This window comes from Cupressus sempervirens, chromosome 9, assembly GCF_028749045.1.
Source record: "Cupressus sempervirens isolate cs-2001-9-10 chromosome 9, ASM2874904v1, whole genome shotgun sequence".
Classification (NCBI taxonomy): Eukaryota; Viridiplantae; Streptophyta; class Pinopsida; order Cupressales; family Cupressaceae; genus Cupressus; species Cupressus sempervirens.
In genome coordinates this window covers 410,315,385-410,603,742 of record NC_143126.1, presented here as the reverse complement: position 1 = coordinate 410,603,742, position 288,358 = coordinate 410,315,385, and the positions used below count along the sequence as shown (strand labels likewise).

The 288,358-nt window shown below is 35.5% G+C and overlaps 1 protein-coding gene across 2 annotated transcripts; it reads left to right on the top strand.

The window, feature by feature from the left end:
• The first annotated feature begins 72,509 nt into the window (after positions 1-72,509).
• On the top strand, positions 72,510-240,565 carry FCLY (farnesylcysteine lyase). Of its 2 annotated transcripts, XM_089800387.1 has the most exons (5): positions 72,510-73,414; positions 150,192-150,359; positions 238,921-239,280; positions 239,683-239,858; positions 239,985-240,565. In XM_089800387.1, exons 1-5 carry the CDS (start codon positions 72,881-72,883, stop codon positions 240,247-240,249), a joined length of 1,503 nt encoding a protein of 500 aa, XP_089656513.1. In that variant the 5' UTR covers positions 72,510-72,880; the 3' UTR covers positions 240,250-240,565. The 2 variants fall into 2 exon arrangements, with proteins under 2 accessions (XP_089656513.1, XP_089656514.1); XM_089800388.1 differs by lacking the exon at positions 150,192-150,359 and having other exon boundaries at positions 72,530-73,414.
• Positions 240,566-288,358: the final 47,793 nt, after the last annotated feature.

The following is a 288,358-nucleotide window of genomic DNA, read 5'->3' as shown; positions in this document are numbered from 1 at the left end:
AAAATTATGTGAGATACACTGTCCCCCATTCATCATACAAAGGGAACAGAGAGATAGCCCATGGAACCCTCTTCTTTGAAGGTTATCCCAAGTAAGATATTTCTTTTCAGCCACCGACCATAAGAAAAAATTACATTTGAGCCAAGAAAACTTATACCAAACCTTCTTCCACTAGGGAACTTCAATAAGTCCATGCCATTTTTTATCTAGCTAAACATAACCTTGGGCCACACTATACTTGCCTTTAGGAAACAAACCCCAAGCAGGGATATCCTTATATTTAGAGGAGTTGTATAGCCTATTAGAGAGGAGGTTGGCTAGTTCAACTTGAATCTCCATGAGCCCAAAGGCCATTCCTATGGGTCCTTCTAGCAAGCCACATTCACTGATCCACACCATTTGACAATCTTGAAATGTGCCACCTTATTCCACCCCACAACCATAAAGATATGGCCTAGAGGCTGAAAATTAGGATAGCTAGAAAGAATGTGAGGATGGCCATCCCATGAATCTTCCCAAAAAAAAGCACTTGATCCCTCATTACATATCCAAAAAAAAACCCTCCTTGATAAGATGAGCTCCCTTTTTAAGAGTATCCCAAATAAAGGAACCTTTCCCAACAAGAGCCAGTCTTGGTATATCTTGACAATCCACTTGTGGAAAATACTTTTGGGCTAGCATCTTTGCCCAATCCTAATCCTGATTAGTACACCACCTCTAGTATAACTTAGCAGCAAGAGCCTTGGCAACAAGAGCCATACATCTTAGGCCCAGACCCTCAACAAACTTTGGTAGGCAAACCATATCCCAATTGACTTAGCTTCACTTTGAAGAAAGAAGACTTCCTGACCAAAGAAATTACCGAGACAAAGCATCAAATTCTTTGATAACACTAGTAGGGGTAGTTTGCACAAGACACCAATAGATGGGAAGAGCCTGGATCACTATCTTGAGGAGGATAACTCTCCCAGCGGAAGAGAGCCACCTATGAGTCCAGTGGCTCACCTTGCTATGGAATTTATCCAAAAGGTCCAGCTAATTATCCCTTAGTTGAGCTCCCAGAGCCAAGGGAACTCTAAGGTAAATTAGAGGAAGAGAGCCTATTTGAAACCTGAGAATCCTAGCAATCCTATGTTGGATCGATTATGGAGAATTAAAGAAATAAATAGATGACTTGCCTTCATTGATTTTCTATCCAGAAGCTTTCAAATAGGTGTCTAAAATCAATCTAAAGTTTCTTGCCTCATTGATTGTAGCCAAGCCCATCAATCTAGTATCATCCACAAATTAGAGGTGCAAGTATGCTGGGATATTATTATTCCATTTCCACCTATGGATAAGCCTCTGTTCAGCTTGAGATTTAATGTATTTTCCTAAGCCCTCGGCCATAATGATAAAGAGATAAGGAGATAGAAGATCTCCCTACCAAAGTCCTTGAGTAGCAAAAAATAGCTTAGTAGCTTCTCCATTAATAAGAACATAAAAGGATGGAGAAGTCACACAACTGAGAATCCAATCAATCCATTCCACATCAAATCCAAAATCTATAAGCATTCTACTCAAGAGGTCCCAACTAACCCTATCATAAGCTTTTGCCAAATCTAGCTTAATGAACATGGCCTTTTCCTTAGAAGTATTCATATAGTGGATTGCCTCTAAAGCAATAACAACCCCATCAAGGATTTTTCTACCACTAATAAATCCTCCCTGCTCCTCAGAGATCAAAGTAGACAAATAAGGCTCAATTCTTTCAGCAATTAATTTGGTGATAATTTTATAAGTAACATTACATAAAGTAATAGGCATGAATTGATCCAAACTGTTAGCCCCATCAATCTTGGGAATGAGAGCCAAGAAGGTATCATTTAAAGACTTGAGCATTTGTTTCTTCTTATGTGATTCTTGGACCACTTCAAGGAGTTAAAATTTAATAATCTCCCAAAATTCTTGGAAAAATTCAATGGGAAAACCATCCAGGCTGGGGGCTTTACGTCTCTTCATGCCAAAAACCATCTTCTCCAACTCCTCTAACAAAATAGGTTGTAAGAGATTCCTGTTCATATCATTAGAAACCAAGCGAGGAATACAATCTAAAATGGTCCATGCCTCCATTATTAGAATTGGTCCCTCCTTAGAGAAAAGTTGGGAAAAGTGTCTGATGGCCTCTAGAGAAATATCCTCTTTCGAAGAGATTTGAGCACTAGTAACAAAGATGAGACAGGAGATAGAATTCTCAACCCTACGAGATTTAGCTGTGTTATGGAAGAAAGTGGTGTTCCTATCTCCCTCTTGTAGCTTGTCCACTCAAGATTTTTTCTTCTAGAAGATTTCCACGTGAAGTTCCCATTCCCTTAACATCCTTAGAGCTGAGGAATCGACATTAATTAAATCCCTAGTCATTCCTTGGTCCCTAATCTGGCAAGTGATCCTGTCCAACCTAGCCTAAGCTGCCAACTTTTGGTCCTACAAATTGCCAAAACATTATTTGTTCCATCTTTTAAGCCTAAATTTCACATGCATAAGCCTCTTCTCAAAAGAGAACATGGCAGTACAATAAGAAGGCCTGCCCTTATGCTGCCAAACAATCATAAGATACTGCAAAGAGTGATCTCTTAACCACATCAACTGAAATTTGAAGGAAGGATTTTTAGTAGCCCTTAAAGGAGTAACAAAAACCTTAATAGGCCAATGATTAGAGCTTCTAGAATCAAGGACCTCTGATTTGGTAGACCATCTGACATCCATCCAAAAGCAAGAAAGAAAGAACCTATCCAGCCTTTCAGATTTAGCCTCATTCTTGCCCCTTCTATTATTCCAAGTGAAGGTCCCATGGTCAAGCTTAATATCAGCGAGATTCAAGAGACCAATATTATCTCTAAGCACATTTGAAGAAGGACCTAACTGAGCTTCCCCACCTCTCTTTTCATCTAAATTAGTAGCAACATTAAAATCCCTAGCCACAATCGAAGGAAGGAAGGGATCCAAGGATCAAACATAGGTGATATGTGACCACATAAGAGATTTACCCACCAAATCATTAGGAGCATAAATATTTGAAAATGTGCACCTTTCACCAGTCTCGAAGTGAGAATCAATCAAAGAGATAGAGGACTTACTCGAAATCCACCACAAAAGTGTCACATTTCTTGGATTCTAGAAACAATCAATTCCACTAGAGCTACCTTGAGCACCCACTCCTTGCTAGCTACCATGGGGCCACAACTTTGGCCCACAACTATCCAAACCTTCAACTATAAGCTTAGTTTCCTGAATGAAAACAATATCTGGAGAATGAGATTCTATCAATCTACAAACAACCTTTTGTCGATGGATGTTGTTCAACCCCCTCACATTCCAAGAGAGAATAATCATTTAAAAGGTTGAGAGAAATGGGAATCAATGGGCTTCACAAACCCCAACTCAACTAAAGTCTCCCCCATCATCTTAACCTTCTCCTAGTTAGTCTTTCATCTGCTTTTGGATACCTTCTCTAAGGACCCTTTTTTAAAAGGCTTCTAAAGTAATCCTAGAATGGGAGTAGCTCTGGTACCTTTTGTAATATCAAGCATCCCCTTTTAGGAAGGGAGAGTAGAAGCAGTGTTATTTAAGTTACCCCTAGATTGTGCCCCCCTCTCCAGGACACAACAATCCTTCCCCTGAGATGGCTCATCCACAAAAATGTGTTGGTCATGCTTCTCTTCTAATAGCTAGGCTAGGTTCCTTACCTCCTCCACCTAGGTCTCCTATTGAGATACACCTCTTAAAGGAAAATCAACTGGTAAGCCTTCCTCCTACACCAAATCATCTAGAACATTAAACCTATTGAAAGTGCCATCATTATGTCTGTCTATCCAAGTTCTCTTCTTTCCTTTCCCTTTATTGTGTGGGTTAACTGGGAAAAATCCCTCCTTGTTTGCAAAACCCTTTGGCATAAGGGCCTTACTCTTATCCTCCTTGGGAGTCAAAGAAGTAGAAACTAGTGGATGAGAGAAATTATTCCAAGGGCATTTACATTGTAAGTGCCCATACTCATGACATATCCTACATCTAAAAGGTAGGGTTTCATAATCCAATTGTTGAACCCATGATGTAGGGCCCAAAAAAAATTCCATAGAGTCTAGCAGCAAATTATTAAGATCTACCTCAACATAAATATGTGCATAAGAGATTACTTTACGATCTTGAGTCTGTGTAGCCGAACCTACTAGTTTCCCAAGCAATAGCGAAATCGAGTGAAGAATATCCTCTATCCAAAATTCGAGAGGTAGCCTTGGTAGATGAACCCACACTAGTACATGAGAGGAGATCTCCTACATAATTAAATCCTATGTGCCAAGGTTTGATAAAGAGACCCAATTGATTAAAGAAATATGGACCACCTTCAAACACCTTACTCTTGTCTATCATATTCAAAAAAAAACCAAGCAATAGTTATTTGTAGCTAAGAGAAACTCCATGTGCCCCTCAAGATTCCAAATTTGATGAGCCCATGATTCCAACACATGAAGAGAGAGACGAAGGCCCATGAACTTACAAATGAGTGCATGCTTGCTCTAGTATTCAACATCTTCAAAAATCTTCTCAGGTTGAATAACCAAAATTGGTTGATCATCTAATCTCTCCAAGCACCCATTCACCTTTTTTATTTGTAAAATACCCTTCGAAGATGAAGTATCAATCCCCATTGGAGGATTCTTAGCTTGGCCCTTAGCCCTCATTTGCATCACCATAGAAGATTCAACCATCTCCATATTAGTAGATATAGGCTGAGACAAGGGGATCTCTAGTTTCCCCATGACCAAACTCAAAGATACCCAAAAACCAAAATCTAAGCCCCTTACCTTTAGTCAATAGAAACAACACACACTCATGCACCATGTACAACAAAAGTGCAACAATCCCACACCCAGAATTAGCCCCAACTATCCCCGAACTCTAAACATCCACCAAAACCCCACCTGACCCCCGTAGACTCACCTCCCCCCTCACCACACATCAACAGCAAGTAGTAACCACTTGTAGGGACACCACCTAGTTCATGAGTAGCAGTTGATGCCAAGGCAAAGTGGGCTAGGGCATGCATACCCTAGCAACCTTGCTCATCGCACGTAGCTCCATCACCACCATCCCTAGATAAAATTCAATATAATTAAGTTTCTTTCTTGTCCATGAAACCAACATATTTCCTAGAATGAATGCACCTCCGCTAGTGTTTTTTTTTTGTCATCAATACTTCCGACCGAATCAAAGTTAGTAAATACCTCTAGTTCAGATCTATCACTCCTTTTGTGATACAATCCATAATCTTCTATACCTTTCAGATATCTCAGTATCCTTTTCACTATCATCATGTGATTCTCCTTAGAATTTTTTGAAAATATAGCAAATATCCCAATTGCTAATGAAATATTAGGTCTACTATGAATAACATATTACAATTTTCCAATAATTGATCTGTATAGTGTTTGGTTCACATCAATAGATTCATCATTTTTAGATAACTTATGTCCTGTAGACATAGGTGTGCTCATTGGCCTTAACTCTTCCATTCCAAAAAAATTTAGTATCTTCTTGATATATTTGGACTAAGTAATGAAAATACCAAACCTCATTTGATATACTTATAAACCAACAAAGAATGTGATTTCACCAAACATTGTCATCTCAAACTCCTATTTCATTTCATCAGAAAATTATTTGTAAAGTACTTCCTTTCCTTCAAATATAATGTCATCAACAAAGATTTCAGATAAGAGTACTTCATTGTTCTTACCAATCAAGTATAGATTAATGTTATCATTTGTCATTTCAAAACCAATCTTCATCAAATAATTATGAAGTCTTTCATACCATGCTCTAGGGGCTTGTTTCAATCCATATAGAGATTTGTTTAGTTTACATACCATATTCTTCTTGTTTGGGTCCACAAATCCTTTAGGTTGTTCTACGTACACTTCTTCCTCAAGTATACCATTAAAAAATGTAGATTTGACATCCGTTTGATATACCTTGAAATTCTTATAGGTTGAATATGCATGCAGAGTTCTGACTCCTTCCAGTCTTACAATAGGAGAATTTTTTTTATTCATAATTAACTCCTTCTTCTTGTGTGTATCCTTTGCATACCAGTCTAGATATTTTCCTTGTAACTTCACCTTTCTCATTTAGCTTATTCCTGAAAACCACTTTCTTCTAATTACATTTTTGTCTTTTGGTCTTGGTACTAGGGTCCAAGTAGTTTTCTTCTCAATTTGTTCAATTTCTTCAGTCATTGTCTGGATCCAATCCTAATTGGTGTCCTTTACTAATTTGTGTTCAACTTCACAAAGTAAGAATGTGTCATCTCTGAGTCTTTTTCTTGTCATAACACTTGATTCATCATCACCAATGATTTGTTTAGGTTTATGATGTCTTATTACATACTTAGCTATCATAGGTGGTCTCCTTTTATCTTCAACAGGTTCATCTTGGAAGATAATCTTAGGCTCATTAATTCTTTATTATTTAGGTTTAGGTTCTGATTCTACATAGTCAACATTGTTTATCTAATGTTTGACATTGCTTATCTATGACTCAACATCTTCTATCTGCCACTCGATACCCATTATCTATTGCTCAACAACCTATCATTGCATCTCAGTATTTTCTGTTTGTTGGAGAACTACAACTTTATTTTCATGTTTAGGAGTGCTGGGAGCATCATCATCCACATAGATGAATGTATTGTAATCTTTAGATTCTATTTTACATTCAACATCATTTCTTTCTACAAATTCATCAACTTTCACATTTGCACTTTCCACAACTTTGTTAGTGTTAGAATTCAAACACTTATAAGCTTTACTCTTGATAGAATATCCTAAGAATATACCTTCATCATTTTTAACATCAATTTTTCCATTCCTATTCTCTTTGAATATGTAACATTTTCTTCCAAATATTTTGAAATATTTCACATTAGGAGCATATCCATACCATAATTAAAAATGTGTAGCATTTGTACCTTTATTAACTTGTACTTTTTTTAAGGTATAGACAACAAAACTGATAGCTTCTCTCCAATATTTATGTGATACATTCTTCTCCATCATCAACGTTCTTGCATAGTCCATTATTGATCTATTTCTCCTTTCAACTATCCCATTTAGAGGAGGGGTCCTTGATGCTAAAATTTTTCTTTTAATTCTTCGATCATTACAGAATGTATTGAACTCATTGGAAATGAATTTGCCACTCCTATCAGATCTCAAACACTTCAGGCTCTCCCCTATTTCTTTATTAACTATGGCCAAATACCACTTAAATAACTGAAAAACATCAAATTTAGCTTTGAGAAACATCATAGTCATCATCTTAGAGTAGTCATCAAAAAATAGAATGAAATACTTATCTCCACAATAGCTTTGAACATCAATCAGTCCACATAGGCCAATATGAATCAATTCCAAAATATCACTAGATGTATACATTTTGCGCTTAAAACTAGACTTTATCATTTTTCCCAATTGACATTTTTTACACATAGTATTTTTAGGCTTCTTTAGTTTTGGCAATCCTCTTACTTTCTTCATTTTACTAATTTTCACAAAATTATCAAAGTTTACATGACATAACCTTTTGTGCCATAACCAAACATCTTCTTGTTGTAGAAACAAACATGTCTCATTAGATAAATCTAGATAGAACAAGTTACCTCATATCTGATCACTATTTTTAATCAATTTACCATTGATATCATATATCTTGACCTTTCTATAATGGAATTCAACTTTGTATGCTAATTTTTTCAGCTAAGAAACACTCAACAAATTATAGTCAAGTCCTTCTACCCAGTAAATATTGTCACACTTGATTTTGTCAGTTAATTGAATAATTCCTTTACCTTTCACAATACATGGAATATTATTACAAAAGTTAACACATTCACCTTTGTATGGTCTAATATCTTCAAATTTATTTCTATCACTAGTCATATGGTTAGAGAAACCACTATCAATTATCCATCTGTCACTTTTGTTTACATATGAAATTAAAGCAGTTTTCTCGTCTTCATTAGAATCTTCTTTCATAGCAACACAAATGACTTCATCATCATTATTTTTAGATTCAGTGTCAGTTTCTCCTTCAACAATATAAAAATATTTCTTACCAATCTCATCCTTTTTCTTCTTGTAATTTTGGTCATCTCTTCTTCCTTTGTACATGTTTTCCTATCTTTCATTCTTATCTTCTCTGTTAGGACATCTAGTAGCAATATGACCAACCTTGTTGCATGAAAAACAAATAAGAGGTAATTTTCCTTTGTATTTACCTCCGCCTCTTCTAAATCTCTTTGCAATAAGTGCTTCAAGTTCATCAAGATCATCATCAAAACTGTCATTGTCACTCTTCACAAGTTTGCCTTTTCTTTTGCTAAGAACAAATTGTGACTTAAAAGCAAATTCAATAGTAGCATGTGTAGTTATGAAAGTTGGACATGTCAAAAGTAGTAAGCCTACCAATTACACCTTTAAAAGTTAAAGTGTTACCTAGAGTACATCTCAACTCTTGTATTGCAGAAACTCTAATGGCATATATTGAGAGTAGAGTCCTTAATACCTTTCTTATCACTATTTCATCTTTGATTTCTCCATGTGAACCTTGAATAGAATTGACAACTTCTATGATTCTTGTACAATATTTTACTATGTTCTCAACTTCCATCATTCTCATTTCATCAAATTTTCCTCTCAGGCTTTTTGATTTATCTCTCAAGACATTTTCCTCTCCTCCATATATGATCTTAAGTTTTTCCCACATCTATTTTGCACTATCACATTCTTTTATATCATCAAACTCAACATAGCTTAGGGCTAAGGCAATCTCCAACATTGCCTGATTATGTTCTTCTTTTTCTTTTTGTTACTGAGCAGTCAAAGCAATGATTGTTATCTTCACATATTCATTGTCCAATATTTTTATTATAGCATCACTGATACTAGATATATGTAGCCTCATCAATGTTTTCCATGTAGGAAATTTCTCCTTGTTCAGCTTTGGTACCTCCCTTTTGTGAGTCGCGATATTTAGCTTTAAGTACCTTCAAACTTCTCTTTATAAGCACTAAGCTTTGATACCAATTGTTAGAATTTTTACAATAACTAAGAGAGGTGGGGAGGGGGGGGGGGGGTGTAAAATAGTTAATCAAGGTCCATATGTACCATTTGAACAATCAAACATTAAACATTTTCTATTATGCTTATCCTATTGTAACTCAATCTCTACTTTATACTAATAACCAAAATTACTAGTAGTTCACTATCCTAAGATAGCAGGCTTGCTGAATTTAAACATTTTAAATGTAAAACACCATAAAACATTCAACACAAGTTTGACGCTAGGATTTAATGTTGATGTCAACTATGTTCTTGATTCACTTGGAAACCCTTCAATCAATCATCCTTCTCTTCACAACAAAATTAGGCCTCCTACTTAGATTCTCTTATCAAATTCAATAGCTTTTTTTTCTCTCATTAGAAACACACACAAACTTCTTGCTCTATCACTTTGTATCTCACACTTCATGCTTATGTCACCTTCTTCATGCACTTTTTCACTTACTCTTTAAACTTTGGCTCTACACCTCCCTGAATAGGTAATTCTAGTCTATTATCATTTTTATGATCATCGTAGACCCCATTCCCACATACTCCTAAATTGCACACATATGTCATTTCAAATTAAAAGAAAAAGACTCTATCTCATATGAAAATTCAACTCATTTATATTGGAGGATACAGATGTGCACATGGATCATGTCAAAATGACCCCCACTCTTGATCTCTCATCTCTTAATCTTGATCTCAACCGTCCGTACAACTTTAAAAGGGAGAGCTCTCTCCTTCTCTAAGGATCCCTGATTTTGAGCTATTATTATGCTGTAGGTTTACTTATAAGTTTTCTTGGAGCATTTTGTGGAGAACTCCTATTCTCTCTCATCTTATTCTTTCATTCTCATTCTAGTTTAGCTTCATTTTCATTAGCTTAGTTTCCTTTGCAATAGCATATATCATTTATATTAATTAAATGATTTGTAACACTCTCATGTTGTTAGTATAGTTCCATCTTTGCATTTCATGCTAGAATGGTTCCATTTTGCATTGCATCTTTGAGAGTTCTTTAACAATAGCATTCTTGCTCTTGTCTAAAGAATGTCCCATTTCATGGTTTACTAGCAAGGTTTGTATCTCCAAGGCTCATTTGAGAGCTATTTTCATGCTTATGCACATGCCTTTTCACTCCTAGGGAGCTCTAAGCTGCAATTCAAGCTTTTGAATCTATGGGATACCTTGTATAGAATGGTTTAGAGAAGTGCACAATTCTAGTGTACATGTTTGGCACCCATCGCGGGGAAATTTTTTGTTGTTTTGCCTCTTTATTTGGATTTTTATCTTGCATTTTTTCTTTCTATTCTATACTCAAAAAAATCAAATGGGATTATCATGCAATATTTTCTCAGTATCATATGATAGTTCTTTCTATTGCGGTGTGATACTTTACCAATTAAAGTATCATAACCCCTTTCAAGAACAATCACATTGTAGTCTTTAACTTTGTCACATGGGCATTATATAGAGTATTGCATAGAGAAGAAGTATCACATGTGTATACAAAGAAGTATCATACGATACTCTGTCAGCAAAAAAAATCACCTTGTCTAGAACTGATTGTTGTTTGGGTTATTTGATCAAACTTTGAGTCTTTAGCATTTTGTTTTTTGGATTTCTCAAGAGTTATTTTCTATCTAATAGAGGTATTTTGTATTTTTGGCTAACCCCTAGATGGACTAATGTATTTTTTTTGTAGGGTTGCCTTAAAAAAATTGCTTGCAAATTATTATAAAAGAATGCATGTCAAAGACCATGTGCTAAAAGGGCTACTAACTCTTATTTTTAGGGTTTTCCAAAGCAAAAACAAACAACCAAGTGTGCTTGTTGATTATTTCATTTCATGTACGACAATATACTAGTTATTTATTTTTTACAGGAACATAAAACTTGCGAGTTGGGTCTTTTGGTGGTAGGGAAGTATGCTCTTCACCCTTGAGGTGAATCAGAAATCTTGATCCAACCTTAGATCTTGAAAGCGAGTGGTATACTCCACTTTTAGTAGTTTTAATTAAATTGCTTGGTGTGTTTGGAAAATGCCCTTAGAATAGGAAAGTATTCTCTTCACCCTTTAGGTGAATTAGAATTCTTGACCTCCAAGAGTGGACCCATTTTATTGCTATCTCCTAGAGAGGTATTACCTTTAGAGGGCCTGCTATTGGTGGAAAGATACCAATGGGAATGACCCAAAGTGGGAACAAGAAAATCTTAGCTAATCCAACCCACTATAATTACAAACCCCTTGACAAAGGCCAAATTCCTAGGGGGCATAACACTTGTCTTCACTTAGCAGAAGTACTTTTGGGATTGGGACCATGAGGAAAATACTAAGCAAGAATGCTTAAGGTACTCTTGTAGCTGTGAGGTCTGTTACCTATTGCAAGGTAGGGTTTCCTATTCATAGGTGCAAGAGGAGTGTTGCGAACGAGACCCTTTCTAAACACCATAGGAATATAATCTACCTTACTTATCCACTCAACATCTTGGTAAAGGACTGATCCTAGTGGACTACCTAGATCACCCCAAGATTTTACACTCAAAATTTGTGTCCCTTTGGTTGTACCAATGACACCTCCATGAAAAATCCAATATCTATTGAGGGAAACCACATTGTGTGAGGTGAAGGGGCATAAAGTGTGGGCCAAGGTTTTGAGTAATGAGCTTGATCTTAGGTAGTTCTACTTGGAATACATTTTCAAATGTGACAAGACTTGTGTAAACATTCTCTAACATCAAACATGGCATTAAGATTCATACAATTTTTCTTTTGATATCCCAATTTCTTATGTTGACAAGGTTTCTTTGTCCCTTGTTCAACTTTTTGAGACATGTTCATTTCCCCTATTTTTTTCAAACCATGGAATTTATTACTACAAACTAAAGTTCTATTTTTTCACTACTGTGTTTTGGTCTAAAACATCCAAAAAGTCAAACTGAAACATAGGCATTAAGTTGCATTTTACAAAGTTCATTGGCCCTTTATCACATGACCTCCTAAGAAATATCGTGTTATACTTTGCACCTAAGAAAGTATCGCCTGTTAGTATACACCGGTTATAGGTTCTCTCACATTCTTTTTTTCTAATAGTATCATATGTACAAAATGTATCACCTAGCTATAGGAAGTGTTGTCATACGATAATTGTTGCTAATCATATATCGCCTAGCTCATTGAGAAATATCGCCCAACCTTTGTTGCTTCTAGAATCAAGTCAAAATTGTGTTGTAGCTAATTTAGAGGTGTCATTACTTTATCTCACTTGATTTTGGTTTGAAATAATCATGATTGGCATTGTTCTAAGTTGAAAGGATAGGTCTAATTTGTCAGATGTGAGCTAAAACATCACTAAATGATCACTTGTCAAAATTTGGTTACCTTACTATTCTAGCTACTTGCTATCAAGATTATTGCTCAACTTCTTGGCTCAAGTCCGTAGTGCTATAAGTTTTTGACCACTCTTGACAAGTCACTCAATTATTTTATCTTTGATAAGTGATCATTTTGACCATATAAACTCTAAATCTAAAAATATTTACCTCGTCTCATTAAAAAAAGACATATCCTTACATGCTAGTTGTGACTAGACTCCAAGCTAGTCAAGGAAGTCATCCCTCATTCACTTTTGAATAGTTAACAACTCCATCTAAGCATCCTTGTAGGAAAACCTGTGAGGAAGATCTCATCCTTGATAAACAAGAAGAGTCTAACACTTGGCACAATCCACTCTATAGCTTTGATAAATTATTTGATACTCCCTTTGAAACCTCTAGAGTAGACAATATTTCACTCACCATGCATCTTGAAGAGAGGAATCACTGCCTAGAGAAACTCTTTGCACAAAAAGAAGAACAAACACACTTAGATAGAGAAAGAATACAAGAGGATATACACATGGCCACTAGAGAGAAGTCTTATCATCAAGCCAAGACCAAGGCTCATGCACATAAGTCTAAAAATAGACATGCATATGGTTACTACAACAATCCTTTTGAGAGAAATCTTCCTGGTGGAAATGATGAAAACAATACATCGCCCAAGTCTCCAAGAATACAAACACAAGCATGCCCATCGCCACCTAGACCCTTACAATCACATCATGAAAGTGAGGTAAACGATGAAATAACTAGTGAGGATCTTATGTGATTCCTAAAAGATGAGGTTGCCCAAAGGCTGATGCTAAAAGCCTTAGAACAAAATGGTGACCAATATTTCCAATATACAACCTCTAGGGGATGGAAACTCCCCTGTGACTATGATGCTCAAAGAATCATCCAAAAGAGAGAACTCACTAAGGCTGAAATCTTGAGGAAAGATATACAAGAGCTCAAAAACCAACTTTCTCAACTGTAAGTAGCCAAAGAGCAAACTAAGACTTCTTTTGTTGAAATCTATATGTGCTCTTCCATTCGATAGGAGTCTCTACATGGTCCCATTTCCTAGGGATATAGAGGTTCCAAAATTGAATAAATATGATGAAAATGGTGATTCTCATGGTCATGTATGACACTTCTATGCTCTTAGCACGGATTTTATGCACAAAGACACTTATCTCATGAGGTTGTTTCCTAGAAGCTTGAGGGGACAAGCTATGGAATGGTTCACTAAATTGTCACCCCCCTCAAGTAATTTGATGAACTTGCACAACACTTTATTCAATAATATTACTAAAATATTCAACATCCCATCACTATGTTGGACTTGTGCAATATTAAACAAAATTAGGGTGAACCCTTTGCTACATACCTACAACACTGGAGATCATTGCACTCTAGGCACCCCCAATATATTTTTTAAACTAAGAAAATTGAAATCTTTGTTAACACACTTGTACTTGAGCTATATTATAAGCTTATAAAAAAATTACTCACATCCTTCAATGACATGATTGAGAGTGCTTTCCGCATTGAGGATGTTGCTATCAAGAAGGGTGACATCGTGCTCAACAAAGACAAGAATGACAATGGAAATGAAAAAGACAAAGGAAAACCTTAGAACAAGAATAAATATGTAGTCAATGATGGATTCATAGATTCTCCTAAGATGAAAGAGCCACCCTTCTATTTGTCTAATGTTATTTATGTTGCTAAACAACAAGAGACTTCAAAGTCTCAATCATTTGACAAGACTAAGAAGGCTTCCAAGTTGAAATGTGTCTACACACCGATGGTTGATTCATATGAGGTAGTCTTAAAGACCTTTCTTTCTAACAATCTCATTATGCTACCTAATAATTCCTGACCCTATGACCCACCCATTAAGCCTACTTGGTAGAGAGATGATCACTTTTGCAACTATCATAGGAGTAAGGGACACAACACTAATAATTGTTACAAGCTTAAGGATGTTATCCAAGACCTCATCGATGGAGGAAAAGTTATTATAGATGGCCTAGTCAATAATTCAGGTAAAAAAAACTTTAAACTACCATTACCCGAGTACAAAAAAGGAGAGTCAACTCATGCTAACAAGACTAATCATGATGCTAAAATCAACTATACTTACACCGATACAGACAATGTCATCAACATGTTGGAACCCGTTGAAAGAATCTACATGATGGGTCCTAAATTTGAAAAGGAACCAAATTATGATATTGATGACTAAAAGCCTAAAGTAGTGTTGAGAACACACACCTCTTAGCAAAACTATAGGGACACTAGGTCTAAGGTGATTCTTAAGTTGGTAGAATATTCCTCTTTGTATGGTGAGATGCTAAATACATTCACTAGGGGGCAATCTAAGGTTGTCCTCAAAATAGAAAATGATCTCAAAAATGCCTCTTCCTCTAAATAGGTGGCCGCACTGACCATATCTAGTTATGACCTTGTCAGTCAGTTGTAATGAACCTCTGCACAGATCTCTATCTTTGAGTTACTAGAAATATCTCCTTTGCACAAGGAGATCCTTGGAAAAGCTTTATGAATAACCAACATTTCCACAAATATTGATGGTGAGAGGTTCTAAGCTATGGTCAATCACATATCCTCACCTCATTATCTCACTTTTTTTGAAGAAGATGACAAGTCTCTTAGTCATCCACACAAACTAGCCCTACATATTGAAGTTCAAATATTTCACACTCGAGTTCATCGAGTCCTGATAGACAATGGTGCTAGGCTAAACATTATTTCTTTCAATGTAATCCAACAACTTGGAATGCTTGAATTTTCCATTGATCTTAGATGAAAAATCACTATTAAGGCACCATGAAGTTGAATGGTATTCTAAAGGTCTAATTGTGCTACCTATCTGTGTGAGTCCTATAGAGAAAGATGTGATCTTTCAAGTCCTAAATATCTCACTTGCATACAATATATTACTAGGAAGATCATGGATCCATGAAATCCAAGTTGTTCCATTAACATACCATCAATGCATAAAGTTCTTGTTTAATGGTGTAGAAATTATCATTCTAGGGGACAACTCCATATCCATTAACATGCTTACTACTGCAGAAATGCTAGTCCCACATAATCGCTCTTCTTGTGAGGTTAGACCATCCCTTACTAAATTCAAGCATAAACTAAAAATGATGATCCTTGGTATGGGAGAGTACACTTTAGATTCTATTACTGCATTGCCAATTTCTCCATGATCTTATGGGAGACCTTCTAAGAAAATGAAGCCCTTGACCTACCATGACTATCTTTGGTACCTTTGTCCAGTTGTCCATCCCTTTAGAAGCAAAGAAGGAAGACCAAGCTATAAGAGATTTGATTTATAGAGAAGAAGAGGATGTTGAAGAAGTTAATTTTACTAATGTTTCTCCAAAATTATGTGGAAAATGCTATGAGTTTTTGAAGAAAAGGTGCTATCATGGTAAAGGATCTCTGAATGGTGATAAAAAGGCTCTCATGGAACCCCTAAGTCATAGCAAGGGGTGAAAAAGGAAGGATATTGCTAGTTTAGGCTTTGGGTAGATGATGAATTGCCAAGGTTTGATAGAAAGGCCCCTTTGGCTAATGAATTTGAAGATGATGATCCACCCTTTGTTACCTCCACTACAAAAGAAGAAGAATTCATGCCCTCTACTTTCCTTCTTTGGGGATAAGAACCAATGATTACTAATAACAATGTCTAAGCCTCTACATCTAGACAAAATAAATTTGATAGTCTAATAGTGAAGATCCTAACAGAGGTAGAATAAGAGAAAATATTGCTCAACTCCTAGCCTGAAATTAGAGTATTGATTCTAGGGACTAAAATTTGGAATCTCTTTCATATGTCTCTTGTGGATTGGGAGTGGATGTAATACATGCCTATGTCACCCAACCCAACATAGTCGACGAGTCTAGTATAGGGTCTATTGAGTTTGGCTCACAATTTTCTTTAGTGGATCATGTTGATCTCTCTAGGCCTTCTCTTAATGTAGATTCCTTTGGAGATTTCTCTATAGGCTCAACCTCTCTCATCACTAGAGATAATTCCTTTTGCGTCAATAATCTCAAAGCCTCCACCTCATTTTCACTCATAGACACTGATCTCATAGATTGGTTTGTTCAACATCAAAGACTAGAGCTATCATCCTTTCAAAATGCCTATGAGATCATATGTTATCTAAACACATTGAATCCATGGTGTCTTCCACTACTAAACCAAAAAATAATATGACAAAGATGAATATCAAGTATGTCGATCATAAAATAAAGAGAAAAATGAAAAACAAGTGGTCAGATGGCAAAAACCACTTTGTGGCAGTATTTGAACCTAAAAATATTAAAAATAAAGACACATCCAAGGGTTAAAACCTCTTTGAGGCACCCAAGAATGAGGTTCTTGGTAGTCTCCCAAGCTATTTTTAAGATAGGTCATTGGTTTTGATAGAACCAACAACACCAATCAATCTAGGTACTAAGGAGTCTCCTAAGATAATACACGTGGCTCAATCCCTATCAGTAGAAGAGAATGAACAATTTATAGAGTTATTTAAGGAAAAGAAAATCAATTTTTCATGGACTTATGTTGATATGCCTTGTCTAGATACAAAACTCATCATGCACCACCTCTCTATAGCTCCCAACATTAAACTAGTCAAAAAAAAAACCAAGAAAATGCACCCTAATGTGGCAATATTAATTAAATTTTAGCTTGAAAAATTATTAAGTGCTAACTTCATTCAAGTTATTGACTATGCAGAATGGATCTCCAAAATTGTGCTTATTTCAAAACATGACAAATTCATCTGTGTATGTATTGATTTTAGGGATCTCAATAAAGCATGCCCAAAGGATGACTTTCTGCTACCTAACATTGACATGATAGTGGAAATGACCATGGGCTATGAAATGTACTCCCTAATGGATGGTTTCTCTGGGTATAATCAAATCAAGATAGCTCAAGAAGACCAAGAGATAACAACTTTTACTTGTGCATGGGGAACATTCTGCTGGAACATAATGCTATTTGGGCTTAACAATGTTGGCACTACCTATCAAAGATCTATGACCACCATATTTCATGATATGATGCACAAAAACATGGAAGATTATGTTGATGACACTTTAGCCAAATCTAAACAAAGAATCGCTCACTCATCAAACCTGAGTTTGATACTGGACCGTATGGAACAATTTCAACTTAGGCTAAATCCAAAGGAATGTGTTTTTGGTGTCACATTGAGAAAATTTCTAGGGATATCATCTCAGTTAAGGGAATAGAGGTAGATCCCAAAAAGGTACAAGATATCATGGATATGCCACCTCCAAGAAACATTAGTCAACTGAGGAGTCTGCAAGGATGCCTTCAATTAATTCAGAGGTTCATCTCTCAACTTGTTGATAGGTCACAACCTTTCAATAAGAATCTACATAAGGGTGTTGCATGTACATGGAATGAAGAATGTGAGAAAATATTGGATCAAGTCAAAGAATATTTAACAAAGCCTCCTATTCTCATGCCTTTGATTCAAGGGAAGCCTTTGATCCTCTATGCCTCAGCTAAAATAAATTTACTTGGAGCTTTATTGTAAAAAAAAAGATGAAAATGGGAAAGAAAGAGTCATTTATTATATCAGTCACACCTTTGTAACCTATGAGCTTAACTATAGTAATGTTGAAAAGGCTTGCCTAGTAGTAGTGTTTGTGTCCCAAAAAATTAGGCATTATATACCTACATATACCACACATCTAGTTGCAAAGATAGATCCTTTAAAATACCTCTTAAGTAAAGTTGTGCTTATAGGTCAACTTGCCAATATGTTGAACGTAAAGCTATTAAATGACAAATAATTACTGATCAACTGGGTGAATTCCCAATTACAGATAGTGCTCCAATGCACATTGAATTTCCTCATGCCTCTATTATGTATGTCATTGAGAGGACATGGAAGATGTTCTTTGATGGCTCACACACTCAAAATAGAGCTAGTGTTGGGATTTTGTTTGTTACACCTCATGGCTACACAGTCCCAGTCTTAAAAAATATTGTTTCCATGCACTAACAACATAGATGAGTATAAGGTTTTTACCGATGAGATTAAACTAGCCCTTAAATGGAGAATGAGGAAATTGCATATCTATGGAGACTCCCAACTTGTCATTAATAAAGTAAACAACAAGTACCAAATTAAGGATAACAAGTTAGTACCTTATATGAAGTTGATTGATTCCCTAAGAAATTATTTCACCTTTGTGACATTTCAACATATTCTTAGGACTTAAAAAAAGGTTGTAGATGCTATTACCACTTTAGCATCTATATTACAACTGCAAGAACATGAGTCTCACTTTGAGATCTTGGTGGAATAATTACGAAACCCTGCCTATGACTCCCTTGACAACCATGTAATCTGCATTGTTGTTGGCCATGAATCCTCTTGCTATTGCACCATATTTTCTTACTTGCATGACCAAGTTATTCCTGAAAACCTCATGCATAATAAAAAAATGTCAGCTCATTCACAATGCCTCACATTACACCCTTGTCTCTAGTGAATTGTAGAGGAAGAGTCTAGAAAGAACACTTCTTAGGTGCCTATAGATAAAAGAGTCTGAAAAGACATTAGTTGAAGTCTATGATGATATTTGTGGGGCACACTCTAATGGCCTTGCACTTGCTCAAAAATTTATTAGTGCAGATTACTATTGGCCAACTATGTCTACTGATGCTATCTAGTATGCCAAATCATACAAGAAGTGTCTATAACATGGTAACTTGATTCAATCTCTCTGGCGTGAACATATTCCTTTTATCACATGTTGGCATTTTCAACAATGGGCCTTCGATCTGGTTGGTAAAATTTACCCAAACTCATCTAGTGGACAAAGTTTATCATCGTAGTGACTGGGTACTTCACAAAATGGTTCAAGTTGTTTCACTATCAACTACTACAAGAAAACATGTTGCCTTGTTCATACTCAATCATATCATTTATCACTATGGTAATCCATCATCTATTGTCACTGATAATGGAGGCCAGTTCAAAATAAGGACCTTAAGCAATTATGCAATAAATTCAAGATTAAGTACCATTGGTCCTCTATCTACTATCCTCAAGGGAATGGCCAAGTTGAGGTCTCAAATAAAACATTGTTGAAAATCCTACATAGAACAATTCAGAAATTAGGAAGGGATTGGCATCTGCAAAACAATCCAGCACTATGGGCTTATAGAACTACTATATGTACTCCTATAGGGGCTACACTCTTTTCATTGATCTATGGTTCTAAAATTGTCCCTTTAGAAGTCAAAATTCCATCTTTGTGAGTCTCTCTACATAGTTTAATTATTGATGAGGGCCATAGAGCTATGATGATCCATGAGCTACAAACCCTAGATGAGTACCACAGGTCTACTTTTGATCACATGAGGGCCTATTAGAAGAGGATGTCCACTAGTTATAACAAAAAAGTCAATCCTCGTGAGTTCCAAGTGGGTGAACTTGTGCTTTGAGAAAACCCTAAGAACCAATAGAATAGAGAAAAAAAGGGAAACTTTGAGCCTAATTGGTTCGGTCCCCACATTATCACTAATGCATTCAAATATGGGGCCTATTATTTTTCTATACCAGAGGGAGAACAACTCCCAAAGCCTATCAATATCCTACATCTGAAGAAGTTTTATGCTTAAGGCTCTCATGGCTTAGCTATTTTCACATACCTTATGATCTTGAAAAAATCCTAAAAAATGATCATCTTAGTGAAAACCTAGCAATAGGCGCTTAGATGTATCACCAAAAAAATAAAAAATACAAAAATACAAAAAGTCATAAACAAATCTACCAAGTGGTGAAAATGTGGAAATAGGCACTACTTGAGACCCTTTCACCAATGTTTAACAGTCCCACTTCACACTTATTCATTTCAACCTACCTTTCCTTGCTTGGAATCAACTCTAGTCGTCATCTAGGGGGCACAATTGTTTAGCTTATCAAGGCCTTCTTGTGCATTGGGGTTTCTCTGGCATTTTGTCCCCCCCTTAACATCAACTATTTCTCAACACTTCTCAAATATCTTACCTACAAACTAATATGCTATGATATTTATCACTATCAGATGTGAGCCTTAAAGAAATGGTCATGTGCATTACACACACACAAACATTATACTTGTTGAGACTTGCTGGACTTTATTTTATTGGCATGTTATCTATCACAATTGCTTTGTTGAGTGTTCCCTCCCTAACAGTCTCTCAAGGATGTCATGGACTAGAAGACTAGGGCCATGGGGCACATTTTTCTTATTTTATGCTTGTGGGTATACTTGCTTGATGTAAAGTGTTATGAGAATTCATGCTTTTCCTACTTAACATTTTGCGAAGATCATCTATCATCCTTGTTTTTTTTTTCAAGACCACACTCGAGGGTTATCCTAGTGCTTATGCCTTGATACGAGTGTAACCTTGTTGTACTAAAGTTAGGTAATCTAAGTGCATTAGTCATCTTGACCTACATATCTTTGATGCTTAGTTTGGACTCCCACATACCTATTTGACATAGATCATATTCATATCCTCATATTTATACTAGTGAGCATTGTAAGATCTTCCAATGTCCCTAATAATGTTCAATGATGAAATTAGAGTCTAAAAGTTATGTGTCCCTTGCAAGCAAACCACTTTGCTTATTAGTTTGTATTGTAAGTCCATTATAGCTTAGTCTTACATATTTCATATGGAGAGTGCTCTCTCTTAATCTTTCATGGACACATCATCATATCTTTCATTACTTGTCAATCATGTCCACCATCTTTCTTCTTCTATATGTTTCATCATAAGGGGTTAATCTCATCATCAAATATAATCTATCCAAGTATCACATTTTAAAAACATGAGTCTACATCATAAACATGAGAGCTAAAACATCTATGAGAGAGATACATCCATGAGATGAACACATAAATATGAGTATGAAAAATATGAGCAATATCACATGGAAATATAAACACAAGTGCTACAATATCCATGAAAATCCATCACATGAAGCAAAGAGACAAGTACATAATGAAGATCAATTGAATCCAACATCTCATACATATAAATGAATTAGACGACATGTACATGTGAGATCCAAAATCATGATATCTATCTCAAAAAGTATATATATACACATCAAAATTTGTCTCAAGGACATTAGCCTAGAACTAAATCTAGAACTAAGATTGACTCCATCCCTCATGAGTAGGTTGTGGCTGAGAGGGACCCATTGGTATCCTTGCTGGTGGATGGTTTGATCTACATGCTCTCTCTTAGTGTAGAGGCACTCCCTGACCTATGGGAATTGTAGCCATATAGACTCCATGATAATATGCTGCTCTTGCTCCCTATCTCTCTACCTTACAATGAGCCTCTGCTAGATCATCTCTTAAGGCTCTCTCTCACTTGTCAACCTTGATCTTCACATCCACTAATTTTTGGTCTTTGACTACAATAATCACCCTTAGCCCCTATATCTTTGCCTCTAATGCCCAAATCTGAGTGTCTCTCATATCCTACCCATCTCCTCCTGAATGTTGATCCTATCTAGAGGCTTTGCCCTATCCACTCTTATGCATATGACTAGCCTCTCCCACTTCATAAGATCCTCCTCCTCTTCATCATCCCTCTCCTCCTCATCAACCTCCTCCCTCATGGCCCAACTTTGTGACCGTTTTTTCCTCCTTGAGGCTCCCTTGGAGCTACTCCCCACATCCATCTACCTAACTCTCCTACCTCTACCTCCTCCACTCTCCACCATCCCCTCCTTATCCTTCTTGAGGTAATACATCTAGTAATATAAACTAAGGAAACATGTGTCTCTCTATCTCACGAAGGTATGATGGCTCTGCCCTTGCATCTACGACATTAGGATGATAGTCCACCACCCTTGACTCTCTTCCACTTTGAATCAAGCATATGTTGTGGTCTCCATAGATACACCCTGACAACGACCGAACTGCCTCCATACATGACTAATGGAAAATCACTTAAGAATCTCTAAGTGTCTGCCCACAAGCAATCTATTGTAGAACATATACTCCAACTCCTAGGCATCAAACCATCTCTCACACTGTCAATAGGGCCTCTACATTGATGATGACAACTCATCAAAGAGTCTCTTGTAGTATGTCAAATCCCCACTATGAGTATGAGGGATAAAGCCAATATATTTATAAATATAAGGATGCCTTTGCTCTCAAGGTTATACCCATAGTCACACTTCTGCTATAGGCTCCCATGCCCAAATCTAGGCCAAAACTATGTTGCAAGGCCACATCCTCCCATCTCGATAATCAATCTCATGGAGCTTATGGTACATGTCAGTAAGGATTGTTGGTCCCCATGCCATCCTCTGAGGTCACCCAATTAGATCTACTACTAGTTGACCCCAAACCAAAGGGAAGCCCTTAGGGATCCTATCTGTGACCAGGGCGTAGACTATCAATGAACACATAAGGCAAGCTATGAGATACTGATCCATGTACTCATCTATTAGTCACACCCAACTGAGATGTTGGTCTAGGATGGTAAGATCCTCAAACAACTCATGCACTGTTAACCTCTCCTTTGTCAAGGTTTGATCATAATATACCTATGACACACAAATGCTCATATCAATACTAATCATATGGAACCCATGAGCCCAAACCAAAAACCCCAAGATATATCTATCATACTCATTGGATCGTCATGACATGGTACACAAAGGATGTGATACACATTCTCAAGAGTGATAGTGATCTCATCATTGTGTAAATGAAAGGTGTTATGCTCATTGTTCACCTCTCTGCCAAAGTTGTCAATAGGTCATGGTCCAACTAGATATGGGGCATATACAAAAGAAATATAAAACCCATGGTCTCTAATACCCCTCTATCCTCATCATTGAGGTGACATACAACTCGTAACCCCACCACCTTAGGGGATCTAATGTGCAATACTGGAAAAACCAACTGCATAACCAAATCATGAAGCAAAGAGCATTAATACCAATCATGATGGATCAAATAACACTATAAGAAGCATGCAAGAAAACAAAAGAAACACGATCAAATTCTTCTCCTAACCATGTGAAAAAGTTATGCATTAATTTTGACACCATTTATAATAGTGGTGTGATACTTTTTGCTAAAGATATACCATGTAATACTTCTCATAATAGGCATGCGACACTTTTGCGTTGTGCAATATTTCACACAATGTCATGTGACTAATGCGTAGCTCCTGTATGACACTTCTCATAGGATTCACATGATACAATTTCATTGTCAAAAGTATCGTGTGATATATATCATGATAGGTCTGCAATGATTTTAAATAATCACACAATATTTCACACCAAACTATCAAAAAATACATTAAAATATGAAATAAATGACCAAAAAGCTCAAATTTTTTGATGACTTACTAAGGCATCATACTGTGGAGGCCAGTTGTGCAATCAACCAAGCTCGAATAAATGTTGATCGATCGAAATACCTACTTAAGCCATCGATATATCTCTTAGATCAGTCAAAGCTCTCAAAATCACAAAAGTCAAAATGAGTTGAAAATGATCCTTGGATCCCTTATATAGTCCTTTGACCCATTTTTCAAACTACTCAAAATTTTGCAAAAATTAGACCCTGGCTAATTTTGACGTCCTAGATCTTTTGTTAGGATTGAAATCAAAATCTAAATATATCTTCATGGTCAAAATTATATTTTAAAATTTTGTCTTCTTTTATGCAGTTAGCTGACCTTTTGAGGTCTAATCATTGAATCTTCACTAGGGCATCATCATTTCTTCATTTATTTATCATTTCTACACTTCTTACCTACTTCAATCCATTTAATTTCACTTCTATATCATCTTTCTACTTGATTTGACCTAATTTAAATACTGTATCCTTCTTGGTTAACTCTAGTCAAACTGGGGCATTCTATCTCTTCCTCATGGTCACTCTTGGGTTCTAATGGCTTATCGGTCATCAAGGACCTTAATTTATTTCAATTTTATCATATTTTTCTCATTTCTACGTTCCCTCTACCTCATTTCAGTTTTGATCCCAAGGGGCAGGAAAATTCTATCATTGCTTGCTTGCTATGACTATCTATTTCTTAGGAGCATATGCTTGACCTTTCCATTTGCTCTTGCTCTATTTGATTTACTTGATATTGGTAATCTTCTTGAGTCCTGATATCATCTCTTTCTCCTATTTTTCAATACTATCACTACTAGGCTATGCATTCAGGACTTGCTATCTTGCTTTGCATTTTTTCATTCTTTGAAATCAAATCTCTCTATCTGTTGCTGCCTACTTGGCTTCTTTATTCTTTGATGCAATCTCTATTCCTATATCGATCACACATTAGTCAAAGAGGGTAAAATGTAATCACCTAAAAATGGTCACTTAGACTATTAGCCCCCTTCTTAGTATTTTGGCTAAACTATTTAATCATTTGCCTAAACCAAATCTCTAAAAATCAATTTATTTGATTTTAACCTATAGTTTGACTAAAATATCCTAAGTCCATAGTTGATTGAAATAACATCTCCCCTTTTCATTAAATAAAATACCTCACTCCCACATATTCCTAAGTTGTACACATAAGTCATTTCTCTTATTTTCAAATTAAAAGAAAAAGACTTTGTCTCATATAGAAAGTCAATTCATTTCTATTAAAGGAGATGAATGTGCACATGGATCATGTCAAAAGTCAACCCCAACCCTTGATCTCTCATCTCTTTATCTTGATCTCAATCTTTCGTACATCTTTATAAGATAGAGCTCTCTCCTTCTCTAAGAATCCCTGATATTGAGCTATTGTTGTGCTACAGGTTTACTTATAGGTTTTCTTAGAGAATTTTGTGGAGAACTTCTATTCTCCCTCATATCATTCTTGCATTCTTATTCTAGTTTAGCTTCATTTACATTAGCTTAGTTTCCTTTGCAATATCATAGATCACTTAGATTAATTAAATGGTTTGTAACACTATCATGTTGTTAGTATAGTTGCATCTTTACATTTCATGCTAGCATAGTTCCATTTTGCATTGCATCTTTGAGAGTTCTTTGACACTAGCATTCTTTCTCTTGTCTAAAGAATCTCTCATTTCATGTTTTACTAGAAATAATTTAATCTCTAAGGCTCATTTGAGAGCTATTTTCATGCTTATGTACATGCCTTTTCACTTCTAAGCTGCCATTCAAGCTTTCCAATATATAGGATACCTTAGATAGAATGATTTAGAGAAGAGCACAATTCTAGTGTACACCACTAGGTGCACCAAAAAATTCTATTGATTTCTAATAAACTCATGCCTAAATAAAGACAATCAAGAATTTTCATAGCTATGAGACTCATTGTGCCTTGTGCAGAAACCTCCATGATTTTAGAAGTTGACTCTTCCTTTTAATGTATTTTGGGAAAGGTGAAGGGAGATCCTAGCAGTGACAACTAGACTAAGGAGGGTGACAGGCCTATGTGAAGATTTTGGATCACTTCAAGAGCCTCTTAGAAAGATTTTACAACACTTCAACTTTAGGGTTTATCACCATTTAAGAATTAGTTCCAACATACCACAAACCCTTCATTATTGGAAAGGAGAATGAAACATGTGAAGTAACAAAGACATTAAGTATAATTTTTATATGCTAACTGCAAAAATCACCTAGAAGGATTTGAATTAAGGAAAATATCTCCTTAGGTACATGACTCTAAAAAAAAAAAGGCATGATGTAATAAACTCTCTCTAGATTGGGTTATAACCAAGCATAAAGTGAACCAATCAATTCCTAACTAGAAATAGTTCCCAATCCCAAAACTTATAGTAATTAATCATTCTGGAGGACTTATTGGAATTACTATAATTGATCTCATACGTATAAAAATACATGGAAGAGTAAGAACCATACATGACCTACAAATTGTTTAGAATAAGTGGAAGACAAAAACACCAACATTAATAAGACCTATTGTAAAAATTATTAACATAGAACACATTTACAATAAGAAAAAGAGATGCAATAATTTCATAGTAAGAGAAAATATGCTAAGGCAAAAAATATATTGCATATTAAAAATATTATAGAATGAATCTTTAGATTAAAAAAGGAATTCCCAAGAAGATGTAATCAAAGACTCTTTTAAGCCTAAATGAAGTGTTTTATTCCAAAAACTCGAGCTCTCTCTTTTTAATGATTTTTTTTAATTTTTTTTTTTTATAGATGATCCCTTATTTTTAATTTTGGGGACAGGATTATTTAATCATCAAATGAGTTATTGTTATATCCCCTTGCCAATTATTTTTAATTATTAACTCTTGTGCTCATGGCATGAGCACCAAATGCACTTTTGTTGACTAATTCACCATGATTTGAAGATAACCTTCTATCTTTCTCATGGTGAGTAATCATTATTTTCCACATAACATATTCATCCTTCAAAGTTGATCCCATGATGCCCTTTTGAAATTTTATATGACTCGGGCTTAGGTTATGTAAAATATGGAGGCACACCTTGTATATCTATCACATGGGCATAGACCTTTACATATGGTTTTGTGGTAGGGTCTTCAAGTTTCATTGTGCTACTATGTGTCTACCTCACAAGTCTATTAAGGAAAAGAGAAATTAGAAATTAGTAAATGCATGCAGAGCTATTATGACTTTCAAGCATAAAAGAAAAGGAAAAAGTTGTTGTTGAAAAAGTTCAAGTTGGGGAGGCCAAGTATTGTAGAAAAGATCTAGACTGTCAAATAATTTATTCCTTCTTCCATGATTCATGGTTTATCAATGAAAGTATTTAGTATTTCCATCTCTTGTTAACCATTGAACTCTTAATTTCTATTTCTAGAATATTTCTCCTCTTTAGAAAGTTTGATATACTGATCTCTCGATGATTTCTCTTCTAGAAATATCTCCAAATCATTTTGTCCCACTTCTATTTTAGTCTAAACTTCCTTAATCTTATTTTCAAGAGAAATTTAATTTTTTGGAATTAGAATTTCCAAAGGTCTTATTCCACCCTTGCCCTTGTACTTTAACATTTTTATTTTTTGCATCTCTTAGTACATAGGGGTTCCAACAAAATGAGTATTCCACCAATTCTCTGTGGGGTTTCCAAAATTTAGGAGGCAAGTCCACATGATTTCATATCTAAAGGGGTAGAGGCCTTTATAGACCCTCTCATCCCAATTTAGGAGAAGGAAATTATGATATATTCCAATCCTTTAGAGGGATATCAAAAAGATATTAATAATAATATCCCAATTATTAGATATATGAAACTTGTGAGGCTTGATTTCAATAAGACAATTTTATTTTCTCCTATTAGACCAAGTAAAAATAGAATCCTACAACTCAATATTTTGTTTAAAAAAAATAGAGATAAAATTCATCAAATCACCCATACTATTTATGAATCCTTTGAATACCCTTTCTTCTCAAATGGAAACAAGGGGGAGTTAAAATCATTTTGCAACATCCATGGGTCATTTGGATAATTGAACATAATGGAAGAAATGAAATTCTATAAGGCATCTCTAGGGGGATCTCACTTTAGGAGTGTACAAAATTAGTAAGTTCTACTCTTGAATTTAATTCAAGTTGTGCATCTTGGTAATAAGGCTATTTTATGGGGCACATCTTTTTATTCCCAAGAAGATGGTAGGATTCCATAGGGTGGATAAGCCTCCCAAGGCTCATTTGATATCACTAACATAGAATTTAGCATTAACATAGACCCATTTAACAACATATTGGTTATCCTAAAGTAAAAAAAATCCACCTTTTATTTCTCAAGGATATATTTCAACATATGTTGCTTAACTTGGATTTTCAAGCTCCTGGCATTCCAACACATAATAGTAATTAAGAAATGATTGAGCTCACAAAACATCATTGAGCTCACAAAGTAACCTCCAAATTAAAATACCACCAACCATCTCACTTTATTTTCTTTCTTGGGTTTGAGAAGCCATTTTATGTGTTTTACAATCTACTTGCAACTTTCTTAGCCACATCCCTATTTCTAGTTTCCCTTTGTGAATGTTTACTAGGTTTTCCATCCCCTTAAACATTTATCTTCTTTTCTTCTTGATTTTCTTTCCTACTTGTGTCCTCTCAAACCAAAATTCACCTTCCTCCATGTTTTTCTTTATCTTACTTTGTGGTAGAGTTAAATAGAATCGTCGCAAGGTAAGATTATCCTAAAAATTCGTAACACCTCATTCCTTGAAAGATTGAAATCTACCCTCATTTTCATCTAAAGCATCAAGAGGTTTCTTGTTTTTCTTATTTCTATTCAAAGAGTCCACTTCCTTTTTAGAAAGTAAACTCCACCAAGATAACGAAGAGTTGGGGGGTGGGGCGTGGGGGAGGGGGGTGAATCAGTTCTATGTTTAAAACAACTCTCAATATCTTTATTAATTCTAAAACATGTAAAAAAATACATACAAAAACCATAGAGAGATAACCATGCACAATTAAAATAGATATATTAATAAGGGAAACCTTGGTTAGAGGGAAAACCCCAGTGGGGATGGTACCCACAAAATGATGTACTAATATAAAAGTTACTTGTGAAAGGATAGACCCTATTAGGAGTAAATGAAATGCAATCACTATATATGAGTCCTTGTTAGGAGACTTTGAGTTCATGTTAGGAGATTTAAACTCTACTAGGAGTTGTGCCAACCCTATTAGGAGTTGAAAGGAGGACAACTAAACTCACTGTCCAAATTGCCTAAAAAAAAATCTTCACTTGACAATTTTCTAGATAAACATATACAAGTTTTCTAAACTAACCAACCATAAACTCCATTGCCAATATAGTTCCTTTGAAGATCATAGTACATTAATCAACATCAATATTTCCTCTAATAGAGTTGAATCAGCATTCAATTTTGTATATACAACAATCCTCATTGGATCTCACTCACAAGTTTGCATGTTGATCTAACTGATGACTTCAACCAAGGAAACAACTTTTCTTGTATACCAAGTCCTAAAATAAGTATTGATATGGCCTTGAGGCTTTCCCAATTTACAATTATAATATAGGACATCCTTAATATATTACATTACAAGTTACATTACATTTATACTCTTTCCAAAAGATATTTTCAATAGTCAGCTCACAAGAAATATATTCCAAACAGTCTTTGTCAAACCTCAGTGAATGAACATCTATTTTTTCCATCTAGAACATAGCATCTTCAATATATCTCTGACTATCCTCTAAACACACTAAACCAAATTTCATCTTTGTCAAAAGATATAATCATTTTACTAGCACCCTCTTTCCAGAAAATGTCTTTGAGAGCAACTTCCAAAAAAGATCTCATAACTTAGTAATAATTACATTTTTTTTTTGTGAACATAGACATAGCATCAAGACAAGTTATTGAATCTACCTTCAAGTGTGCATAACATATATCATTGACCATTGACCATGCCAAACAATTCTCTCTCTATAACTCTGGAAATCATTATAGAATAAAGTGTATGTTGGCATCAACGACAAACTCTATCATGAATGCAACATATAAGCTCTGAATCATGTCTCCAACATTGCTAAGATACAACCCCTCCCCCCCTCCCCCCCATAGAAATATCATCAACATTCATGCTAACAATATCCCCCTTTGGCAATGATGGCAACATAGATGAAAAATATCTACGTACCACAAATACCAAATATATTTCTTCCTCATCTGCCCTCACTCCCCCATTCATACTGCCCATGAATGTAAACATACATCTTAGTCTCTGATAGGTTGTATAGAGTTTTTCATATTCAAAGCATAACCATTTAGTAACCATCATGCACAAGGAAGGTGTTAATCTCCCCCATACATAATATGCTCTCCCCATTGTCATCGATTAATATTTTTACATGTATTACACTCTCTCATAAGGAATATATCAAGGTAATGTTTTTTATGTACACTTATCTCCCCCAATGACATCAATGAAAAGGTATCATTATGTCAATTCTCTAAGTTCAATAATTTCTAAAATAATTTGTTCAATCTCAAGTGTCTCAAGACACTTGTAAATATCAATACCAAGATTCCTCAATGACTAAGCTCAAACATAGATACTCCCCCATAGGAGAAGCATCAAGCATCCACTTTAGCTAAAGAAAAAATGTTCTGCTCCCAACTAGGCTAATACAACTTCTACATAAACTAATCTCAAGTAGGTAAGGGCATAACCCCAAGCATACCTCTCAAGTACTCAATTGTGTCCTAAGCCAAAAGGATTTTTAAATATGTCTTCTATCTGCTCCTTTGTGCTAACATATTCCAATATGATTTCCTTTCCTGTAACTTTCTCTCTAAAAAAGTGATACTTAATAGATATATGTTTTGTCTTTGAATGTAAAACTAGATTCTTTAACATGCTCATTGTACTTGTATTATTACAATGTATGATAATAGGCTCAGTAAACTCAATTCCAATGTCTTTCAACATTTGCTTCATCCAAATAATTTGATTACAATTATTTTTTGCTGCTACATAATTTTCTTCTAATGTGCTCTGTGAAATGTAATCATATTTCTTACTCAACCAAGAAACCAATCTTCCTTCCAAGAAGAATACTCTACCACTAATCTTTTTTTCATCTACACTTCCTACCCAATCAACATCAATGTATGCATATAATGTAAAATCATGTGATCTTTCATACCATAAATTGTAACCTGGTGTTCCTTTCAAGTATCTAAAAAATATTTTTATCATTGCAAGGTGTGCCTCTTTAGGATCTTCCTGAAATCTTACCTCAATTCAAACTACATTTTCTATATCAAGTCTTGTATGGGTCAAATATTACAATCCACCAATCATAGATTTAAATTTTTTTTTTTTTGCACTAGGGGATTCATATTCTCTATATAAATTACATCTAGCTACCATGGGTGTTCCAATAGATTTACAATTATCCAATCCAAATATCTTCAATAAGTCTCTAAGATACTTAGTTTGTAATATGAAAATTCCAATTTTTTTATGTACAATCTACAATCCCAAAAAATATTTCATCTCTCCAATCATACTCATCTCAAATTGCTTCTTCATTTCTTTTGAAAATCTCTTACTAGCTTCATCATTACCTCCAAAAATACTACAACAATCAAGAAACCCTCATCTTTCTTTCTCAAGTATATAAATTACTATCACAATTACCTTTTACAAATCCCAAATTTGTCAAGTTTTTGTCCAATCATGTATACTAGGCTCTATGTGCTTATTTCAGTCCATATAATGCCTTCTTTAATCTGCAAAAATAATCCTTCTCATATGTCAAAGGAAAATCATTTGGTTGTTCGATGTATACCTCTTCTTGAAGTTCTTTATTCAGATTATTTGATTTGTACATAAAATTTAGAGTTCTTGATAGTTTCATATGCCAGGAATGTCCTCACTACTTCTAAAATAGAAATAGGTGCAAAAGTTTCTTCAAAATCAATTCCTTCTTGTTTTGAATATCCTTTATGAACCAATATATTTTTTTTCTCACAACTTCACCTTGTTTATTCATCTTGTTTCTAAATACCCATTTAGTTCCAATGATATTTTTATCTTTAGGTCTAGGAACTAATTCCCAAATCTTGTTATTTTCAATATTCTCTAATTCTTCTTTCATAGCTTTAATCCAATAATCATCTTTACAAGCTTCATCAACATTCTTAGGCTCAACTTGAGAAATCAAACATAATTCTTCACTAATGTTATATCTTGTCATAACTCTTCTGTTCACACTTCCAATGATTTATTCAATAGGGTAATTTTTTGCTACATTTCTATTAGGCGTCCCTTGTTCAACTTTGATTTTTGTTTTAGGATAAGATATAGGTTCTTCTCTTTGTATTTCTCCTTCTAATTTAGTCTAAAAATCAATGTTAGTTTCATAAAATAATTCGTGCTCAACATTCTAAATGTTAGTCCTTGGATTAGTCTCTTCATTATAATTATAATCAAGTATCCTTTCTTGAATACTGAACTTTTCATCAACTCTCACATTAGCACTTTTCATAATAGTCTTCAAACTCTGATTAAAACATTTCTATGCTTTTCTTTTCAATGAATAACCAGGAAACATTTCTTCATCACTTCTAGAATCAAACTTTCCAATATCATCATCTCTCTTAATATAGCATTTACTTCCAAAGACTCTTAAGTATTTCATAGAGGGTGTATGTCTAAACCAAAGTTCATAGGGTGTCTTACTAGTACCTTTTCTAATTTTTACTTTGTTCCAAAATATATATGTTACATTATTCTCAAAATGATTGCTCTAGTTTCATCTGTCACTAATTTGTTACTTCTTTTTGCTATCCCATTTTGTTGTGGTATCTCAGGGGCTAAAAACTATCTCTTTATACCATTATCCTCACAAAACTCGTTAAACTCATTTGATATAAATTATCCTCTTATATTAGATATTAAGCATGTAATCTTCAAACTATATTCATTCTCAAATATACTCTTGAATATCTTCAATTTATCAAAACCTTCAAATGTATCTCTTAGAAATACAACCCACATCAATCTAGTGAAATCATCAATAAGTAGCATGAAATACCTCTCACCATAAAAATCTCTTATTTTTGTAGGACCACTCAGATCTATATCTACAATCTCCAACTTCACTGAAGTAGTATATATCTTGCTTGGAAATGAACTTTTCTTATATTTTTCCAACACACATTCCTTGCACATCATGTTAGTAGGTTTCACAATCTTAGGCAAATATCTGACTACAAATGTAGTACTAACCTTCACAATGTTATTAAAGTTGATATGACAAAATCTTTTATGCCATAACCAAATGTCATCCACTTTAACAACTAAACATATATTTTGGAAGGTTTCAACTAAAATATATTACTGCTTGTCCTTGTACCAGTACCATTCAATTTACCATCTTGGTCCTTGATAATGCAAGTCCATTTTGTAAACTACAACTGATATCCTTGTCAACAAGTTGTCCAACACTCCAAAGATTATGTTTCAAACCATCCACAAAGTAATAGTCTTTCCATCAAGTATAATAGATCCTTTTCCTTTTATGTGACTGATGCATTATTTCCAACTCTAACTATACATCCATCATAGCTATCGAATTCAAAAAATTTATTCAAATCCCCAGTCATATGATGGGAGCAAGCACTATCTATAATCCAATTAGACTTTTCCTTCTCAATTTTTGAAACTAGTTCTTTTTCTTCTTTTACTTCCTCTTTAATTTTATTTTTTGGGCTTTCCTCCTTAACATCAACAAACCACATTTCATCCTCCTCCTCATCACTATCATCTAAACAATTATTTTGTAAACTACAACTAATATCCCTTGTCAACAAGTTGTCCAACACTCCAAAGATTATGTTTCAAACTATCCACAAAGTAAACATCCTCAGTATTAGTCTTTCCATCAAGTATAATAGATCTTTTTCCTTTTATGTGACTGATGCATTATTTCCAACTCTAACTATACGTCCATCATAGCTATCAAATTCAACAAATTTATTCAAATCCCCAGTCATATGATGGGATCAAGCACTATCTATAATCCAACCAAACTTTTCTTTCTCAAATTTTGAAACTAGTTCTTTTTCTTCTTTTACCTCCTCTTTAATTTATTTTTTTGGGCTTTCCTCCTTAACATCAACAAACCACATTTCATCATCCTCCTCATCACTATCATCTAAGAAATTTATCAACTTAAAATCAACCTCTCCATCCTCATCAACATAAAAATAATCCTTAGGTACTCTTGATTTATAGCACTGTATAGGCTTAAATTTTTTCACTATTTTAGGACATTTAGAAGAATAAGAAGAAAGTTCTTTACATGTCCAAAAAATAAGAATTTCATTACCTTAAGGTTCTCTCATCATAAGTAGGGTTAGTCCTTCATCAATCTTCTTGTCTTCTTCCTCTTTGTTAGATGCTCGATTGTTGCTGGCATAATCTCCACTTGTACTTACACTTCTTGTCAAAGTAGGCTTGTCTCTTTGTATACTGAAAGATATTTCTATCCTAGGTAATTCTCCATTTAATTTCATCCCCATCTTAGATGTCTACAATCTCACAAGAAGAGTCTCTCTTGTAAAATTAGGAGTGCAGGGAATAACTTGTTTAATCATATGTACTCTTTGATGATAAGCATGTGTTAAGGTCTTCAGGATTTTCTACACAACTTCATCTTTTGTCTTATTTCCTCTACAATTGTTAATTCTTGTAACAATTTCTAATAGTCTACCAAAGTGACCTCTTATAGTTTCATCTTCAACATCTTAGCATCTTGAAATAAATATATCCAGCTTTGTAATCTATCCTTCTTAGCATGTTCATCACCTTCAAATATTCTTTATAAAGTATTCCAAATCTCATGAGAAAGTCTTAAAGATTTTACCTCTCTATACTCTATCTTAGGATGAGCTATCAATAATGCTTCTCTAGCAAGCATATACTATATGAATAGATATTTCTCTTTTTTATTTACAAGAATCAAGCTTTGCTTCTTCAATCACATCTTTATCCTTTGTAGTAACCAACCAAAATTTTGGACCTATGCATAACAAAAGTATCTTCATCTTTTCTAAAATGTGCCATAGATATTCTTAAGCTATTAATTTTTTTTTCAAGGACCTGATGCTCTGATACCAATTGTTAAATAGTAAAGTCTAGCAAGATAAATTGGGGAGGTGAATCACTTATATGCTTAAAAGAACTCTCAATATCTTTATTAATTCTAAAACATGTAAATAGTAGATGCCACAACCATAGAAAGATAAGCATGCACAATAACACCATAAATGTTAACTAGGGATACCCTTGATCAGAGGGAAAACTCTAGTAGGAATGGTACCCACAAAATGATGTAGTGATATAAAAGTTCCTGGTGAAAGGATAGATCCCGTTAGGAATCAATGAAACACAATCAATACGTATGAGTCCCTATTAGGAGACTTTGAATCCATGTCAAGAGATTCCAACCCTATTAGGAGTTGAAAGGAGGAAAACTAAACTCACTATCCAAATAGCCTCGTAAATAGTCTTCACTAGATAATCTTCTGGATAAACATATCCAAGATTTGTAAACTGACTAACCAACAAATCATTTGCCAATACAATTCCTTTGAAGCTCACAATACATTAATCAACATCAATCTCTACTCTAAATTAGTTGAATTTTCATTGAAAATTGTATACACAATGACCATCCTCACTAGATTTCACTAATGAGTACAACCAAGGAAACAATATTTCCTTTATACTAAGTCCTAAAAAAAGAATTGAGTTAGCTTTGCAACTTTCCCAATATACAATAATAATATAGGACATACTTAAGATATTACATTATATGTTACATTATAATTATTCTCTTTCCAAAATATACTTGCAATAGTCAGCTCATAAGAAACATCTTCCAATTAGTCTTTTCCAAACCTCATACAATGAACATCTATTTTCACCACTTGGAAGATAACATCGTCAATATGTCTTTGACCATCCTCTTAACATGATAAACTAGATACCATCTTTTTCAAATACATAATCATTTTATCGGTACCAACTTTCCAGAAACTCTCTTTGAAAGCATCTTTTGAAAAACATCTCATAACTCAATCATAAAAATATATCTCTTTTCATAAACATAGGCATAACATCAAGGTAGGTTCTTGAATCTACCTTCAAGTGCACATGACATATAACATTGACCTTTGTCCATGCCAAATAATTATTTCTCTATAATTGTGGAAATCTTCACAAAATAAAGTGCATGTTGACATCAATGAAAAAATATATCATGAAGGCAACAAATAAGCTCTGAATCATGTCTCGAACATTGCTAGGATATTCCCCCACAGAAATCCATCAACATTAATGCTAACAATCTCTCCCATTGGCATTCATGAAAACATAGATGAAAAACATCTAAGCACCACGGATACTAAATATATTTCTGCCTCATATGCATTTACTACTTATTCTACCTATTTATTTCAATATCTAAACTAAGAGTTCAACACTAAATATGTGGACAAGATGGAATTAACAACTACATTCACAAATTCTAGAAAAGATCAACCTTGATTTTTCTTGGGCAACTTTATTAATAACCAAGAGACACTCAAATGAGTTTGTGATTCGTTTAGAAACCTCAAAATTCCAATATTTAAGGGGAAGCCTAAGGAGACAGATCCAAGTAGAGGTGACCACCCCAAGATCCAATGTAAGGTCAAACCTTGGCTTGTATTTACATAGAGATAATATATTCTAAAAATTATTGCTAGAGGTTTGAAGACCTCCAGTCTAAATTGTTTTGAGATCTTCATCATTCACAAAACTAAATAGGAACAATATATTAGCCATAGCAATAATTTATAAAAATTTGAAATTGCCCCAATGGTTATCGAACCATTTAGGAACATGGTAAAAATAAGTCTAAAGGAAAAGAACTTACTAACTAAAGAGAGACATAACAATAGAAACATTCATCATCGCATTTGGTTACATTGACCTTAAAACCATTCACTTTGCATATAACCTCCTACTCAACCAATGAAGTTATGTTATCTATCGAGGCATGTTTGTTACCCAATAGTTTATCTGTGAAAGTTGAAGATCCCTCTTATTAGAATAAAGGAACCCAAGTTGGAAAGTGGAAAAACATAGGAAATAACAACAAACTTTTGACTAGAGTCAACAACAATAAATTTTTTACATGAGATGTGATGGGGAAACTTGCACGCCCTCCTACTATCCATTCCCATCAAAAACTTGCACTAAATAACAATGGGCCCAAGTAAAACCTTTAAACTCTAAATATTTAATATAGCTAAGAGGCAATAGACACTAATGTGTCTATATTCCTTTCCTAATATTATAATTTTGAAACAAAGAAAGTTTAAGCTAAAGACACCAAACCTCTTTAAAAAATAAGAGATTTGTTTAAGCAAGATTCCCTGCCTATTCTAGGAAGTAGAAATAAATAAATAAAAAATTCAAGTTTGTATTTTGTAGTTAGATATTTTCTAAAATTAGAAGTTGCACATTTTTTGTACGTACACCAATGAGTCAATAGAAGTTTTGATTTTCAAGAAAGTGTCATGTTTTAACAAAATTAAAAATAGATTATTTGTGACATGCATGAGGAATTAATAAAATTATTTTGAAAAAAAAAAAACATTATTTACAATTGCACTTTATAATTGATTTTCACATTTTTAGATTTGTTGATTTAAAAGATGGGAAGGAAAAATGTCAATTTTGAAAGTAATTAGAATTCTTAATGATTATTGTCTCTAACGAGTCACATTCATAGAAAATCTAGGTTGTTAAAACTATATCAATCTCTAAAGAAATTAGAATTGCTGAACATCAAAGTGTGTAAGAAAATCATTCTAAGAAAAATCAAGGTTAAATTTCTTCTACCATGAAATTAAATTCATTGGAAAGAAGCATAAACATTTTTTTCATTATTCTTTAAACCCACCAAAATATATCTAATACTACTTTTGAACAAAGATTCAATTTAATTCTTAACAAAAGTATTTTCAATTGTACTAGGGTTTCTTCATTTGCTAGAGCCTTCCTTTCTATTGGGCGTCTTCTTGTTGTTGGGGCTATGGCTAGGGTTTTGTCATCTATTGGTGCTTTGGCTAGGGTTTAGTCTTCTACTAATAGGAGCATGTCATCTTTAGCTAGGGTTTCATTATCTTCTAGCACTACACTATACACCATTGCTTCATCATCTGTTGGGGGTTCTTTATCTAGATCCATGCCTTCTACCAGTGCCTTATTGTATGCTTATATGATCTTGACTAGGGTGTTGGCCATGTTTTTTTGGTATGGCTAGGAATAATGGTGGCTTGGGATTGAAAGAAAAGGGACCTTTTCCTATTACGACCGTTGTTCAAATTTATTTGGATAACAAAGTGATGCCATAAATATAGTTTGTATCCTCATATTTTTCTTCATATAGTGTAATATTCCACTTCATGGGTCTATGGATAAGCCTTCCTAATTTGCATATGTAGATCTTTGTTTATTGGGAACCTCTCATTTCAGGTATTATTCACATTTTCCCTATGGCTAGGGGTTGTTTGTTGCTAAATTTGATAGTGTTGAAGATAGAAATTTGATTTTGTGAAATTATTCTTTTACTTACGAAAATCATTTTATATTGGTGGCAAAACTATGGTTCCCAAAATTTTTCCCCTCTTTGGAAATATTCAACAAGATCCTGATTTGGGAAAGGTTTCACTATCTTTCTCTCCATGTTTATGTTGACTCCTTTTTGGAAGTTGAGGAAAAGGCTCTTGGATATTTTTTGATGGTGGATGAGTTGTCTTATGATATTATACACTCTACTTATGTGCGCATTCTGGTAGAGATGGACATTTTAAAGGGTTAGTTGAATTGATTATGATAGAGAACTTAGGGGGGTCTTGGATTCAAACTATATACTATGAAGGGATTCCCTTTAGATTTAATAAGTGCTTTAAAATGGGTCATTTGGCAACTCAATGTGGTTTACAAAAGGCTAAGTCTAAGAAACTTGCCTCTTGGTGGAAGGGTGGTTCTGTTGAGCACTACACTATTTTATTGTAAAAATAGGATTCTATTATGAATATTGACATTGTTCCTAAACAAGATTCTACTAAGGCCACTGGTGCTACTCCAAAAAAAGAATTTTCTAAGGTTACTAGTTTTACTATTGAGTCTACTAGTACACTTGCTAGTACTTTTGATGTTGGCCAACCTATTGTTGTTTCCTTTACTAGAATTGTTCCTAGTAAATCTCATGCCACTCTTGCTAGTACTAGCATGGTTGGTGGTAGTAGTATTGGCATTTCTACAAGAAATTCTTTTTCTGAATTGTCTGCATGTGTTCCTTTTTTTGATATTGTCCCTGCTACATCTTTTGAGAATCTTTCTAATTCTACTAGTTTAATTGTTATGTGAGTCATAGATTCTAATTTTTATAGACTTTCTACTATTGTTGGTGATTCTAGAATTGGAATTTTGGAGGTTAGTCCTGTCCAAATTCCTTTTTTTGATTCTATGTAGAATTCTATTGTTGGCTTTATCACATTTGGTTCTGTTGTAGCTGGTTCTTCATCAACTTCTATCTCTGGGTTTCAAGATCTGGATTCCCATTATTAGTAGAAGAAGGCTTTAAAAAATATGATAAAAAGTATCCTCCTCAATTTGAAATAACTTTGTGATCCCAAAAGAACGGAGGTAAAGGAAAATTCTAAGTTTTCCTTGCTACTCTTAAGATGTGTTTCATATATGCTTCATCATTACTTCTAGGTTCTTTTAGTTTTTAGTTGTGGGGTTTTGAGATCCTATCAAAACTTGTTGTTTATGGGGATTGTGAGATGTTTGGCTCCCCCTTCTTTGTTTTTGTCCTTTTTTGTCTATTTTCCATTTATTTGTGTGGAGATTATTGTATATCTTTTGGTGTGGGTTTCAAGTCCCTTTGTTTAATATCTACTTTGTATTTGGTTTTCGGGTCCGTTCAAAACCTATTTTCACTTAATCAAAAATAATATTTTTTGTTGCTATGATCTAACACTATTTTATTGGGTGAGACAGGACCGAGGCCCTTCCACAAGATGCCAAAACCCATTGAAATAAATAAAGATGTCATAGGGTTTGGAGACATGTAGATTACAATTCAAAAGAACACACCACAAGAAGAGAGAGACAACCAAATTGAACCTAGCCAAAGGAAAAGGGGAAAGCAACAATAGTAACTAGCAAGCAACTAATAGCGAAAAACAACTACATGTCTTAATATTAACTAATTACTCTCATTGGTGAACAATAATGTGCAAATCATGTTCATAGATTATTTAAACATATATGAATGCATCACTTTGAAGACAAATAATTATTACAAATATGCATGCATGCACAAGGATGAAACCACAATCAATGTCTTATACTTCATGAAAGATGGAATTCTATTGGTGAAATTATTTTGAGAGAAGAACATATGTGTAAGTCTAGAATATTCTACTAGAGTGGACACATTCAATTAATTCTCTAACACATCCAACAAAGACAAGCCATCAGGAAGAAGTAGAAGTTGGCCTTGCAAATTATTGTTATGGAAATCCAGAGATTGCAATTGACTAAGTATCATCAATGAATGAGGAAGAACTCCTCCAAAGTGATTATGGGAAAGGGATAAAAACATAGATTTATGTCACCCTTTAGCACCTCTAAACCTACTTTGGTCAAATCTCATTTCTCTATCAAAACTCAACTTTTTTCAAAAACTAAAAACACCCTTTTAAAGATCCTAGCGTCAATACCATCATTATATAAATTTCATAGTGTTTTGATTAGTTATAATATGTTATAATTTCAAAATATTATAAGTGGGTGTTTTAACATATAAGAAGATACTCTCTCAAAAAATGAAAATAATAATAAATCATATAAAAAATTTAAAATTTATATTTATCTCTAGAGGAGAGAGTAATCTTCAAGAATATGTATATTTTTTCAAAGGGGTGAAGATTTGATAGGAATTTTTTAATGGGAGGTAAAAACTGTTGGTTTTTGATAAGGTCAAACTTGAGTACTTATAACAAAGAAAATATTTATCAAAAAACAATATTTCTTTTGTTGTTTCCTAGCTATACATGTCATCTATAATATATTTTCAAATCAGAGAAAAAAATGATGATTTGCATATACTTGTTTGACGAGAACTACAACCTATATATTTTGCAATTGAAAAAAAGGACTTTAAAATTTAAAAAAATGAATAGATTCTTACTCAAATAAATTAAAATAATTATAGGTATAAAATTCATCAGATTTTACTCATTTCATCAGTCTACATTATCTTCAAATTCTAAATGCAAATATGATTTTTATGTCATTAATTTTGAACGGTTTGTGTTCTAGGATCTTGTTTCTTTATAAAAGATGACATAGGTTTGTGCTTTTACCCAAATATTGAGTTGAGAAAGAGAACTAGTGCCCCTATCAACTAGGGAATATTTCCTGCAAGATGACAATGTTAGTTTGTGGTGACTGATTAGGGAAGTATTGTACATACTTCATACCAATTTTTTTTTGGACCGTGGCCTATGTATGGCCGACATGTTGTAACTCTAAAGTGGCATAAAATTAATTGTATAAAAGGGCTTATAAGGTGTGATGCAAAATTGGTTCTTGCAGCAACATTGAGCTATAAGGGATTACATATTATAATTAAATTGTAATCACTGGATCATAATAATAGTGGACTTGCTGTTTGGTGGATGTAGCCCAAGGATTGGGTGAACCACGTTAAAGCTTAGTGTCTTGTGTTATTTTCTATGTGATCTATTATTTTTTTGATATTATTTATATTTGCATGTAATTGTTATTTCTGTGTGAGGTTTAAATCCTAACAAGTGGTATCAGAGCGAGGTTATTTTTTAGTTATCCTCTACAAGAAAGTCTCATAGTTGAGTGGGAGCGATAGTAGATGAGGGTAAGCTGAGGGTTGACAAGTTTAATGGGCAGAATTTTTAGTTATAGAAGATGCAAATGGAGGACTATCTTTATCAGAAGGATTTATGGAAGCTGTTGGAAGGCAAAACCAAGAATCAGGGATTTATGACAAATGAAAACTAGGATCTTTTAGACATAAAGGCACTTGGAAGCATTCGATTATGCCTAGCACCATCAGTGGCATTTAATATTACAAAAGCCAAGATGATGAAAGAGTTGATAGAAACGCTAAAGAAATTTTATGAAAAGCCCTCCAAGGGGATTTTGGGCTTGTTTATTTGGGGGATAATGAACCCTGTTAGATTGTTAGAAAGGGAAAAGTTAAGATTAAGTTGCAGAATGAGAATCATTGGCTACTACATGAGGTAAGACATGTTCCAAGGCTGAGTAGAAATTTAATTTCAGTAGGCAACTTGATGATGAGGGTTGTGTAGTTACTTTTAATGATAAAAATTGGAAGGTTTCAAAAGGTCCCTTGTAGTAGAAAAAGGTGTGAAAGTAGGCACCTTATATCTTTGTACAGGTCATATTGTTCCTTCTACTTTAATTATTTCAAATAATAATGAATGTTCAAGAACAGTTGTTGAAGTTGAGCATGGAGAACAAATAGCTGCTGTAGATTCTGATACAGTGTCATGGCACAACAGACTTGGGCACATGAGTGAAAAAGGTATAAAAGTACTTCATTCAAAGAAATTTTAAAGGTCTGAAATGTGTTAATATGGATTTCTATAAAAGTTGTGTATATGGAAAACAAAAGAGAGTGAGTTTTGTGAAGATTGGGAAGGAAAATAAAAGGGATAAATTAGAGTTTGTGCATACAGATGTATGGGGACTGGCTCAAGTATCTTCCCTTGGTGGCTTTCATTATTATGTTATCTTTATTGATGATGAAACTAGAAAAGTATGGGTTTATTTCCTTATAAATTTGATGTATTTCAAAATTTTAAGAAATGGAAATGCTTAGTTGAAAATGAGACTGGAAAGAAATTAAAATGTCTCAAATTTGATAATAGTGATGAGTATTGGATTCATGAATTTGAAGATTATTGCTCCACTAATGGTATTCATAGAAAAAAAATTATTCCAAGGACTCCACAAAAAAATAGAGTGGCTGAACATATGAAGAGGACTATAATGGAGCGTGCAAGGAGCATGAGGTTGCATGCTTGGTTGCCCTTACACATGTGGATGGAGGCTATCAATATTGCTATATATTTGATTAATAGAGGTCCCTCTACTCCTTTGGGTTGTGGTATTCCAAAGGAAGCATGGACTGGTAAGAAGGTGAGTTATTCTTTTCTCAAAACCTTTGGTTGTGAAGCATTTGCTCATATAGATTCTGAAAATAGAACCAAATTGGAAGCTAAGTCAAAGAAATTGTATTTTTTGGATATGGCATTAATGAATTTGGTTATGGGGTTTGGGATTTTGAAAATTGAAAATTTGTAAGAAGCAGAGATGTCATACTCAATGAGAAAGTGTTGTACAAATATATTTTTCAGCAACATGAGAAGAAAGAAGATGATTATGTAGTGCTAGATGATACTGCAAAAGATGATGTTCCAACAATTCTTCATAATATGCAACAACTGCAACAACAAATACCACAGGCACTAGTGAATGTTAGATGGTCAATAAGGCTAATTAGACCTCTAGAAATATTTTCTCCCTCTTTGTATTCTATTTTACTAGTAGATGCTGGTGAAAATGAATGTTATGATGAAGCTATGCAAGTGGATACTAAGATTTAGTAGGAGTCTGCAATGAAAGATGAAATGGACACTTTGTCGAAAAATAAGACATGAGATTTATGCAAGTTTCCTACAAGTAAAAGGGCTTTACAGAATAAGTGGGTTTACAAGTTAAAAGAAGAGGATGGAGGTAAGAAAATATTTAAAGCCAGGTTAGTGGTAAAAGGATTTGCATAGAATAAAGGCATTGATTTTGATGAGATATCCTCTCCTATTGTTAAAATGACTTCTATCTGTATTGTTTTAAGAATTGTGGCTACTGAAGATTTTCATTTAGAGAAGCTTGATGTTAAAATAGCCTTCTTTATGGTGATTTGGATGAAGAGATATTTATGGCTTAGCCATAGGGATTTGAGGTCAAAGGTAAGGAGAACTTAGTGTGCAGATTGAAGAAAAGTTTATATGGCTTAAAGCAAGCACCTGGGCAATTGTATATAAAATTTGACAGTTCTATGCATGAGCATGGATATATTAGGTGTCACTCAGATCATTGTGTTTATTTTAAGAGGTTGGATGATGACAACTATATTATTTTATGTTTATATGTTGATGATATGCTTGTAGCTAGGTCTAACATAGATCATATTAAGGGGCTAAAATGCCAGTTAGCACATGCATTTGCTATGAAGGATTTAGGGGTAGCAAAACAAATCCTTGGTATGAAGATTTGCAGAGATAGGAAGAATAGGAAATTGACGCTATCTCAGGCTGATGAGGTTGAGAAGGTGTTGCAGTGTTTCTCTACAGAGAATGGTAAAGCTGTCAGCAGACCTTTACTTGGTCATTTGAAGTTGACTAAGAAAATGTGTCCAAAGATACAAGAAGAGGATGATAAGATTTCCAAGGTACCCTATGCTTCAGATGTAGGAAGCTTGATGTATGCTATGTTATGTACAAGGCTAGATATTGCACATGTAGTGGGAGTCATTAGCAGGTGTATGAGTCATCTAGGAATTGAGCACTGGAATGCAGTCAAATGGATTTTTAGATATTTGAGAAGAACATCCAGGAAGTGTTCATATTTTGGGGGCTCTACTATTGATTTATAGGGCTATGTCGACTTAGATTTGGTAGGGGATATTGATACTAGGCAGAGTACTACAGGTTATGTATTTACTGTTGGTGGGGCGATAATGAGTTGGGTTTCTAGATTACAAAAGGTTAATGTTTTATCCACTAAAAAGGTAGAGTATGTTGTTGCTATAGAGGCAACCAAGGAGATGATATGGCTTTAGTTCTTCTTGGAAGATTTGGGACACTCTCAGAGGGATAATTATTTGTTTATAAATAGTCAGAGTGTCATTCATCGTGCAAAGAATTCAACTCTGCATTCAAAGACAAAACACATTCAATTGTGGTACCATTTAATTCGGTCAGTTATGGATGATGGATAGTTAAAGCTGGATAAGATACCTATAGATGACAATCTAGCAGATATGTTTACAAAGGTAGTGACAAAGGAGAAGCTGACTTCCTCTTTAGCTTCGGCTGGTCTTCTAGACTAAACAAGAATAAAAGAACAACAGAGTTTAGCATAGTTTTATCTAGTGGGAGCCCCATGTAGTAGTGGGATTGCTATAGGATCAATCTCCAAGTGGGAGATTGTTGTCTAGTGTGGAGTTTGATCAGTCCTCAAGTAGGAGATTATTAGTTTGTGGTGACTGATAAGGGAAGTACTGTGCATACTTCATAAATTCAAAAAAAAATTGGACTATGGCCAACGTATGGCTGATATATGGATGACATGTTGTAACCCTAAAGTGGCATAAAATTACTTGTATAAAAGGGCTTAGGGCCAGGTGACTTCATAAGGTGTGATGCAGAAATTGGTTCTTGCAGCGGTATTGAGCTACAAGGGATTACATATTGTAATTAGGTTGTAATCACTGGATTGTAATAATATTGGACTTGCTATTTGGTGGATGCAGCCCAGGGGTTGGGTGAACCACGTTAAATCTGGCTATCTTGTGTTCTTTTCTGCGTGATCAATTATTTTTCTGATATTATCTATATTTGCATGTAATTGTTATTTATGTCTGAGGTTTAAATCCTAATAGACAATTGGACAAATCTACATAGTCCATCCAATATTACATTATTAGAAATGTTGGAAACCCGCCTTCCATGTTACATGAACTTAATCTTAGCATTGCCAGAGAAAATTTTGGAATCCACGTTTAAATGAACATGACAATTTAAAGGTTATTAAAAAAATTAAAACTAAAAAGGTTGATGAGATTATGATGGTAAGCCTCCAAAAAATTCCAACTTAATTGGTAAGAGTATAGGAAAAAATTCCATAGTTTACAAAGACTGGAAATATAAAGAGGAATAACACCTTCTAATTCATTGTTGCTTAGATAAAGATGTTCCAGAGATAAGAGATGGCTAGCGAAAGGGGGTATTTTTCCACTTAGTTTGTTATTATTCAAATCAATCAAAATAAGGGATGAGAGATTTTCCAAATAATGGGATACTTCAGCTATTAGTACATTGTGGTTCAAATCAAAATTTGTAAGGTAGTCTAGCTTACTTATAGGGGATGGAATTCTACTCATTAATTGATTGTAGCTCAAATTAAAACTTTCAATGTTGAGAAATGTTGTGAAGAGGAGTGGAGGAATACGACCATCTAACTAGTTATAGTAAAGATCAATAGAAGCCAAAGGAAAATATCTTCCGAAGGGAGGACATCTATCCCCAAAGAGTGGGATATCCCTCTTAAAAATTTATAACTCATATCCAATATTTTAAGGTCTGTAAGATTTTCCATCGTAATTGGGATACTTCTACATAGAAGTGTGAGAGATACAACACAGTTAAGGAGGAAATGTTGGCAACATAATCCAAAATACTTCCTCCCTCATGCTAAGTACAAACAAAATAACCACCATAGTGTTGGTAAAAAGATTTGTCCTTCTTCTTTTCCTCTTTTAATGTGCCCAAATTTATAACGAGGAACAACTTTACACAATAGTTGGGAAACTGTTTCTAAGAATATTTAGTTTCCCTCTGAATTGAGGTACAACTCCTTATGTAAATGATATTCAATGAATTATGTTTTATCTCTAATTCCTACCGTGGGGTATGCTCTTAACCCAAGAGCAGGGGAGGAAAACCAAATTAAGCCTAACTAGAACTTAATTTAGTCAAGAAATATTTCTCAATATCAAAACAGATCTATGTATCCACACTTCTTATGAATTCATAAGTCCATCCGAGCAAGACTAAAATAAGTTGAAATCTAAATCTGAACTACAACTGATGAATCGAGAAAACTAACAGAATCCTTTCATCAAATGAAATATAACAATACTTATCACATCCATTTGAATTCCAGAAAACAGGGGAAAAGAAACTCTGTTCTTTCTTAGTTCTCTGTAACACAGAAAGAAAATACTAACTAATTACAGTACCTACTGGAACGAAAAATGATTGAAATGAAGTGCAATTCAATTGTCTCTGCAACAGATTGTACTTCACACCAAAATTTGTTGACCTTTGATTTATCATTGAATTTCATACATATAGGATTTGAGAGATGATCATTACAATGGGAATTTCAATCAGTTCATCTTCTGAATATGACAAATGGCAAGATGTCAATTTGTCAGATTTCAAAATTTACAAAAATTTGCAACATTTACATCAAAGAATAGAAAAGGAGTGTTAAATAAGTCATTTAGACTTCTTTCCCTTTTCAATTTTTGCCCTATATGTTCTGGCAACCACTATAATTGGGATCATCTCCTCGTGACTAGGCACACATACATTGGTGAATCTTAAGAGCCACTTTGAATGCTCCTGAGCTAACTCCTTTACTGCACCCAACTGACTTGTTAACTCTCTAGCTGCCACATGCATGCATCCACTCAATGTCTGCAACTCTACCACTCTGTTTTGACTGCTTGAAGTCATTCCAGATAGGTTACTCAAGTACGTGGAGAAGTTATTCTTCATTACTTCTATCTCAATGGGAACCTTTCCTTGCCCACTGCTTTGTGAGTCAGTGTGTAATCCTCGCATGAGCTCAAATGCTCTGTCTTGGATCTTCTTCACCTTTTCCTTTGTTTCTTTGAGTCCTTCCTCTGCTTCTTGAATCATCTCCTGCTTGAATTGCATGTTTTGAAGCCATTCAAACAGAGGCTCAGTTCCCTTCTTCAAAATCTTTGCTTCAACTGCCTCTTTTTCCTTCATTTGGATGATCATATTTAGGAGAGAAATGCATTCGTCACACCTTGCCTTTTTTGTGGCCAAAGTGTTATGATTAGAAGTGATGTTATCCTCCTCAATTTCTAATCGAAGGATAACATTCCCAATTTGATCAATTATAATAGCTCCATCTGAACTGAACTTCTCAATCCATTCTTTTCTAATATGACCAAAATGCCTATCTTTCTGGAGCTGTGATATGAAGGCTTGTACCTCTTCTGCTAAAGGATTTTCAGTGGCAGGCACACTAGTGATAGTTTCCAATAGAACAACTAATTGCCAGATGAATCTTCTCAACTCCTCTATTTTTGCTTTCATTTTGACCTTCGATGACTTGAGATCCTCCAGTTGCTCTTCTATCATCTCATTACTCGATTTCCATAGGCCTACTTTTGTATCATGTCTAGCTTCTCCAAGATCAATTGAGTGCAGAGTGAAGTCTTCTGGTGTCATATCTTCAATTCTCCCTGCCTTGTTTGGTTTTGCTACCTCCATAGTTAGGTGCCATGTTTTTGGATCTCGTACCAATATTGACAAGGTCTTCTACTTTTTAGTTTTTACTAAGGCAGATCGTGAGCGAACCGCTTGAGATACAACATCCTTTGAAGGGAAATTTTCATCTTTTCTTTTCCTCTTCTTCTCCAAAGTATCCTCAAGCCAAGAATCTATATTAATCACTTTGGAGGCTGTTCTGAGTGATTCAATGCTGAACATTTTCTTCTTTACTGGAGTCATTGTTGCTGTAGCTGCAGAAAAGGGGGTCTTTGGATCTCGAGAAAGGAGCCAAGATGAACCTGGAGCTTTCTCTTCTTCTTGAGCTTTCTTGTCAGCTTCATCACACTTAGTGGATTCACTACTACTACTTTTATCATCTCCAATCTCTACTATATGAATAGGAGAACCAATAGGCTTAAGAACTGGAGTGCTTACAGATGGAGTAGGGCTACGATGGGGGGATAAGACAGGGGCAGAATGAAGAGATGGAGTTGGAGAAGCTTGAGGAGATGGGGGAAGAGCAGCATGCGAAGGTGAGATTGGAGCGGGAGATCCATCTTTCTATCCCTCCGTTTCTTTTTCAGCTTCAGCTTGAGCTCCAATGACTGGTAGTGATCCCCCTTGACAGGTTGGGGTTATTGGAACATGCTTCTCTAGGGGTTGGTCACCTCCTCCCGCAGATTGGGCTGGTCTTTGAGCAGCTGTGGTAGTAGCACTTTGAGATGAAGTAGGAGTAGTTGCAGCTGGAGAAGCTTGAGTAGCTTTGCTCTTGCTTCGGCCTTTCTTAGCTGTCCATTCAACCCACTTCCCAGTTCTTTTGGTAATCCTTTCCATCATGACATTAAAATTTTCTTCTATTTCAACATATGGTTCAGAGCTAATGGGAGTATTCCTCAATTTTGTCAAATATGTATTACTGTACATATTTTGACCGTCATCCTCCAGCCCTTCCACATCTAAATTTATTCCATATGTCTTTACCTAATCAATTGTAAATCTGGCAAAGGCATGATCTTGACTCTCCAGATCGTCCTTACAATCTGCCCAATAATCCTCCATGGTTGTCACATGTTTGATTATGCTTCCAATCTGGAGCACATCTCTAGCATATCCATTCGGATCAAACAGGGGCCTTACTACTTCATACTCTTCCAATTTGTATTTACTTTCAAATGCTTTGAGTATATTCTTAGCATCTAATCTAGTTTCACAACTGTATGCTCCCACTTTTATAGGGAATTCATACCCTTTCTTCCTTAGGTTGGTGCTCAACACATTCACTTGTATTGCTTTCCTCACGATCATATCATCTGGATACCTGGGCAACTTCAGTGGGAATCCGTTGAATTCTGCAAGACGCAAATAAGAAAATGATGAGAACTGGATGAAGTAACTGCCAAATTGGCTGATGATTGCCATCACCTCTGGACTGAATCTTTGCTCTGGGTGCCCCTGTAGTTCCCTGCAAATCCTCATGGTGAATGCATCATTTACCCGGATGTATTCTGCATAACTATTCTATAATTGCAAGCATGGATAAAACTCATAACTTTTTACATTATTAGGGAAATTCTCAATTCTAGGGAGTTTCGGCCACAATTGAAGAGAAGCCAACATGTATATCAAGAATGAGGACATATAAAAAGAATTATAAAACTTAGCTGCACTGAGAGCCCTAGAAAGTTGTTCACTGACCTCATGTGCCCAGTCAATATACTGTGTGTCTGAGCAAATAACTTGGACCAAAAAGAAGTACTGCTCTACAAAATTAAAAGCTTCTACCTCACCTTTGAGTTGATGCAACAGAACCAAAATGTCAACAATTTTTGGTTTGAGGTCTGTGCCGAAAAGAGTTTTAGGGACTTTACTCTTAGCTCCCCTTGGCTTCTGAAACCAAGACTACATGATCTCCCTCCTCCAAACCATCTTCTTCAAAGAGTACTTGGACATGGCTCCACTCATCATCAAATCAGAGAACTCCTCCCGTTCTGGAATCCACAAGCAATTCACCACTGATTGTTGATCGATTGAAATCAACACTGTCTGATCAAGTAATAGAATTTGCCTTGTATCCGGGTTGTAATGATTGATGCATTCTAAAATCAACTCCGAGGCTTGTACTGCTACAGGGAACCTAGCTGCTTCTACTAATCCACTTCCTCAAAGTTTCTCTGTTATGGGGTGGATTGGCTCTGCTCTCAATCTCCTTTGAAAATCCTGCATATCATAGAAACAGAGTGAAGTATCTGTGATAATCGACCATGCTGACTTAATTCCACCCAATCCATCGAAACCCGTGAATCTTGTTGCCATTTTATTTGATGTATGATAGCAACAGTTCAAACAATTGCAATTGATACAAGGAGCAAACTTCGTAACTCGAAAATTACTTGAAAGCACTATTTAGTACAACAGTATAACAATGAAATGGGAGTTTGAAAATCTATTACTTCCCTTTTTATAAAATAACCTTAGATTTGCCCGTTGAATTTGATAAATCGCACCACATGAGAAAAATCAAGGATAAATCCGTTGAATTGGTGGATGTAAAGGTTCTAATAGATTTATCTTTGTCTTTTCACTATTTCCGTTGGTTCAACGGTAACTCTCATTAATTACCGATTTACTTCCCGTTTCATCCGTCTTTTGGAAAAACATGAATAGAGTACTTCCTTGGGCAAAATCTGCTTAGGTCAATTCTACTTGCAAAAACCTAATCAATACATTGATTTACTTCTATTTATTCACCCAAAATAATCTGCAACCAAATCACATACTTACCATGCTTGCAGGAATGACTTTCTCTGAAGTGCGAGAAATGGCCTTCGAGGGTAGAAAACCCGCAGCGGAGAAGCAGATTTCCGATTTTCCCCTTAAGCTTTTGTTTTACCTTTCAACCCTAAGCACTTTACTAAAAACGTTCAAGAAACACCAAAGAGGCTTCGCGAATGAAAAATGGGGCCCGCCTAATAACTTTACCTTTCTATTTAGGCCTCTGCAAAAAGTTTACCTCTTGTTTCGAAGTCCGCCAAAGGAGAAGCTACTTCTGAGTTTTTTGTCGATGCTTATTTTTTCCTTGTTTCAGCCTACAGATAGCATTTATGGATCACCGCAGAGTTCACCTTCTCAGTGCGAAAACCCGAAATGGAGAAGAGGAAACTTGTTTTTCCGCCAAAGCCCATTGTTTTACATCCTTTGCCCTATTCACTTTAGTTTAAGCTTTTGGAAAACACAAAAATGACTTTGAAAGTGAGGGGTGGGGCCCATTGGCTTTCTCAATTCCTTTACATAGACCTTTCCATAAAATTGATTACTGACTTTGAAGTCTGCCACGAAGAAGCTCTTTTCTGGTTTTCCGCCGATGCTTATCACGATCATTTTCCAAGCTTTAAAATGGTTCTTGCTGTGAGACCATGACATCACTTGAATGATCTTTTCTTAACATGATTCACTTTACTTCAAGGAAGCTTACAAATAACATTTGCCAGTCTTTGCGAAAATTTGCCTTCGGGGTGCGAAAACCCGCCGAGGAGAAGCCGAAACTTGATTTTCTGCCGATTCAATTTTCTCTAACTCCAAATCAAATGAGCTGCATGGAAGTAAAAAGATGCAGCACAAATCGAGAATCTCCATCGAGGATGGCTCTAAACTACCCCTAAGACTCATGACAACCAAGAAATACCCACCAGGGCTAAATGTCATACAGGAGAAGGGAAAAGATAAAAACCTAATGGAGAAACTCAGCACCTAAAGAACAAAGACCTATTGACCCAACTTGATAGAACATGAAATTAGTTCACTCTCCACTTTGCAAAATTTGTATATGGTGAAAAGTGGGGCAACACATAGAAACTGAACATGATCTCTAATTCTTCATACCTCTTTGAATTTCGAACTCAAATCAATGATTTGATTAAACTTGTAATATATATGACAACGTCCATTGTTCTGATATATGGGGGAAGATGATTTATTAAGTACAAAGTGCTTTAATTTTTGTTTTCATTTATTGTCTTTTCTCAAAATGCTTATTAATCCCTACCTATATAGAGGTAGGGAACTAATGTTTTCATGAGTTCTATTCAATTAATTTGTAGAGCTAAATTATTCAAGATTTTAAAGTTTTGAAAATAATTTGTTTTAAAAATATTTCTTGCGCATTAATTTTTCTTTTCTTATTGGTTGATACTAATTTCTTCGAGGGTTAAATTGATTTTTTCAACTTAAAAAAATCTCTAGAACTTTTTGTGTATTTGTTTTATTTAAATGCATTTTTTTACAAAACTTTCTATTTGTATTTTTATTTAAAGAAAAAATTTAGATTACATCTGCAGAAAATCAATTTCACTCTCAATTACATCTAAAAAAAATCTATATCCTCTGAAAAAATATGTAGTAATGGATTCAATCATCTCATTTTTGTTTTCAATCTTAAATTTGGTTTTTGGATTTTCTCAAACAAAATCGTCAAGAAATATTTCATGATACACAATGTCAAATCTGGTTGATGATCTTATTTTAAGAAATTTTGGAGTTTCAATTTTTGTTCTTCCTTTTACCATCATATAGCCTAGGAATCATTTTTTCAAACGCTACAACGGCTATGAGATATATGCAACGCTAGGCAAATAGAAGCCATTGGGAAAGTTTTTACTTATGCAACCATATTCTTGCCTCCACGCATGTAGAAGAAGAAGAATCTTGTTCAAGCATAGTTTTACCTAGGAAAGAAGAATCGTGTTCTTCTTCTAGGCTTCTGGACTTCTGCGTTGCCAAGTAAGAGATGGTATTGGACAATTTTGCCTATTACTCCCCTACGTCATTCAACCATTTTAGACCCTCAAAGTTAGGAAAACCCTAAAATCCAAATACCACTACAACAAAAATGAAACCAATACGTATATTTTCCTTGAACTTACATAACTAATTACAAATTGGGTTTGGAAAACCCTAAATAAAATTTCTAACAGCGTTAGATTAATTAATTAGTTTAGAGATAAACAAATCTATACATGTGATTATGGATATATTATTGGTTTGTGGGATGAGAATGATGGGTTCACATGGGCTACAATAAAATCATATAGGATGAATGAACAAAAATGGCCTGGGAATGGAACCCTTGATCCTCTTTCAAAATTGATTCTTCCTCATTGGTATTTCATTCTTGACTATTCGACATCTAGTCTCCCTTTTAACTTTTACACTATTCTATGTAATATTTGGCCATGTATGTAGAATTTTGCATGATCTTAGAGAAATATTTGTTGTCACTAATCTATGGAAATTATTTTGTTGTAAGGCTATATATTACATATTTAGAATTTTCGTTTAAAATTGGGCTAGTTTGTAACATTTGCAAGTCATGGTCGAAAGTTGAAGGTCCCTATATTGATATTAAATAAAATAATTACACACACACACAAAATGTCAAATTATGTTGACATTTATATTAAAATTATTAGTTATTTATATATTGACTTGAGTAGATAATATGATAATTATTTATTTCATACTTAGATTGTTATATAAGTGATATCAAATAATTTAAACACAATATCTCTAATTTATATTTAATAAATATTGATATATTTATGAAAATATCAAATAAAAATATTATTTTTACTCATTTTATTTAAAAATAATATTTTATTTTAATATTAATAACAATATCTATAATTGTTATGCAATAGCTTGGATAATTTTTGTTTCAATATTGTGACAATTAGTTAATACATCTTATATTGTAAATGGAATGAACTTTATTTTTAATCATACAATAATTTACATTTTTATTCTTTTTAAATTTGACACAATTAATATCTTAAAAAATATATAGTAATTTTTATGTATCTTTTTTTAGCTTATGTGTTGAGCAATCTCAAATTGTTTCAACCCCTTTGTATTAACCATGGACTAGAGTTACTCATTCCACCGAAATCCCTTGAGGATAGATCCCAACTCCACCCATTATTTATTATGTGTCTTTAGAAGTTAGAACCTTAGTGGATGGCATAACAAGAAAGATACTATCACCCTTTCCAATTGTGCTCACCTAGTCAAACTATAAATGTTTGATTTGTATGAATCCTTTGCACATAGTTTGCTACTAAAACACAAAATATATTATTTTATCTAAACATAACATATTATTGTTTATTTTAAGAGATACACACAAAAAAATAACCATACAAAACTTTTTTGGAAAATTGTTGTAAGACTTGTGAAACAACCTTACTAAAATGAAGTTGTATTACTAATACCAATGAAACAACTATTATATATTTGATGCAATAGTCACACATAGAGAGTCAGATGAATCATGACCTTTCATTACAAAAGGGCTTCCCAATACATTTGTTGGAAACTACAATTGAGATAATTTTTATGTTGTCATTGATGTCAAACCTTATTGGTAAGACAATTTGCTAACTGATTTGAGTGCCATATCAAGATGATTGATGAAGAGGATTTGAGAAGATGGACATAACAAAAGAACCTAGAAAGGTTGCGTTATGAAAAAAATTACAACGAGCACTTGATTAGTTAGAATTTGACAAGATAAAGTGTTTGTTTAATCATAACATAAGTGAAGAAGATAGGTGTACTGAAACCTAAAAGAAGTGATCAAGGAATGACCAAATGCATAGACTTGACTAAGAAAAAGAGAAGAAGATTAAAGAACTTAAAATTTATGATGAGTGATGCTAGTGCCAACAGAGTGCTAGTATAAGTCAAACAAATATAGTGTCGATCGAGCATTACTATCGACTAAGTGATAATATAAGTGTCAAATAGAAAAGTTAGTAGCGATCAAGTGTCAAAACATAGTGTTGGCCAAGGGACAACATTTTATAAAAGATGAGGAAATCGTGATTTCCAGCTGACACAGTTGATTTCTTGGAATATATAAAGTGTGTTAAAGATAAGGATGGATGACCTAGAACATTTAATTCAAGGAAAACTGTGTTAGATAATTTCTATGCATGAATTCAAGGAAAAGTTTGGAGAATTTTCTAGAAGAGAAAAGAGGAGACAAAATGTTGGAAGGATTCGATGAATCAGACCAAATCCTAAGATTTACAGTGGTGTTTAAGTGAAAAAAGATTATAATTGCCTATTTAAAGAGGTACAATGGCTAACCATATAAGGTTAGAATGATTGTTGATTCTATTGATTGAAAAACTTCAATAGGAGGCTAAGAAGAGTTGTGAAGAGTTAAAGTGTAATTGCTTGAAGGAGTGCAAAGCAGATCTGAGATAGAGATCACAATGGAGGCCAGTCAATGGATCAACATGTAAACCAAATTGTGATATGTATTTACAAAGTGAGTTATATTTGTCAGATTAAACCTATTGTTACTTTCTAACCATTGTATCAGTATTGAAATCCTTTAATCAAGGTTGGCCTAACATTCATAAATAAAACCTTTAATTACGGTGGCATTCTAATGGAATGTTCTAAAGTCCTCTAACAAGGCCACTCCTAACAAGGTGATTAAATTCTCTAATAAGGTCACACCTAACAATGTGTTTTGTAACTTTTAATAGGGTTGGCTCCTAACAGAGCTCACTTCAGAAGAATGAATAATTAGTGACATCTTACTGGTATTTTTTACCAAATTGAGTTTCCACATTAAATCTCGGTGTCATACTTGAGTGGCTATCATTTGTGATGTTTTATTATTAATATTTTACATTTTGCAAGTTTGATAATTATTAGGATAGTCGACTACAAGTTTATGTTTTTTATTGTTTACTATAGAGACTAAGTTATTGAATGTTTAGATCTGAAGTATTTGAAGTGATTAAAAGATAAATTGGTACATTAGGACCTTGGATAACTAATTTACCCCCCTCTTAGTTATTCTAAATCATTCTAAAATATGGTATCAGAGCATTGGTTCTTGTAGAGAAAAGTTTGAAGGTATAGTTTGGAGCTAAAGATCAAGATGTACAAAAGGAGGTGCCAAAGTTGAATAAAGAGAACTTCCCTACATGGAAGAGTTTGATGAATTTTCCTATAGAAGGAACTGGAGATGGCACAATATACTATATAGAAAATGCATATGTGGTAATAACACCAGTTCCTCTGACAGCTCAACAGATGAAAGCGAAGCAAGAACACAACTAGGCTATGTTGGAGATTGCATCAACCCTTAGCTATACCAAGTTTGATGACATTAAAAATTGGACTACCGCAAAGAAAATGTGGGATACATTACAGACCATTTATGGAGGAGACATAAATGTTTTGAGAGCAAAATTAGAAATCTTGAGAGGCAAATTTGATGAAATGAGAATGATGGAAGGTGAGAATATTGTTCAATACTGTGGAAGAATCAAACATGTAGTAAAGGCTATAAGAAGAGCAAATGGAAAGATTGATGATGAGTTTGTGATCAACAAGGTATTGTGAAATATACTTCCTACCTATGCTTTTAGAGTTTCTACAATACAAGAATTGAGATGTACCCCTGGTAACAACCTAATTGTAGAAGGTGTAATTGGTAGGCTTAATGCTTTTGAGATGTCTAATTTTGATAATTTCACTCCTACTTCTGTTGAACATGCTTTTAAATAACAATTGATTATTAGTAAGAAAAGGAAAAGGAAAAGGAAAATGTGTGACTAGTGATAGTGATGCTTTTGATGATTAACTTGATGGGTTTGAAGCACCGATAGCAAGAAAAATTTCAAGAGGAAAGGGAAAATACAAAGATAAACTTCCCATAATTTTTTTTCATGTAACAAAGTTGGTCAAATTGTTGGAAGCCATCCTAACAAAGAAGACAAGAATGAGAAAAGGGAAAGCACGTACAAATGAAGAAGAGATGACCAAGACAATAGGAGAAATGAAGACTGCTAAGACAAAGATAAGAAATCTTGTTACATTGGTGAAGAAGAAACTGGTAATGAGTCTGATAGTAATGATGATGAAGTTATCTATGTTGCTACGAAAGAAGATTTTGATGAAGATGAAAAAAACTACATTTATTTCACATGTGAGTAAAGGTGATAGGTGGATAATTAACATTGGTTGTTCACATCACATGACTAATGATAACAATAAATTTGAATCCATAGAACCATACAAAGGTAGTTGTGTTAATTTTAGTAATGATGCACCATATCTTGTAAAAGGTAAATAATCAAGACAACTGATTGACAAGATCAAGTGTGAAAATGTTTACTGGGTTGAAGGACTTAATTATAACTTGTTGAGTGTTTCAGAGTTGAACAAATGAGGATACAATGTTGAATTCCATCACAGGAAGGCCAAGATATTTGATGCTACTAGTGAACTGATTGAAAGTGGTGATCAAACAAGAGGTAACTTATTCTATCTAGATTTATCTAATGAGACATGTTTGTTTGCACAAAATGAAGATATATGGTTATGGCATAAGAGGTTATATCATGTGAACTTTGATAATTTGGTAAGCATTAGTAAGATGAAACGAATAAGATGGTTACCAAGATTGAAGAAACCTGATAATGTTGTGTAAACAATGTCAATTGGGAAAAATGACAAAGTCTAGCTTCAAGAACAAGACCTATTCATCTAACAATATTTTGGAATTGGTTCATACTGACCTTTGTGGACCTATTGGTATAAAAAGCTACCATGGAGACAAATATTTCATTCTATTTGTTGATGACTATTCTAGAATGGTGATTGTAATATTTCTTAAAGAAAAATCTGATGCTTTTCAGTTGTTTAAGTGGCATTTTAGAGTTGAAAAAGAAATAGTTAAGAGTTTGAAGTGCTTGAGATCTAATAGAGGAGGAAAAATTATCTCTAATGAATTCAACATATTTTTCAATAATAGAGGAATCAAAAGGCAAATGTCAGCACCTAGGACCCCTCCCCGAAATGGAATAACTGAAAGGAGAAATAGATCAATCATGGATTGTGCTAAACACCGATGATGGAAAATATTCTATCATAGAAATATTAGAGAGAAGTTGTATGTACAATAGTTTATACTTTGAATTGAGTACAAGTCAAGAAAATGTACAAATGTTACACCCTTTAAATTGTGATATGGGTATGCACCTAATGTGAAGTATTTTGAAGTTTTTGGAAGAAAATGTTATACATTGAAGGATAATAAAAATGGAAAAATTGATGCTAAAAGTGATGAAGGCATATTCCTTGTTTATTCCACTAAGAGAAAAGCTTATAAATGTTTGAACTCTAGCACTAACAAAGTTGTGAAAAGTGCAAATGTGGAAGTTGATGAATATGCAAAAAAGAATGAAGTTGAATGCAAGACAGAACCTAAAGATTATATCACATTCATTTATGTGGATGAAGGTGTTCCCTACACCTTACTTGAGCAAGAGAATAAAACTATCAAGAAATAATGAACAGTGAATGTTGAGTTACAACAACAAGCTATCGAGCAACAAATTGTGGGTGTTGAATGTCAGAAAAATGATGTCGAGAGACATGTAGTAGATGTCAAACATCAGGAAGACAACGTCAAGCAAGAAGAACCTATAGCATAGATACAAAATGAACTTGAGATCAATTTTCAAGATGAACTTGTGCAAGAAGAAAGAATGAAAGAACCTGTACTAGAAAAAGATGTGAGAAGCTAACATGCACTTTAACAAATCATTGGAGATAAACTCTAGAGTTATGAAAAGGAAAAGAGGTAGAAGTGATACATGTCTACTATCCCCTAAATCAGTAAAATATGCTTTGGAGAATGAAGATTGGATTCAAGGAATGAATGAAGAAATTGAATAGATAGAGAAGAAGAAAACTTGGACACTGGTACCTAGACCAAAGGACAAGAATGTTATTGGAACCAAGTGGGTATTTAGAAAGAAGCTAAATGAAAAAGGAGAAATCACAAGAAACAAGGCTAGCTTGGTATGCAAAGGATATGAACAAGAAGAATGAATTGAGTACGAGAAACATTTTCCCTAGTTGCAAGGTTGGAAGAAGTTAGAACACTACTTACCTATTTTCTTACAAAGGATTCAAAGTGTACAAAATGGATGTCAAATCTACATTTCTAAATGGAATACTTGAAGAATATGTTTACATAGAACAATTAGATGGATTTATAAATCCCAGCAAGAAGAATATGGTATGTAAATTGCACAAAAGATCTATATGGATTTAAACATGCCCATAGAGCATGGTATGAAAGGTTGCATAATTATTTGGTAATGATTGGATTTTCAAGAACTAATGATATAAATAATCAATACTTGAAGACTGGAGGTAACAATGAGATATTGCTATCTAAAGTTTTTGTTGATGATATCACATTTGGAGGAAAGGATGCATTATGCAAATCATTTGCAGATGAGATGAAGAAGAAATTTGAAATGTCTATGTTTGGTGAGATCAAATTCTTTGTTGGTTTACAAGTATATTAGATGAACCTATGTATCTACATTGATCAATAAAAATACATCAAGGAGATACTAATTTTTTTTGGAATAAAAGATTCAAGACTAGTGAGCACACTTGTGGCTACAGGACATGAGCTATCTAAAAATGACAATTCAACTCACGTGACTAGACATTATACATATCAATGATTGGGAAACTACAATATGTTTTTCATAGTAGTCCTAATATTGCCCTAGTAGTTGAGATTGTTGTAATGTTTTCTATAGACCTGAAGGAGAATCACATTATGGAAATGAAAAGGATATTGAGATATTTGAAAGGAACAGAAGACTATGGCTTATATTAAAAGAAAAATGACAATTTTGAACAAAAAGTATACACTGATTTTGATTGTGTAGACAATGTTGATGACAAAAAGAGTACAAGTGGTGGAGATTTATTTCTAGGAAGAAGACTAATCTCATGGACAAGAAAGAAATAAAATTTTATTTCATAATCAACAACTAAAGTTGAATATGTGGCAGCAACAGTAAATTGTTCAAATAATGCACGGATCAAGCAATTGTTGAAAGGTATGAAGGAAGAAATCATTGATCCAATTGTTATCTATCGTGACAACACAAGTCCTATAAATATATATTAAAGAACCCTATAATGCACACAAAGACCAAGCATATTGCTATCAAGTATCATTACTTGAGGGAGTAGTTCAAGAAAAAGAAGTGAGATTGGAGTATATAAACACTAAACACTGATTTCGATTGGGTAGAAAGTGCTGATGATAGCAAGAGTACAAGTGGTGGAGATTTCTTTCTAGGAAGAAGACTAATCTCATGGACAAGAAAGAAACAAATTGTATTTCATAATCAACAACTGAAGCTGAATATGTGGCAACAGTAGTAAATTGTTCAAATAATGTATGGATCAATCAATTGTTGAAAGGTATGAAGGGAGAAATCACTGATACAATTGTTATCTACCATAACAACATAAGTGCTATAAATATATATTAAAGAACCCTGTAATGCATAGAAAGACCAAGTATATTACTATCAAGTATCATTACTTGAGGGACCTAGTTCAAGAAAAAAAGTGAGATTGGAGTATATAAACACTAAGGAGAAAATAGCTGATATAGGCTTTACTTAAGGATAGTTTTGAATATCTAAGAGGTAAATTAGGGGTGATTCCCCTAGCCAATGCTACTTAAGTTAAGCTGAAGTGCTGCATCAAACGAGTTGATTAGAATATCTTACAAGTTGATGCAAATAGTCATACTTTAGGAGCTACCTAAAGTAGTGAAGAAAGAAGAACATAATGTTGTATCATTCATAAACCAAATGACTGATGGTGAATAACATTCAATTATATTGACATGAAGATATCTACAAGATGAAGATGTATGCCAAAAACATGAAGCATCTTTGGCATTGTTGTCAAAGAGGGAGGTGATATTTAGTTACCATGGAGTAATAAGAAAGAGGGAGAATGTATGAAAGGTGTTGCCAACAATAAAGAGGAAGGTGATTGATTTCATGATCTGATATGATAGAGGGAGTTTATGTGCTTCATATTAGATATTCATGGATGAGAATAAAAATCAAAATAAAAGAGAAATATTGTTGGAAACACTAATGACAATCATAATGAAACTAAGGATATTAATGAATATATGCTACATAGAGGTAGATCCTCGAAGTAGTACATGTTCTGGATTATATGGTAACTAGAGGTGTTTTCATCAATTCTAAAGAGGGAGATTATTGGAAACTACAATTGAGACAATTATTATGTTTTCATTGATGTCAAACCTTATTGGTAAGACAGTTTGCTATCTAATTTGAATGCTATATCAAGATGATTGATGAAGAGGATTTGAGAAGATGGACATAACAAAAGAACCTAGAGGAAAGGTTGAGTTATGAAAGGAACTACAATGGGCACTTGATTAATTAGACTTTGACAAGATAAAGTGATTATTTGATCATAACATAAGTGAAGAAGATAAGTGTACTAAAGCCTAATTATATATATATATATATATATATATATATATATATATATATATATATATATATATATATATATATATATATATATATATATATATATATATATATATATGTATAAAATCAAACAATGACCGAATGCATAGTCTTGATTGAGCAAAAGAGTAAAAGATTAAAGAACTTGAAGTTTATGCCGAGTGATGCTAGTATTGACCAAGTGCCAGTATAAGCTAAGAAAATATAATATCAACCAAGCATTAGTATTGACCGAGTGATAGTATAAGTGCCAAATAGAAAATTTTAGTAGCAACCGAGTAACCTAGCGATGATCAAGTATCATAACATAGTGTTGTTTGAGGGACAAAATTTAATAAAAGATGAGGAAATTGTGATTTCCAACCGACATAGTTAATTTCTTGGAATATGTAAAGTGTGTTAAAGATAATGATGGATGACCTAGAACATTTAATTCAAGGGAAACTGTGTGTGAGCATTTCTATGCACGAATTCAAGGCAAAGTTTGGAGGAGTTTCTAGAAGAGAAAATAGGAGATGAAATATTGGAAGGATTTGATGAATTTGACCAAACCCTAAGATCTTTGGTGGTGTTTAAGAAGAAAAATATCATAATTACCTATCTAAGGAGGTATAAGAGCTAACCCAATAAGGTTGGAGCAGTTGTTGATGCTATTGATTGGCGAACTTTAGCAAAAGACTAAGAAGAGTTGTAAAGAGTTGAAGTGTAATTGCTTGAAGGAGTTGCAAGAAAATTTGAGACAGAGATGACAATAGAGGCCAGTTAGTGGATCAACATGTAAACTAAATTGTGATCTATATTTGAAAAGTGAGTTGTATTTGTTAGACCAGACTTGTTGTTACTTTCTAACCATTGTATCAGTCTTGAAATCCTTTAATCAAGGTTGACCTTACAATCACAGATAAATCCTTTAATCAAAGTAAAATTCTAATGGAATGTTCTAAAGTCCTCTAACAAGGCCACTCCTAATAGGGTTATTAAATCCTCTAATAAGGTCAAATCTAATAGTGTGTTTTGTAACCTTTAACAGGGTTGGCTCCTAATAGAGCTCACTTTAGAAGAGTGAAAAAATGGTGACATGTTATTGGTGGCTTTTCCAAATTGGGTTTCCACGTTAAATATTGGTGTCATACTTGTGTGGATGTTATTTCATATGTATTATTGTTAATGTTTTATATTATGCAAGTTTGATAATTATTAGGACAACAGACTGCAAGTTTATGTTGTTGATTGTTTACCATAGAGACCAAGCTATTGAATTTTTAGATCTAAAGTATTTGAAGTGATTAGAAGTTCAATTGGTACATTAGGACTTTGGATAATTGATTCACACCCTACCCTCCCCCCTCTCAGTTATTCTAAATCATTCTAAATACATTTCCATAGGAAAACAATGATCACACTGACCAAATAGAGAGCTAATTAGTATAATATGTATTAAAATATAAAGCAAAATTTCCTCTTTTAGCACAAAGGCATAATTTTTAGGGTTTATGGATGACCTTGTCCCTTACTAGGGGTCAGGGATGAGGTTGTCCCTTACCTAGAACTGTAGAACTTCTTTGATATGTTCAGGGACTCATGTTGTTTTGTTGCTCTTGGTTTAATGGATTTCATTTTCTTTTCTTACTTTCTTAGTAAAGATTTTTAAAGGAAACAAACTACAATGATAAAGAAAGCATGAGAATAATCATGTTTCATTTATAGAAATTTTCAAAAATATGTTTGTTTAAGTGCATAATTGAAAAATAAATGAAGTACTCACTACATCATTTATTCTCTACATTTTTTTTTAAGCTAACTTTTTATAAAATAATTTAATAAAGTACTCACTAGCTTATAAATATATTTTAAAAAATGCAAGAGCCTATAACACAACATTAAATTGTGAACCTCTTATCTGGGAAGTCTTTGATTCAAGTCTACTCAAGCTTAAGACATAATGATAACTAGTAGTTGTGCATTTTTATACGTGCAAAAATAAGCGGATAGGATTGATATACTTTGTGGAATGTGTTAAAAGTGTAGACTGATAAGAATGGTAGCCATAAATGATAATAGTAATGCAAAGTTGTAATCTTATCAAATTGGGGCTCAAAATAGATAGTGATGACCATGAGTAATGTATCTTATTTGTAAACAATATTTAGGATTTCTATGCCAAAAGTAACATGCAAACCACAAAATTTCCTAAGTGCTGAGAGAACTTGATGAAAGTGAGATCATATTTACATTGTAAATTAAAAAATATTTAAGATCTTTGAAATGAATTATCTCAGTTGTAGTTCTCTTATGTACACAGATTAACAAAATCGAATATATCCTACGTCATTATTTTAATCCATTTAATTGATCCTGGAGAATGTCCAAACAACTAATTAGCTTACTTGAATTATTGAGAGAGTATATGATTTTTGTGTCCAAAACTACTAAAACATTATCTGTCCTTGAAATTTTACCAAAAATGTTTATTCTAAGATTTTCCCCATTTGCATACAAATAATACAAAATTTCTAATTATTACAGAGTGGGAAAAAAAAAAATAGAAGAAAGAAAAAAACCTTAATCGACCAAATCAATAAGATAATCTAGTTGAAAAAGTTTTGGATTAAAGGCAAAAATAGGTTTTGAAGGGACCTAAAACCCTTTACAATAGAAACCTCTTAAAGATAGATAAATGATAAAGTATCATACATAAAATAATTACTAGCAGAAAAGGTAACACCGACCAACAATAAAAAATGAAACAACAAAACAAACTACAAAAGAGACATCCTAACACAGAGATAGGAAAGACCAAAACAAAAAAGACTAGGACCCTAGACCAAGTCTAGGAGCAAGCGGTCTGTTTCATTTTCCAATTGCTCCAATTTTTGCATAGTTTGAAGAATGGAGTCCTACTTGGGCTCCTCCACTTTGATGTCCTCCACATTATTCTTTGTGTTAGCTCTTATTCTTTTACAAGGACCCATGATTTCACTAGCTACACCCTCCCCCTTGCCCAAATTAATGATCTTCTTGTTCTGTAACATCTCATATAGTTTTTTGTGATTCAACCTAGAGGCCTTAAGTTGTTCATGACTCTAGAGTAGGATGGTAACCAACATGGTTTCATTCTTCTGAATTCTCTCTGTCAACTCCTTTGGTTTTTCCTCCATTTCCTCAATCTAAGTACTCGTATTATTGGCGTTATTACCACTCTGATTACCACCTACATACTTCCTAAGATCCTGCATATCATTCTTTATAACTTGAATTTCATTGACAATCTAACTATAACATTTGAGGGAGTTGGAATACCCGGCTTTAACGATGTCCAAAATGTTCAAACTAGCCTTATCATTTTCAACATTTCTCATCTAGGGCAAATCTAGTGTAGAGGATCCCTGGATAAATTTTTCATCTTTATCCTCCATGTCCCCTTTGCTTTCCAAGGAAAATCTTCTACCACAATGATCAAAACCAATTTTCCCTTCTCCCCTATTATCACTTATATCATTTAGGGCTTTCACCATAATTTCTTTCGGGTTAAGATCTTGGCTTACCCTCTCATTCTCCTAAGAGCCAAAAGACATCACATTAGCTTCCTCACAATAGTCCTCCTCTTTCTCTTATCTCACATACATTTTGACCTCAGAATGCCCCTCTTTCTCCTCCCACATCCCTTTCTTGATATCATCTAAGATGTGCTCCAGGGAACCTTCTTCTTTGTCCTCTAGATTTTCTTCATCGGGAGCTTCCTCATGATCCCTTTTGCCATTATCTTCAAGGTCTTCACTACCAAACCAACTATCCTCTTCCATTTTTTCTTCCTCCCCCCTCTCATATTCAACTTGTTCTTCCTTATCCTGAGCACTTTCCTCCCCCCCTTCAAGACTTTCACCTTTCTCTGAATCCTGCTCCGTATAAGACTCAGAGTGGGTGGAGTTCTCCTTCGAGTTGTAGAAGTCAATGAAGCACTCCCTTCTAAGTTAAATACCTTAAATTTTGTCCTTTTCTTTTTTTCCTTATTTGACACGGAGGGGTCATCAAAGGAATCTTGAGAATTCGACTTGACCGATTTTCTTTTCTTGTTTTCTTTTGCATGCTATACCCCCTCTTCGTTTTCCTACAAATCTCCCCTTTTAACTTGTGTTGGTCTTGACCACCAACGGTTCCCCAATTTTGTGCTTTTCACAATACTTCACAATCATGTTCATTAAAATCTCATGGAGAATAGGGTTAGTTAGATTCTTGCAATACTTTTCAAGACCCTTAACGATAGAACTATAATGATAGAATGGAAAGGAAACTTTTTCCTCATGAACGAAGTGATTAAGGAAAACAAAGTGATAGTTTTAGACTATTGTGAACCTCCCATCTAAAGTAACATACTCCATGATAGCCCTTAACACATTACACCATTTCTTCTTAATTTGATGAATTTCAAAGAAACTAACACACTTCTTAACCATCTTACCTTCTCTTTTTTCTTCATAGTGAATCTACTAACAACTTACTTAGCAATTTTGCTTCCTTTGAATTTTTTTTACTAGAATTCATCATCCCACTAACTTTAAAAATCAAGTCAATATTAACAGTAACCCTACAACTATGTTGGATGACCTTACCTTCATCCCAAGTTTTCATGAATTGTTGAGTAATGTCCTTGTCAACACTAGTAAACTACTCCTGGAAATTCTCTAAGCCCCCTTTCTTCAGAATTCTCCACGTTTTCTCATGTTGTTTCTATTGACAAGAGTCAAGCTCAACACAGTTCAAATCCGTTCCCATAGTTCTCTCAACTCTGCAAATACAATGCCCTTGCAACACCCAAGCTCTGCAAGTACAAGACTCTACTCTCACAAAGCACTTGCTTCAGTAAATATATCTTAACATAGACAATATCCCAACTCAAATTGGCGATAATGACTAAGTAATTTAAAGCTAGTCTTTTCCTTGCGTTGATAGTACAAATGTTAAGATCATGATAATCTCTTTCCTTCATTTTGGTTAATGATGATCCCTACTTGAGAGTTTATTTTATCATAGTTTATGATGTTGATGCTGTCATCCTCCATATGTTCTGTGCCCTTCCAATTTATGATATCACTACTCCTTGTTGTCATGTTAGTAAGAAAATCTGCCACTTTGTTGGATTCTCTAAATTCATGGGATATATAAACTTCTTCAAAAGTTTGGATTTCAGTCTTGATTTTTTCCATTATATGACTTATAGTAAAGCTAGTCTCCTATTGACCATTTATACAATTTATAATGTTTTTAGAATCTTCAACTAACTAGATACGGTGACACCCAACTTCCTTAGCCAATATGGTAGTAGAAAGAGCCGCCATAGCTTCTGCACTATGATTGGTTTGAAAGTCCAAGGGGACAAAAATCATAGTTACGCAGTTCCCATGTTCATTTCTCAATAATCCACCACAACCTGATGTTCCCAGATTCCCTTTAGCCACTCTGTCAAAGTTGGCTTTGACCAAACCTTAAGGAGGGGAAGTCTAGACCACATCCTCTCTATTTATTTTTCAATATTTTTTACATCTGGAAATCTCGCACCTCTCATGGATTTCCTTTTCAATAATATCATAATTTATGTTTATGTCATTTGAACTATGGATATTTTCATTAATAAAAATAATAATTCTTTCCACACTTTCTTTAGCATTTCTATGTTGATTCCTAAATATTCTATTATTTCTCTCTTTCCAAACATACCAGATGGTGTGGGGAACTATGAAATTCTAGAGCTTTTGAACTCTTTAGTTATTAATAGGATTTTGGTATTGCTCAAAGAAATATTGAATAGTATTAGGAAAGATCCAGGACAAGTCCATCCTTGCAATTATAGAGTTCCAAATTTCCTCCATATAATGGCATTTCAATAAAAGATGATTGACACAATCCACCTCCTGATGACACAGGTAACATTAGGGATTATCATTCCCTTTTTTGCCAGATTATCAGTAGTTAGAATCTTGTTTCGAAGGAATAGCCAATAGAAAGCATTGATCTTAGGAGTTAAGTCTTTGATCCAAGCCTTCGCCTAGAAAGGCTTATTGTCATCCTTAAAATTTCTTTGCAAGCAGAAGCCACAAAGTACTTCCCATTAGGGTTAAGTTTCCAAATTAATCTGTCTTCAACATCCCCTCTTGGGAATCATTGATTAAGGTTGTTAGAGATTGGAATCAAATCCTGACTAATGATTTTTAGATTGACCCAAGAATCATTTCTCCAGTAGTGCATCAAACATCTATTTTGAAAAATAGCTAAATTTATCAAACAACCATTGGTCTTCCCAAAAGTCTATTTTTGATCCATTTCACAACATCCATCCACTGCCCATTTTAGATCTATTTCTAGATCTTTGAATACTATTCCAGATAATCGAGCCTTTAATGCACTCTTTAGACTCAAGAAAAGAATGCAAGTCATTGTAATTTAAAAGATATTTATCTTTCAGCTTAATACTCCATTCTTTATCAGTATCAAACATTGTCCATATTTTCTTAGCTAGGAGAGCTTTGTCAGTCAACCTGATTGATCATAAACCAAACCCTCCATTTTTATTAGGTTTACAAACATCTTCCCACTTAACCAAATGAAATCTCTTTTTCTTCTCTACCCCCATCAGAGGAAGATTTTCTAAATTATTTTAGTGGTCTCAAATTTTTTTGCAAGGATGGAGAAGATACTATGAGCATAGATAAGAAGATTTTGTAAAGTAGCTTTAAGAAGTTGAATCTTACTTGCTTGACTTGGGAGAGCACCTTTCCATCCAGCTAGTTTGGAGTTGAATCTATCAATTAGTTTTTATCTAGAAGGACTCCTCCACCTTTAACCCAACGAAAAACCAAGATAACTATCAGGGAAGGACCCAATCTTACAATCTAGGATCACAACCATCCTAACCTGCCTTTGGATTAGGGTATTCAAAAATAAAATAAAACTTTTAGTCTAGTTGGTGAGTTGACCTGAGGGTTTAGTGTAGAAAGAAATCACTTCCTTAAACATTTTAGCTTCTTTAATAATGGACCTCCCCATCAGAAAAGTATCATCCACAAATTACTCATGAGAGCACACTTTAGGACCCAAGGAAAGATTAAGGCCCTTGATTTTATTAGTTTCAACATAGGGTGCTATTAATCTTCCAAGGGACTGCCATGATAGAAAATGGGATTAGAGTGGATGGTTTGATTTTTTTTGAAGAATCCCCATTCACCAAGATAGTCGCAGAGGAAGACGTGATTAGTTGTTTGATTAGGTTAATCACTTTGTCATTAAAACCCATCGAACAGAGAATCCAAAAAAGAAATTTCCAGTCCACCCTATCATAGGCTTTAGAAAGTTCAAGATTCATTAGAAAACCTTCCTTATGCAACATCTAAAGGGAGTGAATATTTTCATGCATAGTGATAATAGAATCCAGAATCTGCCAAAGCGAGACAAAACAATTTTGCTGATTAGAGATAATGGAAGGTAAGATAGCTAATAATCTTGAGGTGAGCACCTTTGAAATGATTTTGTAAAGGGAATTGCACAAACTTAAAGGGAATCTAGTTAAAAAAAGTTAACAATGACAAAAATACAATTAAAAAATCAAGCATGATAATAACATTTTCATTTCTAGCGTTCTACATCATTTACAAATTAATTCATAATGATTAAAAATATTTCATTTCCAACATTGTGCATCATCTAAAAATCTATTAGTAAAGATTAAAAATGTTTTGTGATTTTGGTCTGAATTATAACCCATAAAATCAACCACATAGTACAATAGATGAACAATAAAGTCTCAATCAACACAATAAGAACCATCAATATAAAAACCATTTTTAAATGTCCATCCATAGTTAAGTAAACAACAATCATGAAATCCTTGGTATGTAATTTTTTACTTAACAACAAAAATCCTACAAATATTCAAATAAAGAATACGATTGATCTACTGAATTTAATACCCATATACCATTGAAAAGTGCACATTTGTTGAATTTTTTCCTCACAAACTATTTAAAAATCTAGTAGACACCATTATTTTTCTAAAAAGAATTGTGTACATACATACATACATACATACATACATACATACATACATACATACATACATATATATATATATATATATATATATATATATATATATATATATATACATACACACACATAATTTTTTCCTCACAAACTATTTAAAAATCTAGTAGACAACATTATTTTTCTAAAAAGAATTGTATACATACATACATACATACATACATACATACATACATACATACATACATACATACATACATACATACATACATATATATATATATATATATACAGATGTACACACACACACACACACACACACACACACACACACCTCAAAGGTCCATTTCTTTCCTAAGAGGCTAATCAACAAAAACAACAAATTTGTTCAACCTCCAAAAAATATGTCCTGCAAGCTAAAAACTCCAAAGAGATCTAACGAAAGAACTCACATTGAATATCACACAACCACAATAGATCCACTACTTGGTTCAAGAAAATAAGCATTTTGCTACCATGTGTTTATGCTATAATATTTGAGTTTAATGCAGTGTGATGGTGTGAATGAAAACAACTAAGATGGGAGGAAATGATGGTACTGTAGCTTGAGAGACAACTCAATGAGACTTCAAACAAACGAAGCCACAATGGTTGGATACTAGAAAACAACATGAAAAGATAAAGAGATTTTCAATTCAAGAACCTCTGCACTCATGGGAATTTAAAAACATGACAGCCTAAAAAGATTTGCACATGGGGAAATAAAAAACTAGTTCAAAGGAAATGTTTTGATACAACTGATGGAGGGAAAAATCAGAGAAACAAATAGATAATTTTTAAAATTTATGTGGTACTAGATACACGAATAGAAAGAACATTTAAAGAAAAAAAAATAGTAACCAAAAATAATTTTTATGATTAGGGTTGACAATTTTTCGATTAAAATTGTAAAGTCTGGAAACAAAGCTCCTACATATAAGCCTGACAATTTAATTAATCTTAACAAATAAAACAAATATCAAGTAAAGATGTAGAAGAAAAATAAATGAAAATATGCAGTGAGAAGACTTGTTATGTACAACTTGGCAAAGCCTTACATGAGAGGTTATCTATGTGCTGATAAAATTCTTATCTATCTATTTTTGATTTTTAGTCCCGTCTCCATAGGCGAACAATTATGTTCTCACTACATCTTTTAATCATTTGTGTCTTGCACATTGAAAACTATTAAACAATCTTTGTTTAACAATCATTTGAAAAGGATAAATCCAACTCTAATTGCATTATTTGCATTTTCACTTCTTAGAGTGTGTCTGGAACTGCCTTGCAATGGAAGAAGACTAGATTTTGATAGGTTTTTTGAAGACATTCTCTAGATGGATTTTCTTACACATATATCTTAATTTCTGAAGATTGATCTAAAACTTTTATGATTCTTTTTTTGCAAAAATACAAACTTTCCACTTGAAACATTATAGATTTTGATTTAGCACTTGAGGGTTTTGCTAAAAACCGTCCTAGCTTTATATCAGAGTTATTTGTCATAGTTCATTCTTCATCTAGGCTTCATAAATTTATTTGCAATTGTGAGCTCTATAACAATTATTTATAAATCCCTTCAAGAATTAATTTAGTTCCGATAGGTAAGTGACAATATTCATCAACCAAAAGCAATTTTGGAATGTTTGCAATAGAAAATGGGGTACTAGCCTCAAGGGCAGTATTTATTTTTTACAATTTTTGAAACCCTTTTTCTTCCTTATAATTTCTAAAACCCTCTTTCTTCCTTGCATAAATTTGGAGATTGTAATCAAATATGAAACAATTGCACACGATGAATTAGCAAACCTACAACTACAACTTCATTAAGGGATCATATATTACCGCATACCACTCAAACAAGTGTGCTTTTTCAAATCTCGTATCATGTTCATGTTGTTGTCTTGATTCATGTTGAGTGCTTGTACATAGAAACATATACTATTTGCTTAATGATGTGCACATTCACAAATTGACAATTGAACTTTCAAAACGTAGCTAGTCTAGCAGCCTTTTTTATCATGATTTTTTTGCTTTAAAGGATATACTAAGGTTGCATTTTTACTTCATAATAATTGCACACAAGTTGATGTCTAATCGTGTTCAAGGGTGAAGTGGAGATGAAAGGAAGCAAGAGCGAATCACAAAATTTTAGACTACACATTTTTGCAAAGCCTTCAAAGCTAATTTTCCATTAAACTTGCTTTTTTTTTGCATTAGGTAGGACTCCAACTCTTGTTTGTTATTTTTGAGTTCGAAAATCAGTAAAACCTCAACAAAATTAAAACTAACCAATTAGAAATTTGAAATTAATATATTGAAATTCATTTTAAAGATAAATTTTACCAAACTCTAAAATTCAGACTTATTTTTAAATTATAAATTAATAAAATAAACTAATGAAATAATAAATTTGGATAAAATTACAGGAAAAAATCCTTTAAGAGTGGAAAGTTGTTACAAATATTTTAAAATTTGCTCTCACTAAACCACGGTAGCCTGTGAAGAGATTTATCGCTCGGTTCCATAGTTCGGCCATATGAAGTGTTCAGTAAAAAGAATGGCTCTACTAAGACTCTTGAATGGAACACAAATCAGATCGGGCAGTTTAGACTAAGTTATTCATTGACTGTATTGATTGTCCATTGAAGTATGTGCCCCATGACGTAGTGGGTGATTAAAAACTCTTTTGGCGACCTTCTTCGTATTTTCCTAATAATCTTCTTGGGTGTTACGAGTTAACAGTGAACAGTGGATTAGATCTGTTTACAATTTGGCCTTTCACCCAGCGCCTTGACCTTTTATTATTATTACTAGTATTTGAGAATTGTTTGCGGAATTTATGAATGTACGGACATTAGTAGTATGCGACACCTATCTTTGTAGAACTGGAAATTTCAATTGCCAGCAACAAATGGCACTCGCATTGGGATGGATACGTACAATCTTGACATTGGTGTTGTTGGGCATGGGCAGCTGCAGTTGCTGCAAGATTTGCATTGTTGGCAGTGGTATTGGCGGAGCTTCCACTGCCCATTTTCTGAGAAAGTATTCCCAAGAGGGCATGGAAATTCACGTGTTTGAAAAAAACTCAGTGGTAGGAGGACGAATGGCCATGGTGGAATTAGGAGGCGACAAGTTCGAAGCGGGTGGCTCAATTCTTCATCCCAAGAATTTGTACACTCTGCAATATACTCAACTTCTTGGCCTTAAACGTAAGAGCGGCGGCGATGATACTGATTTCGGGATATGGGACGGCCAAAAGTTTATCTTGAAGACCTATCCATCATCAGGGAAGGTTACGTCCTTCCTCAATGACTTACTCCTCTTTTGGCGATACGGAACCAGCCTCTTTAAAATGCAAAAATATGTCTCTGTAAGCCGTCTCTCTCTCTCTCTCACACACACTCACACACACACACTCAATACACCTACTTGCATTCAACAATTTAATAATTGGTCAAAGCAGACGCAAATTTAATGAAGTAATCTCTTAGTATGATAAACCTACAATCTCTAATTTCAAGTAATGTTTTTACAGTTTATCAAATGATTTGATATCTTTTTTATTCAACTGTCTAGTTTCAACCTAGTCTTCATCCATCTAATTCAGGAGTAAAGGTTAACAAAAATCCCTCTCTCCTGATTATAAATGACCTGCTTACTCTCCTATTAGCATCGAGATGCTCAAAGGGTGGTAAGTGGATTATTCATGGTTATGGCATCACCTAGATGTTCAGAGGGTGCTAAAAGGACCATTCATGGTCAGGAAAGATGGATTCTTGTAACTGACTACTTTTGAAATGAGGTTTAGAAAGATTGACCTGAAACTATTTAGTTGTATCCCAATAAATCATCACATGAAGCAACATCTGTCAAACTGAATGGATGCAGAGCGTTGAGATTAGATCCATTAGTTTAGGGAGGCCTTTGATTGCTGTTTCTGGATTCAATTGTGTTATTATTTTTCCATCGACATTTCTTGGTGATCCATCATTCCAGAAAAAAGCATTCAAAGTACTTTCATGGATTATGGAAATCTACTTACTATTATTATGGAGGCCTTACAAAAAAACATCAGGGATCGTTTGTCCACTTTTTAGTTTGATATGATTTTCAGAGTGAAAAATCTCCTCCATATAAGAAGCACAATTACCTAGGAGATTCTGATTGAAAGCAAAAAGTTTCAAATCTTGATGTACGTGGTTCTTTGGTTAGATTGATCTGGAAACTGCTTAACATATTCCAAAATGGCTCACCAATTATGCATTACTAATGCTAGCTACACAAATCGTAGGAGCGAAAATCATTTGGGGAATTAATCAGCAAACCAAAACTATAAGATTTTTGAAAAAATGGGAAAATTTTGGATTAAAAAAAAACATATATAATTGTAGAAAAAGAGACAAAAGCTATTTTTTTAAACTTAAGGGCATTTCGTTAGCATAAAGAAATAGAGTGCAAATAAAATAGAATTTAGCTCACGAATTGTAGAAAATAGATTTTGTCATTTATATTGATATTTTTGATCATAGGCAAATATTCAGTGAACTTTTTAAGAGATTGGTCACCAAATAGTTGCCTATGTGTGAGACTAAATATTAGCCAAGTCTATGAAGTACTTGAATTCAAAATGAATTGAAGAAAATTGATTGTTCCATTTATATTCATATTGCTGATTATATAGGCAAATATTCAGTTAACTTTTTAAGCAGGCGGTCACCAAATAGTTGTCTAAGTATGAAATCAAATATTAGTTCTCTATGAAGTAACTGAGATCAAAACTTATCAGATTTTTAAAGAGAGCAGTCACCAAATAGTTGTCTAAGTCCGAAGATCATATATTTGTAAGTCTATGAAGTAACTGAGATCAAATTTCATCAAATAACAATGTAGCTACTGTTAGAAAGTTATCAAAAGTGAAATTTATTAAAAGTGAACCATTGAATAAGTTTCGATAAAGGTGGTAAGATTGAGAATGTGCTCTGCAACTTCCTACGTGCATAAATTCATTTAAGTTCTTTAGGGTTTCCACACTATGTTCCCCTACCAATCTTGTCATTCCACATTTATTGCTGGAATTAACCAGCCACTTTTTTATGGCCGCGACCAGTTTTACCACAACAGTAACTGTTGGTGCTGAAATGTTGGCTCCTGCTGATCATGGCTCCTCTGAGCAAAAGACCCAAGAAATTTGGCCCCAAAGTCTCCCACGAGGTGAGGGTTCTATAACTCTTGATGTTGTTTTACCATTGCGAGATTTTGATAAAGCTTGTGAATGGATTGAAAATTTTACTCTAATTGGCTATTTTGTTGGTCACATACCTTCTGAAAGTGTGTTGCAGGATTGGGTTGCCAAGGCTTGGCTCCCATGTGGTGTCCGCCTTGATGGCATCTAGAACCTGACCAAAGGTTTTTTCTTGTTCCGTTTTAGGAACCCTTCACATGTTGAGGGTATTATAAAAATGGCTCTTGGTTTGTTTGTTCTTCCTTCCTTGTATTTCAACCATGGTTGTGAGAGTTCATCGTCTCCGATGACAACAGGCTTAAATTCCTCGTGTAGGTAGAATTTCCTAGTTTGTCTTCGCTTTGCTGGCCTTTTTAACAGAATATTGTCCAAACCTTGGGTCGGGTTGTATGTATGGAGCCTGAGCATTTCTTCCATGCATGCCCCCCAAAAAGGGTTGGTGTTGAAATAGACCTTGCTAAAGACCTTAGGAAAACTAAAGATAAACATATTGGTGGGAAGTGCTTTACACAACGTGTCATGTATTTGAATTTTCCCAATACATATTTTTCATTGTCACCCAACAAATCACAAGATTAAGGATTTCCCTTTGGCCATGCCTAAGACCAAGCCACCTCCTAAAGAGCCAATTGTTGCTCATAGCTCAGATCCTACCAAAGAAGATGGTTGTTGGACTATAGTGGTGCATAAGTGCAAGTAGGATGTTGTCCCTCCTTCCAAATAGGATTCTCTTGTTTTGGCTTTGCCAACCTAGGACCCTCTATCTACAAAGGTTTCCAAGGTTGTTTCTCCGAGCAAGGCTATTTCAAACCTTGCTACCTAGGGGAAGTCTTTTTCAGCCATAGTCTCTTCCACCATTTTACATGGATCCATTATGGATACTAGGTCCCCACAACTAACTTCAGCAGGTTTGGATATTTCAGGTTCTTTGCATCATCAGTCATGCATCCCACCTAGGCATGAGGAGATAGATGGTGAAGGCCCCGACAAGCACCAGGTGATTCTAGGAGATCTTTGTCCAACTTTTCATTCAGGATCAGATTTTCTTCATAATAGTTTCTCCTCTCTTGGGGACGAGGAAACTATGAATGATGGATTTTAACAAATTTCCTATCCTAGATGTAAGAATTTGGCTTAGGCCGGAATTCACCCAAGAACTAAAGAAATCAACACAAGCACACAGTAGACCAAAATAGACGGAGTTTGATTAGAATGATGATATTCATTCAATACGCCAGCTTAGCCAACTTGGGAGTACACTAGGAGTGCCTGTATATAAAGGCCTCAGGAGAGCTTCTAGAATGCATAAAAGTCAGCATCATGATATGTCATACAACTAGGCACATGTCCACCAGATATGGGTTATCCTCCATTAAGCACGGGATTAAGTGCGATGATGTGAGGATAAGCCTACAATGGTGTAGCATGCAAATCAGTGGTGTAGACAACATGTGCTAAATGTGGAGTGCGGATAACTGTGTTGTCAACATGACAACTCAGTGAATGATGCATACTCCTGTGTTATAGACACCATGTGCAAAATTAGAGTTGCGTAACTCAATGAGAGTACACAAACTCCTAAGTGTCTCACCTAAAATAATAATAAAATAATGCAAAATAATTAAATAATGCATTAACCTAAGTAAACTTAAGTAAGTGTAATAAGTAAATACTTATTTACACCAACACCCCCCCTTAAGTGCAACTTAGGGGCATGCCCTTAAGCTTATGAAATCTAGGATGCAATGCAAAATGGGTCTTGGCTACTAGGCCATGTTAGGTGGTGGAGCTCAAAATTTGAGCCTCCAATTTTTGTTAAGATTGGGAAAAAGTGGAAAGTTTTTATGGATTGTGGCTAAGGAGACTTGGATGAGAGGATCAAAATATTATAACATCAGATTCTAATATAGCAGAACCATAGAAGTGTCAAGAGCAAGACAAGGTCTTCAGCACTATTGACCTTGCATTTCTCTGCCTATTAAGGATTCACTGTCTAGTTATGTCACTTAATAATATTTTGGTTGCATTCAAGCAACAGGAACATCCCGAGAAAGTATGGAAAAGGAGTGCGATCATCAAACATGGTTGGAATTATTCAGCGAACTTTGAGCAGTCATTGGCAGAACATTATTGAAAATTCTGAACACTTTGTTAAATAAACTATGTGAGAATCATGTACCACCTTTTACCCAAGTTTTCTCATTCATCAATGAGCGGCTTTTCAACAGCCTGTTGCTGCGATGTGAATGTTGTTCATTTAGCAATGTGAAGTATATTAAATCTGGACTTGCCGAACTAGAAAGATGGATATGTAAGGCTTCAGAACAGTATGCAGGGACAACTTGGGATGAACTAAGAAAACAATGACTTCTACAAATACTATTTCACATTCCATTTAATAGATCATCTCATTTGAAAGTAAAACATAAAACAAAAATGCTAGAATGCTTACAAGCAATGGATGACAACATACATGGAGCATAGGATGAGAATAGGATCAGACTTAACAGTCATTTCCTCAACAGATTATGACCATCCTCTATGTTCAAAGCTTCATATTCTTCCCTTGATGGTCATTGGCAGCACATTGTGGTGATACAGATCCACGGCAACAAACTTAATCAGTATCAAGAGTAATTATTAAAGAAGGACTGGAGTCGAAGATTGGTGGAATCAATATTATCAAACAGTAATTATCAAAGGGATGGGATGCCATCGAGAGTCTTCATGTTGAAATAGTTATTAGTGGCAATATAAATCTATACATGACAACAAACTCTAAATTTCTGTGTGATAGATGGCGACAAGTAAAAATGCTTGTATCACCATTGGGTCTCAAAAGGATGTAGCAAATAGGACGAGTCGCATTGAAAGAAACCACATCATGATAGAGAGCAAGGAACACTACCAGTATGGAAGTTTTTCATCGGGAGTAGTCTCTTATGTGGAATACCAAAACATTCAGTCGATTTCCACTTGCGTGAGGAGTTTCAGTTGAAACTCTGAGAAAACCCATTGACTTTAGTGTGATATGGCAGGCAGAATTTGGGACGGCTCTATTCATACAAGCGATATCCAGTATTTAGCCGAAGAAATTATTTTCCATTCGATACATTATAAAATCATTACCAAAAGGAGAATCACACATATAACACAAGAAACCAAAGTGATTAAGCAGCAGATTAATCTTCAGTTACAGTTTATTGAGATACCATAAATGTTTGAAAGGGTTCGGGGAGCAATTATAAAGTGGTTTGATGCAATGAAAGTTAATAATCTTACAAATTAAAATTTGGTTATGTGCCGGCAATTTTAAAATAAATCTGAAGAGGTGTGATTTAATGTTTCCAAATAAAATGACTTTTCATTTGAAAAGTCACGTCTCCTTATATCAAAAATATAAATAAGGGGCAAACTATTTTTAAAAAGAGACATATACGAACATTTATTTAGATATTGAGAGGAGGCATTTTATATTTATATTTTATTGTAAGGAGGAATAAGGGTTCAATATGATTTTATAATAAAATTCCATTATTTTATTATTATAAAATTATTTTATTTTAATAATAAAATAAAAATGTCTTTTTTTTATCTTTAATGGCGCAGAGATTTAAACTGCAGGCGAATCGTCCTTCATAATTATATTTTAAAATTCTGTATACGATTTTGTTATCAGATAAGTGGACATGGTCAGTTAGCATTTTAAATTTGATCATCATAGGTGCTGTGAAATATTTAATTGTTTCCACAGTTGTGTCTAGTTTGTCTCAGTAGAGTTAAAATTCAATTTAGACTAATTTAAGATTGCATCATAATCGGTTTGTTGCATCTAGATTATCAAAATTGTTGGCAGTACAGGTGCATTGAACATTATGAAGTTGTATGTAAAAATTCTCTGAAGTTGACTCTATCGCCCGGAGGAGTAAAGGCACTGGTCTTTTTGTTGAAGTCAGAAAATCAATATATTCCTTTTGCAAGCATCAATTCTAGTATTTACAAAGTTTATATAAAAAACATTCAATTATCAAATATCCAGCATCCAATTTTAGTTTTGTTGAGTTCGAGGACCTTGCCAGCCGGAAAACTTGCAAAGTTTAAACTCGCTATAAAAAACCCTTGAATTGAGTAGTCAGTGTTGAAGGTGAAGGTTTACCTGCCTGGGTGTAGCGGAGCTCGAAGTGCAGGGGAATCTAAGCGATTTCTGTTCGTTGGCCAAAATTTGATTGAGAGATCCTACCAGAGAAGTGGCAGGCTCTTGGATTTCCAATCTGCGGTTTTGGGAACCAACATTAGGTACCCATGTACATAATGATATGCAAATCTCTCATAAAGCGGGAAAAGAGGGAAAACCTCATGTGAAAACCCTCCCTCAAAAAGAGAGATAAATAGGGATGCATGGATGGATGGAGTAATCAAGACCCCCCCATTACGACATACATCCAGTATATACATAAGAGAATGATGAGAAGAGGAAGAGAGACAGGATAGGCTCCCCCCCCCCAAAGAAGAATGCCCAATAGTGACTACTTCGATGAAGAAGCTAATCCAAGACTGCAGAATGGTGTTCCTCCCCTTAGGAAGAACCAATGCCAAAGGTACAAATGAGATGCTTCCGCTGTGTGTGGAAAGAATCCCATGGATAAGTGATGTCTTTGAAACCTGTTCAACTAACCGAAGAACCTGTCCCAAAGAATTGTTTGTCTCTGCAACTGATGAAGAACCCTGCTGCAATTGCTGATCATAAGTATCCACAATCACTTCAACCTGTGAGGATTGATCATGTAGAGAATGAACAAGAAAGTCAGATGGAACCCTCGTGACAACTGAAGAAGGTAATTCTACATCAAGAAGAAGAGGTAGATCATTAATATTGTCCCCCAAATCTATCACTAAACCTGTATCTGGAAGACTGGATGTACTCTGCTGTTTTGGACCTATCACTGTGGCGATGTATGCATGTGGACTAAACTGATGTAGTGACCTCTCACTGTAATTGTCGATAGAACCCCACGTATCTGAATCTATTGAAGCACTATCGCCGGTGTCACTATCAGTTTCCACACTGTATGATGTGCGAAGAGGAGTAGAGGACAAGTTAGGTGAACTTTCTTCAAAGTATACATCCTTCTCCACAAAAATCTGATGTGTCTCTGGATCTAGAAGTCTGTAGGCCTTCACACCGTCTTCATAACCAATGAAAGTACAAGGCCGAGATGACTGTGCCTTGTGACCCTTGGAAGATATCTTTGCCCATGCAGGACAATCGAAGACTCTGTGTCACAATAGGTTTTCTGTCGCACCATGCCTCAAAAGGAGTTTTGCCATCTAAGGTTGGATGAGGAGAACGATTAAGAATGTGAGTGGCACTAGAGATTGCTTCGACTTCTAATGATGGATCTAGAGACTTGGCATGAATCATGTAACTTGCCATAGACTTAAGAGTCCTAATCCTCAGTGCTGCAATATCTGTCTTATGTGAACTAAATGTTGTTGGAGTCTGAAGATCAATGCCCTCGAGTCTGCAAAAGTCCATAAGTCTTCTGTTCACATACATGCTTCCATTGTCTATTCGGAGTACTTTGATGGCCTTTCTGGATTTTCGTTCTGCATGAGCCTTGAAGTCTAGAACCTTGTCCAACACTTCGTTCTTGTTATGCAGAAAGTAGACCCAAGTGAACCTTGAAAAGTCATCAACAAAGGTAAGTATATAGCGACCCTAGCTGAATGCAAAAGGACTTGCTAATACCATGTGAACCATCTGTAGAACACTTGTTGCTTTGGAAGACTTCCCTCTTTGTAACTTCCCCTCTGGATGCATATCCACTGAATTTGTTGGACATTCACCCTTAGAAAAGTTGATTTGAGGTAGACCTTTCACTATTTGGTTTGTGAAAAGTTGCTGAAGGTAGCAGTAGTCAAGATGACCATACCGCTCATGCCATAATTGCATGTTTGAATTGGATTGAGATAACAAGGCCTTTGAAGGAGACTTGGGGAAAGAGTATAACCTCTTGTTATGATTCACTTTCCCTACTGCAACCAAGGAATTGTCTTTAAGATTGTGCACTTTTACTGAGTCTAAAAGGAACTCAACTCTATGTACATCTCCAAGGTCAGTGATTTGGTAGATTGAAAGGAGATTTGAACTTAGGTTTGGAACATAGAGAACCTCTTTAAACTCTCCATTTTCCATTTCCACGTTTCCTTTTCCTTCAACTTCCATTTTGCTATCATTTCTCATGAAGATGTGTGGTACCTTGGACTGCTTCATTGAAGAAAAATCCTCCTTTGAAGAACCCATATGATATGAGGCACCTGAGTCAAATATCCATTCCTTTGAAGAGTTTGCATTTGCCATGAGTGCTTGCCCTTTGCCCTTTGAATCTGAAGAAGATCCCTTCTTCTTATAAGCATTAGGCAATGAAACATTATGTTTCTTCATGATGTTGGTCAACTCATCAATCTTTTTAAGATAACACTCGTGCTCTTCATGACCCGATTTCTTGCAATAAGCGCACTTCTTCTTCTCCTTATTGTTGCCCCCTTCTTGTTGGAATTCGAGGACTTGCCTTGTTGATTGGATTGTGGTGTTGTCTTTTTTGCATCCTCAGATTTGTCCTTCTTCCATTTCTTTTTACCCTTTCCTTTATTTGAAGATTGTCCAGCTGAATTTTGAGAACCCTCATTGGCCACCAATGCTTTGGACCGAGGTGATTTGAGAATCCCCATTGATTGCAACTTTTTTTCTTCATCATCCAACAGTTTAGCATATTCATCAAAAGTGACTTTCTTGTAGGCAGACCCTAAGGTAGTCTTTGAGGTGTTAAAAGAAGATACAAATGTGGAATATTCTGATGGCAGCTTGTTATGGATGAGATAGATCAGTCTGTCATCTTTGATAGAACTCCCACAATCAGTAAGCTTCGTCCTTAGTTCATTCACCTTGATGATGAAATCCTAGATTGAGTCACATGACTTAGGATCTAAGGAGACAAGCTCATCTTCAATTTTGAATACATCCTCTTTAGACACTTTCTCATAAAGGCTTTCGAGGGTATCCCAAGCTTCCTTGGATGTAGACACTTCTTGATTTGATACATGATCTTATCATCTACCCCCAAACATATATCACCTAGGGCTTTCCTATCCATTGCTACCCATGCTGAAATATCACTATCTGATACTTTATCGCCTGTTGGTTTAGGAAGAGTACCATCTACATACTGTGAAACTCCATTATGCATTAAGTGATACCACATTTTTATGGACCATGTAGCATAGTTATGAGGAGTTAATTTAGGAAACTTAAAGTTGCCCATAATGCAGAAAATGAAAGAAAAGTGCAGAAAAGAGAGAACACAACACCAAGAACACCCCTCCTTTTCACTAAATCAAGAAACCCCCCCAAAATAGATGCTTTGGTCACTTTATCAGTAGTGTGATTACAATGGGCCACTTGCCAATTTTGGCCTTCGTGGACTTTTGATTTTGCTTGTTACAACCTCTTAATGGAGTACAAATCTGAAACTTTACAATGTGCTACAATTTTGAAGCATTACAAAGCAAAGAAAGACCCTATTGCTGAAAGTGACAATTTTGTCCACACAACCCTACAATCTGATTGAGGATCTGGAAAGTAGATGAAAAAAACGCATTTTCAAAAAAAATGGAACCTGTTTTTGACTCCAAATGTGCCCATATGGAGCGTTTGAAGTTGCAAAATGCAGGATTATGCAGGTACAATTGCCAAAAAATGCAATTTCTAAACAATCCTTGCACCAAAATTAGAAAATAGCTGCACCACTGAATTTTTTTGAAAATTCTACCCAATTTCAAAAAAAAATGCACTTGATTTGGAGTCCGAATGTCCGAGTTATGGCCTCCCGAAGTCGGAGTGTAAAAATCAAAATGAATTTGGAAAGGAGTTGCATCAGCGAATGACGGGGTTGAATTTGACAGTCATACGGCCGTCGCAGTAGTTGTAATTTGCCCTGAAATGATGTCCAGACAGAGGTCAAAATTAGGCTCTGGATAGGATGACGTCAGCAATGTGTAGGCCCATGGATGACGTCAACACGTACGATTGATGACGCTAGTGTATGGTTCCTTACGTCCGTACTGTACGGAATGTACGAATAGGGATGGCGTGTCTTGCTGACGTGTGCACAGTTAGCAGGTAGGAACAAATTGAAGAACGCCATGTGTTTGTCAAAGAACTGCTGTGTCAACTGCACAAGTGGGTGGCTGAGTGGGCGGGTTGCTTAACTGGCGAGTCTAGGCAATTAAATTGCGACGCGTGTCGCAGTGTTTCTGTCCGCGTGGCCGTGTAGCAGGTGCTGCTTGTCAAAATATTTGTTTGCGATCACCGACAAATTTTACAGTTGCCGAAAACGTGAGTTGGCATGCCCGAGTTATGTCGCAGTGATGATGGATTATTTAATTGTCACCATATTTATAACAGTGATCGTCAGAGTTCAGGCAATAGTCCCACATGAGTGGGCACTGCAAATATTGAAGTGCATAAAATGAATAGCCGGCAAGAGCTTGAGTAAAGTCACTCGCTAGGTTTCCAAGCCGACCACCAGCAGATTTTGTGGCTCGACCGGGATTCATAGTAGAGTGCGCAGTACAACTCGTCTGCTGGTTTGGTCTTGCGCAGATTTAATAGATATGAGCCCGCCAATTAAAATAAACCTTGTGGAATGAAATAAAATTCCACCAAATATAGAGGGCCGAGTTGAGGTGTCACTACTCGGTTCGGCAAAATTTTTTCTCTGCTAGGGCAATTAATAAATCCGAAGATAATAATTTGAAAGATACCCAAAATTGTAGAGATGAAATTTAGATCCGAAAATCAAACAATCAGATCAATAAAATGATCATACCCAAATTGCAAATCGGGGCCTCCGGGTTCCGATTTGTAAAATTTTTTTGCCTCACGATCAAATTTCACCCAGCATAGGCAAGTTTATAGTCGATCTTCACCGAATCGATGCTCCAGACGCAACGGTGAGGTCAAATTTGGCTCTAGACGCTCTTAATTTTTGTGGCTCTTCCGGATTCGTGTTGAGGTGTGAAGCATGAACGGTCTCGAACGACTGTGTAGAGAATCTCCCTCAGCTCTAATACCATGTAAGAATTTGGCTTAGGCCAGAATTTACTCAAGAACTAAAGAACTCAACACAAGCACACCGTAGACCAAAATAGACGGAGTATGATCAGAATGGTGATATTCATTCATTATGCCAGCTTAGCCAGCTTGAGAGTACACTAGGAGTGCCTGTATATAAAGGCCTTAGGAGAGCTTCTAGAATGCATAGAAGTCAACATCATGATATGTCATACAACCAGGCACATGTCCACCAGATATGGGTTATCCTCCATTAAGCACGAGATTAAGTGCGATGATGTGAGGATAAGCTTACAATGGTGTAGCACGCAAATCAGTGGTGTAGACAACATGTGCTAAATAAGGAGTGCAAATAATTTTGTTGTCAACATGACAACTCAGTGAATGATGCATACTCTTGTGTTGTAGACACCATGTGCAAAATTAGAGTTGCATAACTCAATGAGAGTACACAAACTCCTAAGTGTCTCACCTAAAATAATAAAAAAATATTGCAAAATAATTAAATAATGCATTAACCTAAGTAAACTTAAGTAAGTGTAATAAGTAAATACTTATTTACACCAACACTAGAAGGTAAGGGGTCTTTCTTATCTCTCTTGAAAATATGATACAAGTGGAACAACTTACCTATGACGATTGTTAGCCGATTCATTGCAGACAACCACTTGGGTATTGTGTGGAGAAAGGATGACATTTCACCATTCTTGTGAACAACTAGTGAGCATGAGGCTTGATTTTACATGCACAATAAATTGAGCCTTTTTTAATCCCAATACCAACTGCCACCTCCCACATGTAGTTTGGCATACCTAGAGTAATTTCAGGAATGGTAATGACAAAGTTTTTAAACGCCTTGATCGTGCCATGATCTCCTCTCAATCCTTTTTCTCTTTTGGGATAGACCAGTCATTGTCAGTATTGCCTTTATTTGATTTTGTCGTCGGTAGAAATTGTGTATTAGCCGACGGGTCCCTTCAGAAAGGAAATTGTGTATCAGTCGACGGGTCCCTTCGGAAAGGTTCTTGTTATGTAGCCGACGGGTCCCTTCAGAAAGGTTTTTGTTATGTAGCGACATGTTGTATGTGGCTGACAGACTCCTTCGGGAAAGTTCTTCGGAAAGTATTTATAACCCCTTCGGGAAGCATTGTATTGATGAGATCATTGAAGCATAATGTACTGTTTGGCATATGCGAATAATAATAAGAAGAGTTCTGCTGTTCGTGTTCGTGTTCGTGTTCATTGTCTGTGTGCAATTCTTAATTAAACTAGGCGGTAAATAGATTTCACCTTGTTAGACTGCTTTCCCATTGAATTTTATGTAGAACGGAGTGTTGTCTTGCCACGTTCCTCTCATTCTTCTTTTTTCTTAAACATATCACTCTTTACTCATTCTCCCACCTTGGCCCACATTTGGAGAGTTTGGATGTAATGTCCCTGTTTTGGAGGTATTTTGATTTAATTAATTTAATTAATTAAGTTGTCCAAAATAATGAATATTTTATGAGGATGACTAATTAATTATTTTAATTAAATAAATAAGTGGTATTAAGTTAATTATTTATAAAGTTATCAAATAAATAAATATTAAAAGGTAACTTTATATTTAATTAATTTAATAAAGTGACTTGAATTATAAGGTCACATAATAAATAAAATAAAATAATGTTCTAGAAGTTTCTGGAGAAAGTGGAGAAAATAAATAAATAGGCATCCTGGGTTTCATTCTCACCAGGCAGATTTGTTGCTGTTGATGTTGATGTTTGATGGTTGTGGAGCCTAGGGTTTATGCAATAGTCACAATTGGCCATTGAGAATGAAAACTCTCAATTGGTAGGCAATTTTGAGAGCGTGAAATATCACTTGAATTATTGCAGCTGGGGAGAAAGTTACTTTAGACTTTCATTTGTGCTTCATTGGTTAAAACTTTGGGGCCTTTGGCCAAGTTTTGTATGATATTGATTGGTGTTTGCTTTGGAGACTTTTTGGAGTTCATAGTCTTCAACGAATTTGCATTGAGGAGGTGATTTGCAGCATCTACAATTTATTTAAAGTCTGATATACTGCTGCTGGGGCATCATTGGAAACATATTTTTGTTCATATCTTCACTTAGAGGTATCAGATGGTTATGGGTATTGTTGCATTCAATTTCTATCCTCGAGACAATCATTTTAAGGACAAATTCGAGGAGCTTAGAGGCTGCATTTATTTTTCTAAAGTATTGCCAGGCAAGAATGAGGGTGGTTGGGTGAAAGCATCAATTGGGCCTAAGAGAAGTTCATTTTGCTTGAAACTTGATTGTTTCATCAGCTCTTTTCTAAGGCATCATCATTTCTCCAGGTTCCTTTGTTTATTATTCATGTTAGCATTGCATTTTAGGTGTTATAAGTTTCAACTGTAGGTGTGCATTTTACCAACATTATCATATTTTGTAATCCATGTAAATGCCAAGAGTCTTGGCCATATTTCATGAGCATTGTATTAGAAATTTCATTGCAATTAAGAAGATAATAGTTGCTGGTGTCATTTGAGCAATTCAATATCATTTATTATCAGCTAGTTAGTTTGCATACCAATTGTTTGTAAAAATGCCAATTGGCTGTAGGTGTTCATTTCTCATGCTTAGATCATATATACGCATTGAATATTGCCAAAATTAGTTGCACATTCATGTTAGGTCATTGTTTAGACAATCTGGAGTCTTCTTGCAAGCATTCTTATTGATGCAAATTGAAGAAAAGAGTCATTTTAGCAAACTGAAAAGTTATATCAGTCATATGACCCTTGTATGCAAAGTATTTGACAAAATTTCTTGAGCCTTCAATTAGAAGTTTTCAATCAGATTTGAGTAGGGTCATTACATTGGAATTTGGAGCCTTGCCTCACTTAACCCTTCGGTTGGATCTTGCGGTGGAATGATGTCATTCTTTGAACCACTAAATTCCTCTGTTTTATGACAAACAAGTAGCACATCTCTGTTGCTAGTTCTATGCACAAACCTCCAACGATTTGTGTCAGTTGTTGATAACTTGGCAGCTCACCCTTTTTTAACTGAATTGTAGTCTAAGGTGGCAACCCTTCGTTATCAAAAGTAGGTTGTTGATAGTTGTATTGCCATAAGTGCTTAGATTGAGGCACAATTACATTGGCTGAAAGTGGGAGATCAAGCCAACAAGGAATTTTTTCTCTTTGCATCCAAGACATTCCTCTCTAGGTATTAAAAGGATCAAGGAGGGAAATTTAGTTCTCATTGATAATCCAAACATTCTCCAAGCCTTTGTTACTAATAATCAAAAAGTGTTCGCAACTCAAGCCCCTACTACTAGTCAACAACCCGTAGAGGATTTTCTAGCCACCATCTCTAACCGTCTGTTAGCCCTTAGAGGATTGTCTAGCCACCATCTCTAACCGTCTGTTAGATTCCTAACAAGCTTTCTGTGATCAAGCTTTGTCTACTCAAGATCTAAGGGAAGCGACTTTCTCCATGGTTGATAAAAAATCCCCTAGTTGTGATGGCTATCCTTGTGAGATTTTTAAGGCTCTTTGGGATTGTGTAGGTTTAGACCTTCATCATGTCTATCTTAAGGCTTTACAATCTGATTCTTTAGGAATTGTTGACACAAAAGTCTGTAACCCTTCTCGATGTGTTATCCCTGGGCAACTTTGTGTAACATGCAAATAACCTCCAAGTGTGAGACTTGCGCTCTGAGGTTGAATCTCTGGAGAAGGTCGGCTTCCTTACGATCATGATGCACCTAAACTAAAGCTTGGGAGGAAAAGGGAGAAGGAATGCATGAAATTAAAATGTTGAAGGGAAAGGGGGTGATGCACTAGATTGAAACATGGTTACTAACTCTGCCTATAGATGCGCTGCATATCAATAAAACCCTCAAAACATACACAACTCTCAGCCCTATTTTATTTCCTAAAGACTCATATGCAGATCCGAACAAATGAGATGCTACAAGGAATATGAATTCACTTATATAACATCCATAAGAAAGTAGAAACAACATACAAACTTGAGAAAATAAGAAAAGACAACATTTAGCATAAGGCAAGCAATATGCACAGGTACAAAATGGTGAGAATAGGTAAAAATAAAGAATTATATTACTGTAAGGCATAAGGGAGTTACATATACAAAGCACAAATGTTGCTGCAAAGAAACAACAGAGAAGAACCCATAAATTAGATACAAGATTGCTTTTTAAAGAGTTCAAGCATAACTCAAATGTTTACATCAAGTTCAAACTCTGACCAGCATGGAATTAAGAGTTATAGAGAAGAGAAATAACCAAATATCAGAGATAAATCTGATCATGTACATAACTTGCTCATGGAAATAACAGAAAAGACCAAAAGGACATGCACCCAGCTGTTGTAAAGATCAAATCCAAGAGATTCGATCATTACAAGCAATAAAGAGGCATGGAGTGCATTGGCGTTGTGCAAACAAGGCCCAAGAAGCCGCCCAATAATAAAGAACCAACCTTGAAGACATGTAGTGGCCGTAAGAAGTCAAATTAGGCTGCACAAAAAATGCGGGATGGGATAACATGCAAGGTTAACCCACTTGCGTACACTTGTAGAGTTGACCCACGTGGAAAAGATCAGATCTTGCCTAGAAAAAAGGTGAACCGTTAATGAAGATCCTTCTATTTGAAATGGATGGTCCAGAGGCAACAAAAGAACCCCCAATGAATGATTAAAACATCACCGTTGATGAAGATAAGCTTTGAATTTGACAGTTAGCGCTATTCCGCAAAAGGGAAAAAAGGAGCGTTACAAAATAGTGAAAAGCAGCTAACGTAGGAAGGTTTCACTATTTTGCAAAGGGCATAAAAGTGACTCTGTGAAATAGCGAAACACAAATAACATAAAATGTTAACCCTGCAATATCAACGTGTTAACCCTCTATTGAAGAATACAACCCATTGAAGTTTTCTCAAATTGGTTATATGTGATGGGCTGAATGGGGGCAAAAATAGCCAATGAGAACATAAATAATAAGGGAAATATAAGGTTCATGCCTAAATCTCGAGACCTTAAAGATACTCGTTATTGGTGCCCTATTACTTTGTTGAACGCTTTTTATAAGATTATTGCCAAGGACTTGGCTTTGAAAATTCGCCATTCTACCTTAGATTGTCTGTCTTGAACATACCAGATTCATTCAATCTTGATTCATCCTAGATAATATCAATATTGTCCAAGAGGGTATGGAATGGGCTTGTCAATCTCACCACAATGCTATTTTTTAACATTAATTTTGCTAAGGCTTATGACTGTATTGAGTGGCCTTTCATTTTAGCCATGTTAACAACCCTTGACTTTGGACCTTGCTTTGTGCATTTTGTTCAAATGCTTTATGCTGATGCCAATGCTTGTATTATAATTAATGGTCGCCAATCCAACAATTTTGGTTTGCATAGGTGCATTCGGTATGGTTGCCCTCTAGCTCCTACTTTGTATGTGCTAACTACCGAAGGATTTGGCTATTTGCTTGTTTCCGCTTTTTTTGCAGGCTATGTTTGTAGCATTGTTAGAAAGTAAAGTCCACCAAGCTAATTGAGAGGGGGGGGGGGGGGGGGGGTGGTGAATCAGTTATCCAACTATTAAAACATTTATCAACCTTATTAAACCTTAACCATCTGAACAATATAACCAGCAACCATAAGAAGATACACATACACAATAATACCGGATATGTTAACTAGGGAAACCCTTGATCAGAGGGAAAACCCCGGTGGGGATGGTACCCACAAAATGATTACTAATATAGAAGTTCCTTGTAAGAGGATGGACTCTGTTAGAAGCCAATGAAATACATTTAGTACACTTTAGTCCCTGTTAGGAGACTTTGAATTCTTGTTAGAAGAATCCAACCCTGTTAGGAGTTGTGCCAACCTTGTTAGGAGTTGTAGAAGGAAGAAGGACCCACTCTCCAAACAACTTCAGGGCAAGATCACCGAACTCACTGTCCAACTGATCTCTATATTATTTCTTTTAGAATAATAGAAATGAATGATCTTGAACTCTACTGTCCTCTTGATCGGACCAATCCTATTTCGATCTCGATACCAAATCACCAACTTTGCATCCAATAATCCCTTGGATTGCTTACTCGCATTTACCAAGTGCTTCACATATCACACTTGAGTATTCTTCTTGCTTACATTACACATACATCCACAAGGAAAATAACCTTCCTTTATACCACATCCTCAAAATAATTTCTTGAGTCAACCTTGAGGCTTTCCAAATTAATTATAATAGGACCTTGTTAAGATATTACAAAACATTACATTTTTTCGCAATTACAAATCATTGTCAGCTCACAGTCTTTACAACTTCTCACACGTGCAACTTCTGACCTTGCGCAATCTCTGACGTCATGACTAGGCTGTCTTTAGTCACTGTCTAATTGCGCTCATCACGATTCTATCCCTGTTAAGAGATACAATTCAAACATCAAAAACCACTTATCAGGTACTCTGTTTGCACACTATCCTCTGTAATCTTGAATAACTTTCACATGTTTTCATCTCTCTACATGCGCACTTGTCCACTTCATTAGGACACTGTGTAGAATATGTTCTCAATTGCGCATGGCCTGTTCATCAATTTACAATTTGTACAACATTATTTGTCTGCTACTTAGTCAGTCTTCATAGAAACAATACTATGTTGACATCAATGATAAACACGGTCATGTATGCAACAAGTCAATCATGCTAACAATTTCTCCAATGCTTAGGATACTCCCCAAAGGAATACCATCAGCATTCATGCTAACAATCTCCCCCTTTGGCATTGATGGCAACATAGACGAAAAATATCTAAGTTTCAAGAACAACAAATCAAACTCTACTGCTGCTGCTGCTCTCTTCTTTTCAAATCCTCTTCATCAATCAAATCTGAATCTCACAGGAACATTGTTCTGTCTACACTTTCTCACTCTTAGGATCGACATTAGTTATTCACACTCTAACTCACAGAAACAACTCTCCATTCTTATCTAATTTAAATGGATGGAAATCAATTCTTCACCACTTCTCCCTTATTGATATCAATCAATCTATCTAGGAACAATTCTCCCCCATACATACATGTTTCATGTACACAATCTCTCCCCCATTATGTCAGAGAGTTTTAAACTTATTCTCCATCTACAACACTTCTACCCCATACAGAGGAGATGTTTTTCATGCAATCTATCCCCCATTGACATCAATGACAAAGGCTTCATTATTTCAATCATCTAAGTGTTCAACTAGCTCAAGTGTCCAAAGACACTGTTCTGTACTAGCTACCAAGAGTCCTTGATGACTGCTAATCACAAATACTCCTCCATACAAGAAGCATCAACATTCAGTCTAGGTAAACAATAGTGCTCAATACCACTGGACTGATGCACTTTCTACATTATCTACTCAGAAGTAGGCAGGGGCATAACCCTAAGCATACTTCACAAATACTCAAATATATCTTTAGGCAAAGGCTTCGTAAAGATATTTGCAATCTACTCTTTTGTACTCACATATTCTAATATGATATCTTTCTCTGCAACTTTCTCTCTCAAAACATGATACCTAATGGATATATGCTTAGTCTTAGAATGCAACATAAGATTCTTAGACATATTTACTATACTTGTGTTATCACAATGTATGCTAATAGGTTGTGAAAACTCTATCCCAATGTCCTTCAACATCTACTTCATCCACATGATCTGATTACAATTGTTTGTTGCTGCTACATACTATGCTTCTACTGTACTCTGTGAGATATAGTCCTATTTCTTGCTTAGCCAAAAAACCAATCTTCCTCCAAGGAAAAATGCTCCACCACTTGTACTCTTTCTGTCATCCATATTGCCTGCCCAATCTGCATTAGTATATGCACATAAAAGTAAAGTCACTTGATTTTTCATACCACAAACCAAAATAAGGTGTATCCTTCAAATATCTGAATATTCTCTTTACTACTGCATAATGCGCTTCTCTAGGATCTGCTTGAAATCTTGCTACTATATCAATTGTATTTGCTATATCTAGTTTGGTGTGAGTCAGATATTGCAAACCTTTAATCATGGATCTGTGCTTCTTCTGCTCAACTGTAGGTGTCTCATCTTTGCTAGATAACTTGTAACCAGTTATCATGGGTGTACCAACAAGACTTACAACTTTCTAAGCCAAATCTTTTCAACAAGTCTTTCAAATACTTAGTCTGTGATAGGAAAATACCATCATTGTTTTGCACAATCTGTAGACTTAAGAAAAATTTCATCTCACCAATCGTACTCATCTCAAATTCATTCTTCATTTCATTAGCAAATTTGTCACTTTCTTCATCATTTCTTATAAAGATTATGTCGTCCACACATATCACAATAATCAACAATCCATTCTCAATTTCTTTCAAATAAAAATTGCTATCTGTCGTACTTTTAGCAAATCCCAACTTTGCCAAATACTTGTCCAACCTTGCATTCCAAGTTCTAGGTGCTTGCTTTAGACCTAAGTCATAGGATTCACTGAATTTCATCCATGAAGTTTGATTTTCAGCGAGTTTTTAGCCTTTCCAAACTTCATTCGAATTTTACTATATAATAAGATTATTATATTATTTTAAAATTAGTTTAATTATTTTTGAATGTTTTGACAATTTTGTGAATATATTTCTTATATTTAAAAATAAATAAGTATATATAAGTTCAATTTAATGTCGATTTTTTTCCGAATTTTTACCCTTGCTGAATTTCATTCGAATTTTATGATTGACAAACTCGGATTCGAATTCAAACCTTGTGACTTAGCTTTAGACCATACAAAGCTTTCTTCAAATTACATACCATGCCCTTTTCTTCTGTCAAAGGAAATCCTTCAGGCTGCTCAATGTAGACTTCTTCAAGATCTCCATTCAGAAATGCTGACTTTACATCTATCTGATACACTTTGAACTTCTTATTTGCTGTATAAGCCAAAAACATCCTTACTGCTTCAATTTTGGTAATGGGGGCAAATGTCTCTTCATAGTCTATACCTTCTTGCTGTGAATATCCTTTACATACCAATCTTGCTTTATTCCTCACAACCTCACCTTGTTCATTCATCTTGACTCTGAAAACCCATTTAGTTCATATAACATTCTTGTCTTTAGGTCTAGGAACCAATTCCCATGTCTTATTCTTCACAATCTGATCTAGTTCTTCCTTCATTGCTTGAATCCAATAATCATCCTTGCATGCCTCATCTACACTCTTTGGTTCAACTTGAGAAATCAAATACAATTCTTCATGTACTCTGTTTCTTGTCACGACTCCTTTTTTTTACCTTCAATAATTTGATTAGTAGGGTGATTCTTTCTGTTAGGTGCAGGCATTATTGTTTCAACTCTTACTTCTTCTATAGGTTCAGATCTTGGTTCTTCTCTCTGTTCAACAACTTGAACATCATTTCGCAAATCATTGCTAGTCTCAAAAAAAATTTCAACATTTTCTATAACAAGTTTTGGATTATCTTCTTCTTCATCAGATTTATAATCCAACATTCTCTCTTTAACTCCAAACGTATCCACTTTTACATTTGTGCACTCAACAATAGTCTTAGTTCTTTGATTAAAACGTCTATAAGCTTTCCTTTTCAATGAAGAACCAAGGAACATACCTTCATCACTTTTTGCATCAAACTTACCAATATCATCATCTCTCTTTATGTAACATTTACTTCCAAAAATTCTAAAATACTTTACTAAGGGTGTGATGGAACCTAAAAATTTAATCCATGATATAAATCAGTTTTGTCCATAATTATCCATCACTAAGGAGATTATCTAGTTCTTGGGATCAAGCAGGACATAGTTTACTGATTTGTTTTGTGACGTATCTTGGATATGATTTTGCGGAAGGAAAGACTCTTTGTGAGGAGCTACAATTAATGTTGTGCTCAGCTTCTTTTTCAGACATAATTGACTCTATAAAAAATGCTCTGGATTTAATATGGACTGAAGATGGTGTTCAGTAAAGGCTGCATTATTACTCTTATTAGAGAGGGGAGTGAGATGGGTCAGAGATGGTATGAAGATGGAAGGCTCTTAAAGAGAAGAATTGTGGAGATTTCTAATAAATTTTGACCCAGGGTACAAGCACCATATTGTTCGCATCCTTGACCATTTTGTGTATCAAGGATATCTCTGCATTGCTTTTTGAAATACTTGGAGTAAATGTTTTTGAACTACTCAAATTGAATCAGTACAGAGGAATATCTCTTAACCAGTGAAGGTTATTTGCAAAACAGATCCTGGATGCATTGCTTGTGCTGCAAGAAGCAAGTGTTATCCACTGTGATTTGAAATTTGAAAATATACTTTTATCAACAAGCCTGCAGTTAGCAGAAATTAAGCTTATTGACTTTTGGTCCAGCAGTACTGGTACCATCTGCTATATTGCCACCATTTTTTTGAAAAGAATTTTTGAAGCAGTGCTTCCGGACTCTCTTTGGGCAGATTTTCTCATGTGCTTTTCGCAGAAGCTTTCTTCTACGCTGGAGTTGTTGTCTTTATACAACTTACTAATATTTTGCACAGAGCCTTCCAGAAGTTCACATCAAGTGAAGGGAGCTTAATTAACAAATTATTTTGGTACAGGGGTCCTTCAGTTACCAACTTATTACTCAATGTTTCAATGCCTCTTGTTTGTACTACTGTTGTATGGAAATGGGCAGGACTAGCAGCACTTGCTGTATTTGCAACATATTTAGCTGGCTGAGTAATCCAATTCACATTTGAACGATATGCTGCAAATAAAAGGACATCTACATGGCCCATTGTTCCCATTATTTTTGAGGTTTACAGACTTCATCAATTGAATAGAGCTGCCCAATTAGTAACATCCTTGATATTTTCGATTGAAGGTTCAGACGTGACATTGACAATGAATAGATCATTGCACACAATACTTGATGTTACTCAAGTTCTTGGAATTTTTTGCATTTGCTCTTTGGCAGATTTTCTGATGCAGCTGTTTCTGTCCCATCCAGAGCCCTCTGCTTGAATTCATCATATAGCCTTAGCAGAATATGATACAAGTGGACACCACCCGCAAATATTGCCCCTTTGTCATGTCACGATACACATATGGAATTAGGCAATACTGACATACCAGAGGTCAGTTTGAGCACGTGATGAGCGAATTTATAAAGTATTAAATTCCAGGCATCGATTGGAGAAGTTCTGAAAGTAATATTAATACTCATAGTGATTACCGATGGTGGAGAAATATGGAAGATGTATACTCCATCTGCCAATGATCGTCTGTTGCACAGAACTTGCGATTACAGGCAGGAAGTGGATTGAACCACTACACTCATCTATAGACAAGACCAATTCAGACAATTCAGACATGCAAAGGTTTTATCTGAATGATTACCAAAAGCATGTTATTAATAACAAAGAGTAAACACCATGAGGCGGAAGAGTCAAATAAGTTTGGCTTGATACAGAAACAAAGTTTTTTGACCTGTTTAATAATGAGCATCTCAAATTCATTGTTAGAGAGGTTCAGTGTCCAATCCATGGGATTCCATCACAATAGACGGCAAGTGAAAATATGATAGGATGGGCAAAACGGAGGGTCTCAGAGATGCTGAAGTGAGAAAGATATATTACAAAGGTTGGAGAATAACGTAATTAGAAAGAAATGATTTATCAAAGATTTCAAATACCTAGAGGCTTCTTGTGATAGGAAATAAAGTGTTCAATCCGATTGTAGCACCGTGATTCATTCAATCAGTATTTGGGATATGCAGTGCACGATGTTATCGCCATCATTGCTTAGCGTTTGGAATTTGAGCCGTAGGTGGTTTAGACCGGTTGAGGATATTTACAATGGGAGGAGTAATTACACGGCACAACATTCCCTGGGCACTCACGTCTTGGATAAAAGTTTTATCAGACACAAAAGGATACGATTGCAGTGTTGGAATTGTGAAGCCTTCGAAATGCTTTTGGCATCAAAAAGTCTAGTTACTGGCATCCAAGAGTTCTCACTGGTAAGTATTTTTAATAATTTTTTTGCATATGTGCTTATAATGTTTTTATGTTGTGGCCGGTATGCGGAGGTCTCAGGATTTTCGACATTGGGCAGATGGAGGACAAGCCGCTGGCGGGAATGAATACTATGTGCTTTGTCGAGACATCAAAATTTAAAATAGTTTATTAACAAAGTATAGGATATGGCACTTGTCGGTGGTTAATGAACCATAGTTGCATTTTAGATTTTTGTTAAGTTAGGATTAGTTGCGGTGAAAGGGTGTGTTGTTTCAGCAAGCACCCTTCTATCCTCTATAAATGTAAGGCATGGGAGGAGCAAAAGATACAATTTTTTGAGGACAACAGATATTATTTAGAATTCCCTTCACACTTTTCTGAGCATAGGTTTTACTTAATCTCTTTAGTAAGAAATTGTTGAAACATTGAGCAAAGCAGATTGAGATTGAGGATTATTGAACATGGTTTTTAAGGTTACTTGTGGATTGATTTGTATTGGATAGAGCTCCAACAAGTTCTGAGAGTCTTCAGTATGAACCAAAGTAACAAGAATTGGAATCGGCAAGGCCGAATCGAATCGTGAATCGGCGATGAATCGGCAAATTTGAAAAAATCCTTTAAATTTAAAGATTTTAACAATTTAAAACTTATTTCATGCACCCTTTATTGAATATAACTTAAAAACAATATAACATCATCAAATAGAAGTTAAAACTTAACATACATAAACATGGAACATAAAATCCATCACATACGTAACTATGTTAACTAAAATGTAAATTGTAGGCTAGCTGAAGTAAATAGAAATCAAATGATCATAATGATTTAAATCATAGAATGTATGTAAGATGATCCATAAGACATCAAATCATAAATGTATGTAAGAATCTAAGATGAAGATCCATGAAAGTTTGAAACACATGTCTATCAATGATTCAATATCAATATCTGTAAACAAAATATAAAAACAAGGCTCCAGCTCAAGCCTTAGACTCATAGTCATCATCATCATCCTCAACATCATCCTGAAGCTTGGCTGCAGCCTCAGCCTCTGAGTATCCAGTCTGCCTAGTAGCAAGGCATCTCATGTAGGTCCTAGAGGACTGCCGAGCCATATCTCCCGTATGTAAGATGGGCTCACGACAGTCGCTAGGGCCTGTGCTTGTGCGTGCACGTGTGCATCTACCAATGCCTGAAGAACGTGCTCTAGCTGCCTCAGCCTCTATATCCACCTGGTCAACCCACGCACGGTCTTCCTCAGTGAAGACTGGATCCACAACCTCTGTGAGCCACTCTGATTCTGGATCAATGTCCTCCAGAATGATCGAAGAGGAGTCAGTGCCCAAAATTTGTCTGATCCTAAGACGGAGGTTGTAATGAACAAAGACAATATCATTCAACTTCTGCACTGTCAACCTGTTTCTCCTCTTCGAATGGATGTGCTCGAACATGGACCAACTGCGCTCACATCCAGAAGCGCTGCTTGGCTGACTTAGAATACGGATGGCAATTTTTTGAAGTTTTGGGGTTGTGGCCCCAAACATTTGCCACCATCTATCTGCAATAAGGGAAAATAGAAACAATTAGTCTCGTTTACAAATTACAAGTTAACTCTAAAATTACATAATCAACTTTAAGTTTAGAATCTAGATTCATGAACATTGAATATATTATTTAATTTTTACCTGGCTGTAGTGTTGTCTGAGCATTTATGGCCATCCTGCCAAAGAAAAGTGACCCCTCTTTATTGTTGAACTGGTCTAGCTCAACAATCGCAGCAGCTCTATCTTCATCGCTACTCAACCTCTGAATCACTGTGTATAAGCCAGTGAGAACCTCCGCATCTGCCTTGAACTTAGGACGGAAACGATATGCCGGATTCAGAAAGTAAGCTACTGCATGGATGGGTCGATGGAGCTGATTCTGCCATCTCCTATCGATGATGTCCCAAATAGAGCCATACCTCTCCTGCACTCCTGCATATTGGGCTCTGATGGCCTCCTTGGCCCCATCCATGCCCTCATAAATGTAGCCCATAGAGGGCTTCTCCCCATCAGCAGTTCGTAGCAAAGCTACAAGGGGCTCAGTGACCTACATATAAAGTAAAACAAAAAATTTGAGTCAAAACTTAAATATAAAATAATATAACTTAAAGTAAAAGTAAAATACTAAATGTTAAATTGCAATAAATTTACCTTCATGATTTCTCTAGCGGGTTTCCAAAAACCATCCTTATCAAATATGCAATCCACCACATCTATCCCTGCAGTGGTCGTAGCATAGGAAGAGGAAATTCACTCCCGCCCAACAAACATGCTCCTCAATTCATCCCTTAATGTCAACAAGGGTTGCAGGGTGATGAAATTCGAGGCAAACCTCGTCATACCTAGGCGAGTTAACTCCTTGCCTTCTGTGTACTTCCTCATTGTGCTAAAGACAAATGAATGATTATAAATGAATTTGCATATGTTTTTTGCCCTTTCCACACATGACTTGACAAACTCAAGTTTGCCAATTTTCTCCAACATGAGGTCAATGCAGTGTGCTGTACAAGGGGACCAATATATGGTGGGGTGCCTCTCCATCAAAAGTTTACCTACAACAATTTTAAGTCAATTAGAAATTCAAATTTCAAAATTCAAATAAATTTATTTTCAAAACTTGAAAAGTTAAAAGTTTACCTGCAGCAACATAACTTGTTGCATTATCCGTCACCACTTGGATCACATTTTGTTCTCCCACCTCTGCTATGACTTCCTCAATAGCCTCACATAAGTATGTGGCATTTTTTACATGTGCGGAAGCATCGATGGATTTGAAGAATATGGTATATCCTACAAGTAACAAAACAACGAATTAGAATATTAAAATTAAATGGATCATCAACAAATTAGCATTCAACAAATCAAAATTTACAATTATGTATGTAGGAAAGTAGAATGATCAATCACCTCCACAAGATACAAGAAAATTGAGGAGTGTTCTATTCCTCCTATCTGTCCAACCATCAATCATGATGGTGCAACCCTTTGCAATCCACTCCTTTCGGTTCTCTTGGAGCTCAACCCTCATGTCCTCTACCATCTCATCCAAGAGGTATCCGCTCAACTCAGCCTCAGTTGGGGCTTTAAACCTCGGACCACAAATAGCAACCGCATCTATCATGTTCTACCAATAAGGAGCCCTGTCACAAATAAAAATTTAGATGTCAAAGACTCAAATTATAAAACAATTAGATATAATTAAAGTTTTACTTTTACTTTTAATTTTAACTTCAAAGAAAACAAAGAAAAAAGAATCAATTACCTAGTTGCAATAAATGGAATGTTGCAAAAGTACCAAAATTTGCATATCTCCTTTCTGGTAGCATCATGAATCTCTTTGTTCAAACCCATGCCCTCAAGCGCGGGTTGGGAACCAGGAGTAGTGCGGGGCACAAAGTAACTATCCATTCTGTTTTTCCGCACTCTAGGCTGCAATAGGTTGGTGTGGGACTCTGTCTCAGTATGTGACCGACTAGCACTAGCACGAGCAGAAGAACTAGGATAAAAAGGAGGCCTAGAAGAACCCTCTCCAACACAACCTACGGATGCGGAAGCTGATGCAGATGCAGATGTGGATGCGGCTGAGGATGCGGATGCGGGAACATGGGAGCCAATACCCCTTAACCCTTCAAGTTGCATTTTCCTATTGGCTCTGTCTTTTTCAATTTTTTCTAATGCCATTAAGCAAGTGCATTTTGCCTTAGGAGTTTGGTGAGTGCAAATTGTAACATCATGTCCAGGTATAGCAGCAATGTGGTATTTCAATCTATAAATACCCCTAGAAGTTATTTTTTCTTTACAAAAAATACATTTTGTTTGATATTTGGTTCTTCCAGGAAACTCTTCGTTATATTTCCAACATTCATCTTTTCTACCCATTGCAAATTTGCGAAAAATGAAAGCAAAGGCTGCTGCAATATTTTTTTGAATGTAAAATATCAAAGTTTGAAACTAATAAAAGCTACAAAACAACAAACCCTAGTTTGCAACTTAGTAAAAATAAAGAACATTCAAGATCTAAACTAAAAATCTTGAAAACTATAAAAATTTAACAAAAAATGCATAATACAGTAAAAATTTAACAAAAAATGCATAATACACTAACATGCAAAAAAAAAATGAGCACTTACCTCTTGCAAATGAGTTGAAGAGTGTTGAGATTGGCTCCTTGATGCTCCCAATGCAATTGATGGCCTCCCCAAATGGATTGCTGATCTCTTTTGTGCTCTTCCTTCTTGCCGGTTAGAAACCTATGGCTTTTCTTTTCTCTTCTTCTCTCTCACTTTTCCTCTTTTCTACTCATGTTAAACAAATAGAAAGCCCTTTAGGGTTATAACAAAGAGAATAGGTCAAAAAGAAAGTAAAAAAAACAAGTGATTTTTTTAATTTTACAAGTCCATACTTTACTTGCCGCGGGCGATTTCTTGGCGATTTGGGCGATTTTTTGGATGAATTGCCAATTTGGGTGATTCAGGCGATTCACTCGATGAAATCGGTGATGGCGATTTCCGACTCCAAAAAAATGGCCATCCATGAATTTGATCGCTGAATTGCCAATTCAGGTGATTTTTGGGCGATTATCGTTACTCTGGTATGAACTACCCCAGTAATAAAATTAGTAAGACTCTTATTTTGTTTTAGAGTTGGAAAGTGTATTACTTGTCCTTTATGATTTTAATGAATGTGTGTTTATAATTTAATATTTCGATTAGTGCATTGAATTGTTCACTGCTATTTAGATTTGATTAATACAAATATTGCGAGACATATAATCTTTCCTCTACTTGTATCTGTTTTGTCCAAATAAAGGTTAAATTATTATAGACTGATCTGAATATGCAAAAGTGAAATAATTCGTGTCATCGTAATAATTAAGTTATTAACACATATAATATCATTAATATCAATAAGTTATACATAAGGAATATACCTTTGACTCTATCACCCACTAAGATTCGGCATTGGTCATTAATTCTTAAACTTATATGTTGGCAATCTTTTAACTTTTCCTTTTGAAAGATATTGAATCATATTCATAATAGTAATTTGTCTTAAACCTTTTTCTTTTCAGCAAACACAAAATAAAAAATAATAATCGAAGTTTGAAGATAAATAGTTATTAACTACAATCCAGAACATTTCCTTAATGCTTGCCAATTGAGGAGTTTATTTGATTGCTGTAATCCGCTATAAATCGTCTTGGAATTGAGTTTTTCCATCTAGGATTTAGGTAAACAGGCCTTGGTCTAGCGGAATCAAAAGTGCAAAGGATTGGATTTAATCCTGTTACATTGGCCAAAATTAGTTAGATACCCAACATCGAGCAGGCAAGGCTCGTAGGTTTCTAACTAGCGATTTTGATAACCAACAGGGTGCATGCCCAAACCATAATTCATAGGGAGTCTTGTTTGTACCTTTTCTAATCTGCACTCTGTTCATTGTGTATACTGCTGTATTGACTGCTTCTCTCGAAAATGTCTTGGATACATCATTCTCAAACATCATGGCTTTTGCTACTTCTGTTACAACCTGTTTCTTCTTTCAGCAATCCCATTTTGCTCAGAGGTCTTAAGTGTTGATAGCTGTCTCTTGATGCCATTGCTTCACAAAAGTTGTTAAACTCATTTGAGGTAAACTCTCCACCTCTATCTGATCTTAAACATTTTATCTTTACTCCAGATTCATTCTCAACTCTGTTCTTAAACAACTTAAATTTTTGAAATGCCTTAGACTTTTCTTTAAGAAATGCTACCCACATCATTCTAGTGAAATCATCAACAAAAATCATCAAGTACCTTTCTCCATAGAATCATCTTGTTTTGGTAGGACCACTCAAGTCCATATGAACAATCTCCAATTTTGCTGTGGTAGTGAACATTTTGCTAGGAAAAGAAACTTTCTTTTGCTTAGCGATAACACATTCTTTACACACAACATTAGTAGGCTTCACAATTCTCGGTAAATCTCCGACAACAAATGTACTACTGGCCTTCACAATATTATCAAAGTTTATATGACAAAATCTTCTATGCCATAACCAATTGTTATCCACTTTTGCAACCAAACATGTCATCTCTATAGGGTTTAATTGAGACACATTACCTTTGGATCTTGTACCAGTGCCAATCAACTTACCATCTTTATCCTTGATAATGCATGTCTTCTTTGTGAATTGTAATTGATAACCTTTATCAACCAATTGTCCAACACTCAATAGGTTATGGTTTAATCCATCAACAAAATAGACATCATCAGTGTTAGTCTTTCCATCAAGAGTAATAGATCCTATTCCCTTGATATGGAAAACTGCATTGTTACTGACTCTGACAATTCCTCCATCATGATTACTGAACTTGACAAATTTGTTCATGTCTCCAATCATATGATGCGAACATCCACTATCTATAATCCAATCAATTCTCTTTTCAACTTGCGTAACTAGGACTTCTCTTCTTTGACAGGATTTTCTTCTTTTATAGCTACAAATCCTCACTCATCATCACTTTCACTCTGAAACCTTTCTTTAGGCTCATTATCTTCATTTGCATACAAACAATCTCTAGGCTTTCTAGACTTTAAATTCTTCTTATACCTTTTCTCTCTTTTAGGACGCTTAGAAGCATAATGACCAAATTCATTACAAGTCCAACATATTAAAATTATTTTACGATTTGGTTCTCTTCTTACAAGCAGGGTAATTCCTTCTTCAATTATTCTATCCTCCTCAAATCTGGATCTGCTGCTGCTAACATAGTCTCCACCAGTGCTTGCACTTCTTGATAAAGAAGGATGGACACTTAATGTACTAAAGGCTGTCTCCATTCTGGGCAAATCTCTCGATTGCTTCAAGCTTGCTTCTGTTGCTTCCAATCTTCCAAGTAGAGTCACTCTGGTAAACTTCTCAGTGTAGGGTATTACTAGCTCAATCATTTGTGTTGTTTGCTTGAATGGTGGTGTCAAAGTTTTCAAAATCTTCCAAATAATCTCATCTTCAGTTTTAGATCCATTACAAGACTTAATTCCTGCAACAGTTTATGATATTCTACCAATATAGCTTCTTACAGATTCATCTTCCATCATCTTAGTATCTTGAAATAAACATATCCAATTCTGTAATCTAATTCTTTTAGCATGCACAACACCTTCAAATGTAGTTTCTAAAGCTTTCCAAATTCCATGAGATGTGTCTAATGATTTTACCCTACTGTATTCATTTCCAAGAAGAGTTGACAATAGTGCCTCTCTGGCAAGCATATTGCACATAAACAGATCTCTTTCAGCTTCACTGCAATCCTCAAGTTTGCTTTCTTCCACAATCTTCTTTCCATTCTTTTTCATCAACCAATACCCTAGACCCATACATAGCAAGTGAGTCTTCATCTTCTCTTTCCAACTGTTGTAGTTAACTCCATCAAATTTAAGACTTTCTTTTCTGAAGGGAATTGCCATTGATCTCCGTAAGTTGTTAAGCTTTTCCTTCAAGGACCTGATGCTATGATACCACTTGTTAGAAAGTAAAGTCCACCAAGATAACTAAGAGGAGGCGGGGGTGGGGGGTGAATCAGTTATCCAACTATTAAAACATTTATCAACCTTATTAAACCTTAACCATGTGAACAATATAACCAACAATCATAAGAAGATACACATACACAATAACACTAGATATGTTAACTAGGGAAACCCTTGATCAGAGGGAAAACCTCGGTGAGGATGGTACCCACAAAATGATGTACTAATATAGAAGTTCTTTGTAAGAGGATGGACTCTATTAGGAGCCAATGAAATACATTCAGTACATATCAGTCCTTGTTAGGAGACTTTGAATCCCTGTTAGGAGATTCCATTCTGTTAGGAGTTGTAGAAGGCAGAAGGACCCACTGTCCAAATAGCTTCAGGACAAAATCACCAAACTCATTGTCCAATTGAACTCTGTATTATTCCTTTTAGAATAATAGAAATGAATGATCTTGAACTCCTTTGTCCTCTTGACCGGACCAATCCTCTTCTGATCTCAATACTAGATCACCAACTTTGCATCCAATAATCCTTTGGATTGCTTACTTTGCATATCACATTGGAATATTCTTCTTGCTTACACTACACATATCTCATCCACAAGGAAAATAACCTTCCTTTATACCACATCCTCAAAATAATCCCTTGAGTCGGCCTTGAGGCTTTCCCAATTAATTATAATAGGACCTCTTTAAGATATTACAAAACATTACATCTTTTCGCAATTACAAATCACTGTCGGCACAATGTTCACAACTTCTCACATGTGTGACTTCTGACCTTGTGCAATCTCTGACATCATCATAAGGTTGTCTTCTATTATTGTCTAACTGTGCTCATCACGATTCTATCCCTATTAAGAGATACAATCCAAACATCGGAAACCACTTATCAGGTACTCTGTTTGCACACTGTCCTCTATAATTCTTAAATAAATTTCACATGTCTTCGGCTCTCTGCACACACACTTATCCACTTCATCAGGACACAGTGTAGAATATGTTCTCAACTATGCATAGCCTGATCATCAATATGCAATCTGTACGACCTCGTTCTCTATTTGCTACTTTGCTAGTCTTCACAGAAAGAATACTATGTTGGCATCAATGACAAACACAGTCATGAATGCAACAAGTCAATCATGCTAACAATCTCTCCAATGCTTAGGATACTCCCCCAAAGGACTACCATCAACATTCATGCTAACATGCATTTCTCTCCCTAATTCTTCTAGCCATTTTGTTAATGGTCATTTTGTAGATGACTATTTCCTCACACTCATTGAGGGTAAAATGAATGTCCGATAGGTTCTACAATGCTTGTACACCTTTTTCTTGGCTTTGGTTCAATCATTCAATGACATAAAACCCTTTGCTATAGAAAATCATTTCTCCCACCTCCCCAATGGATTCTATAGTATTATTGGAAATGTATATAGAATGGCCAAATTTTCCATTTTTTGGGTATATCTTTTCCTTTTCATGGATCAGCTACAAAGCTTTGGAATTTGGTGGTTTCTAATGGTGAAACCAAGTTAGCCTGGTGGTTGATCAAGCCTCTCTCATTGGCTACCAAGTTTAAAATCTTTCTCAGATTCTCACAGCCACATATGCCGATTATTCCTTTTGTTGGTTTCCTTCCTAAGCAACTAATGATAAGCTTAAGAGGTTGCTACTAAATATTTTGTTGGATTCTAATTCACAAAGACATGGTTTTCACTGGGTTGCTTGGGAGTATTGTTGTCTACCTTGACATTTTGGTGAGCTTGGTCATATTTCCACTCGTAGGCAAGGCTAGACTCTGTGTCAAATGGGTGGTTTAAAGTGTTTTAGGAGATGAGGCTTGGAAAGTTCTCCCTTAACACTACATCTCTTTTGGGTTCCCCCTACACCTCCCATCTTGGAGAGGTATTGGTTTTCAAACCCTCCTAATTATGAGAGACAATTCAAATCTAGGGCTCCTTTGTTGCCAAAAGCATTTGGCGTGCTTGGGAAGAAACAAAGCCATGACTTTGTTGGCATGTTAATGGTTTTAGAGATGGCTTCTCTTTTAACTAGCACAACCTATGGTGGTCTCCACTAATTTAGATGCAAGGTTCGCCTCTTGCTTGGATTCTAGGAATTCATGCTTTGCGCTTTCTCAGGCATGGCATTAGAACCCCAAAGGACCTTTTTTGTAGGTCTACTATGTCCTGCAACTGGGAGGATACACGGGCTCAATTTTGTCTGACCCAACAAGATCGAGACACTTCGAGTAGCTAGTTTCTCTCTTGCCCAATGAACTTTTACACAAGATTGGCATTACAAGCCTTACACCATGGTGGAAGGATTGGTGATAGTAACTGCATTTCATCGATACAAATCTCACCATGGTTATCAATGGCTCTCTAGCCAATTGCAAATGGTAGATATGTTGCATGTTGGCATTTGCAATCCTCCCATTCCACGTGGCGGCTACGTTTCATTATAATTTGGTCAAGTATTACAGAACCTAAAATTGCACATTTTGCTAGTGTATTCTTTCCCAAGAGTTACCTTTACGTTCTCATCTTTACTATTTGGGTATCTTTCTTTGATCCTCATCCTCCCTTTTGTGGCCAACTAGAGTCCTTCCTTCACCTCTTCTGGTTCTATCTTAGAGCTCAAAATTATTTTGTTTGGATCCATGATTCTTTCCCCTTTTCACCCCACCATGTTCTCATGGCATATAGTTATCCTGGTAGACAATCTTACTCCTTTTCCTTCCCCGTAGCTTTTGCACACTTTCATAATAGAGACCCTCTTTGCTCTTTGGAAAGACAGAACCCTCTTTGCTCTTTGGAAAGATAGAAATGCAGTGGCTTTTTCATGCACTTTTATTGATGCTCATGTGTCTTTATTTGCTAAAGCTTGCATATGCAATAATGTCATGCTATAGATTCAGGTCTAGGCTAATAAGGTAGCCCTTGAGGTGGTCCATCTGTAGGAATATTGTGGCAAGAGAAATGGTCATTGCTTGATGGCTAGGGTTCCTTTAGAGGCTTGCACTTCAGGTGGCTGCTCCCCCTCTCATGGGTGGTGATGTGGTCGGAGTTCTTCTAGAAGGCGAATAGATACCTCATGCTCACAACCTCCTTATCATCGTTCTCCCTAGTGCTAGTTCTCACCCCGTGGTTTTGTAGTTCCCCACGCCTTTGAGGTTATCCCTCAAGTTGGGTGCCTGCCACCATCCTACATGGGCTTTGTCAGCTTTTGCTGGCTTGCCTTCTTAGGCGAGTGACATGGGTTGGCCTTCGCCCTCCAAAGGCTTCCCCAGATTGGCATTGGCAATCTTTGTGCGACATTATGAGGAGACTGAAGAAGACAATGCAAACGACTAGAGTATACTAGACCCTAAGCGTGCTCAAGAGCTGGGATGGGGGAGGGAGGATGAAACAAACCCTCCGCCTCCTTTAGCTACTACTACTACCTTGGGTACTTGAGGGCGGTCCTCTTCTGGGCTTGAGACTTTTTTATGTCAACTCTTATATCTAGGCATGGGCAATATGACTTTGTTTTTATGTTTTTTAGGTTGTTATGGGCTTCGCCCATGTGACTTTGTTTTCTGCTGTTTCTGGGCTTTGCCCAAATGATTCTAGGGCTTATCCCATGTGACTTGCGTAGAGTGACTTTCCCTCCTAATGTAGTTAAGTTGTTTTAGTTAAATGTAGTAGGTCAGTAACTCCTTTGTTTTGTGTTGTTTCCGAGCTTTGTCCATATGACTCTGGGGCATAGCCCATGTGACCTATGGAGAGTGACTTTTCCTCCCATAATTATTTTTTAATTCTAATGTAATTAAGTTATTTTAGTTAGATTCAATTTGTCAATAATTCTATAAAAGAAAAAGTGAAAACTGTTTTGAAGTGATCCAAGACTTTCATTGTGATTGAGGTAAGGAGTTTTGCAGTGGTCATTTAATATTTGAGAAAGCTTATCAAATTATATTCCACAATTGCAATGCTCTATATTCCATAATGAGAATTGGTAAGTCCTTTATATGGGGTAGAATTTAATAAAATTCATTTGTTTAGTTGAAGTAAAAGATTTGCAAGCGATTGGTTTAGGCAATTGCTATTTTAGGCAGAGACCAATGTGAATGATAAAATTGAATATAATAATTATGATTTATAAATCCCAAATAGTTGCTTGAGTGTGAGATGAAAAATTAGCCAAGTCTCTGAAGTAATTGAGATCAAAATGAATTGTACAATTTTTTTATTTTATTTTGTTTATATTCATATTGTAGATTACATAGGCAAATATAATTTTTAAGAGGGCAGTCGCTGTAATGTCCTCGTTTTGGCTGGCATCGTTTTGCGTGCCGGATTAGTCTATCACGGACTCTCGTAGACGGGTGGTTGTGATGAGAGAGTCATTCTGGCGTTTATTTGGGGATTGGATGGTTTATTATGCTCTTGGAGATATTATTTATATTTTATCATTACTTCTTATATTGGGCCTACATATTATAATTCTAAGTTGAGTTGCACTTTTTATTTTATAAAGATATTTTATTATAAAAGTCATTCTGGTGTTTATTTGGGGATTGGATGGTTTATTATGCTCTTGGAGATATTATTTATATTTTATCATTACTTCTTATATTGGGCCTACATGTTATAATTCTAAGTTGAGTTGCACTTTTTATTTTATAAAGATTTTTTTATTATAAAAGTGCATTATAATGGGATTTTATAATGGATGTTTCTAGAAGTTTTTAGTAACTTCTTAGAAAATGATGTTTCTAGAAGTCCTTAGTAACTTCTTAGAAAAGTAAATAAATAGAGGGCTTGGCCTCTCATTTGGGGGACTTGATTTGATGATACCTCTCAAGAGATTGCATAACTGAGGAAGTGAAAGACCTTCTAAAGGGTTGCACATTGGAATTGGTATTCGGCCATTTCATGTTGAGCTTCATTGAGTTTCAGTCTTGGACTGAGGTTTGATATTTTTGGAGTTCTTTTTGGTGAGGGATTGTATCATTGTTCAATTGGAGGGCTTCACAAGAAGATTCATTGCAAATCTGATATCAACTGGTGATTTTCGGAAGTCTGGCTGGAATTACATTTTATCATCATTGGGTCATCAATATTGGTCCAAATCTCATGAAATCATTCCAATAGCTGGGGCGTTTCAGTCTGTACCATTTTCGGCTGCCATTGTTGAAGGCAAAAATTAAAGTACAGTGCCGTACTGTACAGCCTGCTTCAGAACAGTGTACGACCTGCAGCAAAGGACAGTTTGGGGAAGTGCAAATTTGTTGTTCTTCATCAGCATATGACCGTATGCAGTTACATCAGTACCAGGTTCTTCTATTATCATTGCAATAGCTAAATATCAGTAGGCAGTAGGAGTAATGAGGGTTTGCATTGTTTGTTGAATTCAGTCTCAGTTTTGAACCCAGCTATATAATCACTGTACACCTTGTTCAATGAGCTTGATAGATCTTTGTAATCAGTCCCAGCATTGCATAATTTTGTAAGTAGTTTCTTGGTACCAAATAGTTTGCCAAATCTGAAGATGCAATTGTTCTAAGAAGGGCTACATATTGGCACTGTTTTTGCTTCATCGAGTTAATTTATTGCTCAACAGTTCCTAAAATCTGTTATTTACTTCCAGCAGTATAGTTGCCAAATGTTTGATGAAATTCCATAGTACATATCCAGTCTTAATCTTCAGCAGCACAGTTCAGATTTCATGCCAAGTGTTTGTAAAAATGTCTTGGCTGTAGATGTATCATATTTCCTTAGTATTTTATGCATTAAAAGGTAGCATCATATTGAGGAGCTTGCATGGTAATCGTAGAAGTTTTTTTTGTTTTTCTTAGCAACCATTTCTATCAAGCAACTTCAAACGGAAACGCTATATCAGCAAGTCACAAGGTTGCACATGAACTGTTTGACAAAATAACAAGTAGCAAATAAGGGCAGTTTGTGATCAGTTTTGAGCTGGGTCATTACAGTCGCCAAATATGTGTCATGTCTGAGATCAAATATTAGCTAAGCCTATGAAGTAATTGAGATCAAAACTTATCAGACTTTTAAAGAGGGCAATCACTGAAGAGCTGTCCAAGTCTGATATCAAATATGAGCCAAGTCTATGAAGTAACTAAGATCAAAGTTATCAGACAGTAATCTAGCTACTGTTAGGAATTTATCAAAACTGGAATCTATTAGATGTGGAAACCATTTGAAGTGATCCAAGACTTTCATTGTGATTGAGCTAAGAAGATTTGTAGGGGTAGTTCAATATTTGAGAAAGTTATAATTTATAAACTATAGGGGTTCGCTGCCCCCATTAAAGGGCCATCTATAATAGTGCATAATAATTATAATTTTGAAATTAGTGTGTAGTGATCCCATCATAATCCATTGGGTGAGGGGTGCCAAGAGCTTGGGTCATATTGAAACTGCGATTTAGAGAAAATTAATTAGTTATTTCAACACTATCTCACATGCCCCCCACAATTTAGGATGACTGAGGCCTTCTTAGATTCAGTTGATGAGCGCCACGGCTCTTCTTATTCCCCTGCTAAAGGTTTTCTAGAGGTCAGAAAGAAAGGGACAAATAACAAATTGTTTCCATGCCGATTCCTGTTTCAATCTTGGAATCAATCCTATTTTTGAGCAATTCATCAAATTTGTGAGTTTTTTCTAGGGTTTTGTAGGTTTTTATAATTATTTTTACATTTCTTAGGGATTTTAATATGAATTTAATGAACTCAAAGTGTAAAAAGGTAAAAGATTGGGTCAATGTTTGGTTGATATTTTCATCTGCTTGAGCTCTCTTATGTCGTGATGATGGTTCACAGAGTGTGACCTGAAATGTTGAGTCAAAAATCTGTACAATCAAAATCCAAAAGCATAAAGAACATTGTTATGGATTGTGGAAACATGCTAGCACTTAACTGAGATTTTTTTAATGAAAAAATCAGCTGGCTCTAGGATTTAGTAGCAGAATATTGCTTATGTCTCAAACATTCTTCAAATGAATACACAATGAAGATCATATCTAAACCAAAGCAATAGGAAACCTAGAAGCAAGAGCTATAAACTTGATAATAACAGTGACGTAAGATTTGCTCTCAAAAGGGGAAAAACTCTATTTGAATGAATAAATACTCTCTAGAATCCATTATAACCAATCAAGTACAACCAATGCGAATGAATGCTGGTCTTATTGTGACCTTTATGCTCTTCAACAAATAACAAGAGTGATTGCACCCGTTTGGAAGCTGCTCTTACTCATGCCTTGTTCCTACAATATATGAACTTACATAATTTCCATAGTTACACTGTCCTGGGGGACGAGGGGACGGTGAAACGGGGGGGCAAGTTTCCGGGATGGGGGGACAGAGGGGCTTGAATTTGGGGGCGGTGAGGAGACAACACAGGGACGACGGCGGGGGGGTGAGAGGGGTTGTATATTGTAATGTCCCCTCTTCTAGCCTAAGGAATGAATGCTGGAACCTGCAACAGATCGTTAGTACATGATAAAGATGTATATCCAAATCTTAAAACAGGTTAGAAAAGACAAACTAATTGATTACAAGATCTAGGTGCTATCCCTTACTACCCTTCCTTATCCTTAGGAAAGAACTTCTCTTAGATCACCTAACCCTCTAATGAGAATTAATTCTCGATTAGGCAATTGTCATATGAGGAGTGCTTCTCTAAGGCCTCTGGGAGATCTTAGACATTACTTGGTAGAGATCCCACCTCTAACCAAGTCTCGTCTCTGACATATGCATATAATTAACCACTACAATATACATTGTCTCTAAGAGATTCTCTATAAACCTCTCTCTAGATTTGAATTTTGAATCCAGACATTCATATCGAATGTCCTCTAGTCTCTGAATTCTCCCTGAGAGATACTCAACATTCAAAATGAATGTCCTCTATTTATCTTGATGTGTCTCTATGAGAGCTATAAAGTTCTCATCTTTTTTAATCAAATAATCATAAATCCAATGAGTCTTTCTTCTATAGTCTGTGACTTATATTGATTTGTTCTTAAACTCTTTGGTTAGTATCTCACTAATCTCTGCAAGTCTCTACTCCTCTGCCTTATGTTCTCCTGGCATAATTTATGTTTTTGCCATTTTATTTGCTCACTCTGATTGGTTAACACTATGAATTATTTGTTGTCTCTACTTCTTGCTATAACGACTTGGGAGTATTATAATCACAGTGAATGATTCTCAATATAGTTTATGGATGGCCTGTAGATTTTCACTTTTTATTTTCTGTATCTTATTTCTCTGACTTCTGAGTATTAGTTTCTATCGCTGGTTGCCTCATCATGGATTTCTGAGTTTTATGTAGAGGGTGTATTTTGTTTATTGCTTTTCTATTTTGGTATCTCCGCTGTTGTGTCCTATTCAATGTGGCAGATTCTTCTCAAATGCTGTCCCCTTTTAAAGTTGCGTTCACCTAGCTAGTAATGGGTGACACTCGCCGTGATGGCTCAGAGTATTGTACATTGATTTCTTATTTGCTTTTCCCTTATTTTGGAATATGGTTATTTGCAATAACCATAGTATGACCAAGTCCATTTCCATTGATCGATAGCTATATATGATTGGTGTTTAAACAATCTCCTCCCATGGTCTTAGCTTGTTAGATAATATCGTCCGTTGGAGTCCTTCAATTCTGATCTTGACTTTAATAGCTCCTTTGGTCAATGTTTGGTGTTTATTGATTGTTCCTTTCTGAATATCCTCTACTGATAATCGCAGCACTGATTATATAAATATATATATTAAAGCCTTGTCTTATTTGAATGTATTTGAATGATTTTCCGGATTGATGGTAGTCAGTTTATATATGGGATTCTATTAAAGCCTTGTCTTATTCGATGTATTTGAATGATTTTCCGGATTGATGGTAGTCAGTTTATATATGGGATTCTGATCGCTGATATTTTATGTTATGGTTGTTCGATGCTTGTTTTCTTATTCGCTCCCTCCTCTCTTCGCAGTTATCATGCTTGAGTATAATGAAACATTACATGTTTGTATCCTATAGCTCTCCTACCATTATTCTCTTATTCATTGGCTTCCACAGATTGTCTTGGTTATCTCCTAAAATTGTCTGAAACTGATTATCTTCTCTTGAATCATTATCTCTGTGCTAACTGGCTGTATGTTTGATTTGAATTGCTACTTATTTGCCATAACTGTTATCTAATTGAATTGTATGCCAATATGGAGTGCGGGGGGTTGAAGTTACTGAATTGGATCTGATATTAATATATCATGATTATCTTTGATATTCTCCTTATCGATATTAGTTCTCTGCAATTGCTTCTTGTTCTTGTGCAATGACTGGGAGTTTGCCCTTGTGTGAATCGTATTGCTTGTTTCTTCTTCCCATCGAAGGACAGTTGTTTGTTTCTGTTCGATGCCCAAGTCTATGTTCTCCCCTATTCTTGATATTAATAAAACTATATATATGTTATGGAGGCATGGGTCACGACTCTTGGTCATGACTTTTCATAAATCAATATAAGCTTACATTTAGCAAGGATATATTATTAATATATAAATCATATATTATATTGTATACATATAGATTTTGGATTTTCTATATTATATAATAGTTTAATAATTATGTGTGTCTTCTTCATATACTAGGAATTACATCAAGTTCCTTCATTCTTAACTAGTCTATAATGAAGGATTCCTTGCTACTTTATATATATCTAAAGCTATTATTTATTTACGATACTGTAAAATCATTATTTATTTATCTTGTAATTACAAGTGTCTTATTATTCTTTATTTATTATTATTTTTTATTAATCCTATATAGGGATAGCTTTTGTTGCCAACTTTGTTATTGACCCATGCATTGGAAATTTACAAAGTTTGTAGTTCTAATATGAGTTTTCTGTCAACAATCAAGGTCACCTTCATAATGGTATCAAATTGGTCAATTCAAGCTATTCTCTAAGACGAGTTTTCTCAAGACCACTTTTCTCTAGTTATCCTCTTATTCAACTACCAATATAAGAAAATGTAGTGTATATACTTGATATGTAAAATATACACATTGACATAAAATCTAGAAGATACAAGGTATACAAACAATAAATGTATTGGAATATTCCCCCTTTTTTATAGTATTATTATTTTATATATATTTTACTTTTATTGATTGATTGATTCATATTTACCCTACAGGATGGCAAGATCATGCTCTGATACCATTGTAATGTCCCCTCTTCTTGCGTAAGGAATGAATGCTGGAACCGGCAACTGATCATTAGTACATGATAAGGATGTATATCCAAATCTTAAAATAGGTTAGAAACGACAAACTAATTGATTACAAGATCTAGGTGCTATCCCTTGCCACCCTTCCTAATCCTTAGGAAAGAACTTCGCTTAGATTACCTAACCCTCTAATAAGAATTAATTCTCGATTAGGCAATCGTCATATGAGGAGATCTTCACTAAGGCCTCTAGGAGATCTTAGACATTACTTGGTAGAGATCCCACCTCTATCCAAGTCTCTTCTCTGAGATATGCATATGATTAGCCACTACACTATAAATTGTCTCAAAGAGATTCTCTGTAAACCTTTCTCTAGATTCCAATTTCGAATCCAGACATTCATATCGAATGTCCTCTAGTCTCTGAATTCTCCTTGAGAGATACCCGACGTTCAAAACGAATGTCCTCTATCTATCTTGATGTGTCTCTATGAGAGCTATAAAGTTCTCATCTTTATTAATCAAATAATCATAAATCCAATAAGTCTTTCTTCTATAGTCTGTGACTTTGTATCTCTAAAGTGCTTATATTGATTCGTTCTTTAACTCTTTGGTTAGTATCTCACTAATCTCTGCAAGTCTCTACTGTCTCTGCCTTATGTTCTCCTGGCATAATTAATGATTTAGCAATTTTATTTGCTCACCCTGATTGGTTAACACTATGAATTATTTGTTGTCTCTACTTCTTGCTATAATGACTTGGGAGTATTATAATCACAGTGAATGATTCTCAATATGGTTTATGGATGGCCTGTAGTTTTTCACTTTTTATTTTCTATGGATTCAATAATCTTATTTCTCTGACTTCTGAGTATTAGTTTCTATTGCTGGTTGCCTCATCATGGATTTTTGAGTTTTACATAGAGGTGTGTTTTGTTTATTGCTTTTCTATTTTGGTATCTCCACTGTTGTGTCCTATTCCCTGTGGCAGATTCTTCTCAAATACTGTCCCCTTTTAAAGTTGTGTTCACCTAGCTAGTAATGGGCGACGCTAGCCGTGATGGCTTGGAGTATTGTACATTGACTTCTTATTTGCTTCTCTTTTTTTGGAATATGGTTATTTGCAATAACCATAGTATGACCAAGTCCATTTCCATTGATTGATAGCTATATATGATTGGTGTTCAAATAATCTCCTCCCGTGGTCTTAGCTTGTTAGATAATATCGTCCGTTGGAGTCTTTCAATTCCGATCTTGACTTTAATAGCTCCTTTGGTCCATGTTTGGTGTTTATTGATTTTTCGTTTCTGAATATCCTCTCTTGATAATCGCAGCATTGATTATATATATATATATATATATATATATATATATATATATATATTAAAGCCCTGTCTTATTCGATGTATTTGAATGATTTTCCGGATCGATGGTAGTCAGTTTATAAATGGGATTCTGATTGCTGATATTTTATTTTATGGTTGTTTGATGCTTGTTTTCTTATTCGCTCCCTTATCTCTTCGCAGTCATCAAGCTTGATTATAATGAAACATTACATGTTTGTATTCTATGGCTCCCCTACCATTATTCTCTTATTCGTTGGCTTCCATAGATTGTCTTGGTTACCTCCTAAAATTGTCTGAAACTGATTATCTTCTCTTGAATCATTATCTCTGTGCTACTTGGCTGTATGTTTGATTCGAATCTCTACTTATTTTCTATAACTGTTATCTAATTGAATTGTATGCCAATATGGAGTGTGGGGGGTTGAAGTTACTGAATTGGATCTGATATTAATATCTCATGATAATCTTTGATATTCTCCTTATCGATATTAAAATGCTAGTTATGAAAAGATGTATTGCAATATAAGATATAAAGATGTAAAAGAGTAAATACTTGTGTCGTCGGTAAATATTCAGTAGCCGATGGGTTGGTGTCGTTGGTAATTGTTATGTAGTCGACGGGCCCTTTAGAAAAGTTATTGTTATGTAGCCGACAGGTCCCTTCGGGAAGGTTCTTGTTATGTAGCCGATGGGGCCCTTTGGAAAGGTTCTTGTTATGTAGCCGACAGACCCCTTCGGAAAGGTTCTTTGGAAAGTATATATACACCCGCCGAGATCAGTGTAAGAATCATCAGAAGCATTATGTAATCCCTTTGGCATATATGCCAATAATAAAAGGAATACTTTTGTGTTACATATTCTTGTCTATTGTTTGCATGCATTAGTAAACCGTTTACCCCGTACGGTAAACAACTTGAACATTGCATTGAATTGCAACATCAAACATTGAACTTAAATAGTCAAATCAGCAAATAGTCAACTTCAGGACGCCCCCCATCCTCAACAGAGGTGGCAGAATCTGGTGGTGCCGCTAGGGATGAGGGAACTGTTGGGTGGATATTTTGCAACCGACAGTTTTGCGTAAAAATTCAGTCGCAAAATAGGATGACCAGCCACAGCGTGTGAGATAGAGTCTCTCTTACCTTAAAGGGAAGGCTTCCCCTTCTCACCGTTCCTTGGATCAACTCAAGGTAAGCAAGAAGTCGAGAGATCTTAAATAGGGTGTTACTAATGTCCTTTCTTCTTAGCTTTCAAGAAAGGATCCACTTACTCGTAGAATGAATAATGGGCAAGGTAAATCTCTAACTACACTTCTATCAAGAGCTGGAAACAGTGATACTGATAAATCTTCACTAACTCAAAGGCTAGCTAAAACATACCAGTTTGGCTCTAAGTCCGATCGTACCTCTATATGGTAAAAGTTTTACAATTAGGGCACAAAGACTCCTAAAAGTAAGAACAATCTAACTATTTCGCGAATTAAGATGAAAATACAAGCCACAGACAAAGCTTCTAGCTATGGATTTTCACAATTGTTCCTGGTCAAAGCTCGGGCTTCAATTGTTTCTTAACTCTCTATGCTCTTTTATTGAACACACAATAATAACATGAATCAAGACAATAGGCACAAATTATAGTCAAAGCTTCTAATTTGCTCTATCACAATTGCTTCCAGTCAAAGCTTCGAATCCAATTGTTTCTTTTATTCACTTTTTTCCCAAATTCGTACTACACAATCAAAGTTATGCTTGCACAAATGTGGCAGAGCTTTCTTGCATACAACAAAAGATAATTTTTACAATGAGGGGGCACTCCTTTATATAGGCACAGGAGTTGAGAAAAAGGGGGAGGAAAAAGTGGGAGCAACTCAACCAACTTTGACCAAATCTAACTATAGAAACTAAAGAGTTACATGCAACTGCACATGCAACTCACATTGCATCTTTTACATACACATGTAACTCGCATTACATGTAATTACACTTTTTCATGTAATGCATCTTCTCCAACTACAAACATGAAAGAAGAAGAAAGAAGACGGAAGAGAAAAGAACAATTCTGAAAGGCCTTGTACTTGACGATGCAATCCTAGATGATAACAGGATTGGGAGTTCCTGTACCTTGTACTGCTACATTCATGTTGATAACCATAGTGTTGCGTCTTTTGACAACCTCTAGCTCTCTTTGATGAATTGTCCATTATCATGTGGAAACTTGATGTGATCCATGTTTTCTCGCTCAAGTTGTCGTGAATTATCCTTTGTAGGTCAGCACAAACTAGAGTCTTTGACACTTTGAAAACCTTTTTGATGATGTTCGGATGTACACTCGGAACAACTTTCCATCAGCACCTTTAACTTCTTTTTTTTTTTTGAAGTAAAGTGTTTGGCGCATGGGAATGCGTGTAAATGGAAATTGATGATTTTCAAAAAGTGGCTTGGGCTTTCAAGATGTCATTGCACGAAAAATGAATTACATGTAAATGCAACATGTAACGGAAGGTGGAGGGTGAAATGAGATGCAAGTGTGAGTGAAAGATACGCTTTACATGCATATGCGGATGACGGCTAAGATGAAAAGCATGGAAAGATACGGAAACATGTATTTACTCATGGAGGTGTGAATGCATATGGAGAGGAGAAAATGACATCTTTTTGACTTTACAAAAAGTGACTTTTGGTCAAAATTGGACTTTTTGGATACAATTATATGTAAGGCATTTCGTGTAATCGTGTCGTGCGAATGGAAGCGAAAAATGGGATGGATGAAAATGGAAACGGAAAATGGGATTAGATGCATGTGAATGGCGAATGAGGTGAAAAACATGTAATCACATTTGTCGGATGAAATGTGAGATGTAATGACATGGAAACGGAATGTGAAAAAAATGAAATGATAATGCTTTCGCATGTAGTGAAGGAAAAACAAGTTTTTGGGAAAAAACTTGCAACTTCTCCAAAATGGAGAAAAACCGGCGACAAGCACACAAAACCAAAACAAAAGAAAAACATACTTTTGAAAACAACTCAAAACATGCCAAGATGCAATGCACTCCAAAGATGAAATTTGAATTTGGAACTTAGGGAAGAACCAAAAACATCAAAATGAAGAAGAATACTTCATATTTAAAAGAAAAATGCATTTTAAAAGGAAAAGATTCTTACAAATGGCATCCATTCAACGATTTCATGCATAAAATCAGCAAGGATAAGCACGAATTAAAATGCATGAAAGAAGAGGTCCACTTACATGAAGAATATGTGCCAAAAATGAAGGAGAAAGAGCTAAAATAGCAAGTTTTATAGTCTTAAGACCAATTCTCCCTTAAATCCGGATTTTCAAACAACATTTTGACTTTTTCCGCACTTGCATGTAATGGACATTCAATGGTCGGATTTGACATGAAAATGCCAAATAAACGGTCTCCAAAAACAATATCATGCATTTAAAACTCAAAAACAATCCTTTTTGATCAAATGTATGGGCTGAAAATGCAATTTTTTGAGTTTTTTGAACAAAAATATGACTTTTTTATTCAAAAATCTGGGCCGTTTTTGCAAAAACGTGACTAAAAAATGCATATTTTAAAGTCATTTTTGACTTGTGAATGCAAAAATGACTTCCCCAAATGCATATACATGGATCAAAATGCAAAAAAGTGGCTTCAAAACACATAAAAGTGGATTAAAACTCCAATTTTCCGGGCATTTTAAGCAAAAACGTGTTTTTCCAAGCAAAAAACGTGATCTTCCAAACAAAACGATTTGATGTTTAAACACAAAAATGGTGATCACTATGTGATGTAATCAGCAAATAGGGCCAAAACGATTTGATTCCATACAAAAATGTGATCAAACTTTGAAGATTTATGGAGTTTTATACAAACAACATGCCCTAGCTTAGGAGTTTCAAACACGTTTTTGGGTGCAATAACTTGATTTTTGATGAGGGCAAAATGATCACCTCTCCAAAACATGATGAATGCAACTGATTTCATTCAAATCCATGAAGAAAATCAAAAGTTATGATAAAAATAGGAGGTTTTTGGAACAAGAACATGTTTTCTTCACATAATAGGACATTTTTATGTTCATTACATATTTTAAAACATGTAGGAAGGCAAAATAGGACCTTTTTGAGTCCAATGCACGTTTTAAAATATGTCATGAGATATAATCTCACTTTTTGAAGCCCATTACATATTTTAAGATGTGCAAGTCTCCAAAATCTCACTTTTTGGAGTCACTTACATATTTTATAAACATATCTCACATTTTTCATGCACAAGAATGAAAACTCAACTCTTCATGTCATTGCATCAAAAAGGTCCACTTTTACAAGCTTTTGATGTAATGACTTGAAAAAGATCCTCAAAATGAATTTTTATATGCATTAGTATGAACAGTTTCCACTTTTCATAGTTTTTTACATGCATATGCACATAAAATGTACACTTTTAGGCTTTTAAGTTATGCATTTCATTTAATTTTATAAAAATGTCATCAATATGGGTCAAAAATAACATTTATGCATCATATTAATCAATATAATGCATAAACATTATATTAAAGTGACATTTATATAAGTATTTGACTTAAAAATAAAAAATTTAAAAAGTAACTATATAGTTCTATAGTCACTTTAAGTGAAAAATTAAAAAGTAACTCAACTTAAAATTATAACATAAAGTGCACTATAGTCACTTTAAGTTATAAATTTAAATGAAAAGTAACTTCAAAACATAACAAAAAGTGAATAAAATAAGTAGGAGATAATTTCCACAGCAAGTCAAATTGTGATATTGCTATCAGGATTTAACTGTGTGATTTTTGAGTCAAACTCATTGACCCATGTTTCATGAGTAGTGATTTAACATGAATCCATCTCTCATGAGAATAAATGGAACACTTAACACTCATTGGATCTAGGTGATGCTCACAGGGGTGAAGCACCGAGACTTCCTGGGAGGTCACCCATCCCAGTACTACTCCAGCCTGAGCGCGCTTAACTACAGAGTTTCCTCCATGGTTAAACCCAAAACAAATAACAGACTGTGAAGGCTTCAAAAATCAAGCAAAGGCTCGATAGAAAGCAAAACAAAAACGACTTGACGAAGGTCTTCAATAAAAAGATTCATTGTATCAATTGGTACCGATTGGTTGATCAATACTAACCAATTAAATAATGAAATAAACTCAGAGAAATGCGAAACTAATTTGAAAAAGTTTCGTACTGTTACCTACATTTTGTGGTGACAAAATGCAGGACAACAGGAACAGAGTCCCCAAGTCCCCAATACGTCCCCGTCTCTGGGATGTGGGGCAAAAAGGGGGGGACGTGTTCCCGTGTTGCTATGATAATTTCCCATTCAGTAAAGGTAAACTAGAGTGCCAACTTCTATCTTTAAACTCTACAAGTATATGCTTGGACTTCCCACCTAATGAAAGTCAAGAGGTTTGACCTCTGGAAGTCAAAATGAACTAAAAAGTCATTCTAATTTTATTGCCACATTCAAATTGTATGTGTTTGTTTCTTTACTTGTTATGCATTCATCTCTCTTGTCAACCGTTCATTGGGGCAACTAGGTTGTCAATAGGGGCAAACCTACTAGTGAGAGCCAAAACTCCATTTTTCAAAGTTGTGATACAAAAATTGTTCAGATCACCCGAGCCTTCAACAACCTTATATTCAACTTGACTTGCTGACATTAAAACCTTCTTGAATTGAATTCCTTGATTAAAATAGATTTAAACCAACCTCTTGATCATAAATAGGATCTGATCTTGTAGATTCAATGAGTTCTTTGAATATTGGGATGCTTGACTTACTGTCTAATATTCTCTTCTTTAGTGTTTTTACACTCATATTTATGATCACACTCTATGCTCCATCATGGTTCATATAATGTATTTTTTTTATTTTTACATCTTTGTCTTGATAATGGATCATCTAGTAAAATCATTTTATCTCAGGTCTTTCTACAAACACTTTTCTGTTTGCTGAATTATAGAAGCTTAAAACCTCTGGTTCTGTCTTAATATAAATTTAATTTTTTAAACAATCTTCTTTTCTTACCTTTTTCCTTCATATCAGATCCCTTGAAATTTTGGTTCTTTACAAAGTTCTGATTTTTCAGCTTCACTATTTCACCATTAATTCTTTAGGTCCACTATATAACTAGAGAAAGATTGTTTGGACAGGCAGTAGCTAAATGATTGTCCTCTATTGTCTCACTTCATTCTAAGTTTGGGTTACTTCTTGTTGGTTACTATATAACTAGCAAAAGGTTTTCCTTTTGTATGACAACATCAAACATCAGATCTCTGATCTCTGTAAATGTTCCTCCCTCGTACTTCTGATCACAACATAGATTTCTCCACACCCTTCTCACAATCTCGTCAAAATACTCTATCCAAAATCATTATCAGCAATACTTCTCACTACTCTTCATTAAATCTCCATATTCATATTCATATCGATATATAAAAACATGAGATTTTCAATTTCTGGATTTGATTGTGTAGAGTTTTTTTTACTATCAACGTTTCGGATCATACTACATGATCCATCATTAGGATGCAAGAGAGCACGAAGAACCAAAAATGAGATCATGTAGTATGATCTGAAATGTTGATGGTAAAAAAAACTCTACACAATCAAATCCAGAAATTAAAAATCTCATTTTCATGGATTGTGGAAATCTAATAGATCTGAATAAAAACATCTCAGAAATATTACTTTTATTCATTGCACTCAATCATATTGATTTATATAATATCTTTTTATTCAGTGATACATATACTTTTCACTTACACTCACATTGCTTTCGTCCAAGTCCTTAATTTTTCTTAATATAGGCTTTTCTATTGGGTATATGGTTACAAATTGGTTGTAACCACTTACAACTGAACAGTAAAGTTCCAACTAAACAGCTAAACAAAAATTTAGTTTTAACTGATCAGTAAAGTTCCAACTGAACAACCAAATGCTTAGTCCGATCTACTTTCACTGCTCTTCAATAATAATCTGCGTCTCCAATCCTTTAATTTCATCACTACATAATACGTTTATGGGATATGCAGTTTAACCTGATACATATATGTTCCGAGAAAGAAGACAAAGCGGTGCTGCATATTCCTTAGGAGTTGAGCCTTCTCTGTTATTACCTTGGTCCGTGTGTTACTTCCATGAAGCACTTTCTTGGTCCGCGCATTAATTTCATGAAGGGATTCAAATGCCATACTCCCGTATCTGTTATCTGTAGTTTTATGTGGAAAGAAGAACAAATAACAACCTACAAATGTTTCTGCATAACCTTCAATCCCTGCGGTCTTTGACAATATTTATGTGAAGAGAACAACTTCAAATGTTGCTACAATAACTTTAAGTCTTTGTGGAGTCCAATAGAAGAGGATATGTTTCACATAGTGTAATAACCCTGACCTGGTTATAACTTAGACAACACCAATTCTACCAATTTTCTCACTAATAAGATGTTTGACATTTTGACAAACACTGGTCAAGCAAACTATTACCATTGAAAAGAACCATGACATAGATTGCAAATGTATGTATCTCCTTCCTTGCTTGTGTTTAATACCTTTTTGAATTTGAGTAGAAGTGCTAATAAATTAAAATGCAACGCTAAGGAATTAAATTCAAGAAATGACAATCTCTTTATTTGCTCAAGGTCAATTCTGATTTATTTACACCAATATTAGTACTAATTGCAAATACATTAAATAGACATAACCAATATGTGGAACCTGGGCAGTGTGCAGAATATTACTGTGATGAATTGGTCAATTGAGCTACTAGCTTGCCAAGTGTCACCTGAGAACCACTCCCAAACCTTTGTTAGGCAGATTTAGATGCATCAAGCAGTCTCACAGGCAAATCAAAGCCTTTAGAAATTGCTGCGTGAGCCACAAACAGGGACGTGCCTCCTTCGGAACAATCTTTGGCCTCCAAAAACTTATTGCAGATGCCCAGAAGTTGAATGCAGGCCTTTGGAAACGGATCGGAGGCTTAGAAAGTCTAACACAATCCTCATATTTCCCAACACAGGCCTACAACAGTAATATGCAGGCCTGTAAATGATACATGTAGGCCCTAAAATGAATCACATGCTTAGAAGAATGGACACAGCCTGTCAATTAATGCTAAATCGCTGCCTTCAACACATTATACTTCCTTCTCCAAACTTGCAAACATATTTTGTGCAATTGTAACCTCCTCTCTTCTTCAAATCGAACCCACAGAGATGGATAATAAGATCCTCCGCAAACTCCAGAATGGCTACCAATTAAATGACTTCTCTGACACAACAAAAAATAGTAGGGAAGATCTATAATTCAATTCAGACAATTCTCATAACTAATTCACAATACCTCATATGTGAGTTACTAGGCACTTCTCAATTTCAAACCCTTATACTTCAGCAAGAGCAAAGAAAACATCAACCTCAGAAATCGTTACAAGACAGCAAAAGACAAATAGATAATCAAATGTCATTTCCAATGAAATGAGATCATATTTATAATCTACAAATGGCCTTTTGTTCCCAAAATGTAACTTCACTTACGAAGATTCTCCAACACAACATCACTTTATAACATTTAATACTTGGCTTAGGCATATAATTAATTAAATAAATGGCCCCTTACAATGATGACTCAACCCTCAACTTAAGTGAAATTATAAAGTTTAACTTTATAATAAGCCATTTACTGATTTAATAATAATTTGGCCATTAAAAATCTAATAACTCTCAAAATACATATCATTTAAATATGCCGTTTGAAATAGGAGCCACACCTATTATTTCTCCATGTGACCAAATGCACTTTCCAAAAATAGAAAGGGCCCATCTCAATCAACACCCAACTTACCACAGATAGTAAGTACACAAAACTAAGCCCAAACAAAGTCCAAATTTGAGCCAAACGAAGTCCAACCTGTAACTTACTGAATTGTGGAGAAGACAAAACCCTTCCAAGCCAAGCCACTGCCTTAGAAGTTTCTCTATGCACAATAATTAGCCTACAAGGATCTTTTGTCCTCAATTTTGACATCACAAAATTGAGGCAACTCTATGGAATTTTCTCATGGATTTGTTGGTGCATCCTCTTTGTTTCAACGCATTAATGAGAAATCATGAAAACGATTCATTATCCTCAAATTGTTCTTTGTGTAGTCTTATTTATGTGTTCTTTTGAAAGTTTTCCATCAAGATTATCCTCAATTGTTTGTAGGTAAGAGTTTTTCATCTCATACTACAAACGCTCGATTTTTGGTTAACTTTCTCGTCTTTTCTTTGTTTTTCTTTATGTTGTAAATAATTTTTGCTTTTATTTTTGCTTTAAAAGAATAACCCTTGGAATTCCACTCGATTGAGCTAACTTAGGTCGAAATTAGAGTTGTCTAGCTCAAGTGATAAAGGAAAAAGTGAGTTTTTTCAGGACAATTGCATATTTTTATTAAAAACCTCATAAAAGTGGGCTTTTTATTGGCAATTGCATGATTAAAAGTTATATTTGATATTTAAAGTGGATTTTGTGGTCTATTTTAAAATTTCAGCTCATTCTGAGTTAATTTGACCATAGTTTTTTATGTTTTATGAAAATAGCCTTTTTAAAGGTTATTTTTCATGTTACTTTATGAAAAACTATAGTTAAATGTTAAATATAGTTACATGAGATAACTTAAGTGCATAAGTGGGATTTTTATTTCATATTGCATATATCCACATGCAAAATATTTCATAAATATCCACTTTCAATAAATTCTAAGTCCCAACATCATTAAAAGTGTACTCTTTAAATGTGATTGTGTTTTAAAGTCCATTTTAAAATTAAATGCATGTGTTTTTAATCACCATTTAAAGTGAGTTTTTGATATTCATTTACATGTAAATGTTAAATAAACGTGAGTTCTCTATTCATTAAAGTGGTGATTTTGGTCCCAAATACATATGCTTTTTAATTAAAAATTGTGTTTTTCTTTAGACTTAAGGAAAAAGTGGCAATTTTTAGGCCAATTGCATATGTTACAAATGCATGTAAATAGCTTTGAGAAATGCGTTTTGACTTATAAATTCCACTTAAAGGATAAGTGGCGATTTTATATCATATTGCATATGTTTAACATGTATGCTTATGTCTTCAAAAAACGCGTTTAAGAGGAAGTAGCAATTTTTCATCATTTTACATGTGTAAATGTTCATGTGTTTGGTTTAAAAAATTGTGCCTTGGTCTTTAAAACATATGGGTGGCGATTACTTATCCAATTACATGTGTTTTTAAAACATGTTCATTACTTTCAAAAACGCGTCCAATGAAGGTATCATTATAAAACTTGCGAGTGGCAATTTTCTTTGCCATTACATATGTTTTAAAAAATATGCATTTGCCTTCAAATAATGCGTTTATCTTTATAATGCTGGAAGTGGCAATTTTCCAAGAAAGAACACGTGTTATAACTTCTCTAAAGCTTGTTTTTGGCTTAACAAATCCTTAATCTTCCTAGATGGAAATTTATTGAAGGAATGCATGCATTTTGTGACATGCTAATGCCTTTCTAAAAGGTGTTTTTAAGTCCGCGTTTTTCTACTAAGTCCTAGACGACAATTTTAGAAGGATTCACATATGTTTTTGTATATATGCATTTGGGTAAAAAAAACCCTGTTTTGGGCTTGATCTCCATCAAAATACCTTGCATTTCAAGGCGTTTTTGCATCAAATGATTCAAATCTCTTCAAAAAGCTTTCAAAGGTAAGGGTTTTTGGATTCAAGCTTGTTTCCTATCATTTTACAAGCTATTTTCTTGACCTAGACATTTTTTTATATGTCTTTGCATTTGGAGTTGCTAAGTCAAATTTTGTTCCACTTTTTGTGCATTGCTCTTAGTGAACCCTACAGCCTTGAGGAGTTGTTCAGTGCCTTGTGTCTTCGTTCCTTGCCCGCTGTTTGCCGTAATTGTCACCCTGTGCTTGCTGCTTGCCTGTGCCTTCCCACCTTGTTCGCTGTTCTTCCTGCCTGGTTTACATGTCAATTCTTTCACCATGTTATTGCGAGAACTAGGTGGGAACCTCAAAAGAGGCAGGAACCAGGCAGGGAGAACAGCGAACAAGGTGGGAAGACACAGGCAGGCAGCCACGACAAGCAACAAGCATAGGGCAATAGTTACAGAAAACAATGGGCAAGGAGGGAAGACACACAATGCAGCAAACAACTCCTTAAGGCTCTAGGGTTCACTAAGAGCAACCAAGTGTGACAAGTTTCAGACACTTTATCTCTTTTTATTCCTGGTGTAGACAATATAGCTGTCAAAGAAATCAACTGCATAAACCTTCTACACTTTATGTGTGCGTCCCTACACCAAAAACCAAATCTTCTTAAACAGTAAAATATAAATCTTATACTGCCTAATAAATGAATCACAACCAGTCATAGATACACAACACACCTTTCATCCAGTTGAATAGGGCTTCAGGCATATCATATCAGAGATCCAATAAGAGAAAACGATATTAACACCAGTCATAGACATGCTGCACATCCCTTAACCAAATTCTCAGACAACTGAACAGGTTTCAAAGCATACCAATACAGGGGATCATACAAAGATAAATAAACCTCAGCTAATCATAGACACACAACACACCTTTCATCTAGATGAACAGGGCTTTAGGCATATCACAACAGAGGTCCAATAAGAGAGAAAGATACTAACACCAGTCATAGACACGTTGCACATTCCTCAACTTGCTAAACAGAGTATCAGACATCTCACACCAAGTGGCCATTTAGAAATAAAGGCATCACGTTCAGTCACAGACACATTGCACAGTGAGGAAATTTGTAATAGCTCCGCTTTGATTGTAGGAAACAATCTTTTGCAAAAGTACGCCCTAGGGATGACCCAGCAGGGAGGCTTTTTTATACTTCTAGGAATGTTCCCTCTAGCTGGATCAAGGAACTCATTCAACTAGGGAACAACCACCAACAGTTTGACACAGGGCCTGCTGAACTTTCCCAAATGAATGCATTGCGTCCAGGAGGAAACTATATCTATGTGACTGCGAAGTAGTACAAAGGTATAATCAGAAGAAGGAATACCGTAAAGGTTAAATATACAAAGACGGGCAAGCTGGCAATCATTTTACCAAAATCGGTACTGAAAAAGTAAGCAATGAGGCCCCACAACGGAGACAAAAAGATCAGATAAAAAATGACACGAGCACCGTAGAAATATTTGATCCAACAAAAGCAATAGAGGATGAGGTATCCAACCTCTACAGTCCCAGAAAAAATGCCCATGTCTTGGCTCCTATAAATTTACATTAACGACCTAGTGCTCATGAGAGAAAGGCTGTTAGTATTAGAGGAGAAGAATCATATGAAAGATAGTAAAGAGAGAGAGATCAACGAAAGTAACCAGAGGCTAGCGAAGGAGGTCAATACAATTAGAGAGCAAGTGCAAAAATTACAATTCAACTTGGAAAAAGGGGAGTACGAATTGGCTCTACTGAGGAAAGAATTAGGAGAGACAAAAACAAAAATAATCATAGGAAACATAGGAGGAAAAGATGGAGACAAAAATGAGATTCAACAAATTAGAGAGATGTAATCAACCATGGCTGAAATGGAACAAAAAGAGATTCAGATAAGGGAACAAATAGAAGAAGTCAAATCATGGACCTACATAGTAAGGGGGACAGCAAACACGCCCAATGAAATCATAGAAAAGAAAATAAGGAGTTAGATTGGGGAAGAAAAAGAGATAAGTGGGAGAGTAGCCAACTTCATTATCAAAGGGCTAAGAGACTATGGAGAACATAAAACCACAAAAGAACTAATAAAGGACTTCCTTAGAGATCAATTAGAGTGGAATGGAGCGGTCATGCAAACACAAAGGATCGGAAAGTGGAAAAAGGACTGTAAGGGTAGACAGGCAAGAGTGACAATGAAGAGCGTAGAAGACAAAAACAATATCATGAGAAACAAAAGACTTCTCACAGGAACACATATCTACCTTGATGATGATCTCACCATAAACCAAGAAGAGGAAAGGAGGAAAGAATAGGGAAAAGTGAAAACAGCAAGGGAAAGCGGAAAATGGGCATGGCTGCAAAGCAGGAAGGACCAGATCAGTGACAAAATTACACATGACAAATAGGAACTCGGGCCCACCCAGGAATCCTTAATCGTAGTTAGCTAGAACTGTAGAGGATACTCGCGGAGGAGAGGACTTGGGTTAGGGTCCATAGCTGGGGATAAGGATATTATTATGCTCACAGAGACGCACAAACACGATGACTGTAAGGTATTGGAGTTCGAAGGTTATAGAAAATTCTCAGTGTGGAATGAAAGGTCGGAAAGTGGCAAAGGGCACGAAGGTATCACCATATTGATTAAGGAAATCTGGGGCAGATTTATCAATATGGAAAAGAAAGATGCAAACAACCAATACATATGGATAAAAATAACATAAAATTAGGTTTCTACACGGGTGGCAGCATGTTATTTTGCTCCTAAAGGATCAAAATTCTATAAGAAAAAACATTTACACCGGGAAGATCCATTTGCCTCGCTCAAAAAGGACATATCTATATTTAGCACCTTAGGGGAAATCATGCTCATAGGTGACTTCAATGCTAGGACAGCAAACAATCAAACTCTCAATCTGGAAAGAAGGTATACAGAAGGCAACGATCCGTTATGGCTAGAGGAAGAAGGGGCTCAACATTGGGAGAGGTCATCGCAGGATGACAAAGGCAAGGTCAACCATTTTGGGGCAGAATTATTGGGGATATGTTGCCTTCACAACATGTTCATTTGTAATGGAACAAAAAAAAGGCCTAATTCAGGAAACATTACTTGTAAAACCCCCAATGGACAAAGTGTAGTAGACTATGTCATTTGCTCTCCAAACTACATCTCAAAGATATTGGAGTTTGAGATAGAGGACTGTCCAATCAGACTAAACTCATACCATAATCTGATCTCACTCAAGCTGGCCACTCACATAAAAAAACAACAAAATGATCAACATATCTACAAAGAAAGAAAAGGTCCTCGGCCAGGTAGGATCCTAATGACTAAGGAGAATCAAGAAATTTTTAGAAATTCTCTTTGTAGGATATCCAACAATCAGCAAAAGAACTCAAGCATTTCCAATTAGCACTAGATGAACAAAGAGGACCTCATTCCCATTATTAACAAGGCACTTAGGGAATGCAAAAGATCTAAACTCAGAAGAGATAATAAGAACACATTCCCGACTAACCCATGGTTTGATGAGCAATGAAAGAAGGCAAAAATCAATATGAGAGGGCAAAAGAACGATAAAAAAAACGAGTATCTCAAGCTGCTAAAATGGAAGAAGGAACAATATATGATCCTAAGAAGACTTGAGTTGATAAATCTTGGAAAAACAGCCCCAAAAAGTTCTGGAGTGAACTCAAACATAAAAAGAAACAAACCGAGAATAACATAACTGAAAATCAATGGCTGGAATATGCCAAAATGCTCTATGAGTGTGAGCTAGGCGAGCATGATACTCAGATAACTAAGCACATGGAGGAGCTATTTGATATTGACGATATTACCCAAAGCATAAGGAGGCTAGGATCAGGAAAAGACACAAGATATTGATGGACTACAAGCTGAATACCTAAAATGGGGTGTTGATCTTCTTGCCCCTCACATTCAGCATATCTTTAACAACATCAATGTGGAGGGCTTTCCCAAAAACTAGATGATTAGTGTGGTAGTTCCGATTCACAAAAGTGGAGACACAAACAACCCATCTAATTATCGGACCATCATGATCAATCCCCTTCTTGGCAAACTATTTGGAAGCATGGTAGAACGGAAAATCAGTAAATGGGCTGAAACAAAGGAGAAGAGAGCAAAGGGACAAGCAAGCTTTAGACCAAAACACTCCACTATTGATCACGAGATGACTCTCAAATACTTAGTTGAGAAAATTTTGGACACCCCAAGAGGCCCAAGAGGAGAGGCTTTTTACTACTTTGTGGATTTCAAAAAAGCCTTCGACACAGTACCGCGTGACAAACTTTGGAAAAGAATGGAAGAGCTGGAAATCCCTACGACACTAAGGGCAGTTGTTTACAGACTATATGAACGGGTCACAACCAAAATCAAAACTACGGATGGGTTATCAGAATGTTTTAGCAGCAATATAGGGGTCAAACAAGGATGCCCACTATCTCCAACCTTGTTCAAGCTCTACATTGACAAATTAGAAGCATGGTTGAACAGGGACAATAGCGAGGGAGTTCAATTGGCTGGATATGTGATAAAATTAATGCTATATGTGGATGACCTCATTATTATCGCCAAGACAGTAGATGGGTTGCAAGAACACTCGAAGGCGTTAGAAAGCTTTTGTCAGGAGGTGGGGATGGAAGTTAACACAAGCAAAACCAAAGTTATGATCTTCTCACTAAGGAGAAACAAGAGACCCTTGGACACTTTTCTCTTTGAGGGTAACCCTCTTGAGATTGTGAGCGAATACAAGTACTTGGGAATTGACTTTCAAAACAAACTCAGCTGGGAAACGTGTAGATCTAAAAGGATTCGAGGGGGCTGGAAGACACTATATTCGTTACAAAATAAGTGTAGGAATGCTGAACTATGGGATTGGAAGACAAAGAAAATGCTTTTTGGGCTGCTTGTCACCCCTGTAATTCTATATGGGTGTGAAATTTGGGGTAGTAGCTTGTCAGATCAGAAATGGAGATAGCTGGAAAGGATACAAAAACATCTTATTACTAGCAGCCTAAGATTTAGAACCATGGTGCCTTATGAGATATTATTAGTTGAAGTGGGTGCTTTCCCCTAGAAGCGGATGCAATGGTCTAGCTAATATGTTACTTAAAGAAAACCTAGGGAATGGGAAACCATTGTTGACCAAAGCTAATCACGGAGGAAAGACTCGAAAGGAGAAAAAGCACATGGATCAAACAAAACAACAAATGGATTCAAAAGTGGGACATCAACATCCACAACTGTCCGAATAAGATTGAAGAAATCAAGAAGTTTGTTCGAGAGAGATTCTGTACCATCATGTGGACAAGGCACATGGGGAGAAAAAAGTTCCACTATATTAAAGAATTTAATCCCAATACTTGTCATGAGGAAAAAACATATTTAGGTGCAGATATCAAGTGGAAGGCCAATTAGGAGTAGCTCTCACCATCTAAGATGCGAGATGGGGAGATGGAGAGTGCCAAAAGAGGAGTGGGAAGATAAGATCTGCCTATTTTGTGACACAGGAGCCATTGAAACGGAACATCACTTTGTCATGGAATGCCCGACGTACAACAACATCAGGTTTGGGTATTCAGATTTATTAGAAAACAGTAGGTTAAGCCACCTCTTTGAGGAAAAATAGTTGTACAAGACCACAAACTTGATCATCAACATGCACCAAAGAAGATAAGAGTTAGTCAAAGAGTTATAGCTGGATTAGGTTGTAGTTAGCAGGTGGGTCCCATAGGTTGCTTTAGCCTTGTGGACATTATTAAAATCCTTTATATCATATCATCTTCTCTAACCATATCCACATGTCCAAATTCGAACCATGTTATGAGGATTTCAAAATCTATTTTAGTCTTGGTTTTGGACAAATCTAAAATCTAAACATCTCTTGGATTTTTTCAGATTTGCACAAGATTTCGACAAGGTATTTGTCTTTGTCATTTTTGGTGGAGTTGAGGTACGATTTCCTTGGTTATTTTTCTAAGACATTTGTATATATTTGTCTTGAAAGTTCTTGCAAATCTTTGTCATTTCCATTTTCAGATTTGCATTTCTTTTGTGTATATGAAGTTGTTCCTTCTATCTTTCGTCTTCTTCTCCAAAGTTGCATATGCAAGGTCTCATCTTACTTGCATATGCAGTCAGTATCCCGTTCTGAAAAGGAAGATAAGTTTGTTTTTCCCTTATATACAAATGCAAGTTAAAACCCCACCATTATGCATTCCATGTGCCTTCATATGGCTGCCCTATGGTTGAAGTCTTTCCCACATGCTTGCCAGATAGAATCTTAGATTTTGCACTTATTTAAACATGAGGTGCTCAATGTATTATTCGTTTTTCTCCTTGCTCACTTAGATCCAAGCTTGCTGGTCGCGTATGTAATTCACCCCAAAAAAATGTTTTAGGCTATTTTACTCACAATTTAGCCATTCTGAGCATGACCCATTTGTTCATTCTCTACCCTCATTTATTCCATCCAATTTCCTAAACTATATCTTGTTCAAAATCTATCAAAATCTTTCCATGGATCCTTCACTTAAAGATGTTCTCATTTTATGGGATTTTCATGTAACACTTGTGTAGTATCATTTTGCAATGTCAAGATAATCTACTCTAGCAAAGAGCAAAGACAAAAAGAAGATGAAATACCAATATGACCAGTATCATAACTCCATCTCTTCATCACAAGTAACCTCATACTGTGATGGAATACGGGACATTGATATTTCTCATATGAATGTTGAAGACTTTCTTGCAAGAGTTGATGTTGCAGCTATTGAAGATATGGTGTGGATCAAGCGGAATCATATTCACCATCTGCCCACTTTCCCTTGGTAGCTCATGAATTGGAATTTACCCTTGCATGCGCAAGACATTTTGATGTGGCTTTACGAACCATCAGAGACGAAGATGACAATACTATCATTAGTCTTGATCCTTAGACTATTGATCATATATTTCATGTTCCTCACACTCCAATTGTTACGAAAATCACAAAGAAGAAGGCTATGGAGTGGTGGAATGAGGATACTCCATATTGCACCAATTTGTAAATGATAACTGACTGATTACCAAGAGGCCAAATCTTGTCAGATGACTAGTCAAAAGAGTGCGCAGATGTGATTTCAAGGAAGAAATCAATAATCTCATCACACTTCTTAGTCGCTTAGTTGGGCTCAAGGATTCAAACACCTTTGAACCCTGGATGTATAAGTACATCTCACTCATTATGCTGTCAAAAAAGAATGTGTTTTGGGCTGAACTGGTGAGTGACTCTATATGTGACCAATTGGTGAATGCACTATGTACTGGTGTGTTCAACATGAACTCCTAAATGGTATAAATTGCTGCTGCTCTAGGCATCTTTTCTAGTCTATCAACAAGACATGATAGGTCTATAGTCCATGTGTGGGAGTACAATGAGAAACTGCCTTTGAAGCAAAGTCAGATACACTTCAGGGGGTTCAGGATGCCTTCTTTGGGCATTTTATGTGCTTGTTTTATAAAGAGCTTCCTAATAAGCGAGTATTTGATGAGGTGTGGAACAAGGTTAATGAGTATGGTTGTATGTTTTTACAATTTCCAAACTTCACATATCTATGAGTTGGATGCTTCAAAGGAGAGCCATACACACTACCAAGGTATCCCACCAATAGAGTTATACTAATAGAATTAGCAAGACAACTTATGGAAGTCCAGGCTTATTAGTCTAGTTTGCATTGACCCAGACTTGGAATCTCATCTTGAAATCCATTAGGGCCCGTTTGGTTGTTGGAATATGAAAAACGGAATTAGAATTGGTAATTGAAATAGGAATTGAAAATTGGAGTGGGTATTGGAATTGCTATTCTAGGCTCGTTTCATTCGACAAAACTAAAATAGGAATTTGAATTCCATGCTGCCACATCTTTGTTAGACATATTGTCAAACACTTTCCTTGCATTCGTAATGCTCCTGGAGTTTGCATTCATACCCACAAGAGCCCTCGTGACAATAAAATTCAATTAACATATAGTTTAAATCACTACAATATTCAAATTTAAAAAATCACTCTTCGAAATATACAATTTAAATAAAAAATGCCATCCATCAAACTATACATAATTCAAACTAGAAATTTGCAAACAATGTGAAACTGTTTCCAATCCTCTATGAAAAAAATTGAATTTTCATTTGAAAGGAATTGAATGGATTACATACCTTCTTCCTTCCATGTTCGAGTTCGTTGATGAGAACCTCCACTACGTTTCCACCAGTAAAGCAATTGTTGAGAAGGCACAGATTGAAGAATCGATCATGAATTGGTGTTCAATGGCAGAGCACCTTCATTTTTAATAGCTCATCCTTTGCCTTCTCCTCAACTTCATCATCGAAACCATTAAAAGACATAGTTGGAGTAGAGACAACGCATCTCTTCTCCACCACACTTTTCAAATGCTTCTCAAATTACTTGTTGTTCCTCATTGAATTTAGGGCAACGACTCATTTAGAGGGGTCTTCATGGGACTGTGCCAGCAAGGACATGGCTTGCTTTGGCATTATTTGAAACTGAATTTGAAAAGAACATAGAAGACACTCCAGTGAATAAAATGCACACAACCTTACTTGAATTGCATCTCACAAATTCGAGAAGCAAAGAACATAGCACCCAGAGAGGGAAACTACATCAAACTTGAAATAATTATGAAATACGTGAAAGTCCAAATGAGAATAGGAATGCAATTCCAATAATAGGTATTTTTGAGAATGGACAAATGTTCATTTTGGGGCCAAAATAGGAATACCATTCCTATTCCCAATTCCAATTTGGCCCACCAAATAGAGAATTGAAAACAAATTCTAATTTTCAATTCTTACTCCCATTGAATTCCAACAACCAAATGGGCCCTTAAAGGTTGGAGGATACTCTGTAATAACCCTAACCGGTTATAACTTTGTCAAACGCTGAATTCTTCTCTAATTCAGTTGTTTGACATTTCATCAAACACTTTGCAAGCAAGCTTTGATACCAATGTAATAACCCTAACCGGTTATAAATTTGTCAAACGCCAAATTCTTCTCTAATTCAGTTGTTTGACATTTTGTCAAACACTTTGCAAGCAAGCTCTGATACCAATGTAATAACCCTTTCAATTCTGAACTTAAACTTTCTGATTCCTTAACTTGAGAATTTCGCCAAACACTTTGCACGCAAGGGATATATTGCAGATCTAAATTCTGATTTCTTTCTAAATGCCAAACTTTAATAAATATGCTTGCAAAGAACTCTAAAACCTCTAAAAATGAAGATGCAAATGTTTTTTTTGTATTTTTTTGAAACATATAACACTGGTTATAAATGAGAAAATATGCATCTACAGTAATAAATCATTAGGGCATCAAATTCTGATATAAATCAGATTACAAATGATTTCTAAATTCTTAAACATGCCCTAGGATCTTCAAATCTATCCTCCATGCAATGCAAAATGAAATGGATAGGAACTTGGAAACTGCTCAAGAAATTTGGATTGTAGCAGCAACGACACTGTAACAATATTCGACTTATTACTCCAATCGTACTCCATAATCTTGCCCTGGGCCACAAATTCAGCACAATGAAAAGACTAATTTGTCTTCCCCAATAGCTGCAACCCTTCGGAGGAACTTTAACCAATTGGCCCGAATATAACACCTGTATGAAGTCCTCCTAATACCAAATTCACTAGGTATTTCACCAGCTCAAATGGAGGCACACAAAAGAACTCTGTTCTCCAGTGGCAAATGCTGAAACCCTTGCTCAAAGCTCAAAGATATCAAATGAGCAAATAATGGATGCCTAACAATGAAGCTCTTTTGTCTATTTATTCTTTTCCTTCACCCTTCTAGAAGGAAATAAAATATTATTTAATTGCACTCTCTAGAAGCTTCCCCCTTTCCAATACAATAATTAGTTGTGCTTCTAGAAAATTAAATTAATTGAATATAAAGTCACCTCTAGATTTATTTATTTATTGACTTTAATTTAATTTATTTCTCCTTATTTCTCCACTTAGCCTTCGGAGAGCTAAGAACTCCATTGAGGGTCTAAAAGACGGGGGACATTACAACTCAATAGAGGCTGTGCCTAAGGCAAAGAATATGGAGTTTGAACTCCAAAGGATCACGCTGAAATTTTTTGTAGGCAAGAGTTGTTTTGATTGGAGGGGATTGCATGACAAGATGAGGAAGCAATTCTTGCACATACATCGTCTAGAAAATCTTTGGATTGATGTACGTACCAAGGTGGATATATGGCATATGGATTATACTCGGTTGACTATGAAACAGATTGAAGATTTCAAATTGGCATCGATTCCTCCTGATTTTGAAGACGATCATCAAATGCTAGATTCTGAATATTTTCAGCATGATGTGGAGAAGTTACCCATTCTTCCTCCTACATGGTCATGCAAAGAGAGTACGTCTATTTGGGATAAATTCCAATCTATCCTTGCTAATACCAACACATGGATGAAGAGAAGGGGTCTTAAATGTATAAATATAAAGCCTGACAAAGATTTTGATCCTGCTGGTCCAATTGGTTTGAGATCAGAAATAAAGGGTAAAGGTAAAGATGGCATGACCTCATCTACATTTGAACCTCCTGTTTAAAGTTTTCCCAAGCTGTCTATCAAAGGATGAAAGGATTCAAGAGTACTTGAGGTGAAAGGCATTGAATCTCAATTAATTCAAGTTGACTCAAGTGACGATGAAGCAAGGAAATCAAAGGAGTCATTACCTCTTGTTTCATGTCCTCGTGAAGTTCTTGCTGCAACCTCTCTTCCGGATTTGGCTCTAGTATCAGATGAATCTCATGATTCACCTTTAGGTGTTTTTATGGGTGCATTCTCCATTAAGCATTTGTCTTTTTAAGATTCAGTGACTATTACACCAGCCTTGCTTGTATCTTCAGCCGCACCTGCATTACTAGCATAAGGAGATTAGTATGATTTTGAGAATGTTTTTGATGCATATTCCTTGCCGATTCCTTCTGCCACTGTTTAGCCTACAACATTGCTTGATATAACTTCAACTTAGTTTGAGCAATTCACGATTGAGATCAAATATAGCAGTCCTCCTACAGCCATTTAGATTGAGACACCAACTATAGTTACTAATGTTATACAAAGTAATTTTGAGTTAACTTTGGTAACTACTGCATCAGCTAGTGCATCTTCTTTCAGTCTTCCTCCATGGCTGAGTGTGGTTACATAGAAAAGGAAGAAAGAAGAAATCTCACTTGAAGAAGATGATAAGTGGTGATTGATGAAAATAACATCAAGTGTGCTGAAGTGGCTGAACCTCTTGTGGAGAAATCTACCGAAGACATGCAACCTGCTGATTACAGAATCACAAGGGTTGAACTTGGTGAGCAAACAAGACTAAGTTATCAACAAGATGCACATGAGGCTATTAACTTTCTTTCTCAAAAGAATGATGAACTGTGGGAAAAGAAAGTGAAACTCAAATAAGAGAATGCTTGTTTGTTGGGAATTATTGAAGAGATGAAGAGGTCTTCTGCAAGTAGTGAACTTGTTTCAGTTGTGTGCACAGAAAGTGATAATCGGAAGGCACATACTATTGATGAATGTTGAAGCAACATTGAAAAAGAGGGAATCCAAGTGATTTAAGAAGTATACCGGGAGTTGAGGAAAGGAAGGGAAGTCTCTGCTAAATTGGATGACATGTTGAAATCACTTAATCATCAGTTTGTGTCACTAGACGGGGATCTTGGTGCTTGGAACAACATGATGGAAGTTGATTTAGACTTCCTATGTGAGTATGATGTCATTACATCCGTTGAAATGTACCATGATTTCGTACATGTGATGGAAAATAGTGTAAAGTTTCTACAAATTCTTTTATAAATCAGACTTTGATTATATCTTCTATTCTTGTTATAGATGATCTTCTTATCTTTAGAATTTAGGTGTTATCAGAATATTAAATGCTATTCTGAAACTTGTTTTATCTCTACAATAATTTGTATAAGGCAGAATTGCTGAAGGAGCAGACTGTATGTTCTTTTTGCGTGTCCTTTATCCACAAACATACCCTATATTACTATGCACCCAAAGGGCATGTCACTAGAAGGGACATGTCCCTTCCTAGGTCGGCCTCTAACTGATCCTAAAAATCGGCAGCTAAGGAGAGGACTTTAGTTAGTTAACAAACTAAGTAAAGTGACAATGATTAACCTTCGATAATGCCTCTAGGAGAAATCCAATTCCTACTAGGATAAATGCCATTGAATGTAGGCCTCTAAATCATGCAAGAATAGGTTCATACGATCTGTAATCAGACCATTATGATCTATTAGAGTTACGGAATTAACACTCCCTCTTAACTTGATAATCGTACTGAGAGATAACATATCTAGCATTATCAATTAAGATAAATAAGTATAGATTGATACTCTATATCTATTTGAATCTTCTTAGCATGTGGTATCATCGAACACATGATACTAAGTCATATTACTATACCTGTGATATGACTTATCACTCATACTAGTGATAATGATATTACATTCCATGCAATATACAAGATAAAGACTGGAAAATTCTTCCTTTCTCCAAGTTGTGACTCATAGGTACTAGCAGGCCTATATCACAATATGATCTTGAGTTAAGATCTTCCAGTTCACAGGATAAACTTTGGAGAATAATAAAATTCTTCCTTTATCCAAGTTGTGACTCATAAGCATAGAAATGTCTACACAACAACGTGATCTTGAACTCATCTAGATCTGATAGTAGATCTCTACTATTCAACACATTAACTAAGAGATCGTCATCCCTCATAATGTTTTTTATACAAGTGTTTATTATCTCGGAGATCGTCACCTTTTAAATAATGAATACAAATGGTGGAGCCCATAACAGTCAATAGCCTGACAATAAAATTATTTTATTAATAATTTAAAGAGTACAAAATGTTTCATATTCAACCATACCAAGTCTTTTCTTAAAGTGATCTATCTTCACTCGAGAGAGAGGTTTGGTAAGAATATCTGTTGTTTGATTTGCAATACAAATGTATTCTAATTTTACAGTATTCCTGTCTACCATATCTCTAACATAATGGTAAGGAATTTCAATATGCTTGGACTTGTCAGGAAAAACTGGATTCACCGAAAGCTTGATGGAACTTAGATTATCACAATGAATAATCATAGGACTCATGGCTTGATCAAATATTCCCACAAGTAAGTTTCTAAGCCAAACTACTTCCCGAGAGGCCATTGCTGCTGCAATGTATTCAACTTCTATGGAACTTTGAGCTATTGATGACTTCTTTCTACATATCCGTGATATCATCATTGATCCTAAACTGAAACAACATCCTGAAGTATTTTTTCTATCCTTAACACTTCCACCCCAATCTAAGTCTGTGAATCCATGTAAATCCAAGTCAACTTTCTCATATTTGAGCCCAAGGTTTAGAGTGCCTTGTAAGTATCTCATAATGTGTTTGATTGCAACAAGGTGAATCTGTTTTGACTCACACATAAACTGACTTAAGGCATTAACAACATAACAAATATCAGGTCTTGTATTTACCAAGTACATAAGGGACCCAAATAAATTGACTTAAGGCGTTAACAACATAACAAATATCAGGTCTTGTATTTACCAAGTACATAAGGGATCCAATCATCTCTCTGAAGAGAGTAGAATCTATGGAAGGTGATTTTGCTACTTCTTCTTTAAGTTTATGTAGATTAGTCTCCATTGGAGAAGACATAGATCTGCAGTTCCACATTCCAAATTTCTTCAGATATTTAACGTATACTTTCCTTGATTAAGTATTATGCTATTAGAATTCTACCATACTTCTAGTCCTAGGAAGTAATGAAGGAGTCCCAAATCTTTCATCTTAAATTCTCTAATTAGATCTTTCTTGCATTGATCTATGAGATGATCATCACCTGTTATTAGTAAATTATCAACATACAGTATCAAAATTACCATATCATCTTTATTCTTTTTATAATATAGATTTGGATCAGCTTCATTCTTGGAAAATCTTAAACCGATGAGATACTTATCAATTCTTTCATACCATGCCTTGGAGCATGTTTAATTTCATAGAGAGCTTTCTTGAGCCTTCAAACAAAAACTTTAGGGTTACGAGTTTCAAATCCTTTAGGTTGCTCCAAATATACGTCCTTTGTAATCTTGCCATTCAGAAATGCTGTTTTTACATCCATTTGATGTACTTTCCATCCCTTCGATGCTGCAATAGCTAGGATTGCTCTTACAGAGGTGTATCTAGCAACAGGAGCAAAGGTTCCTTCATAATCAATCCCTTCTTTCTGAGAGAATCCCTTGGCTACGAATCTGGCTTTATATTTTTCAATGCTACCATTTGCAACATGCTTGATTTTAAATATCCACTTAGAAACAACAACAGATTTTCCTTCAAGTCTTGGAACAATTTCCCAAACATCATTCTTCATAATGGATTAGTATTCTTCCATCATGACATTCTTTCAAGCTGTACGTTTAATAGCATATGAAACATTGGTTGGTTCTGATTTTTATAAATCACCCATGTTTGCTACATTACTGGAAAATCTTTTGGGTCTTTTGCTTTCTCTGAAGTTTCCAGATGGTGCATCAAACTCGTGTGCTTCCTCTACTCTTTTAATGGCCCAAAGTGGTCTTTTCTTTGGATTTTGAGTTTCCTCACGATTAAGATCTTGAATTTCATTTTCAATTTCTTCAGTGTTCTCCCTCTAAAACTCATATTCAGTATTTTCTTCAAAACTAAGTAAGGGAGAGGGATCTTCAGAATTTAAGGCTCTTTTGAATGCTAAATCTTCTTCAAATATTACATCCCTACTAAGTTCAATGTTTTTTTGACTAGGTATGAAAATCCTTTATACTTTAGATGTTTCACTATACCCGACAAAAATACCTTTTCTTCTGGAGGGTTCTAACTTAGTTCTTTTTTCTTTAGGAACATGTATCTATATAGGGCACCCGAAACTCCTAAGATGACTTATATTGGGTTTAACCTTAGTAAAAACTTCTTTAGGAAGGTAGGAGTGAGGACTCCTGTTTTGAATATAGATACCAACACAAGAGGCTTCCGCCCAAAGATAATATTCTAAATTTTGATCAAATATCATAGCTCTTGTTGCTTCTATAATTGTTCTATTTTTCCATTCTGCTACCCCGTTTTGTTGTGGATTATAAGGAATGGTATACTCTCTCATAATTACTGTTTCTTTACAAAACTCTTTTAACTAGTTTGGATTGTATTCCCCTCAATTATTAGTCCTAAGAGTTTTAATTTTGTGCCTTGATAAGTTTTCAGTTAAGGTTTTGAATTCTTTAAATCTCTTAAGGATTTCTTTTGATTCTTTACACTTTAAGAAATAAATCCAAGTTTTCCTAGACAAGTCATCTATAAAAAGTATATAGTACCAAAATCCTCCAAGGAACATACATAGGTCCACATAAATCTGAGTGGATTAATTCCAAAATATTGTTAGTTTTCTAGTGCTATCATGAAATGGACTTCTGGTGTTCTTACCCAGAGTGCATCCTTTGCATATGCTTGACTGATCTTTATTCAACTTAGGTAAACCAGTTACCATCTTTTCCATAGTTGATAAGGTTTTGAAATTTAGATGACCTAACATTCTGTGCCATATTTCATTTATATCAGCAGCTTCATGAATTAAGGCTTGAATAGGTTGACTAGGTTTTGTATTTAATTCATACAAGTATCCCTTTCTTTGACCAATCAACTTTGATTTCTTAAATGAAGAGTTCTTAGACTAGGTCAATACTTTATCATCTATGAATGCAACATTATGTCCATCATCTTCAAGTACTGTAACAAAGATTATGTTTCTTTTTATTCCTGGTACATAGAGTACTCCTTTGAGATATAAAACACTACCCGACTTCAGTTTTAGGGTGCAATTTCCAATTCCTTTGACGGAATGTGTTGAATTATCACCGATGGTGACTTCGCCAACAACTTTTTCTGATATAGAATCTAGTGCTTCTTTGTATCCTGTAATATGTCGAGATGATCCATTATCAATCACCCATGCCTTGAGACTTCATTTGATAGTGCCGAATACAACACATGATTCTTAGGATCATAATTATCTTCTTTCTTAGTAATGTTTGTATAGTTTACTTGTTGCTTAGAATTCTCAAGGCAATGAGATCTATAGTGTCCAAATTTTTCGCATTTATTTTTGGATAGATCTTTCTTAGGTTTGTCATTCTTTTGATTACCCTTTTCTTCTTGAAGTGCTTCTTCATACCTTTATAGGAATTTGTGTTGAGAACATGAAGTTCTTCATCTTCAATTTTCAACTTTCCTCCTTTCTTAAGTTTTCTAAATTCTTCTTGAAGACAATCTCCCTTAAGTCTATTGAAGTCAGGAAGATTGTCTCTAGCACTTACTCCTTGTGTTAACATCTCCCATGAATTTGGTAACCCATCTATAGTCATCAGTGTTAGTTCCTTGTCATCAATTATGGTTTCTATACTTGCAAGTTCATCTCTTAGATTGGCAACCCTTAGGAAGTAAGAATTCATCGATTCTCCCTTTATCTATATATGATTTATTTGGCTTTTTAGTGCGAGGACTCTAGTTGCATTGTTGACCTCATATGTATTTAATAATGCATTCATCATATTAAATGCTGTTTGATGTTTCGTTAGCATGGGTACTATTTCATTTTTCACTCCATCTAATATGATCTGCATGACTTTCCTGTTTCCTTTACTCCAAATAGTTTTATTAGGTTCAGCAACAGGTTGTTTGGATGCTGAATCAACAAACTGTCTTACATCATTTTCTTCAAGAATCATCATGATTCTGAATTTTCAAGCATCGAAGTGTTCTTTCCCATCAGACTTGTCCTTGGGTTTGATTGTGTATGCCATAGAAGATAGAAGAATGATGCTAGATATATTAAGTCTAATTGTTTAATTTGTAGAGCCTAGGTTCAACTACCAGAGCTTTGATACCATGTAAAGTTTCTACAAATTTTGTTATAAATCAGACTTTGATTATATCTTCTATTCTTGCTGTAAATGATATTCTTAATCTTGAGAATTTAGGAGGTGTTATCAGAATATTAAATGCTATTCTGAAACTTGTTTTATCTCTACAATAATTCGTATAGGGCAGAATTGCTAAAGGAGCAGACTGTATGTTCTTTTTGTGTGTCCTTTATCCACAAACATACCCTACTTCCTAGGTCGGCTTCTAACTGATCCTAAAATCGGCGGCTAAGGAGAGGACTTTAGTTAGTTAAAAAACTAACTAAAGTGACTGATTAACTTTCGATAATGCCTCTAGGAGAAAACCGATTACTAGGATAAATGCCATTAAATATAGGCCTCTAAATCATGCAAGAACATGTTCATACGATCTGTAATCAGACCAGTATGATCTATCAGAGTTACGGAATTAACAAGAAATAAACTCTCCAAAAGCTCATAGAAGAGATAAAGACAGCAGTACTCATGGTATCTATAGAAAATAAGATCAAAGAGTTGTCATGCGAGATTATCATTGAGGACAACGGATTGAAGAGTCAACAAGACATTCTCACAGAGTTTGCATAAGCCATTCGCCTACAACTTGAAGTGGATGACTTCAATATTAGTGTGCTTGACACATTTGCAAACTGGAAATGTTCATTTAGAATCTGCATAATCAAATGAAGGTTTGTAACAAGGAAATATCTAGGCCAGCAAGCACACTCAAGAAAGCTACCATGATTTTACAACACATTGGAGAACCAGATGCTGCAGTTGTACGAGAGTCCCTATGGAAGTTTGGAGAGTTGGTTGATACCATGTGAAAACTCCAAATCATATTTTACATGCTTTAAGTAGATTAGTGATAGGAAAGCTACATGCAAAGGGCATCTATGTTGTCAGTACAGGATAACATGTACCTGTACAATCAGCTCATATAGTTAAGTTGCAATTGCAATAAGCATGCAACTTTGAATAAAGTCAAAGTAGTTAGTTAGGATAAGTATTGGTGGTTGAGGTTGTCCCACTTTTTTCTCCACCTTTCTCTCTTCGTTTTTCCTATATAAAGGAGAGAGTTCATTATCAATAATCATCTTTTTCTTTATTGGAGAAGGTTGGGCTTGGGACTAGAAGGCTTTGTATTTCTTGTTGCAAATCTTTGAAGTGAATAAAGAAGCAAGTTTTTTCCCAAAATTTGTGTTGAGATTCTTGGAATTGATCATTGTTTCTTATGTTACGTTGATTCATTCATCTTTGTTACTTTTTTCTTTAAAAGCATTTGAATGTTTGATGTTATTTTTGGAAGACTTTGAACTTTCTTAAACGAGATTAATCTAGTTTGTTAGTGGCAGAAAGTACTAAGATTTGAAGACTTTGAGCTTGATTTCTTAAGTATATTATTTCATATGTGGATAGTTGAATAGAAACTTTGATCTTTGTTAGTTATTCGCCCTTTGTTTTAAAAAGGTTGCTTGTAAGAGACTTTGGTTTTTGTTATCAACCACACAAGTCAAGTATAACTATTGTCTTAAGGTTGTTCTTATGTCGATACTTAAGCCACTGGTATTACTCTAGCACTATATTCCTTTTGTTTAATTGCAAGTAGTTGTTGGTAATAGAAAATCATTCCTAAAAAAGAGAGGAATTGATTCAGTAAACCATCCTTTTGACAATTCTAGTTAGGTCTTTGTTGTAGCCACCTATGGGAAGAAGGGGCCCTCCCCTATTGCTAAGAGGAGAGATTTATCTCACTACACTGCTGCCTAAAGTTCCCATTTTGTAAGCTGTGATCATAGTGGCATACAAAAATTTTAGCCAACAAGATCACAATAATAGGGTAATCTCTCAAACTCCGATGCTGGCAAAAATGGGGACATTACACATAGATGTGCACCACCTTTGAAATTTATGATTCCTTCATTAATTATAAATGTTCATTCAAACCCAAGCTTAACTTGTATTCAATCTGCAAAATTAAACGTCTGGAATTTCTGTAACGTTTTGCTTGGATTTTCAATACTTGTACTTGTGACATCAATGACAAATATCTCAGCAAGCTATGATGCTATTGTTCACATGAAATGTGGAATAATGAATGCATGTTTTATTTATAAAGAATGAATATTTTATTTATAAAGAAGGGCACATTTCTTGGTTTTATTCTCTTTGATTTATATTTTAAGGTACAAATCAGGTCAAAGTGCTTTTGAAGAGTCTTTGCCACATAACAAATGATGCTTAATAGATAGGCATGTTGTAGGTGGGTCCCAACTACTTGAACATGTTCTGAATCTGTTTGGCATCTTCCTTGAGGTTTACAACCACTAAAAGATGGGCTTATATCTTATTGGTGTACTCCACAAATGCTTCTACCTCTTAAAACATGTTTAATCCTTCCAATGAATGCTTTTTCACTTATTGCACTTAAACAAATGTCAACTAGGCACATTGTTTGTATCATTGTATTTTCAGAAAGGGCTTGTGCCCAAGTGTTCTCTATTTTGAACTTTTCCACTTAAGGTTTGATATGATTACAATTGGCAAATGCTAGGTGAATTTTTCATGTCAAAACCTTCACAACACATTGTTAGGTGTGCTCTCTGAGGGTTATAGCCACATCTATACTTGGAATAATTTTTATCATTACATTCTCTTTTTAAAAAATTTACCCCAAATGTGCATTAGACTAGCTTTTGTCACGCTAGGCATGCTCCTATTGCCTCTTTTTCATGACAAGTTCATTTAAGGCACACTCTTAATGGGTGTCTTTCAAGTCTTCAAAAAGCCAAATTGCGTTCTCTTGGACAAACTCTTATTGTTTCTTCTTGTTTCTTCGCTTAAACACACAATGCAATTGTAAGAAGCAACAAACCTTTCTTAGGATCAAATAGGGAACAAAGGTAGAATTACAACACTTAACATAAATATGTAACAAACTATGGATGAATTTGACGAAACATGCAAAAAGGTCTTTGACACATTTTTTGTAGGGGTGAAACAATTCATCAACACAATTGGATCAATAGTTTTCTATTTTTGTGATGTGTGTGCAATTTCTTTCTAGTTTCTCTACCAACTTGAAAACATCCTGCAACTTGTTGATGTAAGTTTTGTGACCGCTCCAACTTGCAGATCAAAATACCAAGTATTCTATGCTCTCTTGAGCAAGGAAATTTCGGATACCAAACAATGTAAGAAATGTGCGATCAAATGAAGTAACTTCAAGGTTTACAATGTGTCCTAGGGGCTTGATGTTGGATATAACTTAGTTTATATGATGTGATATGCTGGTTTTCACAAAGGGACTTAGGTCATTTTTTCATGAATCTGTCAAGTTTCTTTAGTTGGTGAATGATTTTGCAATATAGACTCTTCAACAATCCTAACAAAGGTATTGAAAAAAAAATGCAAAAAAGGTATTGAGTTTAGGAGTCTAATCTACTTCTACCAATGCAAGACACTATCGATGACTTAGTGAAACCAAGCGAAGCTTTGGTTCACCAGCTGGAACTATGCAAAGTTGATGAAATCTCCCAAGAAGATTTTACAAATCACTTACATCGTCACCATAAGCCATGTGGATCAATGAGCATACCTAACTAAAGTTAACTTTAGAATGAGTTCAAACTAACTATGTACTGCATCTTGCAATAAAAAAATAGAAATGGTATAAACATAAAAGGTTTCATCATTAGTCAACAATAATATCTTCCATTGAACTACTCAACTTAAGCAAATTGTAGCTAATTGAGTAGTAGTGAACCATGTTAACATCTAAAATAGGACAAGTTCACCAAGCTTTAATGAGTTTGCAATTATTTTTGGGAGTATCTCAACAATAATTTTACAATTAGTTTCTCCTCGCTTACAAATGAAATGAACAAGCCTTTACATAGGACTTTGAATTGCAACCAAGGGCTCAAATTGATTCAAGACCAATGACTGAGATAATTGAATGTAACTCTAGTTAGGGTTTTCTATAACTACCACTTATAAATATTAAAGGCTAGCCAATTAGAATTAGAGCATACTCTATGGGAAAATTCCATGCCGCATAGGATCGCAACAAACTTTCATCTAGAAGAATGCATCCCTTATCCTTATTTTTGATGTTATATTGAATGCATCTAGGCATGATGATAATGTGGAATCGCTTGATTGATAAAAAATGAGTGGACGCAACATCATCATGCTTATCTTCAAATCTTTTTTCTTTGTCAAAGAAAAGTTTTTTGCAATTTGAGCAATATCTCTTGATACTCACATTTTCAATCTAGATTAACTCCTATTAAAACTATCCTTGCTAGATCTCCATGGTGCTTGACAATGATGTGAAATAATTTGATTGATAGAAAATGAGTGGATGCAACATCATCCTTCTTATCTTCAAATCTTTCTTCCTTGTCAAAAATAAGTCTCTTGCAGTTTGAATAATATCTCTTAAGACTCCATGTTTCCAAACTTGATTAACTCTTATGAAACTATCCTTGCTACATCTTCATGGTGAGTTCCTTAGAATGATCATCTTTATGTAATTGTGGCTTGGACCGTTGCACTTGCATTTCCATTATCACTTTGATTTCCATTCTCGATGTCAACCTTGATCTTGTTTTTCTTAATGAGCCACTTGAAATTGCCTTTGTCTTGAAACTTTTTGTTGAGTCCTCCATGTAGATTTTGATGTTGTAATTATCCTTTTGTTGGATCATGTAGCATTTTCCACTCATGAAACAATTCGTCGACTTGAACTATTTGATCTTGAATATCACTTTTCCTTCAAACTTGATCTTCAAGCTCACTTACTCTTGTGCATTCCTTGAACAACCTCTTCCATGCTATGGACAAACCTTGTTGATCACTTCCTTGGGCATGACTTCATGAATGACGCCGACCTTGTCTATTGTTTCATTTGATTTTACATTTTTAAAGATTAGATTCATGACGGAGGCTGACCTAAATCAAAATTCAATCTGTTTGCACTTTCAATCTTGTCAAACATGTTGACCACTTTCTTGGGTGCAACTTCATGAATGAGTTGGACTCTTCACCAAACATGGGCAGGAATTCCTTTTTTGCCGGACTTTTTAATTTGACACGATAAAAGATATATCATTTAGCCTAACGGTTTTTTAAACATGGATGGTAATTCATCATTTAGTCAGACTTTCACTCAAAGATGAGCTTGTTTTGGGTTGTCAGCTTAAATTCCTTTCAAAATTGGGCGTAAGTTAGGTTTTAACTGGATTTTATCTCCTAGTTTGCACACAATTTCAAGCTTTAGCCAGATTTTGTGAAGAATGTGGGTGCAAATGCACCTTTAAGGTTGGAATTTCCTTGATTTTTCTAAGGGTTTTTAGTTTTACCTTAAGAAATGCGATTTCCATTTTTTGGGTGCCTTGTCAACCTTTTGATTTAAATTTCAAGCACTTTCTTGGGTTCAAATTCAACAATAAGGATTTTTTGTGTTTCGAGTTTAAAATTTCCTATCCTTAGACAAGGATTTCTCATGATTTCTTGACTTTTCTTGCTTTGTGAACCTTGTACTTTTGGGACTAGGATTTTCAAATTCCAAACTTGGCATTCATCTTTGATACAGTGACCGTAGCATTTTCATCATTTTCTTCTTGCTTTCACATAAGTTCAGTATTCACTTGCTCAAGGACACCTAGGTCAGATTTTGCAATTGTAGGACAAAATATCTTCTCAAGATTGGAATTTTCAAGGAGCGAAGGACAAGGTAGTTGGAAATTTGAGGCCCTCAAGGACAAGGAAGATGAGATTCTTCATTTGATGAGGACAACCTCTCTATAGGTTGGAAATTCATATTAAATGAGGACAGCTTCTCCTTTTACATTAGATTTTCTTATTTCAATCCAGAATATCCTTTCTCTAATTAAGTATTTTTCATGTTTAATCTTTGTTTTTCTCCAGAATGCTGAGGACTACCTTTTCATTCCTCACTCAGCATTTGTCTTCAAATATTGATTTTTCATTCTTCACATCTCAACTACCTGATTTTTCCCTTACTCTTGTCTAGACAACATTGTGACAACATTTTATCAACACTTTGACAATTCCTTTACAATTATTTCACTTCTCTAACCAAGGATCCAAGACTAGGCAAGATGACTTGCCCAATTCCTGAGGAGGAGACTTAGAAGCCACAACAACTACCACTAAAACTAAAACTAAGCTAAGCAACCAAACTAATTAGTAAAAAGAGGGTGCCCCAATTTGCAATGGGGCAACATGTGAAAAGGTCTCATATATTTGATATCAACAGTGGCGGAGATTATATATGCCAATTTGAATAAGAAATTAGACATTCATATCTTCCTTCTGTAAATCTACTCTAATCAAAATAGACTTATTTATTTTATAGATTCATTCTTTATTCTTCTCATACACAATTTAATTTAATTTTACAAATATATGTATTTCTAAAAAATGCCAAGGTTTTCCTGAGTTTAAGTTACTGAACCATGCTTCATAGAATCACAATAGATGGAGAAAGCCGCAAATATAAAACAAACACTTTATTAGTCAGTTTAAATTATTCCCAGCTCACTCAGTTTGTTCCTCTGAATGGGTAATTTGAAATTTCCACATAAATTTTTGCAGTTTTTATTGTTTTCTCAGTTTGCAAAGCTTTTTTCCTTTTTATTCAGCAAGTTCTAAAATAAAGACATTGGGATTGTTGATAGACTGAATAATACAGTAATAGTATTTCTGATTATGGTTGCAGAGTCTGCTGAGTAAGTTCTTGCACTATTATGATGTCTCACGGCCCATCTTTTATTCAGCAGAGGAAATGTTGAAATGGGCAGATCTTTATGGATATACAACACAGTCGCTAGAGGCAGAATTGGTCGCTGCTGGATTGTCCTCTCGTTTGATATCCGAGCTCATAACGGTGAGTTGGGGCATAACTCTTAATATGTATTTTACTTGTTCTGTGGGTTTAACATGGTTTTGGATCAGCTTGGGCTGGAAAAGCACGATCAATTTCAATATGAAACAAATATTGTACCTCTTGATAACTAGGGAAAGGATAAAGAGTGATATCTATTAGGATTAGTATTTAACTATTATTATGGAACATTTGATTCTCCACGGGTGTGCTTGTGAAATAATTCAAACTGTAATGGAAATGACTTTAAAGGAGTTTCTCAGTTGGAATTTGGTTCTTGTTGGTGTTAGAAATGTTAAATGCCCCGATAACATTTTTATCTGAAAAATATAGGTTTCTCTTATCCTCCAGAAATATAAAACATACTAGTTGGTACCAAAGTGCAACAATTAGGTCCTTCCCATATCTGAAATTTTTTCTGTTGCCAACCTTTTGAAGTTATGCACATCGGTATGATATTGGTTATTGGCTTCAATCTCCACCATTTAATATATTCATTGCGTGTTTGGTATGCCAATTGGATAAAGAGTGATATCTATTAGGATTAGTATTTAACTATTATTATGGAACATTTGATTCTCCACGGGTGTGCTTGTGAAATAATTCAAACTGTAATGGAAATGACTTTAAAGGAGTTTCTCAGTTGGAATTTGGTTCTTGTTGGTGTTAGAAATGTTAAATGCCCCGATAACATTTTTATCTGAAAAATATAGGTTTCTCTTATCCTCCAGAAATATAAAACATACTAGTTGGTACCAAAGTGCAACAATTAGGTCCTTCCCATATCTGAAATTTTTTCTGTTGCCAACCTTTTGAAGTTATGCACATCGGTATGATATTGGTTATTGGCTTCAATCTCCACCATTTAATATATTCATTGCGTGTTTGATATAGATATTTGCTGTCAAGATTTCTGATTTTTTATCAAGCCATTCATCTGCTACATAGTGGGATTTTGACTGTCTTTCCTCGTTCTAGACATTGCCTTCAATCTACAGACTTTACTACATTCATTGCATATTTGGTGCCCTTGAGCTCTGATTTGAAATTTATAATATTGAACTGCTGATTCCATGCCTCCAGCTTTTCTTTCTGATCACTGAAATTTTAACCTGTGTAGTAGGTAAGTAGGAGATATTTTCCACAGCAAGTCAAATTGTGATATTGCTAGCAGGAATTAGCAGTGTAGTTTTTGACTCAAACTCATCAACCCCTGTTTCATGAGTAGTGATTCACATGAATCCATCCCTCATGAGAATAAATGGAACACTTAGCACTCATTGGATCTAGGTGATATTCACAGAGGTGAAGCACCAGGAGTTCCTGGGAGGTCACCCATCCCAGTACTACTCCAGCACACCCTTTGTATGCTGCGCCCTTTGTAAACAATCCACATTGACAATACTGTGGTTCTTTATGAGGTTTCAACCTATACTGATAGACAAGTTTCAATCTGCTGTGGAACATATAGAGATTCCTCATTTCAGTCATCCAATTTATTCATTGTAGATCACTGCTGGAATAGTTTGTGGATCATTTGGGACATCTTGGTTGTGGCTTACTTTTCTGCATCTTCCCACCTGCTCCCTCTTTTGAGACCTTCTTGGATTTGAATTTCTACATCACACACCCACTCATTTGTGGACACCAATCTGCATATTGGTGCAGAAAGGTCTCTGGCCTTCATTTTTTACGACCTGTTGTTTCTTAGTAAGCAGTATTGATAATGAGGCTTGGGTTGCAGTGCTTATAGAAAAACTTAATCTGTAGAAATTGAACCATTCACCCTGAGCAGATAACTTTCTGGCTTGGATTATAGCTATCTTCTGTCTTTGGTCACTGCTTTCTGCCTTATTCTCATGAGCCTAGTTATTGACTTGATTGTATCTCATGAGTCTAAGTTGAAATAGCACTATTTTTCCCAAACATTCTTTCAGATTTCCATGTTATATGACTATCCCAATATATCTCCCACCCAATAGGACAGGGTAGTTTTATGGGTGATATATCCTTGGTTATGTGGTAAGCTTGGTGGTGGTGTGTTTATTTATTCTGTGGTGATTTCTCCCACTATTTGTGGTATGTTCTGATAATTTTTAGTGTTTTCCTCATCTATTTTTCAACCTCTCTAAGATTATATACTCCATTCCCCTAAAGATCTTCTTAGTCATGTGTTCAAGATCTTGTGCTATACTTTTTTTCTCCTTATACTGGGTTTTCTTTGTATTATGCACTCTAACTCTCTTTCTCTGTAATGTCGCCTCAGACAAGACAGTGACAGATGGGTTTAGCCTATCATTTGGTTCCCGTAGGCCAGCAAAGTACGCAAGGGATCCTTTTAGGGGCTTGAGATGACATATAGAGGCTTGGAGAGCCAACTTGATTGGTCTTGGGCAGTCTCCTAAATTTTAGGAATCCTTATTTTTTAGGGTTGAACTAGGAGTTAGCAGGGACACACTAGAGACCTCTGGGATCATCTTGGATGCTGGTGGCACAATTCCTATTTGTTAGGAGATTTCCTAAAATTTTGGAATTGTCAGTTAGCTTGCCATGGTTAGACAAACCTCAGTGGATACAAAGCAACAAGCAAAGCTCAAAACAGAGTCCAGATGAGCGAGCTACAAATTAATTTGCAAATAATTTAATATTTTCCTATGTTTGATTTAATAAAATAACAATATTACCTAAGTGCACACACCTGGGGTAAAACCCTGGCACACCAGATGCGCATGCGTAGTGCACCTACGCTCCACCATTGCCGTCGGAGTGATGCTGCACTGTGGCAGCATTGTTCGGTGCACCCAGCAAGTTCGTGGGTGCGTTCCAGGTGTGGGGGTGCACGCATGGGTGTGCGCTGGGGACATGTGGGGTGTGTCTGATGCCCATGTTGAAAAGTCAAAATTTTTAAGTTTTTTTATATTATCTTACCCATGAGAAGTATAGTAGTTTAATGATGATGACTTCGGTGTAGGGGATGATTAGAGAGCTCCCACCCTTACATTCTCATTATTGACATTTTGTAGATTGTAATATTGTACTCACTTTGATATGGGCTATGATACATTGTTTCATTTTGTTGTTTCATGCTACTCTGCTCATTGTAATCATGAGCATCTTGATCTTTATGATATATCATATTTATAATTTGAACAATGAATTTTAAATCTTTCATCTTTGTCATTTGATAGTCAATGGTTGACTTACATGGTACTATGTATGATTTATATTTTTTATTTATCATAATCATTATGCTTAAAACTTTAATGTTATTAATGTTACAACTCACTATGAGTATTGTGCTAAGTTCAATGTGTTGGGTGGATATTTTGCAATCGACAGTTTTGGGTAAAATCCAGTTGCAAAATAGGATGACCAGCTACATCGTGTGAGACAGAGTCTCTCCTACCTTAAAGGGAAGGCTCCCCCTTCTTACCGTTCCTTGCATCAACTCAAGGTAAGGAAGAAGTTGAGAGATTTTGTAAAGGGGCGTTACCAATATTCTTTTCTCTTAACTTTCAAGAAAGAATCCACTTGCTTGTGGAGCAAGTAATGGGCAAGGTGAAATCTCTAACTACGCTTCTATCTAATATCTGGAAATAGTGATATCGATAAACCAACACCAACTCAAAGGCTAGCTAAAAGTGTACCAATTTGGCTCTAAGTCCGGCCATAATTCTATATGAATAACCTTTACTATTGGGCCACAAAGACTTCCAAAGTAAAGATATACTAATTATTTTGTGAATCAAGAAAGAGATATAAGCTACAGACAAAGCTTTTAGTCTATATATCTCTACAACTGCTCCCAGTCAAAGCTTCAGATTCGGTTGCTTTCTAACTCTTTTTTTAACTCAATTATCAAGAATGCAAAACATGTGAATCAAAGACAACAAATGCAAATCACAGTCAAATCTTTTGACTTGCACAAGTAACAATCTCAATCAAAGTTAAGTCTCAATTGATTCTTTGTATTCACTTTTCTTTCAAAATGGCATTACACAATCAAATTTATGCTTGCACAGTTTCTCTAGAGCTCTCTTGCATACAATAAAAGATAGATTTTACAATAATAGAACACTCTTTTATTTAGGCAAAGGAGTTGAGAAAAAGATGAAGGAAAAAGTGGGAGCAACTCAACCAACTTTGACCAAGTCTAACTGAAAGAGAAATTATTGGATTACATATCATTACACATGCAACTTGTATTACATGTAATTACATAATTTCATGCAATACATCCTCTTTGATCTACAAACATAAAAGCAAAAGAACAATCTTAAAGATTATTCATAGAGCCTTGAATTTGATGATAGCATCAAGCACTTCAGGAAGATCATAAATCTCCATTGTCTTTGATATGGCTTCCATTCTAACTGCATCAACATATGCTGATTTGACAACCTTGGAATTTGTTGCTAGAGAATCTTGCAAGTGCTTTGGTAAATATTTTTACAAGGCAAACTTGTTCATTGTATGAGAACCAAAATCTTCAGAATCTAAATCAGCATTGATCATGATTGTATATTCTGAAGTTATCCCTTCAGCTGCAACCAAATTACCATGTTCATCAAGAACTTGGCAACCCACTTGTTCTAAGTCACATGTGGTCCCAACTTTTATTGCTTGGCAATCTCCTAAACTAGCTTGCAACTTTGTTACGAGCTTTCTCAGTGTGTCCTCCTTGTAACCCATGAGTCCTTGACATCTCTAGAATATTTCACAAGATGGAAGAACTTCACACGTAACCATGGCATCTAGATCAAATTTAGTGATCTCATCCCAATCATTCAGAATTTCTTTCAAAGTATTAGCCTCCTAAGCCAAAGATACAAACGAATCATGTGTCATTTCTTCAACAGTTTTTATATGTCCAAGAACTCTAGTCATATCTGTAATGACTTGTACTCCTTCAAAAATGACTTCTCCCATCCAAGACTTCGCAACTTCTACTATCATTTTCTCCTTAGGTATCTGAGATACAATAACAACATGTTGTGAGGATTGTTGTTGAATAACCTCGTTTAAGCGAGCAACCTCCTGCTTAAGCTGATTTTTCTTTCCCCATAATTCATGATTGCTCTTTGACACATTAGCAAGTGCGTCTTGAGCATCCTATAAGAAAACCCAATCATGACTATTTCCCAACTTCTACCTTGGTGAATTTGTAATCAAAATGAGTAAGTTCTTCAACTGGTCTGTTCACCAATGGCTCAACAATTTCAAGAAACTTGGTCTTTTCAGAATCAACTAAGATCCTTGAGACAATCTTATCTTTCAAAGATTTGGACTTAGTTTTCTTAATAAGAAGATCATTTAGGGGTACGACAACCTTTCTTCTCTTCATTGTGATCCTGCTTAACCATGTAGGCAAATTGAAATTTTCATCTATGGAAGCAGGTACACTGGAGACCATTGGCATTGATCCTGATTGTATCTCTGTTGTGATCAAGCAAGATTCAGTTTGCATAGCTGAATTCATAGGTGCATGATAAGAGAATTCTGTCATGAAAAACTCAAAACCAGTTAAGGATGTGTCAAGTTGAGAAACTTGACCTTTTGTAAGAGTTGGAAAATCCTCGAACACATTACCTAAATGTTCACATTGTTCCGCTGTTAAAATGGAAGGAGTTGCTGAAGATATAGACAGAGCCAATGCATTGACATATGAGGTCGGGATGGAAGGTGTGAAAACAGTGGAAAATAAATCCACATCATCATCTATCGTACCCAAAAAGACGCTACCTGCATGGATGGTTCATAAGTTTGTGTAGGTGTCGGAGTAGATATAATCACAACTTCTCCTTCTTCCTCATCTTCTTCATGAAGTTCTTCATCTGATTCTCCTTCTGACTCTGAACTTGTTCAGGTGTCTGAGATAATTTAAATCCCTTTCCACCTTTTAATTTGAATTTGAGGGATTTCTTTATATCAAAAGAAGATGCTCCATCTTTGCCAACAATTTCTAATTGCGATTCCAGGAGGACCAAAGCTTCCACAATCCGAACCCAACTTTGGTTTGACCCTTTTAAGACCTTTGATTTTCGACCACTTGTTAGTGTTTGCCGGAATGGATTGAAATCTATCAAGGATAGATGTACCTTCCTTTTGCTATCATTGAATAGGGAAAGGGCATCATTTATCAAAACCAGCTTGATGATATTCTGGATCAAGAATATTACCATCATCTTCAACTTGGAAATCAAATGGGATCTCGAGCATATTAAGATCAATTATCTACTGCAAAGTCAACCTGTAGTAGTCCATTTTTATTATATCCAACTCCGTCCACATGTCAATCCAAATATCCTCTATACGATGCACATGAGTAAATGCTCTCTTGATTTTTGAATTTATCTCTCTATAATCAAAATCAAATCCGGCTTTGAACTTCTTCAATGTAACTAACTGAAGTTCTGCTTCCATGGCCTTTGCTTTGTGTACAAAATATATCATGTAATGACCAATCACCAAGGGCTTGGCAGAAGAAATACCAAAACCTGGTCTATGCACAACATGTTGATCATATTGAACCTCCATGAGTTGTTTGGCCAATTGCATTAAAATGATCTTATCAGTAGCATACCTAGGTAAGGTATATGGTTCTCCTTTAAAATACCCGACCCTTAAATAGGTAAAGGTTGGAAATTGGATAAAGATGCAACCATACTGATTAAACTTGGCCCAAACTTCATCAGACACCCTTTAAACAGACAACTACTTATCAAACAAACACCAAAAATGTCCAAAGAATGCATCTTGAACTCTTCTATAATGGTATTTACTATTAGTCAGAGTAATCTAATCATAGTATTCCCAAACTGGAATTTGAAAAGGATCTCCTTTGGTCGAAAGCCCAGAAAAAGATCCCATATCAGCAGCGATATAGACAGGATTGGAATTCATGTAAAATGGTGTTGATGTTCCTATATTGAGCAACTGCTCACAAAGTGCAATGTTGATAAGTTCCCCCCAAAAGATATGTACCTTATTATCAATGATTAGGAAAATGAACTTATACATCCATGGTTCAAAATCATTAGAATCCTTGAGACCACATATCCTGCTGAGAAGGATAATTAGGTCTTTGTATTCCGACTTGAAATTAGATCTGTGAATGGTTTTTGGCCATCTTGAGAAGTTGTTTCTCTTGGAATCCAACCAATATAGATTAACATACTTATGATAATTTTCCTTATTCGCATTCCATATCTCCAAAGATGTCTCTTTGGTCAAATCCACACACTCTGCGACACTTTGAAAATCTGCTCAATAACCTCTAGATCAAGGCTTATAATAACATTACCATCAGCATCCTTGATGGTTTTCGACTTCGCACTAAAACACTTTGCACATCTTAGAACAAATTCTAGTTGCAGGGCAGCCATAGGAAAAGAAGACACCAAATGAATATTACTTCTTTTAATGTGTTTTCATTTCATGACTAGTAGGAGCTTCTATCCGTTGCATGAAATCGGTCATCTCTATATGCTTGATCTCCATATTTGACACACTATCAAGAATACATGTAACTTGGGATGGAGTGGCGCGAGCTAACTCTTTATCATATTGATATTTTATTTTGCCTTTCGATCTTGCAGATGGGGACATCTCTTGTGCTTGTGCTGCAATATGAAAATTCCAAAATGTGAACACATCATTAGAGGATATGGCTTCCATAAAAGCGTCGATTTCCGATCAACAACAAAGCTTCGAAGAATGGATTAGACACTTCAATGATCTAATGTGATGATCTTGAAAAGAGACAAAGTGCATGGGTGAAGTTTGGAGTATAGCTTGTGAGGATGAAAATATGAGGTGGAAGTGAATGTTTATGAATATGCTTTAAAACATGGAAGTGGAGTGCATAGGAATGTGTGCAAATGAAAACTTGTGTCTTTTTAAAAAGTGATTTAAATCAAAAACGGGTTTTCAAGATGTCGTTGCACGAAAAATGAATTACATGTATATGTGACATGCAATTAGAAATGAAAAGTGAGATTGCATGTAAATGTAGATGAAAAGTGAGTTTACATGTAATTGCATGCAAAAGATGAGATGCAATGTGTTGTGACATGAAATGAGAAATTACATGTAATTGCTCATGAAGTGTAATGGCAAATATGGAAGGAATAAATGCAATGTGCCTTGGCATGTAATGGTGGAGGTGGAATAAAATGATGCACTTGCATTCGTTGATGGAAGATGGAGTGAAATGAAACATGATCAAGCTCTTGGGAAAGAACTTGCAACTTCTTCCAAATAAAGAAAAACAAGAAAACAAGCAAGCAAACAAGAAAACAAACACAAAAGAAACACGTACCTTCAAACATGTCAACAAGAAAAATACCTCAACATGCAAACTCGAATTTGGAATTTGGGAAAAATCCAAAAGTGTGAAAAGGAGAGTGAACATTCATATTTAAAGAGAAAAAACACTTTTCATGGCATCTCTATCAACAAGTGTAACACATCAAGCCAAAATATGCAGTAGAATAGCAAGATAAGTATGAATTAATGAACAAAATTGAAAATGTCCACTTGTTGTTAATGATCCAAGAATGAAGGAAATGAAGTTTCAACTATGACAAATTCTCAAACAAACTTGGACCTCTTCAATCTTTCAATGAGGATTATGAAATAAGCATCCAATGAGGCATTTTTGGATGAGAATGCCCAAATCATGCCCTAGAATCTCTCCCAACTCCAACGTTTTCAATGAATGCAAGTTATTGAGATGTTTTTGGTCAAAAAGTGTTTCAAAACTGCCTCAAATGAATCGTTTTTGCAAATGGAGGGCATAAAACGTGTTTGTCAATAGCAAGATCATGCATAGAAATATCGAAACACCTCTTCTTTGCCCCAAATCATGATCTAAAATCCTCCAAATCTGGACGTTTTACAAAAACGTGGATCCAAAATGCTATGAAAATCAACATTTTTTGCAAGGAGACTCAATGGTTTAACCATGGAAAGACATGGAAGTGCCAAAACACCTCTTGAAGTGATTTCATGCCATGGAGGGATCAAATTTCAACAATTTTCATTTTGTATATTGGCTTCTATGTATATTGTCCTTTTGTATCACATCTTCTCTTGATGCATCCAGAACAACATTTGAAGAGTCGCTCTCTTTCCATTCCAAGGATGCTATACGCTATCTAATATTTGAACCTTCCCCAATGACGACACATGCTTTGTTTCACAAACAATGATATGTAGGTTTTACCAATGATTTTATTGGATGAATTTGACCTTCTGGAGCCGATAAATCTCTTCGAACGTTGTCTTTCCATTCTCTATCGATATTGGTGATCTTTCAGCATTATGGTTTTCCTGGCTGCTTGAATATTGTAAAACGGTGACTATTGATACTTATCTTTGACTTTGCTAGGTATTGAATATTTCACTCTAAAGATAGTCAATACATGCAGCTGTATAAGACGTGAGACCCTTTTCGTTACACTCGCTACTTTGATATATCTGGTGTACTGTCAAATGTAAACTTTCACAAGTATCTTCAGATTTTTTTAAAGCATTCTATGATACCAAACTTAACAGTTGAGTCTCTATGAAAACTTTGTGCTTCTTAATTTAATGGCTCAGCTTAAATTGTAATTGCAGAAACTTCATCCGAAATACTAGTGAAATATTCTCCTTCCAAAATGTTTCAAAACAACTCCACTAGAGATGATTGAATGGTAGTTTGAAATGTTAAACAATCTCCCTAGACATCTTTGACATCGATAACAATATCTAATCATCATGTTCTAGGCCTCAAGTGTCTTTTGACCTTTGTCATCAATGATTGTCCTTTTCCAATTCTCCAATGTTATAAATGGAGGCCCTGATTTATGCAAAAAATAGGGCTCCATCACCCCTATCGTCCCCAAATTGAGGCCCATTTTGTACTGCACTCGAAAATCGCCCCGATGCCTCCTTGCATCGCCGCACCCCTACACTAGTGTAACATTGTAAAATAATAATAAAATGATTATTATAGTTACTTAGAATAAAATAGTATATTTTGTGGGAGGACCAAACCGCTACACAACGTAACTCCATGTTTTTACTTAAGAATGAGAATTTTTAGCAGTGTTACCCTAGTACTAGGGTACGTTGGGACGAGTTTCTGGGACGCGGGGAAAATGGGCCTCATTTTCGGAATGGCTGGGGGACGGTAGGGGGATGTCGGCAAGCGGAGGACGGGGCAAGGAGGGGTGTTGTATAGTATACACAGAGATTGAAATGCTAGTTATGAAATGATGTTTCAGTAGAACATAATAATTGTACATAACAAAATTGCAAAATGAGCTAGAACTATTGAACATTCAACATAGTAAGATATTACATACCTAATAGTAACATTCAAAAATCAAAATTCAAATAGAAATTAAAGTACCCATCCCAAGGGCGACATGGTTGCGGAATGGCGGAGGTGGGGGTACTTGGGTACTCAAGCATCTAGTGTAGGGACATCTTGGGGACGGGTACTTCGAGGTTTGGGAGGGGGGTATGAGTCCCCGTGTTACACAGCTTTTTAGTAATGATAAAACACCCCCTCAAGTTGGTTGTCTTCTAGGTAGACAGGGACATAAAATAATAAAAACTTTATTTTAATGCTATTTCAAAGAAAGGAACCCTAATCAGGTTCGTCCTGCAAAAAGGAGGGGAAAGTATTGGTTAAAAGTGAGAGGCTTATCATTTTTGGAGTAGCAGATCGGGCAGTTTGGAAGAAGTTTCAGTAAAAATCAGGAAAGAGTTGAGAGATAACAGAGTAATATCTAGCTGTATAGCTACAGGCATGACAGGTCCAGCACTAGGAAGGACATGGGTGATATATTATAGTAGTTTGACATTTTTAGCAGCCTTGCTTCAGACCTCAGCAGCAGATTAGCAGAATTTGGTATCATAAATCTATTCTAGACAAGTCAAATAAATCTGATGTATGTACACCCTTGCATAAATTGATACTTTCAGATTTAACAGAGCTAGTCAACTATGCAGATTTAATCAAAGTTGCATTGTTTCTTCAACATTAGCATCCATTTCAGGCAAGAGCCTACAACACAACGGTAAATTGTGAGTCTTTCATATGGGAGGTCTTGGGTTCGAGTCTACTCGAGCTTAACACACAATAATAATTAATATCCACAAATAATAATAAAAAATAATAAATACTCTAGGCTTCAGCCGTTTACTGATTAAAAAAAAAAAACATTAGCATCCATTTCTAGAAAAGTAATTGTTCTTGCAGTGTTCATTATTTCCAGTATTTCAGTCATTTTTAAATGTTCATAAACCCTTCAAAAAAAAAAAAAAATTCAGAAAAGACTCAGAAAAAAAGACAAAAAATCAGACTTGCAAAAAACAAATTAGAATCTCTGCTAAAAGTCAGATTTGGCAAAATAGACCAACGAGTGTATATTACAGTGGTATCAGAGCACAGTTTCTCCTGCCATCCTGTGGGACAGTATTCAGGGTGAATGAGTGGTCAGCAGTTTGGAGTGAAGGTTACAGGGATTTCAAGTTTAGTGATACCTGGGTGGATTAACATGACTGAGAAAGCAAAGGAAAAATCTGAATCTCAGAGCCTAGGGGCTAAAATGTCGAGAAAATTTATACCATGTTGGACATAATGTCTTAGCTATTTAGGCAATTAGTTAAGCAAAATCAGACTAGAGATGAGCAGCCACAGCATACTTCCTATTCAGAAGAAATTAGTAGGGCACAGTGAGAGCGTTAAACATCAAACACAGTGCTGAGTCTTTACAACCTGTATTTACTCCACAGGAGTCGTCATCCACTCGATAGGGTAGAGGGCCAGATTTAGAGATCTTCAATGACAGAGAAGATCCGCCATTACTGCACTGAATATATGACCCTACCACCAGAGGTTAGGGAATTTATGATAGTTAAATAGTTCATTGGAAAGAAGAGGCTCCAAGCAGGAACAACAGTCAGAGTAGAGCTCATGGCACCACAGGGTAAAAGGGATCTTCAGCAGGTAGTTGTCAAGGTAACCTTGCCACATTTTGACGAAGGAGAAAAATGTTCAGCTCGTGCTCGGCTATGCAAGTCATATGATCACTTGTTATTGAAGCTCCTGTCAAAGGAAGAGGCAATTATGTTCACCACTTTACATCTAGATGGTGTAGCACATGAGTGGTGGTACCATGGGCTGATCACCTTGGAACATCGATACATTACCTCCTATTATGGGTTCAACAATAGTCTCATTGAGCATTTTGACCATAAGGACCTAGAGATGTATTTTAGGGTGCTTGCACAACTCCAGCACTATGGGTCATTAAAGGCATACATATCCGAGTTCCGGAAGCTATCGGTGATGGGGACTTTTAAATCCTATGCTTAGAGAATTTGATCCATCTGCACTTCAGTTGGCCATGATGAGGGCAAGAAATATGGAACATGGTGATTTTAGAAATAAGTCATCCTCCAAATATTTCTCAAGTAGTAAAGATAAAAAGCTTTTTCATATGAATTTAGAGCAACAAAAGAAAACATTTCAAAAACCTAATGATGAGCTCTGAATGACTTGAGATGCAAGAATCTTTGCTTCAAATGCAAAGAGACATGGGATCCTAAGCACAACTGTACAGAAAAAGGAAAGACAAACAGATTAGAATACCTTCCGAGGATGATGCGAGTTCTAAAAATTCAGACCCATAGACCAAGCTCAGTGATAGCGAGGGTGCAAGTCTGTCAAAATGCTCAATTAAGTAGGAAGAGGAGGCACCTGTACTATGCCTCTCTAGCATTCAGAGAGAGGGATCATTTGTGATGGGAGGGGTCTTAGCAGGGCAGTGAGTTATGGATATCATCTTGGGGATGATGTGGCTTCGCATGATTGAGGAATTCTGCCTCAGTGTATGCACTATGGAGATGAGGTTTGAGGTTGATGGTAGGAAGCATGTTTTGAGGGGTATGACTCATAGTTGCATACACATAGTGTCCTTGAGGAGGATGGAGAGGTTGGTCCATCATGAGCAGGTTGAGTGGGCAGCAGAGCATGTGTTAATGCCCACTGCAGTTGAGGGGCAAAAGAGAGCTCGACCTCCTTAGATTCAACAGATTTTGACTAAACACGGTAAGGTGTTTAGTGATATTCCACTAGGTAGACCACCAGACAAAGGGATTGCGCACATTATTGAGTTGGAGGATGAGGTGAAACCAGTCATCATCACTCTATAGGGACACCTTAAGGGACTCAAGGATGAAATTGAGAAAACATTAAAAAGAGTTGCTGATATGGGACATATTAGACCCACAATAGTCCATTTGCATCAATTTTGTGCTAGTCAAGAAGGATGTGACTCTTTATATGTGCATTTTAGTATTGAATAAGAGGACAATAAAGAATAGATACCCCATACCCTACATAGATGAACTGATTGATGAGCTACATGGGGCATGCTACTTCTTCAAGATTGACTTGACGTCTAGATACCATCAGATACAAATGAGGGAGGAGGTTGTGGAGAAGACAATGTTCAGGTATCACTGTGGACAATTTAACTTGTTAGTTATGATGTTTGTCTAAACCAATGTACCAACCACATCCTAGTCTTGAATGAATAGGGTGTTCTAGCAATAATTGCGGGAATTAGTTCTAATATTCCTTGATGACATTTTGGTGTATAGCGGGTCTTGGGATAAGCACTTGAGACATTTGGAGCAAGAGCTAGATGTGTTGCAGAGGGAATCCTATGCCATGGAGTCCGAGTGTGAGTTTGGCACGACAAAGTTTCTCTATTTGGGGCATATCATCAGTGCAAAGGGTGTAAGAGTTGATCCGAAGAAAAATCGAGATATCATGGATTGGCCTCCACCCAAGAACCTTACGTAGCTCATGTGTTTCTTTGGGCTATGTGGTTTCTATAGACGCTTTGTCAAGGGTTTTTCACAATAGACAACAACACATAGACTTGACGAAGAAGAGGGAGTTTTATTGGTTTGATGAGGCACAAAAGTGCATCGATAAGTTCAAATTCTTTAATGATTACTTGTCCAGTACTTGTTATACCAAACTTCACTAGACCATTTGACCTTTAGTGTGATGCTTCAAGTGACGGCATTGGAGCAGTATTGATGCAGGATTAGCACCTGATTTCTTTTGAGAGCTAGAAATTGAGGGGAGTAGAGTGGAGTTATAGTTTATATGATAAGGAGATGTTGGGTATTATGCATACATTGGCCAAGTTCAAGGGGTATCTCGTGGGCCGTAATTTTTTAGTGAGGACATATCATTATAGGCTAAAACATTTTCTTATTGAGCGAGACCTCAACGTTCGGCAACATAAGTGGGCTAGTCAGCAAGCTTCATGTCTATGATTTTGATATTGAGTATGTCAAAGGTAAGAAGAACATGGTTTCTGATGCTTTATCAAGGAGGTCCCATTTGTGTGCTATTGGTGAGATTATGATGATTAGTGTTGATTGATTTCAGCAGAGTGTGCTAAAGATACATGGGTAGTTAGTATTGTGGATGCTCTGATATAGGATGATAGGTATACCATTGTAAATGAGCTTGTGATTTACAAGGGAGGGATATTATTGGTACTAGGTTCAAAGATGAAGAAAAAGATTGTTAGCTGTAGTTTAGAGATAAGAATAATATTTATGTTTTATGTTTTAATTAAGAATGACAATGTAATGATGCTTATCGGGTAGTAGGAGGTTGGCGATGAGTAGTATACTCAACCAATTGTCAAGCACCTTATATATAGCCGAATGACACCAAGAATGGATTACTGTTGTGATGATATTACATGGAAATAAAGTTTATCACCCTATGCTAGTGTTATGTGTATGATTTCCATTTTAATGTCACTTGAGTGCTACTTTATATATATTTTTATTTACTCTGTGCATCTCGTAGGGAGTAAACATTTCGGTACTGTTGCATATTCTCTCTTGGAGATTAGATAGACAAAAGCATGATAGTGTAGTAATGGGTTGACCTTTCGAACAACAAGTGCTTATAACTAACAACAATGTAGAAGAGGAAGCAACAAGGGAAGATCAATTGGCACAAGATTTGGTGCATGTGTGGGAAGTATCAATCGTCTAGTACGTGCAAAGGGAATCATGTGAGAGTGGTCCCAGAAGGCACAATATGCAATGAACTCTTTGTGTGATTGATTGTCTAGGATCTTAGAAGCATCCCAAAGTTTCTAGCATGAAACTTGGCTGAAATAGAAGAACGTGTGACTAGGCAAGATGAACATGTCGACAATAGATATTGCAATGGTACATAGAGAGGAACCATAGGGAGGAGTGATGTGACACAAGTAGGCATCAAACCTCCGACAACTCGAATAATTAATTGCCCTTCCATTGAATAAAGAAAGAAGGCTACGTACAAGGAGAGGGACAAAAACAAGAAGGGAAGCACAAATCTATGGAGATTACAAATTCAAGAGCAAAGCCAAAGATAGTGACATCTGCAAAAATCAGTTGAAGAATCCTTGAGGTCTCCATGAAGAGCAAGCCAAAGTGTCATCCAAAGCCAAAGTGGTGGAGAGTACATCTTACAAGGGAAGAGTGTGAGCAAACAAGACAAAATTTACCATTCCCTGTGAAGTAGAGGAAGAACTTGCCAACCAGGTTAGCATTCTTTTAGTATGGGAGGAAACTGATGAGGAGATTTTGGAGTGGGACTCTATTCCAACTAAACCATTAGTACACTTTGAAGGTGATGAGGAAAGAAACCTTGAACGGGAGGTAGTAAAATTATTTGAAAATATTCGTGGGCATTAAACATTTGATTATAGTAGAGGAGCCTAGAATAAGACTAGAACTAGAAACACTAGGGAGAGAGGAAGACTAGTACGTGGGAGGTATCGAAGGTGTGGACGACGCAGGTGGAGGGATTTAGAGCTCGAGTGTGGCTAAAGGTGCAAATGAAACACAAGGACATTGAGAAAAGTGACCCACCTGAGTCGAACACACATGATGTAGACTGAAGGAGAAAAATGGTAAATCCCTAGAAGAAGCTAAAACTCCCTAAATTCAGTAGGGATGGATCAAAAGACCCAACTTATGATTGTAAAACATGCATAACTATGGGAAGCTAATGGTCAAGACAATGGTTGAAGGCCCACCTTACAAGAAGCCACTGTCGGCTGGTACACAAACGTATTAGGGCTATATAAAATGAATTGGGATGGTTTGAGAAGGGCTTTTTAGTAAGAGTTCAGGTTGCTTTGTGACAACAATGAAGTGGTAGCAAAGATCTATAATATAAAGGAAGGATGAGACAGTATGGGCCTACCATCAAAGGCTAAGGAAAGTTATTAGTAAATTGGAAAAACAACTAGCAAATGGCCTGGAAAAAAGGTGGTTCATTGAACAATTGAGTCCATCCTTATGGAAAAAATGAAAAAGGCACTTCTATCTTCCTAAATGAATGCCTATAACCGTGCCACGAACATTGAAAGTGAAAATAAGGCATCTTGGGGGAAAAAAGAAGAGTGATGATGAGAGCATTAATGACTGAAGTGAGGGAGAATCCAAGATCATACAAGCTCTCTGGAAGTATATGATGGAGACAAGAGCTGAGAAAGAAGCTACTAAGGATTGCTGTAACAACCCCTTTTCTTGCGCCTTAGCTAACAACTATCATAGCTATGTAACAACCCCTTTTACCCGGGCCTTAGCTAACAACTATCATAACTATGTAACAACCCCTTTTTCCCGGGCCTTAGCTAATGACTATCATAACATTGACATAGCTACTTTCGATATTCATGATCATGAGAAGGCAGTTATAACAACTATTTTACATGTTCCTAGGAAAGAGATTAACAGTTAAAACCAGTTTAACTGAAATATCTTAACTAGCCATTGAAGGAGTATTCAATCAACAAAATGACAAATATAACTCCCATTGTAACCAACCGTTATTTAATGGCAAGAAAGACCTTTTCTGCTAATAAAGATACGTACCTTTTATAAGCACACAAAGACATTTTTACAACTACTTTATGTATTTAGATGGAAGAGAACCAATGGCTCTAACCAAAATAACTGAAAAGAAGATAACTGATTAAATGATATTAACCATCTAACATATCTTCAACTTGAAATTGCAAATTCATAAAAGTAAAATACCCGTTATTAGTAGATATTTGAATGTAGATCATATCTCTGTCTTGGGCAAATTTCGACATCTGGTGGAGAGAAGCATTGCCATGGGCTTAACCTCCCAATCGCGGACCCTTAAATATCCCTACACAATCTCTACTGAGAAAGGCCCTTCCTACCATGGGATTAGGCTTGGGACACCACTGGCCAGCCACTGAGCATCCTGGTGCTAGAGTATCAACCCATTGCTCAACTAGACAACAAGATCTAAATAGTAGACTACAATGAGCTGACTTAAATTTAAAACTCTTTTATTACTTGCTTATTTGTTACTGATTGTTCTGTCCTTTATCATGCAGGGATATACCCGTTGTTCAATGGTTATCATTACACACCCTTCATCTCGACCATGTTGGTCTTCTTGGATGAATGTTAGGGGTGATTGCCTAACATTATATAATCACAGCCAATTCATACTGCCCAACTAGAGCCTATGGCTTCACAAAAGATTCATAATACTTGATTTCTATAAGAGTACGGAAACATTATATATATTCACAGCCAATGCATTCTGCCTGACCTAGGCCTATGGCTTAACAAAAGATGTAAATTTCTTGTAAATTATTTACTGATTCTTTTTAAGAGTGCTGTCCCTTATCTCAAAGACATGGAAAATACCTCTGAATAAGCTTGCACTGAAATGAGTTCTTCTTAAAACAAATTTTTGATATGAAATCATTATTCTGGTATGAAAACAATATTTTGTTTTATAACTTGCTCTTTGATACTTAAGCTTACATACAACCATCAGGGGAGAAAATAAGATACTTATTTTGCTTTAAATTTGAAAGAATATAAAAATACATGACCTGGTTAATGTCACCGCGTCTTGGTGAAAGTGGTTGTTGTGTAAATGGGTCCCTTGCACTTGCAGACAATTGACTCCCAGTAGTAGAGCCTCACTCCTTGTTCACAGCAGTTAAAGCAAATTATACCCACAATGAAATCCGTCATTGGTTATATAGTGCTTCTTGCACAAAGTAAACTGGGAAATGGTGGTTCTGGTCAATGACTGCGGTATGATATCAGCTGCGATCAGAATTACATAATACAATCATACAATAGGCAGAAAATAGAGGTAACCATAGAGCTCTATGGCCGTGGAAGTTTATCTCATAGAGCTATCATGATCGAGAATGATTGTATTAACAGAGCTCCAATGCTTGGTAAAGAAAATATGTTATGGGGGGTGTCTTGGGTAATGAACTCACCGCATACATTTTTGCTTCTCCACCATGCAGGTTATGGAAAGAATAAGAAAAGGGTGGCAGGGACAATTACGAAGGAAACAAAGAGCCATCAGCTTAAGTGGCAAACATATAATATTTAATTTGGCCATTGCGGTGACATAAGGCTTGATGAGGCAATTAGCAAAGTGGTCACTCATGAAAAATAATATTAAGACCATAGCCAAGGTAGAAAAACAATAATAACTTCACCCGCTTAATGTTTTAATATGAGGACATCATCGTAGTCACCTATACTTAATGTGTATGTACACATACATGTATACATGCGCAAATCCTAAACATATGTATTTTATGTATACATTCAAAATGGGCGTATACATCTTAATTGACTTATGCTCATATACATATATATGTGTACATGTATGAGTATATATAGGTATCATGGTGTCATTATATTAAGACATGCTTTGCACAATAGAAGGCTCTCAAATTATAAAGGTAACAAATTTGTTAATGCTTATTTCATGATAAAAGTTAACTGTTTAGCTCATGGTCGTTCAATGTACACTCTTGCTTGCCTATCCGTTTACCCTTAGCCATGGTAGGTTTGGACTCATACCTATTTTCCCAATGATAGATGGTGCCCCCATGCCCAAATCCTTTCTGGCAATGCTTTCCCCCCCTTCAACGTGCTCCTACAAGGAAGAAATTCTCCACGATAATATCATATTCCTCAATATAATCACAATTACTATTACAAGTTATTATTCATAAACTATCATAATGACTGACCACCATTTCACCTCCCATGAATTCATAATGAATAACCAACTTTCCAAGATTTCAAAATAATATCATAACGATTAACTAACATGTCATCTTCATATGAAATTATAACGATTAACCATCTTACCATTTCACATGATCATAACCAATTTTACCTATCAACTGACTTCATATGAAACCTCAACAGCTATATAAACATTTTAAAATTGAGCCAAAAATTGGGACGTAACAATGACAAAGAAGTATGGTGTACAAAATATAATGTTCAAGGGCATACGAAGGTCAACTGCCTGAAGAAGTCATTCTGTGACATCTGTCAGATACTAGGCCATTTCATTAAGGAGTTCTCATACAACCGAAAGGAGATGAGCACTCAAGTTCTCTTCACACAAGGAGAACGAGCAACTCTACCTACTACACCAACCAAACCTGCAAACTCTAATGCCTTGCCAAGTGGGTACCACAATGATTGACGAGGAAGAAACAACAATAGCAATACCAACAAACCAACAAGCTGCATCTAGTGTGATACGAAGGTGTGACCCTTGATATAATGCCACAAATGCAATGAGTGGGGTCACTTCGTGCAGGGCTATCATAATAAGCAAGGAGGCGGGAGTATGTTGTACAAGCGGTGTGGTCCAGGCAATCACAAGGATGCAGATTGTCCCAAATAGAATGAAGTGAACGTAATAGATATCACAGACTTGGAGTAGGAAGTGTTGGCAATCACAAGGTTGCAGGGGAAAAAGGCCATGTACCATAATCCCTGTACAGAGAAAGTAAGTTTGAAGGAAGCTAAAACTGATTTTCAATAGGCAATAAAGAAATGAAAATTATCATATGGCACTATCAGCACTCCCTTATGGTTTGTATCCGAAGAAAACATCATAGAATAGATGTTACAAGCATCGTACTGGTATGGGTGGCACATCTATTGGAGACCCTACCATTATTGAAGGTGGAAATCACCAACATGGATGGTAACAACAATGGCAGTCAAGATAATGGCAGTTTGATTGATAATGGATGGATGATTGATGTACAAAAGTATAACCCCACCAATGCCACCATAGATCCAATGTTATTGGCAGTTGGCATCAAAAGGACCCTGATGGAGGTCAAGATGGAAATAACAGGGCGCAAAGTAACCAAACATCATTGTGGATGGTGGATCTAGTGTAAGCATGCTATTGAAGGAAACATGGAAGGCCCTCGACAAGCCAACACGCTGGCCACCAACATTCCATATGGTAGGTATCAACCAAAATGACATCAAATAGATTGGGACACTTATGGCCCAAAAGGTCATCATTGGAACGCAACAGTTCTTCTTGGACTTTGTAGTCCTATCACTAGAAAAGGGGTACAATGCTCTCCTTGGAAGAGACTCGTCGATCACAATAAAAGCCAACCAACATTGGAAGAACAATACACTCCATTGAGGGCGATGCTAAAATGTGTGTCATTGACTTACAAAGCCAGGAAGTAAGTCAGGAGTTGGCAATCTGAGTCCAAGTCTAAAGGAGGAAAATTCAATATGTAAGGGGAGATGGAACCTGACAACGAAGGGTTATTGAAATTGGGGAACTGTTTGGAGGATGAAACAAGTTCCCTTAGTGAAATGTTCAACTGGCAAATGGACGACTATGAAGTTTTCTATCCAAAGTGTAACATGCTAAAGGCTGAATTAGAAGAGGACACCTACCCTCTAGAGTAAAGTGAATTCAAAGAAGGTGTGGCAAGGGCGGATAATACATTGGCCCACCAATTTGAAGGGATAGGATGGTAAAATATGAGGAACTAAGCATAGAGAAGGTGAACTTGGGAAAGAAGATGACCCAAAGGTAATCCTTGTTGGGGATGACTACGACCCCTATTGTAAATGACATTTAGGATTTTTTGGAATACAAGGACGTGTTTGCATGGACAAACGACGACTTAAAGGGTGTACCATCAGAGTTATGTGTCTATTGAGTCCCTCATATTGGGTGCACTCCTTGTATAGAAGAGGTCATACTGCATAAACAAAAGTTATGCTACAAAAGTGCAGAAAGAAATAGAGATGTTGAATGCTAGAATCATTTTTAACTTACAAATGAGTAAATAGGTGTTACCCATTGTCATTTCCTTAAAGAAGGAAGTGAACCAGATCTGAATTTGTGTGGCTTTAGATGTCTCAATGGTGTCACAATTAAAGACTCTCTCCCATCCTTGTTCACTAATAACATATTGGAAGAAGTAGCAGGGCACAAGATGTACTCATTTATGGACGGGTTCTTGGGCTACAACTAGATTAGTATTGCCAAAGAAGACAAATTGAAGACTACTTTTGTGGTTGAGGATGAGTTGTATGCATACAATAGGATGCCCTTCAGGCTTTGTATTGCTCCTGTCACCTTCCACAGAATAATACTCCACATGTTTGATAAAATACCAATCAGCAATTTTAGGGTGTTCCTTGACAATTGGTCCATATATAGTGGGAAGGAAACCCACCTCACAACACTAATGGAGTGCATGGAATGATGCAGGCATGCACAACTAGCACTCAACCCCAAGAAGTGCAAATTATGGTATTGCAGGGTAATTTACTTGGTCATATAGTCTACAAGAAAGGGTTGAAGATGAACTCTAACAAGATAATAATCATCATTTAGATGGAAAGCCTAGAAAATGTGACTGGAGTGAAATTTTCCTTAGCACATGTTGGCTACTACCGATGGTTCATCAAAGGATTTGCACAAATATCAATTCCTACTCAACAAACTAAGTAGGAAGGGTGAATTGTTCGTGTGGGGAACAAAATTGGAAGTCATTCAAAAAAATCATATCCAGACTAGTGAGTGCACCTATTTTGGCATACCTAGATTGGGACAGGGAATTCCATACGTGGATGCCTCAAATTATGCCATTAATGTCACGTTGGCACAAGCTAGCGATTGAGGATTAGACTTTCCAATATTTTTTGCTAGCTGATTGTTTTAAAGGTCTGAGAGAAATAAGAGTACGATGGAACGGGAGGCACTGGATATGGTGTACATTGTACAAAAATCTCGATCTTACCTCCTTGCCACACCCTTCACATTCGAGGTGGATCACCAGGGTTTTATGTACATGGTAAACTAGTCAAGCATACAAGGAAGGGAAAGTTAGTGGTTACGCCTACTCCAAGAATTCACATTGACAATTATAATACGACTAGAGAAAGCCATGTTATTGCAGACAACTATCAAGAAAAAAATTAAGAGAGCCACTGGAAAAGGTGAATGAGGACTTCCCATATGCTCATTTGTTCTAGATACTAGTCCTACTTCCTTGGGACGAGAAAACTAGTCAATATATATCCACTTGGACGATTCCCCAATAGATGCCACCAAGTGAAGACAAAAGTTATCTTTGAAAAGTAAAACATTCCAACTCATCAGCGGGTTGGTACATAAAATGGGACCTGACCAGCTTCTGCACAAATGTGTCATGGAGGAAGAAATTTTGAGTGTACTGAAGGAATCATGAAGGGTTTGCAAGGGGGCTGTAACAACTGGTTTTCCCGGGTCTAATTTTAACATCTATCATAAGCATAGAATACAGTTTTAACTTTGACTTCATAAGAAGGCAGTTACATCATTCATGTTCATGTGAAGAGGATTACCGTTAAAGTTAGTTAAACAAAATTGCTTAACTTAAATACTTGAAATACTTTTTAATGAAATTACTTCAGAAATTTAAATCACATACCTCGGAAAAATTGAGACTGAAATTCATCTAAGTATGCTTCTGCAACCACCCGGGTTAGTCCACAAATATACTATAACAATTTCTCAAATTGACTGCTATCTCAAAAATCATTTGATGAATACCATTAAATACCATTATAACTTAAATTAGAACATCACGTATCATCTTACCAAATAGGGCATCAATTACCATCGGTTTATTTAGGGCTTTTGGTACTGTTTTACCACTTAGGGCTTCCGTGACCACGGATTCAATTTAGGGCTTCCGCGACAACGAATTTATCTAGGGTTTATGCAATGACGGATTCAATTTAGGGCTTCCGCAACCACGGATTCAACTAGGGTTTCTGATACCATGGATTCAGTTAGGGCTTCCAATACCACCATATCAATTAAGGTTCCAGCTGTCACACAATCAATTAGGGTATTGGATTTCTTTTCCTTCCAATTGTTTATCTGTGACAATTTCTCAAAATTAGATAATTACTTATATTCAATATTCATTTATATGAAGTAAAATGATGATAACAATGAAATACCTCAATTTAATCTTACCTTCTCATAAACAAAAATGATAATACCTATTTTCGATAGACAATTGATTTCATGGCTTATCTCTGTTTGACGCATATCTGATATCTTGAGAGAGATGAAACATTGCCAGGGGCTTTACCACCCAACCTCGGACCACAATATATATCCCCACACGATCTCTTAACGAGAAAGGCCCTCCCTACCCGGCATTGACAGGGAACATCTAACCATTCACTGGGCATCATGATATACAACACGCCATACGACTTGGCAGCAGGAGATCATCATAACAGGAATATGCATGAGCTATTTTTAATGATATGTATTAAAATGTCATAACTAATATTATTGATTCTTATTGTTGATGAATCTTTCCTCATGCCCCCTCAACCTCATCAGGCCTCCAAGCTCGTGATTTCCTGGTGCCTTTTTAATATTAATAAATTCACTCTTGTAGGGTATGAATGTTTGTAATACATTCTGAACTGAAATAGTTAATCACAGTTTTTCATTGCATATCCTTATCTTTTATACATGTTTAATACTCTCAATACACACAGATACAATAGATGAACTCATATTATATTCAACTTGCAAACTAGAAAAGAAAACTCATTGCACTCACTAACCATCAACAGGTCTTTAGATCGGTGTCTCCTCGGTGCCTTAACCGTTACATCTTATACCTATTCATAAAATTAAGACTCTACATTCTCAGAATTTCCTTGGTATTCAGAGTTGATCATTATTACTATTTGTTTGTTTGAGAACATAGCTTTTTATGACAAAATCTACAGATTTAAGACATACGTGGTTTGATAAAGATATAGTCTGTATTCAAAAGTATTTGAATTAAGTGATGGCAATCGGTAATATCAAACAATGAATAAGATGAGAACATAAAGTTTTATTGCCTCCTTTATCGGCTTCTATCATAAGCATCAACTACTTTATTAGTAATCATGTAAACAAGCTCTGTTGGCATTTCTAATATTCTGAGCACAAGGTAAACATCAGGACTCTATTCTGTGCACACAACTCTTACATCTTGTATCAACCCGACCCAGAAAAGACAAGAAAACGTGAGTGAAAGAAGAACTATGAAATACAACCGCAAATAATGCATTCAGATAGATTTATTAAATCATGGTTATCATTGTATTTCCATCCTATATCTATATGGGTGATACACGATTATAATTTAAGAACATCAGTGATAAAATAAAGAGAGACTTTGTGAACTAAAAATCTATTTTAAGTCTACCTGATTCGGTCTGTATTAGACTGGCATCAGTATTGATTCTCATGCAATCAAGACTTCTTGAATCTTGACAACAGTGGGTAATGGCATTAGTAGTGTTGGAGTGCGTTCTTCTAAGGGCCATGGTTGGCAAGTGAAGACTACATGATGCATGAATTCCATATTTAAGTAGGCTCCTGCATTACCTCCTGGAATGACTTCAGATAACAATGAGCCCCCAAGCTCTAACTTGAAAAAGGGCGGTGGGCAATGTTCCACAATGAACCTGCGTTCTCTGCATATCTTGGTATCTGAACCGAGCTCAGCAGACGTTTCTCCCCAAAAGGATTGTTTCAGATGACGTTAGATTGTCTCTCCTAATTCTTCGTAACCAACCTCTCTCTCCCTCACGACTTCCGCCAGTTTAACCATGTACAACAAACTAATTATAGGATATCGATTAGGTATAAATCCGCCAAAATGCAAGGAATGTTTTTAAAGAAAATCGAATATGAGAGTTCTTGTTTTTCCCCTAACCCGACTCACAGGGTAATTAGAAAATGAAAAATTGGAAAGAAAAAGAAAAACGTAGTCCAGAAAAATAATAATCGGGGTACATGAAAATATATCCCATGACTTCCATCTAAGGGACCAATCGTGGCTATCCGGCTCCCCATCAGTTACAAGAATCTTTTCGACTGCCCAAACAAATTATAAGGAAAAAAAAAGAAGAAGTTGAAAAGAATAATTGGAACATTACAATTTGAAAATAATAATTCAATTATTGTAATTACAACATTATTATTATAATGTACAATTAAACATCATTCTATTAATTTATTTAGGTATAATGATGCCAAATCATTATAATATTTAAATGCACAAATTTAAATATTTACAATAATAATTACGATGAAAGATAAATTAAAATCCTTTAATATAATTTAATTATTTATTAAATAACTCAATTATTTTAATTTAAACCATTTATTAAAATAACTCAGGTGATTCCACAAATGTATTCTATTCCAAGTTGCTAGGTCCTCTATCTGTCTGCTCAGTGATGGTGACGCCCTGCCTAATTCTTTTCTGACAATGCTTCCACCCCTTCAACATGCTTCCTGCAAGGAATTTCTCGGTAATTAAATTATTTATCCATAAATAACTATAACAGTTAACCTTTCATCTTAATTCCATGAATTCGCAATTAACGATCAACTAACATGTCATCTTCACTTGAAATCATAATGACTAAATATCAAATTAAATTGACAACTGACCTCATGTGAATCTCAACGACTATATTTCAAGCTAGGTCAAAAATTGGGATGTAATAGGGGCACATAGGGCTCGATGCCATTGCAAGGAAGGTGCTACTGGCAAGTCTATGGTGGCCAACCCTGCATGTCGATGCTTGTGAGTGTATGCTCAGATGTCACACTTGCCAGAGAGCGAACAAGCCTTTGAAGATGCCCTTTATGTTGTTATTTTCCTCTCAACCATAGGATTTGTTCAAAAGATGGGGCCTCGACTTTGTTAGACCAATGAAGGAAAACAATGGACGTATATAGTGGTGGCCATAGAGTACTTGTCAAAGTGGGTAGAGGCCAGGGCACTTTCAGGTAACATTGCATTTTGCACAACTTGAATCCTTTATGAGAAGATTTTAACACAATTTTGTATACACATATCTATCACGAGTGACAGAGATACACTTCGTAAACTAGGTGAACCAAACCATGATAATAGAATTTTGGATATTCCACAACTTTTCAAGCTTGTACTACCCTTGGGCCAACTGACAGGTTGAATCTACCAATAAAGTCTTGGTATCAATCATGTACAAGACTTATATAGTGGAACAAGGGGATCAGTAAGAAAGACTACTTGTGGTACTTTGGGCCTACTTGAATGCTTACAAAGTAACAATAGGGCACACAACCTTCTACCTCATGTATGGGCAGGAGGTCATAGTACCTACAAAATACACCATGCTAAACTTGAGAGTGACAATAGAGAACCAGTTGGGGGACCTTGAAAGCCTAAAGAAACAATTGTTCAACATGTTAAAGTTAGATGAACAAAGGTTATCAACATAGTAAGTGAAAAAGGTAGCCCAACAGTGACGAAAATTATGACACGACAAACATCTTGGTTGGATGAACTTCCCCTCAGGGTAGTTAATTTTGGAATATAACAGTTGTAATGAAATTAAGCCTAGGAAGTTCAAAGTTCGTTCATTTGGACCTTAACAATGGATTCATAAAACTTACCACCCTAAATGACAAGCTTAACAAAGAACCAATAAATGGGTCCAAGTTGAAAGTCTACCTGGACAGGAAAACCCACATTATAGCAATCAACATGCTAGGATATGTCACTAAGGGAGACTAGATGATTGGTTGTAAGAAGAGAATCAAGGAAGACCCAATGATCATGAAAGAACCATACAGGCCAGATTTAGACTAAGGCCAAATGTATGATGGTTCTCGAAGAACGACTTGCCACAAGGTGTGTTGAAATAAGTGTAGTGCCTCAAGTACATAAGCACCTCACAAATGCCTTAGTTGGACCCCTAGCATCGTGGGAAATGATAAATGAATACTTGAGATAGAGGGCACCCTACAAAGGAAGAAGATAAGGCTTTGTAGCTACGACATTAATGAAGAGGCTGAAGAGCAATAGAAGAGGGAGAAAGCAACCAAAGGAGGGGGATGCCAAGAAGACTTGGAGAAAGTCGATCTAGAGGAGTATGGCGCCACCCTTGGGCCATGCTTAAAGATGGTATAAAGACGAATGACCAGTTTATCTCGAAAGGAGATGGGTATGTGGATCAACTCATCGGAAAGTGCATTGCAAGAGGACACGAAGCCCTGCACCCACCTACCTCAAATGCATTATGGAGAGTAATGCCATAGCTTATAGGAACCCTGATTAGGATCGAAGAGGGAGTTGTATACTACCAAAAGTATGAAGAAAGGTACATCAATGAAGGTTATGAAGGGGTAGGACCCACATCCATAGTAGACAAAATATTCGCCCTAGAGTACTGGGGAACTTGTGAAAATGAATGCTACGAAACACCTCATAGGCACTTGTATGTGGCAATATGCTTTCGAGGTTAAGGTCCGCTCTGAGGAGAAAGGCATAAAGATGGTATGGAGTGAAGAAAACAATGAACTCTAGAAGAAACCAAAAGTTGGAACATCAAAGGCAAAAACAAAAACGGAATAAAAATAAAGTAAAAGGACTTCAAATTTTTTTAAGGGAAACGTACAAAGGCACAAGTAGAATGCCAAAGGAAACAAAAGCAATGAAAATTTAATGGCATGCTATCATGTAAAAAGATTGTTGGTTAACAGCTTGTCTTCCTTGAATTTGGTTTATACCACGATTCTTACAGTGCCCAATGTAGTGGAAGACTAGGCTGAAACCAGCAGAATAGGTCAGTGTAGGTGTTCTATCAAGGACCCCTAAATTGAAAGGTACAACTCCCTTATGTGCAAAGATTTGCAATGAATCTTGTTTTTAAGAGATCAATTGTTTTCCCAGGGTCATGCTCTTTACCGGAGAGCAATAGAGGTAAACCAGGTGGCTCGTAACCACAAGCAACCTAGGCAAACTTGATGTTTCTAACTTCTAAAATGCAATACTTCTACTTACTGAATGCAATATGAAACAATGCTAGGCTAATCTATGGATACACACTGTATAGAGAAGGGAATACAATTGACTAGATAACATACAAATTGGCCCAAGTTATCAAGAATCTCACAATACAAAGCTTGTTTTCAACTTAACAACTTTCATCAACTCCACTCAAAATCCTTATACAAAGATGAGAACGCAAATGAAAAACTACTTTGCATAGAAGTGAGGAAATGAATTCAAAATGCAAATGACAGTCTTATATCATATAACCACTATAAGAAAGCAATAACACAAAGTTTATCCACAAACCTATAGCTTTCATTCACAACAAAGATCACTCCTAAGCACTACACAACTAATGCAAACATGTGATGCAATGAACAACAAGCAATAGTGCAAACGCAAAGTCTCACTCAATAGTCAAAGCAGTCAAAGCTACAGTGATTTGTTCACACCAAATTTGTCAATCCTTGTTTACTTCTTCAAAAGTTAGATTTATAGGCCCTTTAGAGATGGCCAGTTACATTTCATGATTACAATACAGAGCATCTTTGAATAGATGCATCTAAAAACAGGATGGACTAAGCAATCATCCAGTACAAAATTTTAGCCTACGAGGGGAATGTGAAAAATGGCTACAATATCAGAAAGAGAGAGAGAAAAAGGGGGGTGACACTTGTCACATCCTGCAGTGGGAATGTAACGCCTCTGACTGCGCATCATTTCCTCTTTGGGGTAATGGTTTTAGCTTTGTGTGCCTTCATTGCATCAGTTGCATCCACTAGTTTAGTTATACTTGGGATAAGAATTTGGGGTAATGGTTTTAGCTTTGTGTGCCTTCATTGCATCAGTTGCATCCACTAGTTTAGTTATACTTGGGATAAGAATATTATCGACTTTGACCATCCAATAATCATGCATTTCTGTTAGTTCTTCTACTTTGGAGATCTTTGATTGGAGCTTCTCCGCTGCTCACTTCAGAATGCAATCCATCGTCTTGAGATGGTCTTTCACAAAGCTAATAGGATCATATTGGGGCCTGATAACTTCATAATCTATCAGTTTAATTCTATTCTCAAAGGCCTTGACTAAATTCTGGGCATCAGACCTGGAGGCACAAGAATAGGGTCCTACTATAATTGGGAAAGAAATGCTAGCTATCTTGTTCACATTAGAGCATAAGGTGTTAACCTCTAATACCTGTCTACATAATTTAACAAGTACTACCTTATCCTCTAGATACCTAGGGAGTTTCTTTGGGAATCTGTCAAATGCACCAATCCTGATGTAGGAGAAAGATGGAAATTGAATAAAACATCCAAACTAGCTTACCGCGGATATGGCTTCAGGTGAAAACCTCTGCTTATGGCATCCCTGTAATTCTCGACATAGCCTCATGGTAAAGGCATCGTTTACCTTGACATATTCTTCAAAACTCTTTTCCAATTGTAGAGAAGGATATAATTTATACACCTTACTGTTCTCATCGAAGTCTTCAATACTAGGTAAACTAGGCCATACTTGATGCATGGCTACGACATATGTTAGATAGGAAGACATATAGAATTTGTCTAAATGCCCTTGCTGAATTAAGCCACGAGGCAAGCTCATCACAGATTATGTGGGCCCAGTCAATTTGTAATTCATCAGCACAAATGGCTTGAACCAAGTAAAAGTGGTGCTCTATGAAATCCAAGACCTCCTCCTTTCCTTTAAATCTTCGCAGCAGAGCCAAGATATCCACAATTTCCCTTTTTAGATTAGTCCCAAAGAGAGTCCTTGGCATTTTGCTCTTCTTACTTCAAGGGGTCTAGAACCATGTACTTTGTATATCTCCTCTCCTCTGAGTTTTCTTCTCATTAAACATTGATGCAGAGGATCCTAAATCAATATCACAATATTCCTCCTTCACTGGAATTCCAAAGGCATCCTGCAACAATTCTCTATGTACTAGAGAGCATAATAGACTGATCGGGCAACAAAATTTGCCTCGTCTTCAGATTATACCTCTCGATGAACTCCTTTACCAATTCTGGCGCTTGCACAACCATGGGAAACCTAACAGTTTCGACTAGTCTACTCTCCTTTAGCTTTTGTGTGATTGGATGGATGGGCTGGGCGTTCAATCTTCTATGTAAATCGTCAAGATCAAAGAATTTGAGAGACGTATTAGTGTAGTCCTAAAGTTCACTTTCTAGTCCAATCAAATGATGATACCCAACTGATCTGATTGCCATTTGCTTATATTCCACACAGGAAGATTAGAGACTTAAAAAATTTGCAGAAAATAATCGTTAAGAAATGGTGTACTTTGTTCAGCTGAAATCCGATCATATAGATTTGGTATTTTCAACGTTGGCACTACACGAATGAAATAACTATGGCCATAACGGTTGGATTTGCAATAAATTGGGTAGATCAATGGTTCTTTAAATTGTATTACTTCTACCCACATGATAGCCCACAAATCTGAACAATTAAAATTTACTTTAATCTCATATAGTAACGAGATCATTTCTTTTTTGAATCCCCTTTAACTTAAGCTTAATGGAAGCCACCTCTTTAGCTTCGAAATCTGGAACAAGTGCATGCACTAAAACTTGTTAAGCATGGGGAAGGAGGCATCACCTTATTTCTCTGTAAGTTTGCTTTTGCCTCCTATTTCCTTTGGTTCGGGAGCACATTGCGTAGACTACTCCTTTAGTGCCTTGGATACTTTATTGCTTACGTTTCCATACAAGGCTTTTCTTCTTTACTTTATCACATAACCTGGAGAAGCTGCAAAATAAATTTTCCGGGTCAAGTACTTGAATGATCCTTTCCTTTGTATTGGGCTTGAACTTGGTGACTCACTCCATCAAAACATCAATCTAGCATCTCCATAGAATATCCTCTCATTTGGCTTTGAGACCTTTCATTTTTTATGTCCTTCAGCAGAGAAACGTCATAGATACCCCTTTAGATGGAAAAGCACCATTGAGACACCTATTTATGAAGAAATCATTTTCCATTGATTCGGTAACTTAACTCTTTACTCTTCAGATGAGTTGCTGACCGTAGATCCACAGTTAATAACTTCAGGTCAATGCCTTAGATTGATCCACAAACCTTCATCCATGGCAAAACGGGGGCCATAAGACCAAATCTGACTTTATGCTTTTCCTTCTTTTGCTTTGGAAATACATCTGAAGACCTTCACTTCCAAAGGGGGAGTGTACAGAACTCCGTCTCAAAGTATGGGATTTAGACTTCAGATCTTTGAGTCTTGAATTCATGCTCTTTTGATCACCTCACCATGAACCAAGAGAGAGTATTGTTGGGTGGATATTTTGCAACCGACAGTTTTTGGTAATAATTCAATTGCAAAATAGGATGACCAGCCACAGCATGTGAGACAAAGTCTCTCCTACCTTAAAGAGAAGGCTCCCGCTTCTCACCGTTTCTTGGAGCAACTCAAGGTAAGCAAGAAGTCGAGAGATTTTATAAATGGGTGTTACCAATATCCTTTCTTCTTATCTTTCAAAAAAGAATCCACTTACTCGTGGAGCGAGTAATGGGCAGGGTGAATCTCTAACTACACTTCTATCAAGAGCTGGAAACAATGATACCGATAAACTTTCACTAACTCAAAGGCTAGCTGAAAATGTATTGGTTTGGCTCTAAGTCCGGTCATACTTCTATATGAAAAAACTTTACAATTAGGGCACAAAGACTCCTAAAAATAAAAATGACTTAACTATTTTGTGAATTAGGAAAGAAGTATACACTACAGACAAAGCTTCTAGCTATATATTTCCACAATTGCTCTTGGTCAAAGCTCCGACTCCAATTGCTTCTTAACTCTTTTATATTCAATTCACAAGATACAATTACCAAGAACACAAAATAACATGAATCAAAGATAACTTAGATTAGTTATAGACAAAGCTTATAACTCACAAAGTAACAATCTCACTTAATCAAAGTTAAGTCTCAAATGTTCCTTTGTATTCACTTTTCTCTCAAAATAGTGCTATACAAACAAAGTTCTATGTGCATTTCTCTATAGCTCTCTTGCATAAAGATAAAGACAATTTTTACAATGAGGGGGCTCTCCTTTATATAGGCACAGGAGTTGAGAAAAAGGTGGAGGAAAAAGTGAGAGCAACTTAACCAACTTTGACCTAGTCTAACTATGAGATAAAATATAGGGTTACATGCAACTGCACATGCAACTCGCATTACATCCTTTTACATACATGTAACTCGCATTACATGTAATTACACTTTTTTATATAATGCATCCTCTTAAAAATAAAAACAAAAACAACAATTTTAAAGATTGTTTCTCAGTGCCTTGAATTTGACGATGATATCACACACTGTGGGAAGATCAGCAATTGCCATGGGCTTTCGTATGGCTTCGATCCTCACTGCATCTGCATAGGCTGATTGCACAACTTTGGAATTTGCTGTCATAAAATTCTTTCAGCTGCAATGAGATTACTGGATTCATCAATAACACGACATCCCATCTGTTCCAAATCACAAGTAACACCTGTTTCAACTGCTTGACAATCTCCAAGTGCTGCCTGCAACTTTGTGATCAGCTTCCTCAATGTTTCCTCTTTGTAACCAATAAGTCCTTCAAAACTAAAGAACACTTCACATGACGGAAGAATGTCACATGAGACCAAGGCATCGAGATCAAAACTTGCCATTTCATCCCAATCATTGAGGATTTCCTTCAAATTATCCGCTTCTTGAGTCAAAGAAGAAATCAAGTTTTGCTCCATTCCATTCATTTCTTTGACGTGCCTAAGAATTGCAAATGTCTCCATGATGGCTTGGACTCCTTCGTAGATGATCTCTCCTATCCAAGACTTGGCGGCTTCAATTAGCTTTCTCTCCTTGGATGTTTGAGACATAGCAACAACACTTATAGAAGATTGTTGCCGAATGACCTCGTTCAAGCGAGAAACCTCTTGTTTTAGTTGATTTTTCTTCTCCCATAGCTCATGATTACTTTCTGATACATTAGCCAATGCATCTTGAGCATCCTGTAAACGATTTAGACGCAATTGTTTCCCAATTTCATTCTTAGTGAACTTGTAATCAGAATGAGTAAGTTCTTTTGCAGGTTTGTCCACCAAGGGCTTAACAACTTCAACAAACTTGGTCTTATTTGAATCAACCAAAATCCTTGAAACAATCTTATCTTTCAAAGATTTGGATTTGGTCTTCTTAATAGGGAGATTATCTGGCGGTACGACCACTTTTCTTCTCTTTGTTGTGATTCTAATCAACCATGCAGGCAAGCTGAAATCTTCATCTATAGAAGCAAATATAATGGAGACCATTGGCATTGATCGAGATTGTATTTCCATAGTGACGTAACAAGATTCAGTTTGCACAGCTGAAGGCATAGGAACATACTGAGAAGGCTTTGTCATGAAAAGCTCAAAACCCGTCAAAGATGCATCAAGTTGGGAAATTTAATCACTTGTGAGAGTTGGAAAATCTTCAAACGCATTTGCCAAATGCTCATATTGTTCATTTGCAGGAATGAGAGGAGCAACAAAAGAAATAGGAAGGGCCATTGTATTAACTTCCGAGACTGGAATAGGAGTGAAAACCATGGACAATGAATCCACATCGTCATCTACCTCATCCAAAAAAGGTGCTTCATGAATAGATGGTGTACGAGTTTGAGTAGGCTTTGGGGTAGATATGATCACGACTTCCCCTTCTTCGTTTGTATCTTCTTTATTTATGTTGTCTCCAGTTCCTCTTCTGATTCTTCCTCCGACTCTTGAACTGGTTTAGAGATTTGAGAAAACTTAGAACCTTTTCCACCCTTCAACTTGAATTTGAGGGAACTCTTAGCATTACAAGATGAGGCACTATCTTTTCCTGTAATCTCTAGCTGTGACTTCTTGCCAAGAGGGCCAAAGCTTCCACAATCCAATCCCATCTTAGGATTAACTCTTTTAAGGCCTTTATTTTTCAGCCATTTGTTAGTGTTTACCAAGATTGATTGAAATCTATCAATGATAGATGTACCTTCCTTCGGTTGCCACTGAATAGGAAAAGGGCACTTCTTATCAAAGCCAACTTGATGAAACTTCGGATCAAGAATGTTGTCGTCATCTTCAACTTGGAAATCTAAAGGGATCTCCAACATGTTGAGATCAATTATCTGCAGCAGGGTTAATCTGCGGTAGTCCATCTTCATGATGTCAAGCTCTGTTCTCATGTCAATGCAAATATCCTCGATGTGATGAACATGCGTGAAAGCTCTTTTCGTTTGAGAATTCATCTCTCGGTAATCAAAGTCAAATCTGGCCTTGAACTTCTTCAAGGTGATCAACTGCAACTCTGCTTCCAGGTTTTTTTGCTTTGGGCACAAAATTGATTGAATAGTTGCCAATAGCCAAGGGTTTAGCTGAGGTAATACCGAAACCATGCCTATGCACAGCATGCTGATGCCAATAGCCAAGGGTTTAGCTGAGGTAATACCGAAACCAGGCCTATGCATAGCATGCTGATCACTCTGCACGTCCATGAGCTATCTAGCTAGCTCCATCAAGATGATTCAATCTGTAGCATACCGAGGTAAGTTATACAGCTTGCCTTTGAAATACCCAACTCTTAAGTATGTAAAAGTTGGAAATTGAATGAAAATACAACTGTATTGATTCACCTTTTCCCATGCTGCATCAAATACTCTCTTGACAGATATCTGTCTATCAAATAAGCACCAAAAATGCCCAAAGAAGGCATCTTGAACTCTTCTGTAATGAAATTTACTATTTGCCAAAGTGATTTGGTCATAGAAATCCCAAACAGGAACATGAAGACGATCTCCCTTGGTTTTAAGACTAGAGAAAGATCCCATGGCAGCAGCAATGTAAACAAGGTAAGAGTTCATGTAGAAGAGCGCTGAAGTTCCCACGTTACCTATCTGTTGGGAAAGTGTAGTGCTGATGAGCTCTCCTCAAAAGATGTGTTCCTTGTTTTCCATGATTTGAAAGATGAACTTGTACATCCATGGCTCGAAATCAGTAGAATCTTTGAGATCACAAACTCTGTTGAGAAGGATGATGAGATCCTTGTATTCTTGTTTAAAGTTAGGCTGGTGAACGGTCTTTGGCCATCTTGAGAAGTTATTCCTTTTATTGTCTAACCAGACGTACTTATGATAATCACCTTTCTGCCCATTCTAGCATGCCAAAGATGATTCTTTGGTTAAATTTGCACACTCTGCTTTATGTGGCACTTTAAAGATCTGCTCAATGACCTTTGGATCAAGGTTAATGATAACCTTGCTATTAGTGTCCTTGATAGTATTTGATTTTGGAGTAAAACGTCGTGCACATCCAAGAACAAAATCAGGTTCCATGGCTGCCATAGGAAATGAAGACAACAAATGAATGTTACTTCTTTTGATGCGCTTCATCTCATGACCAATAGGATTTTCAATTCTTCGCAAAAAATCAGCCATGCCCACATGACCAATTACTGTGTCCATTACATTATCAAGAACAGATGCAACTGATGGTGGAGTTGCATGAGCCAACTCTTTATCGTATTGATATTTCATCTTTCCTTTGGATTTTGATGATGATGGCATTTCTTGCGTTTGCGCTGTAACACAAAAATCCCAAAACATAAACACATCGTCAGAAGGAATCGCCATACAAGTTGATTTGCGATCAGCAACAACGGTTCGGAAACGGATTGGAGACTTTGTAGATCCTATGAAATGATTTCAAAGAGAAATCATATTCATATGCAATGAATGAAGATGAAAGAAACGGAATGTGGAATGAAGTGTTATGAAGGTGGAAAATAGAAAATGGAATAAAATGAAAATGTGTGAAGGTGGAACACATGGGAATGCGTGCAAATGGAGATTGCTGATTTTCGAACGTGACTTAGGATCTTCAAGACGTTATTGCATGAAAAACGAGTACATGTAAGTGCAACATGTAATGAGAGATGAAAGGTGAGATGAGATGTGAATGCGGATAATGGATGCACTTTACATGCAAGTGCGAATAGAGGATGAGGTGCAAAGTATGGAAAGATGCAAAAACATGTATTTGTTTACGAAGGCGCAAATGCATATGGAGAGATAGAAATGGAAAATGGAAGAGAGATAATGAGCTTTATAGTCATCTTTGGTGAAAAGGTGAATTCAAAATATATGGAAGATGAAAATGACATCTTTTTGACTTTTCAAAAAGTGACTTTTAATTAAAAACAAACCTTTTAGATGCAATTACACATAAAACTTTTCATGTAATTGTGTCGTGTGAGTGGATGCAAAAAGTGAGATGAGTGAAAATGAAAGTGGAAAATAGGATTACATGCATGTGCAGATGGTGAATGAGATGGAAAGCATGTAATCGCATTTATCGGATGAGATGCGAATTGTTGTGACATGGAAGATGGAAGTGAAACGTGATGATGCTTTCGCATGAAGTGAAACAACAAGAAGTTCTTGGGAAAGAACTTGTGATTTCTCCAAAGTGGAGAAAACCAGCAAGCAAGCACAAAGCACAAAAACTCAAAAGAAAAACGTACCTTTGGAAAGTGACTCAACCATGTCAAGATGCAAAGCACTTCAACACACAAATTTGAATTTGGAAATTGGTGAAAAACCAAAAACAAGAAAATGAACAATTTCTTCATTTTTAAAGGAAAATGCACTCTCTATGGCATTGATATCAACAAGTGGCAATCATCAAGCAATAATGTGCATAAAATCAGCAAGATAAACACAAATTAAATAACAAGAAAGAATAAGTCCACTTACATGAACATTGAGTGCCAAAAATGAAGGAAAAAGATGCTTCAATGTTGAAAATGTCTTCAAAAACACTTTAAGACTTTTTCCAACTTTGCAAATTCGAATGGAAGAGGGCAGAAAACAAGGAGTTCTTTCTGAAAGATGCCAAAGCGCGCCCTATTCATGCTCCATGATCTAACGTTTTTGGATGGTCATGCTTGTGAGACGTTTTTGGTGAAAAACGTGTTTCACCAAGAAGCATGATCAGAACGTTTTGATCATTAAAGGTCAAAACGTGCATCAATATATAATGCAATCTCCATAAATCGCCAAATCGATTCATCATTGTGCAAAAATGTGGGTCAAAAATGGATATATTTGGAGTTATTTCCAAAAACGTGCCTTGGGATAGAGCTTCCAAAAACGATTTTCAGCATGATAAATCCATTCTTGATGTTAGAAAAACCATTGCCAAGCAAAAACGACCCTAATGGGAAAGATCTCATGCAAATCCACCAAGTAAATCTCTCACAATGAGCAAAATCGAGTTCTTGGAGAGCAAATACATGTGTTCTTCGAAAATCGGTCCTTTTGGGGTGATATGCATGTTTTAAAATATGCTTTTGGTCAAAATAGGACCTTTTGGAGTGACTTGCATATTTAAAAAACTCTCAACAAAGAAAATCAGACCTTTTGGAGAGCAAACACATTTTAAAATATGCATATGTTCAAAATTGGACTTTTTGGAGAGCATTGCATATTTGAAGTGACATCTCATGTTTTTGATGCAATGACATAAAAACTCACCTTTTGATGTAATGACACAAAAAAAGTCCACTTTGGATAGTGCTATGCTTATAAGTTGAACTTTATATGCAGTGACATGTAAACTGTCCACTTTTAATGGATTTTACATGTAATTGCATATAAATTGTCCACTTTTGATGACTTAAAGTCATTAACAAACATATAATCTGTCATGTCCCCAAATTTTAATGTAATAATAAAATAAAATAAATTTATTAACTGGTCCCTGAATTTAAATAATATAAAGACTTTTAATTAGTTACTTAAATTAATTAAGATGGGGCCCAAGTTAATATTTGTATTTGTGGTTCCGATTGATTTAATATATCTCAAACCCATTTTTATTTTGTTTTCATAGTTTGTGTCGCTGTTGGCTATCTTTGTACACCCTCAAAAAGTTTCTTGATGGGTATTTAAACACGGCTTGAAGGTAGCCTTTGGGCATGCTTTGGATTATATTTCTCTGTACTACAAATTCCTGTTGGAGTTCTCCATAATTCGCCATTTTGAAAGTGAAAGACATTCCTTATTTGGCTCATGCGGTTTCGGTGGGATTCAACCCTCACCCTATTTTGTTGTTGTATGTATTACTTTGCTCGGATCTAGCAAATTGGAGCATTATCTTCCGGCAATCATTATTCACATTCAAGTCTCTATTGTTGTGTGTATTTCATCAACATTTTCTGTGTTCGTGTATGAGCAAGGTTGTGTTTTGGTCCTAGATACCTAACTGTGTATTCTTCATCCGTACGACCCTCATCCATCAATTCGTGTTATTCATCACATCGCTGTAAGGCTTGAGATTTCTGATTACAATGCACGGTCACACATTCTCCATTTGCATCCTCCATACGGCCCTACTAGAATCACCGTACGTTCTGTTCAAGTCATCGTACGACCTTCTATAAGTCATTGTATGGCCTTCCATTAACAAAGTACGGCCTTCTAATTACACCGTACAGTCCTCTATAACATCCGTATGGATTGTCTTGTGTAGTGTATGGCCAGATATCTCCATAACAGCCGGGTTTGACTGTCGTACGACTTCCTATGACTCTGTACATACTTTCTTGAGATCCATACAACCTCTGCAACTCATCCTCTCCACCGTATGACTAATTCAAATGCGGAGCGCATAGTAGTAAAGTGATCAAACTTGGTTCTTGGAAAATAGAACTGTTATAAACTTAATGATATTCGATATCATTTTGAGCAATATATATAAGAACACCAGTTTTATACATATATATACACACACACACACACATTCAGGAAACCAAACAAAGAGAAATCAAATGTAAACACAAAACATTATTTCATTCGATCTTCTCCTTTCCATTGATTCCTACTCTACTTCCCTCTACTATATTCCTTATCGGCTTGCCTTACATTATTTATAACTTTGCAAAAATTGAATAACTCCCTCCTCTAACTAATTACTAACTTCTAATCGACTCCCGATTTTTAATTTGATAGATACTAAATAAACTACTAATGAATCATTGAATACGATTTTACAAACTTTTTATTTATTATATCTATGACTATTAAGATGTAACCCAAAACCATTAAAATATTAAAACTCAACCTAAACCATTACATTCATCATGAAAAGATACACATTTATATGCATGTTTCATCAGAAAATGTGAAATGCTTCAAAATAGGTGATGCCCCTGCATCATACTCCCAGGGAGAGAAAAATTCAAGTCCCATTGAATTGCTACAATCTTCTTCCAAATCTTCCAATTGTATGAAGGAAATAATGGTATCACAATGATGACTAAATTGATGCCGCTCCAGACAATGTGCTGATGCCAATCTCCACATCAAATTGGTATCAGAGCGAGGGAAAGGTCTTGTGGAAGCATAATTGGTCTTGCGAAGTTGGTTCTTGAATCCCTTAGTGAGCCCTTGCAGTTGAACTATCCTAGGAGGAGTAACCCTATAGTAGATTCTTGTGCCAAGTTGATCAAGCAGCCATGTCTGAAGGAGAAGAAGAGATTCCTACAAGGTTGACAAATATGGAGTTGGCAAAGATAGTGAAAGAACAAGTGGCAGATAACAAAAAGTTAAGGGCATCATTAGACCAAAGGGACAAAGAGAATGCTGGAAAAGATAGATTGATAAAGTCCATGATGGAGAGGCTGTCAGCACTAGAGAAGAAAGATAAGAGCATTAGATTGGATGAAGAAGTCAGAGATGAAGAAGAGGAAGAAGAACCTAGAGAAGAAGAAAAGGACCCTGAGGAAGTAAGAATGGCGAAGTTGGCAAAAGCCATAAGAAATGAAGATAAAAGGGTAAGGAAAGACTTACTTGTGTATGGAGGAAAAATGGATGATGAAGAACTAATAGATTGGTTCGGTGCAATGGAAAATTGCTTTGAGTGTGAAGGAATAGAAGAGAAGGAAAAAGTGAAGATAGCAAAGTCCAGGTTGAAGGGACATGCTTTGTTGTGGTGGGATTGCATCCAGGCAGATAGATGGAAGAATGGTAGACCCAAGATCACATCTTGGTATACTATGGTGGACAAAATGAAGGTAAAATTTTTGCCAAAGGATTATAGAGTACAGTTGTACAAGAAAATGAGAGATTTCAGGCAAAAGGAAATGGATGTACAGAAGTACACTGAGGAATTTCACAAGCTTGATATTAGGGTGGATCACGATGAAGAGATGGAAGAAAAGATTGCAAGGTATATGGGGGGACTAAGGTTCAATATCCAGGATGAACTTAGTCTTGCTACCCCAAGGTCAGTTGATGAATGTTATCAGTTAGCCTTGAGGGCTAAAGAGAAGATAAGAAGGAGACAAGAAAAGCAGAGCGGCAATAGAGGTGGATCTTCCATGAGAGGAAGAGGGGTAAGAGGTACTACTGATTTTCAGAGCAGCAATGATAAGGATAAGGACAAAATATTTTCAGAATCAAGAGGGGGTTATAGAGGTGGAAGAAGTGGAGGAAGAGGAAGTGGAGTGTTCACAGGAAGATGCTTCACTTGTAATGAAGTAGGTCATTAGTCCTTTCGATGTCCTAAATGGCAGGAAGACAAAGGGAGAGAGAGAAGAGTAAAGTTGGTTGATGAAGAGCCCAGAAAGGATGAGCAGAATGAACCCATTGAACTTCTTCCAGAAGAAGGAGAGTGCTTAGTGATGGGAAGAAGCAATCAAATACCAAAAGATCCAGGCATATTCAGATCAAATTGTCTCATTCAAGGCAAGGTATGCAAGTTTATAATTGATTCAGGGGCAAGTAATAATATGTTATCTTATGAAGTTGTTAAGAAATTGAATTTGAAAACTTTTGCACATGCTGCTCCCTATTATGCTACTTGGGTCAATGAGAATCAGAATTTGTTGGTTAAGGATCAAGTGATGGTTGATTTTTCAGTTGGGAGTTATAGGGACAAGGTACTATGTGATGTCATGCACATGACTTGTGGGCATCTCATTTTGGGAAGATCTTGGCAATGTTCAAGGAGAGTCATGCATAATGGCTATGAAAATACATATGTAGTTCAGCAAGGAAAGGTGAAGTATAAGTTGCATCCATTGGTGAGGAGTCATAAGGAAACTATACTGATGTGTTTTGGTAGAGATATTCTAGTGCAAGATCAAGGTACTCCACATTATGATACTGGTTGGAAGCAATGCCAGGCTAAGAGGCAGGACAATCTAGGGGTGGCAGGGCTGGTTGAACAACCTTTTGTTTTGGTTGGAGCAATGAAGTGTCCTCTAAGAGGGAAGATAGATGAAGGTGATATGGTGACAGAGCAGAGACAAATAAAGACTTTCCAGCAGTCTAATGTGCAGCAGCAATACTATCAAGCAAGAGGACAGTCAAACCCAAATATTTATGTATCTAAATCTTGGTGTGTGACTGCAAGAACTAGGATGAAGGAGCAGATCACTTTGAGGAATAATTCCACCCCTCAACAACAGCATATGGGAGCAAGGAACAATGGATCACAAGTCAACTCTTGGGGTAAGAGTTCCTTTTATGGTGGGAAGTATGGTGCAGGAACACCTCAAATATTCAAGCCACAGTTGAAGATTTTAAAGATCGCAAAGATCCTCAAAACAAATTAGAAGGAAGGAATGTATAAACAAGGTCATCAAATCAATTGGGTAGTCTTGGAACCTATAATGATGCTAAAATAATATTAGGTCTTCAAGATAGGTTTAGGTATAGAAAAGAGTTTAATGTTTAATAAAACCATTGTATGGTTTTTCAAGTTCAAACATTAAATAAAAAAAAAAGGTAATGGCTTGTTTAGAGGAAAGTTTAGTTTGTAATAATTTTAAAATACCCAACTCAACGATGATAGTTGGTTGGAATCAGTTATTTTAGGGTGTCTTATAAATTGGAAAGAGTCTCTGATGTAAAAGGGGAGAGAAAATATTGCAAGACTGGTATGTACGGACTGGTGAACAACAATATTAAAACTTAGATATTTTGCAATTCAAATTCCATATTGTGATCCGCAATCTAATTGGTTGGCTCTACAAATGCATTAATAAGTTTCCTTCATCATTCCAAGTACTTTGTTGATAAGTTTCATAATAGATTTGTTGTTATGCCTGTTGCAGAACCAGTAGATTTCTTTTAATTATTTATTTGTTGCAGTAGGTTTTAAAGGAAATGAAGATCTTTCCATGAGGATGAAGGCCTGATACTCATGGAAAGAGTTATTCTAACATGTATGATATATTACTAACCAAACACGTGCAGAATTAAACAAGATAGAGATTCTACCCAAATAAGGGGTTTATTTGCTGATTGGAGACATTAAACAATGTACATGTGAAGGTGAATTCATTGTTAGTTGGGATTGGAAGTGTGTGTAATCAAGTGATTGAGAAAGCCCTAGTTCAAGAGTAAGAAGTGCTAGGAGGAGTTTGCCATAAAGTTCCCTTGTAAATTGTGTCATTTATTATTTTATTTTCATTATTGTGCAGCTGTCTGAAATAGCCGTACAATGGAGAGGATGAGTTGCAGAGGTTGTACGGAGCTCAGGAAAGTATGTACAGAGTCATAGGAAGCCGTATGACAGTCAAACCCGGCTGTTATGGAGATATCTGGCCGTACACTAGACAAGACAATCCGTACGGATGTTAAAGAGGACTATACAGTGTAATTAGAAGGTCGTACTTTGTTAATGGAAGGCTGTACGGTGACTTATAAAGGCCGTATGGTGACTTGAATAGACCGTACGATGATTTTAGCAGGGCCATACAGAGGATGCAAATGGAGAATGTGTAACCATGCATTGTAATCAGAAATCTCAAGCCGTACAGTGATGTGATGAATAACACAGATTGATGGATGAGGGCCGTACAGATGAAGAATACACAGTTAGGTATCTGGGACCGAAACACAATCTTGCTCATACACAAACACAAAAAATGTTGATGAAATCCACACAACAATAGAGACTCGAATGTGAATAATGATTGCCGAAAGATAATGATCCAATTTGCTAGATCCGAGCGAAGTAGTACGTGCAACAATAGAATAGGGTGAGGGTTGAATCCCACCGAAACTGCACGAGCCAAATAGGGAAGGTCATTCACTTTCGAAATGGCGAATTATAGAGAACTCCAACAGGAATTTGCAGTATAGAGAAATATAATCCAAAGCATGCCCAAAGACTGCCTACAAGCCATGTTTAAATACTTGTCGAGAAACTTTCCGAGGGTGTACAAAGATAGCTGACGGCGACACAAACTACGGAAACAAAATAAAAATGGGTTTGAGATATATTAAATCAATCGGAACCACATATACAAATATTAACTTGGGCCCCATTTTAATTAATTAAAGTAACTAATTAAAGGTCCTTATATTATTTAAATTCTAGGACCAGTTAATTAATGAATTTAATTTAATTATTACATTAAAATTTTGGGACATGACAACCATTTAATTTCATTAAAATGTTACTTTAATGAGAAACAATATTTATATATCATATTAAAAATATAGCACATAAATGTCATTTAAAAAGTAACATTTAAATGAGCATTTGATTTAAAATTCAAAAATTAAATTGACACTATATAGTTTATATAGTGACTTTAAGTGAAAAATCAAAAAGTAACTCAACTTAAAATTATAATATAAAGTGCACTATACTTACTTTTAAGTGAAAATTTAAATGATAAAGTAACTAAAAAATATAACATAAAGTGAATTTAAGTTATATTTTTAAAAAAGTGAATGTCAAATTGAAAATATAACATGATATTTTAAATTCATACTGTTGTATAAAAAAAGTCCACTTTTGAGGCACTAAAATGACTGTATCTCTTGATTGACAACTTCGATTATGCTCTAGGTTAGACCAAAATGAAGGGAAAACTGAAAGCCATGACATGAGCAAAACCGAAGGACTAAAAACGAACAAATGCAAACTCAAAAGCAAATAAAAGGATGATGAAGGCCTCAAAATCAAGCAGAGGCTCAACAGAAAGCAAAACGAAAAGGACTTGACGAAAGTGTTTAGTAAAACAATTTGATATACGAATTGAAGTTGATTGATCGATCAACATTGAACAATTTAATATCAAATTTAAACTTAGAGATACGTGAAACTAGCTTGAAAAAGTTTCGTGCTGTTACCAATATTTTGTGGTGACAAAATGCAGGACAACAAGTATAACTATAGATGCCATCATTACTGTGATCTTCGGGATATACTTTGATGAAGCACACGAGCGGTGGAAATCCAACAAAAAGGGTCGAAATCTGGAAGGAACCCCTGTTGGCTATAGGAACTTACTGTAGAAGCAAAGCATGACTTTATTCTCATCGGGAAGATGCTTAGATGAAAACCCACCCAAACCTAGATCACCTGAGACCATGATGCAAAGAATTAGCAAGAATCCCGCATTGAGGTGTAGGGGGAGGTAGAGCAGGGAAAATCCGGAAAAACACATAAGGGAAGCCTTAAGGATGTATAATGAGAAGAGAATCACCTAGGAGCTATCTAGACAAGGACTCGAACACATTTTGCATTAGAAACTCACCAAGCTAGAAGCTTAAAAGGTATAGACTAAGTCTGGCAACAAAGTTAAAAATCAAAAGATTTAAAAGTCATAAAGAATGAAACGAAGAGAAAAGAAAGGAGGGAGAGGGAAAAAAGAGAAGGAAATAATAGGCAAAAAATTAATATCGGGAGGAATTATAAACTATAGAAAGACAAAAGGGGAGATTAGGGAAAAATAGAAAGATTAACCCTTCCTATGTTAAAAAAATGTTTTATAAAAGACATAGCACTTGAAAGTTTTTTATAAATTGCTTGTTGGAGGAAGGCAAAATTTAATTGCAGGAGAGCGAGCAAGAGACAAGAGAAGTGTGAACAAGGGTGGTAGGGAAAGAGTGAATCAACCTTAGAAGCCAAAGGAATAAATTTTCCAGGTAAATCCTGAACCCTGACCGGGCAGAAGCAAAACCTATCATACGACACCATACAGATGAATAAGGAACAAGGAAGATCGAGTATAGGTGGAAGGATTCCATACCAGACTATATGACAAATTAGATGCATTCCACATGATGGAACCCAAATTTTTACAAAATTTACAACCTCCATTTGCGAAAGAATGTTAGAAACTTGATGAATTATTGCCATTGATGTCGACAGGGTTCCACAAGCAAGGAAGTGGGGGCATTCAAATAATCAATGTCCAAAGTGCATCATTGACCGAAGAAAACATAACAGAGTCTATGACACTATTGATTTTAAATTTTCTTTATGTGTAATCAGTTATTCTTAAAATTTCACCATTGTGCAGTAGTTGTATGGAACTTTTAACAAGAGCTGGTTACATCAGCTGGAGACCATTTGCTGCAGCATCTGGATTGTAACACAAATAACATACATGTTACTAGTGATCAAGATTTGCTTATTTTTACTATAAGACACCTCCTCATTCTTTAGATGAAGAAGAAAGTGTGGGTTTCATAAACATAAGCAGCATATTAACACAAGTTTGACCCAAGCATTCTTGGAGGCCTGGTTGTTGTATTTGAAGGCAAACTTATTGGCATGTCTATCAAAACAAGAGCTTGTTTACGGATTCCTTTTTCAACACTATGGAGATGTGAAGTTTACATGCAGCAGTGACCTACACAGAGTTGAATAGAAATACTAATATCTATCAAACAATGCAAGGTTATGGTTTCAGCAGCAGAGTATGTGTCGTCAAGAATCAGACATAGTGCCAATGTGGGAGAGATTTTTCTGATATATAAACAGTGGCAGCGGATTGTAATCCTAGTCAACATTTGGAGCTTCCTAAGCAATTGCATGTTGCCTGGCTAAGCTATCTGCAGTCGGTTATTAGTGGGACTTGTGAGGAATGTAGCAAGTTTACTATTGAAGCATGTGAGATCCTCAATAGTCTTCAGTTGTTCAAATGTCAAAATTTGAAATGATTGTCTATAATGAATTGCCCAGAGTTTGAAGAGCTACTACATTGTGCAAGTCAAACTTGACTTGAGAAAATTTGCATATTCAGATGTGGGAAGCTGCAGACCATAAATTTGCCAAAGTGCTTGTGGAAGTAATAATAGAAGGTTGCAAAGAACTAGAAATGGTGGGAGTTACTTGTGATCACAGTAAACTTCATGTGCTACATGAATTGCCAAGCATTTCTAGACAGAGCTTTCTGAAGCAGAGAAAATCAATTGAAAATGTGAAATCTGGTAATATAAATAAAAAGCATACAAAAATATGTCAATTGGTACTGTACAGCCACTTATATGCATCCAGCGACTAAGCAGGAGATTGCATTGCACATGATTTAACATACACAAGAACTATGATGAAATATCAGAAGGCATATGCCGTTGAAGGTTAAAGGGCAATGAGTAACAATCAGATAGAAGTCATCAGATGAAGACAAAAAAGAGGGACATATTCAAAGTTCCATGTAAGACAAATAACAAAGAATCAATCAATATCGACTACCATCAAAACTATTAGCTCACAAACTCTGAACCAAGACTCTCCAAAAATCACCGCTATCGCTGGATACGAAGTCATATGAGTACTGAATGAAGACAATATATAACTACATAGTCGATCTGGATATCAAGCATTTACTGGAATGAACACCCGAACCAAGGAAATTTACCGTCACAATAATGCTACCGTCAGAAATTACAACGCAAGAGTTTTGGTTTCCAAGATATGAAAAAGACGTTGCCTAGAAAAATGTAGAGGCCTGCTACAGCTATGAAAGTCCAGATCATTAACAAACCCAAGACGTTACTGAAATATCGAATGGTCAAATGAAACCAAGCAAAGTGATAATGATGATATACTGGAATTCACCAAGACAAAGGCATGTTTGATTTCAATCATATCGTACATCAATAATATGTATGGAATCGGTGGTGGCTGCGAACTCACTAAAGAGAACATCAGTGAACTTTGATTGAGAATAGAGGAATTGCATCTTGTAGTTGTTCCGATCTTCTGTGAATGGAGTTAGCAAGTATATTGTCTGTGGTACCCTGTTTCCATGACACACGTGTTTTCGAATTGTGTTGAAGAACCATGCTGATGAAGCCATCAATGCCACCAAAAGAGTTACCCTGGCAATAACCACATCTGAACAGAAGCTCAGGCGAAACATTTCATGTCCTCATGTGTGCGCTTTGAAAGCGTAAATGAAAAAATTAAAGGCTAGCGATAATATAATGATATTGTCATGTCCCCAAATTTTAATATAATAATTTAATTTAATAAATTAATTAATTGGTTCCAGAATTTAAATAATATATAAAAGGACCTTGAATTAGTTACTTTAATTAATTAATATGGGGCCCAAGTTAATAATATTTGTATTTGTGTTTCTGATTGATTTAGTATATCTCAGACTCATTTTTATTTTCACTGTTTCCGTAGGTGTTGCTGTTAGCTATCTTTTCAAACCCTCAGGAGTTCCTCCAAAGGGTATTTAAGCACAACATGTAGGTAGTAGTTTTCATGCGATTTGGATTATTTTCTTTGTATTGTAATTCTTGTTGGAATTCTGTATTGTTCGTCATTTTGGAAGTGGAAGATCTCCCCTACTTGGCTTTTCTAGTTTCGGTGGGATTCAACCCTCACCTTATTCTCTTTGTAAGACTTTTCTTAGATTTGGCAAATCAGAGCACAATCATATTTGCAAATTGGAGGAATAATTGTAGCTAACTTTATTATCTCTCTTTGTGTTTGGGCAGTTCAATCCTTGGCAATGATTCTTTGTGTTTGCACTAAAATCTAATTTTGACAATGTTGGCGTACTCTCTGTACAACCTCATCTATGGTACAACTTGCACACCACTCAACCGTACAACATCCAAGTCAAAAGCATATCACCCATCGTATCACCCAAGTCCTCCCTCATCGTACGACCAGTTTGTCTACTGTACGACTTTCACTCTACATCGTACAACATCCTTTCCCACTGTACGACCTTCCACTCACCTTCACTGTACAACCTCGTCATTCCCTGCATCATTTCCCATGGTACGACGTGCGACAACCCTCTGTCTACTTCTACCGAACATACAACTTTCACTGTATGGCCAGCTTCCACCTCGCTTACCGTACAGTCTACTCAGATAAACTCTACACCGTACAGACATTCTCTTAGTTTGGCATCAGAGTTGCACTTTTATTGGTCTAACACTTTGGCTTCCAACTGGTGTGTGGAGATCAGGAACATTAGAGTGGTATTAGAGCAATTGCCTTTGGGTTGAGATCACCTTCGAGAAGTCATTGCCTTCTGGTTGAGATTCCCTTCGAGTCGAGATCCCTTTCGGATCGAGATCCCCTTCGGACTGGGATTCCCTTTGGTTTGAGATTGCCTCCGGAAAGAGAGTCCCTTCGGGTCAAGATTGCCTCCGAACAGATATCCCCTTCGGGACGAGGCTCCCTTCTGGTCGAGATTGCCTTTGGGCCGAGATCACTTTTAGGTTGAGTTCGCCTTATGAATATTACAATGGTATTAGAGCTGGTGATCTTGCCAGACTGCTAGGATCATTGAGAGATTTTGGTATTTGGATCACACTATGGCGCCAAACAACAATGGAGAATGGTGGTTGAAGGCACTACAAAAGATTGGCAAAGAGCTTCAAGAGGGTGTTGATCTTCCATTAGATATATTGGAAGTATGTTTGTGTAAGGTGAACCAATTACCTTCAAGATTTATATAGAGAATCCTCTCGCCGCTTAAGGATGCCTTAAGTCAACCCAGGCTTTTGAGACACCATGACAAGGAAAAAAGGTTGGCAATTGCAACATGTCACAGTGAGGTCTTGCGAATTTTGGCTTCTAAAGCATCGTATGATGATAACACCATGATAGAGAGATTGCATTTGATAGTTGACAGCTTTCAGAGTCTTGATGATTTCAGTAGTGACCCTTTTGGTAGGAGATCTGCAATATTGGAGAATTGTGCAAATGTCAAAGTAATTTCCTCTTAGATTTCAAATTGCAAAATTTGGTCCATGATATGTTTCATCACTTCTTGGTCACCATCATGGAAGATCATGATACTAAGATTTCAATTGCTATGGAGAGTTTTATGATTTCGTGCATTGAAGAGATGTATGAAATATCCCAACCCATCACATCTATTTTATGGGTTGTTCGTAATCTAGAATGTATCCCCTCTATAGCAACATATAGATTGGTCAGTAATGTTTTCAAGCATTGTGAAGAAAAACTAATATCTTATTTGCACAAGTGGGAGAAAACGGATGACAATGATAAGGGTGATGCATTACATGAGGAGAATGAAGGCACGATTACAGGGCTGCTCCAGGAGGATTTTCTAAATCTTTCTACTACACCAACATGGGGAGAACACCTAAAAAATGAAGATGTTACTTGCATGGATCTTGTGAAGATATGGACAAGTCAAGTTGTGCCCATCACCGAAGTTGTGTCCGAGGTTGTGCTTGTCGCCGAGGCACTATTTGTCGTGGAGGTTCTATCAATTGCCAAGGTTGTGTCCATCATAGAAGTTGTCTGTTACTGAGGCTTAATCTGTCATCGAGGTTGTGTTCGTTCCTGAGGCTGTATCCGTCATCGAGGTCGCGTTTGTTGCTGAGGCTAGGTTTGTCACAAAAGCTATGTCCATCATCGTGGTCATGTCTGTCGCCAAGATTGTATGGTCGTCATTGTGGTTGCATCCGTTATCATAGTTGTGTTTGTTTTTATCGCCCTCGTCGTGTTTGTCACCGTAGTTGTGTCTATTTTAGTCACCGTCATCGTGCCTATAGTTGTCTGTTTTATTCACCGTTATCGTGCCCATTGTCATGTTTGTCATTGTGCCCATCGTCATGTCTGTTATCGTTACTGCCACCGTGTCCGTTGCTAAGTCCATTGTCATGTCTATCACTGTCGTTGTGTCTGTCACCAACGTCGAGTTTGTCTCTCACCGTCATTGTGTCCGTCACCAACGCTGAGTCTGTGTTCGTTGTCAAGTTTGTGTCCGTTACGATAGTTATGCCTTTCTTTGTTGTCGTGATTGTCTCCATCATCATTGTGTGTCCGTCATTGTAGCTACATCTGTTGGCATTGAGATGTTGCTCGTTGTCGAGGCTCTATCCGTCGTCGAGGCTTCAACCGAGGTTCTGCGTGCCATCGAGGTTTAATTTGCAGCTAAAAATTTGTTTTCCACTGAGGTACTCTCCATCAAGGCTTTCTCTGCAAAGGCTCCTACTGCTGAGGTACTCAGAGCCGGGCCACCCTTCATCAACATTCTCACCATTGAGGCTCTCTTCGTTGATGTATCATCCATCAGGATTATGATAGTGGTCATGATTGTGCTAGTGGCTAAGTTTGTGCCAGCATCAACGTTTGTGTGTATGACAATACCCAAAGAAATTTTTGAACATAATGACGTGAAATATTTTCTTGATTCATGTCATTGGGATCATGTTGAAGGGCACGACAATGTTTATATCAAAGTGGTGTAGTGAGCGCCTAACGATAGTGTGGTACAAGGGAGGTTTGATGACGACTCACTCATCTCGCCTACGTCCTTGGTTTGGGATCCTGGTGCTGACAACAAAACCAATGTTGAAGTCAACCCCCATAATGCTCTCAATGTGTGGGATAAGAGCAAGACTGCTAATCTAGAGGAGAGCATGGATAATGATCTGGGGTCACAAATGGAATCATGAACCTAGAGAATGGGGCGAAGGTTGTTTGTAGGAACAATTGCTATTGTTGATTGATGATGGAGTCTATCCTCCAAGTGTGCTCAAGGCATGTATAACTGCAATCTTCTGTGTGAGGGACTTTCTGCGAGAGCAACAGTGTTTGCCTAAGTTATGAGTTTCCAAAAGAGATTAATAAACATGATGACATCGATGTATTTTATGATTGGCATCTTTGGGATCTTGGTGACTCAGGACATGACACTATTTTTATTAGTGGCACAACAAAAGTTTGATGGCAATGTGTTGTTGCAGAGGATTGATGTCATTTCACTCGGCTTGCCTGCGCGTTTAATTCGGAACTGTTGGCATTTCCTCTGATGATGAATTGCTTGAGGGCAAGCAATCTTTGAGCAGCGAGGATTTGTCATGTCCCCAAATTTTAATGTACTAATTTAATTAAATTAATTAATTAATTGGTCCCAGAATTTAAATAATATATAAAAAGACCTTTAATTAATTAATATGGGGCCTAAATAATATTTGTATTTGTGTTTCCGATTGTTTTGTGTATCTTGAACCTGTTTTTATTTTAATTGTTTTCATAGGTGTTGCCGTCAGCTATCTTTGTAAGCCCTCGAGACTTCCTCCAAAGGGTACTTAAGCACGACATGTAGGTAGTAGTTGTCATGCGATTTGGATTATTTTCTTTATATTGTAATTCCTATTGGAATTCTATCTTGTTCGCCATTTTGGAAGTGGAAAATCTTCCCAACTTGGCTTTTTCGATTTCGGTGGGATTCAACCCTCACCCTATTCCATCTCTGCAATACTTTGCTTAGATCTAGCAAATTGGAGCACCATCATATTTGCAAATTGGAGGAATAACTATATCCAAATTGATTGTCTCTCTTTGTGTTTGGGCAATTCAATCCTTGGCAATGATTCTTTGTGTTTGCACTAAAATCTAACTTCAGCAATATTGGCGTATTGTCTGTATGGCCTCATCTACCATATGACTTGCACACTACACTCAATTGTACAACATTCAAGTCAAACGCACATCACCCACCATGCAACCCAAGTCCTTCGTCATCGTACGGATTTCACTCTGCATTGTACGACATCCTTTCCCATTGTAAGGCCTTCCACTCACCTTCATCTTATGGCCCCGTCATTCCCTGCATCATTGCCCATCATACGACATATGATAACCCTCCGTCTACCTCCACCATACGGCCAACTTCCACCTTGCTTACCGTACGGTCCACTTAGATAACCTTATATTGTATAAACACTCTTTTGGTTCGGCATTAGAGTTGCACTTTGACTGGTCTAACACTTTGGTGTCCAACTAGGGTGCGGAGATTGGGAGCATTACAGTGGTATCAGAGCAATTGCCTTCGGGTCGAGATCCCCTTCGGGAAGTCATTGCCTTCGGGTTGAGATTCGCTTTGGGTCGAGATCCCCTTCGGACCAAGTCCCCTTTCGGATCGAGATCCCCTTCGGATTGAGATTGCCTTCGGACGAAGATCCCCTTCCTTCGGGTCAAGATTGCCTTTGAATAGAGACCCCCTTCACGATAAGACTCCTTTCGGACCGAGATTGCCTTCGGGCCAAGATTGCTTTCAGGCTGAGTTCGCCTTCAAGATATTACAGATATCGCTTGGAAATATTTATAATCTGACCACCGATTAATGTCACCATGAAAGCTATGATAATATTAGTAAAATAATATTAGGAGTGATTACGATTAGGAGGTGTAATTTATTTCCAAAGGTATGACTTTATTTTTCAAAAGTTGCACTTTTCATTTGCATAGGATATCAATATGAGTTAATTATTTGAAAAGACATTCGAAAAAAGCATTTGAAGAAGAAATATTCATATTTCTATTTGTATGGAGAGATAAGGAGTAAGAAAGATGACTTTGTAATATAAATTTATTTATTATATTTTAATGATAAATAAAAGACTTGTTTTCTTTTTGGTTATTTAAAAGGCATGGAGATTTAAACTACAATTGAGTCGGCCTTTATAATCATCTTTAAATTATGTAAACAATTTAAATGTCAGATAAGTGGATAGGGTCATTTATGGCATTTTAAACTCAATCATCATAGATATAGTGAAATATTGCACTAGTTTCGTATTTATGTCTAGTTTGTCTCCCTACCCTAGGAGTTAAAGTGCAATTTGGACTATTTTAAAATTGCATATATATAATTTGATCCATCACATCTTGATTATTAAATTGTTAGCAGAATAAGTGTGTAGAACTTTATAAAGTTGTACATGAAAATCTTCATTGTAGTCGACTCTGTTGCTTGAATAAGCAAAGGCATTGGTCTTTTAAATCATTAGAGTATTATTATTGGGTTTATATTCAAAGCTATATACTTCCTTCTTGCAAACATCAAATCAATTATTGATAGCATTATACAGAACATTTAATGAATTCAAACATTCAACATTCAACCATTTTAAGCACTCAACATTCAATTTCATTTTGACCGGAGAACTCACAAGGCTTAAATTTGCTATAGAAAAGCCTTGAACCAAGCAGTCAACATTTGAGGTAAAGGTTTACCCACCTAAGTGTAGGGGAATCAAGGTGATTCTCGTTTGTTGGCCATAACTAATTGTGGAATCCTATTGGAGAATTGGCAAGTTCTTGGATTTCCAATTTTTGATTTTGGGAACCAATACCACACATTGTATGGAGCAGTTCATAAAAAGACGTAATTGTACAAGAGTCGTGGTCATATGAGAAACACAGTGGAAGAGGATTTTTCATCCGTACACCATACAAATAGTGCACAAGAAAGATTGTCATCTATATATAGTACAAACACCACAAGCCGTCTATTTGTACATCATACCGACACCATATTCACAGAGGTACGAGAAGTAGGTGGAAGATCATTTTATTTGTATTACTTCTATAACTACAAGAAGCTGGTGTATGACAAAGGTATTGGATATGGGTGAAATTAAGGATGGGGAAGGGTAGTCATGGGATCCTTGATAAGGGTAGTTGTGAGATTAAATATAAAGTTGAGGAATCAAGAAAAAAATTGTTACCAACAAATATGGCAACTTCCAACAAGAAGAAAGCTCAAGGGAAAGCAAAGAAGGATGAATAGGTTACTTTAAAAAATCTCATGTTTGAGAGTATCTTAGAAAGTAAACGTAGAGCTTGGTGGGAGAGCACCCTAGATAATCAACATTTGAAGGAGTATCTAAGGAAAGCAAAGGTAGATCAAATTATTGTCATGCCCATAATTTCAAGGAATTTGAGTCTGTGTTGTGGACTATGGTTTACGGGTATGACTGTAATACACATAAGTCTACTATTAGATATTTTGACCAAAAAGTGGTTGTCTTACTCACCTAAAGAATTTTGAAGGTATCTAGTGCGCCATAAAAGTGACATTCCCTCATGGAACCCTCCTCAAAAATGTTTACAGAAGATAAGGAGTTACTAAAACGGTTGTGCAAGCGCGACCTCTCGGAGAGACAATTGGAAAGTCTTTGGAGCAGTAACAATAGTAGAGGGCTCAAGAAATCATTCATAATTTCTCCTGAATGGAAGTGTATAATGGACTTGGTAAAAAGTAAGCTTATAGGAGCAAGTAGAGTGTTTGACATTTCCATTTGGATGCTAAAGTTTTTCAATGTCATCAACAATGGCAGGGTGTATGATTGTGGGCAAGTTTTATTTGAATGCATGAAGGACTTCTTTCGTCTAAAGTATAAAACTTTCTACATGCCGCATCATGTCATCGCCTTGTTCTTGGAGGCACGACACACTTAGCTACCATGAGAACACATGCTCAAATTTGTACCAGCAAGTTGCGTTGAGCCTTACAAGCCAATCGTGCACTATTTGATCCCTTTGAAACTCTCATAGCAGGTGGCTTGGAACCTCTTAGGAAAAGGCTCAGATAAGAGGCTACAAGAAGCACGAAAGAAGGAGATGAAAGAGAGGATGACAATGATCATGGGGAACAAACATGATTCACGATTCATTCAGCAAGCAAATATTGGAACAAACATGATTCATTCAAAGAGAAGGTTTCCTACCTGGCTGTGAGGTTTTAGTGGTGCTTCTAGTAACGATTTTCACTTGAGCCGAGTTATGGTATCAATTTTGTACCAAGGGTCCACAGAGATTGGAAGACCCACAAATGGATTGCATTTAAGCCTTGAGTGTATGGGGGTTCCTTTGAATGTGTTGATCATGTGTATGGAGTGTGATGATACAACGGGTACTACATGCCTTGAGAAAGCCATGACATAGGGGTTGTGCTACATTATATCCATCTGTAGGTAAAGCCTCACATAAGTTGATCGACGACCGCCAAAACCAAATCAACAATTCATAGAGTATAGGAACTCGATAATCATGACACTGATGTATTTGTCGACCAGAGTTCAAAGCTCGGCCTAACTGCTTCTATTGTGTCCTCCCATATCATGAATAGACTAAGGTTTTGAGATCCATTAAACAAAAAGAAGTTTGCCATATATGATGTGATGCAAAATTGTTCGACAATATAAAGAGTGGGAATTTTAAATTGTGGGGGGGAATAGTACCCAATGTTCCATTCCCATTATTTGACAAATGCTTATATGGACGCATTTATTGATGCATATGGACCTTCATTGGTGCAGAAAGTATTATTATCTCTTGAGTTTTACATTTATTTGTTAATTGTAATCTCTCGCCTATACAAGAGACATTTGCCTTGATATACTCTTGTTTTATTCCTTGGTCTCCAGGGATTTTCTTGCAAGAAGAGAAGAATGGTACATAAAGTATGCACCTGAGGCATTTGTGTAAGACTCAATCTTACGACAATAGCCCCAAGTGGTCTTTGATCTAGTGCTTTCAGTCATATGTAAATCATGCTAAATAAATTCTTTGTGATGGAGGGAGCATCTAGAGGATTTTCTTAATTTGACTATTGAAAATCTTGATCATATCATATTCAGAGAGAGTTATGAGGGAGAAGTTTGAGGTGAGATTCCTTGTAATGTTTTCTTCTCTGTGAGAGAGAAGTTTGAGGTGAAAGCCCATGTAACACCCGCTAGGAGCAACTAGGGTGAATCCACCCCCTAACATGGTTCATGATGGATATCATGTGAGTTACTATTCTTCTTATGTGGATAATGGAAGGTGATCTTTCATTGATGTGCTTGTGAGGTTGCTATTGTAAGGTCACAATCTTAACAATGACCTGACATGTTATCATAATGAACTACATTAAGTTGTTGACCCGGAGATCACGATAACGAACGCATCATGATAGACTACATTAAGTTGTTGTCCTAGAGATTGTGATACTTGTTATGAAGGACTACATTAAGTTACTATTCCCGAGATCATGACATCCTGATTATTTTTCATGATGGACTACATTAAGTTGTTGGCCCTAAGATCATGATTGTTATTTGATAGACTACGTTCAGTTGCTGTCCCAGAGAGTGACAGAGATCAGATAAGACATATCCTACTAGATATGGTATTCTCTTGGTATGCATCATGGACTTGATGCCAGTGCACATACCTAGAGAATATAAGTATGATGAATATCATATGGTTAATATTTCTTGTTGAATCATACTTTAGATGATATCAAAAGATACACGCATAACATAATTGTGCCTGCCAAATCTAATAAAAGTGGCTAGGAGAAAGTTGGGTGTCTTATGTGCTTGAGTCACATACACACATAGGAAGAATAAACGTTGGAGACAATGACAAGTCTGGAAGGATAGAAATTGCAGAGAGCTCTTGATGAAGGAAATGTTACAAACAGGTAGAAAGACATATGTTTCCCTTGTTACCAGACTTTCAGAATGGGATATGACCAGATGACTATCGAGCTTGCATCCATAGTGCAATGAGATAAATTAGTATACCACAACAATGAGGATAGAAATGTTTAGATACGAGTGATGGTCGTGAGAGCATGAATATATCGATGATATGGAAATCACTGTGGAAGCAAAAAATTGGATACCAATATACATGTATGAGAAGTCAACATTTGTTTGATTAACTAACACATATTTCTCTTTTGTTTGATGCAGGTGTTCAGGCAGAGGAAGGAAATCTTCAACAAAATGATACAAGGATGTTTATCACTGATGAAAAATTAAAAATTATCCATTACAGCATGTCAAGGTCGTCTAGCAACAATGGAATTCATTTCAAAGTTCAATTGGTGGCATCCAGTTTGTAAAGGACTTTATCTATTCAACATCCATTGGGGAGGGCCAAAAGACATTGTGTCGCATATGAATCCATGCCCAATGACTCAGTTATAGAGCTTTGCGGAAGACATCAATCAAACGTGTGCAAGGGAAAAGTCAGAAATGTGTTCATTCATGCCTTGTGATAAACCACGATGAAGTCTTGTATATGCACTATCAACGGTACAAGAAGACTGTGATTAGAATGTGAAAATTAGGAAGGTAAGGGGTATGCGAAGGACCCTATGCGGCTATGGAAAATGAGTGTTTCGATTTTTTCCAAATAATTATTTTGAATTTGGCCATCATATAATGACTGCAAAACATAAAAACCGATCATTAATTAAATCAAAATTACACTACAATTATTACAATTATATGATTGGTTATTTGTCATAAAAGGGTGTGAATTTTAAAATGTCTCTCGATCGGTTATAAATGGGAGATGTAAAATCATACAATGGGGACAATTTTCATATTCATTTACAATTTGATACACTTCCCAAAAGATTGCATACTTTATTCTATAAGCACTCTTGATATATTATATTCTTCTATCGGTGAAAATGGAAAGTTGAACTAAGCTCGTGGATTTGAATTATTGGGTGAATTTGGTGCGGTCCGGATAAATTTGCAGTAGATGGATTATCTGTAAGGAGTGTCTTGATTGCAATTTTATTTCTGGCATAATTATTTATTTTAAATTTAGGAGTTGAAATATTATTAAGTTGTGTCCTTTATAATTTTTTTTAATTCTATAAATATTTTAATGTTCAGACAAGTGGACTGGGTCATTATTGCATTTTAAACTAGATAAACATAGATATTGTGAAATATTTAATTGTTTCTTTATTTATGTCTAGTTTGTCTACATATCGCAGGGGTTAAAATGCATTCTAGACTAATTTAAAACTGCGTTTGTATAATTGATTCGTCACATCTAGATTGTTAATTTGTTTATAGTTTAAATACATTGAACTTTATAAAGTTGTACGTTTCAACTTATAATATTGATTCTGTTTGTCCATTCAATTAAGCATTGGTCTTTATATTAGTCTTAATTCATGATCCATACGTTGGCGATTATTTCATCTCTCCTTTGAAGATTATATATATATATATATATATATATATATATATATATATATATATATATATATATATATATATGTATATATCCATTTGTAGCATTAATCCATAATTATTCTTTAAAACACTCTCATTTTTATATAATCATTTACTTTTGTTCTTAATTTATAATTTGCAAGTTAAAAGCTTTCTATATTTCTTGCCATTTTGGAAGCTTTCATTACATTCGTATTTTAACCATTCTGCTATAAGCATCCTACACTTAATTGTATTGTTTAGGATTAGGTGCACCCGTCTTGGCCTTGCAGAGCCAGAAGCGCAGGGAACTCAAATTACATTGTTCAGTTTTGTCAAGTTGGCCATAATTGATTGGATATCCCAGCATCGAGTTGGCAAGACTCGTAGGATTCCAATCTGTGGTTTTGGGAATCAATAGGGGGAACTATAATGTCCCCTTTCTAAGACAGTCTAGCATGGAGAGACCATTGGCCTATTCAATGAGATTTCCATAGGCTAACAAGTGGGTTTAGGGAAACCTGTAGGTATTGACAGAAGCAGTTTCTTTTTCAGACTGGTATAAGGAGCGTAACACCCTTTTTGGAGCCTTTTCAAACACTTTCTCCTATACTTACTACGTTTAGTTTGTGATGAGCATTGGTAGAGTTAGTTTCTATTTTCAATAATGTCAATGGAGTTGGGTTTGGTGTTTCTCATGAGATTTGATATAGTCTGAAGTTATTAAATAACGATAAGCTGTGTTTAAAAAGTTAAATTTAAGATTTTACTTCATTGTTATTTTATTTATTTAAATTGTAGAGGCCAAGTATTAAATCAAATGTCATTTAGTTTAATGGGCGAGCCTTCAATATTTAATGCTACACTGGGAGATTAAAAAGGGGAGTGATTCTTATTAATGAAAGCAAGAAGAAAAGTTTTCCCCTAAAATAATGAAAAGCATCTTTTCAATTTAACATTGAAAAAGCATTCTTGAAAAAATAGGAAAAAATCATTCCCAAAAGAATAGCTAATATATATTCCTGAAAAAAATAGTGGGAAAAACATTCCCAAAGAAATAGCGAAAAGCGAAAGGGAACTTTTTTCGAAAAAGAAACTAAAATGTTATGAAAGGAGGATTTGTGCTTTCATTTTTGCTTGTTGAATATTGTTATTGTTGATGCTTCTTTTCTTGAAGGAGATTGCTTCTTGCTGAAACCCTTGAGGTGACATTTTCTATGTAGTTGAAAGACACTATCTAGAGAGTTTCTTGGTGATTTCATTAAAGATCATAGATGTGCTCATTGGAGGTCTACATTACAGTTTTGCAGAGTTTCTTGAGTATTAGGTCAGTAGGGGTTGCTTTGGAAGGTGATTTGGAGGTTTTTTCTGTTGTTTATTGCTGGTTCCTCCTTAATGCTATCTGTACTTCCTCATTCCAGCCACACCTTTTCAACTTCAAGAGCTTGGATGTGAAGGTTTATGGCAAATATTGTTCGAGGGTTTGATTCCATGTACATGGGGTTTACTACTTGCTGCAAATTATTTCAACATTCAGCCGCACTATTTTGGAGTCATCCGGTGAAGTACCTAGGGTTTGTGGACATTGTATTCTTGAAAAAATAGAAAAAAAAATCATTCCCAAAAGAATAGCTAATATATATTCCTGAAAAAAATAGCGGGAAAAACATTCCCAAAGAAATAGCAAAAAGCGAAAGGGAACTTTTTTCGAAAAAGAAACTAAAAAGCTATGAAAGGAGGATTTGTGCTTTCATTTTTGCTTGTTGAATATTGTTATTGTTGATGCTTCTTTTCTTGAAGGAGATTGCTTCTTGCTGAAACCCTTGAGGTGACATTTTCTATGTAGTTGAAAGACACTATCTAGAGAGTTTCTTGGTGATTTCATTAAAGGTCATAGATGTGCTCATTGGAGAAGGTCTACATTACAGTTTTGCAGAGTTTATTGAGTATTAGGTGAGTAGGGGTTGCTTTGGAAGGTGATTTGGAGGTTTTTTCTGTTGTTTATTGCTGGTTTCTCCTTAATGCTATCCATACTTCCTCATTCCAGCCGCACCATTTCACCTTCAAGAGCTTGGGTGTGAAGGTTTATGGCAAATATTGTTCTTTGAGGGTTTGATTCCGCATACTTGGGGTTTACTACTTGCTGCAAATTATTTCAACATCCAGCCGCACCATTTTGGAGTCATTTGGTGAAGTACCTAGGGTTTGTGGACATTGTATTTTCTGGTCATTGCTGTAGCAGATGCTTATTTCACCAAATCCTCAAATGGGTATTATTGGATTTAGATATGTAACAGTATTTTTTGATTTAGGCCGCTCTTAGTTTTGATGACATTTGTAAATCAGATCACAAATTAATTCTAGAATTTTCAGCAGTGTTATGTTTAAGTATTGTTCATTTTCTCAGCTTGTAAAAGTGCTACAATGTTATATTCTTTTTTGCATTATTTTTGTCATTTTTTTATATTGATAAAAACAATTCAAAACATAATTAAACAACCAAAAAACAAAAGACCAGAATAGAGTTGCCTATTACATTGGGTCCAATGAGTTTGGCAGACTCAACAAGTTTGACTAGGTTATACTCAAAAGATGGCTTTCTTTGTTAAAAAGTGCTATTAGGACTAACCTTAAAAGTAAAAGGGTTGATTGACATTTCTATAAGGGATAGTAGGTAGTGATATGTGTAGATTAGGTTTGGAAGAGCAAGTGCACAAAGTAGGTAGGTGGTGTGCAAGCAAGGTAGAATATTATCAAAACAAAAACCACAACAATTTTCTTTTGATTTTGATAATTGTCATGAAGACTCTTTGAAACTATCTTTGATGACTTGATACTTGAAGGATGGAAAGACTAAACATGAGTATGAAACTTCTATAAATTCTTGAGCTCTATATTTGGGAAAAAGATTCTTTTACAAAGTTTGGTGAAAGTGGGTTAGTATCCAAGCATCCTCTCATATGTAGAGATCTATGTGACCAGATCTTAGCTGTCAACAAACCAATATTTGCAGATGATGTGGTTGCTCTTGACATTGATAGTTTGTTTGCTAGCATCATTTGTAACTTTTGTATTTGATGCATCTATATAAAAGAATCAAAAGCTCACCTTTCGAAAAATCAATTCACATCTCTTCCATTAATTATTGAGACAAATGTAATGGCCAAGTCTAGTTTTGGACAATTTGAGAGCACTTGTTGCATAGTACAATGGAAAAGTGAACAAAAAAATTGACTTTTTATTTATAATCTAAACACAAAGTCAAGTACTATTATTGGGATTTCCATAGCATTTGTGGAGTCGGGGAGTATTTGATGACTTTGCAATCTAGGGTTCTGCCATGTAGGTTTCAATGTGCAAGCATTGCGCTCATAATCTCTTATCTAGGGGTTATGCAATCTTGTATCATTCAAAATTAGTTCCTTTTATTTATGTTTGAGAATGATGACCTTAGGTCCCTATGGATGGAAAAAATTTAGAATTTCATTTTCAAGCATATTTAAATAGTTGATATCATTAATTTTGGACAATACACTTGTTGGAAATATTGCAGATCCTCTCGTCATTTGTATGTAGGCTAATGACATGTGTTGGCACCTCTTAAAAGGAGATTACTTGTGACATCCATGATTACTTGTACATGTTGAACACCTCTGGATTTTGGGAGGAGGGGGGATGGGGAGACACAAACTTAACCTCAATTCTCAGTTACTTGTTATTAATCCAACCAATCATTGGCAAAATATATAGCCATGATAACACACACAACCACTGGATTTATGTGAAAAACCCAATGCAGGAAAACCACAATGAGAATCACACACTATATGCGATAATTGATTTTAAAGTTTTAGGCTAGAAGCCAAAGAACTCATTGTCCCTAATGTTTAGGCACATTGGCAAGGAACTCATTGTGCCTTGTGTGCGCCAAGATCATCAATTGGTAACCATATTAGATTATAATTGCAAATAATGATGGTGTTATGATATGCCAAATCCGAGCAAGTAATATAGAATGGAATAGGGTGAGGGTTGAATCCCACCGGAATTGCGTGAGCCAAGTAGGGAAGATCTTTCACTTCCAAAATGGCGAACGATAGAGAACTCCAATTGGAATTTGTAGTACAGAGAAAATAATCCAAATCACATACCTACAACAACTAATTCGATAGACATATATACCTTGTTAGAGGAAAAATGCCGAGGGAGAACAACGTGCTGATACATGACACGACAAACACCTACACCTATAGAAAATTAAAGATGGACCAGAGATATACATAAATCAATCAGGACCCCAAATAAAGTTATTTTTTTATTTTATTTAATGCCAGGGATATTATAGTCCTCCCGTCCCAAAAATTTCTTTCCTTCAAGCAATTGTAAATCCAATTCTAGGAATCCTTTTGTAATCAACTTCTTTGGTTTGGAATCAAGCACCAAGTAGATCTTATTACCATAGTAAATGATATTGTCAATCACTTTGTATCTTTCATCTTTTATATAGCCATCCATCAACTAACATGCGGAAATTTTCTTGGAGTACTCGACCAATAGATGGGCCCACCAATCATCCAAAGATGGGGGTAAAGTGTTGATTATGACGTTTTTACTTGCCACCACAGTGTCAAAGTTACATTGTGGGATCATATTTTGATTATAAATGACCTCTGTCTTCTTGATTGTGACTTCCCTTGGTCCTTTATTTGACATTCCTCTTAGCAACACATTCTTGCTATTTGTCTCGAATGAAAAGTCCATCCTCTTGAAGCTTTGGGTATACTAATCGAGGGTCTCCATCCACTGGATGCCCAATATGACAAAGAAATCATCTGTGAAGGTATAGTTTCCCATGGCAATGTTGAGTTGTGGAATCATGTGAGTGTAGGTACAAGATCCCTTCAACAACCTCAACCTCAAATCCTTCATATTCTACTACATGTAAGGCCTTACTAATAACCAATGATGAATTGATGAAATTGAGTGTGGTGCCACTATCAATCATGACTGTGACTCATTTTCCATGAAGTGTGTCACGGACCTTGAAGATACTACTTCCAGCTATTGTAGTGAGGGTAGAAATAGAACCCCCTTTTTGCACTAGTGCATTTTATTATTTCTATCTAGTTAGTTTCTTCACCAATTAGTCTAGATACTTGACCTTCCTCATCATCAGGAAACACCTCAATGTCATGAATCTTCCCCTTCCCAAGAGAGCAGTGACCTGGTCCCCACCGCTCCTTACAAGCGAAACAAAGCTTTTTCCTTTGGAGCTCTTGCTAAGAGTCTTCATCCATTGGAGGCTTTTGTGAATCAGCTTCTTGTCTTTGTCTTCCTGTGGGGGAGGTGTTGGAGTAGCTATGTGGGTTTTGGACGCAGAAGCCGCCATGTCACACACCTTTTGAATAGCTTCATTGAGTGTATATGGCTCGAACCTTTTGATCCAGCCTCTCAAGGGTTCTGTCAGCCCATCCATGAATAACATGATTCGATGTCTCTCAAAGATGTCAGTGACCAGTACTGATAGCCTTTGGAACTCTATGATGTAATTGTCTACCGTAACTGTTTTCCCAGACTGTGCTAGATCTTTGAAGTTTAGTTCAGGATCCTTCCATCCAAATGGTTGATGAGTCTCTCAGTAAACTCAACGTAAGAGGTCACTTGGTCGTGGCCGAGAGTGAACAATCTCTAGTGCCACCATTCCCGTGTCACTCCTTCTAGATGTAGTGTTGTGATGGAACTCTAAATTTTGGCAAAATTTAGAGTCCCAAGCACCATGGAAAAGATGAAATAGTTAGACCTTACCCACTACTTATATTCAAAGAATATGCTTCAAAACAACTAAGGGTCAGAGAGAAAAATAAGAGAAGAACATGGAAATATGTGCAACCAATGATGATAAACAAATTGAAGTGTTTGAATTGATTTGTTGTTGGGAGTTTGAGGTGGAGAGCTGTGTATTATTTATCTATTGCTGCATCTTGGTTTGGTGCTGCTTTTTGGCTAGAGATTCATTGCTCATTCTTGAGACTGCTGCCTATACTTATTGCCTAGTATTTACACCAATTGGAGACATTTTAGTGATTATTTAGAACCGCAAAGAGCCCAATTTGATCTTTCTTGTATCAAAGACCAAATTGGAATGGTGTGGAAGATAGCAAAGTAGTTCAGATCTGTCATCCACCTATTGGGGTTTCATAGGCAGTCTCTGGAAGTAAATATGTGTTGTGAACTTCTCGCATGCCTTTGTTGAAGAGCTTGGTATCCCATGCAATTTCTGAGTTGTCTCTCATCCATGATGATGGAAGATTGAGTGGCTACATCTTACAGAACTGCCAGAGCCAAGGACTTTTGTCTTTTTAATTATTGATATCTAACGTTGTTATGTGTTGTTGTAGGATGAAAAGTTGCCATGGAAGCATAAAATTCAAACACGACATGTCAGATTTAAAGCAAAATTATGAGTACATTAAAGTGCAACAGAGCATAGTATGAATGGGCATGTGCAGATGAGGAACGAGAGATTTTTTAGAGACCCTCAACTATGGAGTTGAATGATGGAAACACAATGAACACAAGGTTTTGGAATAAAGGCTGAATCAAGAGTAGCAATGTTGAAGGATATTTAAGCATGAAAAATAGTGAGCCGCTTGACCATTCATGGCAAATGATGAAGTGTTTCTCTTTTGCGATATCAACAATCACCAAGTACAGAGGTAATAAGGGAATGATGCAGCATAGAATAGAAAGGTTGGAACATTATAGTCGCCGTCTTCAAATTAGAAATAACTGCAGCAACGCTGATTGGAGGAAGACAAAAGGTCATGAAATCATTATGGTCGGATGGAACAAAGTCACATGGAATGTTCAAAATCTCCAAGCGGTTCTTAACCTATAGAGTCAAGTTGTTCCATTCATCATCTTTGGATATCGTGGTCTTTAGAGCTAGTAAATAAACTTATATTACACACCATGGTACATATGTTTTATGATTTAATTTTCAGTTATTCATTAGGAAGAGGTGCGATGCTTGAGAAAGTAACCAATACCCCTTGAGACTTTATAAATTGGAGATGTAAAATAAACAGAGAGACACAATACATATTCATATATACTTTCCAAAAATTTCATACTGTACACTTGCACATTTGATGTATTATATTCTTTCATTGGCAAATGAATGAATTTTTGAACTAAGCCTGTGGATTGTGGATTATTGAATAAATTCTTGTGCGGTTCTGGAGTCAAATTTATCGGATGGATCATCCATAAGGAGTATCTCCAGTACAAATTTATTTCTGGCACAATCTGTAAGTGTATTTATTTTATTTTATTTGCATGAAGCTTTAGAGTTAAATATTATATAGTTTCATACTTTATAATTATTATTTTATTTTTATAAATAATTTATATGATAGATAAGTGGACAGGATCAATTATAGCATTTTAAAATTGAACATCATAGATATTGAGAAATATTTTATTGTTTTCGAATCTATGTCTGGTTTGTCTCCGAACCACGAGAGTTAAAATACATTCTAGACTATTTTAAAATTGTGTCCATATATTTGATCTTTCGCATCTTGATTACTAAATTGTTTATAATTGATGCGCGTAGAATTTTATAAAGTTGTATGTTTTAAACTTATAATTCTGACTCTATCACCCTTCGATACTGGTCTTTATATATTTCATAATTCGCAATCCATATGCTAGCAATAATTTCATTTCTTGCCTTTGAAGAGTTAATATATTCATTTGTTGCATTAATCTGTACTTATTCTTATTTTGAAAACATTCATATATTCATTTATTATTCTCAATTCACAATCTGAAAGTTTGAAGTTTTCTGTAATCCCCGCCATTTGGGAAACTTTTCGTTGTATTTGTGTTCTAACCAATCTGCTTTAAGCATCTTGGATTTAAGGTTGTTGTCCAAGATCAGGTACACCCGCCTTGGTTTTGCAGAGCTTGAAGTGTAGGGAACTTGGACCACACTGTTTAGTTCCATCAAGTTGGCCATAACCGATTGGATATCCCAGCATCGAGTGGGCAAGACTCGTAGGATTCCAATCTGCGGTTTTGGGAACCAACATGTTGCAAACTTGATTTCTTCCTCTTCGGGCATCAGGTTGAGCTAAAAATAGGTGTGGTACTTCAGAACCCACGCCCGTGCAGTGATGGCTCCAAATCCATCAAATGGTGATAAGTTTACTTTTCCGATCTTTCTCCTGAGATCATCATTAAAAATTAAAATAACCACAATTTCCCCTACCTGAATATCTCATCCTTAGATCAACATTGTCTTTCTAGGAACATCACCTTCCATATTTGCATTCCTTCAATCTTCTTGAAGTTCTTGCATTTCCTGAAAAGTGGGCTCTCTTTCTTTGTGTGGTGCTTCCGTCAATGGAAGAAAGATTGGCATCGAAGGTCGAGAGTGAGAGGGTTGAGGGTTTTCTCCTATAACAAAGTTGTCACTATGCCCATTTTGTTCTCTCGTTGCCTTTCCCTTGGCCAATTTTTGTAATGTTTCCTGCATAAGCCTTTGGGTTTCAGTGACCTATGTTTGGTTTCTGTTGAGCTCTCTTATAAGATTAACGAGTTTTGTCGTAGGATCTTGTGGATCTGCCATTCTACCAAAAAGGTGACCTCCCCTTCTCCTTTGGGTATAAACTTGCATTCACTTCCACAGGCTAGCAGAATCATTGACACTGATACCACTTTAATGTTTCGAAGGCAATCTTTGTCCGGAGGTGATCTCTGTCCGAAGGTGTTTCTCTCTAGAGGTGATTTCTTTCCAGAGGTGTTTTTTGTCCATAGGTGAGTTTTGTTCGGAGGTGTTTTATGTCCGGAGGTGTTTTTTGTCCGAAGGTGATTTCTATCCCGAGGTGATTTCTATCCGGAGATGCTTTCTATCCGAAGGTGTTTTATGCGCAGAGGTGATTTCGGTCTAGAGGTGTTTTTTGTCTAGAGGTGAGGTAGTTTGTATTGTCTATACGATATCAATGAATTGTATTGTATGATGAATATGAAGTTCATACAGATTGTTGGGTCATACAATGGTAGATGAGAGTGTCTGTATGAGTTGTTGGAGGGTCGTATGGTTGTTAATGTGTGGAAGGGTATTGCAGAGACAATCAATGGAAATAGGCGTTCCTACAGCCTTCTCGAAGTTCTTGCATTTCTTGAAAAGTGGCTCTCTTTGTGTGGTGCTTCCGCAATGGATAGATGATTGGCATCAAAGGTTGAGAATGAGAGGGTTGAGGGTTTTCCCTTCCCGTAATAGAGTTGTCGCTATAGAAAAATAAAGAAGGGCCCAAGATATACACAAATCAATCGGGAGCCCAAATAAAGTTATTGTTCTATTTTATTTAATGACGGGGATATTACAATATAAGCAATGTTAATACATAGTCAGCCATCTTGAACCAAAAGCTCAATTTGGTCTACCCCAAAAAATTAAGGGGACCCAAAAGCATCGGGACAAATCTTCTTCAAATGTGTTGGTTAACAGATTTGTTCTTAGTAATAACACTTCTATTATACTTTGTAACCCTTCTTTAAGAACTAATAAGCAACCACAGTTTGGTAAATTGAAAACAGTTTCCCTCTGAATTTAAGGGACATCTCCCTTCAAAAATTTTCAATGAATATAAACCGCACTAAAAAATCTGAATTTACTTTCTACTAGAAAGCAATAAAGGATCGCTAACATTCATGCATCACCATGACATGAATGCGATTTTTGAAATAAGTTCAGAAAACAGAGTCCACAGATCCTATTTCAATAAAGATAAACTTGACTTGTTGAACTTATAAACTGAAAGTATACAATGAAATATATGATAGATTCTCAAAAGGTAAACATGCACCACACCAAAAAATGTTTTCGCAAAGAAACTCACTCTCACTAACTTAAACTCACAAATTTAAGTCCGTAATAAACATTCACCATCTTCACTCACAGAAAAAGCTTTTGAAAATCATCACATACATCATATAGTATTAATATCAGATCTATATGCTCAAAAATTTCTTGGACCCTTCTAATGTCTTTTATATATATAAAGAGAACTATCTTTAAACTTAGAGTTAACTAACTTTGTTCTAGATTAAAATTGAATTTTTTGCAACCAAAATGCAAACTTAGAGATATCTAAATTAAACTAGGAAATAAAACAAAGAAATTCATAGGGTGCGATCACGGTTGTGGCGGCATTGTGGAACCTCCATATTTTCTCTGTTCTGTTGAGGAGACACACTGCGCTTTCCATTCCTTGTGTGCAGCAGAAAACTCTTGGATCAATTTGAAATTAGGAAGGCCAATATGTAAGATTCATTGTTTCCAGTCCTCATTTCCTCTCCAAAATTCCACCACTTTGTGTGCATGACTCTGAAGCTGGTCAATGCAAAGGGTTGACAAGGATTCAATCTTGGCGATTCTTAAGAAGTAATCTGTTATCAGGTTTTTGGATTCTTGTACATAATTAATCTTTCTTTAAAAGATTGAATTACCATATCCATAGCCCCACAGTTTTGCTATTGTCTCTCAAACATGTCATGTTGATGTATTTCAGGTTGTTCTACATAGATTGAGTTCTGTCAGTTATTTTAACAACTTGATGAACTCTTCATGACCTTGTTTTAACATCGAGTTTCTCCATTCAATGCTTTTCTTGCACACATAACATATTATCATCCAAATTTGCCACAACTTTCTTTGTCGAGAATTTGATCACGCCACACCTTTCAACTTCATTCTTTTGAGAAATTACCACCACACGTTTTGCTCTCTTTTTTCTTAGAAATAATTTCTGATTCCAATTCTTTGATGATAATTACAATGTTTGAGTGACTATTCGCCTCAAAGAGAACCTAGACTAGAATCTTGTCCTGACTTCAAATTCAATTGAGCAGTCTTCCCCTAAATCTTCCATTTGGGGAATATGTGAAAATTCTGCCCCAAAAGCCTGGTGAGCTTCAGCAAAGCCTTTACCGTCAAATATAGGTCTAGCTGTATAATGCTGTAAACTTTCTCAAGTCCACTTCTAAGTTCAAAGCATTTGAAACTGATTTGCATATATATTGATCAAGTTCAACAGGAAAAGAAATGCCTGATTTTTGCCTTGCCAAAAATTTCTTATCCATGTGAGCTAAATGCCTACAAAGTTCAATTAACACAAAACAATCCAAAGCATACCAAGGCAATACTGACTCCCTTTCAACTATATAAGTAAATCTGGGAGATTGGATAAAGAACTATTGTAAGTGCTCACTAATTGCATAGCCTCATCAGACATTTGTTTCTTAACATTTCCTTTTAGTTCATGAACCATCCTTCTTGTGAATACATCACTAACCCTCCTCTAATCTTTATAACATTGTTGCATCTGCAAATGAGGATGGTAATCATAAATTTTGATTCCTTCCACCAAGGGTTCATGATGTAATCCTTTCCACTCCTTTTTGGACGATAGACAGCAAAATAGATAGGAAGATATGTAAAAATTCTTATTACCAAGGCAATTGCTTAAACCCCCATGCAAGCATTCAGCTACGATTTCCATCCAGTCTAACTATTGCTCTCCTTTCAGAATTATCTTGATAAAGAAATACATCCAATCTTCCCAGAAGTATGCCTGCTGATTACCTCTGAGTCTGTGTAATAATATGATAATGTCTCTAATTTCTTTCAATAAATGCTCCCTGGTTAATGGTCTAGGTAATCTTGAGCTACCCTTTAGAAGTTTCTGGAGCCAATTCCTAACATTTACACTTTTGTTTATTGCCTTCTTCTCTGAGAAGAAGCAGTAAGATTTAGTGATGTCAAAGTCTGCGCAGGCTTCTTTCCGTGGAATCTTCATAACAGCCATCATGGTTTCTCTATTAATAGTCAACAACACCACTATTTGCAGCCTTAGTGCACCTATTTTCTGGGTCATACCTATTCATGCATTCAAGGACTAATTCTAGGCATTGTACACCTCTAGGGAGAAGCTCTAGGGATTTTAGCTCTTTCTCAGAACTCTTCTAAGCTAGCCTGGGCTAAAACTGTATCTCCAAATTTTGATAAAGAATAGACGAGACGAGAACCATGCTGAAAACCTTGGCAAGCAACTTTCATGGTAACAATTTGAATAAACATGAAACAAAATGCCAGAACCAACAAAGAAAGTGATAATGGTGGGAAATATTAGAACTCACCTTTCATAGTATTCAAATTTCCTACTAATTTTGAAAAAGAAAATTCATTAGCTCGAGTGCCATTTTTTTACTTGATAATTTTTGTCTTTCCAATGACAATTAGCTCATTTGATGTCTTCTTAAATGACACAATTTGGGTAAATAATTGATAGCTTTTGAACATCAATGCCACAATCAACCTGATATGACATATTTCTTACAGTATCATTAATTAGTAGTCTCGCTCCGCATAAGGCCCTTGCCTTAAAATTGTTGTCTTGCATTTTGTCACCACAAAATGTAGGTAACATTACAAAATTTTTTCAAATTAGTTTCACATTTCTTTGAGTTTAGTTCATTATTTAATTGGTTGGTATTAATCAACCAATCAGTACCAATTGATATAATGGACTCTTTTACTGAAAGCTTTCATCAAGTTTATTTCATTTTTCTGTTTGTCAAGCCTATGCTTGATTTTTGAAGCCTTCATCGTCCTTTTTTTTGCTTTTGAATATGTTTTTGTTGGTTTTTAATCCTTTGGTTTTGTTCAAGTCATTGATTTCTGTTTTCCCTTCAATTTGATCTAACCTAGAGCTTAATCGGAGTTGTCAAACAAAAGATATGGCCATTTTAGTTTCCAAAAAAGTAGACATTTTTGATGCAACAACACGAATTAAAATTATCATGTTATATTTCTAATTTGTCATTCACTTTTTGAAAATTATAACTTAAATTCACTTTATGTTATTCTTTTAAGTTACTTCATCAATTAAATTTTGACTTAAAGTAACTATAGTGCACTTTATGTTATATTTTTAACTTGAGTTGCTTTTTGATTTTTCACTTAAGTAACTATATTAACTATATAGTTCAATTTAGTTTTTTATATTTAAATAAAATGCTCTAGTAAATATTACTTATTAAATGATATTTACACATTATATTGTTAATATGATAATGTAAATATAATTTATGTCACACTTAAGTAGTATTTTATCAAAATTAAATTGACATGTACTTATTAAAATCACTTAAACGTGTAAAAATCACTTAAAGTGGACCTTTTTCAGGTCATTACATGTCAAAATCACTTAAAGGTGGACCTTTTTGATGTCGTTGCATGTATACTCACTTATAATATGCAATGCCATCAAAAAGATGAGCTACATGTGTTACATGCATATGCACCAAAACGTTAGCTTTTGCTTTGAGTTGCATATGTATGTAACTTAAACATGTCATTACACCAAAAAGGTGAGTTTTTACACCAAAGACATATATTTGCACTTCCCAAACCCCTTTTTGGGCAAAAACCACATTTTCAAAATATGCTTATGCACCAAAATGGTGTGTTTTTGCCTTGGAAGAGTCCATTACATGTTTTTAAAACATGTAATGGCCTCCTAAAGGTGCATTTTGCATTGAAACACATGCTTTTGATCTTCCAAAACCCGTTTTTGAAAAAACTTTATGCATTTGGCCCTCAAGAACACATTTTTGGTGATTTTGCTTGGATTCTTCCATGAAATTTCTTCAAATCTTCTTCTTTAGGGAGGTTTTTGCAAAGCTAATCCTCTCCATCCAAAAAACGTTGTTTCTTTTGGTAAAAAATGTGTGTTTCAGCTCCATTAGAAATCACGTTTTGAGGAAGAATGCTCAAATTTGGACCCCCAAAATGCATGTTTTTGTCCAATAAGGAGTCGTATTGAAGTTTTAATCATTCTAGATGATATTGGAAGGCACGTTTTTGCATTCTATGGTAAAAACAATTCCTATTATGCTTTTTATGAATCACGTTTTTGCTAAAACGGCTAGAAAATTGGGGTTTTATCCACTTTTATGCGCTTTGAAACCACATTTTCGCATTTGGATCCACGTATATGCATTTGGGAAAGTCGTTTTTGCATTCAAAAGTAAAAAATGACTAAAAAACATGCATTTTTGGCCACATTTTTGCAAAACCGGCCCAGATTTTTGCATAAAAAGTCATGTTTTTGTTTAAAAAACTCAAAAAATGGCATTTCAGCCTATACATTTGGATCAAGAGGGGTCGTTTTTGAGTTTTAATGCATGCTATTGTATTTGGAGACCATGTATTTGTCATTTTCATGTCAAATTCGACCCTTCATAGTTCATTGCTCATTAATATTTGTTGAATGCAACTACGGAAAAAGTCAAATTATTGTTAGAAAACTTCGATTTGAGGGAGAATTGGTCTTCAAATCTATAAATCTTCTTATTTTGGCTCATAACCTCCAAGTAAGTGGACATTTTCAAACTTGCTCATCAATTCATGCTTATCTTGCTATTTCCATGCATATTATGTCTTGTTATTGCACATTTGCCCAAATATATGCCATGAATAGTGCATTTAAAAAAAAAAAAATGATGAAATGGTTCATTTTCATGTTTTTGGTTATTTCCCAAACTCCAAATCCGAATTTGCATGTTGAAATGGTTTTCTTGTTAATATGTTTGAGTCTTTTGCCAAAGATACGTTTCTCTTTTGTGTTTGTGTTTTTCTTGTTTGTTTTTTGGTTTTTCTTCATTTTGGAGAAGTTGCAAGTTGCAAGTTCTTTCCGAAGAACTTGCTCGTGTTTCACTTCACTCCATCTTTCATTTCATGCGAGAGCATCATCACATTTCCATTTCCATCTTTCCATGCCACAACACTTCACATCTCATTCGTCAAATGCAATTACATGTATTTCATCCTATTGTCCTGCATTTTGTCACCACAAAATGTTGGTAATAGCACAAAAGTTTTTCAAACTACCTTCGTGTATCGCTAAGTTGAATTTGGTATTTAATTGTTTAATGTTGATTGATCAATAAACTTCAATTCGTTTATCAAATTTTTTTGCTGAAGGTTTTCGTCAAGTCTTTTTTGTTTTGTTTTCTATCAAGCCTTTGCTTGATTTTTGAGGCCTTCATTGTCCTTTTCTTTGCTTTTGAGTTTACATTTGTTGGTTTTAAGTCCTTTGGTCTTGCTCATGTCATGGCTATCGATTTCTCCTTCGATTTGGTCTAATCTAGAGCGTAATTGGAGTTGTCAGTCAAGAGATATGGTCGTTTTAGTGCCTCAAAAGGGACCTTTTTGGTGCAACAACACGAATTAAAAATATCATGTTATATTTCTAATTTGACATTCACTTTTTGAAAAATATAACTTAAATTCATTTTATGTTATGTTTTCGAGTTACTTTATCTTTTAAATTTTCACTTAAAGTAACTTTAGTGCAATTTATGTTATATTTTGAAGTTGAGTTACTTTTTGATTTTTCACTTTAGTGACTATGTAAACTTTATAGTTCAATTTAATTTTTAGCATTTGAATCAAATGCTCTAGTAAATATTACTTTATAAATGGTATTTACATGTTATATAATTAATATGATATATAAATCTAATTTATGTCTCACTTAAATAATATTTTAATGAATTTAAATCGACACGTGCTTATTTAATCACTTAAAGTCATCAAAAGTGGACATTTTATATATCATTACACGTAAAATTCATTAAAAGTGGACTTTGTACATGTCATTGCATATAATTTTCAACTTAGAAGTATTAATCCATCAAAGTGGACCTTTTTCATGTCTCTGCATATTTAAGTCATCAAAAGTGGACATTTTATATGTCATTACATGTAAAATCCATCAAAAGTGGACCTTTTACATGCCATTGCATATAAAGTTCAACCTAACATGCATAGCACTATCAAAAGTGGATCTTTTTAGTGTCATTACATCAAAAGGTGAGTTTGTGTCATTGCATCAAAAAAGTGAGATATATTTTAAAACATGCATTGCACTCCAAAAAGTCCGATTTTGACCATATGTATGTTTTAAAATATGTTTTGCACTCCAAAAGGTCCGATTTTCTTTGTTGAGAGTTTTTAAAATATGCAAGTCACTTCACAAGGTCCGATTTTGGAAGAACACATGCATTTGCTCCCCAAGAACCTGGTTTTGCTCATCGTGAGAGATTTAGTGGGTGGATTTGCATGAAATCTTTCCCATTAGGGTCGTTTTTTCTTGGCGATAGATTTTCTAACATAAAAAATGGATTTATATTGCTAAAACCGTTTTTTCAAACTCTTTCCAAGAGCACGTTTTTGGAAAAATCTTTAAAAAACATCATTTTTGGCTCAAGTTTTGGCCCAAAGAGGAATCGATTTGGCTTTTTAATTGTTTTACATTATATTGTGACTCACATTTTGGTGTTTAAATGCCAAAACATTTTTATTTCATGCCCTTTATGATTCACGTTTTTGCTTAAAATGCCAAGAAAATTGAGGTTTTTATCCACTTTTATGGATTTTGAAGTCACTTTTTTTGCATTTAGATCCATGTATTGGCATTTGGGAAAGTCGTTTTTGCATTCACAAATAAAAAATGACTCAAAAATATGCATTTTTTAGCCACGTTTTTGCAAAAACGGCCCAGATTTTTGCATAAAAAAGTCATGTTTTTGTTCAAAAAACCCAAAAAATGGCATTTTAGCCCATACATTTGCATCAAGAGGGGTCGTTTTTGAGTTTTAATGCATGCTCTTGTCTTTGGAGACCACATTTTTGGCCTTCTCATGTCAAATTCGACCATTGAATGTCCATTACATGCAAGTATGGAAAAAGTCAAAAAGTTGTTTGAAAATTCCATATTTGAGGGAGAATTAGTCTTCAAGTTTATAAAACTTGCTATTTTGGCTCTTTAACCTCCAAGTAAGTGGACAGTTTCAAACTGCTCATCAATTCATGCTTATCTTGCTATTTTCATGCATATTATGGCTTGTTATTGCACATTTGTCCATATATATGCCATGAAAAGTGCATTTTGCCTTTAAAAATGATGAAAACTCTCATTTTCACACTTTTGGATTTTCCCCAAATTTCGAATTCGAACTTGCACTTGAAAGTAACTTGCTTGTTGACATGTTTGAGTTTAAGACCAAAGGCATGTGTTTGTTTTGTGCTTGTTTTTCGTTTTTTGCTTGCTTTCTTTTTCGTTTTTCTTCTTTTGGAAGAAATTGCAAGTTCTTTCCCAAGAACTTGTTGTTGCTTCACTTCATGCGAAAGCATCATCACGTTTCACTTCCATCTTCCATGTCACAACACTTCGCATCTCATCCGACAAATGCGATTACATGTTTTCCATCTCATTCACCATCCGCACATGCATGTAATCCCATTTTCCGCTTCCATTCACACTCATCTCATTTTTCATATCCACTCAAACGACACGATTACACGAAAAGCCTTATGTGTAATAACATCCAAAAGGTCCAATTTTGACTTAAGGTCACTTCTTGAAAAGTAAAAAATGTCATATGCATGTTTTCCCATGCACTTTGACTTCACCTTTTCACCTATGACGACTATAAAGTTCATTTTCCCTCAAACTTCATATCGTTCTTGCCTCTCTATATGCATTCGCGCCTCCATGAGCAAATACAAGCTTTTTCATTTTTCGCATCTTTCCATGCTTTGCACCTCATCTTCCATTCTCACTCACATGTAAAAGATTGTCCACCATCTGCCTTCACATTCCATCTCATTCTTCATTCCTTGTTACATGTTGCATTTACATGTAATCCATTTCTGTGCAATGACATCTTGAAAGCCCAAGTCACTTTTTAAAAGTCAAAAATTCTCATTTGCATGCATTCTCATGTGCCAAGCACTTTACTTCAAGAAAAAAAAGAGTTAAAGGTGTTGATGGAAATTTATTCCGAGTTTACATCCGGACATCGTCAAGAAGGTTTTCAAAGTGTCAGAGAATCCTGAATGTGCCAATCTACAAAGGAGAATTCACGACAAGTCGAATGAGAAAAGTTTGATCACATCAAGATTTCAAATGACAATGGATTATTCATCAAAGAGAGTCAGAGGTTATTAAAAGACGCAACACCATCGTTATCAAGGTGAATGCAGAAGCACAAAATATAGGAACTCCTAATCTTGTGATCATCTGGGATAGCATCGCCAAGTGCAAGGCCTTTCAGGACAATCACTAAGATAGTTTCAGTCCTCGTCCATCTTTCTTCTTCTTCTTCTTTCATGTTTGTAATTGAAGAGAATGTATTACATGAAAATGTGTAATTACATGTAATAGGACTTACATGTGTAATTACATGTAATGCTAGTTGCACGTATAGTTGCATGTAACCCAATTATTTTCTCTTTTAGTTAGACTAGGTAAAAGTTGGTTGACTTGCTCCCACTTTTTCCGCCACCTTTTTCTCATTTCCTGTGCCTATATAAAAGAGTGCCCCCTCATTGTAAAAATCATCTTTTGTTGTATGCAAGAAAGCATTGCCACATTCATGTTTGTAATTGAAGAGAATGTATTACATGAAAATGTGTAATTACATGTAATAGGACTTACATGTGTAATTACATGTAATGCTAGTTGCACGTATAGTTGCATGTAACCCAATTATTTTCTCTTTTAGTTAGACTAGGTAAAAGTTGGTTGACTTGCTCCCAATTTTTCCTCCACCTTTTTCTCGTTTCCTGTGCCTATATAAAAGAGTGCCCCCTCATTGTAAAAATCATCTTTTGTTGTATGCAAGAAAGCATTGCCACATTTGTGCAAGCATAACTTTGATTGTGTAGTAGAAATTTGGGAGAAAAGTGAATAAAAGAAGCAATTGGATTCGAAGTTTTGACTGGAAGCAATTGTGATAGAGCAAATTAGAAGCTTTGATTGTAATTTGTGCCTATTGTCTTGATTCATGATATTATTGTGTTCAATAAAAGAGCATAGTGATTTAAGAAGCAATCGGAACCGAAGCTTTGATTGGGAGCGGTTGTGAAAATATATAGCTAAAAGCTTTGTCTGTAGCTTATACTTCTTTCTTAATTCGCAAAATAGTTAAATTATTCTTACTTTTAGGAGTCTTTGTGCCCTAATTGTAAAGCTTTTCCATATAGAAGTACAATCGGACTTAGAGCCAAACCGGTACATTTTCAGCTAGTCTTTGAGTTAGTGAAGGTTTATTGGTATCACTGTTTCCAACTCTTGATGAAAGTGTAGTTAGAAATTCATCCTGCCCATTAATCGCTCCACGAGTAAATGGATTTTTTCTTGAAAGTTAAAAGAAAGGATATTGGTAACACCCATTTTACAAAATCTTTCAACTTCTTGCTGACCTTGAGTTGATCCAAGGAACAATGAGAAGGGGGAACCTTCCCTTTAAGGTAGGAGAGACTCTGTCTCACACTTTGTGGCTGGTTATCCTATTTTGCAACTAGATTTTTACCCAAAACTGTTGGTTGCAAAATATCCACCCAACACATCCCATCCATCATTCGCACGTACATGTAATCTCATTTTCCATTTCCATTTCCACTTATCTCACTTTCCACATCCAATAATACGGCATGATTACATGAAAAGTCTTACATGTAATTGCATCTCTAAAACCCATTTTTGACTAAAAGTCACCTTTTAAAGGTCAAAAAAAAATGTCACGTGCATATTTTTCCATATATTTTGACTTTACTTTTCCTCAAAGGTGTCTGTAAAGTTCACTTTGCCTCAAGTTACATTGCATTCATTCCTTCCATATGCACTTACACCTCTATGAGCAAATACATGTTATTCCACTTCCCTTGTCATTACAAATTTCATTTCATCCGTCCTCTGCACTTACATGTAAGCTCATTCTCCACCCACATTCGCATGTCATCTGATTTTCCATTCCTCATTACATGTTGCATTTACATGTAATCTACTTTACGTGTAATGACATCCAGAGAACCCATTTTTGACTAAAGGTCACACTTTTAAAGTCAAAAGTTTTCATTAGCACGCATTCCCATGCACCAAGCACTTCAAAAAAAATTAAAGGTGTTTACGGAAAGTTATTCCGAGTTTACATCTAGACATCGTGAAGAAGGTTTTCAAAGTGTCAGAGAATCCAGAATGTGTCAATCTACAAAGGAGAATTCACAACAACTTAAACAAGAGAAGCTTGATCACATCAAGTTTTCAAATAACAACAGACAATTCATCAAAGAGAGTTAGAGGTTATCAAAAGACGCAAGACCATGGTTATCAAGGTGAATGTAGTGACATAAAATACAGGAACTCCCAATCATGTGATCATCTGGGATAGCATCGCCAAGTACAAGGCCTTTTAGGACAATCCCTAGGATTATTTCAATTCTTTTCCGTCTTTCCTCTTCTTCTTCTTCTTCTTTCATGTTTGTAATTGAAAAGGATGTATTGCATGAAAGGATGTAATCACATGTAATGCGAGTTGCATTTGCAGTTGCATGCAACCCAATAATTTCTCTCTTAGTTAGATTGGGTCAAAGTTGGTTAAGTTGCTCCCACTTTTTTCTCCACTTTTTTTTCAACTCCTTTGCCTATATAAAAGAGTGCCCCCTCAATGTAAAAATCATCTTTTGTTGTATGCAAGAAAGCTTTGCCACATTTGTGCAAGCATAACTTTGATTGTGTATTACGAATTCGGGAGAAAAGTGAAGAAAAGAAGCAATTGAATTCAAAGCTTTGATTGGAAGCAATTGTAATAGAGAAAATTAGAAGCTTTCACTGTAATTTGTGCCTATTGTCTTTGATTCATGTTATTATTGTGTGTTCAATAATAAAGCATAGTGATTTAAGAAGCAATCGGATTCAAAGATTTGATTGGGAGCAGTTATGGCAATACATAGACTAGGAGCTTTGACTATAGCTTGTATTACCATCTCAAATTCATAAAAAATAGTTAGAATTCTCTACTTCTGGAAGTCTTTGTGCCCTAATGGTAGAGGTTATTCTTATAGAATTGGTTAAAACAGGACTTAGAGTCAAACTGGTATGCTTTCAGCTAGCCTTTGAGTTAGAGTTGGTTTATTGGTATCACCGTTTTACAACTTTAGATAGAAGTGTAGTTTGAAGTTTCATCTTGCATATTACTTGCTCCGCGGGTCAGTGGATTCTTTCTTGAAAGCTAAGAGGAAAGAATATTGGTAACACCTTTTACAAAATCTCTCAACTTCTTGTTTACCTTGAGTTGATTTAAGGAACGGTGAGAAGGGGGAGCCTTCCCTTTAAGGTAGGAGAGACTTTGTCTCACACGCTGTGGCTGATCATCTTATTTTGCGACTGGATTTTACCCAAAATTATCGGTTGCAAAATATCCACCCAACAATAATCATTACTTTTTATTCGTAGAATTCTTTAAAAAAATCAAACTTCACGAGATTCCCAGAATATGCTTCCTTTCAGTTTTTTTTTCATTAATCACTTTGCCTTTATATTCTCATGTGCAATGAACCACACATTTTGAACCAAACAAGAGGTATACTGGTTCAAGCTCAATACCTGCCAACTTGCATAACAGTCCTTATATTTACATTCAACAGAGACTTGGGAATCAAATAAGGGTTGGGATATGTACATGTGCAAAGTGAACCTTGTAAAGGTGAACTTTCGAACTTCAATTGTGAGGTTCAATCAGAAAGTTCAAAATTACATGCTGTGGTATACATAAAGGCCAAAAGTAGAAGGCTTTTAGTAATAGAACAATGACTTCGGGAGATGTAATGTTAATCAAAAGAGAATAAATATGCTCTACTTTTTCTCAGAAGGGAAACTATAAAATAAGATTCAATGAAAGCAAAAATAGGGGTAACAAAATGATATGATCAAGGCGCACATATTGCAACACTCTCCAAAGTCGGATCCAAACGTGACATGTTGAAATACATTAAAAACACATTATCAATTGGCTCAGTAATACTATCTAGAGTCCATAATGCCACCCAAGATTCCAAAGCATTGCATACCATGGCAAGATCACCCTTAACCTCTTTAACTCTTCTCTCATTCTATGTTTGGACCAATAAGAGTCAAATTTACTCACCGCAAATAGTTGAGTTGGCCAGAAGCCAACACAAACAACAGTTTTGCACTCATCACAACATTACTTAACATGTGGAGCAAACCAACATAAAATATCTGAACTGAAACACTGCATGAATCATTTGACCATGGAACCGCACATTCAGAGATACCAATGTAGAGCATTATCCAAGCCTGTCCAATCTGCTCTTGAAATCCAGCTTTTTACCTGTCAACCAACAATGCATCACACTTTCTTCAAAAGAATAGTTGAGGGCTTAAAAACATGATAGTGCAATATTCACAGCACATAGTCATTGTAACCAAAGCCACAAGCCACCACATCTTATGTAGGAATTCAGAGCATTCTTTCATAAGGTTTTCAAAAACTCTTTCCTGCATATTCCAGCTTGTTATACTTCTATCTTGTGGATATACCTCATACTGGCTTATTATTAACATTATAACATCATCTGCCAAACATCTATTATTCTTCAAGTAGTTTTTCTTGCATACCTGTTGGCCAACAGATTTGTCCTTTTACTCAATTGATGTACTGACTCTATCACCCCCACTTAGAACAAACCCATAGACAACAGTTGGGTAAACATGCATTTTTGTTTCCCTCTGAATTTTAATTAAGGTACAGCTAAGGTACAACTCCCTTGTTAAGTGTTCAATGAATGATTCCTAATTTGCTAAACATGCATACTTTTAACCAGAAAGGAAATAAGGCCACATGCATCCAATTTTTGATATGCTGTGAATATGAAATTCAAATGTGTATAACATTAATTATCAGAAAATTACAGTTTTCTGCATATGACTACTTTCAGAAATTCAGCAGATTATGATAGTTTGCATATTAATGTATATCATCCCATATAAACTTGAAATTAAACTGATCTATAGTGCAAAGAAGATCACTCACAAAGAAACAATCACTCCACAAGTTTAAACACAAAGATTTAAACTGTTCCAATATATCCAAAATACTTCTCTTTATAGGCACAGATTTTTTAAATTTATATCTTCAGAAAAACATATCACAGTAAAGTAATAAAGTTTTTCAGCCAAAATTCCCGAACTTCATGTGTTCATACTTAGCACATATATAGTATCATCTAAACTATGGTTAAACATAACCATTGAGGTTCAAATCAACCTCTCAATAGAGTTTAAAGAAGTTAAGAAACTAACCATGGTTTGTTATAAGTATCCCCGTGTCTTCAAAAGAATTTTTAAAAAAACTAACAAACACTAAGAAATAGGAACCAATCCATGTCTTCTGGATTGGTTGTGCTCCGAAGGGGTGCTACGCAATGCCTTCCACTCCTTATAGGCTGTAACAAATTCTTGGATTGTCAGGATACTAGCATTCTTGATGTGTGGGATCCGCAACTTCCAGGCTTCTTTTTTCCCACTTAAGCTTGGCTACCCTACCTGCATGTTGTGGCAGCTGGTCTACACGTAGGTACAACATGGACTCTACCCTATCTACTTTGGTGCAGTCGGCGGTAGTTGGAGCTTTCCCTGCTTTCACTTGTCCTACTTCATTCACAAAAGCCCTTACGACCGCATCCATATCATGCTCTACTTTGCCATCGTGCCATACATAAGTTGCATTAATGCACCACACATTATTGGTAAGAGATTGGCTCAGTCCTGCAATTCTTTCTCTAGTTTCTCAAACTCGATGAGGGTGGACCTAAACACAAAATATATCCAATCTATATTCCTTTTAATGTGAACAACAGGCATTCATCCTCAAGTTTTAAGGGTTTCTCTATTAGGAACTTGGCAGTCCCATATTTTTGAACTTCATAGATTTGTAGGGAGATGACGATGACTGTCCAATTTGACTCCTCTGCTTCCCACAACTAACCTAGTGTCTGCATCTCACCTATCAAAGCGATAGTGGCATCAAATACCCTTCTGGAGTCCAAGATGAATTTACTGCCTTCCTTAAGCACTTCATCCACCTATTTGTTGAAAGCTTTCACCAAGGCCTTTCCCTTTGGATATGGCTTAGTAGTTTCTGGTTAGCAGGGGAAGTGGGATCAAATCCTTGTGGAGCTTGGACGAGAGGCGAGGGACCTAGGCTGCTAAAAGCATCAATATACTCTGACATAGTCTTATGATCTGTTTTAATTCCTTTTTATCTGTGCTATCTTTCCACAACCTGGTTAACATCCACTTCATCGATACCTTGATGTGGTGGTTATCAACTTCCCTATTAGCCACACCTAGGTCTACCTTCGCCACATTATAGTCCTTGGTTGTGGGGCTTTGAACTTCCTCTTCAATGTTTGGTATGGCTACTTCGGTAGTCCATTTACCAATATTGGAGTTGATATCTAGCCTTGTTGTAGTCTTCAACTTCTTAGGCTTCAGAGTCTTAGTAGTGTACTTACCAACCATATCCCCTATAGGAATGGAGACTGGTACTATGCTATGTTTCTTACTCACAAAGGTTGTTAACCACTAGGGGATGGTATCCATTGTGATTTTAATAGTGCTAGATTTATCAGTACTCAAGGTGACTATCAGGGATGAGGCATCCAGGTCCAAGATGTCATCCTTCAATTGGTCGGAGTCCATTGGTGGTGGGCTGATATGCTGATCCTCCTTCCCCTATTCCACTTCTTTCCTTGACTCTTTGTCCACTATTCTATGAATCTATCACTACCTGCCTCTCTCTTCTTTAGAGCCTTCATCCTTGATCTAGTTACCTAGATCGTGGGACAAGAAACTATGGATGTCGAGGGCGATCTGCGAGATGTTGTTCTTTTAGAATTGGGTCTTTTGTTAATTGCATCACAAGTTTGAATATCATCATGAGAACTTCTCAGTCCCTTCAGATATCATGACATGCAAGTCTTGAATTTTCACTTCTTTCTTCTCTTTGAGCCACGTCTCAGTCCTTTTCGCTAAATTAAGTGACTCATTTGTATGCCGTCCCTCTCACTCTCAATCCAATTCACCTCGCGCAGGGGTTGATCTTTGATTTTTTTGAACTTACGGTCTGTTACACATGAATCGTCTTCCTGCACTCCTTCAATGTCCATTCCAAGTTCCAGGGATACAATTTGTGGCAGCCAATGTTTGATTGAGTGCCTCTTTCTTACCTCAATTTCATCCAGATAGTCCTCCCAGAAATCCTCAAGATGAGGTAGAGGTAAAAACTAATCTCCTAAGTTCAAATGTTATCTGGAGAAATCTTTATTATCAAAGCCTTGCCCAGCTTTGTAGTACTTCAAATCAAATCTTCTCATGTCGTACCCAATACTCACCACATCAAAGAAGGTTTTGCAGGAGCAAAAGCCCAGTTCCAGGGGAAAAAGATCTTCCCACTCTTTTGGTAAGTAGTTCTTGATAACTTGGGTTAACTGGCTGCATATTTGAGCCAGCATGAAGCAGTCTAGGGCGTACGTAGGCAACTTCACTGGTTCCTCTTCATAGCCCCCTACCCTGATATAGGTAAAATGAGGATATCGAATGTTCTAGCTGCCATAGGTGTTGATCAGATGCCTTGCTTCATTCATCATTGTCTTAGCCAACAAACATGTTATCTTGAAGTACAACCTTCCAGAAAATACATCATTCATTCTCCTATACATCATATAATAGTCTCTGTCTCCCAAGCGTGCCATTTTCAGTTGATCCTGCATGGGTTCAGTTATTACTTCCCCCAGTCCGAGTATTGAGCTCCCTCTAAAATGATCTGCACAAAGAAATACATCCATTAGGCAAAGATGTAGGGTTGAGAGGCCCCTTTCACTTTATGCAATAACAGTACCAAGTCTCGCTCATAAGGTTTCATATTTTCCCCTTGTGAGAGGTTTTGGCAATCTAGACCCACCCTTCTGAAACTTGAGCAACCAATTTCTAGCTATAACACTTATGTGTTTGTCTGCACATTCATTGAACCTCGCAATATAAAGGAAAGGAGAAAATTCTGGGCTTGATTCTTTCTTGGGTATCTTAAAAATAGATGTAATGGTTTCCGTGTCAACTAATAACATAATTCTCCATTTTTTTCGGAGACACTGGTGTCTAAGTTCATATCTGTTAATACTTCTCCAATAAGCTCCAGATATGCAATAGCAGGAGGAAATGCAGCAGCCTCAACCAGGTCACTTTGTGCAATTCTTTCATGAAGGGTTTGTCTGCTTGTGTTACCAGCCTTTCCTTAAACTCTTTGAAGTCATACTGCATATTAAACTCTTCTAAGTCATATTGTATAAGGGTTGTATCTCCCAATATAGGGCTTTCACAGACTAAACTAGTGGCATCACCAAACATGCGAGAGGCAGACTTTCATGTTGATAGTGCTTTTAGCTTAACTAGGGGCAAAATTTCTCTAAAATGCCAGAAATATTGTAAATCATGAATAGAAAAATATTTATGAAACTCACCTCTTAAACTAAAAGTGTTTGTAACCCCTGCACATTCACAACCGATCTTCACCTTCGCTGCTCTGTTTCAAGTTGGTAAGTGTAATTGATTTATTGAGTTTTTGCCATTGTTAATACTCATGACAGGTGAACTCCCAAAATTAATTGCAATATCTCTTAACTTGTGTTGAATGACCATGATGTGACATTTTTGCAGCATAGGGATTTAATATTTGTCACATCATGACATAACCTCACCCATCAATGGTTACATTTGCCCCACCAACTCACCAATTTTTAATTACTTTGAGGTGTACAGATTATTCCTTGGGAAAGTCAATGCCTTGGTAAAATTCTAACTAAAATCGCCTAATTCGAAATCATGAACCATCTTGTACTGGATGAACCTCTTTGAACCTTCGAGAAATGAGGTTCATCTGAGTTCATTCTCTTCTCCTGCTTTTTAATCCTTGAAATTATGAATTTTATGCCGCTGATGTGACTGGCCAGTGGGACCAGCAGTGCATGAACATTGAACCTTGATGAACCACAGTGAATCTACTTGAACATGTTTCAAGACAGTTCATACCAGTTCATAGGGGTTCATTGAGTTCAGAGTGGTTCAAAGACACTCACCGCAGACTTAACAAGTTTAAAAAGGAGTGTTGAGTGAGGGATTGGTAGCCATGAACCCTATGAACTATATGAACTGCAGCGAACCTAATCTTCAAACAAATGAACCACAGTGAACTCCTTTGAACCGATTGGAACCAGACAAAACTTCCAAGAAAGCAACTCTTCATTAGATGCAATCCACATACAACATTTATCAGCTTCTCAATCACAACAACTTGACGTTGATGCAACCATTAGTCGACATCGATGACAATTCTGTGCATATAGCTAACAGTAAGAGCATCAGTGATGCATCATTGTTGAGGGGGTTACTTGTAAGAAGCAGCTTTGATGTTCCAAATCAGCCTTGGAAAATGGAACCACCCATTTGCATGTCGATGCATGTCATAGAGGGTGTCCCACTCGTTGATGTTTAGCCAGTAATAAATGGATCTTGATGATGGGAGCTACACATTTGACTTATCTCCATTCTTAGAGAGCACCATTCCAATTTGGTTAGGAGAATTCTCGTCTTCGAAATGCTCTCTCTTGATTTTGGTGTCCTAGTTAGAGGAAATTTTTTTTAAAATAATGCTTGAAGAATGAAGGAAAGGGTAGCTCCCAAAGAAGGGGATTGACTGGTGATGAGGAGAGTAGTTTTCTTCTTTGTTTGCAGGTTGCTGGGAAGCTCAACTGTGGAGACTGAAGCACATTTGTATGCGGGTTCTATGCAAGTTTTGGATTACTACAGGTTTGTATGTGTTTAGGTTAAGGCTGAAATTGTTGCGTTTACAAGGGGACAATATGTCTAAATTTCCAGAATCCTGGGTGCTCGTTGTGGTTAGAGATCTGAATTCTACTGCGTAAATGCATGCAATAAATTATGTTATTTGATCCAGAGAGTAGTAGTAATATTTTGTTAATATTTGGTGCTCAAGTTTTGGGTTTTGTTATAATGGCGGTTAGATATTTTGTAGAATCCATGCAGTTATGTCTATCTTGCACATTGGATAAAATCAGATTTATTGTTGATTGAATCCTTGTGTTAACATGAATCTGAGTTTTATTGGGTATTGGCTGCAAGCTAAGGCTGCCACTCATTTGGACCCCTGTCGTTCATTGCATCACAAAATACCATTTTTACCCCTGCAACACAACATCATTGATGAGGTAAAAAACAATGGATTATACATGGCACCAATGCATGTTGAACACAAACCAAGGTCACCAGGAGACGGGGAGACTTTGAGGTCTCCGGTACTGGTACTGGTACCGGTACGGCAATTTTTCAAATAGGAGACGGGGGTACTTGGAGACGGCAATTTTTTTTTTTTTTTTAAATAAATTTTTAATAGTTTAAACTTAAAGAGTCTAATACTAAAAGTAAATACAAAATTTCAAAATAGTAATACTGTAAGACTAAAAGACTAAAGTAAATAATAAATTAATAATACTAGTGTTGTCACATTAAAAATTAAAATAGATTCATAGAGTCAAACTGTCAAAGATTATAATAATAATAAGTGGTCAGATACAGAAGTACATTACTGAAATAGATTTTAAAACCTGACAAATTGGCATTGCTACAAAAAATTTGTGAAAATTATTGAATTATTCAACATCAATGCATGCATAGAGACACACTTAGGATTTCTATTTTCTAACTAAGAGTTAGGATTGCTTAGTTTAAAAGGGAGTAAATCATTTTGTAATAGTGTTTTTTTTCCAGTTACACAGATTCAACTAACAAAGATTCCTATATTGGTACTAGGATATTGCCAACAGCAGATAAACAGGTACAAATAACAAATACGACTTATACATCAAACTGAAACATGATATCCTCTTGAAAAAACAGAAATATGGGACCAAATACATTCATGTTAACATACATAAAACCTCTAGTCTATCACTGTTATCGCTGAGTCTTTATTAGCAAATAGATGCTTGGTTTTCATGAGGAATAATGCTATTATCAAGCATTTGCATATCAGATTTCTGTAACATATGTAATACTATCTTCTAATGCACTAACAACAGTTTTTGCACCCTAATTCCTCAGCCGCATAAACTTATGTGATTTGGGATCTTTACTGCAATCCTGTACAGCTTCCAATATGTTGTCTTAGACTTGTATCGTGTTCCTGTAGGTGACGTACATCACCAAGCAGTTGTTACGGAATTCATATAGTACCTTAGATTTTTGCATTAAAAACATTTAAATGAGGGCTAAAATATATAAAATTATTTAATATTATATTTTACATTTATATTTTATCAAGAGACTTCGGGGAGACTTCACTTTTTGGATTAGGAGACGGGGAGACTTCAGGAGACTTCGTCATGAAGTCTCCAACCTTTTTTGAGGTCTCCGGAGACGCGAAAAGTCTCTGAGACGCGTCTCGGTCTCCGAGACGCCACTTTTAGGGGGGAGACGGGTCTCCTGGTAACCATGACACAAACCCAAAGGTATATCCTAACAATCAGTATGTGAGTGATCTTTGATAAGATGGGGTTCACATATTTTTAGTGAATGATGCACTATTGGCACAGATTAGGTTTGATGCATTGAACAACAATAATAATGAAAAAAAGCTGACAACAGAAAAGTCTCCTTTCATTGGGTCGGCCACCAAACAGTTTGACTAGAAGTGGGATCAGCCATCAAATAAATTTTCCAAGAAGCTAAAATATGAATGATCAACCACAACCAAATTCATACTAGCCCTAATGATACATGTTACATTACAAGAAAGGGCTACAATCCACATTTCACGTAGTTATCTAACATCTATATTATTAAACTTGGTTTAAAAAATAAAGCCTATCTATTCTTTTGAGTTTGGGATAGTGGCAAGGATCCATCTAGACTTTAAATATATTGTTGATATATTGTTGGTAATTGTAAGTATAAAGAAAATGGGGGTGCTGACCATTTTCATGGTAGAACTTGTTTATTATCATGAGGAAATAAATGCAATCTTTATGAACAAATTCATTCCAGTGGAAAATGGTGTGGAAATGATTTTTCTTGTACCTGTCAACTAGTCTCGTCTTTTACTTGAGACGGTGTCTAATGATTAATATATTATCTTATAGGTTATCATGAGGATAAATTATGGACAGAGTGTAAATATTAGTGGACTAGCTGGAGCAGTTTCCTTGTGTGGATCGGGTAGCGGGCTTTGGTCAGTGGAAGGAGGAAATTGGCAAATGGCTGCAGGTTTGCTTGATAGGGAAAATGTTTCTTTACATCTGAACGAAGAGGTAGCTTCAATTTTATTCAAGGGGAAGAACTATCAAATAAGTTCCTCCAAGGGACAAGTTCACAATTGTGAAGTTACAGTTCTGGCTACACCTCTGGATGAGGTCAACATCAGTTTTATCCCTGCAATCTCAATTCCTGAGAGACATCTTCAACACACTTACACTACTTTTGTCAGGGGTCAGTTGAATCCGGTAATGATTATTTTCCTGTATAAATATTTATGGTGTTGTCTCTGTCTCATGCCCTGACATTTTCAGTTTTGTTGTTGTGCAGTGTGTTGCAACTTTTGTCTATCTTTTGCATACAAATCCTTAGGTGTTTTGATGCAGTTCATGTGAAGTACAGATGATGTTTACATATTTTACTGTTAGAAATAGAACTTTATACCAATTTTTTGTAATGAATTCAATGCTGATGCACAATTTCCACACAACAATAAATAGTTGAGAATTTGTTCCTGGCAATATGAAATCTGGGAGCTTAATTTGTCATCCTTTCCTCTCTAAGTATATACAGATTCATATGCTCTAGAATTTTTTCTTTTTTGGTTCTGACCAATTATTTGCTTATTGTTTCATGTATGTGATGACAAGGCATACTTTGGACAACCATCCTCTTTCATCTTTCCTGAGCTAATAGGCACTTTGGAAGTTCCCAGTTTGCCGTTTTCAAGTATATCTGTGTTGAAAGAATATAGTAGAGATGACAAGGCTTATAAGATATTTTCTCGCAAAGCCATGACAGACGATTTGTTAGATAAAATTTTCAGGTTGGTGTCTTGGTTTAAATATTTTGATTCCCTGCACCATATTCAGAAGAAACCTGGTAAATAATTATTTCTTGTCTATTCTCTTATTGTAGTTTTGCAATAACTATGGAAGTTAATTGTTTACAGTGTCAGAAAAGAAACCATACCGATAGACTGGGCTGCATATCCTCACTATCAAGCACCAGAAAGATTTGCTCCTTTTTTGCTAGATGGCCATCATCTGTATTACATTAATACTTTTGAAAGTGCTGCAAGTTCCATGGAGATGAGTTCTGTTGCAGCTGAAAATGTTGCACGACTTATCTTGTCTAGATTGCACGTTGATTCACTACATAAATCAACATCAGGATCTTCTGAATCTTGTGACACTGAAATGTTTTCAGAGTTATGAGAAATTAGATATGTACATCAAAATATTCTTGTGCGAATACTTGTCACTTAGGTCATAAAACTAGTAAAAGTGACCTGCTTCATGTAACAATGGTGAAGCTTACAACTTGGAGAGGGTTGACATAATTCATTATGGATCATGCTGGAGCAGTTTATTCGATAACACACTTTCAGATCCTATTTTCAGCAAGGCAGCAACTGTTCAGTATTATGGCAATTTTTTAATACAAATTTATGTCATAGTAAACAAATATCTAAAGCTATAGGATAACCATATAAATATGCATCTGATCTTTTCACCACTTGGTGGCACTAAATGCTTTTTTGCTCTTTGGTCCAATTTGGCTCCCTCTCTGCTTGTCCATGTTTTTTATCTGCTTAATAACAGAATCAGATTATGCCCAGTATTAGAGAGAATAGATAAGAACATGAATAATTAATATTAGTAAATTACTAGGTTGCATGGGTACACGTTCCCACACCCCTGGGACAAGTACCCATGTACCCAAGTACTGGGTACTCAGTGGAAAGCATCATAGCTAAAGACCCTGATTAAGATTTCTGATTATTATTTCGGTGTTTTGTTTGAATATTAGCTTGTTTATCAAGAGTAATTCAACACTTAATCAGTTTGAAACTTTGATACAAGACTGATCAGCTGTAAAACTTTATCATCCTTCAAGTCAAAAGTTTATTAGTTACAATATGTCATTGTTATATGACTAACGACCTTCTTGTTCATGTTTAAAGTTTGCCTTCTATGCTATGCATCCAAACATTTAGTATATATTATTATTACAAAAATATTGCATATCTGAGACTGAAGATAATACATTACATCTGCAACCTTTATCACTGTTCTTATTTTGAAAAACCATTGTAAGGAGTCATATTTTCAGATTTTCTATAAATATTAAAAAAAATTGACATACCCCTGTCCCCTATTTTGAAAAGTACCCATACCCTAAAGTACCCAAGTACCTCTATCCCTGTGCAACCTTGGTAAATTACTTTAGACCTCTTTATTACCATTTTGAACTAGAGAAAACCTAAGTTGCTGGTTTGGATTCGGGTTCAATATTTGTTCAATTTTTTTGTGGGTTGGTTTTAGATTCATTTTGGGTTTGCTTGTATAAGCAAATAAGTTCATACACCACTATGCTAATTTCAAAGCAACATACCAATATACACCACCATATCAATGTTTCAATTTGAAAACAATAATGTCAACATTAATAATCAGCCATCGTGATCAAATCTCATGATAAAACATCAAGTGAATCATCATCGATCAGTTGTTGCAAATTAGAATCACTAAAAGTAGTGCTATAGGCCCGTTTAAGGGCAATGTTGTGATTGTGCCATATTGTAGGCTTAACACATTAATTGTCATACTCAAATGATTCAAAGACAAGAAGTTTGGATCAGATTGGATGAAGCCCAAAAAGCAGGTTTTGGATCCTGATTTAACCACATTAAAAATCTCTTTAAATTTTGTTCAATTTATAGTTTTCTGTACATGTTAGCCTATATGCACAACATACATTCCATAATAGATGTGTGACACTTTTATACATCTTGATTCTTCTCAAGTAGCATTTAATTCAAATAAAATATGATTAGTATTTGAATCCAATCATGTGCATGAGTCTAATTTGGCAATAAAAACTTTTTGAAGAAGTAAAAAAAAAGTTTTTTTTGACTAAATTCTTTGAAATTATGTCCGGGTTCCTATGCTAGAATCCAAAGTCATTTAAAAGTTGTTTGAATTTTGCCAAGGCTCTTTTGAGAGAATTTTCAACAAAATTCATTCTAGGTGGTAGAGTTTTGACAAAATTTGACAAGGACTAGACTTGAGAGAATTGAACCAGGAATTCCTAGGTTGAGGAGAGGATCTGGCAACTTAAGAGAAAACCGATGATGCAATTGAAGTCCTCATATCAAACTTTAAGAAGGAAGAATTTATACATAGATACCTTGTAATCTTGCACAATGGGAGATGTGTTAATTGTTCACTGCTAACATTTAAACTCTTTAACTCACTAAAATCCAAACAAACTTCTGGATGTCAATGTATTAAGCTTGTTGGAAGTACCAATCCTTGAGATTTAAGGCATTCATAGCTCCTTGCAAGTACCCATGCTAGGGATAGGGAATGTATGGGGATCGTTACAAGGGGTTGTATGCATGAAAAAGAAGTCACATTCTAACAACCATTTGAAACTCAATGTGGTGATTGGGGGATTGATTATTTTTACTACATTAGAAATGTTGACTTTATATATGTTTTTTTTGGAGATGCTTGCAAAATTGGACAAGGATATTGGTTCCTGTAGGGCTTGCTTGACAAGTAGTGGCTGGAAGGGAATGATTCTAATTTATGCTCAAACCTCTCAAAAACATCTTAAATTTTGAAGGCAAAAACATGGATAGAGACTTGGTGGATTAAATAAGCTTGCTTATGGATATTTTAAGTTAAAATGATGTTTCAACAATTACTTTGTATAGTTCTGTGATGAATTAGAGTTGTGAGGTATTTGTTAGGTCAACATATATTTAGAGCTTGCAAGACAACTAGACAAGGTTGAGAAGGTTATGCTAGTTTAAGCGATTGCTTTATTTAATAAATCTTTGATGAATAAGAGGTGTGAGGTATTCTTTTAGATCAAAGTGCTTTCAAAGCTTGTGATGCTATTAAACAGGGTTGAAATTCGTCAGAGTTATGCTCTTCTTAATGATTGGTCCATCTCATTAAACACATTATGAAGGCAGTTTTAGGTAGGAAGATAAAAATGGTAAAATGATTTGATTAACTTATTTGATAATTAAAGTTTATTATCATTAGTATTATAGATTACCAATACACTTCAGAACATTGTAGAAGTTAAGAGGATTTTAATTCTTCCAAGAATACATATTAAAATAAATCCAAAAATACTGCTTCAATAGCTCAAGGAGTTTTGTCTTAAGGGTTTTGATGCGTAGTGGCATTATTTCTAATGCCTAACTTTAAGGTCTAGGTGAGGCCTTTTTTGCAAGTTTCAATGGTCATACCTCATTAATATCTCATCTAAGCTCTTTCATTTAGGGAAGTTTAGCCATTAACTATGGGTCATATTTTTCCAAGTGTGTTTTTCTTAGAGAGTTCTAATACACAAAAAATCCCCTAGTAGTTTATAAGGACATTGAATCTACTCTTTAGGTGTTCAGTGTCCTTATTTGTTTGTGGTCATTTATTTCATGCAAATTGTAGGTAAGCAAATGATTGAGTTGTATGTTTTGGTGTTTATATCCCTATTGAACAAATATGTAGTAGTCGTGTGCTATTTCTACTTGCAAATAAAGTATCCAAGATAGAAATTAACATATAAATTATAATTCAAGAAAGATGAGGTGATAATTTTTGGTATTACTAATTTATTAATCAATGTTTACCTCTAGATCATGTCTAATACAAAGTGATACTCAATATGGCTTTCTCCTTGCTTGGGCAGCTCTATATATCATATTTTAACTAAAGGCGAATTTTACTACCCATACATACGAGACATATACTTTTGACTTACAAGCCAACTTAGAAATGATACATGTCTAAGCCTTTATTTATAAATTCCTAATACACAATAAAAGAGTTAGGAGATACGGGTTTTGACTTGCTCTCCCTTTTGAAAACAATGATGTTGACTCTCGCAACTAGACTTACAACTATTGTTGTCTTTGGCTCGTGCCCAAAAAAATTGCACTCAACCTTTGCATCAATGCTCCCCAAAGTAGTGTTATAAGGCAGTGGTGTGTTGGGTGCCACTACACTACTAGGTTCCTCTTTTCTACTACAGGTGGTTGGTTCAGGGTTTTTTAATCTTTGATCTTAGCGTTTTTAGTGAGGAGGTTTCCACTAGTGTGGTGCTCACTAGGTACTCTGCTAAAAGACATTTCATTGTGAAGGAGGGATTTCCCCACCCCACCACCTCCCCCACCCCCAAAATCCTCTTTCCAGTGTTGATAGACGAAGCTTTGCTTGTGTTTTTAAATTTGTTGCCCTTCTTCCTCCACAAGAAATATCACTTCTTGTCAGTGTTGGGTCCTCCCTTGTGGTGGTCTTTGGCCTTAATGTGATGGATAATATTGATTTCTATCAATGTTGTAAGTTGGTTTGTAGATTTATTAGTGTATGGCCTTCTCATCCATATCTTCATCATTTGGCGATGGACTCTTGTACACCCTTAGTTTTTAGTAACATTGAGTTTTTTTCCTTATGGTAAGGCATTTTTATTACTACTTTTATTTCTAATATCTAAGATCTGATTATAAACAAGTTGTGGTCTTGGGGGACTTGCTTTCTTTCAGCCAAACCTTAGATAATATCCTTCAACCCTCTTACTAAACAATTCAGTGTGCACACATTATGGGTTTATCTTCCCAGTCTTCCTCTTCATTTTTGGAAGATTTCTTATTTGAGGACATCAATTATTTTATTTGTTGTTTCTAAAAGGTGTGTGATGCTAAAAAAGTTTAGGACTCTCTACCTTTGCACAAATTTTGATTAACACTAACATTGTTGATAAAAAAATTTACACTTTGGAAGGTAAGAACCTTATGGGAAGCTTTGCATATGGGTGACTTAATGCTTTATGTTGAGAAAACTTCAGGATTTCAAAAGCTAACTCTTCATGCTTAGATAAGGTGAAAAGAGGAAAGAAGAAAATATGGAAGCAACTAGACTAAGGTAATTTAGTGATGCTTTTATTATACTTTATATTTGCTTAAGAAATAAAAGGAACAAACCCCAAAAGATTGAGCACATAATGCCACAAACTCTCTTCAAAAGTCAAATAGGTAGAGCAAAATATTCAGATTTCTCCATGGGAAGCGCCTATGAAGACTTGTAAGAGATGTTCCTATTATCTCACAAATATAAATATTCCATGATAATTTCACCCATTGAATGATGTAGTATAACTCTAAATCATAAGTTATTACAAATGATTGAATGACAAGTGGATCAACAAGAAAATTATAAAAGCCAAAAACCAACAAACAATAGCTATATTGGTTTAAACTTGACAAATAGCTTTGAAATCCTCCACAAAACCAAAGTAAGCACACATCAGAGGCAAAGTAGCGACACACTCCAATATGATTTCTTTAATTGATTAATACAACACAAATCTAAGATTCGATAAATGTGGAGAAGGAAATGTTGGAAGCATGAATGTTGATGATATTCCTATGGGGGAGTATTGAAGGAACATGATTAGATCATTATCATGTTGATATGTTACATTCATGACTATGTTTGTCAGTGATGTCAACATAGTAGTTTTCTATGGTATCTGACAGAAGAACAATGGAAAGATCAAGTTGGTATAGATAGACACTTGAGCATTTTCACTAAGCAAGGTCAAAGGGAGATACTACAAAGTGTTTGGTACATGCAACTAACCTCGGAAGCATAAGATATTAAGTTTGGAAGAAGTCATGCAAGTTTTGGTGAAAACTGTTCTGAGATAGAGTTTACAGAGGATGTTCTAGTAAACTTGTTATATCTTTGAGCAAAGTTGTTATTCTGAGAAGCCAAAGTTATGATTGTGAAGAAGACATGTTGGAGATGACATGGCCAAGCTCACTCATCATAATGTTACGTGTACGGAAAGTTATTTAAGTTACTAGGCGAAAGATTAATGTTATCGCTAAGTGTAACGTGTTCTTAATGTGGTCGTATCATAATTAATTGAGGTGTAATAGCCGAGTCAGGGAATTGTTTTATGGACTCGGTATAAAGGAAGGACATTTTTCTTTATCATGGAAGTAGAATACATGAAAGCAATATGTGAGATGTATGAATGATTGTAAGCAACACAAGAGTGGAATGCGAAGTTGAGAAGAAAACTTCATTGCCAAGGTTTTATTGTGTGATCCAAAGTTGGATACTTAGATCTAAGGTTTGTGACCTAGTCTACAAGGTCTAATAGTGATTGGTCTAGTTGACAAGACAAAGGAAAGAAATTAAAATACATTACATACAATTATTTTGAAAGGAATAGTTGAGAGATCAGTTGGATAGTGAGTTCGGTGATCTTGCCCTAGAAGCTGTTTGGACAATGGGTCCTTCTGTCTTCTACAACTCCTAACTGTGTTGGCGCAACTCCTAACAAGATTGGAATCTCTTAACATGGATTCAAAGTCTCCTAACAAGGACTCATATGTACTAAATGTTGTAATAGACTCCTAATTGGGTCCATCCTCTAACAAGGAATATTTATATTAGTACATCATCTTGTGGGCATCATTCCCACTAGAGTTTTTCCCTTGATCAAGGGTTTCCCTAGTTAACATATCTGGTGTAATTTTCTATGTGCATCTTGTTATGGTTGTTGTTTACTTTGGTTGAATGAATAAGATTGTTTGAGGATGATAAATGTTTTAATTATTGGATAATTGATTCAACCCCCCCCCTCAGTTATCTTGATGGACTATTGTTTCTAACAATTGGTATTAGAGCATCAACTCCTTGAAAATAAAGTTTAACAACTTTGAAAGATCCATGGCGAGCATATTCAGAAAGGACAGTCTGAAGTTTGATGGAACAAATTATGACGATTGGAAGGAAAAGATGAAGACACATCTACTGTGTATGGGTCCAGGATATTGGATCTTGACAAAATCAGAAAAATAATCATTGCTGAAAAAGATTTGAAAACTTGTACCAAGGAAGAAAGGGAACTCTTCATGTGTGACATGAGAGCTAGAGAAGCATTATTGTCTGCACTTCTTGAAATTGAGTACAATCAGGTAAAGTCACTTGTTACTTCTCATATGATTTGAAAAACTTTGGAAAATAGTTTTGAAGGTGATGAACATTCTAAGAAATTGAGGTTACAAAGTTGGATTTGTGCATTTCAAGTAGGTATTAGTTCTCAAGGAGGAACCAAAGAAGATGATAAGGTGATATGGAAGATATTGAAGAGCTTAACACCACCATTTAAGCTAGTTGTTCAAATGATACAGTTGTTGATCTCTTGTACCAAAAATTTCACAAAGGAAACACTGCTTGGAAGACTTGAAGCAGTTGAGAATGAGCTTAGGCAATCCATAGAATTGACCAAAACAGAAACAACTTTTAGTGCCTTGAATATTCGACCTAGTTTATCAAGGAGCACAAGTGCTAGAAAGATTGAAGAAGGAGTAGCCCTTTTGGTAAGAAGAGAAAAAGATGGTAAGAAAATCTTTAAATGTTGGACTTGTAATGAATATGGTCATTATGCATCTAATTGTCCTAAAAGAGAGAAAAAGTATAGAGGTAATTTCAAACCTAGAAGAGATAGAGAATGTTTGTATGCAAATGAAGAAGATGATTATGATGAATAAGAAATAAATGCTAGTGATGATGAAATTGGATTTGTAGCTATTAAAGAAGAAAGTCTAGAGAAAATGGCTTTGGTATCATAGGTTGAAAAGAAATCTGATTGGATAATTGATAATGGTTGTTCACATCATATGACTGGTGATATGAACAAATTTGTTAACTTCAAAAGTCATGATGGAGGCATTGTCAAAGTTGGAAACATTTTAGTATGCCAAGTTAAAGGTATTGGATCTATAACTTTTGATGGTAAGACTAACACTGAGGATGTATATTTTGTTGATGGTTTGAAGCACAATCTTTTGAGTGTTGGACAACTAGTGGACAAAGGTTATTAGTTATAGTTCACAGAGAAGACTTGCATGATCAGAGACAAAGATGGAAAGGTAATTGGAATAGGGGCCAGATCTAGAGGTAATGTATTTTGGTTGATTCTTACTAAAATGACATGTTTGGTTGCAAAGGTAGATGACAATTGGCTGTGGCATAAGAGATTTTTTCATATAAACTTTGACAATATTGTGAAGACTAGTAGTATGTTTGTAGTTAGAGATTTGTCTAAGATTGTAAAGTCTACTAACACAATTTGCAAGGAGTGTGTTTTGGAAAAGCATAACATAACTTCTTTTCCCATCAATAAGTTTAGTACTACAACAAAATTGGAGATTGTACATACGGATCTCAGTGGTCCTACGAAGACTAAAAGATTCTATGGTGAAAGGTATTTCATGAGTTTAGTTGATGACTTTTCTAGAATGATGTGGGTTACATTTCTTAAAGAAAAATCTGAGGCATTTGATAAGTTCAAGATATTCAAGAATAGAGTTGAGAATGAATCAGGCATGAAGATTAAATGTTTAAGATCAGATAGAGGAGGATAATTTACTTCAAATGAGGTTAACATCTTTTGTGAAGTTAATGGAATCAAAAGACAACTATCAGCTCTGAGAACCCCTGAACAAAATGGTATAACAGAGAGAAGAAACATATTAGTAATAGAAGTAGCAAGAGCTATGTTAGCTAAGAATGATGTATCCAAGATTTTTTGGAGAGAAGCTATCAATACAATAGTCTACACTATGAACATAGTGCAAGTCAAGAAAGACACAAACAAGGCCCCTTATGAACTATGGTTTGGTCACTCACCTATAGTTAAGTATTTCATAATTTTTGGCAGTAAGTGTTATATCAAAAGTGATGATGATATTGGTAAGTTTGATACTGGAAGTGATGAAGGTATGTTTCTTGGTTATTCATTGAAAAGGAAGACTTATATATGTTATAATAAGAACTAAGACCATTATGGAAAGTGCTAATGTGAGAGTTGATGAGAAATGCAGGTTACAAGAATAGTTGATTACAATTCAGATGATAAGAATGTTGTTACTAAACCAAGGAATGATGAAGTATTCTTTGAGACTAACAATGATTTGCAGATTGAAGGAGAGGCAAGGCAGGAACAAAGCTTGAAATCTTCAACAGAGCTAAGAGTTGAGATAGCAACTCCTACTTCAAGTAAAAATATGACAAAGAATCATCCATCTGAGTAGATCATTGAAAACAGAGATAAATGTGTGATGACAAGAAGTAGAATCAATGAAGAACTATGTTTGATATCTCAAGTTGGACCTAAGAATGCAGATGAAGCATGTAAAGATGACTATTGGAAACAAGCTATGAAAGAGGAATTGGATCAGATAGTAAAGAATGAGACATGAGAATTAGTTCCCAAACCAGCAGACAAGAATGTGATAGGAACTCAATGGGTATTTAGAAACAAGATGAATGAACAAGGTGAAGTTGTAAAGAACAAAGCAAGACAGGTACGTAAAGGTTACTCAACAAGAAGGAATAGACTATGATGAGATCTATGCTCCTATTGAAAGAATAGAAGCAATAAGGTTATTCTTAGCATATGCAACATATAAAAAATTCAAAGTATATTAGATGGATGTCAAGTTAGCATTTCTAAATGGAGAACTTGAAGAAGAGGCATACATAGAACAACTTGAAGGTTGTCCTTTGACAGATGACAAGGACATAGTATGCAAATACAAGAAAGCACTGTATGGCTTGAAGCAAGCACCCCGAACTTGGTATGCAAGGTTGGACAAACATTTAACAAAGCTTGGATATAGCAAAGGTATGACAGATAGTAATCTCTATTGGAAAGAAATTGATGATCTTGGTAATATTTTTTGATGATATCATATTTGGAGGAAATGACAATGAAAGTGACCAATTTGCAGAAGAAATGAAATATTTTCTAGGATTGCAGATTGTACAGGATAAAGAAAGAATCTTTATTTCTCAGACTAAGTATTTGAAATATTTATTGAAAAGGTTTGGATTGGAAACATGTAAACCCATTGGAACACCTATGGTAACTAGACACAAGTTATCTACAAAGGATGAGACACCTACTGTTGAACAGAAGAAGTACAGATCTATGATTAGAGGATTGCAATATCTGACTCACACAAGGTCGGATATAACAAATGCAGTTGGAATTGTTGCAAGATTCCAAGTTGATCCTAGAGAAGCACATTATGTAGCCATCAAAAGGATATGTAGACATCTGAAATGAACACTAGAGTTCGAATTGTGCTATGATAGATCTAATGATTTCACTCTATATGCTTATAGTGATGTTGATTGGGTAGGTAGTATGGATGACAGAAAAAGCACCAGCGGTGGAGCCTTCTTTCTTGGAGGAAGATTCGTTTCTTGGCTAAGCACGAAGCAAGACTATACCTCACAAAGTACAACAAAAAAAGAATATGTTGCAGCAACAAACAATTGTAATCAAGTTATTTGGATGAAACAAATGCTGAAGGATATAATGATAGAATTTAGTGAACCTATTGTCATACATTGTGACAACACAAGCACAATAAATATGTCTAAGAATTTACTGTTGCATTCTAAGACTAAGCACATTTCTATAAAGTATCACATGTTGAGAGAGAAAGTTGTAGAAAAGGAGATTAGATTGCAGATATTTTCACTAAGCCTTTTCTCCAAGAGACTTTTGAGTATTTACAAGGTATGCTAGGGGTTATGCCCCTTCCTACATCAGAGTAGGTGATGCAAGAAGTGCATCAGTCTAGTGTAATAGAGCAGTATTTTTTGTCTGGACTGAATGTTGATGCCTCCTGTATGGGGGAGAATCTGTGATGAACAGAGTCATCTAAGACTCCTGTTGGATGTTGTTTTTGAACAATGTCTTTGGACACTTGAGCTAGTTAGAAACAGTTGTCGCAAAGATTGTCGGTTGCTGAAACCTTTGACATTGATGTCAATGGGGGAGAAATTTAGCATGAAAAACATGTTGGTGAAGTACAACAAAATAGGCTGAAAAAGTACACCATGGAAAAATAGTTTGATGTAGAAAACATTGAGGTATATCAATGGGAAAGAATGATTGATGAAGAGGATTTGAAAAGAAAAGATTAATGATCTTTTACAGTTGGTATTATTGGAACTATATGTTTTTCATCTATGTTTCCATTAATGCTAAAGGGGGAGATTGTTGGAAGCATGAATGTTGATGATATTCCTATCGGGGAGCATTGTAGGAACATGATTAGATCATTATCATGATGGTATGTTACATTCATGACTATGTTTGTCATTGATGTCAACATAGCAATTTTCTGTGGTATTTGACAGAAGAACAATAGAAAGATCAAGTTGGTACGGATAGACAGTTGATCATTTCCACTAAGTGAGGTTAAAGGGAGATACTACTAAGTGTCTGGTACATGCAGCTAACCTTGGAAGCATAAGATATTAATTTTGGAAGAAGTTGTGCAAGTTTTGGTGAAGATTGTTCTGAGATAGAGTTTATAGAGGCATGTTCTGGTAAACTTGTTATATCTCTTAGCAGATTTGTTATTCTAAGAATCCAAAGTTATGATTGTGAAGAAGACATGTGGGAGATGATGTGGTCAAGCTCACTCATCATAATGTTACATTTACGGAAAGTTATTTAAGTTACCAAGCAAAAGATTAATGTTATCGCTAAGTGTATACTGTTCTTAATATGGTCTTATAATAATTAATTGAGAAGGTGTAATAGCCAACTCAGGGAATTTTTTTATGGACTCGGTATAAAGGATGGACATTTTCCTTTATCATGGAAGTAGAATACATGAAGGAATATGTGAGATATATGAATGATTGTAAGCAAAACAAGAGCAGAATGCAAAGTTGAGTAGAGCAAAGAAAAAGTGAAGGAAACTTCGTTGCTGAGGTTTTATTGTGTGATCGAAAGTTGGATACTTGGATCCAAGGTTCGTGACCTGGTCTACAAGGTCTGACAATGATTGGTTTGGTTGATAGGACAGAGGAAAGAATTTATAGTACATACAATTATTTTGAAAGGAATAGTTAAGAGATTAGTTGGATAGTGAGTTTGGTGATCTTGCCCCAGAAGTTGTTTGGATAGTGGGTCCTTCTATCTTCTACAACTCCTAACAAGTTTGGCACAACTTCTAGCAAGGTTGGAATCTCCTAATAGGGATTCAAAATCTCCTAATAGGGACTCATATGAATTGAATGTTGTAATAGACTCCTGATAGGGTCCATCCTCTAACAAGGAATATTTATATTAGTACATCATCTTGTGGGCATCATTCCCATCGAGGTTTCCCTAGTTAACATATCTAGTGTAATTGTCTATGTGCATCTTGTTATGGTTGTTGTTTACTTTGGTTGAATGGATAAGATTTTTTAAGGTTGATAAATATTTTAATTATTGGATAACTCCCCTGCCCCTCTCTTAGTTATCTTGGTGGACTAATGTTTGAAATAGGAAAAAATGCACCAACCTAGAGAGTGGTTAAAGTCTCAAGAGATGAACCTTTTTATTGCACTACCTCACTTCAACTAGCACACATAGCAACAAGAATCAAATGTAATTTGTTAAAGAGGTGTTTTAATTAATCCAACGTATGTTAAGTGCAAGTAACTTTAATTAAGAAAGCAGTTAATGCAAATAAATGCTAATAATTCAAGTATTCTAGATGATTAAAATATTTAGACTATGGAAATAAAAAGATCTAACTTTGACAAGGAAACATTAAGCTCCACAAGCTCACTACCCTGGACACAAATACAAGTTGCGTACGATAGCGTTGGTATAAGATAATAGTGTGACATACTGCTATCCTATACAAATAAAGTATAGAGACAACTATATAAAGTAATTAAAAATAACAAAAACTAAGCTAATGTAAAAAAATGGAGAGCAATGAAAGATAAAAATAGAGATTACCTCTATGCTATGAGTATAACAACAAAAGAAGATAGATAGAGTAGCAACACTAGAGTCAATGTTTGATGAAGTTGACAATTTGAGCTCCCAAACTCCAAGGAACCTGTAGATATGTGAACGGCAAAAATGTTGGGGTTAACTATTTGGAGACTTGTCTCAGTCAAATCTTTTCTTTGTTGTTTCCACCTCTATGGTAGCTGAATAGATACAAAAAGTGATAAATAACCAATTGTTAAAGACATACAAATGATAAAACATCAAGAGAAAGATCATGATAGCATTCATATACTCACAAGACACAAGTAGAAGTAGATAGCCTCTTGTTAAAATTATGGAAGCCCAATGACATAGATGGTAAGGTGAGTGCAATGCAAATGCGATCAAGAACATGGTGAGAACAAAGCTGCAAAGCCAAGAGAGAGTTTGAGACTTGGAAAGTAAACGATCAAGAAGTGCACAAAGTGGTAGATGTCAAGGAGAGTGCCAAAACTATTAAGAAGACCAACTAGAAGTTCAAATGAGGGTTATATGCATAAAGGGCTGAGTCTCACATCAGTGGGTTGTGGAAACAATTATTAAGATTGTAGGTTGGTAGTTTGTAATGCCTCAAAAATAACTTGCAAGTTTGTGGATTCAGGAATATATGTCTCCACTATGTGCATGCATCCTGTGTAGTCCAGTTGTGTGACAAGATTCTAATGTGAATGATAATATGGAATGGTAAGAAGATGTAGTCAAATGATGGAGTCTTAGGCTAAGGTGAAGGTGATGAAAAATGTCAATATACAAAAGGGTGCAAATTTAGACCATTATAAAATTTTTCCCCACTTTAGTGAGCATATCATATCATAGTGAGATGCAAGCTAAAATAAGAAACACTCACTTGATTTTCTTGTAGGGATTTTGTCACATGGGATTGTGCAAATCAAAATCTCAATAGTGTTGCTTCTATTAAGAAGCTTATTACTCATGATGGTAATAACATTTCCATTTTGCATGGTATATCTCACCTTATTACTACTCATGTTATCCTTTGACAAAATGTGCTCAAGAGCTAGGGTACTCTCCTCCTTCCACAATTGGTGAACCTTCTATTTCGATTTCAACCTTTATTCCTAGTATTCCCACTTGTGTGCCACCTCTCATGATGACTTCTACACAAATTTATAATCCTATAAGTGTTGGTCTTCCTAACCATAAAATTCCTTGAAGTATTCCTCCTATGTCCATACCTTCTTCATTACCTTCATATAATGTCTTTCCTTTCACATATTCCAATCCTCTTCGCATTCCTTCTAGTCCTTCACTAACATCATTACATATTCCTTTCGCTTCCTACAACAAATTTTCTAACACATCCAATATATCTATACCTTCTATTGCATCTTCTAATCCTACCATTACTAGCATGGTTCAAACTGACACTTCTTTGCAATAATAAGTACTCAATTTACTCAATAAAGTACATCACTACATGTGACATTATTAATCCTCTTTCCTTAGACATCTTGTGTGTTGTTATCGCACAACATGATGAGATACCTCCTCTTGAGAATTATAATAGTAAGGGTGGTCATGTGAATCATGCTAAGACTTTCCAAACTACATATAGTGATTTTTCTCATGACTATAGGCTCGTGGCTAAGTTGTTCACGCATACTCTTAGGGACAAAATTTTACAATGATATTTCTCTTTACCCATGTATTATATTGATCCATTTCAAACACCTACCAATTCATTCATTGAACAATTTCAAAATAATATTGGTCAAATTTCTTTGACTAATTTGATGCATTATAAACAAACTGTTAAAGGAAATTTAGTGACTTTATTTGTAGATTTTCAAACGTCTATATGCTCAAATATCTTATCATGTGCCTGATCATTAGATTCAATCTTTTTTCATTTCTAAGTTGCAAAAATATATTAGATATAATATTCTCCTTCAACTATTCATATCCTAATGATGGATCATAGAGCATGATTCGAAACGTTGATGCAAAAATATGGCACACAATCAAATCCAGAATACGCATCTTCTTATAATATTCTCCTTGCTAAGCATACTTCATTCTCACATCTTTGTGCAATACTTCACTATTATTAGCTACATGTGAACTAACTTGAGTGAAACACTCTAATGGCTCTTTTTACTATTGATAAGAGTGATGCCACTATTCATCAAAAGAAGCTTTCTAATCCTAACAACTATATAAACATTAAAAAGTCAGAAAACACACTAGATGATTAAGTGGCTACTACATCTAAAGTTATGACTACTTTTTTCTATGGGTATGATCCTAATCATAAATATATTGCTTTAGCTAAACCTTTGCATGAGGTAATGTCAAATTTGATCGATTCTTACATTATTAAACTTCTTCCTATCCATCCTATTGACACTAACAAACCAATGCCTAAGTCATTTATCAAATTGTTTATTGTCAATAGCATTATCAACCCAGTCATGGTACTCAAAAGTGTTATACTTCAAAGAATTTTATCCATGACCTTATTGATTCCAATGTTATATCTATTGATGCCAAGGTTAATATTACAAATAAATTTGTAGTGCCTCCTAACCAAAGTTTACAAAATTACACCAACCCTTCACATTCAACAAATTCCATTAATCAACCTTCTTATCCTATTATTAATACCAGTTATGATGATGAGGTAGTGTACTGTCCTAAAATGGACACACTTCGTTTGGAGACCTTTTAGCCCTCTTTAGTGTGGTTTGGTTTTGTTTTCTCCTTCTTTTTATCTCATTTTTCTTCACCATCTCTCGCCTTCTTATATGGTCCTCTACGTGGTGCTTTTCTACCTTTTTCACTGCATCTCTTGGTAGGCATGTTATATTCCAATTTCATATGCACAACATTTTGGGCCTTTCTGAGGTCCGATCTCTCCCTTCTATGGGACTAGGTCAACCCTTGTCCTGGTGATTGCAGGGTTTGAGGACTTAAAGACCTTGAGTCTACAAATTGATTTAGTTTGTTCCCTCGTCAGCTTGAACTGATTTATTTTGTTCCCTAGTCGGCTTGAATTGTTTTCTTTCCCGAAAAGTAGTATATAAGGAGACTTGGGGGATTCATTTTCACATCATGCATTCACAAGAGATCTACAAGAAAGTAATTAATCAAGGCATTCTTCTTCAAGCAAGCATAGGCATACCCTTCTTGCATCAAGCCTAGGCATCCCCTTCTTGCATTAAGCCGCTTCCTTCAAGGTGGTAGTGGAGTTTGACTCTAAGGAGAACATTTATCATTCCAATCCATTCAAGTTCTACTATTCATTATGTCATGTTACATACATTCCCATACATGAAGTTTTGGTTTCTTTGATTTCCTCTCTAATTTCTTTAGGTCAAGGCTATTACATTTACATGCTTGATCACATATCAAATTCAATTGCATCTTCAAAGGTTAATACATATCTCATTTGATATTATTCAGATCTACTCCATGCAAGAATTTTTTTCATCAATTATATTTCAATTCAAGGTTGATTCCTCAATCTAGGGCTCGACCGAGGCAAGCCCTCACCTAACAAACAACCAAACCCTTCATTTTCTGTGTTTAGGAATATGATGGAAGAATTTTGCATGCAAATCTAGAAATAATCTCAGAGACCTTTTTGGAGAATTTGGTTTGACTTTTCTACAATGCCCTTGGACCAAGTCAACCTTGCGAGAATTTGACCCTCCAGGTCAACCTAGACCTTGTTGCTTTTCTAGATGAATTATTTCTTGGTTTTGTTCCTTCCATCATTTCAGTTGGGAATCGGCTATTAGATATTCAAAAATAGGCTTGGATTGATGACTTTTGGAGTTAAAATACATCTTCTACTATATATTTCAAGGTGAGTCTTTTATATTTTATTTTCTTTCATATCTTTACCCTATATTTATATCTTAATTTGGCATGCACAATGTCCTATAAGGGCCAAAGAGTGTATTTCCTTGTATTGCATTCTCCATTATATTTTGAATTTGGAATTGACACCCTTTCTCCTTTGGGTCCTAGCTAATCTAATTTGGCTTATAAAGTGAAAGTGTATTTGGAGATTTCCCTCTTTCCCTCACACATATATTTGAATGGCTAAGTGGATTGAAAAAGTGGAGATCTACAATCTTATTAAAGCATTTCCCTTTTTCCCCTGAACATTTTGGTGAACCCAAAAAGTCCCTCCTTTTTTGGAGTAAGATTGTTTTATTTTTTAAATTTTTTGAGTTAGATCTCCCTTATCCACATTAGATGTTTACCTTCTTTTGGTAAATCGGATGAGTCCCCCCTTCTTCTTGGAGTTAGATTTTTTTATTTGAGTTGTTTACCTTCTTTTGGTGAACCCGACTTCTTTCCCCCTTCTTTTTCAAGTTTTGGAGTTTGATCTTCTTATTTGCATTAGGTGTTTACCTTTTTTTGGAGTTAGATCTAATCTTCTTGAGTACGTATGGCATTCTTTTGGTCTATCATGCTTTTTATGGTTACTACTCTTCTTGCATTTCTTTATCATACTTAAGATGTTTATGAGAGTTTTTTTTACTTTATGTTATTCATATCTTCACATGCTTTTCTTGGATATGTTCTTTTATAGCTAACTAGCATATGGGTTTTGAAAAAGGCATATTTTAAGATTATCATTAGGATTTCATGTGGCTTTCTCATTTATCTCTTAGATGACATTAGAGATTTTGTTAGTGATCCTCCTAATCGTAATCGTAATCCTAATCATAATCCTATACCTTCTCTTCCTGATGATCAAACCCCTTCTACATTTCAAAAACTTCAAGATATGGTTCATGATCCTAATATTTCTCAGTTCTTAAATGAATCATCTCCCCTATCACTTCTCCCTACTTCTCAACTTTCTATTCACACCACTTTTCCTATAATTCCTCCCTACACTACATTTTCTCATAATTCTTCTAACACCAAATTCTCTCCTTCTACCCTTAGCTATACTTCTATTATGGTTTAGGTCTTGGTATTAATGAGCCCTATTGACCCTCCTACACAACATCATAAGTGAGGTATTGGTCATGTTCCTTATTATAATAATCCTTCTTCTTCTCCTCCTCCACCCCGACCTCCTTTACATGTTCTTCTTCCAATTCCTTATTTTTCTCCTATTGATACTAGGGAAGCTTTAGCCTTAAGGTTTATAGTCACCTTTTGCAAGCCCCTACCTTACAATATCAACCATTGATTCTAAATGTTGTTCCTATATTTAAATGTCATTTTTGCGACATTAATGAACATTCCCTTCATGATTATATTGAATTTATTGTCCATATTCATGGTAACATTAAAAATGGTAAACTTTCTTATACACAAGATATTTATTCTCTTCATAAAAAATACTTAGCATTTCTAATCCCTATTGTTGCTACCCCTTGTTATTTTGCATAATATGTATAGGAGTGGTACAATAGGGCTTTCTCCTTATCCACCTTCACTAGGGGGCAAGGATTATCCTTTCTTGGGTTCTATTTTGGTTATTTGATACTTAGATATCCTTTGTTGAAAAGCACATTTTTGGTATTGACATAGCCTCTTATGTTATCCCTTAACCTTTTCATCCTTTGTAGGTGTGTATTCTTCTAAATATGACTACATTGATTGGTTGTGTTACAACTTTATGCATATTATCAAGATCTCTTTTAGATGGATGTTCTTATTGCTTCTTTATATTTTCACTTATTTCTCTATAGATTGTATTATTTTATCTCACATTCTCATCTTTGGTTAAGAAAATCTTTTGTTACATGAAAGATCATGTGTCTTTTTCCTAGAAAAAATATTTTTATATCTTGGATTCTAATGTTTCTCATCTATAGCTTACATCTTATGTGATATCTGAACATTTTATGATGTTTAGAGTTGGTTATCCTATGATGTTTCTTGTTCTATCCTTCTACAGTATGACATTATTCTATAATATTTCTTTTTTGACATTGGATGTCTTGATAATAAATATTAATTGTTTCCTACATCTTTATATCTCATGAGATATTATGGTAGAATAATACCATAGGCTTTCTTTTTTGTCTCATGCTTAGGAGGAAAGCTCTTTTTGTACATTCCTCCTCTCCCTTTGTCTAAGGATCAACTTTCCTTAGTACAATGACATGTGTTTATTATGTGACATTATTTTCTTATAGGGAATGATGTCCTGATCATGACCATCTCTTGTATACAAGAGGTGCATGTCCTTGATCATCACCCTCTTTGGTGTCCTAATCATGACCATCTCTTGTATACAAGAGGTGCATGTCCTTGATCATCACCCTCTCTGGTGTCCTAATCATGACTATCTCTTGTATACAAGAGGTGCATGTCCTTGATCATCACCCTTTATTCATTTGCAAACCTATGATCATAGTTAGCAATTCCCCTTACTATGTGCTTTAACATTTTTCATCCTTCTTCCAAGGATCCCTATTTCACCTATACATATAGGGCTGAATAGGGGAATTCTTGTTCTTATTGAAGTTGTATCTTGTTTCAGGACACTCATGTTGAAGGTAGATGTCTTATACAAAAGATCTCTTTCCTTCAAGGGTATCTTCTCAGTAGCAATGTATCATTTCATAATTTATCTATTTTCTTAGCTTACAAGAGTTAATGTTCTTTGCTAAGATTATGATATAAATTATTGTTAAAGGATATCTCCTTGTTGATAGAAGTAGTTATCTTTGATTGTCTTCCTTACGATGCCTATGGCTACATAGTCATCCTAAGGAGGGGGGCATATATAAGCCCTCTTTGTACATAATTTTTGTTGACAACAATGCAGTAACAAATATGCATTTTGAGTATGGCTTGGAGTACTTTAGCCTTGTTTGCTAGTATAATTTCTTGGTCATCCTCAAATCTATGCATTGTTGCTTCATCCCTTTTACACACATGAGAACATATGTTAAAACTTGTATATATGGGTAACACATGAAATTTTCTAAATCCTCAATAGGCATTAGTGGTATCTCTCCATCCTAAGGAAACATTTTTTTTTTTTGCTAAATCATCAATGGGTATTAGTGATACTTCTCCATCTGGAGGAAACTCACATGCATACACTATGTGGTGATACCATAAAATTGATCCATGGGTGGACATATACATGCATGCTTTAATCATTAATGGGCACACAATATTGACTATTAGGCACACATACCTGCTAGACTATTTGAATATGATTTTTTTTTTTTTCAAGATTGACTATTAGGCATGCAAACCTGTTAGACCACTCAATATTTTCTTTCTGTGGTTCACAATAAGGAACATAAACCTTACTGGGCTAGGTAACCAATCTCTTATTTTCTCTTAGTGCTTTCATTTTGGTAGGATATATTCATGGGGGGTGTAGTCTCTTTTGGTGTCATTTCCTTTCTTACATGATCTCTTATGTTTTGTAATAGCCTTCTAAATATAATATTAGTGGGTGAGGCATTTCCTTAGCTAAAGTGTCTTTCACTAGTTGATTTGGGATTTTGTACTAACCCCTTTTTGGCTTTGTTTTCCTTTTTTTTTTTTTTTTGTGCTCTTATTCATGGAAATAGAGTTGGGATCCTAGGTTTGGGGTCTTATGTCCTTAAGCTTAGTGATGGTCTACCTCGATGTGACAGTGTATTTCTTCTCTCCTAACTTTACCAAGACTATGACTTGACTTTTTTGAAACCTTTTAGCCCTCCTTAGTGCATTTTGGTCCCCTTTTCTCATTCTTTATATGTATGGAAATGTATGTGATATTTCGTGATGAATAATAGAAGAAATTGAATGAATTGGAATAATATATCTTCTCCTTAGAGCCAAACTCCACTATCACCTTGAAGGAAGAGGCTTGATGCAAGAAGCAGATGCCTAGACTTGAATGCTTGAAGATGCTTTCTTGAAGAAGAATTCCTTGATTATTTTCTTGCTTGAAGATCTCTTGTAAATGTATGATGTGAAAATGAAGCCCCCCAAGTCTCCTTATATACTATTTTTTGGGTGGGAAAACAACTCAGGTCGACTGAGAAAAAAATTAATTAATTTGTAAACTCGAGGTCTTTTGGGTCCTAAACTCTGCAATCACTGAGGACAAGGTTCACTTGGTTGACATTGACTTGGACTAGGTTGACCTTCACTAGACTAGGTTGACCTAGTCCTAAAGAAGGGAGATCATACCTTTTCCTAATGATATAGACTACAATAGGGGCTTGAAGTGGACTTCTCTAGCATGGTAGTATTTGTGTGTTTTTATTATGTTTTTTTGCAAGTTGTGCAATTTGTTAAATGTTTCATATTGGTCTAGATGATTCTTGTTGCTCTGTTGGTGAAAGATGATAAGGTAATAGAACGCGTCATACACATTCTTATATTTGTATCTCTCTTCTTTTACATATTTTTATTTGTTATGTTATATATGTGTTATTTTTAATGTTTATGCCCTTGTATCATCTTCTTTGATTCTTGTGACATGAAAGTAGTGATTCTTTTTAGTCTTCATGTTGCTAGCCCAAAAAGACATTTCTTGTATCTCTTATATATTTTTTCTCCATTGTGTTGTAGTTCTATTTCCTCTAGGGAATAATTATCATATGATCATACTAACTCAAATGTTAGTACATCTCTTTTGAGTTGTCTTATGGTCATGTGTTTGTTTACCTTGAGATGTTCCTTCCCGGGGACATTTCATAGTAGAAATATTTATAGGAGATGAATATACACTTTGGTTAAAGTTATTGCTCTTGGTAAGGTATTTTTAATCACTTTAATATAGATTTATACACTCCACTTACTGGTCCATGCACGCACATTTACAATTTGCATTCTCTAGTCAAAGTGTTACGAGTTTAGGGGGCTTGATCTTGTACCATCTTAAATTGGAAGCACTTTAATTTATGACATTTTAGCTCCTTTTTAGTGTGTTTGCATTTCACAATTACACATGGAGCACACACTTTTTGTCTTTTCTCTTTTTCTCCTAAGTGAAATTGAGGTAGGACCTAATAAGTTCTCCTTGATTTATTCTTTTCTCACAAATGGGTCAAGGTAAGATTTAATTTTTAAAAAACCTCCTCTTTCTAGGCCTTGTTTGTCATATCTAATCTTGAATTACAAGAATTCAATGCACACTACACTCTTGAGCTTCTGTAATCCATGATGTTGGAATAAGAAAGTTTTGGAAACTAGCTTCTTGGACAAGACCTCTTTAAGGACTAGTTTGACCAAGTCAACTAGGTTGACCTATTGCCAGAGGATCTAGTGGTTTTTGACCTAGAGCTATTTTACTCCTTTGGTTAACTCTCTCTAATTGCAGTCAGCTCGTACAGGGCTAATTTTGGAAAATCAGTATTAAAGGACAACAAACTCCTCATTTTCACATGAAGGAACCAAGGCATAAGCAGGCATGGACACCCCAATATGACAGAGAAATTACAAGGTGGAAACTATGGGTTAAAGTTGATTATTTCATTGAAAAGTGAGGTCTTCATTTTCTTTTCTTCAATCATACATTCAAAGCACCACATATTATCATGGACAGGCAATGGGATCATGAAGACCATTAGAGTACTTTAGCCTTAGGGGCTTGGTATGATTTCTACACTAATTTTTAGATCTGATCTTTGAACCTTCATACTCTTTACATACATTTGCATACACATGCTCACTTACATGCTAGGGTTTCACTTATAGAGTAGATTCTTAGCATTTTAGCTCTGTTACATTCTAGATCTGCAATTTAGGATACATAGGTACTACACACACACAAAAACTTTCCTAATAGATATTCATGGAGTTAGAAATCACCAAATCTAGAGATTGACTAAGGAAAACCCCTCTATAGTCACCCACACCCACCAAATTTGTAATAGGTTTGCAAGGTATCAAATTTGTGGCTTTGAATCTAAAAAGTACATCTTGGGATCTTTATAGAAAAGTCAAGTCGACCTACCTATAGTTCTTGGGAAGATGGTTACCTTGTGTCACATGTTCCAAAAAATTTTCCACTAGGTCAACCTATTCCAAAGACCCCATCCAAAAAATCATTTTTTGGTTTTTCTTTTAATTCAAGAATATATTTTTAGTTTCCAGAAACATGTCCAAATTTGCTATTTTGAGAGCAACAAATCACTTTTTTTAGCATATTTCAAGGAAAGTCCTTTATTATTCATTTTTTCTTTTAAAATTTACTTGTTACCACATCTATATTGGGTTTTTTGCACACATTTGAGATCTTTTGTTGTCTTGTATATCTTATTGCTTTACACTAGATTTAATTAATCACACAGCATTGCATGAAAGAGGCCTTGCTAGTGTACTTGATTAAAAAATAGGTTTAGTATTAGCATCCCTCATCCCACTTGGGTTTTTTCAAATATAACCTAGGTCTTATTGAGAGTTATGCTAGGAAGCCCCTCTTTCTCTTGTATTGAATGGCTCGGAGAGAAAGTGTTAAACTTGTCATACCTAGTTTGCATTATTGACAATTGTCATTTATGCCATTTTCACCTAAATATTTTGGTGAACTTTATGCGAGCCCTCCTTGGTTGATCTTGGTAGCTGGATCTTTCTTTTACATACATTTCATTTATAAACATAAAAATACAAAAAAAACCTTGCATTGTTAGGATTGCATTTTACTCTTGTTTAAAAGTAAAATAAAAAAATATTTGCATTTCATTTCATTTTGAGTAGATTGTTTTACCTTAAAGATATATGATTTCTTTCATGAGTACTTTGATCATGAATTTTTTAGTAAACCCCTAAATATGTCTAGTATTGAAGGGTTGGATAAAATTATTGAGATCTTAATTGAATCCATTCCTCCAATGTATTCCTCTACATTTTTCCAAGAAAAAATTCATGATAAGTTTTTATCATGGCTTCCTTTGTCTGAGATTGTTTGTAATGTTGAACCCACTAGGTTGGACATATAATCTAAGCCTCTTATCACTCTCAAATGATGTCCTCCTCAATAACCTATTATTACTATGGGTTGTCCTCAACATTATAAGCATTTTATAGTTCTTAAGGGAAAACCCGACTACACATATCAAACATGAAATAATAATCATCCTACTATTAATATTGTTCCTACACCTCTACCCCCATCTCAGTTGGTGCTTCCTCAAACACCTTGTTTACCTAGTTCCTTAGGAAATGAGTATGATTTAGTTGAGTACGTAGTTACCCGCTACTCTCGCTAAGATCTCCTTGTGGGAACTTATCCAAACATCTTATACTAATCATAAGGCTTTACTAAAAGCTCTGTCTACTCTTTCAGTGCCACAACCTAATCAAGACAAAATCAATTCCTTCCTAGAGTGTATGCATGTTTTACCTACTCCTCCTCAAATATTTTTACAAAATAAGATATGCCTCCTAAGGAGAATCAAAACCAATATGATGCTCTTATGGTTGCAGTTCTTATGAATGGAAACCTCATTTGTAGAACTTTGATTGACAATGGATTTGGGTTGAATGCGTGTAGCTTAGACATGTTGAAAGTTATCAAAGCTGATATGTCCACCATCAAGCTTGATAACATTCCTATTTGTGGCTTCAATAATATTGCTAATAAGACTTTGGAAATCATAGCTTTACCTATAAAAGTTGGTTTGGTCATATTAGATACTCACATTCATGTGATTCCTAGACGTCTCAATTACAACTTTCTTATGGGAAGACCATGATTACATAGCATGCATACTATTCCCTCCACTCTTCATCGTAAAGTTAAATTCATTTTTTTGCAATGCGATGTACATCCTTCATACAAATGATAAGCCTACCAATTATTTGAATGTGGAATCCGTTAAGGTGTTAGAACCTAAGGAAGAAAAATAAGAAATTGAAGTTGGAAATTGAAGTACATCGAGTGAAGAACCTTCCTCTTCCACTTTATGTCAAGATGATTAGGATACTTTGAACTGTAATTGTATATTTATTGTGGAATATCAAATTTATGACCTTTCTTTCATGAAATTACTAGAGGAATCTAAATAAAAAATAGTTGTTTTGACTCCTCTTTCAAGAGAGTTGGATAATAACATTGTTTCCACTCCATTTGAAGAAACCATTGAAACCATTAAGCTTAATTATTACAACATAGTGATCTAAAAATATCCTTTACTTATCTCTTTTATGGTTGATCATAATGGTCTTGGATATCATTTACTCACTAAGAATGATTTCAATGAGTAAGGATCTAGAAAATTTGAGCAAGGAGTACAAGTTCCTATAACAAATTATGTTTGTGATCATACTTATAGTTTGGGATTCAATCCTTATAAGAAACCTTCTTTCTTTCCAAATGTAAATCACATTTTCAATGGTCCTTTGAAGAATTTTTTTTTGTATCTTATCACATTTTATCATAAACCATCTTTTGATATCTTTTCTTCTAAAGATGCTTTAGCAAAATTCATTGGGGTATACAATGTCTTTCCTTCTTTTCATCATAATAAGAGAAAACCATATTGTTTGGATATCAATGGATATTTTGGAGAGGAAACTAAATATGAACCATACCTTGATCCTCTCCCACCTATAGAAGATTTACAGAAAATTAGTTTCTTGATTATTGATACGGTAGATGCACAAGTTGATCCTAATATTCGTGAAATGGTTGTTAAGATTGGAAAATTTTTAGATAAAGATGAATGTAAGCAACTCACTAAGCTTCTTCTTGAATTATTTGATATATTTTCTTGGATGTATTTGGGCATGTTTGGCATTGATCCTAAGATTATTACTCACAACATAGTCCCCACACTGAATGTTGAACCAGCCAAGCATAAGATTCATAAAGTGAGTCCTAGCATTGCTCTTCTTGTTAAGCCAGAAATAGAGAAACTCTTAGATGTCAGTTTTATATGTCCTATAGATTATTCCCCTCAGATATATAATATTGTGCTTATTTATAAGGGAGAAAATAAGATAAGGATGTGTGCCTATTTTGTGACTTGAATAAGGCTTCCTTGAAGAATGATTCTCCCTTGCCTAACATTGATATGTTAGTGGATTTCATGGTGCAACATGCATTATTATCTTTCATCAATGGATTTTCAAAATATAATCATATTTTCATTCCCTCTTACAATCAATACAAGACCTCTTTCATGACTCCATGGGGAACCTTTTGTTGGGTGGTTATGCATTTTGGTTTAAGGAATGTGGGTACTACTTAACAACTATCTATGACATTAACATTTCATGATTACATTCATAATATTATTGAAGACCATGTGGATGATATATTGGCTAAAATGTTAAAATGAAGTGAACATGTTCCTACTCTAAGACAGATCTTTGAAAGGATACCAAAATATAAGATGTTTTTAAATCCAAAAATGTTTATCTTGGGGGTTGATAGCGTTCAAAGGGGAAATGGCACCAATGAAAAATAATACAAATTAGATTAGGCAAGTTAAACACGTTCACCCTGAGATATTCAATACAAGAGAAAGAGGGGCTTCCAAACATAACTCTTGATAAGCCCTCAATTTGATTAGCAAGAACACAAAGAGGAGAAGGGATGCTAATGTGAAATCTAAAAACTCTTCAAGGAAGTACGCTATCAAGTTCTCTTTCATGCAATGTAAACAATAGATATTACTAAAATATACATAAATATCACAATAGATATATAAAAGTAAGTTTATGCTAATAGGGAAAATAAGAGATGGTGCACTTATTTGGAAATCTGCAGCTCTAGAACTCACATATCTAAGTTACTTCTGAATTTATGACTGCAGATCTTAGAATAAAATGACGAAAGGAATAGAACTCAAAAATCTCCCCAAAATTTGAGACTGAAGGACTAGGTTGACTTGTAAGGACTTCCTACAACCAGGTTGATGTAGTCCACGACTCTAAAACTAATGACTCTAGAAAGCTTATGAAAAATAGGCTCTAGATTTGTAATTATTTTTGCTCCCACCTACAAATCTATAATAATTTTGTGTGTGTGGGTCGCTATAAAGGGGTTTTCCTTAGCCAACCACCTCCCCCCCCCCCCTTTTTTTGATTTCTATCTCCACGAGTAGTCGTTAGGAAAAATGTCATGTGTGTATGTGTATTATTGTAATCCTAGATTTGTAGATTTAGAATGTAAATATGCTAAGAATACTTTGTGAGTGAAACCATAGCATAGATGTATGTATGTATGTGTGTAAATGTATGAAAGTGTAAAGAATCAGATATGAAGAATGATATAGAAATCATACCAAGATCCAAAGGCTAAAGTATTCTAATCATCTTCAAGATCCCTTTGCAACTCCATGATTGAGATATTTTTCTTGAATGCTTGGATAAAGAATAGCCTCACTTAGAAATGAAGAATAAGAAACTAGACTTTGTTTCCACCTTGCAATTGCTCAAAGATAGATTGGAGTATCACACTTGCTCCTCAAATACCCTTGTTATCATGTTATGTGAAAATGAGGGATTGAATCCCTTTTTATAGTGAATTTTCAAAATAATTGTGAAATTACACTACTAGGGATGACTGCAAAAGCAAAATTTTTATGGGAGTGTTAAACAACTAAATGTCCTAAATCAATGGAAGCATTGTGACCAATTCAACCTAGGTCAAGCTAGTCCAAAAAGTTGACCTTCAAGGTCCCCCTGTCCAGATTTCAGACTAGAAGAGGTTTAGGGATGAAATGTGTATCCCAGGCTATTATTCGAAGATCCAATCTAGGGTTTTGAGGTCCTAGAAGGGAAGCATAATCATGGATCAGGTCTTGATTTAGTGATTGTGTTAAGGATGAAGGTAAATCAAGGAGGATTGATCTGATCCTACCTCAATTTCACCTAAGAGAGGGAAGGTAAAATATGTGAGGTGTGTGCTAAAGGTGAAAACATTAAATGCAAACACACTAAAGAGGAGCTAAAATGTCTCAAATCCAAGTGTGTCAAATTTAAGATGGTACATATAGCCCCCATTTTAATGGGATATGACACTACGTTCATATGAGAGCTAAAGTAAGAAACATAATCATAACTTGTAAAAAAGATATATAGCAAAGTCCACATGTGCAAATCCTACAAGAAAATAATAGTAACCGCATCCTGCAAAACCACTTGTTGGTGAAATCAAAAATCACCTAGGACTTAGTATAGAAAGATGGTGAAGCTTGTGAATAGCCATGCACCCTTGTTTTGGCTTGCTCATTAGAAAAGGTGAAACAAGGGATCATGCTAAACCTAGTGAAATAAGAATAGTAAGTAATGAAAATAAGCCCTAAAAACATTATCAAATTATCTTTTAATGTTTCGAGAGGGTCCTAATAATGTAGGTAACTAAATTATGATTCCAACGCTTATAATAGGGAAGAAAATAGAGTTACACAACTCAAGATATCATAGAAAGAGTAAACACATGTAAATTAGGGTTTTGTACAAAATATTCAAAATGTAACCTAAAATAATGATATAAAAGTGCAAGATACCTTTTGAAAATCTCATTTGTTTCCTTATGCTTGAAGGAGAGAAGAAAAAGGAAGAGATATGTCCAAGATGAAGCCTCTACAACCCACATGGATGGAGGTTCTCTAAAAAGATGTATTAGATGGTGTTGCACTAGAGGAGGTAAGCATCAAACCCATCTTTTCATTATCTTATGCATTTCTACTTTTCATAGTTGTAGAATCTAGCTATTAAGGTGATATGTAGGGTTTCTAGTAGGAGGTTGACCTAGTCCACATGCCTTCTAGGGTGTCCCAAGGGCATGTCAACCTAGCCTAGAGACAGGTTGAGCTAATCCCTAGGAATGTAAATCTAGTCCCCTAGGAGGTCAACCTAATCTTGGGGAAGTTGACCTAGTCCCCCAGGAGCTCAACCTAGTCCAGAGGTAGACTAGGTGGTCACAAAATTGATATGATATATTGATAGATCTCATGTTTTATGATTCTATAGGATCCACTATTTATGCAGGAGAATTATATGTCAAAATTGATGACCTATATATCTAAGAGCACATTTAGGATCTCAGAATAGTAGAGAAACATATACTTAGGGATACAATGTTACACTCAGTAGCACAATAACCACATGTGAGATTCCATAGAGGTATATTATTATCATTGATGGAGATATGGGATGAGACCACAAGCTCCTTCTACTTACCAATGGGAAAGATGTCAGTCACATTGGAGGATTTCTATCAGATCTTATGCCTACTAGTCTGGGGACTTACAATGAGACCCCATGGATAGAGATCATGTAGAGAGATAGAGATAGATTTTGAGTATTGTATGGGTATGCCATATAGAGAGAGATAGAGACTGGACCAAGTGCTCCTTAAGAGCATCATCCTTAGATAGGTACCTTTTCTTAGGAAGGTTGTGTTATGTGTCATGACCATGACTTTCATACTTGATACAAAGGGTATTATATTCTTGACTCCTCTAGCACATATAGTTAAGCATATGGAGAGAGAGTTGACAATATATGCATGGGGATGGAACATGATAGCACATATGTACTATGAGATAGGGAAATTCATGAGATAGTGAGCTAGTTTGATGAAATGTACACTCTTACAAGTGTAGGCCTTCAAGCACTTCACATGTAGAAGGCCTTTGGGGTTTTCGATTGATATTGGGGCTTACTCACTAAGCCATCCCTGGTAGTTTGGAGATATAATATATTGGAGGATCATATTCAATTGGTTATAGTCTTTTGATATTACATGGAGAACCTATTGCCTCATGATAGCATGGCTAGACTCAGCAGTAAAATTGGTGTGGTTGTAGAGACAAAGAGTACTAGAGGGTAGGTACGAGTACATAGTGGTGCCCTACTATTATGATAGAGTGATGAGGTAGTTCGGTCTTCAAAATGAGGCACCGCCACCATGCCCTAATATTCATATAGAGCTATATATAGGGATATACCTAGGACCAAACAATGATTGACTATAGATGATGTGACTATGACATATATCGAGGGTCCAGATGACATAGAGGTGCCCCCTACACTGGAGGATGTAGGAATATCTAGAGACAACCAACAATATTTTAGTGTGCTTGGTGTGAGATCTATATTCCTAGATGACTACCCTATAGGTTATCTAAGTCCATGTTGTAGAGAACCATGAGGAGATGGTGGAGATGATGATGATGAGGTGGATGAGGATGATGAGTCTCCACTAAAGGGAGATCTTATAGAGGATGAGGAAGATACATTGGTAGTGAGTGGGAGACCATAGGAGAGGACACAATCTTCTATAGTAGCCAAACCACTATGGTCATGCATGCCACAAGATTATAATGAGATTCCTCCCTAGGAAAAGACAAGTAGAGCATGGAGAGTTGAGTCATCTTCCACCAACTATCCATCTTCGGGATATAGATCCTAAGTTCAAGGAATGAGATCCAAGTATGAAAAAGAGATATAGAATGAATGCATAAATTATGATATCAAATATATGACTAATGAAAATTGTAGTTTGTGAAGCTAGTACGAAGTAGTGGAGATCCTTTGTGTGAGATATCTTAATGGACATAATGAAAGAGGCAAGGATTCCATCCACTTCACAAGTTTAGTATACGAAGAGATAATATATCGAATGCCATTCATACATCTTTATACATGTATAAGTAGAGCTATAGTTGATGCAAGAGAAACTAGATCAAAAGGACGTGAGTTATGAGAGCTATGTGAGTACCAGCATAGATCACATAGTTGATCAGAGAGGAGAACCTCTAGGAGTCAAACATATCCATGACTCAAAGGAAAACCTTGTCATCACATCATAGAGGAGAGAGATTTGAATCTCATCATCCTATGGATGAGAGTTGATTGGATCATTTTGATATTGGACACATTTTGTATCTAGTGCCTACTTATGTATACCAAAATAGTTTGATGATAACATATATATGATGAAAATGTTTTTCTATTTCTTTCCTTGATTAATTGATATAACTAATTGCAATGAAAAGAAAAGAAAACATGAGAAATAAATGAATGATTACACATAATATCATCATGAATGCATAATATTAATAGATTCCTTAAAAGGTATGTCATTCATATCAGAAATCTTATATGTACCAAATTTGTATACTTCTGTGATAATATAAGGACCTAGCCAATTAGGACTAGACTTCCCTTTTTCACTTGGTAAGGCATTTGCATTCCTTTGATTCTCATAAAGAACCAAATCTCCTATCAAAAAAGAGTGTTCAATCACTTTATCATTGTATCTTTTGTTCATTGTTTTATGATAAGTAATGATGTGTTCTAGAGCATTGATTTGTTGTTCATCCAACATCTCAAGCTCTTCTAAACATTGTTCTTGAAAATTATCTTTGTCAATGATGTCTTTGAAAGAAATTCTCAAAGAAGGAATTTCTAATTCTAAAGGCATTACTGCATCTGCTCCATAAACTAGGTTATAAGGAGATGTCCTAGTTGTAGCTCAAATACTTGTCCTATAAGCCCACAAAGCATAAACCAATTGAGTGTGCCAATCTTTAGCATGTTTATTAATTTTCTTTTGAAGGATTTGTTCAATAACCTTATTAGAAGCCTTAGATTGTTCATTATATTGAGGAAAGTAAGGAGAAGAAAATGATGATGAATACAATATTTCTCCAAAAAGGCCTTAACTTCCTTGTTTTTAAATTGAGCTTCATTATCCAAGATTATAGCCATAGGGATACCAAATCTAGTGATAATGTTTTGAAGAATGAAGTCACAAATTGCATCTATAGTGGTAGATTGAAGAGGTACATCTTCTACCCACTTAATAACTTAATCTATAGTATTGAGGATATAAGTATGTTCTTAAGAAGGGGAAGAGATCTTACCAATAAGACCAAAACCCCCCGCACTAAAAGGCCATAGTGGAACTTGAGAGCATAGACTGTACACAAGAGCATGAATAATATTGTTATGGTGTTGACACTGCAAACACTTTTTGACAAAGGAGAATGGGTCTTGTTCCATAGTTTGCTAATAATATCCCATACAAAGAATTTTGTTGACTAAAGACTTCCCACCAAAATTCCCCCTACATGATCCAACATGAGCTTCTTGTAAAGTTATAGGGATTTCATATTTAGTGAGGTATCTAAGGATAAGGCCATCATAAGATCTCTTAGAAAGAATATCAACAAGAATGATATAACGAGTTGTTAGCTTCTGGATTCTACTTCTAAAATTTTGGGTTGCCGACTTAGGGAAAGAGCCATCTTTAAGATATTGATAAATGTGAGAATACCACTCATCCAAATGTAAGATAAGTTACATCTAGTGAGGCATTGTGTAAAATAGAAGGTTTGGATATAGTATGAATCGTGAATTGAAAATTCAACACACCTTCTTCTAAAGTGATTAAGGATGTTGCACTAGCCATAGCATCAACATGTTGATTATCTTTTCGAGGTAGGTTCTGAATGGAGAAAGAAGAAAATATTCCAAGTATCTTCAAAGAAAGATTGTGATACTTGGTCTATTTATCATTCTTACCTTGATATGTCCCATTAATTTGTTGTATGATGAGTTGCTTTCAATCCAGTGATAAGGGATTCATACTCTACAATATTATTAGTACATGTAAAGGTAAGTTTTTATGATAAAAGGACAGGTTTTCTAGAAAAAGGTATTAATATAACACCTCCTCTGAAACTAGTTTGAAATCTAGATCCATCAAAGTATAATTCCAATGTCTCATCTATGTCAATAGGTAAGATAAAATTAGTAGGAAACTTATCAATTATCAATGTAGAGATAGAGGAAGGAGCCTCAGCTAAATAGTCAATCAAGGCTTTCCCTTTGATAGATTTATGAGGGATAAATTGTAAACCAAACTCCATTAAGAGCATGACCTATTTAGCAAGTTGTCCAAATAAATCTATTTTTGAAAAGAGATGCTTCAAAGGATAAAACTTTACATAAACATTAACTTCAACATTAAAGATATAATGTCTAATTTTTTGACAAGAAAAAACTAAAGCCAAAAATTGTTTCTCAATCATAGTATATAGTGTTTCATAATCAATCAAGGTACAACTTATGTAATAGACAAGATGTTCCTTAACATCTTTATCATGCTAAGCCAAAACAAAACTCAATACCTTAGAAGAAGAAAAAGTATTTTAAAAAAAAAGGCTTATGAGGACGAGTTTGTTGAAGGATAGGAGGATTAGCAAGATAAGCCTTGAATTGTTCAAATGAGAGCTTACAATTTTCATTCCAAGAGAAATTATAATCTTTCTTAAGAAAGGAAATGAATGGAATATCATAATCCATTAGGTTAGAAACAAATCTACGAATAGCCTATATCTTTCTTTGTAAACTACAAAGTTGCAAGATATTATGAGGAGGCATATTGACAATAGCATCAATCTTCTCTCTATCTACCTCGATACCTCTATTAGATATGATAAACCCAAGGCACTTTCCATTGTCAACCCCAAAGGTACATTTTCTCGGGTTCAAACACATATTATATTTTCTTATCCTTTTAAACATTTTTCTAAGAATGGGAAAATTCTCATCATGTCTTAATAGATTTTGCTAAAATATCATCCACATAATCTTCAAGAATATTATGCATGTAATCATGAAAAATCAATGTCATAGAACACTGATAAGTAGAACCCACATTTCTTAATCCAAAAGACATCATTACCCCAAAAAAATTTCCCCAAGGAGTTATGAAAGAAGTCTTGTATTGATCATAAGGAGGAATAAAAATTTGATTATATCCTGAAAATCCATCTGTAAAAGACAGCAACGCATGTTGAACAATTGAATCCACTATCATATCAATGTTCGATAAAGGAAAATCATCTTTCACATAATCTTTATTCAAATCCCAAAAATTAAGACACATTGTTATTTTATTTTCACCCATAGAGACAACCATGATGTTCAAAATCTAAGGGGAATAATCTATAGGATATATGAAGACAACATTTAAATTTTTTTCTATCTCATCCTTAACCAAGAGAGAAATGCTTGCATTCATTTTATGAATCTTTTGTTTAAAATTTTTTAGCATATGGTTTCAAGACCATATTGTAAGTAATAATTTTAGGATCAATGCTAGGCATATCATAATATTTCCAAGAAAAGATAATAGAAAATTCTAGAAGAAGTTCAATAAGATGTTTTTGTTTAGTTTCATCTAAACATTTCCCAACCTTAATAACCTTTTCAAAGTCATTAGGATCAACAAGCACATCCATTGTCTCAGTGATCAACATATTTTCTTCTGTCTCTTCTATAGGAGGAGGAGGATCAATATGTGAATCTGATTTCATTTCCTCTCCAAAATATTCATTAGTATCAAAATGATAAGGATTTCTCTTATTATGATGAAAAAAAGGTAGATCCTCATATGCACTAGAAAATCAGCCAAGGCATCATCAAAGGAGAAAACATCCAAAGAAGTGGATTGATAAAATGCAATAAGATGAGGATTTGTTAGCTTTAAAGAACCACTATAGATATTATTAACATTCAAAAAGAATGATGGTTGTTTATAAGGATTAAATCCAAAACCATAAGTATGCTCGTAAACATTATTAAATAAAGGAACTTGTATTCCTTGTTCATATTTTCCACATCCTTGACCATAAAACACATGCCTAGTGAGAAAATGGCATCCACAACCATAACAATCTACCATATCAAAGATAGTCAAAGGAACTTCATAAGAAACTATCTCTTGACCATCAAGCATAATAGTTTCAATGGTTTCTTTCCATGAAGCAACAATAAAATTGCTACTTAATTCACTGGAAAGAGGAGTTGAAATAAATTTTTCTTCCTTGGGTTGTTCAAAGGTTTTCATAAACAAGAGATCAAAGATCTTGTATTCAACAATAAATGTAGGATTAAAATCCAAAGTACACCAGTCATCATCGGATAACAAGGAGGAAGGTTCTTCACTCAATTGTTCTTTAACTTCAACTTTATCCTTTTGTTTCTCTTCCCTAGATGTTGGCACCTTAGAAGTTTAAGTATTATAACAATTATTAGGCTTATCATCTGTGTAAAGGTTGTACATCATATTATCATAGATAAGCTTCACTTTATGATGAAGAGTAGAGGGAATAGCATGCATATTATGAAACCATGGTCTTCCTAAAAGAAGGTTGTAGTTAAGAGGTCCTGGCATCACATGGATCAGAGTATCTAATACTAGAGGACCAACCTTGATAGGAAGAGTTATAACTCCCAAGGTTTTCTTAGAAATATTATCAAAACCATAGATAGGTAGGCTAGAGATATGGCTTTATAGTAGACATATCATCATTTATAGCCTTCACCATATCCAAACTAGAAACATTCAATCCATGTCCATTATCAATTAAGGTCCTACAAATGAGATTCGTGTTGATAAGAACCATGACCATAAGAGCATCATATTGATCTTGAACTTCCTTAGATGGAAAATATTCATCAGTAAACATAATCTAAAGAGGTGTAGGCATAACATGTATACACTCTAAGAAATAATTTACATTATCTAGATTAGGCAGAGGTTGAATAAGAGTAGATAAACCCATCTACAAAGCTTCATGATAAGTAGGTGATGTTTGAAGAAGTTCCCATAAAGAGATCTTAGCAAGAGTATCACACAACTACTCAACTAAGTTATACTCGTTTCCAAAGGTACTTGGTAAGAGAGGTGCTTGAGGAAGCACTAGTTGAGAGGGAGGTAAAGATGTAGGAGCTATCAAAATAGTTGGTTGAGGATTATTTTGTGTCTAATAAGTGTGAGAAACTAAAGTGTAATCAAGTTTTCCTTTAAGGACTATAAGAGGCTTATCATCCTGAGGAACTACCTTAAGAGTGATAGAAATTTTTTGTGGTAGACATCCTTTGAGAGTGACAACAAGCTGAAAAAATTGCATAGGTTCAATACTACACACAATATTACACATAGGAAGCCAAGATATAACCCTATTGTACATGTTTGTTGCAAAAGATGTAGACAAGGTTGTAGGAGGAATGGATTCAATAAATATCTCATTCTTGTCATTCAACTCTTCGCTACTAGACACCTTTGAAGGCTCTGTAGAAAACACATCATCAAAGTACTCATAACAGAAATCATACATCTTGAAGTAAAACAAAATTACTTAAGACTAACATGTATAATTAAAGACGATGCAAAATATTTCTTATTTTGTTTTTATAAATCTAATGCATAAAAAAAAGATCTAACTATCAAGATCATTCAAAAGAGATTGTTCATGTTGGGTTTATCAAAATGTTAAGAGGGAAAATGACACCAATTAAAGATAGTGCAAACTAGATTAGACAAGTTAAACACGTTTACCCTAAGACATTCAATACAAGAGAAAGAGGGTCTTCCAAACATAACTCATGATAAGCCGTAAATTTGGTTAGCAAGACCCCAAAGAGGAGAAAGGGTGCTAATGTGAAATCTTGAAACTCGTTAAGGAAATATGCTAGCAAGTTCTCTTTCATGCAATGTAAACAATAGCCATGAAAAGTATAGATATGAAATACACATAAATATCCCAATAGAGATCTGAAAGTTAGTGTATGCTAAGAGGAAAAATAAAAGATGATGCACTTATCTGGAAACACATAGTGGAAGATGTGATTTGGCTCTAGAACTTATAGATTTGAACTGCTTTTGAACTTTTGACCACGAATCTCAGAATAAAATGATGAAAGGAATAAAACCCAAAAATATCCCCAAAATTTTAGAATAAAGACCTAGGTTTGAAACTTTTGTCTACAACTCTGAAACTAACAACTCTAGAAGGTTTGCAAATTGTAGGTTCCACATCTATAAAAAAAAAATCTCCCACCTATAAATCTATAATAATTTTGTGTGTATGGTTGGCTATAAAGGGGTTTTTCTTAGTTAACCCTCCTCTTTGGTGATTTCCACCTCCACGAATAGTTGTTAGGAAATTTTTTTTTTGTGTATGTGTATGGGTGTATGTGTGTAATTCTATATTTGTAGATCTAGAATATAAAAGTGTTAAGAATCTACTCCGTGAGTGAAACCCTAGCATGAAAGTATGTATGTATGTAAATGCATGTAAATATATGAAGGTGTAAATAATCAAATCTGAGGAATAATGTAGAGATCATACCAAGCTCCCAAGGCTAAAGTACTCTAACTACCTTCAAGATCCCTTTGCAACTCTATGATTGATATATTTTCCTTGAATTCTTGGATGAAGAATAGCCTCACTAAAAAATGAAGAATAACAAACTAGACTTTGTTTCCACCCTAAAATTGCTCAAGGTCAGATTGGGGTGTCCACACTTTCTCCTTGCTCCTCACATCCCCTTGTTATCATGTTATGTGAAAATGAGGGATTAGATCCCTTTTTATAGTGAATTTTTAGAATAATCACAAATTTATACCACTGGGGTTGACTGCACAAATGAGATTTTGATGAGAGTGTTAAAAAACTACAAGTCCTAAATCTAGGGAAGCACCTAGACTAGGTCAACCTAAGTTAACCTAGTTTGGATCAAGTTGACTTGGGTTGACCTAGTTTGAACCAAGTTGACCTGGGTAAACCTAGTCCAAAAGGTTGACCTTCAAGGTCTCCTTGTCCATATTTCAGACTAGCAAATGTTTAGGGATGACATGTGTATCTTGGACTATCATCCAAAGATCTAATCTAGGGTTTTGAGGTCCTAGAAATGGAGGATACTCACATATTAGGTCTTAATTTAGTGATTGTGTGAAGGATGAAGGGAAATCAAGGAGGATCAGTCATATCCTACCTCAATTTCACTTAAGAGATGGAAGGTAAAATATGTGAGGTGTGTGCTAAAGGTGAAAACATGAAATGTAAACACAATAAAGAGGAGAAAAAAGTTCTTAAATCCAAGTGTGTCAAATTTAAGATGGTACAGATAGTGGAAAACTCTTAGGGTTCATCATTTCTAATAGAGGTGTCAAGGTAGATACAAAGAAGATTGATGTTATTATTAATATGCTCCTCCTCATAATATCTAGTAACTTCATACATTATAGGGGAAGATACAAGCTATTTGTAGATGTTTTTCTCATCGAGTGGATTGTACCATTCCTTTCACTTACTTTCTTAAGAAACATGCTAATTTCTCTTGGCATGAATATTGTAAGCTCTCATTTGAATAATTTAAGACTTATCTTGTTAATCCTCTTATTCTACAACTAGCTTGACCAAATAAGTCATTCTTCCTCTACACTTATGCTTCCTCAAAGGTTTTGAGTGTTTTCTTGGCTCATCATGATCAAGATGGTAATAAGCATCATGTATATTATAAAAGCCACACATTAATTGATTATGATACACATTATATTGTGATTGAGGAATAATGTCTTGGTTTAGTTTATGCTTGTCAGAAACTCAAACACTATTTCCTCAATGAAGAAGTTAATGTTTATGTGATGTTTGATCCTTTGAAGCATCTCTTTTCAAAATGGACTTATCAAGATTCCTTACTAAATGGGTCATGCTCCTAATAGAGTTCAATTTAAGGAACTTATTCCTCATAAATCTATTAAAGGGCAATCCTTGACTGGCCATTTGGCTAAGGCTCCTTCCTCTCTCTCTCTACATTAGAACCCATTAAACTCTCTAATGTATTTGTCTTGACTATTGAGATAGATGACACATGGGAATTATACTTCAATGGATCTATATGTCAACCTAGATCTAGTGTGGGTGTCATATTGATACCCCCATCTAAGAAGCCTATCTCTTTATCATATAAACTTACTTTTTATTTTAACAATAACATAGATAAGTAAAAATCAACTAATTGTATATGTTAAGTGAAAGTGAGAAAGGGAGATAGAGTGGAAGTTGAAGTTTTTCTAGGCCATGGTGTTGGACCAAAATATGGTAGCTTGAATGGTCAAGCTTGAGGCATTTTGCCAGGCATATATGGTTAGAAGAGACTGGATCAAAAGGAGTATTATGTTGTTACCTCTAACATTATTGGTAAAAATAGGGATCCTCTTATCTCAAAATCATGTGGACCTAAAATAAGGAACACGATAGAGACCAAAACTTCAAAAAGGGTGCACAAATATATATTGGTTAAACTTTTAGCATAGGGAATAATAAATCGTTAAATCTGGGCGAGGGTCATGTAAACTCATCGTACCTCTTTGGAATAATTTTTTTTGGTAAATCCATATTTTATGACATTAATAATATTTAGAACCTTCAAAGTTTGTCTATGTTATACCTAATTCACTCATAGACCATTAAGTTTCAAGTATAGCCTTAGCTCTAGTCAAGAAATTTGTTGGTTCTTGACCAAACATAGATGTTGTTAGAAGTTTCATTAAGAGAAAATGGTATCTAAAGGGTCAGGTCGAGGTCGCATTGATGGCCAAAGGTTTCTTTTCATTTGATGTTTCAAATGATGAGGACCTTTCCAATGATCTATGCAAGGGTTATTGAATGATGGGAAAAGTCTCCCTAGCTCTGCAAAAATAATCAATGAATATGGATCTAAATGAATCATTTTTCTCCTCTATCCATATCTAGGTTAGATTCCCTAGCCTTCTTCTGGAGTAGTGGAATGAAGATGTCTATAAAGGTTTGGTGACCTCATTTGGAGAACTCTTTTCTAGACCTAATGATCATGGCTAGATTTAGGCTTGTCTTTGCTAGAATCTGTGTTAACATTAAGAAAGGTACTAAGCTTTCATAGACTATCTTCGTCCATTCAAAACTTGAGAAATGGCTTCAAGATATTGAATAAAAATCATTGACCTTGTACTATTTTTTTAAGAAGGCAAGGAGTTGGGCAAAACAATGTCCTCTTAAACTCTGTGAGGAAAAAAAATATAAGTGATCAAGTTAGGGAGCTGAAAAAAGTTTGGAAGGAGAAAGCTCAAATAAAAGGAAGCAAAAACTTGAATTATGAGGAATATTTTGGGATGAAAACTAATGAAGAACTAGATCTTTAGGTGAAGGAGAAGAAAAACTCTAGAGAATAAAGAAAGTTAGTTGATCCTAAAATAGTGATTCAAGTGGGATTAGGGAGGGGGATCAAGAGAAGTTATAAGAAGGGGAGATAAATGACTTAAAAGAGGTTATTTCTATTGAAAAATGTTGCCCCACTTTTCACCCCATACCTATGTTGTTAAAAGTGGGGGATTTTGAAGCCATAGTCATGTCTGGTTTGATTTGTGTCTAGGTCTAAGTCCTTCATAGGTAAGCTATCCTTGTCGGGCTTCCCTTTGTCTTGCCCTCTCATTTATAAGCCGGGTGGGTTGGTTCAAAGTCTCTTCATATTAGGTAGGTTATAGAACCCAACCCAACAAGGATAACATGCTCCCATTGATGACCTTCTCAGATGGAATAATGATTGTGAAATTATGATCTCCAGGCCCAACTTCATAAGCACGACTTATCTATTCAGATAATGAGATCATAATTATGAAGGTTTAGGTTTGACGTTCAAAATGTTCCATTTCAAAATTTTATGAAGAATCAATGGTTCAAGGAAAGCCTATAGTTTAGGTTCCAAGTGCAGATTTCAAAACACAGTCTCAATTCAAGTTTGAGAAGATAGATTCAGAGATCAAATTGGAGAATTTGGAGGTGCACCATTACAACTTTAAAGTTTGAGGTGAAAAATTCATCTTTCCAAGTTTAAAATCAAGTTTAATTCATGTTTCAAAATCAAATGCTCATCAGTTTTGAGTATATCCCTATGATTGGCTATTATAAATTCTCAAAAGAAGGCATAGGATTATGAAAGTATAAAATTCTTTAAGAAGAAATCACCAAGTTCCAACCCGTAAACATGCAGCCCTTGCAATAACAATAAATTGGCATCTAGCACCATGGGAGCATTGGATGAAATGAGTGTTCAAATCATTCATGAGTAGCAACCCATGCAAGCCTCATAATCACAGACGTCAAGAGAATAGTCTTATAAAAAAAAACATTATGAAAGATTGCCGAATGCTTTGAGTCATTAGTAATAAGCCATGGAAGCTATGAAAAGGTTGGAGTTTTCGAACAAACCAGTTATAATGAACAAAAACTCATCAATTCTGATATATAGAACCTTGTATATGCAAATAGTATATCATCATGTTTAAGATGACACATCCTCGACCTATAAAGACATTTGAGGTAGGCGATGTTGTGATCTTGGATGGCGAGAGGGATGAGGGAGTTGCAAATCACTACCATCTTGCTCCATTATATTGCAACTCAAATTTGAGATTTGAGACTTGAAAGATTGTCAAGGTGGTCGTGATTGTTTAGGGATAGAAAGAATTCTTCATTATGATTTAGCGCAGGGATATTTCTACTCATTCAACCTTTTTGCATTGTCGAGTTCATTTCTTGGTGGAATGATCACTAGATGTCTAATGATACTAGCCAATACCGAACGAAAGAAATAATGTTATCAACAACAACTTACTCTGCCTCTATGTGTGGAATCATATTGGTGTACATATGGTATGCTCCAAAGAAATCATGTTCACCACTCAAATGATGATGCAAATGTTGCACAATCCCTTTTTAGCTACATGCCACAATGGTCTAATGCTCGGGCTCAAGCTTCATAGCAGCCTGATATAAAAGAAGCATCTACTTCAACAGAGGATATTAGCATTAAACTGAGCCAATAATTGATATGGATAATGTCTATCTTCATTTCAACGATGATGAGCCACAGGTAAAAGTGGACAAGCTAGTCTCAACTAAGACATAGCCTCCTTATGATTACTATTATTTGGAGCCAAAGGAGATTGTCAGCAGTGCTAAAAATTGGGGGAAGTTCTTCATGGGGATCACGTTGAGAACTCTCCTCACGTGTTTGGGATGAGAAAAAATAACCTGTGCACTTACATCTACTTCAAATGGAGATGGGGTTTCAAGCTCTAGATTCTTCAAGTTGATTTGAATGAGTGCATTCTTTCATTAATGACTAGGTGATCTGTTGCAGCACATCCATGGCATGACCTTGAAATCAGGCCAGGAGCTCCTTTAGTTTTCAACTATGTTATCAAGATTGTGAAAGGCTATAGTGCCAACTATCCGAGGTTATGAAGATGCTGTAGATTTCAGAGTCACAAAGAGATTAGAAATAAGTGTGTAGGGAAATCTTGTCTTCTACTTAAGTGTGGGCTCTATTGGATTGCTTAGAATTATAATTCTTATTATCATGCACAGAGCCTGGAGATATTCGATAATTGGTATGGACATGGAAGCTCCATAGATTGATGCTACATATCAAGTTTCTGTCCTCCTCACACTGGTTCTCTTAAAAAATATCTAGATGGGATGGAGTAGGTTTGGTGGTGCGTACTCAAGCAGTAGCTTGAGAAAGTTCTAGCAGTTCTTTTGGGTTCTATGTCAGCTATCATTCTCTTAATAGAAGCCACATTATTGCCAAATGGGATTGATCTTTCCCTATTTCCTATCCTCATCAAAGTTGTAGGAAAGCAAGAGATGCTAGCATAGGTTACTACATTTGTCCCACTGATATATATGTGCATCCGCACATACTATTCTCTTCTCAATCTTGGAATGTTCACTTTTTACTTGACACCAAAACAAACAAGCTCTGTGAGCTTACTTATGATATGCTCAATGGTGGCTCGATTAGGAACTTGGATGGAACAAGGACATGCATTTGGAGAGCAAGTAGTTCCATTGGCTTGAAACTTCAACAATTTGAGCGAGGACATTGAAGCAGATAGCATAGGAATGTGTATTGATGAAGTTAAAGAGGGATTGAATTGGGTAGATGCCGATATCATACATTTTACATCAGAGCTAATTAACAAGAGTCGACACATCATATGGTGATTCATTTTTTGAAAGCCTTTGAAATCTCAAAATGACATGTGGCATGCTCAAAAAATGAAGAGCTAGTCATGATTAAATTTTAATAACCGAAGAGGCAGAGGTACCGAATGGTCATGAATCACTTGAGAAATTATTTATGGTAGATCTTTTGGGAATTAAGGGGTTCTTCTTTTCCTGCATACAGTCAGAGAGCTGGAGTAGAGGACAGGGACGTTAGTTTATTTATTTATTTTTTTTGCATATAGGGGGGGGAGAGGCAAACTAGATAATATAGCAGAAGTAATTCCATTTACGGAGGTTGGGTTTTCTTGTTTGTTGTTTCGTTTAATTCATATTTGCATTTTGGATAGAAAGAATAGTTGTGCATGAAACTGTAATTGCATATTGAATTCCATTTCACATTTTTGGTTGCAATAAAGTAATTCTATTTACCCATCATGTATGACTCTTCTCCTATTCATCCTGTTAGTTAGATTCATTCGGATAGAAAGTACAATTGTATATGAAACTGTGATCTCTTCTTGGATTCCATTTCATGATTAGAGGTTGTAGCATAAGCAATTCCATTTGCTATTCATGTATAATTCTGCTCTTGTTCTCATTAGTAGAAAATGCATTCTTAGAATAGATAGGTTTAGTTAGAAGATAGTCTTTCTGATGATCTATAATCAGCATTCTATTGAGCGTTGTAGATTATCTTCACTTTATCCTTGCCTAAATTGTTTGTGTCTAAAAGCAATTTGGTTAAAACCATAAGAGATAATATGATGATCAGTAAGAAAAACATATTCATTGAAGATTAAACACAATTGAGGAGCTGTACCTATCAATTCAGAGGGTAGTGATACAAGACTTACACTGACCCAATTGTTGGTGACATCCTTTTGTTCTCTCACCTTTGGTGCTAAAAGAGTCAGAGATTACAAATCTAACAGGAGGAAAAACTATTAACCAATAGTTTTTGGTGACTCTGCTGGGGAGTTGGACAAGAAGGCCAGTGCTGGAGATTGTATTTCTAGTTTTATTATTGTTATCTCTATTTGAGATTGGCGACTCTATGTCTTTAAAAGAATTCTATTTTCTTATCAAAGTTTGAAGGATTTTTAAGTTCTTATCATTTAGTTTCCTAGCTTGTATTTACAACAGAATTTGGCGACTAAGAGGAAGAACACTTTGATTTTTCAAACTTCATTATTTTCATTGCTTCCTAAGCAATTGGTGACTTCATTCTCAAAGAACCTCATTTACAAATTAAGAAACAATTGTATTATAAAGTTTCTAATTGAAGAACCTTGGTGATGATTGAAGATTTCAAAAGGAAAATGCTCACAATTAGTCTCTTTACCTATCATGAGGAAAATGGTGCAACCTCGTGAGGATATAATTCTAATTACAGAAAAGCTTGTGAAGTTTTGAAAGAATGAGAACTAGTTGGAAGATTGGCTGCTGTGGTACAAAGAAAAAAATAGAATTAGAGGCCAACTTAAGCACCAATTAAAAACACTCAGTGACCCATGAGATGGAGGTAACATCATTCTCTTTCTTGTTACTTTGATGAAGTTTATACAGATTTCTGTTACTCTGTTGTAAAAATAGTCTCAAGAAATGTATCAAGGTCAGATTCCTCTGAGAAATGATTTAAAATATAAAAAGAGACCTTCACCATCTGTGACGAGATTGTGATTGATGATGATCCTATACTTCAAAAACTCTAGAGTAAATTTAAAGAAAGTGTCAGCTATGCCACAAGAAACAACTTAAGTATAGCTCAAGACCATCGGTCTAGAGAATTGTGGATGCTGATTGAAAAGAGATTCTATGTTCTCCAGGGGTTCAGACAGAAAAGCACTGATGTGAGTTCTAAAAAGGATGCTTTGTCTTCTCCCATCTTCCCTACGTTGAGAGAACTTGAATTTTCTTCATCCTCAGTATTACCATGGATGAGCCACCAACATGAAGAAGGTAGTCAACATGAAAATCATTTCCAGCCTGAACCACCACAAGAAGAAGAAAAGGTTTTTTTTATTCCTTGTTACTCAACAATATTTCCTTTGGAATCATTAATTGCACCATTAGATTCTTCATTTGAGGTTGAAAAGAAGATTTTCTTTCCTAAGGATGAATATAATGAGAAGAGTTTGGAAAGTAATCTACCTATGTCTGAACTTAAATATCAAGAACACACCATCAATAGTTGAGATGCAATTATGGAGTTCCCTATGTTGATGGTTTCCCTATGTTGTTTTTCCATAAATTTTGGTGCATAGTCTTTGATAATGTTTTATATGTGATGAAATAATTCTTTGGTTCTCAAACTTTACTTAAGGAAATCAATTTGACTTTTAGAGCCCTCATTCCTAAAAAAAGGAGAAAATTATGTAGATGGGTTTAGACTAGTTAGCCTTTGTAACTTGCTTTATAAAATCATTTCTAAGGTCCTCAATACAAGAGTATTATCAATTATCCTAATTATATTTTTTAATCAACATAATAGATTTTGTCAAGAAGATACATCTTTGATTATGTAATCATGGTTCTTAGAAATATCCATTCTCTATAAGTGTTGAAGAAAGAGGATTTCATTATTAAATTGGATCTTTCTAAAGCATATGAAAGAGTTGACTAGTCCTTTTTATGAAAAGTTTTGAAAGTTTTTGTTTTGGTGAAAGAGTTTTCAATCTTATCTTTCAACTTATTTTCTCTTCTACTATTTCTATTCTTGTCAATAGGTGTAAGAATTGCCTTAGGGAAAATCACCCAAGATCAAGGAACTCAAGCACACGCACGAGAATAGACCAATAAGGTATGATTATAATAACAATATCCAAAATTGATGTATTGTCATTCAATGCTCAATACATACACACTAAGAGTGCCTGAATATAAAGGCCTCTAGAATGCTTCTAGAATGTCTAGGAGTCAACACACTGATAAGTCTTACAACCAAGCACATGTCCACCAAAAGTGGATTATCCTCCATTAAGCATAGGAGTAAGTGTGATGATGAGAGGATAAGCCTACAAAGGTGTAGCATGTAAAATTATGTTGTAGATACCATGTGCTAAAGTAAGAGTGCAAATAATTGTGTTATCTACATGACAACTCAGTTAATTATGCAAACTCTAATGTTGTAGACACCATGTGCTGAATTGAAGTTGCTTACTTTTGTGTTGTCAACATGAAAACTCATAAAAGTATGCAAACTCCTAAGTGTCAAACTAATAAATAATAAAATAATGCATTGACCTAAGTAAACTTAAGTAAAGTATAATAAGTAAATACTTATTTACACCAACTTCCCCCCTTAACTACAACTTAGGGGAATGCACTTAAGCTCATGAAAGCTAGGATAAAAATGCATGATGGGTCCTGGCTACTAGGCCATATTAGGTACCCATGTACATAATGCAATGCAATCTCTCATAAAGCGGAGAAAGAGGGAAATCCTCATGGGAAAAACCCTCCCCCAAAAAGAGAGATGAAAAACCAAGATGCGTGGATGGATGGAGTAATCAAGACCCCCCATTATGAAATACATCAAGTATATACAAAAGAGAAGTATGAGAAGGACAAAACCCCATAAGAGGAAAAAGTCCCTCCCATAAAAGAGAAGAAGACAAGGTAGTCCCCCCAAAATGCAAAGTGTTGATTAGTGATAGCTGCTCCAATGTAGAAGCTGATCCATGACTGCTAAATACTGTTTCTCCCCCATGAAAGAAACAATAGTAGAGGTACAGGTGAGATGCTTCCCCTATGTGTAGAAAGAATCCTAAAGATGAATGATGCCTCTAAAACTTGCTCAACTATTACTGTGTTGATACTAATGGTCGTCCCTTCTAATACTATTGAAAAGACGTGTAGATCTAGCAAGGATGAATGTAAAACATGTTCCAAAGAACCAATAGTCTCCTTAAATGATAACAAGATCTCTTGTAGCTATTGTACATAAGGATCCAAAATCATATCAACTTGTGAAGACTGATAATGTAGAGAATGGATAGGAGGGTCAGAGTGAGCCCTCCTAACAACTAAAGAAGATTTTGCTTCATCAAAGAGAAGATGTAGATCATCAAATATCTCTCCCAAATTTGCTATGTGTGACTCCACAAACAAACTTGAAATGTCTATCAAGAAGTCATCCACTGATACTAGAATTGGAAGACAAGGTGTACCTTTTTGTGCTGAAGTACATGAAACTATCACTGTGGCAATGAATGAAGTATTCACCTCAACAAAGAAAATACGAATATCATCCATGATGTCTCCCACATCTTCAATGTGAGACTCCTTGAATAGCTTTGTAATGTTTGGAAGGAAGTTGTCTCATGAAGCTGAAGAAGGAAGACATGGTGTTTCCTACTGCATTGAATTAGAAGCATCTATAGCTAGAACTAGATTAGTTATAGCAACAAGAGCATTAGGAGGTGTGATCTCATCTAGAGTTGTAGGTACCATAACTAGAGTGATTGGATGTAGAATATCCTCGGGAAATGGAGGAATGCATGGATCTCCATATGCTTCCCAAAGAGCCATCCAAATATTATGAGGAAAACTTACCTATTTTAAAGGAGAAAGACATTCCTTACTCATACTATTATGTAGAAAGTGAAGAAGTTTAGTATTATATGGCCAATTAGGATTTGGTGGCAACATCTCTGAATAGAGATAAGGAAGGACTTCCTGATGTTATTTGAGATGATTAAGCATCAAAACACTCCATTTGTGATAGTTCCTTGTTTTCAACTTCACTCTTACACCAAACTGACATGTGTGACAAGACTCCATGAGATCAATCAATGGACCCCCCAAATGCAAAAAAATCAATCAATCCCCCCAAAGTATGATTGGATACTTTATATGTAATGCATGTACAATAGGCCACTTGTCAAAATTTACAAAGTGGGCTTCTGATTTTGCTAGTTACAACTGACTTTTGAAGTTCAAATCTACCACTAAGCACTATAGCTCAAATGTACAACAATTTTGAAAGGAAATCAAAGCAATACAATGAAGAAAAGGCCCTAAGTATGTAAGTGATATTTTTGTCCACACAACCCTATAATTTGATTGCAGATCTGGAAAGTAGACAAAAATTAAGCACTTTCAAAAAAAAATGGAACCTAAAAATGTGTCTAGATGAGCTCGTATGGAGCATTTCAAGTTGCAAAATGCAGGATTGGATAGGTACAATCATCAAAAAATGCAATTTCTGACAAATCCATGCACCAAACTAGAAAAGAATAGCACCACTGAAAATTTTAGGAAATTCTACCCAAAATGAGAAAAAGGCACCTAATTTGGAGTCTGAATGATTGAGTTATGGCCTCCCAAAGTTGGATTGTCAAATCAAAACTAAATCTGAAGAGGGGTTTGGGTAGCAAAACACTAGGTTAAATTTGACAGTCAAATAGCTTCCATAGCTATTCAAATTTGCCTAGAAATGATGATCAAATGAACATCAAATTTATCACAATAAAATGCTTATGTCAGCATAATAAAGTCCCCCTTACTAACGTCGTAGGCTGGCTAGATGTACGAATGATATGGACTATACAATTTTGACATGTGGATTGTATGGACAAGTTACTGAGTTGTATGCCTACGTGGTTGGGCCTATGTGGCATACTATTTACACATGTGGAGGTTGAAAATGCACTACATGGCAAGTGAGTTGGGC

Bases quoted from the DNA above. Each gene is read 5' to 3' on its own strand.
- FCLY (XM_089800387.1), top strand. From the start codon at position 72,881: ATGAATGTACGGACATTAGTAGTATGCGACACCTATCTTTGTAGAACT. The intron at 150,360-238,920 runs GTGAGTTGGGGC...ATTATCTTATAG, and splicing joins TGATATCCGAGCTCATAACG to GTTATCATGAGGATAAATTA. The intron at 239,281-239,682 runs GTAATGATTATT...TGTGATGACAAG, and splicing joins TCAGGGGTCAGTTGAATCCG to GCATACTTTGGACAACCATC.